The 264,647-nt window shown below is 40.8% G+C and overlaps 3 protein-coding genes and 1 long non-coding RNA gene across 13 annotated transcripts; 2 read left to right on the forward strand and 2 right to left on the reverse strand.

The window, feature by feature from the left end:
• Nucleotides 1-29,622: 29,622 nt before the first annotated feature.
• PLA2G4A (phospholipase A2 group IVA) lies at nt 29,623-147,095 on the reverse strand. Of its 8 annotated transcripts, none has more exons than XM_040564746.1 (20): nt 146,965-147,054; nt 128,526-128,650; nt 97,457-97,555; nt 97,160-97,295; nt 90,383-90,464; nt 75,960-76,108; nt 72,781-72,894; nt 69,693-69,730; nt 67,163-67,304; nt 59,601-59,737; nt 54,946-55,168; nt 53,403-53,517; nt 48,206-48,343; nt 47,788-47,880; nt 44,479-44,550; nt 42,031-42,273; nt 36,822-37,006; nt 34,206-34,401; nt 33,859-34,016; nt 29,623-32,281 (listed from the first exon to the last, which is right to left on the reverse strand). In XM_040564746.1, the coding sequence occupies exons 4-20, from the start codon at nt 97,190-97,192 to the stop codon at nt 32,150-32,152; spliced, it is 2,250 nt and encodes a 749-aa protein (XP_040420680.1). In that variant the 5' UTR covers nt 97,193-97,295; nt 97,457-97,555; nt 128,526-128,650; nt 146,965-147,054; the 3' UTR covers nt 29,623-32,149. The 8 variants fall into 8 exon arrangements, with proteins under 8 accessions (XP_040420680.1, XP_040420677.1, XP_040420675.1 ...); XM_040564743.1 differs by lacking the exon at nt 146,965-147,054 and adding an exon at nt 146,418-146,769; XM_040564741.1 differs by lacking the exons at nt 128,526-128,650; nt 146,965-147,054 and adding exons at nt 107,197-107,338; nt 146,418-146,732.
• On the forward strand, nt 146,981-155,031 carry PTGS2 (prostaglandin-endoperoxide synthase 2). Its single transcript, XM_040564747.1, has 10 exons — nt 146,981-147,095; nt 147,811-147,927; nt 148,036-148,179; nt 148,666-148,809; nt 149,115-149,296; nt 150,084-150,167; nt 150,347-150,593; nt 151,608-151,894; nt 152,029-152,176; nt 152,330-155,031. The coding sequence occupies exons 1-10, from the start codon at nt 147,044-147,046 to the stop codon at nt 152,734-152,736; spliced, it is 1,812 nt and encodes a 603-aa protein (XP_040420681.1). The 5' UTR covers nt 146,981-147,043; the 3' UTR covers nt 152,737-155,031.
• A 9,605-nt stretch (nt 155,032-164,636) lies between these two features.
• Nucleotides 164,637-169,258, reverse strand: LOC121073889. Of its 3 annotated transcripts, none has more exons than XR_005821993.1 (4): nt 168,859-169,258; nt 168,550-168,668; nt 166,349-166,492; nt 164,637-164,935 (listed from the first exon to the last, which is right to left on the reverse strand). It is a non-coding gene; the product is annotated as an uncharacterized LOC121073889 (long non-coding RNA). The 3 variants fall into 3 exon arrangements; XR_005821992.1 differs by having other exon boundaries at nt 168,533-168,668; nt 168,859-169,257; XR_005821991.1 differs by lacking the exon at nt 168,550-168,668 and having other exon boundaries at nt 168,859-169,254.
• A 72,141-nt stretch (nt 169,259-241,399) lies between these two features.
• PDC (phosducin) lies at nt 241,400-262,557 on the forward strand. Its single transcript, XM_040565430.1, has 4 exons — nt 241,400-241,523; nt 258,344-258,427; nt 260,504-260,664; nt 261,352-262,557. The coding sequence occupies exons 2-4, from the start codon at nt 258,367-258,369 to the stop codon at nt 261,877-261,879; spliced, it is 750 nt and encodes a 249-aa protein (XP_040421364.1). The 5' UTR covers nt 241,400-241,523; nt 258,344-258,366; the 3' UTR covers nt 261,880-262,557.
• Nucleotides 262,558-264,647: the final 2,090 nt, after the last annotated feature.

Here is a 264,647-nt window from a genome sequence, read left to right on the forward strand (position 1 = left end):
TGCAAAACAAGGCACACATGGAGAGGGTTGTTGCCTCCATTGAAATAAACCTCTGCTTAATATCACTGGATTAGAATAGTGAGAGTTTCTGAGCATTAATATGGCCTTTTTGTGCCACTCTGGAAGTTAACAGGAATGATAAAACTCTCTTAATTAAGTCTAAAGATTTCCTCAGCATAAGGGATTATCCCTCGGAGAGACAGCCAGAACAATTCTTTGTCTTGAACAATTAGATCAGATCTTAGCTATGAACACAAAGCCCAGAACAGGAGTTTCTAAAAATAAAGCATGACAAGGATGGGGTGGATTTTAGCATCAACCTATAGCCTCATTTATCCTTTTTTTTTAAGATTTTTCCAAAACTAAGATTGAATTTGAGCTACCAAGTTTTTTTCTATTGATTTTTCTCTGCTGCATGAAAGAAAAAGATAGAAAAAAAAAAAAAAAAGGTTAATCAACTGCTAAGAAATTGGAAAGAGATTACCCATAGAAAGGAGCTAATATTACAAAGCCCCAAAAATGGGGCTGTTAAGACCATCATGCTTAGAGTGAGATAAAAGCCAGTCTGGAATGAAGAAGGTTGATTTCCACATCCTCTTTTTATCTTGCCACTTCATAGACTTTAGCACACAGCAAAATAAATCTAACCACACAATGAAAGGCTGCTTTTCCTTGGACCATATTTGTTTGTCAGATCACTGAGTTGCACTGAACACCGCAAAGGCATCGTAACAGTTTTCCTTTTCTGTGTTACCTAGGCAACTTAGTTTTAACAGACAGAGGAAAACAGAAAGAATTCTTCTTAAAACATCAAGAAATCAAATAACATTCTAATAGATTAAAGGAGTTTTATCATCATTTATCTAGACTACTTGTCAGAGTACTTAAACTCAAAGTGATGTAGGTCAGCTTGCTTTTCTGTCCTTTCTTGAGTCTTATCTTAAACCAAGTTAGGGCAATCACTTTGAACAGCATCTTCTTAGCATCTGCTTGCCAGTCCCGCCCCTCATCTCAGGAATTATAACTCTTATCGTCCAAGACATTTAGGGATTTTTCAGGAGGGCCCTGCTTTTGTTTTAAAAAGTGCATTTCTTTCTTATGACAGCAGCGTGTCAAGGACCAGGCAGCATACCTGAAAGCTTTCAAAAAATGCTTACTCACTATGCAGAGAATCCCAGCTCAAAAATCTATGTTTTGAGTTAATCAACACAGAGAAATGGATATGTATAAAGAATTTTTTCAGACTGCAGAAAGCAAGTTCACCCTGACTTGAAAGCCCACAAGTAAGAGCTATGTAGCTTCATTTTATTAGTGGTCCACTCTCTGCATAATCCCTGCATCTGTTTTATAACATGTTTAAAGACACTATTAGATCTATATGGTAGTTAAATTCCAACTAGACACATATAAAAACTACACACATGTATATATGCTGTATATCTGCCAATATGCAATTTACTCTCCTTCCAAAAACTAGGCTAGATTGTACTAGTGAAAATTGCTTGTTTGTTTGTTTGTTTTTAACCAACATCTCTGCATGCACACTGCAGTATCTTTGCAGCACAGTTAAAGCAATACTGGCATTTTCGTGCTTTCTCAAACTGAGTGCAACATCTGTACCTAAGATAGGCTTTCCATTAAACTAATGTAAGAGGTAAGGAATTATTCCAAATTGGTTTTACAAGACGGTTATTCTCCTTTTCGCTATAGGACTAGAATTTGTACAGCCTACTAAAATTTGGAGACATAATGAATAGCCATTGGAAAATATTTTTCTCTGCAGGTGAAGCTTTGAGCTCTTAGCCAAGGCTGTGGGCAAGGTGGCCAATTCATGACATACATTGCAGTGTTTCTTCACATGTATGAGGTGATGATCTGTCCACCAGGAAACCCACTGAGACTTTTGGTTCATCTTTCAATTGAATATTAAGCATTTCAGAACAAACATCCTCACAGTAAACAAATGCCTTCAGTATCATAGCTTGGGAAAAACAGCTCCAACATGACAACTTCTAATATTAGACATTCTCTCATGTCCACATTTGTCTGAAATAATTTGCAAATACCAGGCACAACAAGGTAGAGGTGGATGATGAGAAAAACTCTTTTTTGCATTCATAGGCTTCAGTGTATTCTTTTCAAGTAGTTCAACATGGCTATGTGTTAAAATGCTAATGCCTACCATTTGCATAGTCTCCTCTGAATAATAAATAGTGGAGACTCACTGAATAAGAATCACAGAGTAAATTCCTTGTGTGCACAGACACACCACTGACCTTAGAGTCTCCTTTACTGGTTTCATGACATTTTGTTTTCTCTTTTCCTTCAGAAACATTGAGTGATATTTTGCTTTTATTTCAATGTTTATATTCATCATGATTTATTCTTTGCTGAAGTGATCCCCACTGCATGGGCTTCCCCATCCCTTGCCTCGTAAAATCTCTTTCCACTCTCCATGTCTTGGTTTTCACACTGGTTTTGACTGCTCTTTTACATAGCTGCAATAAAATTCCTGATTCCAAGTAGTGATGTCTGTTCAAAGAAGAAATTCTGTCATAGTAGCCAGTGGTCACTGGAAGGCACTGGGATGAAACCTCCTCTGTCTTACAGGAATGCATGCATCTATAGGTGACAAATGGGAACATTGTGGCAAACCAATCCATATTTGGACACAATAGCTATTTAACCAACCTGTGCCTTTGCCAGCTGGCTTTTTGGACCTTGTTTCTATAAAGGATGGCTAGTATATCATGTAAGTAATGTATTCAATTCTTCATTTCAATTATGCAAAAACAAATCTTCACAGAAAAGTAAGTTTCCCTCTGGCTCTAATTTTAATGTCAGAGAAACTTTCTAACCAGAAAATGCAATATGAAGCCAAGATGGAGAGAGAAAACCTAACTTCATTTTCTAGGGGTTTGAGGGTAAAAGAACCACCTTTAGGATGATGAAAATGTTATAACTGTCTTCCTCTTTCAAAGTAACCACATTTGAGGTAATACAAAATAAGAATGCAAGAAAAGCAATTTGCACAGCATTTGATTTTAGGTAGAGTTTCTGTTGGTGCCGGACTCCAACCCTGCACAATGTACCTGCATCCATCCTTGCACACGTGAGGAGCCTGGCTGATTTCTGCAGGGCGCGAGGAAGTAGTTCCTCACAGTGCTTTGTCAGAGGACATATTGTTTTGCAAGACTGTGTTGCTGCTCCGTAGGTTTTGTGGGGTGAGGGACTTTTTAAAGACAGCACACGGATCCACAGAACATGTGGCCTCTAATGCAAGCTCAACAGCTTTCATTCCTCTAATTACTTATCAGAGAGCATAAGAGCACAGAAATAGGAGCTGAACATATTAACCGGAAATAAAAGGGAATCAAAGAATGGAAATACTAAATTGCAGGGTTATTAAGGAGGAAGACTTTTTTTTTTTTTTTTTTTTTTGACTAGTAGATGAGACTGAACAAAAGAGGAGGGAGTTTCTGTTCCCTCATGGGCACAGACTTTCCATGCACTTCAGATTTCAGATGGCTTATCCTCAGCTTCTTCTTATCTGTGACTCAGCTAGCAATATTTATGCACTCCACAGGAGTACTGGAAAATGCATTTGTGCCTGAAGTATCCAGACATTTTCCTTATCAGAAAGTGTTGATTAAGTATCATATATGGTTTGATAAAGTAACTAGTACTACACAAAAATCATCATGGCAGCTGCTGCATCACTACCTAGCAGCTTCTTGAAATACCTCTGTAAAGGGGAAAATCATAGAAAGGCACAGAATTGAACAGGAATGTTTTCAGTAGGGTCCCACAAGGATGAATTCTTGCTTTTCATGTTTTTAATTGTGATAGTGATTAGATTCATTATGAGAAGAAAGCCTTCCATCATACCATCACTAACATTTTCAGAGGAAATAAAGAACGGAGGTGGGGGGAAACCACTAAAGAGGAACAGACATTGATAAAGAATAAAACTTGCATTTATCTTTTGAAGACCAGGTAAAGCAAGCAGCATTCTTCTAAATGGAGTAAAATAAATTGTACATCTGTAAGGATCTTCCAGAGCTAACACCAAACCCTGCCTTGTCTTGATGCGCACAGTTCAAAAATCCTGCCGACAAATCAGAGATTCTGGGGGGTTTACTCCACATGGAATCAACCATCTTAGTTTAACCAAAAGAAAAGTAAAAAAAAGTAAAAAAAAAAAAAAAAAGAAAAAGAGATTTAATCATGATATAAAAATCCCAATAAAATGAATTTATCTACTGCATTGGACTCTTCAATTTTAGCCAATAAATCTCCTGAAGGATCGAAGATACAATAACAACCACCAAACCAATTAAGGCAGAAGATTAGATTAATGTATTTTAACAGTGATGATTGTAGCAGTTTTGAATGATCACAGAAGTTTTGTTTGTTTTGTATTTAAAAAATAACAACAGATACGTTCCATCTCCTCTTTTCACTAAAAGTTAAATTAAATAGTCAGAACACTTCCAGATAATATTTGTCTCTTCATTTATGAGATGAAACATTTTATTTCATACCAGAATAAGAAAGAATTGTTGGCACTTCTAAGGGGACTTCTAAACAAACACAGGATTCAGAAACTTTCTGTTATTATCACTGAGGTCAACTGTGAACAAACATCATCTAACACAGGGTGAAACTTGTAAGAAATGCCATTCCTTCACACCAAATATGTAGCATGTCTAACCTGAAGTCTGAAAATCTACTAGTGTCACCATCTGAAATAAACTCTAGTGAGGCACCAAGACCATCATCACCCTCTCAGCAGAAAGCACTGCAAATTCTAGTCTGGTGCAATGCTTGAAATCCATAAGACCAATCACTGCTCTTTCATCTAGAAAATTTAAAAGAGTTATGTATTTACTTGAACTGATTTAATCATAATTCAATAACTTGATGGCTTTGGGTTGTTCTTCATTGCCCTGACAATACAGAGATACGTTTCCTAAGAGAATTCAAGGGAAATTAGCTATTCTCAAACTTTGCCTTTAAAATATGAGGAGGAATAGCAAGCTAGCCAAGACCATCAAGATATTTCAAATGGATTCTAAATACGGAGCCAAGAGTTGCTGAAGTTTGCAGTCAAGGGTTTTAAATTAGGATGATCTCAAGTAGACATGCCAGTAAAGCCTAGTCTGTTCATTTCATGTAGAAAGTAAGTTGTTATAAAAGGATGGCAAAAGAAAATTTAATGAAACCTTAACTGACATTTAGATTGAACCCTAGTTAATTCACACACAGAGATATTATCTTTTAGAGGATTTAAAAGGCATTGCTGACATTGATACATCAGAGCCAAACCTGCTCAAATCCCAGAACTGATAGGTTGCTTGATATTGCCTGAATGAGGAAACAGAAATTACAAATGGCCAACACCTGCTGCATTACTGATTTGGATTCTTCTCTTTTAAGCCTGTGGGAATAATTTGAAATTTCAGTTCCATTTATTCTAGACCAAAGTTTTCTGTCAAGGCACCATCTGTAGCAATGAAATTCTCATCCAGTTCCAATTCCTGGCACAAACCAAACCAAACCAAATGAAAATTATACCTGTAAAACAGCTAGAAGAATGTACACAACTTCAAAATATCAAACACCTTTCACATAAACAAAAACATTATTCATCAGATCATGTTTATCTTCTGAATAAAATGGCCTCTGGGGTGATTCGGAACAGCCACTTGCAGTAAAAGCCTCAATAAAATCAAAAGAACAGCAATCTCGCTGGTCTGCATTCCCAAGACACCATGTCCAAAACCACTCCATTTTTAGCTTTGGGGGCAGATGTGACTGTGTGGGTCCCTTCAGCCACAGCAGGTGTGCTGGTCTCGGTGCATACAGACGTGCATGTGCACTGTGCAACTGGACACAGGTGAGACAAGCAGTCAGGAGGATAAGATGGGAATATTGCTGATATAAAAGAGCATCTCTGAATTTCTCCACTTCGTTTTCTTTTTTATTTTTCATGATCTTCTGAAGTAAATGACTGGTGATGGGAAGAGATCCAGAAGCTTTGCATAAATTTTTCCCAGGAACACTCAAAAGTGACTTGGATTCTCAGCCAGGTGACAAAATAGGCATGACTATCTTACAAGGGAAGAAACTGAAGGGCTTTCAACACCTCACATATTTTAAGCTGGGACAAGGCACACTGCAGGGTGGTGCCTAAATATAGAATACATGCAGAGAAACTTGTTCACATTCTTGGTTCATGCTTCTTGAGCTGTGGTAGCGAGGAAGGAAAGATGTTGTGACATGCAACTGAGCTCCTGCCAGGGCTATTGTGCAACACTTCACTGGAAGTGGAACCGGGAAGCGCTCTAACCAGCAGGGTCATGCTCAGTACTTCCCTCATCCCAGTAAATATTAATTATTTTGGACTGGTTATACAGTAGAACTATTTGCCATTCACACTTTCTCTCTCCTTTGAAAAAGAATTTGAGAACTTGAATGCCTTTGAAACCACTGTGGTGATGATTATTAACTAATATTAATGTTCAGCTTGGAGGAAGATAAAGAGAGAACCAACCTGCTGGTGAAGGCACTCTTCCCGGAGGCATGAGCTAAAAAACTTTCAGATAGAAGAGAAAGCTGTACAAAGCTTTCTTCTGCATGCCAGATGACTGTGAGCCCTACAATATATTTACCCTGGACGAGCTTTATAGGAAAGAGATCCCACAGGCTCCTAATACCAAAAGATGGTTCAAGGTCTGATCCTGCAGTGATCCTTCTCTGCCAGCCACGGACAGACAGAGGCAGAGCCAGCCCTGCCTGGGCCCATGCAGCATGAGTGCTACCAGGCTGCTTGCTTTCCCACCTCTCTTGTGGCCTCTGCAGCCAAGATCAATCTCCGAATCACACCTGCCTGTTACCTCTTTCCTGATGCTGAGACATTACATAGTTCCTGATAAAGATATGGTTGGCTTGATCAAGGCAGCTTATTGAACTGTTACCATAAATAGTGAAAATGTATGAACAGCTTTGGATTAATTATTTTGTACATAAATGTTTTAAAATAAGGCACAAAGAAATAACTAGGAACATGAACTAAAGCCACCCAGACTTGCTTTGAGAGATGTGCAATTTTCCTCTGAAAGCATGTATGTACGACCACAGAGTACACTACATGTACGTCACAGATACTCAGGGAGACTTTGTGGCTTTTGTTCCAAGTTGCTTGTTGCTTAACAGCTTTGAAACAACCACCATCCTCCAAGGACTTGGATGAAGCATTTGGTGTACATACCTTTTCTGGGTTTTGAAAAATGCATTCAAAATTGTGCAGAACCAGCTCTTTCTTCTACAGCACAAGTCGTCTATCATTAATTAACATTTGTACCATACTCAGCCTACAAAGCCATACCCCTTGTCTCTGTACACGATGATGGACAGACCAGTGCATTTTAAGAACTATGACTGGAGAGGCACAGAAAGCCTGAGGTCTCCCATCAAGTCACTGACTGATACAGGAATGTGATCCAGCTTGTAAACAGCCTAACCCTGCTGAGGCCAGTACCTCTCTGCACATTGAGCTCTGGAACAACCAGAGAAGCTGCTGCTGTTCCTTAAAGCTCTGGTTGCAGAGATAGCCACTGACTTGAGATTTCAGTTTAGATAGTGCAACATCGCCTTTCTGGGGGACAAAATCCCAAAAGATGGAAGATATGATCCTGTCCCCAACCACTCAGTGTTTGTCTGCCACAAAGCTCACTTCTTCAGAAGAAAGATTTTCAGTTTTTTGCATTTTTTTTCTGGATTCATTATTTGCTGTATTAATGACAGCATGAGTAAAGCGTTGAAGCTGGTGCAGTGGGAGCCATGACTGTGTGTGACCGGATGAAGCAAGTCAGTAAGGGCTTGCACCAGCCCTTCTCATTTGGCTGTGTTCTTAAATGAGGGGAGGAAGGGAGAGCAAACATGACAGAAGAGATGAAAAGACACAATAACTGTCTTTAAAACAAATTTTCCTAAGTGCTAACATAACAAAATAGAACAAATCAAAACAAAAACAAAGTAAAAGACAAAAACATGACAACCCAAAGTCAAAAGTAATGACAAAGCTTGCAGTTTATTCCTTTGATGCCTGTACTAATTGCACAGAATGCAGTGATCATTAGTAATTCTTTGCAGGATTGAAGCCACAGAAGAGTTAAAAAAGATAGCCTTACTTCTTGCTGTTCTGCTCCTTAAAGTGTTGCCATGTATTGGATGCATTTAATGTGCTTAGGAAAAGGGCAAAAAAAAGGTCTCCACAACTAGGAGATTTAGAAGAAAATTGTCACTTTCTACTCTTAAGTGACAATTTTGTAAATTCTAGATGTGACAGTAACAATTGAAAAAGTAAACTATGGATGGGGGAGAGGTTGTTGGTGATGGGGAAAGGTTTGGCACAGAAATTGCTCCTCACACTCGGTTACAGAGGTTGCTAAGGAATTTAGTAGATTATATATTTCTACAGAGCAACAGTAGCATCTAGTGGATGTGGGGGAAACTTCTGCAGCAGGATATTGTGGTTCCACATCCACCATTAGGAATGGAAGCATATTTAAGAAAGTAAGGCTATGCCTTTTTCCACTTTTCCACTTTTTCCTTTTGCTTTTTTTTTTTTTTAATATATGCACACATGTATACCTACCTAGCAGCACTAATCTATTCTCACTGTAAATTTGCCAAAGTTAAATAGGAAGATTTGGCATTTCTGCTGACAAAAGAGGTATTACTCTTATCCGAAAACAAAACACAAATCCCACAGCATCTGGGAAGAATACTGTGTGCTGCAGGACAGGAGAACTTGGAGGAAATGCTAAAATCAGTCCATTTACTGCTATATTATTCATTAAAAATAAGATCATAGCTGACACAATGCCCAGCTATGTGAGCAGAATTACCCAGCACTTCTCTGAACTTCCGTGGCCTTCCAGTGTGAAACAAAGATGGCCTCCTAAAAAAGGCAATAGGCACGCAGGTTGAAGCTGCCCCAAATCAAATAAGATTTGAAGGCTTTAGGATCAATTCCCTCTAAGCTCTTCAATGGTTGTATTACGTTCTCAAGAGACAACCACTCATTGCAGCTGGCTGACACCCCAAACTTTCACAAAGCTTGTCAGTATTTTCTTCTGTCTTCCAATTCTGTTCTTTACAGCAAAGATGTTGCCAAAGTAGTACCCTGTTTGCTGGCCTGGATAATAGGCTTCACTAGGTTCTTTTAGATGTTTTGCCCTGGCTCGCCTTACAATCTCCCCATTTTAGAGGAATGGGTCAGAAATATTAACATTTTCAAGAATAACTTTTCAACTATTACATTAGTAGTGACATATCTAGTTTTGACAAACCCCTTGTACCACATTTTGTTCATTCTAAAAGATCACAAAAAGCCCCTTAATCTGTCCTACATATCACTTCACCCAGAATTTACAGCAGTTTTCAAGGGCAGGCAACCAGATGAACACCTTACTCAATCTGTGTGAGCACACACACACCTGGTACGTAGGGCTGAGAATTTATTGATAGTCTAATTAAAGTCTTGACAGTCTAATCCAAGATTCATTATTAGTCCAACTATGATGATATGAACCTCTATAGTTCAAAGCATCCAATTATAACATCTCTATTGAAAAAAATGACATGATTAAAACCGATATATGCAAAACTTTCTCACAGCTACCCCTTTCTTTGGTGCTATGCCTACCCTTCACCAAATATTGTTATATCAGCATCAGCATCCCATGCTCTGCACCAGAACAGCTATAAAGCTGATAATGGAATTTCTTCCTCTTCATTCCTGGGTCTGCATGGGTTATCTTTATGGCTTTCCGAGTACAGTTTGCTTCTTTGCTCCAGAGGATGCACTTAAAGTACATTGGGACATAAATGCCATGTTATCCCAAGTTTTACTGTACATGGCAGAGATAGCGTACATTGGATACTCGTTCTTTGCTCTCTTTACTACACCTACAATCAGCGTTACCCAGTGTCTGTGGTTACACCCTTCAAGGAACAGTAGTGACCACTTATGACATGTTTGTAGCTGACAAACAGTTGCCATTCTGTGCTCCACACTCTCAAGGCCTCTGGAGCACCTTGTGCTTGCACTTTTGGGGCCCTCTACTATAATCTCTTATTTTTTCCCCCATCTAGCTAAAGTTTTATTAGCACAAGCTATGCACACATGCATCCTTTTTCCAGGGCCACTGAATTGTTCGCCCCATAAAAACAGTGATTAGAAAGTAGCCATACACATGTATACAGAAAGTCACAAGCTGTAGAGAAAATATTACATTTCTCTCATTTTACACATGAAGCCAAGCATATCTGAATTACTCTACCACCAACAGATCCTACTATTTAGTTTTCTTCAACTTTTTGTCAAATTAACACCTCCTTTCTACTCAATGCAGACCCTTCCCTGAACCCTTCAACCAACTTAATCAATGGTTACTTGAAATTTTATTTAAAGTTCTAAAGAAATAAATCTGAATAACTCAATTTACCTTCTCTGAGGCAAAAAAAAAAAATAATGCAGGACCATCAGACTTAGGTTCATTTATTCATCTTCCTAAATATTCATTATTGTTCACTTTAGTTTTTGCTCTAGCTCCTTGTATGAAGTTTATGGCTGTGCTAAAGGAAGGATTTACATTTGCTCCATATGAGTTTTAACATGGTTACCAGCTTGTAACTGGTTTTCTTGAAAATTAGATTCCACCTACGGTTGTAGTGTTCTCCTAAATAGATCTGGAATTGTCAGCTGATATTGTCAGGAGTCAGTTTGACGGTGGGATTTTTTGCTTATTGGTAGTTGGTCACTGGACAAGTCAGGCCCCTGCAGTCTTCTCTCCCCCACAAGACCATAGCTCCTTCCTAGATAAGTTGGCTGTTGAGAAAGCTGCAAAAGAGCACGCTACCAAGTCCTTGACTGGTTCTCTCCTTACAACAGCAGTCTGAGGTTTGATGGAGGATGGCAACTATTTTGGCTGTCTTTAATCAAAGGGTACTTTTCCTCCTCCTTTTTGCTTGAATTGAAGGCAATGAGGATCTCCCAAAGACACTCTCACAAATTTGCCTGACGTGTAGCTTAACAACTCCATAATCAAATTTCTCTTTTTTACCTTTACCTTTCCTATCTGTGACACAATGAACACATTATAAACATTGCAATTAGCTCTCTATTCACTGAAATATCTCTAGTCTAGACAGATGATTTCCACATAAATAACAAATTAGGTGTCATCCCCTTCCCTCTACTCTCTCCCTATCACCAATTACAGTATATTAAACTAGCTCTGAATAAGTGATTACTACTTTTTTAAATTTCCCAAAGGTAACCAAAACCTCATTAAGTTGGCCGCAAGGATTTCACCATCGGGAATAAACTGGAAGTGGCATTCAGAAATAGAAACCAGCTCTGCCAGCAGGCAGGCCCTGCGAGACAGTCCTGCTGTCACGCCGATGTAATGTCCTGGTTCACTGTGGTCATCTGGGGACACAGGCGTGCTGGGCTGGGGAACTCCTGAGGAGCGAGCTACCGAAAGAAAGAGGTCAAAAACAGCACAGAAGTTAAAGAATAACTGGAGAGAGAGGCACCCAGAAGAGTCTGCACAGTCTTTTAGTTTCCACAGAAAATATTGCATGCTACAGTTTGTAGCCCAAGCAAATTGCGAGTAAATATGTTCCTACAGAGAATTTCTCCACAGCTCCATCCACTGGGAAAGCAATAAAGCTTTGTATCACCTTGGAGGCAGCCTCAGGTACTTCATGCAAACCTGGGCCTGACTAATAGCACAGCCTTGAAAGCAAATTCCCAAACACTCCATTTTAGGACCATCTGACTTAATATTCAAGGTTCCTTAACTAAAATGTTTTAAAGCCCTGAAGGATAACAATCTGTCACGTTACACTCCTTTAGCTTTAAAGACAGGTGCACTAGCTAGAGAAGAGGCTCAATTCTCATGTAGTGCTAGACCAATTTAGCAACCTAAATGGCTCTGTGCAAATGAGAACTCCAATGGCATCGATATCCCAGTATTCAGGGCAGGTTTGCTGGGCCCCAAAGTGACATATTAGCATCACTCCCATCTCGATCCCTCTGTCTTCCTCCCTTCAAGGAAATAAAAATGTAATTTTGAACAAGATGTCATGAGCTGACATTATTGATAAAAGAAGTTCCTAAAAAAAAATAAAAAATCAATTTGTTGCTTACTGCTTACTTGGCCTATAAATTGCCTGTTTCAGTGCTAATCTATCCTTTTCCATCTATTTTTTATATTAAAATACTGACCAATGGCCAAATCTGAGGTTAAAATTAAGAAGGGAAATCCATGGCATTTTCACTGCATTTAGTGCATTTGCAGAGCTGTTGAAGGACCAAGGACGGGGCCTACCAGCAGTCTGAAGTGTCTGAGAGCAGAGGCTGTGTTTGGACAAGGAGCCATGCGACACCTGCGCAGGACGGCAGCCTCACCAAGCTGGTGCTTGGCTGTAACCGAGCACAAATGCTGCAAGAGCAAATACTTCCATATTGACACCTCGGGAAATTTATAATAGCATTCCTTCAAATCTCCACTTCATGAGAACAGATCAGAGCATGCATCAGTTAAACCCTCCTTTGAGATTCTTTCATTTTACCCTGAAATATAACTGAATACATCAGTGGAATAAAATCTCAGTCTGTATTAGGCCCAGGATGTGCACCCAAATTTTCAAAACTCCATATTAACTAACTAATTTCTTTGGTCTGTGCTTTGACAACGTGGACATTATATATGTGCAAAATTTACCTGAAATTTCTATTTCAAATGAAATATTTGCATTCATATAGCTTTTTAAACTCCAGATTAAACAATTAAAATTGGCAGTTTTATTCCATCTTGCTTCCATGCCAAACAGGAGAGAAAACAGAAAACATGAAAGTTCATATTTTTAGCAGACTCAATTTCTACCTTTCTTTCTTTTATTTTCCTTGTCTTTTTCTTGACCCTGGGAAAGTCTGGACAGTTTCATAGTAAGTGAAAATAAAAAAAAAAAAGGCAAGGAGATTTGATGGAATAATTCCAATTTTGGTGCTTACCACATGGAGCTCAAGGAGAATAAATCAAATACTGAGAAACAAGATGGCAGTGGCAGAAGCCTTGTGAGTAGGCAGGTGGATAGGCAGAAAGACACCACCAAGCCTACCAACTTTTGCATGTATCATCCAGACAATGAGAATATAGGTCTTTAAGATACCGCATGGAAAATGGGCAATGATATATCCTCTAAGAGGGGTGGAAACTGGAACGGTCCTCTAAGACAACATGGCTGAACATGCCCTGATACTGGTTCCTCACAAATGGTTTATAATTATATAAATGCCCTGCTGTGTTCAGGAATACAGCAATATATATTCATCAATATATTCAATAATATTCAAGTCTAAGAAATGAAATTATCCTAGGTGGGCAGTGTTTCCTTCAAACACATTTCTGTTGATGAAAACCAGTCTGTAATCAATTCCTCAAATTTCAGACCCAAATATAATCCATTCACAACAATTTTACCTTTTACATCAGGACTTAGAACAAATCTGGTCCCTTAAATTATGACTGGATATTGAATAAAAATTTTTATAAAATAAAATTTTTGAAATAGGATGGTACTTCATAGAGCTGTTATCATTGTGCACTTGTAATAAATCCCTTTACATGTTTGTGGAGGGAACAGGGACACAGATCACCCCCTTTTCATCTTCTAAAGAAAAAGAAAAAAAAAAAAAAGGAAGAAAAAATCAACTCCTGTCACTTTTTTCCCTGGTGTTTTGCTCTTACCATGCTGGTATTGCCATCCTAGTTAATTCAAGTTGTAATGAGAATAAATTATCAATCAGTCAGAGATGTACTGATTTCCAATTTCTTTCCTTCTTAATGACTGCACTGACTCTGGACATACATTGAGATGAGTTCTGCTAAATATGTTCCAAAAGAGAAACAACCCAAAAAGGATTGCTGTCACTGCAAACTCTGCCAAGAGGAAAGCATCGGCTTACCGAGTTTTCTTCAGATTACACAAATGGTGGTCTCCTGCTCCTGAATAACAGTGGTTGTAAAATCCTGGCCTTTTCTCAGGTGGGATGGGTGCTCAAGCTGTACCTTTGAGAAGCATGAAGACTGCCTGGGGAGGGGAACATTTAAATCAGATTTTCACTGCTGCGGCTTAATCCCATTACTCTTTGCTTTGCCTTCACTACCTATACTTCTCAGCCTACCCATCAAAGATTTGTAGGCCTTCCTCCAGGACTTTAAAGGTTTCTATCGCTTCATTTAAGGTTTCTTTAATACCTGGTTAAGAAAGACTGATGTGAAAGTATATCCTCACGCTTTTCCAAACCAACCCACAGTCCTCACGTAGTTATTAGTTGCATTGCTCTCTCTCTACCTCCTGGCAATTAATGTTGTCTCCCCCAGCTACAGCCAAACTGCAAATAAAAAGGAGCATTAAAATGTCAAAGTCCCATCCATAACAAAATGCAAAGGTTGGCACCCCTTGTTACTGGAATTTATGGACTGCTTTTTAGTTTTATCATTTTATCTTCCTTTAATGGCAAAATCAGTTAATCCTGGGTGGCATCATAAAACTCGCAAACAGAGGCAGACCGTAAGTCAACAAGTCATTTCTGGAGCTTTGCAGCACAAATCCCTGTTGTAAAAAGCAGCAGCAGTTAACTCTTTCAATTTCTGCTCCTCTTTCAAGGACTTTAAGCAAGGCTACAAAACTGCTGTTTATCTAATTCACAACACAATCAGTGGTGCGATTCCTGCTTCTATGCCCTTTAAAGGTAGAGAGTGGTCAAAAGGCACAAGTCCCTTAATTAGTAAGTAAAGTAAATTTCTCTTTAGAGCATGGATGTGAACCTGTTTGATGAGAAGGCTCAAAAGATGGTGACCTTTGATGGCTCAGATACTGCGACAGCTTGGACACTGCAGACACAGGGCAGAAAGGTTTGCTTTAAAATAAATGACTTCATGGCACGCCTTCCACCCCGTCCATAGTTGCGCAGACCTCCATCATCTACAGTTCCTCATATAACGCTGCAAGAATCACTCAAACACCCAACATTAAGGAACTAACAAATGTAATTTTCATCCAAATGTTAGCAGGGAATCCCAAGAGAAAGACATCTCCATCTGCTCAGTGTTCTCTCCACATGCCACCAGGGGCTCACAGGCCATCATACAAACAGTCTCACACATATTGTGCAGGGAAAGTCTGCTTTCACAAGAACAATAAAAGAGAAACTGAAATGCATTGTCTTGGTTATTGAGAAGCTAACCAACTACATAAGAGTCTGGACAAATGAAAAGAAAATCAATGGAAAGCTGAACGAAGAAGTACCTGCATTTCCATGAGTTAATTGAAAGGATGATGATTCTCATCCTTTGATGCTTTCATATCAGCCTACTTTCACCCTGTAAAGTACATCAGCTTTCTTTGAAAGATTTGACACTAGCTAGCCTTAGGGATTAAAATACACACTCAAACAAAAAATCCAAACATTAACAAACAAGCAGACAAACCTGACCTGATTCAAGACATTCCATTCTGTTTCTGCTCACAAATGAGTGGTATTGAGAGGCAGGCTTGGAACTGATTTTAGAGAGGAAGACTTTTCTTATTTCCTTGCTGTGCTGTCACTGAATTTCCAGCTGATGCTGGAGGGATGTTTCAAATGACCTGCTGCCACTCATATTCACTGCTCTCCTCATCGACAAGCAGAGCTCCAGGGCAGATCCCATCCATCAGCCCCACATACAACACCTAACGGAGACAACCTCACCACATGTCCCAGGCCTCAGCAACATACAGAAAAGCTCAGGAGCATGACATAGAAAATGCAGAGACAACACAGCCGTGCAGTCCCAGTCCAGCTCTTGCTAACACCACTCTGAGCTTTGCTGCTGGTTTTTGCAGAAGACCTACTTGAAGACCACTTTGCAGAGCACTGGTGTAACATTGCTCTTCTTTTATTCAAATCGTGATTAATTTGACCAAATTGTGGAAAGTTCTCATTTACATTTTGTTTGTTTTAATATTATTTTCCGGAATGTCTGGTGTGAAATAAACAGAGCATGTTGAGATAAAAAGCTTCCCAAGCCCCGCAGAAGCCATGGTCCACCTGCAGCGCCCAAGAGGTGGCGCCCAAAAACCAGCGGACATCGCTCGTGAGAGTGGTTTTGCGTGGGCTCCTCCCCAGCAGATCGCTGCTCGCACCGGACTTCAGGCAAGCCAAAAAGTAAGTATCAGAACCTGGCAAATTTCGGGTGAAGTTTATTAAAAAGGGAGAATCACCTTCCAGCCTCGATTCGAGCCTCCAAGCACCTATATCTCACGTTACTGCAGCCCTGAACAGAGCAAATGAGTAATTTGCTCCTTTCCCATATCTTTGCTGATAGCTTTATGCCAGACAGGCTCTTGGCTTCTTCTATTGGCCCCAGTTTCAGCTTTATGCATCCCCTTAGAAGAACATTTGAACAGAGCACATGCTTAATTCCATAGTATAAGCTCCTATAGGCTTTGCTCCTTTTCCAGTTTGGCTAGCCTTCATTAAACTGAGATTTCTTAGATTTAAAGTTAGAAATGAATATCCAATGTTCATATTTTAAGCACACGCTAATGGAGGTTCAAAGACTTTTACTGTATCTTGAAGTTTCAGATATTTTTGATACCTTAATCACAAAGCTTACAAGCATTCAAGGATAAAACAGAATAAATAAAAGTAGATGCACAAAATGTACTGGGAAAAAAAAAAAAAAGACCTTTCAAGACACTGTCAGAAATATCCATCACCACGTGCCTCAGCTTTCCTGGGTAGGGAAGATGTAACAGAGTTACACACGTTAAATGCTTCGGTAACCTACTGATGATGGGTACCATGTAAGAGCCATTCTGTTGGAAAAACTGGACAGACAACTGGCTTGACTTGCAGCTTCAGTGTACTCTCACATGGGGAAAAATAAACCTTTTACTGTAGGAGGGAAAATCATAACGCTAAACAAATAAGGTCCATCACTCCTTGCTTTTTCAGGTTGCAGACACAAGCTGATGATCAGCAATACATACAGAGAGAGAAATGAAAGGAATGGGGGGGGTGGAAGTGTCTGCTTAAAATTTCCCTATGAAATTCACCAAGGCTAAGACATTAAAAGGATAAAAAAGAGATTATGATACAGATAAATAAAATCTTTGCAGAATTATGAGAGATTGATAAACCAGTATTTCAGCATACCCAGACACTGACGAAGGGCCCTAACTACTATGGGCTGGTTCTTCTACAGCTGCATGCATTAAAGCTTTTCTGAACACAGATGAAGGATGCACCAAGATTAACCCCAATTAGCATCATGGAAAATATCCTGTAAACCCACTGCATGATTTTATCAAGGGAAAGGAGCTTAAGCTGAAGAAATCTTTTAATAACTTTATTAAACTGTATTTTTCCACGTTCATAGCAGCTTTTCGATAGCTACTTCTTGCTGAAATAAATAATAAGTGGGAAGGCTGCCCATATTTAAATGTGCTTTTGAGAAAAAATCCCAAAATTTTCATCCTGTACAGAACCCAATGGACCATTTTCTGTCTCCTGAAGAAGGAAAAAGAGCCCGGAGGTTTCATGCTATATACACCTGCTTTAAAGCCATGTTCCATCTGGAACAGTCTAAGAGCTTTAATTAAGCTATTTTCATGGTATAATAGCAAGACAACAGAGCACTGAAGTCAAATACAGCCTCAATGTCTTCTTGCCTTTGCATATAATTCCTGGGAAGTCTATAGGCTGCTTTGCATCCCGCAGCATAGGCTTTTTCTCTCCCTGCATAGCATACTTTTTTTTTTTTTTCTTTTTCCCCTTCTATTGCTCTCTACCTAACAGCAGGACAGCAACAGACTCAAAAGCCGTTAGCACAACAGGCAATCTTCGTGTGACTGGCAAAAACCAACACAGACATAAGTAGCTGCTTTGCCAGCAAGGTACTGATTTAACTTGAAATTTTGCAAACTGAAGAATATTTTTATTCACCCCATGAAGCTTAACATACAGTTGAATTATTTAGCTTAAAAAGAGAGTCTTCCATGCATATATTAATACAGCAAAAGCTTATTACATTCTTCCATTCCTTATAGCATACTTGTTTTTGGCTTATGTCTAAAGTCACCTCAAGCTGCCTTTGTAATTTGCTTGATCTTCCTAGTAGTAAGCAATCAGTGGAAAACTCTGCTGCTTTTTTTGCCTTCTACATTTTTTCCCTTAAGCAAAAATTACTGTAGAAGAGCACTCTCCATCTTCTCTATGAGATTTTTCAAGCACAGGGAAATTAACCTCTTATCCAACACAGTGCGTGTTCTGTATTTATTTACACCATTTATTGTGAGTGCCAAGCAGTGAAATAGGTAAACAAATTTCTTCAAAGTACTTGCAAAAACGACATCTGAATTTAAGCACTTCACCTACCGGGATAAAAAGCCTTTACAGTGGCTTGAATTATGCTGTTTCACCCTATGCACCCCCGCCCACACTACTGGGCCTGCCTTATCTTTTCTATCACAGGGATTTAGATGGCAACACGCAGAGGAGAGCAGAACATTTTTGGAAGGCTGAACTGGATGGACTTTTGAGTTACAGAAGTAGTATGGTTGATTCATTTTGTTTAAGAGGAAAATGAACAAAATTTAAACATTGCTGCAAACATGAAAAATGTTGGACTTCTGAACCAGCAGATAGCTCTTGTTCCCAAGTGGATGAATGGATGAGGTATCAAGTCGGGTTACAGGCAGCACAGGCAGGAATTCACTGGACTTAATTGCAAACTCACTTTGACATGTATTTTAGAGCTAAAACAGACTTTAACTTACCCTTTCACTGCTATAATGATGGTAGCCATATGTGGGTGAACTAGCCTCCTTTTTTTGATACAAGGGTCTATAAAAGTAACTCAGAAAAATGAGCTTAATATGTCATTATTCCTACCAAGTTCACCATGGTGTGTGTTTTCAGAATGTTAAAAAGGACTTGAGATTTCAGTACCGAGCCGTACCTTCAGCTCCTTCATCAGTTCAAATTCTTACTGAGGAACATGGAACATGCAATTAAGAGTTTCCAAAATTTGAATTCAAAATTCAGGTGTAAAATTAAATTACTTACACTGACAAAAAGTTCACTAAATCTTTCTTCTGTTTACATCAAATAAAAATATTCAGTATTAATTCTAAACACCAGAACTGTAACAGACATTAAAATCTCACCCTTATAAAATTCAGGACCTTTATAGATATTTCTAGTAGTTTTTAAGCAATTCTGAAATTTTTCTTAAATACTGAAATAAGTTTCATTATGGACTTACTCAGTGAATTCCAAGACAAATTTAGTTATTAATGAGAGAGATTGTTTTGTGTACAAATACAGATCCTAGCATGACTGTTCTTAAACAGCAATCAAGATGAATATGAGCTACAGTTTGATACACATTTTATTGTCTTCCATCCTCAGGATTTTGTAATTCATCATCAGGAAGAAAAAATAAAAACAAGAAGGTATTGCAAGACATCCTGAGAAATAACCACAAACTTACTTGCACGGTTAAATATTAACTAAGAAGGAACTAAAAGTTTGTTCTGTTCTGGGTTGGAGACTTAAAACAATGCTATACACACATGGAAAAAAACATGATAGCAAATTAGTATTCCTGCTTGGCTGAAGAATAGGGGAGTTTGAAAGCGTTACTAACTAGCAACCAGAGAAAAACACAGCAGGATGGCTTTCACTAGTCTTCCGATGGATGTCCAGATATGGTAGACACCTATGGCAATGTATGGGGCAGGCATGCAGACTGGAGGATACCCAAGCACAGTACTTTATACCTATATACATATAAACAGCCTATGAAGTGAGCATATGGTGCTTGCTGTGCGAACAGCAAAAGCAGCGCTGAGTTAGCTTTGCAGCTGAAGGTATCCGTTTCTTGAAGAGGGATTTAAGAGAGAACCAGAGCAGCCAAATCCAGCCAGAAACTGCGAAGAAATCAGCTTTGTTTTAAGGCAGTGTTTTCTAAACTGTTTTATCCTAGTTTACGCCAACCATGAAAGCACCTAATTGTTTTGCGTCCCATATTGACGTGCCACCAGGCTTATGGCAAAGCCCCGGTCATTTGGCCAACGCATAGTTCCCCAGCCATGTGGGCTGCAAAGCAGCAATGAAATCCACGGCCGCAAAGCTGACTGCTCACAAAGTCACATCACAACAGCCAGTTCTACAGAAGCTATTCTAGACATGCACTGCGACATGGAAATGCAACACTGATAGATAGTCTTTATGAATAGGTGATCTGCAACAAAGTCTGTAATAGTGGATAATCCTTAAAGAATTGAAGAATCCTTAAAGTAACCATGAGGTTGGATCTGAATCCTTTTGTTTCTCAAATCCACTGAATTTTTCCTGAAATGTATTCTTTTTTTCCTGGTTGATATCCTTTGTTCCAGCTCTTCCTCCTAGTAGCTGTGTGACTCCCATCACTGTGAGATTCTGAAAAAATATACATTTAACCAGAGATTCTCACCTATTGCTTATGAAACGTGAAAAGTTCCAGAGGCCAGTATATACCATGAGAATATGGATATATCAGTAGGTGGTATATCCAATTCTCATAGTTTTCATAGTAACAGAAACAGAAGAAAATGAAGAGGTGGGAGAAAAGCAGGCAAGTCTGGGAAACAATGGCTGGAATTTTTACTGCTAGTAAAAAAAAAAAAAAAGGGGGGGGGGGGTTAAGATCAAACCTCCCATCATAACATCAGCACATGCATGTATTCTACACTCTAACTGAATCAAACCCTTATTTTATTAATTTATTTTTTAACAGCTAACCAACTCCATGTATGAAAATATGCTATGTCAATGATAGCACGTAAAGCTGCCACGAGCTGTGGTAAAGGCACACACAAAAGGTGATGCCCAAGACACAACCCAAACCTGCAAAAGCTGGGGATTTCTCCACCAGCTGGTATTAAGTCCAACACATTTTGAATACTGTGTTGGATCTGTGTCTTCTAAAGAACAACTACTATAAATACACGTGTTTGCATGTGTATCTTTATATGTGTATCCATGTATAAAACTGTAATGTGTAAAAATTAATGAGTCTGGCTACAGTCTTATTTTCTTTCTTGCCTGATCAGGAAAGAGTGATACATCACAATATATTTGCAATGTAGTTATTAGTTCTTTACATATAAAAATACCTAAAGGCAAGAAAAACAACAGGGCAAAGAGCAAAATTTCAGGAAGTCTGGGAAGGAAACCCTGTTACAACGCAGGGATTTGTCCCCAGTTCCTAAATTTTAAGACCAAATCTTCAGCAGGGACTGATTGCAGCAGTTGCCTCACTTGATGTGTAGATGTCCTACATTTTCTTAACTTCTGTTGCCTATGGCTGAAATTCACCCTAAACTACTATCAACCCATCTGTAACTTGACAGTGGCATAAGAGTTTATTAGCCAAAACAGAAGCACAACGCCCCCAAGGTACAACTACCCTTCAGTAGCCTACGTACGGATAGGGCAGAAACCTAAGACACGTGTACGCTGATAGCCCCACTGGAGGAGACGTGGGAGCACCACAGGCTGTGATTACCAACAACACAGCCAAGGCCACTCTCTGTGTGGACACCAGCTCATTCCAATTCCTACTAGATAAGAAAAACAGCTGACAGCTCTTCTTCAGTTCGTCAGCACCATAAAACCATTGGAAATCTGAAATTTCCTAACTTTGGTAGCAAGGGTTCGTTTCTTTAACACGCTGTTGTCCTTGTTCATAATGTGAGTTACAGAATGGCAAGAGGTTTCTTTATAGCTACAGACTATTAACGAAGCTAGTGGATTGAAACATAAATTGCTTGGCAAATAACTGTATTTTAACTAACTAAATGAGCAATCTCAAACAGCTTCCACAGGTGGAGTGAACATGGATAGCCTTAGAGGCTCAGCTCATCGGAGGCACTGAGAGTATCTCCTTAAACTTAAACAGACTCTGAAAAAGCAAATATGTTCAATAATTCATTCATGAATGTCTCATAATCATATACATAATTCATTAGCACAAATAAGTAGACTTAACAACCATTTTTATTGTGATAACACTCAGAAGTATGAAAATCTGGGGGATAAGATTCCTGAAAAGAATCTTGTGGCAAATGGCAGACATCCCCTGCCATAAAGGAAGAAGGAAAACTATTCAGTTTTACTCTGAATTCATTTCTATTCCAAGGGTATTCAGCTTTTTTTCCAGCTTGATAGATTGATTCGTGGTGGCCCGTCCTGGAGTCACGGGAAGGACTCACTTGGGTGCAGCAAGTGACATGCTCCACACCTGACGGGCGATCAAATCCATCAGGCTGCTCGGAGGCACTTAGTGCTAGTGCCCTGCTACCAGTGTGTTTGTGCCTCGGGAAGAAATCTCATGAATCATTAAAGCCCCATCTACCAGGCTGCACGCGCTGCAAAGCCCTCAGCTTGCAGTGGAGAGCAGGGGACAGCGTGGCAAGGCAAACACACAGGAGCCAAAGCTGGGGTTACAAAGGCACTTGAGCAACATGTCCTCCTTCTGCTGGGAGCTGAAGGTCACTTTGCTGCTATTTTCTTTTCCCTAAATAACCTTTGTTTATTCAGCAGGCAAAAGCACATCACTTGGGTATTACCTGTGGACTCATAGGACAAAGTTTTGTGTTTCACAACAGCTTTCCTCAGTGTGCTGGCACACGGAGAATATGGAAATTGTTAGTAAAGGATATTTTTCACTGTGGTTTGCCATCAGAAAGTGGTGATTCAATTGCATCCATTAAGTCAACACATTTTGCTAAGTGCATCTTACAACATCACAGGCAGTTATAAAAAGACATTTCGATTAAGTTGAATTTTTCAGGCTGACATCTATTACATTACACAATATAGTGGAAAAGTTGGCTTTCATCATACAGTAACGTGAATGTTGAAATTTCACATTTAAGTGAAATACTAAAACTTTACCAAAACAAATGATGTAAGTAGTTCAGCTCCTAGACTACTCATTCTGATCTGAGAGAAAACCAAATCTAAAACAGAAAATTCTCCTTAGGGTTTGATACAAGGATCAAGTTAGCAGTCTTTCGTACACAGTTCACATATTTTTCTTATTTAGCAGCCACCATATATTTTTGCAAGAACAGATTTCACCTTACCTTTCTACTAACATGCCAGTTCTTCTTTAAACACAAGCACTGAGGAAATAAAACTATGTCTGGCAGACGTTGTTTAGATGACATTGGAAGGGTACAATCCACTTGTAACCTAAGCTTTCTGGTAGCCTTCACGTACTCCCTGTATTGGTTTTATGTGGCAAGGTTTTGGTGGGGGGGAAGCAGTGGCGGCCTCTGTGAGCAGAGCCCAGCACCTGCCCCATGTCAGACCAGAGCCAGCTCCAGCGAGCTCCAAAGGGACCCGCTGCTGGCCAGAGCTGAGACAGTGAGGCTGGGCCTCTGAGAGAGCAGAGTTAAGAAAGGGAGGAAAACAAACAAACAAACAACAAAAAAAAAAAACTGCTGCACAACAGCAGCAGGGAGAGAGGAGTGAGAAAAGGTAGAGAAAAACAACCCTGCAGCTCACAAGGTCAGTGCAGCAGGAGGGCAGGAGGTGCTCCAGGCAGGCAGCAGAAGTTCCCATGCGGCCTCTGGAGAGGGCTGTCCCCCTGCAGCCCATGGGTCCCACATGGAGGAGCCCCCGGTGGAGCAGGTGGATGTGGCCCAGAGGAGGCTGCGGCCCATGGAGAGCCCCCACAAGAGCAGGCCCCGGGCCGGAGCTGCAGCCCGTGGAGAGGAGCCCACGCAGGAGCAGGGAGTCTGGGGGGAGCTGCCGCCCGTGGGGGACCCCTGCTGGAGCAGTTTGCTCCTGACGGATGGACCCCGGGGTACGGAGCCATGTGGGAGCAGTTCTTGAAGAGCTGCTGCCTGTGGGCAGCCCCCGCAGGCTCAGTTCAGGAAGGACGGCATCCCGTGGGAGGGACCCCACGTGGAGCAGGGGCAGAGAGGGACCATGAAGAAGCAGCAGAGGAGAGACTAAGCATCAGGGACTAACCGCAGCCCCCATTCCTCATTGCCCTGCACCACACGGGGGGGGGGGCGGGGGGAAGGGGTAGAAGAGGGTGGATAGGGAGGAGGTGTTTGCTTTTGTTGTTGTTGTTTTCAGTTTGCTTTTATTTTCTCACTTTTCTAGTCCACTAGTGATAGAAAATACATTATACTAATCTCCCTATGCTGAGTTTGTTTTGCCTTGTTTTGCCTGTGACAATAATTAGGGAGTGATCTCCCTGTCTGTATCTCAGCCCTTGAGCCCTTCCCATTCTATTTCCTCCCCTTTTCCTTTGAGGAGTGGGAGTGAGAGCACGGTTGTGGTAGAGTTCAGCTGGCCAGCTGGGTAAAACCACCACACTCCCATGCACATGCTGAAGAATGAAGAACTGTATACTAAAGTCTGTGCCTTTGAATTGTCATTCAAATTGATTGAAATTTGGCTAGTACTGAGGACAGCCAGTTACCATCACTGTAAGGAAAACTGTGTTAAAGTGTATGCTGCATGAAACAGCTGAGGTTGCAGTCTTCAAGGTACAGGGGTGCTTTCTGCCTCTGTTCATGTGAAAACCTGATACAAGGCAAATTGGTATTTCTCAGAGTTTACCTGCTTTTCATGTCCGTCCAGTCTTAGGCATTTTATTAAACCTAAAACATAGTTTTCATCATGTGTTGCTGCACACATAACTCACCACTGCTCTTTTCACTACCGGTATCAAATCAGTTACAAGCCAAAAGACAGACCCTGACCCCACCACTCTGCTGCCTGTATGAACTCAGCATCACGGCAGTGATCATTTTTACTTTTAATATTACCTTTAGCTGAAAACATGCTCTGGTCCCCAGGGACAAGAAGAAATCTTACAGTTCAGTAGGTTGAGCATAAATTTTAAATACATATGTTTATCTGTATAAACATGTATCTGCATTCTTCATCTAGATCATAGTTCTTAACCAGGTAGTGGGGGGCATTTAAAATAGTTTCAGACACCTGCATGCCTTCTTGCTTCATTGCAGCTGAATATTAAGGGAAGACTTCTATTATTCCAACATGGCTTGAAAGCAAGGAGCAGGTCAGGAGGAGGTAGGATTTATGAAAAATACAATTGTCTTGTTTTCCCTCCACACTTAGACTTGGCAAATATGAAGTCTAAGGTGAGCGGCGGTGCATTACAACCCCGTACATTTTTTGCAGAACATGGGTGACCTGCAAGCGGCAGTCTTTTCCTCTGGCAGGCAGCAGGAGGGATGGCAGCCTTTCCGTGCACTGCGGTGCTGCTGTGCTTCCGTATCTTGTTCCAAAAGCGCCCAGAGGGATGATGAGGAAAAGAGAGCACAGATTGCTCCCTTGGGGAATCAAGAATACACAATGCCCATACACAGCTTCTGCATCTCGCTGTCACAGCGGCACCCTGAGGCCACTGCCCCCTTGTTGCTGAACAGCATTTGCTGGGCACCGTGCAGGAAATGAGGAAGACATGGTTCAGGCTCAAAAAGAGTGATAATACAGAGTAATGCACCCAGGGAAAGAGCACCAAGCTCTGATGCCAAAATGAAGGGAAGGAAGCGGCCAATACAGACACACTGAAGACATGGGATGTGAAATGATTGTCCCTGTTGTTTCCAACACCCCCTTGTCACCCGCAAAGAAGAGAAAGAGAAAGAGGAATAGGAATAGGAAGAGGAGGAGGAAAAGGAAGAGGAAGAGGAAGAAAGAGGAAGAGGAAGAGAGAAAGAGAAAGAGAAAGAGAAAGAGGAAGAGAGAAAGAGAAAGAGAAAGAGAAAGAAAGAGAAAGAGAAAGAGAAAGAGAAAGAGAAAGAGAAAGAGAAAGAGAAAGAGAAAGAGAAAGAGAAAGAGAAAGAAAGAGAGAAAAACATGACACCTGGGCATGCAACAAGAGAAACACTGCAACAAGAGAAACAGGTCTGTGGTGCGTTGGTTATTGAAACCTGCTCAAAACATGCTCAGAAGAGGCATCCCCACCTACAGATGGAAGGGAAAATAATGGGGGAGAAACGGCTGACGAGCTTGTCAGCATTACTAACTTTTTGGACCTCTCCAAGGTCGAGTGAGGTCCTGATGAAAACGGGAAGAGGTTACTGGAGGCAAAACCACCTCATCAGTGTTCTCCACTGGCTTTCCTAGGCAAATGGAAAAACACTGAATGCTGTGGGCCGCCAGTTCATCACCACATGAATGGCCCCAGGATGGTAAAACCGCCCTCACTGCCCGCAGCGCACATGGGCCCTGGAGTGTTTTTTCCCCATGGGCTTCAATGGGGCCCAGCCCTCCCTGGGGCCATGGCTCTGACCGGATGGGAGTGGCAGCCGGACAGATGGACATTCGGGGCTGGGTCTGCCAATATGCAGGTATCAGCCGTTCAAGCTGTCTGTTTCTGCTGACTGCTAGCACAGATTAGTTAGCCTCATAAACAGCATTCAGCCGTAAGACAAAAATGTCCTGTAGCAAATCCCCGGGATTTAGCAAAACTGGACCAGAAGGAAGCATTTGTATTAAATCCACAGCTGCAAAGCATCAGCGTTTCTTGTTCCCAACTACACTGGCAAAATACTTGTCTCAATTTCTTTTCATGTCATCACATTAATTCCTTCTCATAGTTTTCCATAACACACCCTAAACAATGTGTTGGCAAAAGAATGGCTATAATGTGTGGTGGGGAACATGCCTGCGCCGTTACCTCCTCGTCTGAAGCACTACGGGTGCCTGGCAGCAGGGGCAAGTGCCCGCGTCCCTCGCAGGGCAGGCGCTGGCCCCAGGGACCCATCCCAGGGACCCCTTCCAGAAAGCTGGGCTGGGAACAGAGGTGAGGCTAAATAGAAAATGGTAAGAAAGAAATTGTGTGACTTCATCTACAGCAGAAGTTCTTGTCTGATACTGAATAAAAACACAGCTGCCTAGTTTTCTCTGCTCAGTTGAACAAGAAGGTCAAAAGTCACCCTAAAGTGCTCAAGATTCTGTTTCTAGCTTGGCCACAGGCTTCCAGGAGAAAGCACGTGAGGAGCACTGCTCTGATCAAAGGCAAAATATTCTTTAAGCAGAAAGTTGGGTCAGCGCTCAGTTCTCCAAGGCAGTGGGAGAGCTTTAATACAACCAAGGCATGGAGGCCCAGCACAGCTCTTCCCTTCTCCCCTTCTATTCCAACAGCTCTTCTGACAAGACCTAAAGGGAGCAGAAGTCTGCTGGCTTGGGCTTCGGTCCCTGATTTCTGCTTGAGCCAAATACCTGCAACAAGGCACTCGGGGATTAAACAGTCACACAATAAATTGTTGTTCCTATTGTACTGCAAATTGTAACTTTTTGGTTAGCCCAAAGGTGAACAGGTCACTCTGCGAACTTTATCATTGTGCTGCCTTTTCTCTGCATGGAAAATAGTCTCATGGTTTTGTTGTCATGTGGAATTCTTTGCTATGACGATCTGCTTACCTAGCGTGAGAAGGGTCAGTGTGTAACAACTTAATTGGGTGAGTCAGATTGATACACAAATCTAACCCCAATGTGAAATGAAAAAGCAGTAAGAGTGATGGGTGAATTTACAGCTTCAGGAAATGTCTACATGCTTTTGCTTTGAGTGAGCATCGGAGCAAACATCTGGTATGTAAATGTCTTTGGTTGCACAACCTCCTGTGCTGTGCTGCTAAAATCCCATCCATTTGTTCATCCAGAGCAGCTGAGCCTCAAAATCAAGCCTGCTAGTGCTCTAAAAGCTGAGATCTGTGGACGATCCAGCCTGCAAAGAGAATACCAGAGCCTGTTTACGCTTCTCAGGTTGCATCCCAGAGACAAAATATGCTGGGTCAAAACAGAAAGCACATTCGCCACAACCCCAGCTCCCTGCCAGAATGTTTTCTACATGCTGATGCAAACAATCTCGAGGCCAACGTCCTTGTGCTCTCATGCTTTCTGGCTTAGTAGGATTTCGTTCTGAGCATTCGTTTCCTCTAAAAAAAAAGAATTTCCGATTCCTCCCCTGGCAGTGGGGGGCTCAGCCTGAAGCTCTGCGAAGATGCGTGCCTGCCTTCCCCAGACGCCCAGCCAACGGCAGGGCTGAGCACTCTGCAGACGCTTGGCCAGAGTGGGGGCACCTCCACGGCTGCACAAATCGCCAAAATTGTATTTTTTTTCCCCCCTCAAAATCCACCTTCTACTATCGTATAGGTAGATTTTGAGAAAATCCACACCCAAGCACACGTGTTTGTACTTGCATTTGAGAAGAATCTCCTCCAAACATACATATGCTTGGTTGGAAAAAAATATCACAGGGATAAAAGAGATCAAGCAGGGTTAGGAGACAGATGGGGAAACAGGAAAGAGAAGTAAAATCTTTAAGCTAAGCGAAAAAAAAAAAAAAAAAAAAAAAAGGTTTCTTAGTTTCCCATCACTTGTCAGAAGTGGAAGGGTTTTTATGGTTTTTTTTTTCATTTTTATTGCCCTTTGACATAATTCTTAATATACTAGGTAAGACTGCAGACTTTTTTAATATACTGTCGAAGTATGTTAAGACTACAGACTATTTTTAGTATACTGGGTAAGACCCTACAGCTGAACTGAAATAGGTTTCAATTTCTGTTTCTGATCATACCATGATGAATTTTTCTACTTGAAGTTAAAATAAAATTAGGTGAGGTTTTTTGTTTGAGACTAGTGAAATTATAATTATGAACTTACCAATGAGCTTCTGGAGAGTCCAAGACATTTCAAATGCTTGAAAAAGTTAGAACAAGGTTTTGTTATGATAGATTTGGTTTTAGCACAGGAAGAGACTCCTGCCTTTGCAGATAGATTAGAAAAGTCATACAGCAGTGCTAGGTGCCTGTGGTGTGGGCTCACGAATTTATTGCATATTAAAACATTTGTTATACCCCCCATATGCATGTTAGACCTAAAGCTTTTGATGCCTCTACTATTTTATTTGTTGATCTACTGGTCATAGCTGACTCCTAGCCTTATTTGCCAAAGAGCAATGAGGAGTATTTATGCATCTCTCATCACAATGATGCCCTTGCATTTCTGAAGTACCTGCAGATGACAGACTGTACTCGGTTTTCAGCAAACAGAAGCAACAAGCCAAAAGCTATTTGACCCAAACAGGTTTGAAGGAACTTTGGCCTGCTTTTGAAGAACTCTGAGATTAAAGAAAGTAAAAACCTAGCATCCAAGCACATGCTGTCAAGCTCTTAAGAGAAAGCACAAAGCAGCTGGCAGAGTGGTGGCAGCAAAATACAACAGCAGGGATTGAAGTGGATTGACGCACCATCACCACACATTGGGCTGCTCAAAGAAGTTGCATTCTTCACAGTTAAACTAGAAAGAAAGACTAACAAGGAAAGCCCTGAATTCCCTGCATGTGAGCTGCTCCACCAGGTTCCACGTACACCACAAAGTTGATCCACATCCATTCACAAAAAAAAGTGAAAATATCATGTAAATGATCAAAATAAACTGAAAACAGTAGGTGCCAAATATATTTTTTATTGTTTGATAACACTGTAAAAATATAAACTGTGTAAAGTATGATAAAACTTCTATAAAACAAAGAAGGTACGTCTTACAAAATACAAACATTATCTCATTAACAAAAAGGGGAAAATATAAAGAAAATATTACAATAACAGTACCAGTTTCTTCCTGTATTCCAAAATTTACTGGAAAATGTTTAAATTATGCAGCACTAAGATAAGTTACTTCTATTTTCTCTATTGATTTTAAACATGCATTACGTCAAACAGAAATAAAACCTATTAATCAATACAGAAAATGTTATTAATTACCTAGCATTGCATGTAGATTTAAGGAGGGATGATGCAGCATCTATTATGCATTATAATTACTTCCCTTCCCCTGGGCTTACAGATTTTAGCAATTGAAAATAGCTCAATTATTCAAAATAAGATGAACAGTCACTGAATTAGCAATAAACTTGGATAAAGGAGCAGTTATAGTAAAAGTGGTTTTGTCACAAAATTATCAAATAAGATCAGATATGCTTCTTTACACAAAGTGATGCCCTTGTGACAATTATCTCTGTGTCTGCCAGAATCCTGAAAGCCCTACCGAAAGGTAAGATAGTGAAATCTGAACCCTATTAATGTCAACAGAAATCCAGAGAGCAAAATCTCATTTACAGTTCTTGCAAAGAAACACCCATGCCATCTGACCGTGCTACTATGAACGATCCCACTTACAACACCTGTTTTCACCACAATGCAAATCCTAGAGAAAGGAGTGCTGTTCTCAACCTGCTGCTGGCCAAGCAGCACACAGGGCAGCTGGAGATGGTTTCCACCTTCTCACCTCTACAAGTACCTTTGCATGTCCTTCTTCATTAACTCTCCCAGACAGTTAAGTTCACCTTCAACCAAACTGTTCAGCCCCTGCCACCTTCTCCAAACCCCACAACAAAGCAGATAACAAAAAATTTCTGGGACTACCAGGTGCATCCGCTGAGAGGTTCCATAGGGGTTTTTGTTTGTTTGGTTGTTGCTGTTTTAAATGAAACCCATCAGCCAAGCATTCCTAAAATTTGTGGCTTTCAGATCTGGTACACAGGCAGCGCTGATGCGTGTCACCCGGTGGCCCTGTCAGTTCCTTTTGCTCGTTTCACATGTGCTGATTACATTATTCCAAAGGAGGCTGGAAGTGTTTGGAGGTGTGACTACCCTTTCCTATGCATTTGCACAGTTATCTAATATGAAGATTTTAATCACTTTTTCAGATGGTACTAAAATAATCTATGTTTATTTGCAGTTTTTTGCTATTCAAAGTACTAAAAATAGACTTTAAATATAGCCCTTAACAGATGAACTACTTCACGTTCTTACACGGGAACAATTTATTTATCCACTGTAAACATTGCCACTGTCCCTTTGCAGAAATGTATTGCTTTTAATCATAATCAAATGCAAAATCATTTTTAATTTACCTGGAAACATTTGGGACAGAAATATGTGAACTAATAACCACTTAACACACAGGTGCTACCAGCTAAAACTCAAGCAATGTAATTTCGTGGAACAAAAGAGAAATAGAAAATGCAAGAGGCTGGATTTTTTGCTGAGTGGATGTATATATTCTTAAACAACAGTAAAGTGGACTTCAATTTTTGTGAAAATATTTATGATTCAAAGATTCAAGAGCAGATCCTTCTTAGTGTCAGCTACAACAGCTTTCCTAACATTAACAACCAGCTGAGGATCCTACTGATCATATCAAAGATGTACAGATCCCATTTCTTTGACAGCCATTTGTTACACAGTGTTTGTTGTTTAAGAGCCACCACTCACAGAATAAAATTAAAAGGTGAAACACAAGCTTGATGATGGAGTTTTGGTTAGGCCAATATAGCCAACAGTTACTGGCAAGCAAAACCCCTTCCAGTATAAGAAATCAACAGTGTAGCAAGCAAGCAACAGTGCTAGTAAGCAGACAAGCAACTTAATATACGAGGAAGCTGCTACTGACTAGCAGTAATAGTCATCTTTTATTCACTTTTCAAACTAAAGTCGAAGGCAATCTTCTCACTCGTGTAAAGCAGAGAGGAATCTGGGCCTGAGGCCAGGTATATATCTGTATCATCTCTGCTATTAAAGATTTATTCTATTGTGTTTCTAATTCTGTGTTACATTTCAAGATATGCCCAGTTTACATCAATTAAATATAAGACAATTGTCCCGCTAAAAGAAACCACCAATGTTTACAATTTTGTAAGAAAAAAGAAAAAAAAAGACACTGAACTCAGTGACTTTATAGTTAAAATAACCTAATTACATAGTTCTTAAAGTAAGGATATCAATATACTGAAATGTTTTCAATGTTTAAAAAAAAAAAAAGAAATACAAAATAATATTGAAAATTCACATGAAAAGGTTTTCAGGACCTTTGCACAACCCTTTTCAAGAGTAGTGATGCTCTTAAATGTCTTTACAACTCCAGTTATAAAGATAGAACCAGCTTCTTGAAGGAATGGGACCTGTGACACATCTTCTACGTATGGTTGTTGTTAAGATTGTTCTTATTAAAGAATCTCCTTGCTTCGACGCTGCTAAGTGACACAGAGCAGCGAGACGGATTCTCCTTTCTGTATTCAATGCTTTCCATCATAGCCTGCTTGATCACCTGGAAAACAATTAACAATGTGTCACTCTGGGAAAGTTAACTAAGTTTTAATGATTTAATGATAATGAAAGATAACTAAGTTTTAATGATTTATTAACTGAAAGAAAAGACCCCTTCAGATCTTAACACCTGTTGCTCCTAATTTCATCTCTACTCCATCCTCTGAACAAAGTGGTTGCTGAGTATCACTTATGAATTCCATTTGTTTTATTGTATAAAACAATTATTTAGATGTAGTTAATAGGTATGACAGGATATCACCAACATCAAACAAGTCACACAGGAACATACTAAATGAACCATCTCAACTGAGTCCCTGCACAACACTGAAGGGTAAACGAACAATGTAAAAATCCATACTTAAAGGGTGTATGAAATCATAACTATATTGAAACATTAAATCCCCACTTTCACTTCCTTGGTCCCAAAGCAACAAGATTTACTCACTACACTGAAAAAAAAACACACTTTTCTTTATCTGGAATGATGATTTACACCTGTGAATATGGAAAGCCACTCTACAGATACTGTGAGAAAAGGGTTACCAATCACAGCCCTGTGTTACTGCTAGTATCAATTAAAAAGTATAATTAAATACCATGGAGAGAGCTGAGAAGGAAATTTCCACAGATCTTTGCAAAGTAAGTTCAATTTTCCTTTTTTTTTTTTTTTTTTTTCTTAGAAAATCATCATACATAAAGGCCTGAGTATAAAAACCTGAACATAAAATCCTACATCCTCTAAAGTCACATTTGCTCAGTTACCCTGCAGGGCTTTTGATGCTAAAATGACAAAAACAACACAGAAATGGCAGTAGAACAGAGCAGGAATGGGAGTGGATCCTAACAAGCACAGGGTCAAACATTATGGAAAGCACACAGACCATGCTCCCATAGTTCTATTTGGAAGATGGCCACCATATTAAGTCAATCTTCATGGTCCTGAAAATATTTTTATCTGCTGGAATAGGGGCCTCTAGCCCTTTCAGCAGCCTCACAGATTATTATTGACAGAGGATCATATATAGTTATGCTTACTATAAAACTGATATTTAGGTAGTACATAAATGGAGGTCAAGTGAAAGACCAAATTCTCTTCACCCAATTCTTACTGAGCATCTCATCCAACTTTCTTCAGGTAAGTCCAGTCACTGGGTTACTTTCAGTAACTGCATTCTCTACTTCCCTTCCCAGGCTGGAAGGACGCAAGTTGGCCATAGAATCATAGAATCATTAAGGCTGGAAAAGACCTTCAAGATCATCCGGTCCAACCATCACACAGTTTGTAATAATCAGCATGCTTATACACAAGCTCATAAAGAACCTACCTTGAGTTTACTCCATCTCTCTTTAAAATAAAGCAGATTTTTTCCACTGACTACAATGGGCTTTGATCCAGCTCAATTTTCAAAATAACAATGGGCACAACTAAATGCAGGAAGCACTTTATATGCCAAAATAATCAGGCAAACACTGAAATAAACTTCTGTACCATTAGGATGGCAGACCCAGGGGTTTACCTACTTTCCTCTTTAACAGTCTAGACCCTTTAAGCCCCTTCCACACTGGTGTACATACATCTATATTATTGAGGGTGTTGAACTCCATTAGATCATGAAGCCTCTTGAAAGCAACATTGGGATACTGGAAGTTGAAGGTAGAGAATGGTGTATTTGGATCATCAAAAATGTCAAAGTCTGCAAAATCTTTCTCTTCTTGTGTCTCTCTTGGAACACCTGCATATGAAACAAAAACACAACTAAAACTTACCAACTTATTTTTTAATTTTTTTTTTGAAATCCCTAACTGCTACAGATAGACTTAAGAGTCATTTCAGGGACAAAGCATTTCTAGTCTATAAACACTACATCATTATAAAACTTCAAAGGAACACCTAGATTCAGCATCCAAAACTACTTGCTCACCTGGAGCTTTATACTTCCGGAAGTTGATGTTTGCCAAAACAAAATGGATTATAGTTGGGCAGTCTTTCTCTGAAGAGGTATCCTTTGGTTTAAAAACATAGCACTCCTTCAAGCCCTCTCGATCAAATACATTTGGATCTATTTTCGGAAAAGGAAGCTTGTTCATTTTGGCCCATTTTTCAGCAAGCAAAATTTCCTAAAAAGATAACACAATATATATAAGCGCTCAATGCAAAAAGGGATTTTATCTAGATGGATACAGGTATCCGCACTAGAAGCAGTTTTATTATCTCACACTTCTTTACCACAGAAGGACTGATCAAGTCCATCTTTGGACAGGAGACCCAGTCTAGCAACTGAGCAACTCATTCAGCCTGCCCAATCTTCATCACCTGTGATGATTCACAGGAAGGAAAGAGTTGGTCTGTCATATAAATCTTTGGGTGAATTTACAGAGCTGACAGCTAGAAAAAACCATCTGTAATTTTACTTGCAAACTGAGTATCAGTGCTATGGAAACCAGTGAGGGTTAATAAACAACGATCCACACGTTGTTATGTTCGTAGTCACATCACAGCACAGAAGAACATTTGAAAGCATGCTAAGCAAAGAAGTAAGTCAGGAAAACAGTCTTCTTTTTCCTCATGACAATTGAGTAAACAAAATAATTTGTAAATAATGACTCAAAAGGATGTAATGAGGGTGTGTGAGAGGAAGGGGAGGGAAGGTCAACATATTTAATCTTTGTTTTGAATGAAATTGGGGCAACTGTTGTGGATACACAAGAGATTAAAAGATAGTGGGTGTAAAATGATAAAACGAGCAGTTATCAACTTCAGCTGGCTGATTTTCCTATGTGTTGGAGTAATAAAAGTATATTAGAGTGCAACCATACATACAACAGGCCCAACTCTTGAACTGACATTTACTCTTTGTAATGCAAGCAGAGCCAATGAGATTGCAGCGTCAGTAAACAAAACTGGTTTCTGTCCTTTAGGCCATCACCATACAACCTCTGCCTGTGGACTATTGCTGTGTATTAGCTGGAAGTACGTCACTCTTTTTATTATACACATACTTGTGCTTCAGAAACAAATGAACCATTCCCTTCACCGGTGGCTTTACGAAAATCTAAGGCATCATTTAATTTTCCCATTGTCTTTTCTTGCGTAAAATGACTTTGCATTTTAAAAATTATGGTTTATAGAAAAACTTTCAGGATGACATACTGATACTCCAACCAATCTCTCCATGTTATGGTATGTTCACCAAAATGGCACAGAAATTTGCAATTGCTGGAAACAGAAAGTTGAATGCCTAGGCAGACTAACAGAGACAACTATAAACAGCCTTTTACACAGACTCCATGTGCTGAACATAAAAAAACGGTGGGAAGAAGCGTTTCAGGGGAGATGATGGCACTGCATCAGTAAATCTAGCAGACAGGGGAAACAGTCCTGACAAAAAAGGAGAGAGATTCTTAAACAAATAGAAACTTAAAGGAAGAAAGAAGACTGTGGGATTGAATCAATTAAAGAAAGATGAAAGGCACTGCTCCAGTTCCTCTCAGTGCTCCAGGTGGCCCCCACGAGACCCAGAGATTACAGAAGTTACTCCTTTCTAGTCATCTGAGGCTTGTTTTTCTCTGCGTTTGACAACAGTGATCTAGAGTTCATTTTGGCGTGGTGTTATTTTCACTGTTGCTGTGAGGTCTTGTCCTTTGGTAGTAAGAAGGAAAAAAATGTTTTTTCCTTGTTCTAATTGAAAATTGTCTATAAAGCACTTTTACAAAGAATGCCAGGTGTTTCTCAAACAGGTATTTAAGTTCTTTTTAAAAATTCACTTGGGTTTCCAGTAAGTGTTGCCTCTTCTTTAAGACCCTCTCAACAGACATTTTAACTGTTACTATTTCTGCGTCAGCTACCAAATCATCCAATATTAACCTTTTCTGACCAAATAGAGCTGCCTGGATGCACAACTTGTACATGTTGCACAGACAGCTATGCTTTCCACACTTGCTACAGTAAGTAAGTAGGTAATTTAATCTGTATTTTTCTGTGGTTGTTTTGCTCTGGCATGACTGGTGTTAGGAATCCTACTTAAACCAGTACTGGGATTATCCTAGAGACATGAAAATGAACAGTTAGTCCCACTTTCAAAATGTTAAATATTTAGCAATACCAGGGTGACTGAAAACTTTTCTACAAGATGATGACAGAAAACCATTCATTTGCATCACTGAGAATGGTTGTAGAGAGCTAGAGTGCTAGCACAACAGTAAATTTAATTATTTCCCATTGACATAACATTCTGCAGTTCAACGTGAAGGCAAGACTTTCATAAAAAGCAACATAGCTACTACTTCAAACAATGGTTTACAGAGACCAAAACTGTATTTGTCTACTTTGTGTCAGTTGCATCATGTGAGTAACACATACAGAAACTAAGGCAGAGTGGAATATTCTGCCTTGATGTGGAAACAAGTCGCTCCAATGCTGTAGATGGGCACTATGGCCTTTTGGAACCATGAAATGTGTGGCCAACCCAACTGGAAGAAAGAAACTGAGTCAACATAAATTTATTAACGCAAGGAAAGGAATGGCCTGTCTTACTTACTTTGAAGGGAGGGCTGGAATCACTTGGCCTTGCAGAAAAATCAAAAGAGATGATGAGATCAACCCCTCTTTGAGGTCTTAAGATAAGTGGATATGGCAGGTTAAATGTAAGCCCGCTGTCCACGATATGAATCTTTTTGCTCTTCACATCTAGTGGTTCATATATCCTCTCAAACTCATCAGGATCTACGCAGAACAAATGAAAACAAAACAATACAGGAAAACAGCAATTAAGAACTGCAATTTTGATGGGGTTTCTAGTGTTTCCCCAAGTACTGAACATTCCACAGAATCTAATCTTTGGTATTCCAGCTACACATACCATGAACATATGTATAACCTTAATTCTCATCTTAACAACTGGAGAAGGAGAAACAAAACAGGGCTGGCAGGGACCTCAGTAGGCCATGCACACCAACAGCCTGTCCCAAGGCAGAAGCAGAGGTGGCTCAAAGCATAACGGATGGGGACAGATGCCCAGGTTTGACCCTTGCATTCCCAGCTTTATCCCTTCAACCCTAACAACCCAAGACACAAAGGAAAGTCTTTACAGGACGTTGAGACAGATTACTAACATACATCCCTGGTCCTACACTCCCTGTCCAACCTTCTCCTCCAGGTTTCCTCCCAAACCTTCTGTCCTTCCCAGATCTTCTTCACCCAAGTAACTAGAATTTGCCCACAAAGCTTTGAAGTGGCTCTGCTCCTGAGTGCTGCTCATCTTTGTCTGTTTCTGACTATTAAAATTAAGACTAACAAGTCAAACAGCTTGCTTTTCAATCTACTCCAAACCTCATGACCTCATACTCATTACTATACTAGGAACAAAAAGGAACAAAAAGAAGTGAGAACTCATATTAGTATCCAAAATTTAAGCACTGAACAGAATTAGCTACTTACTGCCATGGTATCGTATAAAATAGTCTTCTATCCCTAATGACCAAACTTAGGGCGAAGATGATGTTTTCTCTTCAACTCCAACATTCCCTGGGTGCAACTCAGGAAAGAACAAGCAATCTTTGCACTTAACCAAGTCCCTGGATACTGCTAAACTACCCCTGCAGTAGTTAACACTTTGCTCCTGACAGTCTTTTCTTGCTCTAGATTTTAAAACTATTTCTGATGCATGTTTCGGCCATTTGATTAAAAACTAATGATCATATCTGTAGAGGGCAGTGTAATCTAAGCAGTGATGAACAGAACACTGTAACTATTTCTTGTATAATTAAATTTCCTAACACCAACCTATTGGCAATAAAAGTCATCTAAAAGTATGAGCAATGTGAATAAAATCCATCAAAACTGATTCAAACTCTATTTCATTAGAACAGCTTTCCTTCTTCATTTCAGGATCCATGAGAAAAAAGTACTGTTATGAGCTGAAAAAATTCTCAGATTACGTATTTTTTAATTTTTATTTCTGTTATTATTATTTACTGAAAGTCACTTTGATGAGAAATGATCCACCTATTTCCTAATATTTGCACTGACTTCCATGAGAGAAAACACTTTCAAATGACTGCCTAGTGTTAAAGGGCTGAGTGAGAGCTTATTTTAGAATTCCTGGTTTATATGCTCAAAATACTTGGCATCGTTGCCTTATTTTCTTCTTATTTTAGAATTAGATATATTTCACAGCCATGAATTAGCATAAATCAGTGAAAATATATTAGTCTTTACCAAATTCACTATAATTCAAAACCCACTGTTAGAAACATACACCTACTACAGATACTTTTAAGATAACTAAAACAGTTTCGTTTCCCCCCTCCTTCTTTAAAGGCAATATTTCAAACACAATTTATAATTTATTTTAAAACCTTATTCTCAATAGAATTCCTAAAAATTGCAAAAACATCTTTTTAGTTTACTCTTAGTTTACTTCATAAAATTTGAATTTGAAGCCAAAATCAAGTTAACAATTATCTTTTAAACAAAACTTGTACCACCCAGAATAAGATATTTTAAATGCTAAAGCACTGTAATATCATCAATAAATTTATAATTACCACAGTTTTTTTATTAGTCATGGACTCCTGTAATTACAAGAGAAATTCAACTTAAGATTTTTGCTTTTTTTTTTTTTTTATATAATTCCTTTCAGAAGTATACTTGTAATCTCTGAACTGAGAATAAAATTAAATGTAACTTATGTCTCTGTTACTGGGCCAGAATTCCAAAAGCAATGAACATTATCCAGTGCCTATTTATTTATCTTAATGACACGAATTTAAAGGCAGACTCGGCATGGAGTTTGATTTGATTTACACAATGGAGATGGAGGCCAGAAGCAACACACACCAACCCACTGAGATAAGGCAAGCAGCCAGACTGAGCCACAGGTCAGGGCACTGCAGGTGAGGCTGCAATTGCTCGTGGGAGATGTGTAATGTACAATGTGAGTCCCTGGTGCTAAAAGAAGCCTTGCCTACTTTATACCCTGTGCTGTAGTTATTCTGAAGGGCTGGATAAGAAACCTTTCTTCTTTTTACATTTTAGAATACACGAATCCAGGACAATCACTCTACATACTCTAGTAGCCCTGCTCAACCAACCCATCATTATTCATCAAGCAGTGTGAAGACTGAAAGGAGTATTTATGCTTTGAGAGCCTCGGACATTAATTTTCAGCTCATGCAGACTGCTTTTATAAAAGATGCATCCATATTACGAGAAGCTTTCAGTCCAAGCTACCAGCTGAGAGAAGCACAACATGTTTGGGAGCGTAGCTCTGTGTGAAACCAGCACAGCATGCCTATCTCATTTGCAGTAATCGGATACACAAACGGGTATTAAGAATGGTTTAGAAATACAAGAAAGAGAATGTTCCAGAGGCCAAACTTTGTCACAGACGGCAGCTTCAATGAAAGTAAGAGAGATAAAGAGGGCATTTGCTATTGACGTGCATCTACTATAACAGTTTCCATAAATACTGAAGTAAGGAAGCAGAGACCGAGTTATTTTTTTTCCTTATTGTTATTCAGCTGGCATTTTCTCAAGCAATTTTGGTGTGTTGTAATACCAAAGAACAGAAACAAAACAACTCTGAGTTCACAGTGAAACTACTCATGAGGTGTAAAGTTTTAAAGCATATTTGAGATCAATTAAGAAAATGCTCAGCAAAAACTGAATCCACAGCAGAACGATGCCAACTATTTTGAGCATATAAACCAAGAATGTAAGCCCGAAAAAGCCAGAATTACCAAACTACGGTACACGATAAAAAGACGATAAAATCACAGTATAGTTCAAATATAGGAACTAAGTTGGCATTTTCACTGAGTTAAAGCCCTTAACGATCTCACATTTCTACTGCAAAAGCAGTTTTTGTATATATACTCTCTGCTCCTGCACTGGAAGGAGTTAGATGCTGGTCCACTGAAGTAAGCAGCAGTAATCCCACTGATTGCCGTACGAACAGAATCTGGGGCTGTAAGAATGTTTCCTTCTAAGCCGACAGCACACCCATGCTGAAGTCTTAAAACTCGGGCATGATTTGTACTCCTGGGAAAAGGGAATTATTTAAATGCCATGGGTTTGGTGGAGAACAATATCACCAGGTATGTGCATGCTGGGAACACTGAGCATGTGATTCTGTTTCTAAACTACTGCCTGGTCGTACCTGTTTCACTTCCTAAAGGATTTTTACTTTCAGATCAAGCAGCTGGGATCTCTTCAGGGTACTCCAGAGACTAAATTCTGCCCTCCGTAATGCCTGTAGTATCGGCTTATGCCTACCACAGTTCATTCTCCACAGTGCGACTCAGCATGTCTGTGAAAGGCTTGAGTCAACTGGAGATGTAAAGCATTATTTATATCCTTTCTGATTCACTTACTTCTCCCTTTGGGGCCTGTTAATAAAAAAAAAGTAAGTTCTACAGCAATTGAGACTTCTCTCTGTACTCAAACCGCTAGCTAAATTCTCACTGATAGGAATAAATATGCAATGCTTAAATGCAGCCAGTGCCTTGCTAATACACAATATTTCAAATTTATTCCAAAGTTTCCTTTCTATTTACTCCTCTGGACTCCTAGGTTCTTACATATTCACTAGCAAAATTCACTAACACCATTAAAATGTGGATACACTTATCACACTACTGAATGATTAAATTTTATATCAACTACTGAAATTTCATCTTTTGTTTTGTCTTTCTACTACCCTTGGCTACATTGTGACTATTCACAGCTGTTAGATCTGAGTTGTTAGTTCAGGTTTATGAGTGTGGGCTTCAACAAACAATAAAAATTGCAGCTAAATCAAACTTCTGCCAGACATTTTAGCCAGAGAATTTTCAGGTGATAGGCACTCAAAAGTAATTGTATCAGAGGAGCAGGCTCATTCCATCAAACCTGCATTTTATTTCAACTGAAATTAAGACCCAGGAAGTTGATAGTTGATACTGAAGATTATCCACATCTTAATTAGGCAAAATTCTCATCAACTGTCATTTTTTCCAACCATGAATCTATTACCCGCTTTCCTGCCTCTTTTACAAGCACTATAAATATTAAGATTACCCAGCTGTAAACACCTCTGAGATGGTAAAAATATTTAGAAAGTGGAACACAGATGGAAATTACTATACAACCACTCAAAGGGATTTGTTACATTAACAAATATACATTAGAGATCGTCTGCTACTTAAGCTTTTAAACGACATCTGGTATTTACTATTGCATAATGACCAACTAGGACAATCTATTTCCTCTGAACAGAAAATAGGGGCTGGAGTGACTGTTGTTATTATGAGGTATGGTTGGCAGTGCTGTGCTGCCATGTGAGAGCATAGAAGGAATGGAGATTTGCAGTTCCTCAACTTGAAGGATGTCAACAATAAACCCCAAGCATTGCAATATGAATCACAGAAACTGTGTGTGGAGGCTCCACAAAGTATATATCTTCCCATATAACTTTTCTATGGGGAAAGTCACATCCTTAACTCAGTGCTCTGTTGCCTACCAAGGAAGAAAAAAGAAAGGCACCAGTGCCAGAAGAATACTCAGAAATTCATAGGCTTCCAATAAGCAGAGTATAAGTAACACTGTCTATAGGAAATCTTCAAAATACCGTTCAAATATGATTCCTAATTCTGTGCAGCTACTGTCCTAGCCACCATACACTTCACAGTTTGAGTAAATGTTACCACACTGAGGAACTCACAGCTTCACAATAAATAAGCATCAACAAGGGCTTTCTCCAAACTAACCTGCTACGGCTGCATCTAGTTCATCTTCCTCCACAGATTCCTGAGTTAGAAGGTCTGCCAGAGGAGAGAGTGGGTAGCAGCTGTTGAGGTTCAATCCCAGCATGAAGTTGTGCACTTTTCCAGCACGCCCTTCCCTGGTGTTGAAAAGAGCACTATCACCCACCAAAGCCATCAGCATTCGCTGCACCCAGCTTTCTTGGCTGCTGTTCTGATATTCTTGGTTTGCCTCAGAATTCTCAGTGCCTGTAGAGGCAAATGAAAATAACCAATGGTGAGACTGTTAATGTGTGGAGTATAAACCAAGATCTAGTAAAACCAGGGTCTAGTAAAATAAAGGACCTATTACACAAAACTATATCCTTCTTTCAAGAAGCTATGGATTAAATGAAGGAGCTTTGGTGCAAGAATTTTACTAAGAAAATAGAGAGAAATCATCCTCTTTCCTTCACGGGCCAGTGAAACTTCTCATTGTGCTACAGTAGTGTAGATGTGTCCATCAGGAAAATATGCTGGGACTCTGTTAGATGACCTGAACCGTTTTTAGCTAGTCTGGCAAGGGCAACGAGGATTTAACTTTAGCTGTGCTGACAACCAAAATGTAAACTCTCCTGTGCTCAGGTAACAAACTTGAATCAGGAATGTCCATACTATGCATACCTAAATTCATCCTGATGTGCATTACACCCTCCTCCATCCTTTGCTGACTGCTAGAAACTCAGCTCTCCTTAAGGAGCCAAAGTTAGTCCTCTGAATCTTTACAGAAGCAGATTCAGTCATTCTCCTTAAAACATCCCTCTACTCTGTCCTTGGAAAATACCACTCTTTTAGGTTTAGAAAGAGACCTTTGGGTGGCCTCTGCTCAAAAAGAGGTCATTTCTATTTCACTTTACCGCAAGCACTCACAGACTTAATTGCATTCTTTGCAGCCACAGTAGATACAGGGTATGTATAAAGTTGCAGATATTAAATATAAATTCTGTAATATCTGTATAAACAAGAATGCTTGTTGAATGCTTGTAAACACAGGAATTCTACAATATCTGAAAATATCATTTCAGTAAACTATAGACTACAATCAATATTAAGTTTTAATTAAAGAATACAATAAAATGTACTCTAATGTCTATAGCCAGATGCTATAGACATTAAAATGACATGGACTGGTGTGACCTTACATTCATAGCCTCTCATAACTTGACTTTTTTTAATTGTTTTGTGTAAGAAGATAACTCAGGCTCAGGCTTTTTATATAAACAGAGAGAAAACAAACATCAAACACCACAGGGTTTTGAGGTCCAACATCTGTACAAAAGTATCCTATAGAATTAAGAAAGATTACTAAATGCATACAAATCAGATTTGTAGGTTGTCCACTATGGCTACAAACTGAAAGAAATGTAGTGTTTCTTGCTGCTGGCTTAAACAGTGCTTCTAGTACTTAAACAGGAAATCTGCAAATAAACATAAGATGTGGTATCACCCATTCTCTATTATTTTACACATAAGGGGAAGTGAAGTAGTAATCATTCAGCTGAGCTAATGACTCAATCACAGTCTCATTTCACAGAATTTTGTTTTCTTCCTGCAGACCCTAAAATTACAAAGGAGAACATAGAGCTTCATTCCTGCCCTTGCTTTAGTTTTTAAAAAATAATTGAAATTTTCAGGTGAAAATCACTATTCTCCAAAAGTATCATCAAATACAGAAAGCATTATTAGGATGAGATAGAGAACCTGTCTAAAATCACAGACCTCTGTAGGTGGTTCAGGTGCCTAAATTTTTAAATAGGGTCTTTTTTTTCCCACTGACCAGTAATCCACACGTGCTTGTGCCTCTTTTGGGAAACTGGATTTGGGCACTGTTTAAAACACTGTGCTAACTTAGAATTTCCTGTATCAGATGTCGTTTGTACAGGAGCTAAAAGACATCTATGAATGCTGTAAACACAAAGTAAACCATTCTCAAGTAAGTATTTGACAAGTAACCCTTAAAACAATGGGTAGTGCTAGTTTGCTGTGCTGATAACAATTCAAACATGCCTCTGAGCTCAGTATCTTGCTGGACTTCAGGAGATCCCTGATTCAGAAAGGCTAATTTTTGGATGTACATGAAATCTAAGAGCACTGTGAAGCCTTGTTGTGCTGATGCCAAGACTGAAGACATGCAAGAGAATTTGTCATTGACTTGAGCAGCAGACACGTGGCCAAGCCAAAGGCCTTCTGAGGTCTCTTGTTCAAGATTTCTCTATTTTGCTGAGCCACTGGCTTCTTTAAGACCCTTGTACCAAGCAGGCAGGTTTTATACTACTGGTATAAATGACCGCCCTCTTTTCTAAGGGACTCTTGATATGACTAAGAATGGGATTTGACAATCCACAAACTTGAATATGCTACAAGAAAGCTGATGAAGAAAGTAAACTATGAAATAAAATGTGATGATTTCCTTACCTTTTGGATGCTGTGATTCATCTTCACTGTCTGAACTGTCATTACTTACAAGGTGCTTTAGCCTAATATTTTCTGTTGAAAGAAACAAAAAATTACTTGAAACTGCTACAACTTAATTGTCAAAATAGCTAAGAAGTTAAAAAAAAAAAATAAGGCATAAAACTGGTACTTTTCCTAACAGGAAATACAGCTAAGAGATTTCATCTGTTGTGGACATCTCTATAGTCAGAATCTGATCACAACATATTGGCTTTAGTTTGCAATTTTTGCAAAGCTCCTGCACTGAGAAGATTAGCCAAAAGGCTGAGAAAGCAAAAGGAAAATGTAAAGCAGTACACACCACCCGCTACTTCATCATGTATCTGATACATTCCATTCACCTTAAATAAAATTTATAGTTTTTATTGTCTCAATAACTCCTAGCAAAGTTGAAAGACAACAGGAGTTCTGTTAATTCAATACTAATTTTTGAAAAAGAAGAACACAGCCTCATTCATACATATATGAACCCATTAAAATAGTGGGGAAAAAACAAAAGCCAAGATGGCTATTAAAGTGTTACTCAAGTACGTCTGAAAAATAAAGGCCAGTGCAGTTACAAAGGCAGAAGAGACAACTGTTTTTACCTCATAACAGGAAGTGGGAGAAATAAAAACAGAAATGAAGGAACTCCTCTGGCAAAAACATGTATTTTGTTAGAGTTAAAGCTTTGTTTCTAAAATATCCACAAAGTCATTACTAACTGTTCACTACTATCTTGAGAATTATTTCAATGTCAAAAATGAGTACGGAAAAAGAAACGCATTCCACTCCCAAGTCAGACCTGTACTGGAGGTTAATTCATGTGAAAATGAATTATGGACTGACAACATTATTTTTGCTAAACTCTCGTTTATACCACATATAAAGTAATTAACCAAGTTTAAAATTATGGAAGGAAATCTTTCTTGAAATACAGTCAATTTTCTATGTTTTATGAGCAGCCTCATCTTGGAAGCTCATATTCTACAGAAACTGGAGATGTAAGCTGAGGTCCAGTGCTGAAACTGTATCAGAGAGACCTCTGGAAAATAAAACACTTTTGTTCCCTAGTATAATGTATGATAGGAATCATCTCTATAATCCGAATTTGGAACCAGTTGAAATAAACTGAATTGGAATGAACTTGATCGTATGATCAAGTAATTATTTTTCCCAAGGAAAAGTGAAAGTAAATAATCATCTACTTTTTCTCATAGAAGGCTAATGTAGATGTTGGTCTCTGTTGGGCTCACAAGGGGAACGGAGGGGCAGGCACTGAGCTCTGCTCTCTGGGGACAGCAACATGACCCAAGGGAACGGCACAGAGCTGGGACAGGGGAGGGTCAGGCTGGGTGTTAGGAAAAGGTTCTGCACCCAGAGGTGGTCGGGCACTGGAACAGGCTCCCCAGGGCAGTGATCACGGCACCTAGCCTGCTGGAGTTCGAAGACCATTTGGACAATGCTCTCACACACAGGGTCTGATTTTTGGGTGTTCCTGTGTGGAGCCAGGAGTTGGACTCGGTGATCCTTGTGAGTCCCCTCCAACTCAGGATATTTTATGATTCTATTCTATGATGGCACACACATCATTTAGTCTGTAATTTCTATCATATGCAGTATCAAAGCAATGGCAAGTTTAACTGTAGTTTTTGCTCAAGGATAAAATCTAATTTCTTACAACCATACCAGGTTGAAAGAGAAGATTGAAGAGAGATTCACTGTAATATCAAGTGTAAAAAAATACAGCTTTGTTAACTCCTGTAATGAACAGCATATACAAATGACCACCATTACTGTTTTTTTCTGAAGAGGATTATGCCCTCTTAGACTTACATACAAGACTATAAGAATACCTACAGAAAGAAAAGAGCTCCTGTCATCATGTATTTTTCCTTAAATACTTTTTAATACTCAGTAGGTCTTCTCAAACACTACCCAAAAATATCAACAGTAGACAAGCACACACAAATGCCTACCATGTACAAATTCTTAAGCAATAACATGAAAAACAGGTAAAAATAAACACTGGTGACCCCAAAAGGAAGGTAACAAGAAGAAATGCAGTTTTTGGACATCAAATAATCTCTTTAAAGTAAACCCCATGAAAAATTGATTATTTATTGCTTCTACATATGAATAATACCTGATGTGTGCAACTGTGTCTCTTCTATGTCCACTGGCATTTTGCCATTCACTTTGGTGGTACCAAGATTTTACTGGGACATTTGCAGCTCTGGCAATACATTGTGGTTCTGCTCAAATCAGTATTTTCACATCTTATCCCATTTTAGTGCATACTTTTTTAATTTTATGTGAAATGAATACAGAGACTTCAGCCAGGGATGGGAGATAAAATTCTGTCTGTCAGAATCTTAAAAAGCATAACATAGACCCTTCCACTCTCAAATTCATTGACAAAGATCCTCCATTAGTAGGCGTTAACATTCACGAGGTGTACTAGAAACATGAACCTGGAGGGACAGGTTTCATTTTCGTCCATAAATAATACAGTATCAAAAAACTGAAAAACATCTATTAGGAGAGAGATATAGCTGAGGGGCTTAGGGATTTGTTTTTTAATCACCTCAATCTGCACTCTCTCCCCACACTTTTAGAAAAATCTGGCTGTCTAGTACAATTTATTTTTTGTTTTAAAGACATTTCCCTGTAATACCCTCTGAATAGGAAAACCGTATAAAAAAAACTGTTCCATTATCAACAACATTCTCAAATAAAGCATAATAAAGTATATCCCAAGCAAATTGCAACTCTTTTCTTACAGTTATTTTGCCATTTGAGCATTAGCAGTGGAACCGAAATCACTGAATTAGTAAGCAAAGGATCACATACCAACAGCTTACTTGTGGCTAGAAAGGAATAATCTAACAATCCAGAGACTATAAAATTTCTTTTTACTCAATTAACTCCTAGAATAGCACAGTACAGTGTTTAGCAATTTAAAAGTAACTATTTGTCATCTTTTAATCTCCAAAAACTAGCAAAACAACATAAGAAAGGGTGTTGGAATCCTACCTCAATGAAAATATTAGGTGGATATATTCATGTGATGTTCAGTACCTCTGATACTGATCAGAAGCAAAAGTGAAAGAAAGAAAATTACTAATCCTCTTTCCCTGACCTCACTAGCACCTACCAATGCCAGTAGTTAAACTTCTCTGCATTACACATTCTCAAAATGACTACCTGCACAGTGCCATCGTTCCGCAGAGAATTCACTGAATCTTGTTAGCAATTGTTTCGCTTAGTAGTAGTATTTACTAAAATTACCTAATTCTTCTTCCATGGTGGGACCTTTATTTTGAGAATTGGAGACACCGAGCACTCTGTTAAATAATATAGAAAATGCACTGCCCCAGACACCTGAAAAGGAAAAGTAAACGATGAGTGGAGGCTGGTAGAAGGAAAAACAAAACAAAAAAAAAGGAAAAAAAAAAAAAGAAACCACCATGTACTGCACTATTTAAGTAGTTGCTTTCATTCTGACCAGACCTCTGATTTTAGAACAAACTCAGGTTTACCAGAAACCAAAACCTCAAAATTCCAACCCATGTCTCTGAAATCTTTCAAATGTTCAGCAAATTAATGACTATACTTCTGGTTTTACACTTTCTGTGAATGCATTTAAAACCACTACTACTCAATGCTACTGAAATTAGTTTTAAGTTTCCTTCTGTCTCATACTCACCCATTAAGAAATGCAAAGGATTTTCATTGTACTTCTTCACCACTGTCCCCATAAAAAATTTGCTTCCAAACAAATCAGGAGACATAAAAGTGCCATACTTTGCCATACCAATCTCATATGGACTGAATTCCACCCAGTCTACAAAATAAGAAATAAAAAGTTTGTTTAGTTAGCAATCTCAATCTGAATAGAAATAGAGGATGAGTATACCTGAATGAATAAGACCCTGTCCAAGGAATGTAACTGACAGTAAATTAAATGCTAAACAACCAACAGTAATGACTTTTACATCGTGCAAAGTCAAAACTTTTATTTCAAATGAAGAACAGCCTCACGCCACAGTGAAGAAGGAATTCTCATTCTCTTTTATCACAACAAAATTTGGTGGAAAAATAGGAGGTTGGAAAAACAGATGTAAAAAAGTAGCCATCAAGAATGAGAAAAAACAAAATGACATCTGTTTTTCATCTCATGCTTCCATGCGATTCCCCTTCACATGAAGTGCCAACATGGGTCTAAGTTCAAAGTTTTCTTTTCACTGGGATCCTACCAAATATATCATCCAAATATGCAGATTAAAACAACAAAGGCAGCAGAAAAATTATTTGAAATCACAAGAAAGATTGTTATGTTGTGAAGGATTACAGAAGAGGAGACATTTGGATTCCACCAAAAATAGTTTCCAACAAGAAAATGCAAAGCTAAAAGACAGTTGAAGAAATTATTAGTACCAAATTATGCCAACGTATGTACATGCCAGCTTATGGAATAAAGAATTCAGTACAAATATGAAACAAAATGTTCTAATGTCATTTCTGATTTAATCGAAAAAACTTCAGAAGCAATTTCCATTCTACAGTGTATGTCTTTTTTGAAAATGGATTTTTAGTTGACTTTGAAATATTTTCTTTGGTACCAGTGGAGTTGCTAATATCTGAGAACTCACTTCAAAAAGGGAGCAAAAAGGAACAAAAAATATTGTACGTTTTCATTATTTCATTCAATCGTCTATCTTAACTTCCACATTTTTAATAGTCATCAATTTGACTTCTTCTATAACTAAATTAGAAGAAAAATTCTGAAGCAGAAAGTCAAAAGAAAGAGCTTTAAAAATCCCCCCAGGTCATAGGATGCCATCCACTCATCCAGGTATTCAGTGTTTCCATTGAAATGTTAACCAGAACGTTAACCACTTGTACTGAAAAGGAAAGATTTAATTATGACTGTTGTGAGTTTCACTGGTGGGGCAACACTTATCTACATTGTCAGATACAACATTCTATTTTCCGTATCAACCACCCACAAATAAATTTTCACTGTTATTGGAACAGAGGGAAATTCCTTTGGAGACCAGTCCAGGAATTTAAAGCTATTTCCCTTTGAGTACCATCAACAGCAGTTGGAAGATACATATTTCAGAACCATGTTGATAATGAAACTATTTAGAATTAGAATTAATTTTATCTGTGATAGTCCACCTTTTTTTTTTCACTAAAGATAATTATTTCTCAAATCATATACTCCACTCAGGAAATAAGACGTCTGTCTTAAAATTAAAGGACTTTAGCTTCTGCCATTCCTGAAGCTCCTTGAGATAGCGGCCATTCAAACGAGCAGGACTTGAATGTTCCAAGAGACAAGCCTCTCCCCGAAGGTCAGAAAGTGAGAGTGGAACCCTATACAAAGAGAAATACTTGGTGTTTCAGAGAATTTCTGTCTCAGTTAATCAGGTTAGTTCCTTGCCAGTGGCTTGAGCCAAAATGTACTGAAGTCAAAAGTCTCAGTCGTGCTCACTGATTGCACTTTGGATGTGGTCCTCATGTAAGAGCATAACTACATTCCTACGTACCAGCCTTCAGCTGGCTCTCAGAAGGGAAGACAAAGGTAATAATTTCCCAACAATACACAACTAGCAGCCTCAGGATAGGGCACATAAATGCACAGACAGCACTCAAACACACACACGCTCACAGAAATGGTGGTAGCTACCGTAAGTTTACTACAAGTAGTTTCAAGAGCAAAACCCTAAAATCCAAATTTCAACTGGTCTGGCATTACAGCAGCAGGAGAAGTGGCAAATGAGGCTGTTAGAGGGATGGAAGCATGCAATACCAAAGCCAAACGTTAAATTACACTCCCCTCTTTAACACTGGATATCAGTATCTCCTTATCATTAAAGAAGCTATCTTAATAATAATAATAAATTAAAAAAAATAAAAAATAAAAAACTCCCTCTTAACTAAATCATTGTAATTATGTTCAGTTATAATGATTACTGCAGTTCTGGGTATGGCCGGTGCCACCAGGGTCAGGAATACTATGAGTTGGGAAAACATGCAGAGCCTGGGGCATGAAAACTATTAGTAGCTGCATGAAATCTTGTACCATCACTCCTCAAAGGAATGTTACCTGATATAATTAATGCATTTCAACTTGGAACTACATGAAAGATCTCACCTATGACTATAATCTAGTAAATAAGAAAGTGTAAATATTTTTATTCAAAACCTACTACATACTTCATACCAGAAGTAGCTGTTCAGTTCTAAAAGGAGTAAAGAAGCTTAAACAGAAACAATCAAGATCTAGCATTCTATATGATAATAAATGTGATGGTCTCAAAAAGGGAAAACAAGATCCATTGACAGAGGCAATGCCTTTTTTGTAAGCTTGAGAATGATAAGGCTCGAGAAATTTGACCAGCCTTCAGGTAGTTCTGGACTTGTTTAGAGGCCATTTCCAACCTTACTGATTCTATGATTCTATGATTCTATGATTATTACCTAAATATCATTTTGTTTTTTAGAAAGAGCAAATAAGGAACCCAAATAAAATTCCTCAGAAAACAGAAGGTCATCTGTAGTGGGTTTATGTGGCGGGGTTTTGGTAGCAGGGGGACTATAGGGGTGGCTTCTGCGAGAAGAATCTAGAAGCTGCCCCATGTTAGATAAGGGCCCTGCTGCTGGCCAGAGCCTAGCCAATAAGCAAGGTTCTTTGCGCCACTGTGAGAGTATATTTAAGACAGGTAAAAAAAAAGCATTGAACACAGAAGCTGGGAGAGAGAGAAGAGTGAGAAACAGCCTTGCAGGCACCAAGGTCAGTGAAGAAGGAGGAGGAGAGGTGCTCCAAGCACCGGAGCAGAAGTCCCGTGTGGTCTGTGGTGAGGACCATGGTGAAGCAGGCTGTCCCCCTGCAGCCCATGGAGTACCACGGTGGAGCAGGGTTCCATGCTGCAGGCCATGGAGGAGACCATGGTGGAGCAAGTGGACCTGCACTGACAGAGGCTGCGGCCTGTGGAGGTCCGCTGCTGGAGCAGATTCCGGGCCGGACCTGTAGCCTGTGGAGAGGAGCAGTTTGCTCCTGAGGGATGGACCCCGTGGTACAGACCCGTATCTGGAGCAGTTCTTGAAGATCTGCTGCCTGTGGGAAGCCCACACAGGATCAGTTTGGGAAGGACGACATCCCATGCGGGGGACCCCACATGGAGCAGGGCCAGAGAGTGACTGAGAAGGTGCAGCGGAGACAAAGCATCAGGGACTGACGACAGCCCCCATTCCCCCATTCCCCTGTGCCGCTTGGGGGGAGGAGGTGGAAGAGGGTGGATGAGGGGAAGACATTTTTGATTTCTTTCCTTTGTTTCTCACTTCTCTAGCTTGTTAGTAATAGGCAATAAATCTTACTATCTCCCTACTCTGAGTCTGTTTTGCCCGTGACGATAATTGTTCAGCGATCTCCCCATCCTTATCTCAACCCTTGAGCTCTTTGTGTCATATTTTCTCCCTCTTCCCCTTTTAGGAGGGGTAGTGAGACAGCGGCCGTGGTGGAACTCGGCCGCCCACCCGAGTAAAACCACCACATCATCAAAAACCAAAACAGTTACACATATGTTCAAATGAAAAGCTTTCTGATTTCTAAGAAGAAAAGCAGACATTCTCCTATGAAAACTGTAAATTAATTTACAACTTCATTTTCTATTATGAACAAATTTTTGACAGCAACTTTTCCACATACTCTTTTTCAGAAATCTGGATATTACATGATTTCTAAACCTTGGGCAAGCCACTTGGTGCTTCCCTTCTCAGTCATGTACAACTACATAGGCATATATATTCCTGTGTTTGTACAGCACCTAGCAAAACTGGACCCTTTCTCAAGTGAGGCTACTGGATGGCACTAAAAACTGTGAAATAAATGAAAGCAAAAGCCTCTTTTATGTTACCAACAGTACTTTACGCTGTGCAAGAAGTAAAAAGGAGTTCATTTCTAATTTCACTCTTCTTATAAAAAGGAATAATCCTACTTGTCTGAAAACGTTTCCCTTTTACTGTTTGATATATTAATGTTCAGCAGCTTTCTGCTGTTGGAGAAACACCAGCTTTTTATCTTGACTCTTGTTATTTGCTTAGCTACTTTGTGTATAAGCAACATTCTTTTCAGTTCTTAGGAAATCTTTTTTCTTTTTTTGTAGAAGATAGAGAACAAAACCTGGCCACCACTTATCATTCCACAGAAACCTAAAACAGTGGTAGGATTCATTTCCAGGGACAAAAAAATAAAAAAAAATAAAAAAAAAATTAAAAAAATGCATTTGACCTAAAATACACTCATTTTGTATTTCCATTTTACTTGGTAATACAGACAGGTAAAGATGCATCTTAAAAGCCAAGAAAAGGCTCAGTTCCAGGATATGCCATGAGGAATATGCCTATTCAATACCTGTTCTCTAAAGCCTGTAACTCTGATAGACAGGTGCCCACGTACTGCACCAACCAAATAAGTATCCACATAAGGATGTGTTTGCTTACTCCTGAGTAACTCCTTCTTATCAGATTCTGCTGTCAGATTCCCAAAAGCCACTGAGCACATGTCCATTTTCCACATGTCCATTTCCCCATCATATTCTAAAACCATCAGAACTGTCCTTATGATGTGTTGCTTTGTTATATACTTTGGCATCACAACTTTCTATTCTTGTTTTAAATTAAATCTCCCTGTAGTTGGTTTGCAACAGTGTGAATTTTGTTAAGCCCCAAGGAATGTTTAAAATCATGCCAAATTCTTTCCTAATCCTTGCCATGACAATAATAATTTCAAAGTGTACCCAAATTGCATGATGGAATTCTCAGAAGTTTTTCAAAAACAGCCACGCACATCTCTCTCCTTTTCTCAAATGACTCCACACAGATTGAAAACATACCTGCAAACATAAGCTCTGAGACATCTGGTTTGACATGGAGACATGTAAAGAGTGGGAGAGCACACTGTGCTTTATTGATTTTTTCCTTCATGTTACTCAGAGTGGTGTCCATTCTCTGCATGAAAAGAAAGAAGTTACGTCCAAAAGGATCCTATAACAGCCTGCTGATATTTCAGAGACTACTTTTTTTCCCAGAGTTCTCAAATACAGGACAAATTCGTTTACTTCCAAGAAAAACAGACCAGAAGAATTTGTAAAAGGAAGCAATTTGCTAGAATGTCTTTTATCTGCACAATTCAGGAGGAAAGGAGTAGGCAAAGAGTTGATAGGAAGGTCCATTGCATCATTATATAATGCATTATAGAATCCAAGGTAACATGACCACAAACAAAACTGTATTGTTGGACAATGCAAGTTCTTCCCCTTCGTTACTGTAAAGAAAAAAAAAAACTAGGAAAAACCTTCTCTTATTCAGAACTGTCATTAATGATCATATAATGTTTTCCAATCTGTGCAGTTTCTGAGAAGTCACAAAAGACTGTCACTAGGAAGAGCAAACAGACCATTAAGAGGCTTACATTTGCCAAGCAAAGGCCTGCATCTTCCTCAAAAAATATTCTGGTGTCCACAACCAAAAACAGACTGAAAATAATTACAGCATAATAGTACTAGGAAACGTTATCTGTGAATAACCAAGAGCTTTATATCCATTTTTCACCAAGTGTGTCAGGTTCAGATTTAAGCTAAATATCTGTGCATTTGTTTAACTCCTTAATAAACAGGAACTTCTAACCAACCTCACAGGATCATCAACACCCCTTCATTGTCAGAAACTCACCTTATATACCACAGTTACTAAAAGCTGTGTTGCCTATTTTTCAGTATTTTAGCGTTTAAAAACTAACTGTAATGTATACTTATGAAATATGTAAGTGTATATATAAAGCAAGTCTGCGAATCTATTAACATATTGCAATCTTACCATAAGATCAAATCTAAATTCTGCTTACCTGACTCACTTGAACTTGAAGACTATGTGCTTGATTCAGTCAAATAGGATTTGTCAATAATAAAATACAACAGTATGAAGTGCTGCTGCTATTGTCTTATTTCTCAGAAAAAATAATACTAGAGATGTGGATCTGGGCTTTCCCCTTGTAAGTAATATTTCATTAAGCAAATGCTGCTTTTCTTATAGCAAAATGTGCATAAAGAGGTTGCAATATTTTGTAAACTTTTATTGAAATTGCTTGAGCTGTAATTTTCACGGATGATATATAATGCTAAAAGGATGCTGCGAATCTCCAGCAGTTGAGTTCATTTCCATTGCACATGAATGCATGATGTTTTCCTAGCTCTTAAAGAAATGAGTACCATTCAGAAACACATCCCAGAGCAAGAAGGCATTTTATGAGTTTATTATCTAGTATCCACTCAACTATAACTTTAAATATTCAAAAAAACAAACAAAAAACAAAAAAAACAGCAACAGACTTATTACACAATAGTTTCACAACTCTAATAATCATAAAAATGCACTTACATTATGGATAAGTGTTTCACCTATTAGCATTCCGAAGATATCTGTGAATGTGACAGGCTGTCCTGAGCTTTTTTTATTCCACAGTGCTTCAATGTAGCGTTTGACTTTCTGAGGAGTGAGCAGCAGAAGTGGGTTGTGACTCACAGAGTTCATCAATTCTTGATTAATCTCCTTTGGTCCTTTTTCTGGAAAATCCGGATGTGAATACAAAGTTGACATGTACCTGCAATGGAAATAGGCTCTGTAAGTGCCAAACCCTGTGGTTTTTTTTAGGTGCCCAAACCATACAACAAGCCCACAAATAATTTGATACAATTACTGATTAAATCAGATTTTTTACTCACTGTTTACACAATAAATTGTCATCTTTTTTTTTTCAAGACATAGAAAGCTAAATAATTTGTTCTAAATGGAAACATACAAACACATATTCTTCAGACACTTAGATAACATTTATGATGTAAAAGATGAAAGTGTTAATCATTTACCTGTTTAAGCGATAATGGACAGAATTGTTGAAGGCTGAAAAATCAGACTTTCAAGTTGTCACAGTGTACCTAAGTTTGGAGGACTGGAGATTCTATAAGCATCCATAGATAGTTCATTCACTCCAAGATGTACCCCTTTTTGTTGCTCTTCAGTGCATAATCATTATTCAAAAATTACTAAAATATACTAGTGTATTAGCGTATTTTCCAGGATCTAGGTGTTTTCATAATAGGATGAAGCATTATGACGACAACATTTGCAGGGATTTGAGTCCAAGGATTCGGAAGAGGCCTATCAGGCAAATCTCAATTTTGTCATTGAGTAACTCTGGAAACTAAAGTTTTGTTTACTCAAAACAAAGTTTAGACACACATGTAGACAACTGTGGTTTTCACTTTATTGGTTTAGGTAACAGGACGGTTGAAGGCTCTAGACAGGCTTTCCTAATCTACTAGAGGCTCCTTTCACTATTATTTATTCCATTAGCTGGCTCAGGTATACATGCCATACTGCAAGCATAATTCTGCGTAGCAGTTTCACACACACTGTGTAAGTTTGGCTCTGAGATCACTGCCCTGCAATTTACTTGACAGCATGATGAACCCTGTCACATGTATGATGTAAGGACTTGATTCATTAAGCCCTTGCACAGTCGCTAAAGCTTAGCATGCACGTCAGCTCGTGGGTGGAACAAACACAGTAGCAAGCTTCCATCTAAGCAGAGAAAGGAAAATGCAGGATGAAGAATTCAGTACAAGGTTGAAGCAAGATGACAGAAACAATCAGGGAGGTAAATGCATTGCTCCGAGGTTCGGCATGCATCTGAGTGAACAAGCAAAAACCTGCCTCTCCCTCCAGGAAAGGGATACTCCACCCTTCAGAAAAAAAGTAACAGAATAAGAGAGTATTATTCCCAACTAACAGACTGCATGGAAGAAAAGAAAGGAAAAAGGAAAGGAAGAAGGGGAAGGGTGGAAAGGGAAAAGGGAAAGGGAAAGGGGAAGGGAAGGGGAAGGGCAGGAAAAGGCAGGAAAGGAAAGGGCAGGAAAGGAGAAAGGAAAGGAAAAGGAAAAGGAAAAGGAAAAGGAAAAGGAAAAGGAAAAGGAAAATAGAGAAGAAAAAATAGAAGAAAAAAGAAAAGAAAGAAAAGAAAAGAAAAGAAAAGAAAAGAAAAGAAAAGAAAAGAAAAGAAAAGAAAAGAAAAGAAAAGAAAAGAAAAGAAAAGAAAAGAAAAGAAAAGAAAAGAAAAGAAAAGAAAAGAAAAGAAAAAAGAAAAGAAAAGAAAAGAAAAGAAAAGAAAAGAAAAGAAAAGAAAAGAAAAGAAAAGAAAAGAAAAGAAAAGAAAAGAAAAGAAAAGAAAAGAAAAGAAAAAGAAAAAGAAAAAGAAAAAGCATGCCAAAGTGTCAATTTATTTATTCATCAAGCAAGGAAAGTCTGAATAGGTGGCATCCCTAAGACAGTAGAAGTGAATTTGTTTAAATACAACTGTTTCCAGCATATGTTTCTGACTGAATCATTTCAGATAATCTTGCTATTTTAATAAATATTCTACAGGTTTACATTGGGTCAACTTTGTATTCACACCTGAGTTTTCTAGAAAAAGGACCAGATGCCCAGCTGAGACCTTTCCAGGACATGGACTATATATCCAACCCTAGAAAGGCAACGAAAAGTTTTCACGTAGCATCGCACAACTCAATTGCTCCTCATCCAGTCAAATGAAACCTTCAACTTTTGAGGAAAATTTGAAACAGTACATCCAGATGGCTTAATAGCCAGTGATAAATCTGCCTCCCCAACCATTAGTGACAGAAAACGCAACAAAGGCAAGTTTGGGATGCCAACCTCTTGTAGTTAAATCTGAATCACAAGCTGTTATTTTAGTCCATAGCTTGTTCTGTCATTTCTAAAGCTTCCAGCATTCTGAAAACTTCCTATCTAGTATGGGAGCAGGGAGCAAGCTTCACCCAAAAGTGGAAAGTAATTAAAATAACAAAGAATAGAACGGATCATTATCTATTTCAATTAACAAGTTTAAGAGTATTTCCTTAGAACATGTAACCAAAATTCATGTACTTGCTTGAAGTTACACCAAGGGACAAAGCTCATGCCAGGCAGATCCCCCGCTCATTGATATTTTGCTATTCCAACAAAAGTCTCAAAGAAATGAGACATTCATATAAGTCCTATGATTGATTTAGACTGGGAGGAAGGAACCTTGAGGTCTCTAGTCCAACCTCCTGCTCAATGCAGAACCAACCAAAAACTCAGATTGGGTTGCTCAGGGCTTTGTTCAGTCAAGTTCTGCTTTCACATCAAGTATTCACTGAGTCAGACAGAGAGGATGACATCTTACCCAGCCCAGTCAAGTAAGGATGGAGCAATCCATTCCAGTCCTTGACCACTCTCACTGCAAAGCATTTTTCCTAATAAATAATCAAATCTCTCTTGACATAACTTATGGCCATTACCCCTTGTGTCCTTTATCTGTACACCTCCAAGAGTTTTCTTTACAGCTACTCATTAGGTAGATGAAGACAGCAGTCAAGATATGCCCCCACCACTACCTCTGCCTTCTCTTCTCAAGGCTAAACAAATCCATGCACCTCAGTTTTGCATGTGGTTCAGTCTCCTAAATCACTAGGTGGTCCTTTGATGGAGTTAATTCAGTTTGTCAGAACCTTTCTTGTACTAGGTGTACTAGACCGGATTCAGGTCCAGCTCCAGTATTTCAACTGGTACATACAGAAAGAACTAGTTATGATAAAATTCTTTTTTGTGACATTTGGGTAATTCCTTACAAAGTTCAAAATTTTCTTAATATGCAAAATACCCTACTGCAATCTGATCAATCGACAATAAAAACAAGTTTTAAAGTTAGACAAAAAAATCTGTAATTTTCACTTAATGAAAAAATGTAGTGCTAAGGAGGCCAAACAGTTAAGAAATTTGGCTTGATTTTGCCAAATGCCTTTGGCTGATGAAAAATGCTCAGCTTTTAAAAATGTAACATCATGTCATTTAAGAAATGTGAAAACAAATAGTTTCAGCATTTGTAATAAGGGTAATTTGCAACAATTTTTATAAAAGCCAACAAGACAAAAGGCTGTGGATTCATAACACTGGGCAGGGAGAAGAGCAACCCTCTTATTCAGAAGGCAAACGTAACACAGGTTCAAATTAGTCTGCTGCCTACAAAGCCCTGAGCCTGTAACACCCAGAGAGTGCCTTTCACAGTGACATCACTCTGATTTTCTCCTGTTGATGTTGTTCCTGTTAATGACAGGATGAAGTATTCATTGAGTCAGACAGAAGGACATCATAACTACCTGATTAGGGCATTCTCAAGTTAAGACATCTTGGAAGATCTTCTCTCCCATCTGATTGATAAATTGTTTTAAAAAGCCACAGTACTTTGTAAATGAAACAGTGACAATAGGAGTGATACAAGGCAAATCACATCACATATCGGCATGGCCATCAGCATTCTTCCCTTCAAGCTGGAATACATCTGCTCAAATTTCCTTATGCTAAGAAATGATCCCTGAGCACTACTTGGACATTCCCAGTAAATCTACTATGAAGTTTATCTACTACTGAGTCTAAAATGGAACAAAAGATCTTTCAATGATTTTGAGAATCTTTGAGAAGTACCCCAAAAGGATATAATCCACTTGGAATTGAATGAGTCATCATTCAGTCTAATTGATTTTTTCTTTCATTTAATAAGAAAAAGAAAACCAAACAAAAAATATTTTGGGTTTATATCAATAGCTTGATTTTTTTGGTTCACCTATCAAGATGAAAAACTCAGTTACACGGTTCTACTATGCACAGCATTGACCACTGATACAGAAACGTGGGTGTATATGTGTAGCATCTCTTTCCATCTATTCCTGCTACCAAAGCTCCTAGGAAGACCACCTGGAGACTGAGCTGTCCTCTTCCATCCTTCCAGGCATTCCAGAACACCTCCACTAGCAGATCTGCTCCACTGCCGTGCTGTGCAGTAAGACAGCTGGCTCCCTAAGTAATTTAGCTGTTGATAGTGTGTACATAACATTTGCTGTGAATCACAACCTTAGAAAAAAGTTAATTCTCATGAAAATTTGTTCTTGAACTTCTTGAAGAAATACTGAAAGAAAAACAAAAGAAAAAATCCTTACCACGTGGATCCAGAGAGGCCAGCAATGTAAGTTGCACAGTCTAAAACTCCTGATTCATAAAGTGCTTTCATAACTCCAGCAAACCCTACCATGGCACGAAATCCACCTCCTGAACCCAATACTGCTATCACTGGTACCTGCATAGATGAGAAGAACACAGTATCAACACTTCACTTCTGATAAAGACTTAAAGTAGCAAATAAATGTTACTCATCAGTCACTGGCTAAGCATACCATCCTTGTGCAACTAATAAGGTCACAACTGAGTGATCCTCACAGCAGAGATGAAACCTACAATTTTCCTAACCTGTGCACAGACACAGGTTAGCCAAACATAAAGTATTCTGCACTGTCTTTGTGTCACATGTGTAAGAGAATGCCAAACAACATTAATCAAGCACTTTCAGATACAACATTTAAATAGCCTACATAGAATGGAACAGTTCCATACATGCACCCATGAGGTTTACTGTTCTCCTTTGGCATTGGGGCCCAAGGAGTAACGTTCAGTACCTGTATATCACTAACTCAGTCCCTTTTGCTTCACAAAGAGCTGACAGCAGCGACAGGCAAGCATAACCAGGATTTGAGCAGCAGCACAAGAGGCTCTGCCAAGGTGGATATCTCATGGAGGGGCTGAGCAGACTTCCTTCCAGCTTCCTATTTATGTCGCAACCAGGGGCGGGCCACCAGTAACCAGGAGGTGCCAACAAAAGGCATGTAACAGCACCTCAGTGCTCATCCATGTGGGCACAAGTGATATAGGGGAAACCCTGAGCAGATGAGAGGTGCTTTGCCCCCTCTTGTAGCAGAAATGTGGGGCACAGGGAGCCACAGCTGTGGCCTGTGGAGTTGATCTTTCCCATTTGGAAGAGGAATGGTTCAGGCAGATGTTATCATGCCTAGGCAACATCAGCAGGAGACTCTTGTAGTCTTGCTCATGAAGCCTTGCTTGATGATGAGGATGGTCCATTCAGAAAATAACCATCAACTTAACCAAAAGAGTGAGGAATATCCTCCTGAACAGACTCTCTAATTAAATGACGAAGACTTCAGACTAACTAGTCATCAACAGAGAACTACACGAGCAAAGGGTGCAAATATTGCAAACGCAGGAGGTATGCATGGGAGAAAGCTAGTGGGGAGACTTGCATATTCCCTCTCAGGAGGGACAGGGCTCAGAGGCTCACCTCACAAAGTCTCTGTATTAACGTATAGAGACTGGACATGAAACAAGAAAAGCTGGAAGCTCATGTGCATTCACAGTCACAGGATGACACAGCCAGTGACGAAGACCTGGTGGGACAACAGGCACACCTGATGCACTGCCATGGACGTGTGGAGACTGCTGAGGAGGGATAGGCAGGGAAGATGGTGGGCTGTGCTCTACAAGAAGGCAGCTCCTTGACTGCACAGAACATTGGGATGAAATCAGACACATCTTTTGGGAGTTTGTGTGTCAAGATGAAAGAAAGTTGTGGCAGTCTGATTCACATTGCCTAACCAATTGGATGAGGTAGGTAAGGCTTTCCCTAAAAGAACAGCAGAAGTCTCCTGATCTGGCTGTCGTCCTCATAGGGCGGTTTAATCCCCTGCTTGAAGGGCAGCACTGTGCAAGCCGTCAAAGAAGTTTGTGACAATGACCTAAGCACATGCTGGAGGGGCTGACTAGTGGTAGTGCTGCGCCTCACTGCTGCTCACAGACAGCAAAGAACCAGGGGACAAATGTGGCCACTGGGAGCTGCCTGGGTTGCCAGTCCTCATGAGGTGACGGAATTCAGGATCAGACCAAGGCTGGGACGATCAACATCAGAGCTGGGACTCTGCAATATTCTAAACTCTGGATTATCCTGGGACTCGCTAGACGGAATCCTCCCAATTTTCTCTGTTGACTGTAAATTGAGTGCTGATAATGCAGTCCTTTCAGAGACAACTGGGACTAGCCGACCTCCAGAGCTTCCTTCCAAACACTATTTCTATAATTCTGTTGAATCATATTTTTCATTTACTACATGCTGACAGGGGACAATATTATCACTGTGCAGAATCCTTCATTTTAGGTTCCTTACAGGCACAGAAGGGTAGTGCTTCAGTTTTTCAATTCTTCAGGTCAAGCAGTAAAACATATAGAGAGGGTGAAAGTCAAATACTGACTCTCCTTTGCATCCTGTCTACTGAAAAAATGTACAGAATTTCCAGTTCAATTTATAAGCACAGATTTGCAGCATTGCTTCAGACTTCAAAATACAACCAATATGTCTACAAATTAGCTGTAAACCAAGTCATGTCTCGGCAACAGTAAGCTGTTGCCCCCACAATATTCTGGTACTTAGAACACCAATTGCTGAATATCTTTAGAAGAAGAATTTATTTGAAGACATCTCCACTTGTAGCGAGACTTCTTGATAAAAATATACTTGATTTTTTTTTTGAATGTTTGTCCTGATTATCCCTAATCCAGGAAATAAACAAAGTAGAGAAGATATTAAATGCAGTTATTTAATAATTTCTTAATCACAAAACCACAGAAATTTTTAAAGCAATCTAAACACCAGCTTTAATCCAAATGATATCTAAGTGACAGAGCCAAAGACAGTAAGAGTTACTAATAAGAAACAGAAGAGAGACTAATAGTATTTTGGTTAGGAGTTTAAACCCACATTTGATAACAAAAAAAATGGATATTACTAAATACCATGAAGACAGTCTCAAATTTAAAACAATCTTGCAAAAACTATCGGTGAGAGAAGGAGAACTTATGTGCATCCTTACATCTATTTAACTGCTAAGAGCAAACTGAGCAAGAGCAGATTCAGTTACAAGGGATACCATATTGAAAACATATCTACAGGAGTTTTATGTTATACTTCTTTCCTTCTTCTGGAAATAAGACAGAAAAAAAGAAAAGCCCGCTTGCTACCAGCATGAAGAGTTTTAGACTAAGCAAGAGTCCCACCTGGCTTTCAGAAACCATGAAGAATTTTCCACTGTTCAATGGTGATAAGACAACAACCTCTTAGTTGTTACTAAGCGTAAAAAAATTGCACACTTGTGCAGAAAGCCTGTATCTGATCAAACCAGTAATCAGTCAAAAATTTCACTGAAACTCAACTTAAGCTGCCAATGGATGGGATTAGTTATAAGAAAAGGAACCACGTGACTACTGATTTTTCTTCTATAGACTCCATACTTTAAGCAGTGAAATTCCCCTGTGGACCAAAAATGTATAGCCCCTTGGAAATGACCAAATAAGGTGAAACATTTCCTGAGGCTTCTGTTCTGCAAAAATTACTTACTCTTGATGCAGTAAGATTGTTTGATTATCTTCTTTGTAAGTGTTAAGGTTTAGTAATAGAAACCACAGGTATTTATTGGCATCAGCATTCATCATGCATATCCAGAGATAGCTATCTATCCAAAAATGACAAAACAAAGGTAAAGATTTAGGACATGCCTGTTTTGTTAAGCCAACACCCCAATAACGGAGCAGTTGCTTTGAACAGAAGAGCCGTATTACTAATCAGAAATTTAATAATGTACGTTAGGCTTTGAAAGCTCTTTACAAACACTACCTAATTAATCTACACAGACAAATCCTAACAGGATGAAGAGGGTGGTTTGCAGGTGCAAGCCTGGAAAAAGTATGCATGAACACTTCCAAAGCACCACTATTCAACTAATCTATTCATCAGTAATGTGGCATGAGCACAAGGGAAAATGTGAGTTTCCTTCAGAATGCAGAGAAGTCTGTAAGGAGGATCAACAAAGAATATCAAGAAGAGTCACTAGCATCCTGGCTGCAAATGCTTCCTGTATACTTAACACACAGAATCAGAGATTCCTACACTGGGGGAGGATGGATATACAGAGAGGTATGTGTATATATAGGGATCTCTCAATTTCCACTTGGTATCAAAGCAAAGGATGAAGAGTTGAAATCACTACTTTATTTCCAGAAATGCAGTTCAATGAAAGAGCTCTAGAGTAGAGGGCAGTAGCTGAAGCAAGCTTCCCACAATAAATAAACCTCTTAAATACTGAAAAAAAATAACTGGAGAGAAGCATCTGCTGCACATTCGCATTCATTTATTTTAGCCAATCTAATCCTAGTTGACATAGAACATAAGCAAGGTGATGATGGTAAGAGTCCTTTCCTGCTATGAAGAGGAAAGCAAAGAGCATCTTTGCTACTACCAAATAGGTACCTTTATTAAAGCAGCTTTTCAGCTGCAATTCAGATTCCAGCAGGTTTAAGTGCAAGAAATGGTGAAATCTGAAATTACATACTCCCATCTTACATGTTTTGCTCTAGGATAAGTAAGGGAGAGGCAGGGTAGAAGTAGCTGCAGGCAGAGAACAAAGGGAAAAGAAGCAAGAAACCATCTCACCATCGAGAAAGAATGGAGAAAGGAGATTGAGGCATGCATATGCCTCCATGTATACAGGCTGTGGCTAATGCACTCCAGTCATCTGAGGGACTCTGAAGCTGAAATCCTTTGTAAAAGCTGTGTAGAGGTACTAATTCCATTCAAGCAGATTAGTAAACATAGATTCACAAGTGACACACAAGAGAAGTCATGCAGGAAGCCAACAGCAAAATTGTGAGTTCAGTTCAAGAGTCCTGGTGACAAAAGCCTACCGCTCTAATCCCTGGCCATACAGCCACGCTTATTTCTATATGGTGGCATCCTTTCCTAAACAACCAAAGGGCCAGGCCAGCATGGCTTTCTTTTTCCTACTGTTGGTTTGCACAGCACCCAAGCTAGTTTTGAACAAACCAGCTTAGATATCATCCAAAAAAGCTCCGCTGAACAGGACTTAACAACCTTGATGAAGCATTTCATTAATGCACTTGTATTGCTTCTAAGAACCAAGCAGCATCGTAACACGGAGAAAGGCTCAGTGCAAAACATTTCCACTTCGACCCTTGGGCACCTCATTTCACCAAGTGCTGACTGTTTAATCTCTTTAACTGGATGTGAAAATGAAAAGCATGTGGGAAACAAGATCTCAGAAAAGCAAGCTCTGAAAAAGACCATCTCAGTCACACTTTTCAGTAACCCGGCAAAAAAAAGCTGAAATACATTAAATCCTGTTTTGGGAATTAATGGTGCAGACGTTTTCGTCCAACTGCCCTGGAAATACAGCGCACAAAATCTGGACAAAAATGCCTGTGGTGTAAAAATATTTGCTATGGGGGACACATATATTATTAAAAATTGTTCTGCAAATCCAGTCTGAGAGAATTATATGCCTTCTCTAATTGATTTTTGTATTTTTAGAAAATTGTTTAAAGCAACAAAAATTATCAAATGAAGTAATAACACAGGTACGAGAAATCTCACCCTTTGTGTTTTCAGAATGTGCTTCAACATTAAGCAAGGAGATTTGGAAGTACACACTTATCTACCATCCAGGGATGTATAATTATTTCACAGGTATTAAAATCTCACAGCATCCCTGCAAGGCACACATGCTGCTATTCACAGATGAAGAAACTTACATGAACTCTGAGTAAGTGACTTGTTTAAGATCAAACAATGACTCATAGGCAGCTAAGAATACTTATGTCTCCTGATGCCATGTTAAGACTTCAAACATCCTATAAATCCTCCTGCTATCTCACATCTCTAGCAATAAAAATAAAAATGACAGGCTATAAGGACAAAACTGTATTTTAATTTGAACAAAAAGGATTTTTCATCACTAGAAGCACCGAAAATATTTGACAAGTCAGCTTAGAAATACACACTTGGCATATGAAAAAGGGGAGGATCACATTACCTCAGTCCTTCTAGGGCTGATAAGCCTACAAAAAGAGATTACTGCCTGGTCTTGGAAGATGCAACTAAACTGATGAACTTTGAGACCGCAAGGGATACCAAGGGAAGATGATGATAAAAAAAATATGAAAGCTTACCTAGCTTTTGCAATAATGAGATTTATTGATGCGTATATACAACCTGCATAGAACTGACACTTCAGGTGCTAAACATCACTCCAGTCCTACCTGGATCTTGGCAGAACATCTTTGCATCTTTTCTGAGAAAGATATGTCTGCTGAAGAAGATCAGACCAATGTCATCCAGAAATATCTATTCAGATAAGATTTGCATGCATCAACAATAAAATAACTGCACTGATTTTTTTTATTTACAAAAACAACCTTCAAAATGTTTGTACATAATGTGCGTGATATATATCTCTACAAATAAAATATCCACAATATTCTCAAATTCTTTCATCTTCCTCAGAAAAACCACTCAAGCACATTTTATTAAGCAAGAAAAAGTTCGAAAGTGCTTGTCAATAACATCTTTATTACCTACTGAAAACTTAATAGAAATTTAGAAGACAATTCTTCTATGTTGGTTCCAGTTGCTGCAAAAGACTATCACATTCTGTTCATACTAAAACGCACAGAAAGAACCACTGTCTTAAAGCCAAATTAATTCACTGATTCTGTTAACTACTTGACCCACCCCGAACAGTCATCCTGTCCCAATTCTGGAAGCAAAACACTAGGCAGGGAACAAACAGGGAGGAAAGAGGAGGATGGAAAAGCTAGAACAATAAAAGTAACTGGACCTGTACCAAGTGTATCCTTCATTAACTCGAAATAAAGCATTGTTGTACAAAATCACTGAAAGGGTAAGCAGGGTTCAGCACACTTCCTCACTTTAATGTGACCCAAACTGTCATCAGTCTATCTAGCTCTACTGGGTTGACATTCTAAAGTACAGAGCACTTGTGAGTTGATGAAAGCTGCAGCTTCCGATACCCTCTAAGAATTACGCTCCATAATCCTAATCCTATAAAACAGGCTAAGGAATAAGAGAGGAAGGAAAGAAAATCAATTCTCAACTGACTCTGACATCAAAACAGCTCTTTTCCTGCCTGATCCTTTAGACATGAAGGCCATACAGCCAAGGCGACCTTAAGAGCACAAGCTGAAGATCAAGCATGCAAGGGCAGATTCCACCGTTGTGTGCATGCCCAGAGCCACCGCACGCTCCTTGTGCAGCAGATATTGCACGTGCCCTTCAGGCATTTTTTCAGATGACGATCTCGGCTCAGAACCAAGACCTTAACAAAGCATAGAATTCAGCATCAGAGTAGACTAAAACACATGGATACATCTCCTTCCGTGGAGAATTCTAACCCCAGCATAGCCTTCAAAGAATTAAAACAAACAAGATTAAAAGTTACTTCAGTTTGTTTAAGGTGCCAGTGCAGATGAAGAGCTGTGGTTTCTATCCGATGATGGCATTTATGCAGTCCTGTCCTCTTGCATATAATGGACATACCTTATTTAAGTGCAGCTTCAATTTGGCACATGATTTTGTCTCCTTGAACTTTTATCTAAAAATTTAGGGCAGGAGAAAAATCATTCCCCACCCTAAACGTAGTATGTGCACAGAGGGAAAAGAAATTGTTCTGCTTTTCTTCTCTCTCTTTACATTGACCCCTTCTACCACATTATGTCACTCAAAGTAATGAGATACAAATTGGGATACTATCCACAGGGGATACTAATCTTGATGTGAACTCTCCAAACTTACATCACGGGAAGTGGTCAAGTTCTTGCTGTTTTCTTCTCCTAGAAATGACTTCATGCTATGCATGATATTATCTTTTCGTTGCTGCCGGAATTTCTTCTCCTCATCACACAAAGCCATACTGAACCGGAGATCTGTTGAAGAGCTGTTTTGCAAAACAGACAGGCTTTAGAAAAAGGCATAATTCAAAAAAGAACTTAAAAAACCACACCTAATAAATCAAAGAAAATAACAAAATTAAATAAAACAAAATAAAAGATTACTCATGCGACAACTGCATCACGTGGGTCTATGGAATGAAAGAAGCAAAGAACAATGACACATTGTGTGGTTAAGATGTGGATTTTATACAGGAACTTCACTGTTCACATACTAGTGAAAACCAGACATTAAATATGCAGCTTCTGGTGGAGTATTGTGCAGTCTTAAAATTAAATACATAAACAAAATATATGTGAGTGGAGAAATTCATATACAATAGCCTTGATCCTACAAACATTTGGAAAGGGGAAAAACTATTCATACAAGTAATGTTGTTAAGTCAATGATACAATTGTTTTGTGAACTGCTTGGGATTTCAATGTTAAATTTTTGGCCTAGAAATTTGAATTCTCTGCTTATTCGTTGTAAAAAGAACTGCAATGAACAATGTTCATACACACCTACTAACATTTACTCTTAAGTTAAAGGTTCATGTTAAGGGAGGAAAGGCCAATTTTGATGCCTTATCCATTCAGCCTTACAATCAATAAGTGTTTGGCTCTCAGCAGGAACTGTCCTGACTGGCAACTGGAGAAACGAAGCCTCTTTTCTTTATCTCCTTCCCTACCTTGTGCAATCAAAATTGCAAATAGGGCTGTGTAAAGACCTCAATCCTGTACTGAAATAATAGCTACAACTTCGGCTCCCACTTCTCATTTCAGATAAGGCGGGATAAACAATTCAAGCGGTCTCCTCCTTCAGACCAGTTAGCTCACCCAGTCTCATTCCAAGGGTTTGAACTACAATACTTCCAGGTTCAGAGTTTGACAGACCTTTGTTTTTAGCAAAAGGTCTTCAGAAAAAGCCTCAATATTGCCAGCCCAGAAGCTACTGCATGCTGAACACTCACTTTGTGGATGTGCACCTCTGAATTCAGCAGGATCCCTCCCACATAACCGCGTGTGCGTGAGCAACACACTTGCACTCAGCGATTTGCTGAGATAGCAGTGAGGAGCACACCGATTCTTCCTGGTATCTGCCTCACTGAAACTCCAATCTTTGCAAAAATGTGCTGAAAAATGTTGTGTATACTTTGACACATTCGTTATACTTTTGATAGCACTTTCACAAATCCTTTATGAAAAACATATAATAGTGAATTGGATCTATCTAGTCACACACAATGACTCCTTAGATTTATTTTAAAAACTATTATGTAATAAAATACTGGTATTAAGAAAAAGGAGGAAAAAAGACTGCCTAGAGGCAATGTTCCATGAAAGTATATACGACACCACGAACTAGAAATCCACACAAGAATCCAAAATCCACATGCCCGTCAGAGAACAGCAGAGCTGAACTTGATCAGATCCTTTTGTTTTACCGCTTCAATGCCCACTGCCTATATAGCAGGCACACGCAGCCGAACACCTTACATTCACCTCTTGTCTGAGACATGAAATATCCATAATGTACAAGCCCTCGAAGTTTTAGGGGTGGTCTTTGAGGACCACACACATATCCACCTCTAATAGAATAAAATAATGAGCAAAAATTATCCCTGGGGGATGTCTGTCAGCCTCCAGAGTCATTACATTTATAGTTACAGTGCTCAGCACTGCTATTTATAGTTCCAGCCAAAATAAAAAGACTCTTTAAATGCCTTGTGCTCAGTAATTCATTTTTAGACTTAAAAGGTATTTTTCTGATTACGCCTCAAGGCAATTTTTGGTCTTTCACCTAGATAGGCTGAGAAAGGAGAAAGACATCTAGAAAAAGAAACAAAATTAAAAATATTTTTAAAAAATGTAGGCATCCACATAGCTTTAAAGGAAATCCTGGCCCTACTGAGATCTTCACCTTTGACTTCAGTACTGCATGGTATTAACACTTTTTTCTAAATTAACCTGGTATTAACACTGCATGGTATCAACACATTTCAGGGAGGCTTTGTAATGAGTATCCATATATGCTGAAAGCTAACGTGAGATGCAAAGTTACTAAAGAAGGTAAAATAATGAGGGTAATAGCTGAAGCTGATGTCTAAGAGCCCTTAAAAAGGAAAGTACTTAACATAAGCCACGATGAGAAATTCATATACAATAGCCTTGATCCTACAAACATTTGGAAAGGGGAAAACTATTCATACAAGTAATGTTATCAAGTCAATGATACAATTGCTTTGTGAACTGCTTGGTATTTCAGTGTTAAAACTAGGAATTTTTGCACTCTACATGATGTTTTCAAGAAAATTAGAACAGAATAAAATAAAAAATGTCTTTGCTGCTAATATATTTTCCAGATATCTTTTTTTTTGATATGAGATACTTACCACACTTCAAGAGACAACTCCAAAGTCATTTCTGTGACCTACACAAAAGAGATTCAAATCTGGTCACATCAGTTACGGAGGAAAAAAAAAAAACAACATTAACATACCCGGAATATAAAAATACTACTGTCAAAGTGTTTTTAAAATTACTTCAAAAAAAAAAAGTAAGAATTTTCTAGAATGCATTAGTGAGTTTCTTTCAAATATAACTTTTTTTTTTCTTTTTAAAATCACACAGTATGATTTCAAAATATACCACTTTATGATAATTACTCATCTTCAGTCTGAAGGGATATGATTGTCTTCACACACTTAGGATCCTTTGTTTCTACTGCCAGCTCCAGTTCATCTGGTCCTTGCTTCCCAGTTCCCTGGGCAAATTTCATGCTCAAATGGCATCTGAAACCTGCAAGGGAATGACTGCTCTGCGCTCCATGTGAGCTACCCAATGTCTTTCCACAGTCAAATAAGTCTAAATTATCAATCAAGAAGAGTGATTGCTTACATTTTCTGAAAGATGCAAGTAAATTAATGAATGTCACTACAGAATGCTTTCACTTCCATTAAGCATCTGCTAGGCAATATGCTAAAAAGAACAAAACAAAGTAAGAATTCTCCTGCCTCTTCAGAAAAGTAAGTCCGACAAAATGCTAGTTCATTTTCAATACTAAAAGGAACAATTTGACTGTTTTTAGCACATCTAACAGCTCTGGTGATAACTAGCTGAATAGCTACATGCACAGAAGATATTTGCGTGGCAAGGGGTGGGAATTTCAGAGCACTCTTGCACGCTAAATGCATCTATCTGGCCCATAAGCTACAGAATGGTCTCCTCTGCCTCGTTCATAGAGCACTTAAAGGGGTTCCCAGCACACAAAAGGCTAAAGAACAATGGTTAAAGCACCAATTACACTTGCTAGGCACAACCCAAAAGCACAGGGCTGCTGGAACTAAGAACAGACAAGCATCTTCATGTCCCCAGCTCTCTCACAGGGAACGGCCACTGACACATCGGTCCAGCCTTGGAGGTGTGTAACACTCACATGGCATCTTCTTTTGCTCCACCTCAAGCTACGAAGGAATCATTCTCCTCCTCTGTGTTGTGTGCTCACCAGGAACAGGGTTAGAACTGGGCCAGCTCCTCGCTCTGCACGTTTGCTTCACCCTTGCACAGAGTAGTTACGGAGAGGAAAATGCAAAGTTCCCTGTGGCCTCCCCACTCCTGCATACCTGCCCAGGTAAAATCTGGCGCTCACCTGGTGCCTTCCGCAGCAGGAGCTGTAATGAGGTGGCTCATTAACAAGGTGTGAGGGGGAAGAAGAGGCAAAGAAATAAAGGGTGAACATGAAGAAACAGAGCAAAGAGTCATTTACGGAAACACTTCAAAGGCAGATTAGCAATTACATTATTCCAGCACCTGATATTACTAATTTAGAAAGCACTTCAGAAAACATGCAGTGATCCAATCACTGAAAAAATGTATGTGCACATTATTAAATAAGCCCTTGCAGTGAAATGTTCCAATAGGAAAAGTGCATGTCTTTTTTTTTTTTTCCTTATACAGACTGCCACGGAAATCTCTGGAGTACATGTTGTGCATGCAAATAGTCTACACTGGGCTCAACCTGACTTGATGTTCCTTTACCATTTGCCTATAAATTTCCTAAGGCTATACCTAGTTAAATGCTATATTTTATGTACAAAACTCTCCTTTTCCATTAAATGGGCTTTAAGCAGTTATTTGCTGTAACTAAACATACTTTTAAAGTTGTATCACAGTGATACAAAACAGCAGAGCAGTCACAAATCATGACCTCTGATCATATAATAAACCACAGCCCCAAAGAGAAATGCATATGGTATTTATATGTATAGTATGGTATATATAAAGATGAGCAGATGTGAGGAATATAATTACAGCTGCTGAATTATGTTCAGAATGGCCTCCAATATGTTACTCTAATACATCATGATATTTTAATACATGCAGAACAAATTCAATTACACACGGACTTAACAACTACTTCCAGGAGTTTCCATGCAGACAGGCAATCCTTGTTAAATTGACACCATTTGTTTTGTATACGAGTTTAAAGAGAATAATCCAATTGGGGGTTGTTGTTGTTTTTTTGTTTTGTTTTGTTTTGTTTTAACAGCATTCACACTAATGCATTATTACATGCTAACTAGAGCTGTGTTACAACCAGCCATTTATTATAAGTGCAATGTATGCTAATAAATGAATTCCTGTTAGCTTTCTGGAAGCCACAGGCATATGTAGTAGAGATAATATACTGAACAGCAAAACCCATGTAACCTCTCTCACTAACAAAGACCATTAAACTAAATTGAACCAAGTGGTGCAGAAACTTTTCTAGAGAACAAAAGTTTGAAACTAGACTTTTAAAGAGGATCCTCTCAGAAACAAAAGCATTCAGTGCTGCCGATTTTCTTCATTCTCCTCTCAGTAGGACCGTAAGGAGATAAATAGTGCCAGTGGGCCAGCCCTGTGCTTAACCATGGCCAGCAGTGAATGAACAGGGCCTGCAGAGAACCGTCCTCGCCTGAGATACCCCTCCCCAGCCTCCACATATTTAGCTATTTCCTGACTGGCAGGCTGCTGCCATCACCCCATCTATGATATATTCTAATCCTTTCTTTAATTCAAAATTTGGTTCTATATTGAGAAAGCACGGCCATAAATACTAACGAGGCAGACTGATGGGATTGGAAATAGTCTTGGATTTCCTTTTATCTAGGAACGTGTACTTCCAACCAATATCACGAGCAGGCTAAATGTTTTTCTTATGCTTCAACAAAGTGACTAAGGGAAAACTCTGAGTAATATCAGACTCAGTGAGATTCCTTAGGAAACATCACAGCCTTTGTAAGCAGCAAGTTTCCTGTGATTTGTGAAGAAGCTCTATCTAACCACAACACAGCACAGTTGAAATTCAGACACCGGATACTGGACTGAAACTATCCAGATCTACACAGCAGTTTAGGTGGTCTCAGTTCAGGTTTAAAAACTTCCCATCACGTTTGAAGCTGCATCAACACAGGTAAAGCTTCAAATGTTGCCACTCACATTGTTGAAAGTTAACTGGACCTCCTTCTTCTCTCCCAATTTCAGAGAGGATATAGGAAATGTGGATGTGCCAAGAGTCTCATCCATCACATAGTTGGCATCCATCAAAGTAACCTAGAAAAGATACAAGGACATTCAATTCTACACTGATAAATCCCTTATTAATTCCATACAGTCTATGCCTAAAATTAAAATTTATAAAAGGGATAGGGAAACGAATATGACTAACCCAACCCAGTCAACACCCAGTGATATCATTTTAAAACAGGATAAGTTAATGCATAGCGTAGGTGGCATTTTCAAGGCATTCAATGGCAAGAGTAGGACAGCATCATTTATAAAGCATTTTTCATCTGAGCACCTTTCTGTCAGTAAAACTCACCACCTGACTAAGCAGATGTAATTACTTCAAATTACATATAGTATATATATAATTATTTCAAATTTCCAGTTAGCAAAACTTCTCCATGGAGAAACTTTAAGTATTTTAAACGCAATATGCCAAAAAACATACAGCAGCTTTTCAACAAAGATGGAATCCATATGTCCTAACCTTCTATCCACAGACCAAGAATTTCACAGCAATGATTTGGCAAAATACACAGCATTCCAAATTACACAAAGCTTTTCTCTGTATCCAACCAGACCTTCAAGTCTCTTCTCATCCTCCATGTCAGAGCACACGCCTTTTCAAAATGTGGTACTATCCAAACACTCATGCAGACACAGCAGAACGTTGTTCAATGCATTTGCTCTAACCCACATTGGTCTACATCTAGCAGTCTTTTATCTCAGTGGTAGCCTTTCAAGTTCTCAAGATGTTCAGAAAGAATTTCAAATTACCATTTCCATGGTTTCTAGTAAACGAGTTCTCCAAACTTGTTTGGTTTATGAGTTTTTCTGCTTTGTGAAATAGTTTCTTCTAAAATATCGTGTTTTCAGCTTGGAATGTTTCTTTTGCATAAAATAAATGGAATCAAGACACAACTACTTGAATGACTAGTTGTTACATCTGGGTTCGACCTCTTCTTGGCTAAGAAGAATCTTTTTCATCCTGCGCCACAAGCAACCCATTGAAATGAGGAACTGTGTTTTAGTATACAACTCATTATTTTAATGGCATCTACATCTTTCTGTTTTCTCACAGAACTTTATGCCCTTTGCTGTAATCTCTGAGGGCTGACTTATAAAACAAATAGCAATAGCAAGAACTTCTTAACAGGATTTTCGAGAGCTTCTTACACTTCACAGAGTAAAAACTGCACTTGGGACATAGTTAAAGATTTAGATTAAAATAACCCGAGAAGTAGAGAGAATCACGAAGTCTGCACTCAAAAGATAGGTTTTAGGTGGTTTCACAGATTTGAATTCTGACACTGTCCTCCACACAGGACCCAAAGGCTCTGCTAGGAACTGTAAGCGTGTACAACACTGACAGAACACAAACACCAGCTTTAACCTAGAGAATATACTTTTCATGGTGAAGAGAACGTTTACCGTGAACAGCATATATGTATGTATGCAGATATATATCAAACAGGTCCAAAATTAACCATTATTACATGGTAACACTGGAGGTTTGCAGGCAATTTTCATGATTTTTTAGCATGTGTCTCAGAAACCAGCCTTTATGTACTATAAAGATACATTTCCAAATTCTAATTCTAATGAAGCTTACTGTGTTCTGTTACTGGAAATAGGGACTTGCATAATCCTAGCAGTAAACTACAGCCACACTATGCTGGAAATCAACCACCTGTCAGCTCATAAAACCCTACACTTTCTAATGACTGCATAAAACAACGCTAGAAAATGCAGATCATGGGATGATCATGATCCTGTGATCAACTACAGATCACATTTAATGTTTAGCCAGCTGTAGCTCCTGCAGATCTTCCCAGAAAATACCAGATCTACAAAGAGACAAGGAAAACTCTCTGCCACAGGATTTCTGTTAGAAGCCACACAGATTTTATCAAGCAAAATTATAACAATTTTATTTCCCCTTCCAATTCAGGTTGAAGAACCCAAGTTCTTCTTCTCCCTATTTTCACAAATGCTTTCTCCTGTAGAAAAGAGAATCGCTCCATTTCTCTTTCCAAGTCCTGATAACTGTTTGCTTATGTTATTATAAGAAAGCAGTAACTAAGTTAGAGATTTCAACCTTTTCTCAAGTTTCACGTAGCCAGGTTGCATGCCTACGACCAAAACATAGACCAAATCAACTCAGGTGATTGTTGCACCTGATAAACTGGAAGCTATTTTGCATAACCTCCTTTCTGCAAAACTGGTGTTGTTACATGTGCATGATGGTTCTTCATGCTCCAGTGCGATGAGCATGCAATTCTTCCTCCCTAAACAATAAATCCTGATCCTCACCCCAAGAAGACAGGGAGCACTACTGCAGACACAACACAGTTTTAGGATCTTGAACAGTTTAGCCTCAAGAGATTATGGTTATTAGCTTCACAGGCTCTAGCTTCTGTCCCGTCTATCCAACTAATTTAGATAGAAAACCTGTAAGCTTGGGTCAGAGGACTTTGCATGTTAGGGCCATACCATATGAAGAACCAAGCTAACACAGCACTGTAAAGCTTACATGCTTACCATGCGCACTGATAAAATAACTATACTTACCACTCACTTTTTGTACACAACCCAGAAAGGCTTAACATATTGATATTAGACGGTGGCTTGGTGAACAAGCCTGCACATGGTATAAGAGTTCCCAAAACACCACTGGATGGGCACGAGGAGAAAGCAGAACCATGATTCTGCTTTCTACCTTCTGAGGGAGAAGCAGGGAATGGGCAGAGACTTGACTTTACCCCCACCTATTCACTGTCCGTAATAGTTGAATCAGTGAAGGAAGCAGAGGCAAAATAATTTATGGCTGATGCGAGGAACAGTAAGCCACTAGCCCTCAGGAATGCTCTGAAGGATGACTCAGAGAACTATCTTACAATGACTCTCAAGGCTATTCCCTGAATAACAGAATTCATACAATACTTCCTGCTGAGCACCATGCCTAAAGACAAAATCCAGCCTTTAATATTAAAAAACAAACCCTGAAATCTTCACACAACAGATGCCATACACATACAAGGTACTGTTATTTTAACCATCCAGACATTGTTCGACTTCCATTTTCACAGATGCAGATCAGTCACTTGATTTACCTCAAGAACATTCTCTTGGTTGGGGTCCAGAATGAACTCAAAGGTCTCGTTCCACACGGGATTGACGTCGTTATTGAAATGTTTAGTTCTCTTCCTGCAGTCAGGAGCAGAGGGGATGAAGAGCTCCACATAGGGGTCTGGAGTGTCAACTACACAGCAAAACAATGCAAACATTAGATAAAATTCAAGTTTGGGTTGTAACAGTTATGTTAAACCACAGATCATCTCTTGGTCTACAACAGGAATATATTTAAATGGAACTATATAAATTCTATGAATATAATGGCATAAGTGATACAGTGGCATTACCAATATCCCAAAAGAAACAGAAATTATGCGTTTAAGAGAGGAGAGCACCTTGAACAAACAGGACACTGAGAGAAATTCAAGTTTATTGGAAACATGTATACCTCTATCAAGCAGTGGTAATTATTTTTAAAAGCTCTTACCCTTTCCTCTCTTTCTAGCCTTTAATTACTTTGGCTTGTGTCACACCAATAAGTATTCCACAAAAACAGTCTTTAATTAAAAATGAAAGCAAGCAACTGGGAGTACAGTTTTGGATCCTCTTACACCTGCAGTTTCGTGGAGGTCACCACAGTACCAACACTTTACTAACATGCTGTATTTGAAAAATAACTGTGCAGAACACTGATTGAAAATATAGTAACATACGCCAACAGTACCTAATCAGAATTACTAGTAGGAGAAAAAATACACCTTGAAAAAATTCACCTGACATGTTCAGTGATGGCTATTCCTTTCTGAAAGCAAAGCATGCATTGTTGGCAGCCTGACAAATCCAACCAGTTAAAGCTAGTAATTTTCTTCTGTCAAATGAGATTTTTCCATCAAATGACATTCTTTTATGTCTGAGATTTAACCATCACCAGTGTCAACATCTCTATTGTGAATGACAGTTCATTCCTAAATGAGAAATTCCAGTTGTTGCAATCCTTGTACAGCGCTGCATTGTATTTCCAGAAGAGATTCTACCATGTTTTCACATTTGAGTTAAACTTCTAAAAGACAGAGAGCACTGTGTAAATAGGAATTTCATCCTATCAGTTTTGAACGCGAGGTACGAAGTATAGAATAGGCTCAGTTTGAAACTGCACCAACATTTCTCTGACTTATTTTTCCTAAGTCCATATTAGTTTATTTCACTTCGAACACATATCCAGTAACAGTAAGGAATTTCTTTTTTTCTCCATTTCACCATTGTCAATCAAGTATTTACAGAAAGTAGATTTTTCAAGAGTTTCTTATCCTACAAATCCAAAAGCCAGGCTGATGAAGCCCTGTCCAGACTCTACAACACTGCTGCACAGGAGAGCATGGAAAGTTATCTCCAATATTTTTGTGATCATTAAAAGCCATTTACTGTAACATGGCAAAACACTACATCAATAGTTGGACTTGACCTTAATGGTCTCTTCCAACTTAAGCAATTCTATGATTCTATTATCTTTTCAGTATCCTATCTGCAAAGGTTGCCCTCTGCTCTTGGGAAACACTTTCAAGAAAATGCAATACTCACTACAAATAAGAATCCTTTTCTTTTAAATATGTCTTTGTGAAAGAGATTGAAACCTATCTCTAGGTCAAACAGGCCTGAACATCCCTCCTTGTACATACTTTAAGTCTGAAGACTTTTTTCAACAAAGCCAAATGTGTTTAGGGGCTCCAGAATTTCAATAAAACATTATCAGCAAGTGCTGAAGCCCAAAACCACCAGGTCCTTCAGCTAGGAGAAAGAGAAGAGCAAAACAAAAACAGCTCAATACTTTCAAATGGGTATCAATCTCATTTCAGAAAACACAAAACCAAAAGAATGCTTTTTGCAAACACTCAGGAGGTTTCGTTTGTGTACCAGGGCAGAATGGAATCGAAATTTCCAGTGGGGAATATCAGCTGGACCCAACATGCTTTCTGGTGCCACCACCCAACAGAAGCGTTGAACCTGCACAAAAAGTACGTCAAATAGCGTGGCAGAGTCAGAGTAACATCCGAGTGTCATGCTGTGATTTATGCGTTCTTCTGGCTAGGGAAACTTCAAGGACAGTAAGCAAACCTTCTCAAAAATGGAGGCTCACGAACCTAAAAATCTGTACGTAAACAGACTCTGAGGGAGTTTTACACTGTGCCCTATACCTGTGGGTCTCAGATAATTGCCACCACTTGGCAGGTCACACCACTACCTGTTAATTAACATGCAGCTACTGAAAGTTGGGGAACAGTGAGAAAAGCCTTTAAATGGCAATCTTCATTAGCTCCTAAGACTTGATCTTAGCTTGCCTCTTACCTCAAATCAGAGGAAGAGGGGGATCAACCCCCAGGTGCTTTTTGCATCATTTTGTTTTCCCACTGACAGATTTTTTTAATTTATTTTTTAATTGCCAGCCCCTACTGAATGCATTAGCTCCCTTGAATTACTACACAAAACTGTGCCAGAAGGAAGGGAATTGAAGCCCTGTGAAACTAAACAGCAAAACACCTACTGAAATGAGCAGTGACAAGATCTCATCTGCTAAGTCCAGGCATCGAGCAATATTTTGGCAACAAACACTACAGACTCGCAGTGCCAAGAGGCTGAACTTGCCCCCAAAAACTTGATTTTTAACAAAAATGCTGGCGCTAAGCAGTGTTCTGAGCAAAACATCAATGCTTCTCTTTCCGTTCAATTTTTATATGGTTAGGGGATCAAGTCTAAGTTACAAAACTCAGATTTTTCTTTTAAACACAAAGAGCAAATGGCTTCCTACCTGCATTCCAAATCCTGAAGCATGTGGAAATGCCAAACCACAGCACAGCTGGCACACAGCTGCCGTTCCTAACTTCCTATCAGACAGACTCCAAGTGAGTGTTGAAACAGAAACTAAACCCAAGGCACAGAACAACTAAACTTAGAAAATCAGTCACTAAAATAAATAAAAGAAATATCTTGGTAACTCAGTCTTGCCAAGCCTCCCCCTCACTCCCTGCCTTTATTATGTTTTTTAACCCAAGGCGAAGACTTAATCATCTGCCCTTTCATGTTTGAAAGTTTATTTTGTGCTATTTTCAATTAAGAAAATGAAAATCTATTCTTTCCAAACTTCCTTCTTCAGCTGAAGAGGAAAAATACTGGAAAACTGTGTGCTCTGATTAACATATTGCTTTAAGCTATGCTATATGAATCAAAATTTTACTCCTTGTTATCAGTTGGGGATGACACTCAAAAACTAGCTACTGGCAACCTGGCAAGTCATGCAAAATTATTCACTTAATGTGTTTTAAAACATTTTATTATATGCAGATAAAATAGACGAAGTGCATATCCTCTTGTACAGATCTATTTATTCCTGTATGTGGTTTTGCTAGTTGATTTGCCAGGTATGTTTTTCAGAAAATGAATCTGAAAGTATCAGTGAGAAGTAGCTTGATCACTGCTATTATCTGTATTTTGATGGGAAAAGGAAGCATCCTTATGAAACAGCTTATGAGTCAAAAGCTGATGCTTTAAAAGTATAATCACTACAAGAGAATTAAGATCGTATATGTAGGGGCAGCATTGTCACAGAATTGCTCCTTTATTAAAATAAAAGCAAAACTTGGAAGAAAAGCAACCTACGTGAAAGACCAACCACAGACTTCTCAAGAGAGGCAACGTGTAAGCAATCGTACTTCTCCCTCGAGCTACTTCTGCAGAAAATGGCACTTCCACACAGCTCCGCAGGGCTATGCTTTGCACACAGATTCCTGCATGACTCCTTCATAATTTTGTGGGCCAGCAATCTGCCCTGCATCTGAATTGTGTAATGCAGGTAAAGTACTTGGAAGGTTTGCAAATGACAGAGCTATGGACTCAAGCACTATTGTCAGACAGTGACTGTAGAGTGTGATTTCATATTCCTCCCTTCCTAGCACTCTTCGACGCTTTATGGTAAGTGTCTCAGTGTGTGTATGCAACTAAAACATCATTCTTCTACAGTGCCTAAGCACTGCCTATGTAATGGCACAGATGTGAAGAATATGAGCTGACATATACATGTATCCAAAAAGCTACCTTTACACAAAATATTAGAACTAGTTTCAGCATTGATTTCAATGAGACTAACACAGGGTCCTCCAATTATTAGCTTCGAGCTGGACTAATTATAAAGGAAGTTAACAAACTGATCATAATAAACCTTTACAGCATCTGCCAAATTCCCAGGGGTTGAAGACAGACATCCAAGATCACAAGCAGACTCAGCATGAAGTAATTTTTAAACACGCTGGCTTAACAAATGGCCGAGAGGTAGGAAGTAACGATTTAATGACTTTTCCTCTATCTCCACATATATAATTCCTACAGAATCCTATCTCTAAATTATACTGTGAATCATAAGTGAAACACACAATGGACACTAATTAGGATCAATCATTCTCACATTAAAAATGAGTAATGCTCAAAGCAATCTATTAAAGAAACCTGTAAAATTTTCTATGAGTGGAAACCATTTTATCTTATGTTACCAATTTGGTAGGATGACTGTCATCAGGCCCCCATATTAATATAATTAACTGTACATATTTCAGTCATTCCAATTGCAATTATTTCAATAGCATAACAGAGAAACAATATTAAGGTTGTTCAAATCTCAACCACCAAGGATAAACCCACCTCGACCATACATTAAAATTTATCTAATGTCCATCAAGCCTTGAAAGAAATGCAAAGCTCTTGAAGTATTCCAAAATCTGATTTGTCACAAAAGAATCTGTCTTTTTTCTCCCACGAGCATATTGTGAATACCAGTGACCATAACGGATTATTAAATAAAACTAAATTAACATTAATTTCAGTTAATATATGCATCACTATTATAGAAAGTAAATCTGGATCCAGGTTTTTTGGACCCATGACCTCCAGCTACCACGCCTGTGCACCTACAGGAATATTCCAGCAAGCATACTGCAGAACTTCCTTAAAGAAGCATGTTAGTTTGGTTTATTGGAGTTTTTTGCCTTCTGGTTAACCAACATCCTCTAAGAGTAAGTGCTACCTAGTTCATAAATTATTACTAGGTCCCAGAAGACCACCTTTGTCCACTTTCCATCAGCTTTTTGGATTACAATACTGCAGTACAACTTTATTAACATGGGATCTCTAACTTCCTTGTATCTCATTCTCCTTTAAACACAAACAGTGAGGTTTGAGGTATGAAACTAGACGTGAATGACCACAAACTCCTTGAGCCTTCCCCCATCAGCGTACCATTCAATCTATGTCCCCAATGCCTGATATTCTTTCCTCTCGTGACACTGAGAGCCCCACGGATAACTCTCCCCCATGCCACACGCTGCTTCATTGTTTTGATTTCAGCACTAACAACACGAATTTTGGTGCTGCCCAGCTGAGGCCCCTACTGGGAACTGCTGGACTGCCCTCCTTCTCACAGAGTCACAGAATGGCCGAGGTTGGAAGGGACCTCTGAAGATCATCTAGTCCAACGCCAGCTCTGCCCTAGGCACAAGCAGTTCTGCTCAGGGAAGGGACTCAAGGAGGAATGCGTGCCACATTCCCACTGCCTTATGGAAGCTATCAGACCTGCTGCGTCCCAAGAGAAACCCTAAGCAAGGTGCTCGAAGGCATTTTCAACAGGCTGAAAATGTATTAGCATCGATCACCGTAAACCAGCACGATACATGCTACATAAATCTTTTCATAGGTTTCAATGCGTGCTTATAAATGATGACCCAATTTTTTATTTAAATAGTGAATTTTATGTGTAAAGAGGGTAAAATGGGAACTACAAGCAGTGTTCATTAATAACTGTCCAACATCAGTAAGTCCCAAATAGTGTTCCTCGAACAATGTATTAGCAAACATTTGTATCACTAGATTTGGCTTCCCCTTGCTTTGCTGACAGTAGCTGAAAGGACAGGCTAAGGCAAGGTCTGACAAGGTGGCTCCCGTGTTCAAGAGAACAGAGGCACCATGAATTAATTACATACCTCACTCTCAGGCAGGCAGGAATGGAAAAAGGAGCCAGAGCCACAAGGTGCCCTACACAGCAGCCAGCAGTGCTACTGCCGTGGGAGGAGGCAGCAGAATGTCTGACCAAGCCGCCGGGCACTTAGGGCAAGGACTGCTCAGTGTACCTTCCCTGCCAACTTGCAGGCAACACGTAAGCGGGTACTGTCTTTAATGGAGGCTGGAGGTGTGATTATGGAAACCGAAATGCTCTTCTCCTACTTGGAGAGGTGGAGCCTGGGAATGCAACGCAGCAGAACTGGCTGTGTTGGGCTGCAAGGCAGCCAAGCACCTTGTGGCTCTCTTGGGTAACCTTCACTTCAACACCTCCTGCAGCCAACAGCAGGACTCAAAAAGGAGAAAGGCCTGACTTCTGATCTTCTTGGTTTGTTCTCAGTTTCCGCTTTCCAAGAGGACTGTGGCTTAGCCCACACCACCCAAGCTAGTGGCAGTGGCCTCCAGCCCTGTCCGTAACACAGATATCAGACAAGACTGTTTCGGCTATTTCGGTTTTTCAAATTGGCTGATTTTTGTAGCTCTTCATACATAAGCAACTAATGAAATACACAATTAACTTGTGAAGCACATTGGCTAAATTTATTTAAACCCATATGTGGTCCGTCTCATCACTGAATTTTACTTCAATTATTTTAATTCAGAAAGAGTGTTCACAATAGATACTGGTGCAGTTTAACTGCTATATTTACATTCAGGCTTCCCATTAATTTGGAGCGGATATTTTGGGAGCTTTCAAACACAGCCATAGTCTATCAGTAAGGAGTCACAAGCAGGAGGCCATAGGTTATTTGCTGTCGTGCTCAAGGTATGATAAGGACTGCCAGGATTTCTGCCCCTCATCTTGCAGAGGGATTTGGCAAGGGGGATGATGCAGGGCTGGATTTCATGAGCAGAAGGTGACTACAAGTGAGGCAAGACTGCTCCTGAGACAGCAGCTTTGCTGTGAGAAATCCTGTCATTGAGTAATGCATTTATTAGAGATCATTAGTGCCTTGCATTACAGCACTTTTCATCTCCAGCATAATTTAGAAGAAGGAAAGGACTGAGTTCCCAGCTCTGGGAGTGCACTACTACCTAGTTTACTGGCAGGTGGGATGCCACTGGCAGTTTTGCTGATGACGCCCTGAACAAAACAAAGTGAAATAAAAGTCAGCTGAACCCTTTAACAGGTTCATATCAAATCTGTAAAAGAGCCAAGAGGAAAAAAAAAAAAAAAAAAAAAAACCTTCTCTGGATTCTCTAACAACCTTTGTGGAGAGACAGCAGTGAAAAGCAACTAAAACATTAGCTTACAATAATCCAGAGAAAAATCCATTTTTCTGGTGGTTTGTCAGAATCTAAGGGTTGTTTTTTTTGTATTCTTCAGTTGAAATGCTTAGCTCCTAAGAGTTTTTTTACCGTTAAATTTGTGAATCCTCTCACTCTGCCAATAAAGACAGCAGCAGGAGAGGCGGGAGGAGGCAGCATCGCTGCCCAGCTCCCCTGTGATTGTGGGTCCGTGCTAATGCCAGATCCAGGCAGCGATAATTTGGTCTAGAGTAGGTTTAGGCAGATCGTCACATTCCTGGTAAATTACTCAAAACCCACAATGTGACTCTGACTCCAGATTTCTGTTCGCTGATGGAGTATAGATTACTCCTAGCCTGGCATAAAGTCTGCTAAAGTAAATTTAAACTGTCAACGTTTTCTGAACATCCCTGAATCCGCAGAACAAGTTTATACTAGATCTGTATTCGGTATCATGAGGCTTTAGAGGTTTTGGTCCTCTACCAGCAGCCCCAGAGCTTGATGTGCTAAGCTGCTGGGGCCCGGCCTCAATGCCTTGCAGGGAGAAGAGGCTCTTTTCCCTGGGCCTGTCAGAAGGCTCCACAAACGTGAAGCTGTGCGAATGAGCCAAAACCGTGGGTGAGCACAGGCTCAGGGCGGTTACCTAAACACCACGTCCCAGGAGAACCATCACCATTGCTGCTGTGAGCACTCACGGGAGGTTTTAAAACCAAGTGACACCTGCAAAGTGTTTCTGCACTAACGCTGCTGTTTGGGCTGGTTATCACGGGCATTTCACTTGCAGCACTGAGGAACAGATGGTTGTGCGCTTGGTCAGAACAGCATATGTACACCAACATTAACAGGCCCATAAAGGAAAAGGATGATTGTGCATGTGAGCTAGTCTGCCCCACTAAGAATGGCACAACCTTGCACTGAGTCAGCAGACATTCCTCGTGTTTCAACAGATTAGCACATTTTGTTATTTGTGAGAATTTCCTTTGCTACAGACAGATATGTGGGCAAGTTAACATCCAACAAATGCAAGACAGTAACCAGGGGAAGCTCCAAGTCACACTTACAAAACCCAGTTTCAACACAAATTTTAAAAGTGATTTTTCCACACAGTACATAGTAACCTGCAGAACTCCTGATCAAAGGAGCTGTGGATGAGAAGACTTATGTGGATGCAAGGAAAACCAGTGAAGTTTATGCAAGAGAAACTCTGCTTTTGATGTAATTAGGAGCCCTCACATCCAGTTCAGGGAGTCCCTTACTGAAAACAGATGAGTGCTTGGAGAGGATCTGAAGAAAACATCACATACTTATCCTGTTCTTATTTTTGCTCAGTATCCAACTATGACTGATGTTCTTCTTGGTTCTCCCTTGGGATCAGGCATTAGCCAAACCCTAACAAAACTTCAAAGTCCTCCCTGAGAAAGGGGATGAGAGGGAAAAGAAAAGAAAGCAGGAAGAAATCAAAGTATTACAGAGCACAGACAGACAGAAAGGAGGGAGACCCCTTACAAAAAAGGGGTGAAAGGCTCAAACTGCAGAAACAGCAGTGTCCACAGCTCCCAGGAGGGATCCAGAGAGCCCTACCACGAAGTTCTGCCTGCAGACGTGACAGCACATGAAACACAACCACTTCCAGTCACCATCAAGCTCCCTTCTCCTGGGGCTGCACATGGCCACAGCTTGGAGAGGGAGGTCCTACAGCCAGAGTATCAGACAAGATGGGTCCTTGGTCTAAGCTGGCATGCCTGCTTTGATGTTATCGCTGCAGCGTAACAGAGCACCAGAAAAGCCTTTCTCTAGGATGAAAACAAGTTTTCACTAATATTTTACAAAATCCAGTCCCTGCCTCAATAGCTACATGGCAAGCGTTCAGAGACAGAATTTGTTTTTCATCAAAAAGATATTTTTATGAGTGGGAAGAGCAGCATTTTTTTCATCAGTTTCACTGTGGAACTCATGAGCCTGTTTCCAATAAGGCTTGTACCTCCCAGCACTGCTTCTGGATGCAGCAGCCTACAACAGGGCAAAACTACAGCATGTATCCATGAAACCGTAATCAAGCCTACAGTTGCATCGATGTTTGGCTGAGATATGCAGTACACATTTCATGAGCAGCTGTTATTCGTAGTGCTCCTTTTTGAAGATGGGCACACCCGTGTCTTCTGAAGACACCTACCCATGGCTCTGGAGTCAGACAGCTCCTATGGTTGGCAGTAGAGCGCTGACCACCACAAAACATGACCGATGGAAGAGACGGTACAAGGCTGTTGGAAAGAGTCAGATCGAGAGGGAATGCTGAAGCCCACAAAGCGTGGTCGTCCTGGGACTCTGCTGCCCATCCAGGCCACCCGAGCACAGACCAATGCAGCACGGGTCCAAACAGAAATTCTTGTATCTCCTCACAGTGAGCTACTTCCAGCACTGTTTTGCCCTGCTAGGTACGCAGCACATCTTAGGGCTTCTGGCCATGTGAAGATCTGCATGTGCAGCTTGTAGGACTTGGAAAACTGGCCAACTCTGACCTACTTTTTCCAGGTTGTTGGGCTGGCAAAGGGGAAGGGTTTGGCTTGTTTTCCTGTTGGAGCTCCCTTGCAAAATTCAGGTCCTGCTTCATGGCCTTGTAGGAAGAGCATTATCTGATGACATGTCAACAGTTAAATCAAGTATTGTAGCTAAGTTAGGGTGCGAAACCTGCCAGCAGTTATACAGAGAGCAGCTGGATTAGTCCTAAATGAGCTGTTGTAATGGAAACTGTTGCATCCCTGTTCTATTATGAGCAAGCAAATCTCCAATTCCTTCCCTTTTGGCTAACTTTTTGGTTTAAAACACTGCATATGTGTGCCTGAACTGCACTCAAGTATGCGACTCTGGCTTTAAATGAACCAGCTCCCCTTCCTATCCATGCTGCTCAAGTAGATCCTTGTGCCAGAGCCAAGCAGGTGCTGCAGGCAGGGACAGACACACATTCGTCTTGCAAAATGCCACAGCTCCTTGTCTCCTTTGGAGAAGCGGGAGGCAGCCCGGAAGGACGCCAACCACACTGGAAGAACATCTCCTTGACTTGCAGGGGACATATATTGCTCCTTGCTGCAGCATGAGCTAGCCAAGCCAAGAGCTACCTCTAGAAGATCCATCTTCACATTAGCAAGTTTTGGAACCAGAGTCCTAGGGTAAGAACCATCGCTGTTTTCAAGCATTTCTCTTCCAGCATGCTGTAGTTTTGGATTCTGATCTTTTTCTGCAAGTTCTTGTATTGTCATGTAAGTAAGGAAAGGCTTTGCAGTATGGAGTGGTATCTTCATAACAGATTCAAAAACAAACATCAACTATATAAGAATCCACTAAACTGAACACAAAAGAAAAGATTTTACAGGGTCTACTGACCCTGTGACCAACACAAAGCTGAGGAATGATGATGTCCTCTCCAAAAACACACAGGCATTGAGATATTCCATATGCTGCAGTTGCTCTTCTCATAAATCATGCAGCTTGTTTAAAGACTTACCCAGAAAAGTTCACTACAGCTATTAGAGCACCAATCACTTCTACAGAATTCAAACCTTCTTCAAAGGTAGAGCTGCACTGATTGGATGTTATTAGGACACCATCCAGAGTGTGAGAGACACCATGAAAAAGGCACCATGAAATTAAAATAAGTGAAATCCTTAGAAGTACTATTCTATGAAGACAACAGAAAACGGGTAGATATTTGAAATCAGAAGGTACTAGACTGAACTGCAGAGAAAGACGTAATTTCATATATGGATCACAGAATGGTTTGGGTTGGGAGGGACCTTAAGGATGATCTGGGTACAAGCCCCCTGTCATGGGCAGGGACACCTCCCACTATATCAGGTTGCCCAAAGCCCCATCCAGCCTGGCCTTGTACACTCCCAGGGATGGGACATCCACGGCTTCTCTGGGCAACCTGTGCCGGTGCCTCAGCACCCTCCTAGTGAAGTATGTTCTTCCGAATAACTGATCAAAATCTAAGATAAATGAAAATTACTTGCATGGAAAAAATTATGATGCAAGTATTCTTTTCTTTGTGTTTTGATGTTCTTTACCACTGAAAAACCAAATCCAAGCTACCGCAGCTTAGCTACTCAGACACTGGTATGACCCAGATTCATATTTGATTGCTAATCTCCATCAGATCACTCTAATAAAGATTTTAAAGCTCACAGAAACAATAGGAAACCTCAGCCAAAAATAAAAATAGAAGCTGGAAAAACAGCTGGAAGCTATCCTACCTCCAATTTTCGTTGTTATTCCAGTCACCCAGATTGGCTAGGAAATGAAGAAAACTTCTTGAATCAGCAGTGCTGTTCATGAACTGTTCACACAAGGAAACTCATAGCCTGTGGAAGTGGCAGTATGTTTGCCTATAACTGAGTTTTAAGGCTGATACAACCAGGTATACTCTTCATTAACAAAGAGTGCAGAACATCTTTAAAAATTTGACCGGAATTCCACAGCCTAGGCCTGGGGAGAAAGAGGTGTGGATAACTCCGCCAGAGCGGCCAGGCCTCCATGCCCAGCCAAGTCAGCGCACCATGTACACCAGACCCAAGATCCCTTGAACAGAGGTTGGCTGCAGATCCTTACATTGGAAATACAGCAAAATTATAAGCACTTCCATACATTTAATAACTAGGGTCTACTTTGACCCTTCAAAGCTATTCCTGAAAGCTATCAGTCTCAGAAAAAATGGCAAAGCTGTAAAATGTGGCTGCAAAGTACAGCGGTGCTTCAAAATATAAAGTGATCAAAAGCTGTTGGCCACCCATGCCCCATAAGCCAGAGGACAAGAATCTCCTCAGAAGGCAGCATTTGGCAACCTGTAGAGATACAAAACTTTCCTGCACCTAAGAAGGATTTTCCAAAGAGGAGAGAGTTCCTGTTCACACCCTGGGCAAAAAAAATACATAAATAAATGTAAATGAATTGAAAATTTTCTAGTAGACTTTATAGCACGTGAGGCATTCACTTGTGACATGGAAAAAACAAACCATTAATCTCTCACGTTCCCCAGGACCTCCATCACCACCACGTTGAAAAGTTACCTCTCTTGCCCACAGAGCCGTTCACTATCTATAGAAAGTGGAGCAACCCTAACAGAAGAGGCTGAGATAAACCCACCAGAAGAGTCAAGAACTTCGTAGTGCCTCTCACACAGGACAGCAACAATCAGGCCTCCACCCTGACCAGGGAATCTGATGTTATGTATCACAGCCACTCCCCCTGTTAGCAAGTCCTGTGCTTGAGAACAGAAACGAAGTGTAAGATTTCAGAAATTCCTTTAACAAGTTGCAGTTTTGACAAATCAAATGAAAAAAATACTGGCTGGCATGACCAGCAAAGGCCCTGTGCTGCTCACAGCTTCACACGTCTTTCTTCAGTATTAACAAGATTACTGATTTGATCAAATAGCTTCCAGGCTCCAATACACTGAGATTTGTATGTACATGGGAAATAAAAACATTGCTTCTGTTTCTGTTTTGGAAAAATGAAAAGCCATCTGAGTTGGGTTTTTCTGTTGTCCCTCCCCGCCACACATACACACTTCAGGGATTTGCCAGGACTCCAAGAACAAGCCCTGGGAACTTGGAAGCTCACTGTGAGATGCCCGAAGTGCCTCAGGCTACGGAGTGCTAGTAGCTGCCTCAGACAGGAAACCAAGCAGGTTTCAGTAGCCCTTGAGCACAGTTCTGCCAGGTTTTATCAGAGTTCTTCCTGAGTAACTATTCAGTTTCGATGATTCAGTCAGTTTTACAAAAAGTTTTCTTCTTTTACTGGAAGAAAATTCAGTGTTATTGATGCATTATATTTGGAATTTATGCTATAGGACCATACCTACCCTGATGGTCTTCTGGCTTTCTTTTTAACCCATTCCATACTCCATTTAATATCATAATAATTCAACCCCCCTTCTTCCCTTCCCATGCTCCCCACACTCTCTCTCATGCCAGGATCCTGTGTCCTTCCATTTCACCTGTCTTCTCCTTCATGCAAACCTGTGGGGTCCCTGGGCCAGAACACTTCTCCCAAGGTTTTCTTACATGAACACCCTTTCAGAGGCTGCCAGAACAATGTCCCACAGCACCTTCTGCTTGTGCTCTTCTCTTCACCCCATAGTAGACGCTAAATAGATTTCCATTTCTTCCCCTGCCAACACTCCCTACTATTTCTCCCCAGCTACCCACCTTGTTTAATATCAATGCTGGATACTAAACATAAAAGAAACATTCACCTGCTGAAGCAAAGCTGTGTGTTAGAGCAGCTGCTGTAGTCTGACCTGAAAGCAGTTCAAAACCCCAGGAATGTGCTGGGAGGGAAACAACTGCATCTCAAACCAGCCTGATCAAAGAACAGCAGCAAGGTACCACTCAGCCTGCAGTCTCAAGCTATGTAACGCTATGGATCAAGTGCCAGGGAAAGTGAGACATGACCTGACAGCAAAACACTCATCAGGAAGGAAGCAAGAGTATTCTTTTTACAGATTGAGCCAATATATTATTCTCTCTCTCTTCCCTCCTTAAGAACAGACAAGAGTTTTCATGGGTCTCTCTTCCTAGTTGTTTCCTGTTCAGCTGCTAAGTCTGGAGACTCAGAAGAGCAACTGAAAGGGGAAGAAGTGCTGGAGTCTTATATAGCTCCCCATTGTAAGATCTGCTTATCTCCCCCCTCCCCCCTCCCCTCATTTTTTGTTGTACTGACTCAGCAGAGCTCTGGGCTTCTTTCTTTCCAAGTGTTCGCACCACCAAACCACAGCCTTTTGAACACACAGCAGTTGCCAGTTTCACTATACTCAGAACTGCACTTCCGACTACGCCAAAAAACTAAACGTAGGTGGTGTCTGCTTGTAGGCAAATTGTTTACAACTCACTCATCTGTTCTGGATCGATGGAAAGAAGGAGTGGTAAATCAGCTTTCTGAGTTGAAGTGAACAAGCACTGAAATGGTTACACCACTCTAGCTTTAAAAAGCAAGACAAAAAAAAACAAAAACCACTACACAACCAATCTTTTAATGCATGACAAGCTTGTTGTGTCCCCTTCCCCTGCCTACAGAAACACTCTCCTAGAAAAAGAAGCAAAACAGAAAGAGAAATACTCACGCATGTCACCAATGGCTCCTTTTGTGACATTTGTGGCTTTCCTTACTGTCACAGTGAATATATGTGAATACTGGTGTTCCACCTGGAAGTCAGAGAGTTAGAGGTGATTAAGTTCCAGAATCAAAAAGCAGCTATTCTATTAAAACAGGTTTCATTTCATCCAAGAACTGAGAGAGAAATCCCCGAGCCAAAGTGCAAATGAAATGCATACTGGATAAAGCATCTTAAAGCTGAACTGCACCCTGCAGCTTTACTGAAAGGTCAAGCCTTACACTAGGGTTGCTTGATTTTCTTGCAGCCACACCTACTAATCTCAATAAATAACTCTCCTCCTCTCTACAGAACCTGCTTTAAGGCATTTAGTCAGTCAAGGACAACTTGGTATGGTAAGAAAAAAAAATAAAAAGGGGGCTATTTTACCATGTGCTCATCTTTGTAATTACCTTCCCCCAGTAAAAAGAACAGGTGCAATTATTTCTGAGTACATGTTCTGGAACAGAAATATGCATACTGCACATGCAAAGGATAAAATTAGTAAAGCACAGAGTATACTTTTTAGTACACATCATTATTCAAAGTGTAAGTATCCCTAAGACAATGGAGTGAGGGCAAAAAGCAAGCTGTTAAAACATCCACAAGCAAATTTCATACATTTTTTGGAGCTTCATGTTTCCTGCAAAGACTTGCACTTGCACTATGCAAGAGATGCCTTTTAAAAGCAGCCAGAATATATGTCCTGAATGGAAGCAGTGAGATTAAGAAATGAAAGCAAAAACCTCAATGGAAAGAGGCCAGTGGCTCACATCTACTTCTATTTTGCCTACATAGTCACAAGTTTGACCAACCTACTGAATGCCATCAGGAGAAGCACCACTGTGTACAGACACCATCGGCCTTCCACAGGGAAAGAGCAGAGAGTGGGTAAGCTGTAAGCGCTCAGTATTACGGCCAGGCACAGACCCCACACAACTGTCTCTCTGTGCTCACGCCTATGCTGCTACCTTAACGCCCGGCCTGACCCTAGCCCGTTGGCTGCCCATGCTGCCTGGATGCTGGTTCACTCCTGGCACCAGCCCACAAGCCCTCCAGGGATGGAAATTCGGGCACCCCCTCGCCCCTGAGCTCTGCCCCTGTGCTGGGCACCAGGTCCAAGCTGCTCTCCAGCTCCCAGGGCAGCTCAGGCAGCCACCTACAGCTCACACACACACCTGCGCCTCAGGTCTCCATCTTGACATTCTTGCTGTCTTTTCTTACTTACCCATTAGAATCATTAGGACAACTAACTACGTACTGAAGATCTTGCAATGTATCCCAATCAGAAGAGAAAGGGAACTACCAGAATCAGGAAATTCCTTGAAGTTTACTTAAAATAACAAACAGTACCTTTGGAGTGGGACGTGCTTATTCAGGCTGCACCCGGTGCTTTTTTTTGTGTGTGTGTGTGTTTTGTTTCAAAACACCTTTTTTAAAGGAACAAACAGACAAGCCAAAAAAAATCTACAATGCATTATTCATGGTTTAGTTTTAACAGTGGCTTGTACCTCCATTTAAGCTACAGCTTGCTTCAACTGCTAGACTTATAAGGGCCTTCAAGAGGTTCTCACAGCTATTGCAGAACTGGTTGTTTCAGACAAGCCTCACTATTTCACATACATGACATCCTTACACCACAACCAAACTGGATCCCTCTTCAATACAAATAAGATAAGAAACAACAATATCTTGTAAGTTACATATCATCTGCTCAAAAATAAAAAAACAAAAAATCAATCATCATCTATAGATAGCAAAAGTGGTTTGTGAATTCTTAAGTAAGAGCTGAGTCAAGGCTTACTGAAAAAACAACACGAACGGCAGAAACACAAACTCCTCCACAAGTCTGCAGTCTAGAAGTTTGCAAAGGCACAGCCACATCACAGTGGCAAATACCTACGGGAAAATGCCCCCAGTGATGCTAAGGGTATGACTTCACTGCAGACACTGGCTGACCCAGACAATGACTTGCTGCATCTTCACTCAAGCTGTAGTCACCCGCAGGTAGGGGGACGTCTGGAGGCTCGTTTCATGACAGTCTGCCCAGCAGGAAATACCAACTCTGTAATTTTTCCTTTGTAAAGCTGTAGGAGTTGTCTGGTTCAGAGAACAAGTAAGCAAGCAGTGGGAAAACTGTGGCAATGCAAACTATTAGCTTACAAGCGGTATACTGAAGCTGTCATTTCGCAGCAAACGGCTCGCCAACCACAGCAAAAATGGGATCCAGCCTCCGGCCAAGTCTCCCAGCCAGGACTGTTAACCCAGTCAGAAGTACCAAACTGAACAGGAAGGTGTTAGACGTGTGACTTCACATCTATCACCTACTTAATTTAAATCACCTATTTAACAGCCTGCCATGTCCTGACAGGAAGACATCCCAATAATTTCATGGTATCCATCTTTTGCGCTGCAGCTTCCAGGAGTGGATGGAAGAACAGGAAGGAGGTCAGGACTTCTCACACAGCTACATAAAGCTACCCCAGCTCTGCATTTACATGGTTTCAAGAATTTTTACAAGGTGTCAATCTCCAGAAAACAGGTTCTCTCTCCATCCCTTGTTTCCAGCTTGCTTTTTGAGCGTGCTCAAAGCTGTTTTATCAGTGTGTGCCACATTCATACATGTCAGATCACTGAAGTGCTGGTTTCACAATGCAGTGCTGGCCCCAGCATTTGTTCACCCAGACTGATGTTGTTATATCATTGCTTTGTCATATACAACCTTATAATTAAAAAGAAACAGCCTGAAGTACAAAGACACCACCCTTCCCCTTATTCTTAGCTGTTAGGAAAGCTCCTGTCCTTGCTTGAGACCACAAATCAGAGATCGCTGAATATTTAGCAAGAAAGAGGAGGCTGAAGTTATAATTAAGTTACAAGTACAGGACAAGGGCGTGCTGGATTTAGTTCTCAGCTGCTATGTGAAGCTCAAGTACAATTTTGGTCCCCAGAGTCCTGGCTGTAAAATGGTGACACTGCAAGATGTTCACCTACAGAAAGCACTTCTGGAAAGTAGTTTGCCTGCGTCTCAGTCCTATCCATACAACTCATGTGCCTAAATAAAATGCCCACTGTCAAAACAAGGATAAAACACCACTCATTGGAATTTTCTCATTACAGCAGTGTGGAGATTGTCATTACTTTCTACTGCAAGTTTCCTAATGCTACCATGAGAACTGCTTTTTATTGATGTAAACAGCAAACCTCTTAATTCCAGCTGCTGCTGTGCCAAGAAAGTTAACTGTGGCACAAGATTTGGTATCCTCCAAAAGGAATGTGAATACACAGAGGCCTGGTAAAACAACAGAAAACCATTATCTTCTTTCCCCATGCCTCACCCAAAATAACAAACTGAGGCTCATAATTACAGAGTTATTAATATCTGGACATAATCACATGCTTAGAAGAAATTTGCACAGTACTAAAATAAATGATCTCCCTCTTAGTAAAAATGTACACAGATACACAGGAAGCTTGAAAGCCTAGATCTTTTCTTATCCTAAAATAAATGTTTTTCATGCAACTGAAGCGCAAACGGAAATTAAGGTAATTTTCCTCTTAGGATCCAATTTCTAAGGGTACTAAGAGACCTAAATATCCACATTACCAAAGAAATGATCCCAAAAGACGTGCTAGATGTTAGTTTTTGGAAAGACTAACTTCTACAGAAGTTAAAAGCCCCCTGAGAATACAGTTTATTGACTCTAAACACCTATATAAATCCTTACTAATTTAGATGACAAAGCTGTGTTTTCTGATGTGACTTAGGTTCACCTTATGTCTTGATAAAAATCTGTACATTGCCAACTCCTCAATTACTTCAGAGGAAAACAAGACAGTATAAATCACTTAAACGTTGCAACACTGAGTGGAGCAACATCTGCATATCTTTAAATCTAAGACAGGTTAAAAATTGCAGAAGCTCACAAAACTGAAAAGCCTAAATTCTCTCTTCCAAGGTTACCTGGCTTTACATATTTCTTTCGCTTTACTTCTTCTTTCTCCATAAGTTTAGAGAAGGAAGGAGAGAGGCAGAAGAGGGGGAAAAACACAGAAACACCACCTTCAATATGCCTTCTCCAAAGATGGGCTTTCTGAGTTATGACAGCATTTGCTCTCCTCGCTCAGTCCACCCCTTTTAGGTACAAGCACTAGGTTTTCCAAGTATGCAGAACAGTAACTGTTCAGTGTCTCCTGCCCTCACACATCTCCATCTTTAACTCCTCCTCCTGTCTCCTTCCTTCATACATCTCCATCTTTAACTCCTCCTCCTGCCTCTTTCCTGTCTTTTCCACCTTGAACTGTTTTTTTCTCCCACTAAAATTTCCCTTATTATCTAATTCCCTTCATTTATACTTTTATACATACTTCTGCACTACAAGTCTGGGAAACAAAACAATGCTCTAAAAATCTGCTGTAACACTATCAGGTTTTGCCTGTGAACTTTCCACACTTACCAGGAAAGCAAGGAATTTGCATGTGTTGAATACAGTATTTTTCATCCCCCAGAATGCTGAGTCACAAAACATAATCAGGAGATCAGGAGATATAAACCAAATACAAATCAGGAAGGTCTGCTATACCTTGCGTAATAAGGACTTACTACTTCTACTTCCTTAACTTTAAGCAGGACACTCAAGCTGACGATTGAGCTGGACAAATGAAAATGTTTGCTTATTTTGTTAAATAACAGATTTTCATGAAGTCCATTCTTTTACATGGATATTACAAATAAATGGAAATATTTGTGTATACACATACATTTTGAAGTTATTTCATTCGTTATTGTAATATTTAACCCAAATGCCAATGTAACAAGGTATATTATGTCTCAACTCTAGTCTCTGAACCCAAAAGCATTTTGTGAAGCAACTCTGCAGCAACTTTGTGAATGCCTTCTTTTATTCCTTCTAGTCTTTCATAAAAAGAGGAAAGAAGAAAAATAAAAGAGATCAGAAAATGCACAGTGGTTAGCAGAAGGACTTTTGGAAAATGCAGAATTCTTTTGAGACTTTTAATGCCAAGTGTTGTAAAAATGCACTGGTTTTGCACTGATATAAGCCTGCTGCCCCAAGTGTTCAAATTTTAGTAAAACTTTCCTCGCAATTTAAATTTGAATGAAAAAAACCTCAGACTTCCATGCATTTTTCAAGCAATTACAGAGTCAGCTCTTGCATTAACAATATTCCTGCCTGCAATTACAACATCGCTGCATCAGAATTCAGCACTGCCAGAGGACTGCAATCACTTCTGAAACTGTATCTTGTTCACTATGGTGCACATACTGGTGTCAAAAGAGGTATTTTGTGTGAATGAGTCAATGAAATGAGTGAATGCATCTGAGACTGCTTTCATAAATGTACACAGCAAACCAAATATTCCATCCAGGAGAGGGCACTGATAGCGAAAGGAATATGTTAGCATATTGTTTTAAACACTTGTAAATAGAGATGTCAACCTGAAACTTCTCTTTACAGCAGCATTCACAGAACTGCATAGAGAGTAAAACACAAGTTTGACATCTGTTGGCTGCAAACTCACATAAAGGATGTGACTGCGTGGGGTGGAAACCACATCATTGATAAGAGGTCATTTCAAGGAAGCACGCACTATATTTTTAGCAATGTTCAACATTACGACAAGTATATGGTAACTATCTTTGAGTATGTATCGCTTTTCCTGCCATGAGATTCTGGGACAGTTACGAAAAGTAGCTGATACGAACACACTCAGCTTGTTTTGAGATTTCAGTTTTGATAGAAATGGTGATTTCAGTGTTTACTTTAGAAAGTCATTCAAGCAGAGATATGCGAGAGCACACTGCAGCCACTGTGTTCAGCAAGCTGCTGACCCATTCTGCTGGCTTGCCACCACACAACAGGCAGTTTTGTTCCCATTTCCCATCTCCTTCCCTTGCCCCCTACTTCTCCACTCACACAGCTTGTGCTCACATGGTTCTGCCCTTCCCTTGGGCCAGCTCTGACAGCACCTATCTCATCTTCTGCCTCAAACTGGTTTTCTCCCAGTTCAGCAAAGTCAGCGAGCTCGCTCAGAGCAGCTGCACTTCAGAGCTGGTAGTGGGGATGCAGGAGGACCACTGCAAGGCAGTGGGAAGGAGGGAGCACTTTGGCACCAACGTGTTGTTGTGTGGCACAGATCCTCTCACTGACCCTTACCTGAGTTTACAGGCTGTATGTTGAAGATTCTCTTTGAATCAACATCATTGATAGACACTGGTTTAAGATCAGTGTATCCAAATTTGCCAATTCATCCCTCCACCCATACTAATGAGAAGGGAGAAGTGTAAGTTCATAAAATTGTATAGAAAAACTGTATTGCAAGGGAGAAAGCTAGTAGCATGATGTTACTTTTGTAGGCTACTGACTAATAATCAGTGTGTAATAAACTTGTATGAAAAACTAGTCAAATACAGACACTTTAATGAAATACTTCAAACAGGCAATTCCCTTAAAACAATACCCTCATTATGTTAAGTTAGAAGCCTGTATTCTGCTGTGACTTATACATGAACAACTCATAGCCATTACCTGTTTTTGAAAAGTTGAGTTTCTTTCAAATCTCATTCGAATAAATTTCTTCATAAATTTGCTCTAACCACACTTAACTTTACTTAAAGGAATTCACAATAACTCTAGTGCTGTGTGCTTATTAGAATAACTTATAAAAGAATACATGATACAAGACAATACACGAGAAACTGTAAGTAGAAGACATATAGCTACTTACCACGATATGTTGATAAGGATCTATGAAGGACATTTTTGTCTCAATTTTTATTCAAGACAACTGGCAAATGTCTAGTTCAATTCCACACTGAAGAGGCTTCTCAGTTATTCAGAGTTCAGTATGACAGATCCTTTAACTATTAAATAATGAAAAAAAAATGTAAAATCCCTGTGTTCCTTTAAAACTGTATTTTGTAACAGAACAAACAAGTTCATCCATTTAAAATGTTCCCACAATTCATTTGTTAAGCAAAAATTTTATTTCATATAAGCTACTGAGGTACAGATATTTACTTGCCTGAACTACAGAAATTTCTTGTGCATATTTCTTCTGACTCAGTGTAACAGTACAAACAAAATATCTTCAATTCCAATCATCCAAGTGCTTCCGGCACCTCTATAGATAAAGAAAAGAATAAAGCAATTTTATGTATACAGTAGGTGCATTCATATGTATATGTTCATTGTAATGCATGGAACTAACTAAAACCACTGCTTAGGTAATAGACTTTTTACTGTAGTGACAAATTCTTGATTCCTGGAGCTTGACTCTACATGAAGGTGCTCACATGGTCAAGACAGACCAGAGATGAAGCTCCTCTTTTTGCGTCTTCCTCACTACACAAGGATACATCCTACATTCACACCAGGAGCTGTGAAATTTAGAACTGAAAGGCTCAAGCATGAGAGTCGGCAACTTGCATTGGACAACTGCATCCCTCTATGGCAAGGGTCTGTTAAGCTTTCTTAATGCAGCTTTTAACACCACCTTCGCTTTTCAAGCTTTTTCCTCAAATGACAAATTCACAAAGTTGCACCTAACTGCACCGAAAAAAGTAATGGAAAACAAACTCTACTATCTCAGCAGCACCAGCACAGGGGAGTTATTAGTCAGCTTTCCATTAATCGATAAACTAGCAGCAACAGTGCCCTCTGTAAACCTGGAGAGGAAACTCCAGCTGGAGCTGTAGATAAACCCCCGGGCATCCCAGCTGCCTACAGAGATCCACAGGAGGTTTTGCTGGGCAAACTGCTCACCATCTTGCAGGATTTAAACAGGTTCTACATAGGCAACAATTTTCTGAAGATTTTGTGAGAATTTCTATTGAAATTGGGCTACCCAAGGCCTTAAGCTTCAGAATTTTTTTCAACCGTCAAAGTAAAACACATTATGTTTTTCCTTTCTGCATCTCTTAAAAATAATAATAATAATGATAATAACTGCTGGCCAGGACTGGTTCTCAGATTCAAGTAGACCGCGGTCACACCTGCGCCATCAGCACAAGCCTCAGGCGGAAAAGCAAAAAGCACTGTGTGAGGCAAATGTTGCCTCATCACCCATTTTTGAAGGACAGAATAAGCCCTGAATGGTGATTTATGTTATTTCCAAAAAACTCACTCAAGCAACTACATGCACACCTTCCCATAAAAGATTCGTATCACCATGCTCACTAGAACACACTGCATCCTTTCTTTGATCCTGTCAGCCCTAACAACAGCTTGAGGCTAGAAATTACCCTGATTTTATTTACTTATTTATTTTAATCTAAGGAAGTCTGAATAAGAAACACTGCAACACACATTCAGTTCATAGTTTTCATTCAAAGCAGCTCTGTCAGGATACCAGGAACAAGTCAGCTTTGTTACAGAAAGCAAGCAGCTTTTCAGACCTAAAGGATGCTAACACATAACATGCCTTTATTAACCCTATTCTAATAACAATTGCTAACACATAACATGCCTTTATTAACCTTATTCTAATAACAATTGCAAAGACTTATTTTTATTAAAATCTCATCAACCAAATTCAGCAGTGCTATTAACAGGCAGGTGGGAGGGAAGCAGTGCTGTGTTTACATAGGTGTTGTATAGTTGATTTGCTACATACACCTTTATTTTGCCTTTCATCCTGTTTAAAGAAGGACACTGGGGAGTGTTGGTAAACAAGCCCGGCCATACCAGTAGTTAGGATGTGTTGCAAACTTCAAAGGCCACCAAGCAAAGGGAACAGTGAGGCCTATCCAGTCACTGTAGCACGGCGGAAACAACCCAGGAGCGGAACGAGAACAGGTGTGTGCCGCTGTAAGCACACGGCCATGCTACCAGCCTGCCGCCCCGAGTGCAGCACTAACTGCCGGCCGGCCTGAGGGAAGCAGAGAGCGGGCCGGGCCCAGGCAGAAGGCTGGGCCAAGTTACGTGCCCAGCAGCCTGGAGGCAGGTGTCGAGGTCTCCAGCCGGTCAATCCCCTGGTCAACTGAGATCATCCATGCTCTTCCTATAACCCCCTGCCTCATTTATTTCAACATCTGCAGAAAATACATTTGTGATCCTGAAAACAACAGTCTCTTTGACTACAGAGCTGTAATGAATCCGTGAGCAACATCTGTCCTCCATGTTGCATGAAGCAAGTGGCGTGCTGGCAGACAAATACGCAACGGCATAATTAGCGACTATCAAAACCACACATGCAACATTTCGGGATAAACAGGCAGAAGCTTTAAATAAGAGGAAAAAAAGCAGCCATGGAGCAAGCAGAGCCTGATGTGATCCACAGCGCGAACATTCTGGTTCTCCACACACCCCCAGCTCATGGCACGATGGATCCTAGCCCTGGTCATGATGCTGCTCTTGGCCCGAAGGTCTGTCAGGATGCATCTGGGCTAATCACACTCATGTATTTCTCTATTTTAAATCTTCCTGTGACAGAAGAGCCAAAATGCAGCACTAACAGAAGCTAACTATTAAGCTCATCAAAAACCTCAAGGAAAGTCCCAGAGAATGTTTACTTCAGACATCTGTAGTAAATAAAACTGTGATCCCACTATGATCTCACATTACACTGCCCCTACGCACCATCCATCCTAGAGAAGCCTAATGGAAAAATCATCAGCTAGTTGAAGACTTTATCATAAGCAAATACAAAGAGCAGAGCACGAGGTAACGCTGGTGGCAGGCCAGCCCTTGGTGGACTGAGAAAAAGCCATGCCTCTAACCAGACCCGAAGGGTGGGTGCCGCATTGCCCCTGAGCAGTGTCATTCCCAGGGCCAACAGAATTCCTTCCTAAAGGGCTGCCCAACAGCCGTCACACTGCAGCTCTACAAGAGCACACGCCTAAAAGCTGTCAGTTCATACAGTAGCATCAAAACTAAACAAGCTAGCCTGACTGATTAAATACGTATTTCTTGATGTTTTACCAACAACTGCCCCATTTCCAAATTATTACATTTATAAAACATTACATTAAACATAGCATCTTGAACAGAGAACTGTTTAGTTTGGTCATGTAACACAGAGAGAGCTTTCTACTAAGCTCCTAATCTCACTTGCACCCAGAAATTAACTATCTTTGTCAGCCCAAAGCATCTAATTGTTAGGGACAATTTCAGACATCAAAAGTAACAAGCTGTTAGTGGACAGGCATTTCTCTGTTTAAATCAAGACTTTCTGATCTTAGCCCACGTTCACATGAGGTGACAAACTAAAAAGGGTAAGGGAAACCACTATAGAGACAAACAATGAACAGAGCAATTCCCAAAAAGAAGTTGATGCACACATGGATTATTACTGGAAAAGTTTTAATTCTCAGTGTCAATCCAGTAACATTGCTTACAGATACCTTATGGTTTCACAGGATATATTAAGGATGAAAGACATGAAGAATAATGAGGCTTTCTTGTTCCATGCTGAGTATGAGGTTACTCCATAGCTAGTGTCACTGAGCAGGAAAAACTCCAAAAATGAGTAAAACGCAACACACTATAAATATCACCACCAGACTAAATCCTCGAGATGTTAAGAAAATCATAAAAGGGAGACTGTTTATATCAAGTTCACCAATTCCTTTTAAAAATCAACAATAATTAAAAGATAGTAAGTGTGACTCACTCGTAGTCATTAATGCTCAAGTTGATACGATAAAAGTAGAGGGTACAAAATAACCTAAGTACTGCCTCAAGGTTTTGGTATGAATGTCACCGTCCACTTTTATCAAATCAGATTACAGAATTTTATTTGGTTACACATCAATCCTGTGATTGTACAATAGAAATAACAAATACTGTTTCTACATGATTTTGCCAAGCATCCTGGAAAATCACTGTAATGTTATTTCTTAATTTAGGTCTTCCCACACAAGAAACAAGGATTACCTCTTCCTCTGTGTAGGGCATCCATCACTCAATTTTCACCACAAGTGAAAAATTATATGCTTTGATGTATAATGACTGTTCTTCCCATGCCTTGTTAAGACAGCATGGGTAGAGGGAAGGATTCTGAGCAGAAAAGCAAGAAGCTTGACCTTTGTGCCACATTTTTGGAGGATGCTGTAGGGCAAAGTCTGGTAAGGAAGTTGTCACTGTATAAATTACTGGAGAGGAGATTTTAAGATTGGGAAACCGTATCTGACTTCCTGCTAAAGAGAGCATAACAGATGAAAGGATCATGAATCTATTTTGCAAAGATGACCTGCTGGCCAGTGAGCAATTGCTGAAGCTATAGGTGGAGCTGAGAGCAATGAGGTTTCCTCTCAATGGAAGAAGAAGAAAGATTCAAAGCACGCCAGCAGGACTGAAACTCCAAAAACATTTCAGAAGACATTAGTGAGGTAAATTTACACCTTTTCGAGTGCTGGAGGACTTCAGAGGACAAAAGTGAGGAAGACTGCACTGCTACCAGGCCAGTACTCTGTGTACAAGCTGCCCAGCATCTCCTGGGAATCTCCATATTACAGCAGCCTCCTGCCATAGGAGACGAGGCTTGGTGAGTCAGGGAGAATTCAGACATGCTGCCGTAATAAGTTTAATTAAGCTGGGCTTAGTCCAACAGAAGAACTCTGTTACATTCTGCAGGCAAATACCTTACCAACAAATATTCAGTAAGCATTTCTGCCTGCATACCTGGCACCTATTACACGTTGGCCATGGGAGTTTCCAGTACATTTCCTTTCTATCCAAGTATTGCATTTTCACCGTGGACACTAACTACAGGCCTGAAGGAAGAGGCGACTGATTCAGTGCATAATGGTTTATCCTACAATTACATTGCTTACGCAAGGAAGGGTTAACAAGAAACACTCGCTGCAACGGTTCACAAGAGGTTACCAAAAAAGCCATGTCATCATACATGATTTCACTGCATATCCATCTTAGAGAAGTTAGAAGATGGAACAGAACTCTATCTTCCTAAAAATACTTAAGGAATTAATTCAGATTCTGAAAGATTGCCTTACTACCTTTATGTAACTTTTCACCACTGCTTCATATTTTACTTGAAATTGTGCTAGTAATAACAGTAACAACAACAAAAATCAGCCATGAATATTTAAAAAGTTCAGCTAAAGGATGCCAAGAATATTCTTTAAAAATGGTAGAGATCACTGACTGTCTTTTTCTACAGAAATCCAAGCCACAAGACAGATAATGTAGATGGTAGGGTTTCAAAATTCATCAAAAACCCTCAAGCAAACAGAAAATCAGTAACCACCGCTGCACAGGTTAGACTCCCTACAACCTTATGCCAGAACCAGCTAGCTTGTTTTTCCTGCAAGAAGGCCAAAAAACAGAGAAGAATGTGAGAAATCACAAGTTCCAAAAAAGAGGAATTATTTGGGTATATTCCCAGTAAAAACAATTACAATACACTAGTCAAACCCACCTATTGCTTAAATCATTTTAAGAAGATTGTCTATGCAGACCATTTGTTATACGCACATTTCAGTTTAAGCAAGTAGGATTTAAAATGCACAACATTTCTGTACATTAGTATTTGGAGATTTAGTTACTCTACAATTTATTTATTTATTTTTAAATATACAACAGATGTTCACTTAGGGGTGTTCTCACTTTTGGAAGACCAACTTAAGGCAACAGAGAACATTCATTCTCTCTTCAGCTTCAAGATAGTGGGTGCTCCAACTACCTAGCATGTTTCAGCTGTCTGAAGTGGGAAAATTCAATACCGGTCAGTTTTGAAAGTGTTGCCAAAAATGCAAACACTTATATAAAAGTTCTAAAATTAATTGATGTATATGAAGTGCAACACTTAAAAAAAAAAAAAAGGACAGTGTTTGTAACTATATTTTTTTAAAACTCAGGTAGAAGTAAAAAAGAAAAAACACCACTAAACTACTCTACCTTTCCGCTTTCAGTGGGTTGGCTGAGAACTGTTTGCAAAAGTCTCCATGATCCCCCGTAAGGAAGTCTTTCTAGAACTGTGGCATTAACTATTACTGAATATTTTACAGTTAGGGCAGTAGATTTAGACTACAAATACTTCAACCTTCACTCTGCCTTGGTGACAACAGGGATGTCATCCAACTTCTAAATGTTTCAGGCCAATGTCTTAAAAAAAATAATTAATAATGACAGATTGGTTCTTACATATCTTTGCACCTTTGTTCCCTCTTTGTTTTCAACCATCCCTATTTAACAGCAGGGAAGCAAAAAAAAATGAACTAAAAGAAGTTATCCTCATGTTTTCGCTAAGTATTTATGTTTTGCTTTCGGGGGGATGAGGCAAGCTACTGCAATGCATGCACAGCTGTCCAATGCTCTCAGGCTTCAACTGCAAAGGAAAATGCCTCTGTGTTACAGTTATGCAGTGGTTTCACACAACAGGACAGCTACAATAATAGTTAAAAAATGCAAAAAGCTGGGGAAATTAACAGCTGGCTTCTGTTCAGGTAAGACATGTCAGCAATAAAACAAATTTAGCTGAAAGTTAGGCAAACATTTCCTTTACAGATCTTTTAAGCTGCTGCCCCGCTTGCACCATGGGGACGGAGACAGAATTGCTCACAAAGGTGCCTTTCCTCATCCGATGCTCAGCACATCTCTGCAACGTGACTCAGTGTTACAACTTCCATGCTCTGGTTTTGGACTATTTATTCAAAATATGAGCTCTGGCCACTGTCCACAATAAAGGGGACAATAGTGCTGCACTTCCTCTGGTCTAGCTGGTGATAATATTAAAAGCATGACAAAGTAGTTAGAGTGCCTGGTGAGTGTGCCCTTGCGGAAATTCATCAGGACTTTCTAGTAAAAGTAGTCATGAATAAAACTTCTGACGCTGAGATTTTTCAGCACCTTTTAAACAATGCGAGTAAAATTTATACGGAAATACTTTATGATTGTTGCCAAGCTTGAGTTTGAGTATGTAATAAAATGTAGGTCTCATACATGAGCACAGACAAAAGGCAGATACAGTCATCCCTACTGCGTATGATGCTCTCTAAAGGGAAGAGACAAGGTTGCGAATTTATACTATGAAAGATTTCTTCACTTTCTTCAGACATTAGTAATTTTATAAGGAAACAATTGAAACAGAAATGTACCAATGCCTGTTTATTTATCTGCATGTGGTGCACGGCTGTAACCTGAAGCCAAACAGCATGGGGCAAAGCCTGCCCAACCCCATGCAGTCAAGCCTACAGCTGCAAAGACCTTCAGCCCAAAATCTGAGCAGTTGCCAAAAAATCTCTGGAGTTACCAACTTATTTGAAGCCAAAGTTACATCAGGAGTGCAAAGAAAGTGTTTACTCCAGGCTTCTGATTTTCTGTGCGAATTGAAAGGAGACTCCTCTGCAGCCCTGCTCCCCCAGCCGGCTGGAGGAGCTGCGTGTTTTCCTCCCAGCTGACTGCGAGAGGGAACGGCAGCTTCTTCTGGCCCTTCTTGAGCTTCCTCTTCCTCTACGGTGCCTCCCATAGTCTCTGAAGTTCCACCCGTTCCCTGGACACTTACCATCTCTGCCACTCATCTGCTCAGAATGGCTTGGCTTTTCTGCTCCACCACTTCCACCGCATTCGGAGGAACAGCAAGGACACCCCACTGCCACCAGCGCTCAGTGCAATCCTGCTGCTGATTTATGAAGAACATTTTCAACTGGGCCTTACTTGCTTCACTTTTAGACACCTGTCTCAAGTGCTACCATTAACAACACAGCCAAACCCTGAGAGGATGAGGAGAAAGTTCACCTCTCCTATGAAGTCAGGCTGAGGGAGCTGGGATTGTTCAGCCTGGAGAAGAGAAGGCTCCAGAGAGACCTTATAGCGGCCTGCCAGTACCTAAAGGGGCTGCAGGAAAGCTGGGGAGGGACTCTTTCTCAGGGAGTGGAGTGATAGGACAAGGAGTAATGGCTTTAAACTAAAAGAGCGTAGGTTTAGATTAGCTATTCAGAAGACATTCTTTGCTAGGAGGGTGCTGAGGCACCGGCACAGATTGTCCAGAGAAGCCGTGGATGCCCCATCCCTGGAAGTGTACAAAGCCAGGCTGGATGGGGCTTTGGGCAACCTGATATAGTGGGAGGTGTCCCTGCCCATGGCAGGCGGCTTGTACCCAGATCATCCTTAAGGTCCCTCCCAACCCAAACCATTCTGTGATGTAAGGTTATAAGGCACCCTTAATGGATGCACGACATTATCAACTAAGGCTCTGCAGATGAGTAAAAACAAACAAAAAAATATTTTGATTTAACACAACTATTGGACATTTTTCTATCATAAGCCACCGTAAGATATGTTGATCTGTACTGTGTCTTGATTCTAGAAGTACTAAAAGTGGTTAGCTACTGCAATGGTTTCACAAAACAAACAAGAAACACAAAGCCAACAAAAAAGCACTAACTGCTAGCTAACCAGACTTTAAATGTGGCCTTCAGGAATGTGATACAGCCTAATTCACTAAGAAGCCACAAAGGATGACTCAAAAAGTAAATGGAGAGCAATCAAATTCACAAAGAAACCCCAAATTTACATATTCTCTTGTTAAAACAGCTTTGCAAAGTCAGGGACACAAGAGGGACTTTCAAGTTTCTCCTTGATGCATCAAGAATTGGTCAGTAGGAGAAAGTTCAGCAGAATTTGAATGAACTATGACTACTCTCTTACAAACTTGCCTAAGTTTTTATTTTAACTTTTCCTTAAGCCAGCAAGGACTTGGTACCTCCCTCACCAGCTCAAACTCTTGCTCAGCACATTAAGACACTGCCTGATGGGCTCATGCTGTGCTGAAAGGGAAATGACTTATACATACTACAGGACAGGGGAATTCACACAAGAGATGTTCAAGTACTTTTCAGCAGTAGTTTTTGGTCAGGAAATGTCAATTTGCCAAAGCAAGAAGCTTTCACTGGCAAACCAGACCAGTTCTGGTAACACTCCTTTCGGAAAGGGATTATCATATGTCAGTCCTCCGCCGCATCAGTTAACACACCGAATGGTGCCGACAAGAGGGATGGCCCCAACACTAATGAACTCTGCTCTGCTCTAGCACACGAGACATTCGGGGCAAGCTTTCCATCTGCACTGCGAGGAACACGGGCTGGGCACTGCTCCGCTCCACACACCACCATGTTAGCTAGCCCTATCCTGCTCTTTCAGCAGGATCTTTCCAGTGTCATCACTGATCACAGACAGACCTATGCAAAACAGAAATTTTAAAGAGAAGAAGGAACTGGAGGGAGAAGCCAAGCTTGCTTCACATGAGCCTCCTTTCTTCCACCAGCAAACGTGAAGCAAGCTTTACAAGCAGCAAGACCTGTTTTCCTTTCCCTTTAGCCATATCAAACATTTTTCATGCTTGTACTATTTCAGTTCCTAAATTACAAGACAATCTCAGGAACACACAGAAGATAAGCAGAAAGGAACAAAAACAAATTAAAAAAAAACACCACATTTTGAGACACCACCTAGTAAAATTCACCATAGTTACAATGGGAATTTTTTTTCCACAGCACTGCAGATTTGTGAGAGAGGAATATCTAAGAAGGTAAAACTGAGTTGTGGCTTTCGTGTTTTTTTGTTTTTTTTTTAATATATAATTCTTATTCAGATTTGACTTAATGATCATTATGAAGCCATTTTATTTTTCCTATATCAAAAATAGCCTTATCAAAATTAAACCTGTATTTACTAGCCCACACAAGAGTTGAAGAGCTCACTAAGTTCGTAAGTTTGGGATTCTTGGACAAAAAAGGAATTCAAGTAGAAAAGCCAAAATAATTCTTGGAAGTATGTCATAGTCAAATGTAATCAGTCACTTACCAGGCAGGTCTGTGTGAGCACGCACTTTTCAAAGTGGAAAATGCCAGAGAAATGCAAGGTGTAAGGAGGTGTTTGCAGTTAGAAGAGAACTGCTTTTCAGTGCTGCTGGCACCGCCAGCTTCGTACAGGAACCTCACACCGCCTGGTAAAAAAAAACACGTCTGCAAGTATTATCTCTGAACTGGCACAGACCCATAAAAATAAACGGGAAGTAAAGTGAGGATTTGCTTCCTTTAATCTTCCCCTTAAATGCTGTACCAGCTACTGCTCCCATTTGTCTACAAGTCCTTCCACTAGCACTGTCCTTCACTGATCATTGCAGGTGTTTGCTTATGAGAAGAAATGCATTTCCTTCACATAACAAGACGATGGAAACACTCTGCTTGCGAAACCTCAGCAGATTCATGCCTTTATCAGAAGATAAAGGGGTGCTGTGCTTAGTCTAATGGTTAGAAACTCATCAATTCTCTCTGGATTAGGAGGGAAAAATGATCCAAAGAAAACAGCAACATAAGAATAACTTGCTTCATACTTTATTGAAATTGTCTAGGTCCAGATTGCATCGTTATTCCAGATGTTCGTTTATGCAGGCATCCCTATTTATGAAACTGAAGAGCAGAAGTGCCTCAAAAGCCATTTTCTTTTACAATTCTGTTACAGACTATTTTTAAGAGATGGCACCCAGGAGTAACATCCAGGAAATTTCTAATTAGTTCCAAGGGTCTACGCAGTCACCTTCTCCCCACAACTATTTTATGTACTGTGTGTTTTTTTCTAACAGGACTGCAATGTGATGTGGCAGCTGCTGATTTTGCATACAGATAAACTTTTGCATGCTGAATACAACAGCAGTCTCTGACAGCGCATGCAAAGCAATGGCTTGGGCTGCAGCGAGAGTGTCTCTGTGTCTGGTACAACATTTGCCCGTGAGTGTTATTTGCTTTCCCTTCCCACTGACGTTAATGGGTTTTGTAACAGGCCAAAACAAATATTCTACCTGGAGGCATTTATTTTTACTGTCCAACTGACAGAGCAGTAAGCTAAATGCATTAGAAATACAGTTCTAGTAATTAATCACCGTTTACATTCTATATCCTGGAGACAGACATGGTCACAGGTAAAAAAAGAAGAAACACACTCCCACCAAACACACACCAACTGACGAGGCTTTCCCAAAGCCAGATCTTTCTCTTCAGCAGTTTGGCCAATGCGGCAAACCGTACAGGACGGGACAGCCCCTACAAATGCATTCACTGTTCCTCGCCTCCATCTCCACCTCACCCACCATCCCGCTTATCAGCCTTGTTCATCACCCATGGCTTCTGAAATGCAACCTTCTGGAGGTTGTCACTGTTACTTACTGCAATAAGTGCACGTTCATGCAGATCTTCTCATAATCTGTGCCTGTGTGCATGCATATAATTTACAATGACTACAGAGTTTTATATACGAGGATAGTGGTTTTGTTTTTTCTGCTATGGGTGCGTACTTCTACAGATCTCAGCTAAGACTAAGCACTGTTAGATATTACTAATAGGAAAAGAAATACAAGTTTCACTGTTTTTTGCTGAGATCATTTAAGGAAAGCAAGATAAATATCAAAGAAGATTAAATTAGATGGCTTTATTATCAGATAACCACAAAAAAACACTAATATGACAGAGTCAAATCATGTGTAGCTCTGAACTTGTGTATATGTGAGTTATGCTTCTCCTTCACAAATCTGTTTATTTAGGGGTGGAAGCTGGGGCAGTGGCGAGACAAGGATTCTTGTTTGCAAACAGACTACCATATATTTTGGAAAATGTGCTCTCAGAATTCTAAAGTGGTGAAAATTAATGATGAGCAACGTTTAATTTAGTAGTTAAGCCTACAAATGTCTGCCAAACTAGTTTTGTTCTCAGAAGAGAGAAAGAAGCGCTGCATTCCTTTTCCTCAGCCCCAGCATGCACCACTGCCAATGCCACCGCTCACTCGAAAGGAGCTTGTTCCTCAAGCTAAAAGACAAGTGCTTGTGCGCGAGCTGCGCAGTCTGCACAGGAGACTACTGTGCTCAGAGAGAGACCAGAGGCAGCATTCACCCCACTTAGCTAACAGATGTCTTCATCTTTCCACTCATAAAAATTAGGATCAAGTTTAAATGGTCATTAATCACTTTTACTTTCCCCACAATTTGTTTACAGGAAAGAAAAAAAAAAACGGTTTATTGCTTCTTGGTGCTTTGTTTGCTCCTGCTTCATGGACCACTGTCTCATGTCCTCAGGACCACCTCCCGGCCCTGCACCATGGGCTGAGTAATGCTGCTCCAGACGTTGACACACAGGCTACTGGAAATCGGTACAGTCAGGAAATTCATATCATTTCTCTGAGGTAAAACAGCAAACGAAAGCCCTCAGGAAAGTCTGAATACCAGTTTTAAGGAAAAAAAAATAAAAAGAGTTCTTTTGAAAGCGTTCTCTTACTACATCACATTATTATAACCTAGGGCACGATGAGATAATTTCCATTACTAAGCCAGGTTCTGGAATTTGTTTTTCAGACTAGTGAGAAAGACACAGTTATATCACTGAGGAATGGGAAACACACATGAGGCAGAGTTCATCACCTCTCAGCACGATGATAGCCCATTCTGCTGCCACTGCCCAGGAAATCAAAAAGAAACCCTTCCAAAGATTACAACAAGTTCCCAGTCAGAAAGAGGAGAATGAAATAACAACTGGCCAGTCTGTAAACTCACTTTAAATATGTGTCTCATGACTGGTCCCCCGGGCTTTAACTGGGAGCTTAAACACCAGCTGAACCAGAACTGTAGGAAAATGCTTGACTGTGTTCTTTAAACCATCTCTGGACTATAAGCTAGAGATATTTTTGACATCTGTGTTTGGCATAACCACTAAAATGTGGGCTTTCCCATTAATGTGAAGTAAACACTTAATCAAATATTAGGTTTTTCTCCCTCAAGGTCACTCCTTAAGTTTGGATACTGTCCTGAAGGATACAAGGATTTTGATCCGTATCGGTGCTTTGTATCAGGGAAGGAATACATCTGAGCATGATCCCCCATCTCTCAACTCCGTGCACTAACCCTCAGCTGCGCCATGCTCTGAGATGTCTCCAACCTGCTGCACTGGAAAGCATCAGCAGTGCACACTACGGCATGGCCAGAGACATGGTGGCACGACACCTGCTCTGGAAATGGATTCCAGCTCCTTACTGCCTAAGACGGAAACTAAGTATTTTCTCATATTTTGTAGTCAGCTTTCATCTGCTTGAACTTCTAGATACAAGTGGGAGATACCTCCTTCTCTGGCTGCTACACAAGTCTTTCCTCATGTCTTCCAGCCCAAGCCAGTCAATGGGCTTCACTCAGTTAACCCATAGATCCTAAACATCCAGAACAGCTCCAGCTCTACTGCCATGGCTGTCCATGTCCAATCTGCACAGAGTCACTCAGGTTGCCACACACCTGCATACCATTCAAGTGTCTTCAAACAGAGCCACTTCCAACTACTCCTGAAGTGACGTGTGCCTGTAGAGCCAGTGCTGTGCCACACTATATCCAGCCCCGGGTACTGTCAGGAAGATGCATCAAGGAAGCAAGCGGAGCTCACGTGGAAGGCCTGCGAAGTGCGCTCGGCAGCTCGTCAGGGATATCTCTGAAGGCAATGGTCAGGGCTCGCTCCATAGACATCGTTTTTCCCCTCGATCACTAAGTGTTATAAACTGAAGTACACTGAAGCCCAAACAGATTGGTTGCAGCACTTCCTACGTTGGCTATTTTAGGCCAGTGGGCAAAGTCTACTCAAAATATCATGCAAATACAAGAGGGACACCTTATGGTAACTCTGCTAAATAAAATTAATTCATGTCAAGGTGAAATTAAGTACATGACCTTAGTGAAGCAACGGGATTGGAAATTTTTCCTTTTTGTCTACTTAAACAAAAAGTAGACCATGAATAGCACCTGCTGCCAAGAGCCAAAAATGGTATTTTTCCAGTGCAGATTAACTAGCTGTGCAATAGGAGATTAAATTATGTGGCCCAAGTATTTTGATGTCTCTTTTGTTACATATCCCTGCTATAGGAGGGCAAGAGAATGCCCAAAGGTGGTCGTAAAGGGACAAGAAATAGATTTTGGAAGACAACAGCAGCCTACGAGCACTTCCCATCGTACATTCAAAACTGCCCCCTTAACAGGAGGAAAAAGCAAGCATACCAGTTTCAGGTTCACATTTTCTCTCCGAAGGCCTTAGGCTGAGTGACGCTCCGCAACCAGAGCGGAGCTGACCCTGCGACCAACCCGCACAGCAAGAACCGGGTCGCACCGAGGCGCAGGAGGCCCAGTCCTGCCAGCACCTCCCCGGGCACGAGAGCCTGGCCCCGACGGGCACAGCGCGGTCCCGTCAAAGCGGCGACGGCGGCCCCCCGGTGCGCGCCCCGAGCCGCCAGCAGGACGCCTCGGTGCGCTTCGTCCTGTACCTGACACAAAACCAGAGCTGCTGTCGCAGACATTTTGTGACATTTCTCCCTAAGAGACATATTGTTTTACTTCCCTATACGTTTCAAAACGGATTGCTTCATGCACTGGCACAAGCCAGGGCGTTCGCCGCGATCTTTGCCGAAGTGGGTGCCCGCGCCCCACCTCCGCCCGAGCCCCTGCTCCTGTCCGAGCCCCAGCCCGAGCCCCTGCCGCGCCCGGCGCCGGCCAGCACCTCACGCTGCCGGCACCTAACGCCATCCCCGCCTCACGCCATCCCCCTCCCCTCCCGCCCGGCCCCGCTCCTCCCGCGCGGGCCGCCCTGCGAGCGCTGCCCGCCGGGGCCGCCCCTTCGTCCCCGATCGCCGCCTGCGGCCGCTCCCCTCAGCACCCCCCGGCCGCCCGCGGCCCCGCGCTGCCGCCGCGCACCCCCCGCCCGGCCCGGCCCGGCCCCGCGGCGGTCGGCCGGGGGCTTACAGCTGCGCGCGGTCCCGCGGTCTCGGCTGCCCGGCTCGGCTCGGCTCGGCCCGGCCCGGTTGCCCGCGGCGGGCATGCGGCACTTTTCAGCCGGGCGGCGGGGGAGGCGCCAGCCGTCAGCTGACCGCCGCCTCCAAAAGGAGGCGTCCGGCGCCGGCCGCGGTAGTTATGGGGGGAAAAGGCGCCCTTTTGGCACCGCCGTCCCGCTGCGACCGCTGGAAAGGCGGGCGGGGAGGCAGCGGGGAGGCTGCCCGCAGGGGAGCGCGGCCGGGCGGGGCCGCGGGCAGCCGTGAGGGGGCGCCGGGCTGAGGCCGTGGGGAGAGGGCAGCGACGGTGACAGTGTCCATAAATAAAAGCAAATTTAAAAGCAAAATAGATTTCTGTTACTAACAGCGGCTAAATGGAAACTCGCGGCCTGTGGGTGCTCATGGTGGCACACGCGGGCACTGTGCTCCCCTCACATCCCTGGTCGTGGTGCCCAGCGCAGTGGGACGCCCAGGGGCCGCTCGGACCCACAGGTAACCACATGGCTGCTCTTCGTTCCACACGACGTCCACCACAATCTCTCAGATCAACCAGCGGCCAAGCTATGCTTCCTCTCCCTTCCATCTGGCCGAATCAGATTAAAAGACATCACAGTGGGAGGCTGCCAGAATGGGAGCATGCCCACATTTTCAGTGCAGATACTGAGCTGGGTAGCGCAGGGAACAGGCAGCTAGGATCCCAAAGCTCTGTGCTACCAGCCTGCAGTAGCAGTCGGGGACACATGCTTATGGCTGCACCACCAGGCCCCCCCGCCTGTCGAACCTGTGTGGCCACGCACCTGGGCTTGCTGTCTGTCTCTGTGTCTTGGCCCTCACCGAAATCCTCCTGCTCTGAGAGAAGGAAGTCTCTGGAGTGGAGAGTTGGAGTTTCAAGTTACTGCTTTACCAGTCTAAAGCTTACGAAGACAAAGCATCTGAGCTCACACACACACGGAAGTCATTCCTATTGCTGTCTCTCATCATCAGACTACTGCTCCTCCACACGCTTCAGCATTATTAAAATTTTTAGTCTGAAACACACCCCCATCGTGCCTTATTCAAACTACATCACTGGCTCCTCATCTGGTGCACATGAAGTTAAAATTTGTACATTTTGGGTATGCACAATGGTCTTTGCTGGAGGAAGGGCAAGCAGGAAGTAGGAGATTCAGGGAAGCAAATGGTTGGTTTTGGTTACTTTTAATGGCAACACACTTGTTTTTATTAATTCTATCACTTTTGTGAAGATGACTTTAAATTTCCCTTCCACATTTGTTCTGTTTTTCTTTAATGGTTTTTAAATTGATGTATTTTGAAGCATACTAGGGTATATTTATAAACTGAAGTGTTATATTATTTGCTGCATTATTGCCATCAAAAAAATAATAATAATCCCGCTTGGGATGTGGATTCCAAAGTGAGTCAATGGGAAAACTTGACAGGCATCAGCCTCAGCTGCTGCTCTCCCTTAACAAGCTCTCTCAACATAACAGATGTCAAATAAGCTAGTCCTTCTTTAGGCACCAAAAAACAAGTTTGAATTTTTCTTTGATGTTGATGTCAAGCTCTTTCCAGTTTTAAGCTTTATGATGGAATTTACTGGAATTTGCTGAGGCTTTGCACATACTTAACTAAATAGCCACTTGGTCACTCACATGGCCATAAAAAAAAAAGGCAAAGAAGAAAAATGCCTTAGATTATTCAAAGCACAGAAAACCAAGGGGTAGGCTCCCACAAGTGAGAGGTAAATATTCACATTCACATTCTGTTAACAAGGCTCCTAAATGTGTAGTAAGTTGGTAGCCACAATTAGAGGAAAGCGAGCCACTCCTTGGTACAAAGCAACGCAAGCCAGAAACCTCATTTTCTCCATAATCTTACTGGTCTCCTGCTATGATGCACTGCAAGAGCTGAGCAACTCTGACCATTCCTTTTAACCTTGTTTTCTGTCTCACCTTGTAAGGAAAAAAGGCATTACGGTAGGAAAGTGCTGTCCTGTAAGTGCTGTCACAAAGAAGGGTAAGTTTATGTTTAGAAAGCAAACCTAGGGCTGCCAGCTCAGAAAGCACTTATTTGATGTGGACAGCCTCTTCACCCATTTCCTCATCGTGCCTATTTGAGGGAACGCTAGCAAGAAAAAGGCAGCAAAACCACTATGGTGTCATTATTCGAGTCCTTTTGACTTCCACGTCAACTACCCTCTGAAGATCACTGTCAACTCATCCTTTGGTATGAAAGGACACTTCAAGATGTGTCAGTAGAGCTCAGTAACGGTCTTAACATGTGTGGAAATTAGGACAGCGTGCATGTGATTCCTCTTAGCAAGGCATTTACTTTCTTCCCTTTGCCTGGTTGGCAAGGCTGAGGGTATGAGCAGCTTTCCTGTTATCTAAATGCCCAAATTTTCTGATTCTGAATTGCTGAAGACACGTACCACACACTGCAGAGCGACAGAAATGCAGGGTTTCCAGAAGGTGTGCATGTCTCAGAGGTGACCATAAGCACCCATCACCCCAGATACGTGTCCTGCTTCACTCACACACAAACTGCGGTGAAGCCATATGTTGCTCGCAGGCTTGATTACCCATCCCTGAGCTGTGCCAAGGAAGAGTTGTCTGCAAACAGACTCAATCTCCAACTCTCCTTCCTGGCATTTTAAATTTATGTAAAACACTACTGCCGGGGTATGTCTCTGGATATATTCTTTCCTTTTTTTTTTTTTTTTCCTTTTGTTTTCTACACATATCAAATGCAAACACACGCACATATCAAATGCAAACACACACACACACATGCACACAAAAACAACAAATAGGGGAACTGCAGTATTTCCATCAAAAATCCCTGCTTTAGTTCTGAGTAGCAAAACTGATTTTTCACTGCCCACGAAAGCAACGCAGACTCTTGATAAGGAGCTGACTAATGAGGGGAGAAAAAATTCATCTTTGCTCTTTTTGACGCACACAGAAAAAATGAAAAGCTTTCATTTACATTATGACGTTCCTGTTATTTCTTATGATATTATGAAAGTTATTTTTGGTCTTCATCCTATTTCTTCAAGAAAATTAGGGGTAGGATTTCGTGATTTTTTTTTCCTGTGACCAAACCAACTGAACAGATGCCTTCCCCGATCCCTTGCTCTACCCCCCACATTGCAGCCAATTACTCACCCCACTGTGTCCATGTAATCTGTTGGTGGGTGCCTCGTCAACCAATGTCTGAATGACCTGAGTTAGGAAACCTCCTTCCACTCTCTTTTATGTGAAAGGCTTTTTGCTTATGTTTCATTTCAGACCATCAACCCACTAACAACTACCTGTGCTGCCGTTGGTTCCACAATACCCCGCAGGGTGAGGATGTCACCGCGTTCCTGTCTCGGGCAGGAGGTGTTTCGGCCAAAGCCCTCCCAAAGCCGAGAGCCACCCCCTTAGCTCCTTTCCGCGACGGTGGCAGATCAGTCCTTGGCATGGTCCGCAGTGGAAACAAGCCATGAGCTGCGGTGAGGCAATTAGAGGCTGTGGAAAATGGCATTGTGAAGTATGAAGCAGACAAAGGGCTTTTCTGAAGCAGACTTGTAAGGGAAGCTATGACAAATTACAGAGGCCATTTTAGTGTGCTGCTCTCGAGCGTCAAGGCTCAGACAAAACTTTAGGCAAAACCACTGAGAGCAAGACTGGACATATCAGGACAAACAATCAACGAAGGAAACAAAAAGTGATATTTTGTCAGATGCTTAACACAAACATGGAATTTTCTTTTAGTCACAAACAGCTCACAGTGCATTGGGGAAAAAAATAAAAAAATCACTCTGATAAGGTTCACAAACTCCAGTTATTCAACAGAGGATCACCTCCTGTTCCACCTCCCTGAGGCCTCCATGAGGAGCATAACCTGAGACATTTGCTCTTGCCAAGATAAAGTATCTCTCTTTCTGTGGTAAAAATAATTTCATCCATTGTATATAACACCATAGGAAAAAAAAAAAAATAGCTTTTGCTTTTAAGATGGCCTCTAGTGAAAAATAACCATGTGCTTATCAGCTGCATAATCTGAAGTGGGTCCCTGGCTAATGCTGGACTCTCAGCTATCAGCAGCCATCCAAGTGCCTCTTATCGTTGATATTTGGCAGAATAAACGCACTCCGATTTTCCAGTTTGCTCCTCTGAGGCAATTTATCAGACTCATCAGCACAGGGGAAAACTGAAATTTCTTCTACGCGCATTTCTCTCTGCACTCACTCACTCACATCCGCACACAACCGCTTCCCCCCATCAATTAAAAAATAACTAATTGCTCTGGAGGACTTTCCACTGTGAATGAGGAAAAATTGCACTCACAGTGAATTCTGCTCAGGTGTCCAGTTCTTTGGCAGACCCCTTCTTTCTGTCCTTCCTCCCACCTACATGGTGGTTGTCTCGGGTTGTGGCCAAGTCACCCATGGCAGTTATGGAAACAAACATGAAGAGCTAAAATAACAGCAGGCCTGAAACACAATGCTGTGATCCTGAAATATCTTCTGAGAGCTTGAAGTGCAGCATGTTGTGTGAAACCTTCATATTAAGGAAGAAGTTAGTCTCCATAATTGTCTGCTATTATATCTGTAACGTCTGACCTCATAAAATGATAGGATCGTAGGGTAACTCAGGCTGGACAGGGATCTCAGGAGGTTTCTGGTCCAGCCTCCTGCTCAAAGCCAGGGTAGCTCTGGCTGCAGGCCAGGTTTCCCAGGGCTTGGGCCAGTCAGGACTTGAAAACCTCCAAGGATGGAGACAGCACAAGCTCTCTGGGAAAGCTGTGCTGCTGCCAGACTGTCCTCATGGGGGAAATGTTCCTCTGTAAATCCACTCCATACCTCTGTGTACCTCTTGCTAGGTTAACAGTTGGACTTGATGATCTTAGAGGTCTTGTCCAACCTAAATGATCCTATGACTCTCCTGCTTCAACTCATACCCATCATCTCAGGTCCTCCTGCCCTGCACCACCACTGGGCAGGAGCTGCCTCCATCTTCTCGATCCCCTCCCGGCACGCACAACTACTTCACGTGCAGTCCTGAGCTGGCAAGCACCCAGGTCTGTCACAACGGCACAAATCACTTGGATTTCCCCCAAATTAGTACAAACTGAAGGGCTGGCTGAGTGCCCCCATGGATTTCCCGCAAATTAGTACAAACTGAAGGGCTGGCTGAGCACCCCCGACAGCCACTTTGTGAACAACTACATCAATTTAAGTAACGTCACAGCAGTCAGCATTTCAAGGAAGTTTTACAGTATTTAGAACTCCTATATGGTATTAACAGCTTCTTTGCCACATGCTTGACAGAAAAATCACGTGACTTCCCAACGAAGAATAATTATACACTAAGGCTGGTCTTATTTATAATAGGGCCACATAAGACCATTCACTTTTAAAAGAGATGAATACAGAACCGAATATGGAATTAAAGTATACCCTGGAGTACTATTTATATTACAGAAGTCAGCAAAGCTGCCTCAATATGAACAAAAATCAGTCATTAAAAAAATAATAAACAAACAAACAAACAAATAAATAAAAAGCAGTAGGCAAAAAAAAAATCATTTGGTCAACATTTGACATCTGAGTGGTACAGAGTTCATTATTCTGAAGAACTGCTGTTCTGACCATAATTCCACACCTTCCTGCCTGTCTGCATCTTGTCTCTATCCGTGACGACCAGTAGATGCCCAAAGAGAATAGGGAGGAATAGAAAGGCCACAATGTGCTCCTCTCTCTGGCAGCAACGCACAGACTGGGGACTTCCTGCCCCGGGGGTAGCACCAGGACCACGATTTTTAACTAGCTGTCTTTGGACGTAACTTTTGTCATCTCTGCTGTATCTTATTGAAGGAATACCCACAATTTCTGTACCTCCCTGTGGCTAGAAGTTCCACAATTTTAGTCAACAAAAATTTACTTCCTTTTGTTTGTCTACAGGTTGGTCATTTTACTGGATGCAGATGACATTTCGTGTTGCAAGTAAGTAATAGCGAGTAATTTCCTGTGGACCTTTTCCAAATCGCTGATCACTTACAGACTTCTGTCACTCAACTCTTTTCCAGGCTGGAGAGTCCTTGTTTATTTAGTTGTTTGGGGGGGGGGGCATGCAATTCACCGCCCTTTCATTTACGTTTTCTGTCTTGTATATTCTTCGTAAGATGGGTGTCTAACGTGATATGTGTCATCCAAAACATGGGCTAGCGCTGAGTTCGTACGGTAACAATGGTTTTGCTTGTTTTCTAATTCTTTCCTATTTTTGACTTCTTACATTCCTTTTGCTTACTGCTGAGCTAGCCACAGGAATGACCAGCTCTCCTTCCTAAACAAGAATGCCAGCTTTGGATCTATGGCTGTGTGTATGCGCTGTAGTTGCAACTACGTGGAATAATTCTGCTAGCTGCAAAGATGGCTCTTCCATTATTCAACCTTTTATTTTCCTGTTCATTTATGAATATATCAAATAGCACAGCTTCCAGCGAGAGATTCCACAGGTTATTGCTCTGTTATAAAAACTGAACTTATTATTGCTCTCAGTTATGAAAACTGAACACTTATTCCTACCTTCCACCCCCCCCCCCGGCCTTTTAACCATTTTAACCTTTTATTAATTCTTGAGAGGGCTCTGGATATTTTAACTTCATTTTCAAAAATCCTAGTTTACTAGATTGGATCACCTTCATCTAATGAATGGTTGACATCTTCAAAGCAGATTTCTGAGGCGTGACTTACTCCGGAAGAAAAATGTTGTTACTGCATTTTATAGCCATAATTTAATATTGCCTGGTAAGGAGTAAGAACACACTGATCTGGAAGTCTTAGCTCTGCGCTACAACCATCTTTGAAAAAAAATCAGTAGTATACCAGCTACTAGCCTCACAGTGACATTGAATCAAATGATAAGCTGCACACAACAAAATTTTTCTACTTGAGCTACTCCTAAATTTGTGTTAGCAGCCTGTCCCCAAATTCTTTTGCTAAGACCTTCCCTCTAACCCCATCCCTTGAAGAATAGCTCCACTGTAGGAATCTCATTGACTTCTACTGTATGAAGGACAGATGCATTGAATTTATTAGGTTTCCTACAATTTGCTGTTATCCTTGAGTGCTCCTATCACACCTTACACTCATTGAAAGGAATAGAAAAAGAAAGTGTAAGCAGAGAACTACATAAAATACCTTTCTGTTTGAAATTTAAACTAAAATATAAGTAACTAAGGAAGACTTTGATCTGAAAAAAAAACTGTATTAAAACAGAAATCACAAGAACTTAAGTTAACGCCACTACTAAACATTAGAGTGGTTCAAAATATTCAAAGCAGAATACCCAGGAACTTGGAAGGCAACATCAGTGAAAAGTACAGCAACACACACTGGGGCTGTACTCTGATCATCACAGCACTAACAAGAACGTGAATATAGTGCATTCAGGGACTTCATCGTGTCTGCCCTTTACAGGCATGTTCTCTCCAGCAAACCTTTCTTCATGGAAGTTGTCCAAATAAAGTAAATGGTGCTATTCACAGGAATAGGTATTTGAAGGACTCACTGCTTATTCTGTTTTTGCAAATGTTTTACATGCATAGGGACCTATGGAAAACTCTTGCACAACATCAAAAAAAAAAAAAACAGATTTTTTAGAAATAAGTTTTTGACATTGACATTATGGAGAAGCTCAAACTCTGTTCTGGATTGTGTAGTCCTGGAGAGGGCTAGGGCTTCAGTCAAGCAAACAAAGTTTCAGCAAAAAACTCACACGAGTATCACCGGAAAACTGAAAGGTACCCATAACATAGTCTGTGAGAGACACTTTTCAGGAGATAAAATATTTCTGTTAAAAAGCTCATTGTACTGTTTGGACAACCTTGTTTGCCCTTTTGGAAAGTACTGCATAACAACCATTCTTTTAACACACTCTTATTTACATCATGGGTCACTGGTTTTCTGCCCACTTCATTCAGTTTCTTCAAAAGTAACACTCCAGTTAAAGGGTAACCTGCACATTTCCTCTTCTAAATGAGTGCCTTTCTGTTATAATGTTTTGGGGATTTTTTTGATTGTTTTTGTGATCGCAAAGATTTTCATTGTATTGTTTACAACAAAATATCCACTACTGTAAAACAGCACTGTAAGCAAATCTCCAACATTTCAATTTTGCATAAATTTTCCTTTTGAAGTTTGTTTGTTGTTTTTTAAGTCTGTCCTCTTGTGGTTAAAATGTCTGTTTCAATTAAACATTTAAAACACACCAGAAATGTCTTTCTCATTCAGATTAACACAATTCTGTCTGTAGTGCTGTTGCTCTAAAATAACTGCTCAGGCAGTTAAGCAAATGACAATGCATGGCGATAAGAAGGGTAAACATTTTTTCAGCTGCATCCCTTTAATGAACATTTGACCTTCAGCTTTCTCTGCTGCATCTGTTACTTAAATGAGACTTTGGAAATTTCAAAAAAATTGAGAAAAAAAATCCAAAAAATTTGAAAACCGGATTTCCAGTTTGTCTTGTACGCCTGAAGAATATTTTGTTTTGTTTTTCACAATGTCCATTACTCTTCTGCTTCTAGAGAGCAGAGAGTTTTCCAGGGAATGCTCACCAACCGGGAATTTAGGTGTGACAGACCAATGTGAAGAACTCTTTGAGACTTTTCTTTGCAGGTTATTGAAGGTTATTCTGACAATAAATTCTGTTTTAATCTCTTCGGGTTATTTTGGCTTCCTTCTCCTGAATATTGCTTCTTTGTTCTCGTGTCCATAAACACAGTTAGACCTAAACCTGCATCAAAGACCATATAAGAAACTACACTAGGCAGAGAAACAGCTTCATTTGTATATGTTCTCAGATTCAGTAAAGTTCCTGGATATCTTTACAGAGTCTTTGAGGCTATCAGGAAACATTATTCCACAATGTCCTAAATCTACTATATTATTATGACAAAAGCAACACACATGAAATACTCTCTAACCACAAAAAACACTTTGTAAAACAAGCTAAACTCAACTAGGAATTTGTTGTACCAGCAAAAGTTATGGACTCATTGTCCTTTAGCCATTATGAGGAAACGAAGACAGTTTAGTGTACTGAGGCTGAACTTGAATTTGCAAAATATTTCTACAATAGCTGAACTTCAATGTACAAATAATATCAGGTGCCAAGTATCTAATAATCAAATATCAGTCGCCTATTGAATAGTCTCTCAACCAGCAATTTTGAAAGTTTGGAAAGAATTAAGATCAAATTTCCCACACTTAACAATGAACAATTTCTACATCTGTGGAATGAGAAAACTACATTTTTGTTCCTGCTTTTTTGTTTTGCAGCATAAGGAATAGATCATCTAGAAGTTAAAGTTATCACCCTGTGGTCTCAAATGTTTTCTGTAATATAAAAATAAAATTTAAAAAATAAATTGAGTCAGCTGTTCCTCAGAGATTATAGATGTACACATCTCTCACAGATAAACCATGAAATCGTTTATGTTACAAATGGATACAGGCATTCAAGAATAACAGTAAACCTGAATACTTCCTACTATCTGAAAGCTGAGTTCTTGAGTTGCTGTTACTTATTAAAATGATCCTTAGTGGATTGCTACTTATGAAATTGCTCCATGAGTTTGAGTATCTCTATTGTTACAAATACTTCCGTTATTTATTTCTAAAGTAAAGTATTCTAATGATGAAAGACATCTGCTCCCAGAAATAGCTGGAAAGCTTTAAGACCAAACAAACTTTACCACCACCGCCCCACACAGCAGCAATCTGTAACTTTCCTCCAAATAACAAACTGACAGTCAGCTTTGCAAGTAGAAGCCAAGAAATTAAAATAAAACCCAGAAACAGCTGACGTGACCAACAGAGATCGACATGGAAATGCTGACAAACACACGACGCAATCAGAAATATTTTTTTACTTTTCTGCAGACAAACCTGGGCAACACAATACAGCAAGAAAAAAATGCATTTCATGTCTCAGAACCTGGGGCTTAGAAATACCTCTTGGTTTGCTTTCCTTGCACAACTTTGAGTTACAAACACTCCAGGTAATTTTCCTACACCTGCCCTCATTCTCTTACACTGTCAGTTACCTTTCATCGTAGAGAGACTCTCAAAAGCCAGAACCTTGATGGTGGAGGCTATGTCAGCCTGCGGGCAGTCTGCCCCACAATGTGCTTTGTGCCACTGGTTCAGCCCTACACAGATTGAAGTTGCCTGGGATCAGATTTGTGCTTGGTTCATCCAAGTGCTGTCATTTCTGTTCTTTTAATTATTGCCTATCTTCTCGCTACTTGAACTGTTAGCCTTCCGCCAAGCCTATGGCCCGGTGTGACCGACCTCAGAAAGTGCAGCCAGCCATAGGCCCCAGATGGCAGAGCTGGGACCGAGGAGGCACGGGGGAGCGCCAAGGGGTGCCAGTGCCGGGCCGACCACCCATAGCCATCAGTATGGGCATGGAGACGCTCGCCTCTCCTCCATGCGCCCTGCTCCAGCTCCCCCGGCACGGGCTGCAGGCCGCATGAGGTGCAGCGAGCCCTTCTGCCCTCCGCACCCTGTTCTGCAGCTGGAAAGAGCTGCACTTGGCCCAGGGGCATCCGGCGCAGCCAAAATTAATGAAGGATTAATGTCTCGGCGCTGGGTGATTCCTAAATAAACATGGCTTGTGCCCTATGCTTTGCATTCTGATCTCTCAGTGTATTGAACTGTACCCTCCAAGAACCAGGTAGTTTTTGTCACATAAGGAAATTGTGGAGGTCTCCACCAGAAGATGCTGTAGAGGTCCGAATACCAAGTGAAATCAGAAGTTAGAGCAATGCATGAAGGATACGTCCACATGCGGCCATTATATGCAGTGCCACAGCCACCATCTCTGTGGCCTCAGCATGTTCTCAGACATTGCTTCGTGAATGCTGGAACAAGTATTTGACTCTCCTTATATTCTTTCCTGAGGCGTGCACCAGAGAGGCAGCAGAAAACGCAGGTGTGACCATCTCATCGCATACAGTGACTGTCTGCCCTTCATCAGACCAGGCTCCTCACTTGCTATTTCCCTTCTGTTACACTGGAAATCAGACTCCCTCATCGCCACAGCAGAGAACCAAAAATCAAGACTCCAGAAGACCAGAAACACAGCTTTCTTGCCTGGAAAAGTACAGGCTGCAGCCTACCCCCCAACCCACCCCCCTCCCATTTCAGTAAATACAGCCACAATGCAGTGATGCAGTGGAGAATAGTGTTGCAATATTTGAAACACCCCTTAGCTTCATGTTTCATCTACTTGCCCCTTATAGTCTTGCTATCTATTGGGAAATAATTGACACTAATCTGCCAAATAAAACAAACTTTATACTGGAATTAGTAAAGGATGTTAATATTACTTTACAGAGAATATCCCCTTTCATTAATGTCTAAGCGGGTGAAACAGCTTAGTCCTCAGTGAATGTGCTTCTTTACAGTCCTGGATATTCCCAAATTAAGTTATCTTAAGGGAGATAGCCCTATACTTACCATCAGCACAACAGGGCTTACTCCTCCTGAAAAGCTGCCAAGTAAAGCAGCTAAAGGACAAATAATTACAGGTTGATGTATAAAAAATGTTTTTGTTGATATGGGACACTGAGATGTTTCTTCGAGACAAGCCAGCCCGTTACTGACAGGAGGACACAGTCTTGTGTCAGGGTACTGGGAGGGGGAGTCAACTGAGTGAGACACATGAGATGAACAGTAGACAGACAATTTCTACTGTCATGAAGATTCATTGAAGAATGATTTGGGCAACATGGAAATCAAGCATGCAAGTTATTAGAAATAGAAGCATAAACTAAAATAGACCAAACCAGTACTTTTGCATGAGATGTTTGCAGAATTTGTCTTTTTATTGTTCTACTGTTCATTTGGTGTAGCACTGCACAGCAGCACTTTTGAGGATAGCACAAGGGAAAACACTGTACAGAAACCGGGTACCTCAGCTATGGCTGTGCTCTTCACTTTGGTGCTTACAGACCCTGACCTTTCTTCTTTTGTTCTGCTCTTTTTTTTTTCTTTTTTTTTTTAACTACATAAGTAACATAATTCATTACCAGCCTTCAGCAAGCAGTCAATACACAAATCTTACCAAGCAGAACTCTTTTTGCTAAACAGCAGACTGCACTCAACAGCAACTTCAGCACAGTTTACATCAGTATTCCCTCTAATTTGATGCCAAGAACAAAGAGCTTGTTCCAGCATTATCCTTATCAGAATAAAACTCTGTTTCCTGGCCGGCTATCTCTTCTCTCCCTTCTCATGAGGCAGGACTACATCTAATTCAATGAATGGAAAAATCTTTCCTGCTGCCATTACCCGTACAGAAATATCTTTCTGTGTGTCCCAACCAAGCTTCCTGCATATAAAATTGTGCAAAAGCTACATAAAAACGTGCAATAAATACTCCAGCTAGCTCTGGTTCTGACTATGACTCGTTGATGCATTTTTATTCCATTGTGCACGTATTTGGAAGAGTGGAACTTTAATACCACATGAAAGGGCACATGGGCTTTAAGGACTTCTGTTTGGGTCCAGTTTTAAACAAGCGGAAGTATGAGGTGATGGAAGCTTCTCTAATCAGGACATCACTTAAGCCCTGTTGAAGTCCCATTGACGTCAAAGAAATCTAAGCATATGCTTTACTTTAATTGCACACTTAAAGGCTGGTCTGAAACGGGTCATAGACGGCCACTACATTCATTAAAAATCCTATGGGGTCTTGCATTTCCCTCAGGGGAATTAATTCTTGTGTTCACACATTAGCTTTTTCAAGGAAAAACTTTTATCACTCTGTATGTGTAAACCATCCTGAGCCTAACCAGGAGAAATTTCTAAAGCTTGAATAATAATTCTCAGACATGACATTAAAATACTACTTTTCTTATAATAAACATCACTATGGTTAATTATTAATTTGCTATGTCTTTGGTGTTAAGCTTTGCCTAAGGCTGCAAACTGCTCTTTCAGGCCATTAATTGTTTCAAATAACCTATTTCCTAGGTATATTTCCTTAGAATTTATTTTAATAGTACCAACAGGTAAAGGTCACCAAACAAATCTGTCTGCCGTAAGCTTTTCCTCTAATTCTTCATCTTTCCAGTTTTGTTCTCAAACTTTTGATTTCTTTTCTGTTGGCCCATTAGGAATATAACACATTGCTAAAGAACATACCCAGAAGATTATCACTTTGGAACTGACTACATGGTTAGTTGGTGTCACTGCAGACAACAACCATTTCTTGCTCTGACTACTTTGGACCGGTATGCATCCCCCTCTGGTCTCTCAACACCAGAGCTCCCCACTGGCTCCTTGCTACCAATCACTTGAAAAAAAGTCAATTAACGTGTGTGCTCCTAACTAAAAAACCACTGTCATTCCTATGGAATGTATGTTCTAAGCTGGACTGAATGAATACTCAGTCTCTGAGATCAAACATTCAGATACGCTGGATCTGGAAAGGCTCTCATGGATCAAGCCACCGCTGCTGGAGGTTGTCCCCAGAATTTAGTTCCAGCGCAGAAACAGGAAGATTGGCCAAGCATGGTTAGGAAGAGGAGAGAACAAGACATTTCTCTTCTTCTCCCTCTCCTGACTCTTGTTTGTGCCTGCTTTGCTTCTTGCTACTAGGCCACCTCCTCCCCATTCCTCGTACTTCATTCAGCACTCTCATGATTGTTTCCACCACCTCCCTGAGAGAACGTGATGGCCTGCAAGATGTCATTGTCAAAGGATCCCCTTCCTTTATCCAGATGAGATGTTTCCTCCATTACTTTGCCTGCTATTTTTAAAGACACCTGAAACTCTTCTCTCATCCTCCTGTATATACCCTTCCAATGTCTGTAGATAGTTAGCTGTGCAGAGAGTTGTCACTTAGCCAAGTTATGCAGTGTATTTACCTATTTTAATATCCTCTCATAACCCAAACGTTCCAGCCACTTATCTTTTTTTATTTCTTGGTCCCCTCTGAACTTCTTCCAGCTGCCTTCTGCTCAGAAGGGAATGCCACGATCTGGGTGTGATTGCAATAACTGTGTCCCACTCTGGTATGTGATGGGATCAATCTCAAAAACATACTGGGGTTGATCTGGGCATTTGAGACTAACGTGTTGTGAATCGTTATACCAGAATGGTATAATTCTTTCACTATTTCTATCTTTCACTTTCTATCTTTTTCAGACAATTTCCTTTTGGCTGCACATTTTTGCAGTTCCTGTATTTTTGTCCCAATTTCTTATGCTACTGGTTACCCTATGTTTACTTCTGTGCCTTCCTGTCATCACAACTCCCTGCCATTTAGTGTCATTTCAGGTTTCTCCATACACAGACATGTTGGTAACACTTCATCCATTGCAAGCTTAAAACCAGCAGTAGAAGTAACACATAATGAAGTTATTACTGTATTTTTTAAGTTTATGATATCTTTTGTATTGGCACAAATTTAAGAGAGTACAGTATCACCTTGTTGATGTGACCACTAGTAATTAGTTTCTTAGTTTAAAAATAATCAAAATCTTCATCAAAACATTACAATTTTTTTTTGCAAATATCTGAAATTTGATTAGCATTCACTTCCGATAATCAACTTACTCATTAATAACTAACTGGATACTTACTTTTGTAAGTAAATCATTATCATTTCTTATCTTGGATTTACTGTACATCAGCCCTTTATCAGTCCACGGGAAATTTCAAGTACTTTTGTACTTGAAATTGCAGGATTTCATTTGTATTCTTCTTGACAATGTTTTACTTAAGCTTTGTTTTATGATGTGCCACCATCTCTTCACCCAGTAGCTTTACAAAGCTCCCTTAAGAAGGAATGTTAGAATTTTGGAGGGGCAGAGAGGGAAGGGGGTGCTCTGCAATAACATGCAGATTACTCTTCCTGGGTCTAAAGTGGCATTTTTCAACTGGAGCTTGAACCACAACATCTGAAGTTTTTAAAGTTTTATGCACATCTTGGATCCAGATACTTTTGCCCTAAACTTTTTTTTTCTTCAATTTTTATCCTTCAGCATTCAACATCCAGATGTTTAACCTCTTCTAAGAACTGAGTAATAACTCAAAGATCTCTGAAGCTCCAGGTTGTTACAGGTAAAACAGCACAGTTTATAAATCCAGGTTAACTAACAGTCCTTGCTTTTCTTCTCTGAAAACACCAGTTGCCAAAGTGAACCAATTCTTGCTGACATGCTTACTGAAATTTAGGAAAATCTTGAGTAGAAATAACCAACTCCTACTCTCCACACAGCATTCTTATTTCCCACTGGGAATAACTGTTATCAGTAGATTTATAAGATTTACATATACAAAGTAATCATCTTAATCAACCTTTAATCATCTGCTAGATGGGTATAGTGAGTCAAAGTGCTTAGTTGCCCAGCAGACATGGGGGGTCATTAGCAAGGAAAGATTAGGTAGAAAAAACAAAGTGTTCCTTTGCTAATTATTACATGGAAATGACATTTCCAGTTTAAATTTAGCACAGTGGTAAAAGGGCTACAGAATTAGAGGAATCTCAAGGAGGACACCTCTGCGTTTGCAATGTGTCTAAATACGGAACTGTTTGTTCCAGCCAAGCACACTGCTTCTCTTCGATGCCAACCTTTGATGCCAGAACAGCTCTGTATGTTTTTTACTGGAGTTATGCAATGCCTTTGATTATGCTACCCAGTGCACATGCATATAGTATTGAACTTCCTTCCCAAAATAAAGAAATATCTGTGCCGTTTTCTCAGACGTAGATTCAAGTAATTGGATAGAAATGCAGGAGGAAAGGATGTGAAGTAAGGCCAGAGAACCAATCTGCCATTGTTAATTTTACCTTTTTTGAGTGCAACAAGCCTCTGGTACAAAAGAGACTGCAGCAGGCATCCATGGTGACACTCTGAAACTACCAGCACCACACAAAGCCTCTTCATCCATGTGAATCACTTGTATTAGCTTGAAGTAATTTACATCAACACTGAGATGGCTCCAAGTTCCAAAAATCATTAATTTAAAGACATTTTATCCACAGCCAGACCTTTCATAAATCACATACTCTAGATTCCTGACCCAGATTGAAAGGTCTAGAGTTTCGAACACACCAAGTTGTGTTTCACACTGGGCTCTCAGAAAATCCTCTGAGGACGTGTTGATGTGGCTGGCTGTGCCACATACATGTGCACACAGATACTCTGTATTGATGTAAGTACATCTGCCCAGTATGGTAGAATCCAATAACACCCACAAAAAGCAACGCAAACAATCTCCATCATTGCATGTAATATCAACACCAAGAAAGATAAAAAGAAACCAAAAGAGAAATCCTTACCAGCTGAGGTTTTCTCCATACAACTGCATCCACTCAGATTTAGCAGACTGCTGCTAATGAAGCTGGAGGATTCAGATCACCGCTCTCCATCAGACGTTCATCACTCTCTGGCAGCCAGACGCTCGCTGTGTAATAAGAGGTCCCTATGTTCAGCTGATTCATCATTCTGTGAGTCTTCGTTGATTCTGGATTTAATTTTCACCTTGCTAATGTTCACCAAATACTGCAAATCTGGTGCAAAACTGGGTTTATTCATTCGCTCTTCCCCCAGATGATCTATTTGCTGGCATATGACTTGGCATCTCATAGCTTCCTAGCCATGGAGCTGCTCAGCCACTCCTCTGGGTTTGCCTGAAGGATTGCTGAAATCCAATCTTTCAGACAGTGACAGGCATGTACATGAGACATGAATGTCACTGCGCTGCAATTATACAAGGGACAAAAGGTACTGCTAAAACACCTGCTGGAAGTGAGACAGATCCAAGGACAGATGGATAGATACCATTGTCAGGAGCCTGGAAGGAAATATGCTGGCTATGAGCCAGAACTGGAAAAACCGAGATCATATTCAGTCAGCAACATGTCAGGCAGTGGGGAGCACACGGGCAAGCAAACAGAGTCATCCTGGAAGAAGGGAGGTCATGCGCATTGGTGTCTGGAAAACCATCGAGCTGGGCTAAGCACAGATACACCTAAATGAACACTAGCATACATTCATATGTTGAGAACTCACTTTATTCTGGAAAACATTTTCAAATTCTTCCTACGGCTTCAAATATTCAAACAGAATGTGGGAGCTCCGCAGTGTCTTGCATGGGGGACCTGCTTTAGTATCCACCCTCGACTATGTACAGAATGTTTCTCCTTAGATGAATTACTTTCAATTTCATACACCAGGTTTTACCAAATAATGCGAAATCCTTTTGCAACTTTACATTCAGCTTTCAATCCAGAGTATTCGAGATACCTGCAGCCTTTGGCTCTTCACCGTTTTAGGTCCATTCTGTTGTTCATGAGTACTTAAGCATGGAGCTCTCGGTAAATTCAACTGATAGTTGTTGCGTGCATGCCCACTGCCCTTTCACACTGACATTTTTAGGGAGTTTGTTTGTGAGTTCCTCAGTATCAACCAGTGTATGACAAAAATATATACATTTGCTCAAAGCTAACAAGGTCAAAAAAGTCTCTATAGTTAAGCTTGGTACTTGAGAGGAATGTTGAAGTCTGCTTCCTTTCAAGTACACTACAAAATTGGTACTACTAAACTTAAGTACATGTAGATAAAGATAACAGCCCATAAAGAGAACTGGAAAACAGCTCCCATTATAGTGGTGGTGGTAAGCTACGGTCCCTTGCTGATGCTCTTCCCCATCAGGATCTCACCTAGGTAGTGCAGAGCAGGGATTCACCACCCAGACTTTGTGAAGAGCTCTCTTCTTCTTAGCAAGAGCCATCTAGTATCCAAACAACCTCATAGACCAACAAACCTCCATCGTCCTTCTAAGCTGTAAGAGATAAGACTGGATTAACTCACACTGAGGCTGTCCTTGTTGGTTGTTTGCACTTTACTCTCAGGTGATTTTCCCTCTCAAAGCTGGAGCAAGGTTAACTGTGCTTGCAGGCCTAACACATCCAAGTGTGGCAAATGTCTGTTGCTCCTAAGCTCAGCTGTCATTATGAAGAGCTTCAGCCTCCTCTTGGATTTCAAGCGTGCAAAAATAGATGGCAAGAGGCATTGGGTGTGAGCTACAGGCTCAGGGCAGCTATCCCCGTTGTTGACCCAAGGGAGCAGCTCAGCACCTACTCCTGACATGAGGTGCTCTGCCCTGACCTTGTGTGCCACCTAGTGCTGCTGTTAGAAAACAAATACCCCATATTGGGCAGCAGGCTGAGTCATGAAATCACCCCCATACCTGTCAAAGGTAGATATGTGTGTATAAAGCTGTATATCAGGCATAGTATTCATCTACATTTTAGTTTAAGCTACCTGAGTACTTCCTAAATATTTTTGTCCAAACACGACTATGTTTGCAGATCCCTTCTCGGTACGCATGAGAAGGATTTGAAAATGTATCTTAACTGAAAATGTATAAAGAGCATAAATCATGTTGATGTTCAGCCTTTGCAATCCTAAACCTTCAGTCCTTCTTGTTACAGAGATTTGCAATTTATGCCACCAGAGACTCCCTCTGGCACTGCAGTGCAGATGTGTTACCTGTTGTAGGAACTGAGATGGGTGCCTCTGCCCAGCAGACAGGACACAGGTGACAAGTCCTGTTCTTCTACTGTTCCACTCAGGAATTTGGCACAGAAGTCTGAACAATTCTCCCCAGGTTACACATGCAGCTTATGGCAAAGACCTAATTTCAATTTCAAAGTCACTCATCTTCTTCCAGCCCTGTAAGAACTAGTTCATTTAACCAAGTTGTTACATTTCTTCAAGGATATCTTTGATAAAGTTTAACACGATAACCCAGTGCCTTGCCAAAAGAAGGCAAGCATGGAAATTTGAGATAAAGAAGAAATAAGCTAAAAAAAAAAATCTTCACTTCCCATTATTATGCTTTTTTAAATAACCCCCCTTACTTTTTCCATGGTTTGTTAGAATAAGTGCGATGCTTGGTCACAAACAACAGAAGCATTGAGACTGTGATGAGATCAAGATCTGAGAACATTCATAGGACCCATATGTTCTTATGCTGTCTGTATAGCCGGTAGCAATGATTTTGCTCCTAAGAACACACATCTCTGTAAGTAACTCTCTCTAATCCTAAATGCAGAACATAAATGTCTACAATTGATTTACGGAAATGGATAGATGGATCTTCACCTTCCTCTAAACTGAATGGTCACAACTTGGAACAGCAGCAGAAGCATCACAAAAACCTGTACCATAACACATACACCTGCATAATGTTTTTTCTAGGTTTTGTGTTAGTAGCTCCCACTTAACAATCTCCCACTTATTTTTTTCTCTATTTCAAAGCTTTTTCAGCAGGATCTCACTTGCATTAACTCCTATGTTTCTTACCCTTACAGAGATTTGTGGCTCCTTAGAGCAACACCAGTCAAAGTCAGTATTAATTAATCAATCAGCAAAGCCGTGTTAAATGCATGGACTTTATAAATTGTACACACCATCACAATGGCAAATTAATCACTGTCCACTTTTCCTCATCACAATCCTGTGCATAAAGCCTGGCAACAAGGTCATACCACTCTCAATGCAGATATTCACAAGGTATTTTTAAATCAAAGTACTTCACAAGATCAACCTCATTTTGTGCCTAGCTTTCTCATTTTTAAGCCGTCGTGAGACACTACAATGAGAACTACTATTTCACAGAAGCTTTTTGAAAGGCATTTAAAGATTTGGTGAAGTAAAGAAAATAATAAATGTCACTGAATAATTAGTACATAAAACATTTCTTTCTTTCAAATTTGAAGTCTTATAAAGCACCAGTCACCAAAATAAGGTGTGAAAAACTGCTGCTGTCCTTGGAAAACAAAGTGTATAAGAAATAGCATCACAGTAACAATAGATCAAAGCTCGATGTAAGATCTTACAGACAGGGAAGGTCATTTTGTTCTAAAGTAAAGCCGATGTCATTTGCTCACATTCACACCCTTATGCCCACAGCATCACAAGCACTAGGATGTGTGTGACCAGCTTTCATGCACCAAGAAACGCGTCTCTAGGTCGTGTGGCTGGATTTCCTTGAATGACACAGAGCACAAGAGACACTGGCTACTGACTCTTCACTGTAGGTCCTCTGTTCATCTGCTGCAGACGGGTTTCTGGCTGTGCCTTCAGTACCTTCGGGAGCTGACAACGGTTAGCCCCTGTCCTGCCAAACACCTGTGAGTCTGTATGATTTGCTCAAACACTTCTCTCTCAATCTGGCTGCCTGAAAAGCTACACAGATGTGTTGGGCTCTTGACCTGTTAGTCTAGGTGTCACCATTCTTAAACTCAAGCAGATATGGAGAGAAGCACACGCAGAAATATGCTTGGCTAGACCCAACAGCACATACCACGCCTGTACGGTGGATCCCCAGATACCCAAACCTCATCCTTTGTCAAGTATCATCACCATCTGAAAAAGTAAATATGCCAAAGGAAAGCCTTATTTATTATTTTTATTTACCAATTAATTTATTATTTATTACATCTAAAATGAGTATGAAAAATGTAAAAAGCTATCTTATTTAAAATTTCACTGCACTGGTTCCTAGAGTGAAACCAGGGCGGACTGTGTCAACCTGCATGTAGTTTGATCCTACTCTAATCAGCCCTCTGTAACTATATTCCCTAGCAAGCAGATCAGCAATCTCTGTGGGGGCTATCAGCTAATCTTTGGGTCCCCTCCTAGAAATGATAATTTATTTGATATTATTTTTCTGTTACTTTTTTTTTTTTTACAATTTATTTTAATTTTCTATGCTTAGATATACCGTATTCAGCTTTCTGTATATTTACCTAGTTGAATTAGGAAAATATATATAAAAAAAACAACTAGAAACCCAGCAAGGAAAATATTGGGTTCAGAACCTGAGGGAAGAGACAAAAGCAGGCATATGTGTACATTGCCATTCGTGACTTATTGTGCTACCTGTACGCTCTCATGAATTTCAGCAAAAGGGGATCTGAATCATATATGTGTACACACCCAACCAAGAGCAACTTGCTGTGCATTTTCAGTTGGGAAATATTTTCAAAACCAACATTTTTCCTTTTCGAAAAGGAAGTGGGAAGACGACAGAAGAAGAACCTGCAAAATGATGATCTCGTTCAGTCTTGCTAAGCTTTCACCCACATTCTCTGGGTGAAACACCAATGAATTGGCCATACCCTTTATTTATTATAACAAATTTCTGAATTTATTTATAATAAATTTCTTATTATAATAAGTTTCTGAACTGAAGGCATTATCCCAGCCACACAGGAATAACCTGGTGCTTCAGAGCTTGCAGCTCACCATAATCCCCAAGCTTTTCAAGAGGTGGGGTTTTTGACAACCTCTACGAACTGGGAAGTTCTTGTAACTGGAGAAGGCAAACAACCATCTCACCCAACTCCCATACCATGTCACGTCATAGAGACAAAAGGAGGTGTGAATTCAGAGAACAAGAAAGGTGGCTATCACTACCACAAAATTTCTGTGATTACTTTGGGATGCATTCCCTGTGTGATTTGCGCATCCAGTCAAATCTGCAATCTAATTTGCATAATGATACTTTGTTCAGTAACTGAACAGAACATTTATTGCTGTTTAGTGTCATTTACCTTGTTAATTATTATCTTTTATTTTTGAGGTTAGCAAAATTCTGTGGTGCTTTTTTTTTTTAGAGGTTTTCCCTTTGCCCGCTGCGCCAAGCACGCACACTAACTCTCAAAACAGGCATTTTCAGTTTTTCTTCTCACTGGAAAAAGATGAGAGCAAAAACTAGAAGAAGGAAGAAAAGGAGATTTTGGTTTTGTACAGAAGTCAACAAAATGATGCCTCGTTCCCAAATTAGCAGGGACAGAGAGTTATTTTAGAAATTGTTTTAGATATTTCAGTTATTTTACACATTTAATTCAGCAAATAAATCAGCCCTTGGCCAATGAAATCCATCAACTGAACTGGGCACAAATTAACATCAAACACATTGGCAGTTCTTATTCCATGACTTTTGTCAGCCTGAGAGGAGCTTCAAACCCTCCCTACAAGACATAATGAAATGTTTTCGGGGGGTCCTTATGGAAATCGATGCAAACAGCTGGGAAGCTCTGCAGCCACAGTTCATGTTGTATCTGAGAAACTGAGTGATGTGACCATGCCATGGTAGTTCTCCTGCTCTGTATGTGCTTTTGGAAATAAAACAACAAGTTTTCTTCCAAAACTGTCTGTCCAGCTTCTGCTTTTCATATTTTTGTAATAGCCCATTGTCTTCCATCATCGATTCAAACAACTAAAAAAACCGTAAGCCATACTCATAAAAACCTCTCCAGGGGTCGTAATTCTGATCTACAACAGATGTGCTGAATGAGCGGAGGGGCATGTCTGTCTGCCAGGCCGGACTACGAAGGTCAACTCCCGTCAAAAGGAAGCCCTTAGCATATACTCAGGAAAGACCACTGCAATGCATTTTAAACAAAAAACATGAAAATGTGGAACACATTGTTTGCAGCAAGCTTGAAGGTTGCCTTTCAGACCTGGATATGAATACGAATGTGGTGGGGATCAATATATTTAAAGACATATTCTGTAGCTGTCCTAGCAGTGCTCCCGTTCAGGAATGCCTGACCTTGGACATCAGAGCCCAGGACCGAGCACCTCCTCATCACAACTGATCGATCCCAGGTGCTGGTAGTTAAAAAGACGGTTAAAAAGTGGCTATATGAAATGGGAAGGTCAGGGTCAGAGAAGAAGATTCACCTTAAGATAAGGACATGGCTATGCTGAGTGAAAGAGGCTGTTTTTAATCCACAGTAGTTAACAATTCATTAATATTTCAGTAAAGCTTCTGAGCAACAAGGAATAGTTTAGCAAAAGGAAGACTAAAATTAACCTCCTAATTCAACTGGCATCAGAACAGCTCACAAAGGGCAGATTTTGAGATTTCACCTGGATGAAATCCAAACAGGTTTAGAATATAAAATGAAACACCTCTATTTCAATCAACATTATTTTTGATGACTGCAAGCCCAAAGGCACAGCTTTTACAGAGGAACTGGTTCCCCAGGTAAAGGGGACAAGCTGAAAAGCCAGTCGCAGCATAAGAAACCCTTCAGCCTCGATCTGGAGACGGAGCTCTGCATACGGGCAGGACCTTCATTCCTGGTCAGCCCAGCAGTTCAACTGTCCAAATGTCAATGTTGGGCATAAGTTCTTTATTTCAAATTAATCTCATGTGGGCTAGTGTTGAAGAGGACTTCCAGGTAACTGGCAAATGCTGAAATATTTCATCCCAGGACAGTGCTGGCAGAGTATCCAGAGCATTCCCATGTAAATCCCCATGAAGCTGCACGGACTTGTTTGGGAGTGGGTAACCATCAACTGATACCGCAGCATGGTATACACAGCGCAGGAGAAAAAGGATGTTACCAGATTACTTAGAAACTCCTGCTGTGCAAAGCGCTTTGCACTTGAAGGGGATTTTTTCCCCATTCAGTATTGCTCATAGTGTGACAATATTTGACTTTTCACAGTACTGCCAATATGTCATTTACATTCATCAGTGTTAAAGAGCAGAGGACAAGGAGCCTTGGGTAAGAGGGTTATCACTCTTGCTGGCCAAGTGAAATGAGAAATTGTTCTACACATAAATATTTCTCCTCTTTCATTCCCTCTGGAAAGTCTATAAACATTTCAAATCCCCAGGAGATAAGTTACAGCACCTAAGAACCACTTTGTGTGAAACTGTGTAATAACTGGCACAGACAGGAGTGCTGTCTCAAATGAGTTCACCAGGAGGAAGTTCACAAGGTCTTGCTCACCGAATCCATGCATCTATTAACAGCTCCCTGAGGTGCCCACGGGCCTAACCCAGAATCGCCCGAGTTCACCGAGTGCAGGAGAGAGGGTGGAGGAGCCCGTCAGGAGGTGCTCGGTGGTTAGCAAGGGCAATAGCAAGCTATTTGCATGGGAGCTACAGCCCTTCCCTGCAAAAATCAAGTCAAGAGGAAAGACACACACCGCAGGCTGCCAGGCATTCTTCTCCTAGCAAGAGCTAAAACTCTTAATTGCAGTCTGTTGCAAGACATGGTTCCTCTCCCGACTCCAAGGAGCTGCAGGCGAAGAAGAAAGCCTTGCAGGCAGTCAGCAGGACAGCAGCCCTGGCACCACCCGCTGACCAGAGCCCGCACCACATGGCAGCGGTCAGAGCCAGTCACTTCAGGGAGCTGGTGGCGGCCCCAGGAAGCAGCTCTCTGGTGGCATCAAGGCAGCACTTGGCTGCTCCTTCCAAACCTGGCCTCAAGCCAGTGCTGCCTGGCCTGAGGTCTCTGGCAACTCTCTCCAAAACAGCCCCAGGAAAAATGCTATGCAAAGCAGAGACCCAAAATAACATGCATTGCCATAACATGTTGAAAAGCCCACATTTGCTTAATTAACTACCTATAAGGAGAAGCAGTAAGTGATAGCACCTGGCCCACAGCAAAGCACAGAGCGCTACCAGCACAGCATTTCCACAGCTGGTGGAAACAACTGAAGAAAACAAGATGAAAAGCTTTCAGCTGGCTTTATGTGATTTACCTTCTCTTCCTCGAGGCTTGGGAAGAGAAATAAATCCAAAAATATTTTAGTGACAGCCACTGGATAAGCAGAAAAATAGGGGAACAGAGTCACATCGACATTATACCAAATTAACGGTTGCTTCAGGTCCACAAAGAAATGCCATTAAAATTCATGATATAGGATATAATGTGTGGAGTGCAATAATCAGAACTGATCACAGGATCCTATGCATTCCTCTTACTAACAGTAATGACATTTTCAGCTAGACCTGAGCTAGTCCTTTAAACTGTATGCTGTCAGTTCAGCATCTGGAAGCTGGCTCTATCCGAACAAATGAGCACATACTCTTTTCTGAGAAAATATCCTTTCAGGAGATAGACCTTCATCTTTTGTTCTTTGTAAAGGTGCTGTCCTACAGGCAAAAGGTGCATTTCAGCTGTGGAATTTGCTGTGTTCTGGTTCACTAACAAACATAAATAGAAATTATAAGTGGATGACATTCCTTTTGCAGTATACAGGCTGAAACCTATAATACAATTCCAACAATGTCAGATATTTTCCCTTGCAGATACTAGACTAGATAGACTATGGGTCTCATCTAGTACAGCCACTGTAGTGTTTACACCTCCTTAATTATTTTCTATTTTTATATAATTTTGATTGTTACACGTTTTCCTTAATTGAAAATTCTAGGGAAAAGAAATTAAAAACCTTCGGAGAGTAAACAGTGAGTTTTTATTTCCTGATGAATATCGCCGTGGCATTATTTCCCTCGGAGGCTTGCTTTTGAGCCTACTGAGCCAGGCAGTTGTTGGTGCCATTATATAATTGGCCGTCTTAAAAAGCATAAAAGCATTTGAACAATTTCTAAATTATTTGCCTTTGCTTAGAGTCATATGTCTGGCAAGACATAACATGATGTGATGTCTCCTTCATGATCATCTAATTTCACTTTGAAAAAAGCAGTAGTTTCTCCAGATTTTCTCTTCTGAGCCCTACATTTTGCTCACAGAATTGCCCTGCGTTATAATTCTTGTTCTGATCTGAGCAGTTCAACTCGCGATATTCTCCTGCGTGCCTTCAGTTCCCACTGGTAAGTACGAATAATTACAGCAATCTACCCACCCAGCTGGCGTTTCCAAAGGCCTTTTAAGGAAAAGGATCATGGGGAACAGTTTTCTCTGGTCTCTGAGTTCTTTTACAAACCTTTACTTCCTTAATTTCTCTTTCCTTTTTTCAACCCTAAGAACATGTCAGAGGGAGGCAAGGCAGCAAGGATATTGGAAAACACTCACGATTTAAGTCTGGAGGTGGAGGTAACCAGAAGGGAGACTTGGGAGTCTGGGGAGCTGGCACTGGGCACCCTGCCTGGAGCACAACTTGCTCCAGGAACCTGCCCGCTGCCAGCTACTACTGTAATTTGTGACCGCATGGCCTGCTGCCCATCACAGCGCGCTGCCACAAGGTCTATGCCATGGAACATTTTTTTTGGCCGACACCAAGTGACTCCTCCAGCCACTTCATTGTGAGGAGCTAGTCAGTTTTAATCAACTCAACATCTTAACATCAGCAGCTTAATCCACATTCAGTCCTCAATGAGATGTACACCCTGATGGCTCCTTCCTGTGTGGGCACTGAGTGAAGGCTGATAACAAGAGCCTGCAGAGCTGAGCTGCCTCCTCACAGCATGGCGTGTGCTTACTTAGCAAGGCTCTCAGAGCATACTGCATCCCCCAACGGAGTTACATTAAAATTAATTTGCAGGTCACAGTAAGTACAGCAGCGTCAAGGCAAGCATCTGCAATATTTGCAAAGTGGTGTTTGAAAAGTAGAGGACAAGCTGAGGATAGCTCACACTTCCACAAAATTGCAACGAAGTAAATCTCTGTAGAAGGCTGTTAGACAGACTATAGGTGTATCCATCTTGTGGGATTCTGCTGCTGATCAACAAAGTCCCATCCTGTATTAAAAATGCAAGAACCCTAATGAGAAGTCTGCCTTACTGCACCGTATGTGTAAGTTGTCACAATGGCTGTTCACCTGTGAGCTTCACACAGAGGGCTACAAAGCTGGTGAAGGGCCTGGAATACAAGTCCTGTGAGGAGCAGCTGAGAGAACTGGGGTTGTTTAGTCTGGAGAAGAGGAGGCTCAGGGGAGACGTTATTGATCTCTGCAACTCCCTGAAAGGAAGGTGTGAGGAGCAGGGGGTGGCCTCTTCTCACAGGTAACCAGTGATAGGACTAGAGGGAATGGCCTCAAGTTGCACCAGGGGAAGTTTAGGTTGGAAATGAGGAGACATTTCTTCTCAGAAAGAGTGGTCAGGCATTGAGATGGGTCGCCCAGGGAGGTGGTGGAGTCACCGTCCCTGGGGGCGTTCAAGGAAAGGTTGGACGTGGTGCTAAGGGACATGGTTTAGTGAGTGATATTGGTAGTTGGGTGATGGTTGTACCAGATGATCTTGAAGGTCTTTTCCAACCTTAATGATTCTGTGATTCTATGATATATCAGACCACGATGAAAACTGCTCCATGGCTAACAGAAAGGCAAGCCATGATGAGACATTACACTTCAGCCTTTAATACTGTAAAAACCATCCCAGTGCTTCCAATAAGCATGGCCTTAGGGAAAGAGCTTCACAACGAAGCAGTGGGGCTAATGAGCCCATGCATCTGTGCAGGCTCCTGGTGCCCACAGAAGTGCAGCACTCTGTGCAGCCCTCAGCCTGCGAGTGAGGCAGCCCTGCATCCCCAGGCACGTGCCCCCCTCAGAGGTATATGTGCTGCACTAAGGCACTGCAAACTTAGGGTTTTGAGAGACTGGCCATATTAGTCTGTGAATTACAGATGATTTATAGTTACATATAGTTATATATATGGTGTGTGTAGCATATATAGCTACATATGTGGATAAATGTTTTACGTGGAGTTAGATTCAATCTTCTATTCACGAAACCCTACCAGGGTTCATTTTACGTAGCCTATGCTGAAGTGCTGCTTTATTCCCCTTTTTTTTCCCTTTGGTAAATGATGGAAAATTCCCAGATCTAATACTCATCTCTGTAACAAACGCATAGCTTTCAGCAACAGGACAAAAAGAGCATTTGTATCATATTCTGTGTTTAGCTCTTATATGTAAGCATTTGATGAACACATCTGAGAACATTGTATCTACAAGATCTGTGGGCTTCTTTTAGTGACTAAAGGCAGCTCACCTTATGAAGCCATTAAGTCTCTGGAAACCTTACAAAACCCCGCAGAATAATAGTTACTAGACAGAACAAGAGTTTCTGCACTGTTATAAACAGATCTGCTAAATGCTCTGGTAGAAAAAAATGTTTCTTTGCAGAAATAATGTTTACTTTCTCAAAAGTGAATGAGAAAAGGCATTTGTGAATAAACCTAAACAACCTTTATTACCTAAAGAGGTTTTATGTATAAAAGCATTATGCTGAAACAATTTTCTACTCAATAAAGCCTACTACAGCTTCCTTTGTCCAGTTTAATGTCAGTGTGCTGGAAAGCGGTGGAAAATTACAAAGTATGGTATTCGCTGTGTGACAGCAAAGCAGCTTTCAGCTGGACAACAAAAGAGCGTGAGACTAAATGAAAGGATTTACTAAAAGTTAAGCAGGAAGTAGCTAAAAGCAAATTTCAGCATCTGCAATGAGGAAGGTAGCATTTGCAAATCTACTCTTTATGGATGGATTTTCCACGGAAAGATAACCTTCTGATTGTTTTGACCTAAAATGCTTATTATAAATGGCATAACACAAGCAATTACCCTAATATGAGTTACAGCCTTCTTGTGAGATGACAAAAAGCAGACAAAATGTCAGCTGATGCTTCTTTATGTAAGAGAGTTACAAAATCTCATGACGTATTTGTTGCAGCTAACTGTGATCAAATGTCTACATAGGAAATACAAAACATATTGAGACTACATGGAGAAAAAACGGAGACTGATAAAAAAACACCAGAGAAGCAAATCACAATAGCAGAGAAGTTCAGTGCTGTGGTAGCTGATTGTCAATAAGGAAAACTTGTTTTCCTTCATTCAAGGAACGATGAAAAATATTGTCTGTTTAATAGGTGCAGTTCAAATAGGAAGGAAATCCCACAGTCAAGTGCATCCAAACAAGGCTTCTGAAAAGTTATTTGGAATTTAAAATATATCCATAGATCTGATGTATTGTGGCTGCCAAAAACTGATGGCGTATGTTTATGGCCTTTTTCTTTAAATTCAACCATAAAAGAAATTAAAAGTCTTGCCACCTAAAGAAAATAGGACAGATAGCAGTGAGGGTGAAATATCCAGGGTCAACCTCTGCCGCAAACTCAAACTATCCCATAGGATAAAAATATTCTGTTCCGTATACCATTCACCTACACTCCCTGGAAAAAGTTCGTCTGAGAGCGCTTCAAGCTGAGTTTAAGTCATTTAGGGCTTGTTTTTCAGGAACTAGTCAGGCAGGACTGAATTTGTGACTACTGAGTTTACAAATGAGGAAAAGAGCAATATTGTCTAATACATTTCAGCTCAAAAACAAAACACGTGATTCTGGAAGCCATTTTTGCTGAGGCTTTGTGGATTGACTTTCATTTAAAGCAACATGAATTTAATGTCTAGTAACCTCCTGAAGTAGAGAGCTTACCCTTGCTTTGGATAAGGCTGAGATTCAAATTTTAGCAGTTATTAATGAGCAATTCTTGTTTATTTTTTGTCTAGTTTTGGGACAAATTGCTGTTTACCAAGCACCAAGAAGCATGCAAATGTCCTATAGATGTGTTATACTATGGATAAATGGCAAATAAATTACAAAGCAAGCAGACAGCACTGGGAAAAAAAATGGCCAGGATGCAGCACGATGAAGCTGAAGAGCATAGGTGTCTCATTCCACACCTCATCTCACTAGTTAAATTTGACATTAAGTCATTTCACCTTAGTTTTACTAAGTTTTACTAAGTAAAACTAACTATTCTGTCCAGAATATCAGAGGACTAAAACAAGAACAATTGATGAAAAAGAAGCAAGGAAAGAGTTATATGAGAAGATGTTGATGAAACAAACTGCAACTTTCCCATATTGGAAAGCATCCCCTCAAACTCCTCTTGGCTTCCAAATAAAACACAAGCAGCGGATTTATGTTTCTTCTTCGGTAGCTGAATTGCAGTGGTAAGCTTCCGTGAAGACAAAACAAAAGTAGATTAGGGCCCAAACTTGCTCAGATCTTGCCTAAATCTTCAGTAGCTTTTTGTGCCACCTACCCATCATTTCTACCACATTTTTGTGGATAATTCCAGAAGAAAATAACTGATTTGGATTTAAGGCAAACTCCCACTTTCCCAAGCAATCCCAATGCACACGCTCACCCCATCTAATGGCCTCCCACCTCAACCTCGTGTTCCTTCTCTCCCCAACACAGGTCTGTCAGCAGGCAGAGCCTGTGTGAGCCACTCTTCCCAATCACTGTCCATGGTATTTTGCTTCGGAACACAACCACCCAGATCCCAGACCTCACATACCTTCCATTCACGCATTGTTTTCACTGGCACAAATTGTTTTGGAGTTCCAGATGACAACAGCAAAATTTATAGTCTAGAAGCTCCACAAATTAAGTGTGCTTTTACCATGATCTTCCTGGAAAAATAAATAAACCTCCCTTGTTTTAAATCCAGGTAACTGAGTATTTCTGTTTTCCAGCAGAGCCTAAGGGTACCAATGAAACCTGGACCCAAATGACCAGGGCACTCCAGGAGAACACAGAAGATGAGACAAAGAACTAGCAATGCTGGCCAGGCAAACCCACGGGTGATTACATGAAAGTTTCAAGCAAATACATAACCAAAGATTTCTGTGAACATGTTCCTGATTAGCAGGAGGCAGCAAAAGAAGCTTAAAGACATAGACTTCCTTCTCGTGTCCTTCTATTTTCAAGAACATTTTCAGAACATTCAGATTGGTTATCATATCTTTGTACCCACCATCTCCAGAGTGTGTCTTTGCTTCGGCTACAACATATTCAAACTGTTGGTGATAGCGAGCTTCAGATTGGGCACGTTTTGCAATAAAAGAGCAGAAAAGTACAGACTGAAGAAATAAAATTGGCCCGCTTGCCAGGAAATTACTGTGCTATTAAACATGACGATGAGATTCCCACAATCACAAGGGAAGGGAAAACATTTGAAACATATTAAAAAGGCTTGAGGATAAATTCGCTGCCAGCTTAAGTGCAAACAGCCCCTCTGACTTTAATACAGTTTACTCCTTGGAACCACCTGATACAACAGGTCTTTGTTTTAAGCTATGTTCTTACCATGTATTGCATGGATCCACATGACCTATTGGTTGGCCTGCTTTCCTACTTTAATAGAAACTTGTAACGGCAAACAATGGTTAGGAAAAAAATACATTTTGTTTCATTACAGTTTGCCAAGTGCCTATAAATATTTGAATCATGTTTCTGTGCATGTGTCACAAACACTGTGTTTCATTTGGAGCAGCAGATACATTTAAGTTATACTTTGAGCTCATGATGAACGTAAAGCTGTTAATGTTCTGACATGGATCTTTGTAATTATGAACAGAAACGTAGCTTTACTTGACTGTCTACTTATTCTTTTATAAAAATACTGCATGTTCATTGAAGTGGAGATGACCAGCTCACTTTACAGCACCTCACCAGGGAACATGCACAGTCTTTGGAGTTTAATGCTCTCTCTCCAGAACATTCCCAACTGGGCAGAGCCTTTCTGCTACCCATCACATCTTGGAAGTGACCAGAAAATCCACCAAACCCACCACACAGGTGAAAATGGCAGAAGTCAAAATCATCCTGGCATCCAGACTCGTGCTCTAGTTCACCTCCGCTTGACGGCATTCCGATCAATGAAATGGGAGTGTGTGTTTTGCCTGTAAAAAGCAGTTTTCCCGGGGATTCTATAGGATATGCACCAAAATCCTTTCACTCACTACAATGTTAATAGGTCTGTAACTCAGAGGCAGATTGCTTTTCATTATTTTCCCTAAATACAATGCAAAATAAGAATAAACTATCGCCCCCTCCTTAAAAAGCTTAAGTTCTTAGACCGTATGGAATGAGAGGGCAGATAGAAAACAGACAAGCAAAAAGGCATTAAAAAACTATTCTTAATATTTGATTCCTAACCCAATTTAGGGAGGTGATTTATGACTGTAATGTGGCAATATTATAAACACCCAATGTTTACTACTTCTATTTTTTTTTCCAGCAAATTGGTTGAGCTCATTTCTGTGACACATACGGCCGTGTAGTTACTTCCTTACCGTGGAAGCCCACAGGGCCATGTCATTCCCATGCATCTTATGGCAAAGTCATCTTCTAACATCTCTTTTAACAGCACAATATAATCTGCTAGTGCAGGTATTTGTATTTGTAGCCATTTTGAATAGCTACAGTTTGAAATTTTGGAAGAACAAAAATTCAAATTATGCATTTCTATTTTTATAGTGAAGTTACTTATTTTTTTCTGTCTTTTATTTAATTTTCTAATGACAGCTTCACCTTATGAAGTTTGGTTACAAAACAGCACTGTATGTGGCTTGGATTGTAAATGATTGACTTGCTAGAGCTTACTCTGAAAATAAGGTACCATCTAAATGGCAGAAAGAACAAGAACTAGCTGTGGGTCATCATTTATCATGTCATGCAATAGGAAACAAACATCCAGCAGAAGGGGGCAGTACTATTCAGTGAATCCTACTGCATTCAGACACCTTCTTCTTTAAATAGAGCTGTCAAAAATAGGTCAGGTGGGGTTCTACCTACCAATATGGGGCAAAAATCTACATTATCTTATACTCCACTATGTATACAATTATGACATAATTTCCATGGGTAGTTGTTAAGAAACACCTCAGAATGGCAAAGCTAAAATTCACTTCATGGGTGCAAATATCCCCAACGAGAAACGAAGCCTTTCCTAATTTTTCCCACTGAACCATAGCTACAGATAAAATGAATGAATATAACTGGGGGGGGGGGGTGGAAATGATGCTTTGAAAACTTGCAAGGAAGACACGCAATGGGCAAAATCTCCCGCTCTGTCTCCCTGACACAGAAACACCATGCTGGGAAAATCATTCTTCCCAGATCAATGGAACTTGCTCTAGATTTTCAGGAGCCAGGGCAAAAAATGGAACAGCACCAAGGCAGGGATACGTTTTCCCCTTTGCCACCTTTCTGGTGGCATTACTGAGGTTACTATGGATGGCTGTGTCTCTTCCAGTGTTTTCCTGAGACCTGGCCTATAGGAACCAATAAACTGACCTCAGCAAAGAGGCGTGAATTCAATATATATTCTATATACATTCCTCAACCTTTCATATGCAACCTGGAATGGAAACAGAAACAAGGGAATCACAGCCTCCAGATGTTTCGGCTGAAGTAAAAATGTTGAGGAAGAAAATGTTGAGGTTGAGGAAGCTAGTACCTTCCAGTGATTTCTTTCATCTGGAGCAGACGATATTTAAAACAACTATCATTAAAGTAAAAATAATGGTGTTTTTTGTTTTTTTTTTTTCAATGGGAGTTTGTATGTTAAAAAAAAATTGAGAATTTGTCAGTTGGGGCATAAAATCTCCACCTGGTGGTGAGTCTTGACACAGCAAAATAACCTATTTTTAAGGATAAATCCCATTCTAGCACATGACCTTGATTAAAGGCAATCCTAAAACAATACGTGAGGGTGAAGGGCAGCCTTCGGAAAAACAGCAATATCCAATCCCCCTGATTTTCCATCATCTTGCTTCAATGCGTGAGAGGAGCTGAAGGATCCTTTCAATTGCACCACAGCCACCAGCTGCACAAATGACCTTTCCCAGCGGAAATCAGACCTAACGACAGCCCTTACTTCACCACGTGCCCTGTCCGAGAAGCATCAACACCATGCCTGCAGCCCAGGCTGCCCCCCTCCCTCCAGCCTACATCTGCAGGGGGTAGGGTGGAAGGCGAAGAAGTGCTCATCGGTTTGGCAGATGCGACAAATGCCCCTTGCCAAGGACAAGCGTCCTCTCCTGAAACTGAAGTTCTACTCCGTTTGCACGTCATTTACTTCTAATAAATCAAAACTTTACCCAACATAAATTACCCTTATCCCCAGGGTTCTCCAGATCCCTCAGTAATGTTTTATCATTTCAGAGATAATTCTCTAGCACACAACTCATTCAGTTTTCCCCTAACCATTGCTGGTTCTACACCTTAGAAATACTTTCTGCATTTACAGCTTCCTACACATTTATTAAAAAGTAACACCCCTCTCATCTGACATTTTCTTACAAAGCCTTGTAAGACACAATAGGAACAGTGTAAAATGGAAACAAAATCTACAAAGCCAGACCCTCGATCTACGGAGTTGCCCCTTTGTACACCCTGAACATCATCCGTGCTTTGCAGCTGGTCAGTCTGGCTCCTGATGCGGGAGCAGAAGATCCCCATCTCACACCTGAAAAGCTGAACCGCCCTTGCACAACCTGTACGAAGTCGTGACTTGCACCCAGCTACCACAGATGCACATACATGCTGCTGGCAGCCAGGAGTGTGACCAAAGCCAGTAGTGTGCTATCTGCATATACATACACACGCATGTATGTGTGTCTGTGAGCACAGAAATTAAAGTTAAAATCAAAATACACACCTTTTGCTATGCCAGAAGAATCATGCAATTATGGATTTTCGTGCCCCTCTCCAGAACATCCAGGATGGCCTATTACTGTGCACACAAATTATTCACTAACCGCGACACGCCTGGGCCCGGCCAGGTGCAGGAGGCGTTTTGGAAACCGGGCTTGGAAATGGGTGCGCTGGGGGCCTCGGGACCGCAGGCCGGAGGAGGGCGGCGGGGCCGACGGGCAGCGGGAGGCCCCTGACGGCCAGGAGCAGGCTCCCGTCGGGCAGGAGGCCCCTGCCGGGCAGCTGGAGGCTCCCGTCGGGCAGCAAGACGGTCCCTGCCGGGCAGCAGGACGGCTCCTCCCGGCCGGGCCCGGCCCGGCTCGGCCCGGCCGTCCCCTCCCCTGCCGGCTCTCGCGGCCCCGCCACAGCGTGCTCGGCCCAGCCCGGGGTCGGCCCAGCGGCAGGCGGCGGGGCGGGGCCGAAAAATTCCCAATTTCGTGACTTTGCGGCAGCCCGCTGGGAGTGAAGGAGGGGTGACTCACGGCGCCCGGGATAAATAGGCGGGTGCTCACCTGGGAGCAGCACTGGGTCCTCGGCGCTGAGCATCCGCAGAGCCCGACCAGCACCAGCACCACGGAGCCCCGCCGGGATATGATCCTGCCCTGCGCACTGGTCCTCGCTCTCCTGGCTGCCGGCCACGCAGGTGAGACCCGTCCCGTCCCGTACCGACCCGACCCGACCCGACCCGACTCGACTCGACCCGACCCGTCCCGTCCCGTCCCGTCCCGTCCCGTCCCGTACCGACTCGTCCCCGCCGGGCCGGCAGCAACCGGGGAGGCGGCTGCGGTGGCGCGGGTGAAAGCGGCGCGCATCGGGCCCCGAGGGGCGCGGCGGCGGCAGCGGGGCCGGACAGGGGGCGGCCGTGAGGGGCCGGCGGCGGGCGGCTGCCGGCCGGCAGGGTCCCGCATCCCAGCCCCTCTGTCCTGGGCGTGTAAGGAGCTTCCAAGGGGCTCCGCTGCACTTGCGGCCTAGGGGTGGTCACGGGGTGTAGGTTTCCAGGTGGAAATCCAGAACGGTTTTCACTATTTTTTTTTTATCTTGTACTTTTTTTGGTTTCTAGAATACTTTAGTATGGTAGGAAGGATGTCAGGCCTCCACTGACCTGTGTGAGGTAGCACAAATGCTCTTGAGAAGCTCGTCGCAGTCCACACTGTCGAATTCCTAGTTTTTGTCGTTAGCTGTTACCCATAGCTGTCTAAAGTCTAGTGTGAGTGCGTACTCATTCTCTTGACATCCCAGTGAATATTAAACTTCAGGGCACTGTCAACCTACATCCAGAAACTTCACTCAGTGTGGTGAGAACACTGATCTAGGTATAAAAGACACTATTTTAATTGGAGTATTTGATTTTGTTCTAGCCAATCCTTGCTGCTCAAACCCATGTCAGAACAGAGGAGTATGCATGACAACAGGATTTGACCAGTATGAATGTGACTGCACAAGGACAGGATATTATGGGGAAAATTGTACAACACGTAAGTATCGTGGATCCATTCTCATGGAAATGAACTTTGAGAATTCAATTCCAGAATTGCAGGCTATTCTTAATAGCTAATTTACAATCTTTCCATCTGTGCTCACAGCGGAATTCTTCACATGGCTGAAACTGACATTGAAACCTACGCCAAATACTGTCCACTACATTCTCACCCACTTCAAAGGAGTCTGGAACATCATCAACAACATCCCCTTCTTACGAGATACTATTATGAGATATGTATTGACGTGTAAGTATAAGTTCTCCCTTCTCCTACTCTTAAGTGGCAGGAGCTACTTGTAGGACTCCAGAATACTCTACTTGATCAGTTTATTCATGAAGTAGCAAGCTAAAATGTACTAAGATAAAAACACTCTAAACAAAACTTAAAATTTCAGTGTATTGCATACTTGATGTGAAATGTGCTTTCAGACAGAAATGCATTTTGCTCTCATCACTGATAAAATCTAGGATTTTGCTAGCATATAGCATAAATTGAGCCATTTGGTGCAAATTTCAATAGTTGGATCCAGTTGCTAATTCAGAACCTATTCCTGTTATTCACCAACTGCCAGTTACTGAAGTTAAATGGGATTTATATGTATGGAATTTGTCGATGCAACTGCTGGCAAAATATATGGAAACAATCTGGCCATGTGACTTACTTCTTGAGACTAAAAGGTATAGTTTTAAAATAAAAGCAAATACATATGTTTTTCTTTTTTCTCTCTTCCAGCAAGATCACATTTGATTGACAGCCCACCAACTTACAATAGTGACTATAATTACAAAAACTGGGAAGCTTATTCCAATCTTTCCTATTACACAAGAAGCCTTCCCCCAGTAGGACGTGACTGTCCGACACCAATGGGTGTTAAAGGTAAGGAATAAAACAGATGCATAACATTCATTTCTAGGAATTCCTATTTATCTTTTTGTCTTAGAAAACACCAACAGGCAAGCTTGTCTACAACCTTTTAACAGTGTAATTGACTTTGAGAATAACCATGTATAGCATATTGTGTAATGACCTTAAAGATAACCATTCTGGCGTTCGTTGTTGAATCCTGCATTAATAAGTTGAAAATAGTACGTCTGTTTTGTTGTTAGGAACAAAATTAAGTATTAATCATAGCTGTCTTGAACATCTCACTTTACTATAAGGAGATTTTCTTTTCCTCATAGGTAAGAAAGAGCTCCCAGATTCAAAGCTGATTGTGGAGAAGTTTTTGCTGCGGAAAAAATTTATTCCTGACCCACAAGGCACAAATGTGATGTTCACATTCTTTGCCCAACACTTCACTCATCAATTCTTTAAGACAGACCACAAGAAAGGACCTGGTTTCACTAAAGCTCTTGGCCATGGGGTAAGATCATAGCTCTGTAACTCAAACACAGCACTTAGCTCTTAGGAGCTACTAACTAGCTAGAATGATACCTTACAGGTAGTCAGAATGCACGAAGACTAGTACATATACCATTCAACATGCCCTGCAACAAATCAGGAAGTAATGGAAGGGGGAAGGCAAAACTCTGGTGACTGAATAGCATCTCACATAATTCTCTTTAAAAGCTTTGTACAGTGAGGGCTATGACTTTTTTTTTTCCCCAAGAATCTGCTTTTGCTAAATATGTTACGTCTAGTGAGTATCTAGAACTACCCTGTTGGACTCTTTCCATCAGTTGCAGAGATACTTTACGGTATCTCATGTGTGCTGCTAATTGAAGAGACTTAATTAAAAAGAACTTCAAAAGCAAATTTGAATTTTAAGATCTTTATCTACAAAGCAGACAGCCTTTGGATAAAGAATTTTTCAATATGAATGTTGTGTGTATGTCTAAAACAGAAAGCTGTAAAATGTTTGTGTATATAAAGAGCTGCCTGCATAATAAAAAACTGCTGACACTCTAAACAGAGTCCTCTTAAATTGCCAGTCCAATTTAAAAACTTACACAGTGATTGCTCCAGTTGCCAGGAAATAATTTGGCTTCATCTTAAATATCATTGTGTGATACTTATAAGGTAACAATATTATAATTAAAAGGTAAACATTTAAGGGATGAACTCGTATTGGCATCCACAGAAGTAGGACCTATCCTAAAATAGCAAAAAATGTAGCTTGTCTTCATGTTCCAAATGCTTTTATTTTACAGGTTGACTTGAATCACATTTATGGAGAGACTCTGGAGAGACAGCTTAAACTGAGACTTCTCAAGGATGGAAAGCTAAAATACCAGGTATGTCTTATCTTCCCGCCTTTTTATTAGATGACATATTTCTTAAAATTAGTGCTCTGCTTGCAGTGTTGCTTGCTTTAAGTCAACGCTAACAGAGTCAATACATCGTAACTCATAAGCATCATAGCTTATGACTCTCCTCTTCTTTCTCCCTTCCTCCTGTGTGCCCTCCTTGGCAGATGATCGATGGGGAAATGTATCCACCCACAGTGAAGGACACTCAGGCAGAGATGATCTACCCTCCTCATGTTCCTGAACACTTGCAGTTTTCTGTCGGGCAGGAGGTGTTTGGTTTGGTCCCAGGTTTAATGATGTATGCTACAATATGGCTGAGAGAACACAATCGGGTCTGTGACATCCTGAAACAGGAGCATCCAGAGTGGGATGATGAGCAGTTATTCCAAACTACTAGACTCATATTGATAGGTGAGTGTCACTTCTACTACGTGCAATTCAAATGTTCCGTTGAGCTTGATGCTTCTACCTGTGATGTAGTGCAGCTGCAGTAGATCTAGTAAGAGGAAAAACTGTTACTTAATTGGTGTATGAGGGCATAAATCTGAGCCTTCATGACCTGTCACTGGAATTACATTAAAACACAGCTGCCTCCTGCTATGTTAAATACCAAAACTGAAGAAAATTGAGTCAAGAGATACTTAATTCCGTTATTTAAGGGAAACAGAACTGAAAGCAGTGAAAAGATGGGAGGCTAAGATTTATTTCTCAGAGAGGAGGCCTGTGAGGCTAGATGACCTCAGTTGCTCCCAGAGAATTTTTTCTTTTTGTTCCTCTTCTGGGGTTGGGTCAGTTCAGGTATGCTTTAAGATGGGCTGTGGTTAAGTCTAAAGTTCAGGAAGCTACATAAAATGTTATTCTACATACTTCTCCTGTCTAATTGTCTGCTAAGTGGTATTTCATCTGTTAATGTTGACGCATACCAAGTTTGGAAAGACTGTGCCCAAATCGTGGATGAAACAGTAAACCAAGAAAAGAAAATTGTTTTAAGCAGCTCAGAAGCTGAGAGGTTGCTTTCAGATACTAGCTTTCTTTATTATCCCCTACCTCTGTCCTAGGTAGTATATTATAACCAAGCACCATGTTGATACTAATGTATGCTTTTCTGCAAATTCTGTGGAAAATAAATGTAAGTGTAGCTTGAGGGGACCAGAGTGAAGGAAGCTATAAGGTGAAAAAAAGTTTGTCTGCCGCAGCCAAAAACTTGGGCTCTTAAGTACTGTTCTACCCCCTACTTTTAGTCACATAAAATACATGAATCTCTCTCTGTACTATTAGAGAATGCTGAGGAGCGTTTGCTATCCTGATCCCTATAGTATTTTTTCCAGAAGAGTTTAGAAATGGCATGTTCTCTCAGAGATAGGGTTCCCCAGTGTTTCTCAGGGAGTCAGTACCAATATTGTGTCCTTTTTCCTTCTCCAACAGGAGAGACAATCAAGATTGTTATTGAAGATTACGTGCAACACTTGAGTGGCTACCACTTCAAACTCAAGTTCGATCCTGAGCTTCTGTTCAACCAGCGATTCCAATACCAGAACCGAATTGCAGCTGAATTCAATACCCTATACCATTGGCACCCACTTCTGCCGGACACTTTTCAAATACATGACCAGGAGTACACTTTCCAGCAGTTCCTCTACAACAACTCTATAATGCTGGAACACGGCCTTTCCCATATGGTGAAATCTTTCTCCAAGCAAAGTGCTGGCAGGGTAGGTACTTTCTCAAGTTAACAATTCGGGGGTTGCACCAGGGGTGCAGTAAATCTATCCAAAACTATATAACGGCACAACTTCCTCGTAACTTTTATCTGGAGATCTTATTACTTTTCATCTTTACTGAATAGGTTGCTGGTGGAAAAAATGTTCCTGCTGCAGTACAGAAAGTAGCAAAGGCTTCAATTGACCAAAGCAGACAAATGAGATACCAGTCCTTGAATGAGTACAGGAAACGCTTCATGTTGAAACCATTTAAATCATTTGAAGAACTTACAGGTAACAGTTTTTAATCCTGCTTCATAAACGAGTGCACTTGTCTTTAAAATGGTTAACAGAAGCCTTCAATCCTGTTTCTGAACTTCAGCAGGATGGTGTTGCCATGAAAACAGGATTTTTCCACTTACTGTGTTTATTCATCAATAATTACAGGAGAAAAAGAAATGGCTGCTGAACTGGAAGAACTTTATGGAGACATAGATGCTATGGAGCTGTATCCAGGCCTCCTTGTAGAAAAGCCACGACCAGGTGCCATCTTTGGCGAAACAATGGTAGAAATTGGTGCACCATTCTCTCTGAAAGGACTGATGGGAAATGCTATCTGTTCCCCAGAGTACTGGAAGCCCAGCACCTTTGGTGGAAAAGTGGGATTTGAAATAATCAATACTGCCTCCTTACAGAAGCTCATCTGCAACAATGTGAAAGGCTGTCCTTTCACTGCTTTCCACGTCTTAAATCCTGAACCCACGGAGGCAACTATTAATGTTAGTACTTCAAACACAGCAATGGAAGATATCAACCCCACACTACTACTGAAAGAGCGATCTGCTGAGTTATAAAATATTCATCTATTTATTTATTTATATAAATTATTTTATTTATAGCTTAAAGTTAAAAAAAAAAAAAAACTTCTGCATCTTCACTTTGGGGGTTGCCCTAGATTCCTTACTCAGGTAAGGCTTCCACTTACAAAAGGGATTTTCTGTGTTTCAGCTCTACAGCAGTGAATCCCTTGTTTAAAATCTTCTGTAACAGAACTACGTATTCCAAAGTGGATGAAGGTTCCAATTTTTATTTTGTGTTTTGTATTTGTTTTAATACGTGACAACAGGCGTTGGGTTTTGTCTTGTGTAGGTCACAGAACACTACAAAAGCAAGTTGTTGCTTAAGCTTGAAAACAGGTCATCAAACTAAAAGTACAAGAAAATTTGACGTAATGAAAACTGCCAGAAAAGATTCTGAATTCCATATGAGCACTCCGAAACTAACAGATACATGTTTATAAGACTTTCTTATTTTTGTAAAGTCAGAAAATGCGTTGCATTGATCAATGATACTACCTCTCCCTCATTGCAAATAAGGCACTTTGCACAGTAACTTGCATGTTTGTGGGTGTTTGGTTTTTTCGTTGTTTTTTTTTGTAAATCTGTCCTTGCTTAGGGCATTAGGGCATTATACTGTTTTTTGTTTTTTCGTGTTTTTTTTTTTATTTAATTATTTAAAGAAAATAGAACTAGTCTGAGATGCTTCTTGTTTTTGAAGCATATTTCACAGAAGTATTATTTATGTAAGAAGATGATAGTAATCATACTGAGCTTAGAAATGACTATCAGGCTGAAATACAAGGCTGCTTGGCAGCAGCCAATGCATTTTATTTTGCAAGTTCGGGGAGGTCTTAAACTTAGTCCAAAGTATTAGTGTTTTGTTGTTGTTGTTGTTGTTTGATATTTTCATAGCTGTAGTTCTCTGGTCTACTTGATAATATAAATTTTAATCTGTCACTTTAAGGACAAATGGACAGTACAGTTTTAGTTAAGAACATGACTATAGTATAGGTTTGTGTACCCAAATTGAGATTATTGGGGAATAATAAAAAATGGGAAGCTATGTAAACATAGGCAGCACTGAATGAGCAAAACCTCAAGGCAACAAGACTTTGTTAGCTTAGGTCTTATATATGCAATCCATAGTCATGAATTAGAGCTCTATTTATTTGATTGGGGGGGATGCTAATGTTTTATTTATAGATTATAAACAGAGGCATTTTAAATGAGTGGCTTAAGCTTAACAAAAACTGGCTAGTTAGCACAAAATGTCCTAAACATGTGTCCCGATCCAGCACTAACATTTCTAGCCTCATATGGGCACATAAAAAGTTACACAGGATCTTGTACCAGCACTTAAACTTTTGCATATAAGGGTATCTTTTTTTAATTTCTAGAGAGGAAATATAGAAGATGATCTTCCCATAAAAACAACTGGGGAACTATAGGTAAAAAGAATGTCACTTCAGACTGGAGTAGAGCAGCAACCTGGTATTCTGTGCCCCCACACAAAATTCCTTGACTACTTGTGGAAAAGGACTTGAGTTTATGTTACATCTGAATCTCTCAATCATTTGTAGAGGCTTGTGTTGTAATGGCTATGGTAGTAGAATAGCTTGACTTGTGACTTCTTTGTTTCTATGGATTTGTTTGAAAACACTGATTACCTTCTGCAGAGTAAATTTGTAACCATTAGTGCAATTAGCTGACTCCAGATCTCCTATAACAATCAATACCAATGACTGATTTGAGATGGTCTTTGGTATAAACGCTTCGGGAGAAGGAAGGGCATTCTGTTTTGTTTCTCCATTTGAGGCACAAAGAAGGGAGAAACGTCAATAACCTTGTACAAAAATGTGGTCAGGACCATATATTCTAATAAGGGAAAACTGTTTGGTCATCGGCTAAACATGTAGTCATTCAGATTATCTTTGGAACACGTCAGAGCACCTTTCTACCTTTAACAAAGAAAACTGCTTGACTTAAAGTCAAAGAGGGGCAAGTCTGGACAGATTTAGTTATTTTGGGGTAGGTAAAAAGGAATTTGTGAGAAAAAGTTTATGTCAGCTGAGTTGCTATAAGCTGCTTTGGAAAGGAATCATTTTCACTGTGCATTTTGTACTCTGAAGCCACATTTCACTTGTCTGTGACCCAGCCTGCTGGGTTTGGCTGGGTTCAAGTTGCACATGATAAATATGTGTTTGAAATTATTTATTTAAAATTCTGTGAATTATTTTTCACTTTATTTTTATAGGACAAGAATGTTTTTAAAATGCAGTTGCTTATATAAATAAATTGAAAACATTACCTCAATAGGCTCCTGTGATTGCAACTTTGTATTAAACAATTTTCTCATTTTATTTTCCATTCATCATTAAATGAGTAATCTTAGGGATTTACCAAAAATGGGCAAAGATAGCTTTTAAATTCTAAATCCTGAATTCTCTCTCCTATCCCCAAATCAAGGTGCCTATAACTCAAATCATCCAAATATAGTTATTTTTCTCTTCTGCCACTACTGAAAAGGGACTTCATTATGAAACCCATGGAGAACTCACCATGCTGCATGCCAGCAATGCTCTCTTGAGTGTGTGAGCATTTTGGAGGGAAGGTACGTTGTTGGCGTCAAATAACACTGTGCTGGTTTAAACAACCTCCCTTTGCTGCTATTGAGTACTAAAATGTTCGAAGCAAGAATAGTTCATATGTATTTCCCTTCAAGCTTAGCTTAAAAGTGGAAACTACTTTGGAATACTAGCAGCAGTTAGACAGGCTCTTGGCAGTTGTGCGTATTTTCATCTATGGTATTTTGCCACTGTTGTGAGACAGCAATTTCTGTCTGCAAACAGATGAGGCTAAATCAACTGTGACAGCCACTTCATGGACAGTATTGACCATTTGTCTTCCCTCTCTACAAGGGCCCAGATTCGCTCTTTTTTTTTTTCCTAGCAAAGTTATCTTTGACTATCTTGACTAACTTTGCAAAGAATGATGCAAGGTGAAAAGGTGGGCTGTGGGGCTGGGACAAAAGGAGTGTTTCCGTTAATAAAAACCCAGAGATAGGATTCGCATGAGTTGGTGTTTCTACCCTTCAAAGAATATCCAGGTGCCACCCAATCTCTCCTCTGGATTTTCATCTCCAGAAAGGAAAGGGGAAAGCTGTGAAAGAGATAACTGAGGCAGTACAAGGTCCTCAGTCTCCTTAGTTAACTCCTACCACCTCTGCCCAGCCACTGACCAAATGCTACCTCCAGCACCAACTATCATCCCACTGTTGACCATCTCTCCCATCCCAATAGTGTCAGTGTCCTCTCATGGCCATTTTCTAGGGACCAAATGTCCTTCATCCAGTCACCTTCCTTCCAGTCACTCAAAATCTTTTTGGTTCAAGGTTTAGCCCAGAGACCCACAGGTCCATATGCCCCTATGACAGTCCTCCTGCCTTTACTCTGTAGTTTTTCATCTCCACTGGTGTGTAGTTCCCTTATACTCCTACCATACCCAGGCATCTAAAAACCTCCGTTAACCCTCTCCAACTTAAAACTCAGTCCTAATCACTTCAGCCCCAAAACCACAATGTCTTGAGGGCCCCTCCAAAAACATCACTCCAGTCTCTCTCCTGGCCACACATGGAGGCTGTGTGAATGTAGACATATACAGACCTTGTATGAGGAATGTGGTTTATTTTTCTTTAATAGCCAGTTAACTCTGTGATTTTATTCATTTCCGGCACATTTCTTTGGGCTTTCTGATGTGAGGGGAGAAAATAGTTTACCCCCCTGCCCAAGGGGGATGTGGCTGCTGCCAGTCACCTCAGGGAGAGGCCAACTCTGACTGCTCCTGCGGGTAACCCATGGTCCCTCTCACGCATGTGTTTGCTCTAGCTCAATTAAACGCTGAAGCGCTTTGGTGCAGCTGGTGAGAGTGAGCACACCCCATCCCAGGAGGGCCCGCGGCCATGTCTCGCGGGCAGGCTCCTGGAAGGCGGCTGCTCTGACTCAGCACGAGGCAGGGTTTCAAGCCAGTCCCGTGGCTTCAGTTGAGCACTCCAAAAAAATAAAGCATGTGATAGAAGGGAAGCAAAGGCAAAACTATTGGCATCTTGGGTAAAAAAATACAGAAATGTCATTCGTTTGGGGCTCAAAAAATGCATTTAGTCAGTCCTAAACATTTCTGGGGTGTTAGTTCAATTGTGTTGGTGAGGAAAAATAATTAAATTATTGTGTGTCTCCCCAAGCAAAATACTCAAAAGAGTGATTCCTGAGACCCAGAGGTGAGAAAATTGCCCACCAGCCCTGCTAACGCTGTCACCCACAATGCAACAAGCATGCTCTGAAGGGAGTGGCATGACATGGCACCTCATGGGACCAAGTGAGCATGGACGATGCCTGTCCCTTCGGAGGGCAACGACAGGCCACAACTACATTTGGGGCGGTGGGACACTGTGGGGAGGTGCAGCAGCAAGAGCATGCCAGCAAAGTTTTCCACAGATAAGGTGTTTCTGTGACTGCTGTCCTAGTTAGGGAAGGGCCTGTCCAGATGGATTTGGTACATGATGGATGAGACAGCTCAATCATGGAGGAGCTCCTCCTTTCCTCTGAGCAGAGGCATGTCCCAATGATACAAGAGACAAGAATGTTCCCCAGAGGAAACCTGCCCTCAGAAATACTTGCTCTCCAGACTGGCTTGAGGTAACTGTTTCACCCAAGGCAACACTGAAGAGGAGAGAGGAAGAGAGAGGGTCAACATCTGAGCTGTACCCTTGGAGGTACGGCTCCCTCAAGGAGCACTAGAGAAGAATGCTTTCGTGAGCAGGTCACCATATGTGATCACCTTCATTGAGGGCTTTGGCCATAAGTCATTTGCTCGCTTGCCAGCTGCGTAAGAGCTCTTTATGGGCACTGAGTCTGAGCCCCTTGGGCATCTGACCAGGTTTATTACTTCTGATACACTCGCTGGAGGTGCACTGACCTTTACACTGGAGCATGAATTCTCCCAAGGCAGCTGCTTTACACCCTGCCACACATTACCTGCATTTCAAGAGACATTTGTAGCACAAGTGACTTCTGCTTTACTAGAAAATAACCTTTTGGTTTCAGCACAATCCATTAAAAAAATCATCAGGTAGTTTGTCCAACCCATAGGAAGGATGTGAACAAGAGAGGAGACACAAGCAGAGGAGCCAGTTCTGACAGGGGGACTGATATCCTTTCTTTTTCTTTGCATGTTCTACTGACTTTGGTGAGCAGCACTGGAAAAGCATTTTGCAAAGACATGCTGTTTTATTTGGAAGACCAGAAAAAAAATAATAATCTGCATGATGCAAGGATATATACTGGGCAGAAAAGCCATAGCTCTGTGCAATAAATATGGAAACAGAGGTGAGTAGAAAAATCCTAACTTTTTTGCTAAAAGACACACAAAGAGCCTAAAAGCATGCAAGGCAGAAATGCAGTAGCATCACAGAAAACATTGCACTGAGAAAAAAAAAACGCTCCTTGGCAAGAGCTGAGTGCTCATCTTCCTTTCATTGGAGCTCCAGTTTGGAAATAATGTTATACTTTGATGTAGCGTGATTGGTGCAGACATTTAAATTAATATTGACAATCAAAAAAAGTCACTACATTCCACATCTGCTGTTCAGGAATGAGACTAACAAGAAACTAGATGTCAAGAAAGAGAAGAAGGGAAGGGGTAGCACAAGAAGTTTTCAAATTTACCTTCCTGGGATTTTTTTCTGGCTGTAAAACACGAGACTACAGTGAAAGTCTCAACATTCCCTTATAGCCACTATTAAGATCTTTACCTGTCTTGAGAAACCAAACAGTTGGATGTGGCCTGGGCAAGTCAAGAGCTGACCACCATCAGAACAGGGACAATACTACAGATCATGAGATCTCACTGGTTTATCATTGGGCTTGCCCCTTGCTGGTTCCTCAGTGCTGGGCAAGCCAAGACACTTTATCCAGTACGTATTAGTCATCAGACAAAAAAAACAAAACATAAAACTCCTAATTTGTGGGAAGGAGGCAAATAATGTCCAAAACATCTACTTCGAAACCAATCTGTTGCATACCACTTCAGTATCTGGTCTGTAGTAGGGTACATCTACAGAAACTCCCTCTGACTTTCATATCTAATTTTTTGGGCCACCTCACTCTGTCGCCATTGTCTGTATGCTATTCAAGCACATAATGAAAATACTGGGTAATTTTTTTTACATAAGGGCTTCAATCAGAATTGCACTGGGGTGCCTGTAGATTTTTATGCCATCTATCAAAACTGGGGGTGATTAAATGTGTTCACTTCAAAAAAATAGGAAACAGAGATCTCAGAAAGATTAAGATATAAGGAAAGTATATGTTTTCCTTTACTTTTTAGTTTTGGTTACAAAAAAAAAAAGAGTTTGAAAGATTTTTGAAGAAGAAAATAAATCCACTTGTTAATGAAAAATAAGGGGTCTTAACAAATTTTTCAAAATTGGAAATATATCACATCTTCTAACCAACTGTAATCCTAGTATCTTTTTTATATTAATTAATAGATGTTTCAAGAAAAACACTGAAAATGTGTCACAACTATGAGCATGCTGCTTTCAGGAGCCTCAGTTCTTTACTTAATACACTAGCAAAGTATTAGTTCATGCTTCTGTCTAAGGATAAAAACAATGCACTCAAAAAGTAAAGGAGGATCCTGTGGAAAATTCATTCTTGCTGTGCACTCTATTTTTTCATGGTAACCAGGTGTAGCTCATTACTTTAGGCTTACACAGTAGTGGATATAGGTGTGTGCAAGCATCCTTGTTCAAACCTGCCCTGCTGACAAGCAATTTTAACACCCATTCATTTTCTGCAAAATGACTGCATTTGTAGTAGACCTTTCTATGAGAGCACATGAAACTTTTTACCCTTTTCTTGCCCTAAAAGTGGGCAAAAGGACAGAACCAACTGAAAACAGTGTCCATCACACTGAGCATCATGGGCAGATGGTTGTTAGTGGGAGAAGGCATGTTCCCCAATCAGCACATTGCCTTGTCTTGCTTTCCACTGTAGCATGAAGGTCTACCCAAAGAAAATATTTTCATAAACATTCATCAAGGAACCGTTGTATACATTTTGCCTAGTGTAACACTGTAATGCATGACTACTAATGAGGATATTTCTGAATTTATGCTGGCAGGTCTTCAAAGATAGGTGAGACCAAGACCCCAGGAAGTCAAATGGCTTTGTGTAAAAATCCAGCCAAGCACTTGTTCTGAATGATTTTAAGCCCTGAAAAGCTTCAGTGAGCTGTGACAGAGAAACAAAACATGACTAAAAGCAGCAACATCAATTCCAGGTATGTTCTCGAGCAGCATCAAAACCTTACCCTGAGAATTGACACAGCTTGATACCCTTTCAGTTGTGGCTATGAAGCCTGTTGCCTAGACAATATTAATTAATCCTGCTTAACAAATAATGGCAGAGTTGCTAAGTGGCAGTCACAGGTAATACTTAAAATAAAAATGTGTTGAGCTTGTTCAGCTGTGAAATACTATTTCTTACATAAGATTGTGACGTAACGTTGATGATCTGATCATATCTTAGAGGAGCTGTTAAAAAGGTATTATTTCCTCTGAGGCAGGGAAATAGAGTCCATTCCATGTAAATCAGGCTCAGATCTTATAATGTAGAGAATTTCAGTGGAAGCAGAAAAAATGCATTTCCAAATTGGAAATGGACTGAATTTTCTCAGTTTCCAATAAATGGATAGAATTTCAGACAAAAATTCAGTAGAATTTCTGACAAATTCAGCACTTTTTTTTTCTTTTTTTTTTTTTTTTTTGCCACGGAACAATAAAACCAGCTTCTTTTCACTGTTTTTTTGTTGAAACATTTCAGTGTTTGTCATTATAACTGACCCATTTTAACTGGTAAGCAACAGATTTCCTAACGTGACAATAAATTGTGACAATAAATGCAACAGATTTCCTAATGTGACAATAAATTAGTAGGTTCTTTTACAGATCAGACAAAAGATATAAAATAATCCAAAATGTAACCTGACATTACTGTACAGTAAATGATCTTGGATATTCTCAATAATCTTCAGTCTATATCAGATTTTAATTTTTCATTAAACTATAAAGGGTCTCTGACACTCAGTAGGAGGATTCTGGGCTTCTACATGCCCATAGGGAAACTGAAGAGTCACCGCACTGGGCCACCTCAGCCCTTGCAAGTGTACCTACCCAACCCTGCTACACCAAATCAGAGACTTGAGGGCAACCAGCAGCATCGGGCAACCAGGGATCTGCCAGTACTGAAACTAAGGGCAGGAACCTGCAAAGGAACAGCAGTAGCTATTTTTGGAAAGTTGGCCCACTGGTCAGCTGCTTAAATTTGGATTTATAAGAGTTTGCTCAAATTACTTATATGAGCATTTAATTCTCTAGCAGAAAAATAAATCTGAATTAAATACTATTTTAAAATTATCCCATAACCAACAGTTATTTAGTGTGAACTTTTTGTCTTTATTTCCAACACAGCTGTTGGGTTGTCTTGGGAGGATTTTGAAATGCAGATAATTTCAGTCTTTATGTAATTCAGAAGCGGAAGAGCTATCTGAGTTTGCTTTCAAAATCAGGAAACAGAGCATGAAGATTTTTCCCCTAATATCTGCTGTTTGTACTGTTTAACCTCTGAGAAACAAAACTCTGTAACCCTGCTTTCTACTAAATGCCTCTACACACAGTGGTCATCTCTTTCTACATGTTATAGCTACAGTCACCTTAGTTTGATACCTTTTCAGACTGCCACAATATTTGAAACTGAGATCAGAAGTGAAGAAAGAGTTCCTAGGCCACCTAGGCCACCTCTTCTTCACAGAATCATAGAATCACAGAATATCCCAAGCTGGAAGGGACCCATAAGGATCATCGAGTCCAACTCCTGGCACCACACAGGTCTACCCAAAAATTCAGACCATATGACTGAGAGCACAGTCCAAATGCTTCTTAAACTCCGACAGGCTTGGTGTCTTCAATACAGTTATTTTCGGATTTGCAGAATAATCAAGAGTCAGGACTTCCTCAATGCCTGTTAATGAGGTTGCTACATAGTATGGCAGATCTCACCATTATGCCTTTTTGAGGGTCCTTCGGGAGGAGTTTAGTGCTTTCCTTTTTTTTTTTTTTTTTTTTTTCTTTGAAGTTGCATTCTTGTAACAGATTCTGATTGCACTTGAACAAGTTGCAAGGGCTTCGCTCCTTAGGCATTGGTCCTTGGGAACGGAGATAGGAACCACCAATGCCAGTTCAAAGCCCAGCATGGCTCAACTGTTCAAATGGCACAACACTTCAAGGTGCTGCTGCTTTATTTACTTTCCAAATTCCCTTCTGGATTGAAGTTCATAAGCCCCTCTCCTTTTGGAGCACACCCCAGGACTGCAGCCTTCTGCAGCAGTTCGTCCCCTGTATCACCAGACCCGCACTCCTTCCTAAAGCAGCTGGTTGGGACATGCAGCATTGCGCTCTGACACACTAATTTTATTTATTTATTTATTTTTTAATAGTGATTATTTTGAAACACATTAAAGTACACCAATTACCATTCCTCCTCAATATTTCCTTGCCATGCCCTACCCTCCATCTGGTCTGACTAGTCTGCTGCCTCCCCGGGGGGCAGATTTTTGTTTTCTCCTGGGGGACGGGACAGGCGTGGAGGAGGGAAACATCTATTTCCAGCATATTCTTTTAGAAGACACTGTTGACTGATGCTTTGAGCCTTTTAGCACAAAAAGATGTTATCCTGGAAACCATCAGAGACAAAATAGAAAACAAAACCTATTTACTTAGGGTAGGTTCTTTATGGAGCAGAAAAAGCACAAAAGGTGTGCAGAAATTCTGTAGTGATTACAAGATCTCTCAAGACTTCTCCATGCTCACCTCACTGGAAAAAAAAATGCTGGAAATCCACTAATTGAATTTGCAATCAGCAACCTTAGGAAGTGAGAATCTGTGAGGCTGCATTTACGGATGGCCATCTGATTTATATGTTGTCAGTAGAGGAAAAAACAGGTCTTTTTTTCCACATCAGTACTGTGATCCTTTATACTACTGAAGACCCTATGCCTACCTAGGCCTAGTTAAATATCATGCAAAAATCCCACAGCAAAACTCTTTCCCCCAGCAGAAGTAACCTCCAGAACAGGCTTGGCAAGCCCTGGCCATAAGCACATCTCCTGCAATGACTCCAGTAAAAACACTGGAGATAAGTGACAACCTCAATTTTATATATACTTGTGCTTTAATCTGCATTTCCTCCTTCAGTCATATGTGGTTGTTCTTATCCATCACTATTTTCCATGAGATGCAGGGGAAACACCAGCTTCATCCCAAGCTAGCTGGGGATCAGAAGCTTTCCTGCTGGCCTGGTCTCCGGCTCATGTTCTCAGGCCAGGAGGATCCAGGATGTTCACATTATCATCCCTCTGCCAGGCACATGCTCCATTTGCTTTTCACACAAATGAAAGACAAATGAGGGAATGGGTAAAATACTGTACTGAAGTTTCAACTAGTTCTTCCACAATCTGATGAAAGAAAATGGAATTTTTCCTTGTTTAGAGGAAAATCTATGGAGCATGTGAGCACCCCACCACAAGTGCCAAGTTAATATCTCCCATAACTACAAAACTAATGTCAAAACATTTAACTAAAAATGGGACTTCAAAAAGCAACTATGGCTTAGCAGAGCCAGGGATTTCTGTATCTACAATATTTTGGTACTTCTGAAAGCATCTCTGGAGATATTTTGATAGTGATGTTGACAGCAATCATTCAGGGCTCCCCCACAGAGCCAGCAAGAGCTTTGTATCACATAGTAAGTAGGTACCAAACACATAAGGCTTTTCAGATCAAAATATCACTTCAAACAAGATACAGAAGAAGTAAGAGCAGATAATGGCTCATCAATAAGCCAAGATAAATGATCTCTCAGACTAAATTTTAAAAGCAACAACAGGACAAAAATAATCAAACCTTCCATTTCTTAAAAGAAAGTTTTGTGAATAGAGAATTAAAATCCCCCAGATTCCTCTTTGGGGAAGATGATTTCATCTTGAAAGTGACTCCCTCAGTCATACTCAGTTGCAAATATTTCTTAGAACTCTCTTTAAACCTTTTATGCAAACAGCAAGCATTTACCATGATCCTCTTAAAAACTTCCTTATTCAACAGCTGGGTCCACAACACCAGCGATTGCATCAGATTTGACATTGGTGAAGTTGCACATGCTTTGCATAAATTTCTGCTGCAAATATCATATGCAAAGTTTATGTCCTTTACTAGAACAAGGGACAGCTATTTTAGCAGTACTTCCAGTCTCCATCTTCAGTATGGTGCAATGGAAAGATAGATACAAAGCCATTGCTATCCTTAATTTGTTAGGCAACTGAAAAATCAACACAAGTTATTAAATGTAAAACAGCACCTTGGGACTCTCAGTAAAGTGAAATAATTTGAAACACTTTTCTATAACCCAATATCAGATTTAGAAATTAATTTTGAAAAACAGAAAGTCTTATCTGCATCTCCTGACTTTACAAAAATGGACAGGGAAGCTTATTAGAAAAAGTTCCCGTGACATTTCTATCACTTCTGCTTTCAGTCATAGTAAGATACTAAAGAGCAGCCCATAACACAGATTTTTTACTCCTCTCCCCCTTACAGACCAGGCACTGGAGGATAGACTGAGGAAGTATTTGCTTCAGCACCTTCATACGTGTTGGTTTGAGAAAAGATTAGATTTTGAGAGAAAAGATATACTATCCCCAAGCACATAAAAAATGTTTGCTCATTCTCAATAACTACAAAATTTACTGGGACAACTGGAAGCCAGAAAAAAAGATGTAAATTTTCTTAAGTGTCTAATAATTTGTATTTATTTGCCTCTAGCTCCATTTTCACAGGAAGTCCCTTCCTTCAGAAAATAAGTTACATTACTTTGTGATTCAGTGCATGAATGGGTAGGCAGCATGGGAGATTATGAATAAGATTCCATATTATTAAATGGTCATAAATGCACCCACTTGAATAAGGCTTTGAAAGAGCAATCCGTCATCAGATTTTAGACTAGTCTAGATTTGCATGACTTGCATAAAGCCAGCCCCACCTTCAAGTTCACAACCACTCTCAATTCTTCTCAAATCAGGTCAACTTCTCCTTACTCCACTGTTGCTGTCAAATCGAAAATAACTTAATTATTAAATGAAAGCTTTTGGTTTCTTCACAATATCCCCTTCTCATTTCCCTACCACAATCCCTGTTTCTTGTAAGCCTTAGGGCACAGATTCTAACGTGATAAATAGTAAAGTGCACCTACTTGAAAAATGAGTTGCATAAGTAATCTTTTCTGAACATTTTGCTTTCTAGCTTACTTTATTCAGCCATTTTAACAGTTTAAATTTAGCTAAAATCCTGCAGTTTCTTCTTTTACCTGCAGTAACTGTCCCAGCTTTTGTTCTCCTTTACAGAGAGGAGAAAATTCACAGAAATTTAACAACCCAGTAAGGACTGAAGCCAAAGCTGAATGTAGTTTTTTGTTCAGCACTGGCCTGCTGGTAAACCAGTCCTTGATGTAAGCAGTGTGGAAATTTGTGTTTTTTCCACTTTTGTTTTCTATTTTCCAGAGAAAGCTGGTATAATCCAGATTGGTCTAACCATGTCCAAGTCATGTTTGTTATCAGGTGGTGAAGATGACCACCTGGAGTCTTCTACAGGGGTTCAGGGGTCAGGCTTGCTATCTTGACTGCTGGCACTCTCACCTGCAAGTCTCACAGCACACTGCAGAAGACTTTGATGTCAGCTGCACAGAGTGACCACGACACACATCGTACATTAGAATAATGAAGACTCTTTTCTTTTTAGTGAAATGGAAAGACATCCTTCATGAGTAATAGAAAGCTATCTAGGAACTCAGCTTTTGTTTGAAGTACTTATAGCCATGGAGCACCTCCTTTACATATGTCATATTATTATTTAGAGGATAGGCATTTTGTATGTGCTTGGCTGGAATTAAAACCCTTATGTTAATGCTCACTTAACAGAATAACTGCTTAAATTTAATAGACCAGCAGAAGTTGTTAGATTATTTTTGAGGTATGTTGTTATTGCAACTAGCAGTGACTTGGGCAAATGCTTTGTGCATAAATTGAGATGCAAAAAACAATGAACACAATTAGCAGTTGTGGGATCACAGGATTACTTGGGTCGGAAGGGACCTCCAGAGCTTGCTGGTCCCACCTCCAACTCAAAGCAAGGGCAGCTCTGGAGTCAGACCGAGAGTCTCAGTCCATGTCAGGTTTGACTAAGGTGCACCTATTTCTCAGGAATGTGTGTGCCTTTATTTCTACCATAAAAAATATTACCCTGCCAAAAAGGTTGTTCTGGTCTTCAAATCTATTTTTAACATGGGATATGATGACTACTCCTAATAGAAGGGGAGAAGGCAAATGAACCACAGATGAGAAATTTAGGTTTAAACAAAGATTACAATCAGAAATGACTTCAGTGAAATCTGGCCATTGAACCAGAGATCCTCAGCAGACATTATGCAAGATCACATGTATATGTGCATTTTTGCATACATACCTGCATGGTAAAGACGTTATCCCACAAGCAGGAGTGTGCATTTATGTGTGGCGAATGCAGCAACACACAAAGGATCTGGGGCGGCACAAGTGGTGGGACAAAACTGATGTCTGATTCTTAAGCTATATAGTGTTCTTTACTGCCCTGGTAAAGCAATATCAGTTGCAAAACCAGTTTAACTATCTTCTACTTATTGCATTGTGAGGTAAAAACTGGTGTGCATCATTGAATCTAATTGTAAAAGCTATAATAAACATCTTCAAGTTTTAGTCTTGGTAATTTGGAATAGGGTATGACTAGGGATTGTTGTAAGGAATAAAGTAAAGTTTATGTTTAAAAGAAATATAAACCTGTTAAGATAAAAAAATCAGTATTATGGAAATATATGGCTTTGACTCTGCTCCACAATGATATCAGAAGTCAAAACAGGTAAAATGAAATCTATTTTTAAAATACATATTAATATTAACTGAGATCAATAATGGTAAAAAGTCTGTGAAAGGGTAGAGCTAAGGTTTCCTTGGTTGAACTTAACACTTAGATAAGCAACACAGCATTTAACTCTCAATAACTTTTTAAAAAATATTTTCAATCTATATAAAACACTTAAATCATTAGCCAAGTTTTAATTCCCTGCCACACCATTAACATAGCCCTTAAATGAAAAAGAACTATTTGCAGAAAAAATAATCAAGCCTTTTCAGACGTTCTTTTCAGACATGGTAGGCCGCAGCCAATGCTACAGAAATTCACTTATAATTTTTTTCAAACTTTTCCTGGCCTTTTCTTGATCTCATACAAAACCACCTTTAACTGGAAGTTTATTTTGCTTAATAATATTGTGTGTTGAGTGGACTCATGAGTAAGAATTGGACTTGTGAAGCCACATTCATTCAGAAATGGGAGACACTCCTCCCCTTCCCTAGAAAATATGAGGTTGTTTTCATCTCATTTCTTCGTATTCTGGGAAGAGAGGAAATGTTTCCGGATGGAAATTTTTGGACAAATCTGTCTTTTGTCAGAACTTTATATTTTCATGGAATCAAGCCAATTTCAACTAAACTGTCCTAGGGAAATATTTCTCAGGTCTAGCAAGAAACTTCTGGTCAAAACACAGCTGAGACCTCCCCTCTTTGCCCCATCTTTTGGATAATGTAGACGTTTCCTCTTTTATGGGTGCTCTCAGACAAGTGTTCAGGATACGCTTTTGTAATGTCTTCATCTTCCTGGTAAAGGCATTAACTACCAATATGATCGCTGTCACAGGATCACTAATTCCTTCCTTGGTTTTTCATTTAGTTGCTAACTGGCTCAGGAAGATAGCAGGCAAGTGGACAAACATTGCTTTTATTCTTCCGATGAACAGACTTGCCTTCTCATGCTGCTATTTAACATCAATAAATACTAAGAGCACCTGGAGCCTTTCTTTCTGAGAGCAAACCACCACACTGTGGAGGTCTTCAAGACCCACCTGGTTTATCTCAGCTTTCCCCCCCCCCTTCCCTACCCTTTGTGACTAGCTACAAATGGCTCTAGGAGTGTTGGGGGGCAGGGAGACACGGTAGGCTGCCAAGCCTGGCTCACCCACCTCCCGAGGGGAGACGTGCCCTTGAACAGAAGAGCCGAGAGCCGTGTCTGGAGCTAAATGATGCTCACATCAGTTTTGTAAGAGGTCAGGGAAATTTTTGGAAAAAAAAAAAAAAAAAGGCTATGAATGTCATAGAAGGAAAGCCTGTACTACAGCTATTAGGGCCAATTGGCTGAGACAGCATCGTCTGGACAGGACAGCGTACTCCCAGACCCATTATGCTCTAAAAAGAAGCGCTCTGGCCAAAATCAGACTGCACCACTTGAATAATGTTTCTTAAATTATCATAGAAAAAAGATGTTTAAAACAGTATGTGTAAGTTATCAGGTGTATGGAAGCCTAAGCAAAGGCTAGAGACATTTTATACTGCCTTAAGTGAACTGGTATAAGGGGAAAGCTCTTAAAATTCATTATACAGGCAAAATAGTCATGGCCAAGCACAAAAAGCTATGCTGAAAGCACAGTAAAAGTGCTTCTGGGAAGAAAAACAAATATATTTAAATTAACTAGGTTAAAAAAAAAAAAGGCATTTGTTTTTTCTAGACAATTATGGTAGCCTTTCTTACACAGACTTATGAAAGATACAATTAAGTGACCTGTCAGCTGTTTATACCAAACCCAGTTTAGCCATATGTAGCACATCTGACACAGTTTAGGGCACAAGATCAGCATCCGAGCAGCACAAGCTTATGCAGGTCACCACGTCCTCCTCCTCCCCTTGTCCCCAAGATCCTGGTGGAAAACAAAGAACTGAAGTGCCACGAGGTCAGACCCATCCTGTGCCAACACTGTCCAAACACAGAGCAAAGCTCCCCTGCCGTGCAGCAGCAACGAAGGGGACCTGATAATATTTGTTCAACAGCAAGTGGAGGCTGCCTCAGGAGGAAATGATTTCAGAGGTATGAGAAACGGGAATACAAACCAAAAAAGCCCTTCTACATGATGTTGTGGTCCTTGGCACTGCCACCAAGGAGTGACAGCGATGCCACAGTGTCATGGTGGGAGGCCACAGTCAGAGGTCACAGCAGCATCACAACGCACATGAGGATCGCCCCAGCAAACCCACAGTATAAGGGGATCTGCACCACCTTCTATACACATCTCATAGGACATCCAGTACAGGACAGCAAGTCGAGCCTACCCGCCCAAGGGTCAGGCAACAGGCACATGCGGTCCAGGCAACATAGTGAGAACCAGAAAAGAGACCTGCAGCGTGCCACCTCATAGCAGTGCAGCTGATCTCAGCAGCCATTAGCAGCTCACAGTGCACCTGACAGCCTAACCACAGAACATGTGTGGATTTAAATTAAATTTGAATCACATACATTGGTTTCTGACAGCTATTCCAGGTGCCTGGAGAAGGCAGGATGTGGGCAGAAGAGCCGAATTCCCTGCTGCCTGCTCCTCTTCCCCTGCTTCTCCTCACTCCCCTCTCCTCCCCCAGAGCTTTCAGCAGGCACAAAAACTCAAAAAGTTTCCTAGAAATGCTGTGCAGAGCATACACACATCTTCACAGCCAGCTTTCACGCCTCAGCTCACCGCCTTTCAAAGAGTGCCACAACCACTCTTGACAGTGGCATCGATGCACATCACTGCAAGTGACAGAGGAAACCCAGAAATACCTCTTTTCAGGATGGGGATGTTTTGGAAGGAAGTTACAGGAAAGGGTATTGCATTGTGAGCTTGTTCGTCCCGTACTGCCAGGGGATATATGTTGTTAGACATTGCCATATGGAAAAGCCGTATCTTGAGTCTGTAAGTGTTGACTGGCCAGTGGCAGTCGGGCAGGCCTCGCAAGGACCTGGCCAATGTGTTTACTTCCACCTGGGGCTATTGTTCATTAAACGCACTTATGCATAGATTTCTTCCATATTTAAATACCCATAGCTTTGTCCCTTGCTTGTGTGTTAATGGGTAACTGCCTGAAGTCAAGAGTAGTCAGAAGCGGTAAGTGCTTCCGCAATTGCAGGAGAAATATCTCGTCAGCCTTGTGCTAATGGCTGAACACACTCCCAAATGGCAGCCCCATGTCGTCAGCTCTCCCACCTCTACTGTTCATGCAGTGCTTCATTAATTATTGCTATTTATATTGTCATGGTGACTGGAGGCCTCTGCGGGGAGCAAGTTTTGTGGTCTAGAAGCTAAGAAAAACACAGACCTTCACGTGAAGGGTTTCCTGTTAGATAAAAGGTAAAACACAGAAGAGAAGCAAAGCATCAGTGGCACGGCATTGTGTAGAGGGAAAAAAATGACAAGGAGGCAGAATCGAGGATGGAGCAAAAGGAGAAATGCAAGGAAGAGAAGTAACGGAGTGAGGAAGTAAGGAGGCATCATAGGAAAAGGAGATAAAAAGGAAACAGAGTAAAGGAAGGATGGCAACAGAAAGACAGTCCAGGAATGGGGAGAAACAGAGAAGGCACATTTGGGCAAACAACCCCTGAGCGCGAGCAGCCATCAGAGGACAGCAGACGGTGCCCAGACTCCTGGCTGTGCTCAGCCAAGGCTGAGGGCAGCCGGGCAGGGAGCACAGAGGGGGGATGCAACCCTGGCTGCCCCGGCTGGGTCCTGGGACAGGTTGGCGGGGACGCCTCATGTCTCCGCTTCCCTCCCACCCTCCCCCTTCTCTGCTTTCCATCTCTTTCCCCTACTTTTCATTTTCTTTGTTTTTCACTACCATTCCCTATTTCCTTCCAGCCCTTTTTCTATTCCCCCACTTTTCTTGACTTTTATTTTTCAGCCTTTTTTCCCTGCCCTTTCCCTTCCCCCTGGCAGCAGAAGAGCCCAACTGAGTTTTGATCACTTTATCAAAGAGTTTTCCCCCCAGAATGGTGCCAGCTCAGTTCTGACCAGGAAAGTTAGACCGCAACAACCTCAAGGAAACAATTTAGAAGTGTCACTCCCAGCAACAGGGAAAAAAAGTAGATGATGTGTTTTAAATTGTGGGTGATTTCTCTCCACCTGAGGGTGCCTGTAGTTAGGTGTTCAGTTCCTGCAATGCTGAGCTTAGGCGACTCGCTCTGCTCCAAGCTCATGACCAAAGTTGCCAAGGGGTTTGAAGGAAAAGGCCAGTTTAGCTTTTTACAGATGCATTTCTGTCAGAGATTAACTAAATGTGCTTTTGATAAAATCAACATGAGGGGCCCTGAGCATTGCAGACATTTTCCTATGAGAACAACAGATGTTCCAGCTGCTGGGAACATCTGGAAGAGCTCCCCATCTCCCAGAGCAGACCTTTCAGCACCACCAGCCAAGATAACCATGCTATGTGGAGCTTCCAGGCTGAGGCACTGCTCAGGGTCTTCAGGAGCACTGCGTCAGCAGGTGACATCTGTAAGTGAGCCCCATGCTTTTGTCATCTCCTATGTTACTGAGGCACGTGGGCAGCAAAACCACTGGAATCCGCAAGTCTGACCTCTTTTCAGCTCACTTGCAAACCAGTTGAAAGAGACTTGCTAAAGAGTGCTGTAAGAAAACCCATGTTTTTGGAGTCCCTGTGCTCTAACCTAGGGCATAAGGGGACACTGATGTTTAAATGAGATTTGTGGTGAGTGTGGTGCATTGTTAGAAGATAACTGTCACCTTCTGGGCTCTAGAAGAAGCTGGAAGAATTACATGGGGGGGCTGCATAAGTAGATGGAAAAAATCATTATGTGTTACTGGTGGGAAACCACATCAGGCTGGGGAGAAATGGCTTCTTCCCCAGGCAGCCCTGCAGAAGACGGGAACAGGGTTAGAAGGACCCTTGGTCTGAAAGAACGTGGCCAGCCTTGAACCATACAGGTCAGGTACAAGAGGGAACAACTCTGTGATCGTTGCAGACCACTCGCACTAAGAGAAAGGTTTTCTGTTATGAGCCCAGTTAAGGGCTGCTTTGCACTGCTGGCCACTGAGTTCCTACACCATGTAAGGGCCAGCAGCACTCACTTTGACAACCCCAAGAAATTTTCTTCCTAAGGGAAGGAGGCAAGCCCGTGGTCTACCTCCTGTCTGATCCAACTACTACTACTTTAGGAATCCAACCTAGCTGTGACTCAGAAGACCCAAAAAGGAACCATTTTTCCCCAACATACTCAGCAGACAGAGCTGTGCACCTACAGAGCATGATTCAGAGAATCTCAGATGTCTAAAGCACTTTGATTTTTGGAAAATCTTCCCAATTTGCCTGTAATAGTAAAGCTTGCTGTAGCTGCCTAAACTATCTATGGCTTTAACTAGAGGACAGTGGGGAGAAATAAGGACTGAGTCACTTGGTAGCATTGGAATAAGATGAAAATTTCAGGACTACACCTTAAATAACCTAAAATAGCAACTCCTCTGGCTTTTAGAGGGTTTTGAAAGTATAGAAAAACTGAAAATTTGGTTAACCAAAAATTTGGTTAACCAATTTGTAAAAGCAGAAACTATTTCTGTCCTCTCAGATATCAATGCTGTCATTCAATCAGAAAGAAACTGTCTAGAGTAAAGCATTTTATAACAAAGAGTGTAATCACATCATAATAGGCCAGAATTGTGAGAATGCTAATAAAATAAAATGCCTTTGGTTTGCAGCCAAAAAGGTGCAAAGGGGAGACTAGGAGAACTTTGTGAAAGGTATGCAAGCTTAGACAGCAAGAAGCTACATTACGATGCTTGAAAAGCTTTTCATAGCCATGTCTTCGTTCATCTAGCTCTTGAATAGTTGCTTGCCACACTTGTTTCAGCATTTTTGGAACAGCAGCAACAATCTCATTTCTTTTTTAATTCCTGGACTCTGACATTGCCTCATAATTACTAAGGGAAAATAAATGATGACTTCAGAAAACTGCAGCTGTGCAGACTAACTGTTTTTCCATTTGCTTCTATTCTGGTTGAGACACAATGTTAGCACAATAGCACCTAGACGTGGCAGAGACTGCAAGCACTAGCATAGGACAAATGAGTTTTTTTTTCCTTCAAGTACATTAAAACAAAACCATTTAGTAGCCTGCACTAATTCTAGCTGTCTGGCTTCATGTTATTTGTCTATCATAAATTTTCACACCACCATCCCCTGCATTTCCTAAATGAGAAGTACTATAACACAATATATATCGTAAAGAGTATGTATGCATTATAAACTAAAATCCAAATAAGCACCAAAGGGCTTCTAATGATGAAACTTGAAATGGTTTTGAAGACTATAGCATAGTAGATTACATATGTTATATAATTCAGTACTCCTGACTCACTTCATTTCTATGCACTGCATATATTAATAGTCTGAATTTAAAGAAACTATAACTTTCACAGTTGATTTGTCTGTCTTCTGTGAAACATGAATCCTGAATTTCTTTCTTTTACCAGAAATAGACATTGGGTTCTGTCCAATAGACAGCTTAGGTGTGCATAAGTAAGTTTGGCAGCACAGGGTATGTCTGAATCTAAAGCCTGAAACCCATTCATCAGAAATTCCTAGTCTCACTCCTGATGGGAAACCCTGTTTTTTGGTATGTATGCAGTCATTCCACACACACACACACCAAAAAGAAAAAAAAAATCCCTATTTGCTGTTTCATAAACTTAAATCCCCAAAAGAAATACCAAAGAGTGGCTTCATTTTAAAACTGATGATAGAGTAATAAGAAATCCTTTGGTAGCTCACTGGTTTAAAAGCAGGAGAAGTCATTAGAGACCTGAAGTAATTTAATTCCATCATATTTTCTCTTGGTTCGGTTCTCCAGGTTAGCTGTCTATGTGAACCGGTGCTATTGACTGGACTGTTCTTTCTTTAGAGCAAAGATTTGGCAGTTGAATTTCTTTCCATAGGCACAGTTTTGCATTGTTTTTGATGTGACAGCAAAACTCAGCACATCACCTAAATTGATCCAATCTCAGCATAGCCTACTATCTAGTCTGCAGCAGAAGGCAAAAGATCTGCTTGGAAAAAAAAATAAAGACAAAAACATGAGGATGACAAAAACACAGAATAGTTTCTACAGAAGCTGAGAGATGATGTAATGTAAGAGTAGTTAGTTAATTTGGAGGAAACTGGGCTGGTGGGACAGACTCATAAGAAAACTTGGGCTAGAGGGGACCTCAGGAGGTCCCTTTCCAAGCTCTAGTGAAAAGCAGGTCAGCTGTGGGGTCAGACCAGATTGCAAAGGGCTTGATCCAGTCCCATATGACGCAGGTATGACCAGATGGTGTTTGGAAGGTGACTAGTTCAGGAGTAGTCACTGTTTCACACAACACAGCTTGAGAGCTATTCAAATCATCTGATGTAATTTTAAAGCAAAAGGACGAGTTTTTCATAGAACCTATAAAATACAGAATAATTTGCAACAATATACTGGGGAATTGTAAAATATAAAAGATTTATTGATTAGTCATATTAATGGAAGAAAGGTTATTCACTGATTACAAACTATAAATAAAGGCAAGTCAATACGGTCGTCATTATTCTACAGTACCATATCTTCTGGTAGTGTATCTCCTAATGTGCCAGCAAAATCAGCCCAAGTGACAATAAAACATCAACCCTGGGATGTGAACAAAAGAAAAATCCTGATAAGAATTGCTGGCAGAAAGAAGCTACAAATTCAAGTATCCACAACATCTTCTGTTCTGAACTAAAAGCCACTTTCAAGGCAGAAATGCAATACCTAACACCCTCACAATATTTGTGTTTTGAAGGGGTTTGGTTGCAAGGATACTTCTCTACTTGTTAGCAGACAAACCCTGCTTGGATGAGAACAGACCCCAGGACCATACCCGAGGGAAAGTCCATTTTATCTCTCCAAGTTATTATAGAACTTGCATTAGCTCACACATTAGCTCACACAAAGCTTTAACAAACATATATTTTTAAGGGCTTAGCGTGTTCGCAAAAGTATTGTTTGTGATGCCTGCCTATAAAACTGTGCAAAAACCTGCCAAGGGAAATTTCAGAAATATTCTGAGTCATCTCCATCGAGGTCATGAAATGGAGAAAGCCTTTGAAATGAATTACCAGTTTCTGGAACGGCGGAAGTGACCAACACCCGCCACACACACACACAAACACACACACACACCCCAACAACCAAACAAAGTCTTTCCCATCACTCACTATTCTTTTCCTGTCATTGTCACAGAACCACATTGAGTATTGACTCAGGCTGGCTGTATTGATGAGAGAAAAGACTGCTATATACAGCATGTCAAAACTTGGCATTTCTGATTTCCAGAGAATTTTGATGCTTTCAATTTGCATTCAGTTTGGTTTTGTTGTGATTCAAGTAAAATAGGCTTTCAAGATTTCCCATAGACTACAAGTTCTGTTGAAAAAGATTCAGAAATGCCAATATCAGGAATAAAAAAAAAAAAAAACAGTGACTGGGATCAGCAGCTCTTGAAATATTGGTTTCATCATTTTGTTGCTATGGCCATGCAGTAATGATGCAACTCTACACTCTCTCATAACAAGACTTGCTACAGAAAAAATAGTAAATTAACTTTCCTGTTCACATTCATGTGTCCATCTACATCTCACAAAGTTAGATCTTTTGTAATATAGATCGAGAAATTGTATGTTTTCACATACAATTTAATGTTACACAGTATCTATATATCACAGGTTTCCTGATTAAAATATATTTCATATACCCCTTTACAAAGATACTGAACCACCTTCTAACAACATTCCCCCAGTCTTAATAGATATAAATGGGCTGACAAAATTATCCACTTTTCAGTAGTTGCATGGTTAACTTGCACACAGAAATTAATTCCATTGTCTGTGAAGCTAACAGAAATAAGCACCTCGGAGTATATGAAAAAATGAATTAACCTTCTGAGCACCACATACATATTTATAAAACACTAGGAACTAAATAAAATGCTTATAGGAACTCATTCCCCCAACATGTGGAAGGTAACAAGAGCAGGGAAAATCATTTAATTCTTTAATTTGTTCAATGCTTGAGCATATCCTGCTTGAATACACCTACTTTAAATATAATGGAAATAAAATTATCACACACCAGTAGCAACACAGGACTGTTTACCTTGAAAGAGAACTTTGCAAAGCTGTGGACTATTATCTTCTGTTCTCCTCAGTGTTTTGGCACTTACCTGGTGACTCACTGATTATACATGTAAACATGTATTAATCTATTATATCAGAGTGTATGCAAATAGTGTTTCTTTTTCTCTCAGTTGCCATTAAACACAGCATGTAAAGGTCACTATGGCCCTAGAAAAAACATCCAGAGATCTGCCCAGGCCTGTGGAATATCATGAGCATCATGTAATCATATCAGAGTTAAACTCTGCCTTCTAGAATAAACACTTTTAAAAACTTTTTTTCAAATGTAAGCAAAGTTTCCTATGTTTCTTCTTTTCTATAAACTTTAATGGCAGCTATAAATACTCTCTCCTGGCAACTCATGATTCAGAAGCACTATTCATCCAAACATTATCTTGAATATTTGACCAGGGTTAACAGTCAGGTAAGAGCCTGAAGACACTGTGCTTCCCCAGTACAAGAAGAAAACAGAAATTAAAGAGTCGGGATTTGCTCTTAGATCTAAACACAGAAGGAAATATCTGCCTTTGCATTTCTTCTTCAAACTGAAAGTAAATCCTCACACACACAAAAAAAAGAAAAAAAAAAAAAAAAAAGCACCCTTTGGAGATATGTGACCGCCTCAGCTTCAGCTATACTGAGCTCCACACCAAAAAAGAGCTGGGAACAGGGACAGGCTACAAGGGAGGGAGACTTGGAACCATGGCCCCTGCCGCAAGGATGGTGCCAGGAAGGCTGCAGCTCACTTTGGACTGATACTTGTAAGGGATGTCAAGGGCCACAACCAGAGTTTCAACAACTACATGAGCAGTAAAAGGCTGAACAAGGAAAATGTAAGTTGATGTAGATGGGAATGAGGTACTCAATGTCTTGTCTCACAACTCACCAGGAAGGTCTCACAGGCCTCCAGGCTTAGAAACAGGGCTCAAATCTACCAATGGTGCAAGAGGATTGAGTCAAGGTTTCTTGAGAAAGCTTGGTCTATACAAATCCATGGGACACGGTAGGTTGCGTCCACTGGTGCTGAGAGCGCTGGCTGGTGTCCCTGCAAGGCCAGTCTATCATCTTTAACATGTCATGGAGGTCAGAGGAGGACCCAGACAACTGAAAAGGCAAATGTTACTCCCAGTAAATGGTTTACCCATCTGCAAAAAGGATGAGGAGAATGGGAAAAGTACAGGTCAATCATCCTCACTTCAGTCCCTGGAAAGCCATGGAGTGGGCCCTCTTGGAGCACATTTCTGGGAATGGAAAGGAGGGAAACCAAGGAGACTGGGAACAGCATGCCCTGACCAACCTGATTGCCTCCTGTGCTAAAATGCTTACATTTGTGAATGGAGAGAGGGCAGGGATGTTCTCCTGTCTTAAAGGATCCATTCCTGTCTCAAAGGTTTCTGTGGTGGGGTACCACAGGGTCTGTCATAGTCTTTAATATCTGTATCAGTGACCTGGGAGAGCAGGCAAAGTACTCAGCTGTCTGAATCCATGGGTGAGAAGATGGAATCAGGCCCTTCTCAGCAGTGCATGGCAGGGAGAATAAAGACAACCAGCATAAATCGGAACAAGAGATATCCAGACTATTTTAAGGAGAAATTTTTTGATCACAAGATCAGTCAAGCAGGGGAGCGAGTTGTATAGAGTGGTTGCCTCATCTTCGCCCTTGCAGGTCTTGAAGACCCAAAAAGATAAACCCCCATGAATCCTGGTCTGAATTTAGTGTTGACCCTGCTGTGAGCCAGAGAGATCTCCCAAGTCCCTTACACCTGGAGCAGTTCTATGATTTACTGGCATTCAACATAATTTATGACCAAAGCAGGCAAAAGTAATGGATTTTACCTGAAAAATTTTCCAGTTCTTAAACTACTATTGTGGCAGAAAATCTACTGTGACTACCAAAGAAGAAATTCCAGATTTTATTTTCATAGAGAAACTACTCAACTCTTTGAAAGTCAATTTTAATTCTGGTTCCAGAAAATTTCAGTTAAATATACTTAAGGAAAATGTATTTTTCATAAAGCTCCAGCTGCAAAAGCAAAAATATATATATATTTTTTGTTATCAGTTCAAAGTGTGTGAATGTATTCATGCGTTCAGATAGAAAAGACACATCCCTAGGCTTTGGAAAGTTAGCAAAAGGAAATATGTTGGACATAACAAATTAATCATTTTTTTAGTGAAATTTTATTTTCAAAAAAGTGCAGAAGGGTTGACTGTTCTGCCAACTGGCACTAAAAAGGAAGAAGAATAAAAGGAGAAAAAGAAAAAATGCAAGCATTACACAGCGCACAGCAGCCATTGAACAAATTAGCCCTGGCCAAAACTCTGATGATACAAAGCTGAAGAAATATGTACAGTTTAGCACAATGCAAAAAAATATTTCAGCTCTGTGGATCTGCCCTACCAAGCCTTGGACCAGCAGAAGTCCCACTTGTTCAACAGATTTGTTGTTTATACACATGCTCTGATCGGGCACAGAAGATTTAGTACATCATTGCCAGTACATCCATCTTTCTAACAGTCATATGGCACCCACAGAAATCTTTGCAGAAGAACCATTTGCTAGAGGAACATTGAAAAAAGCTTAAAATGGCATTGATGCATCATTGAGAGCTTGACTTGAGACCAAGTTGTTTATTATGCTGCTTTTGTAAAAGTGTTCTATTTTAGCTGAGTTGCAGTCCCGAAATGAAATTATTTTGGGTGAATGAATGGTATCAGCTAAAATATCTTCTTTACTTGAGTTTATTTTAAAAAGTTTAAAACCAAGGAGTAAGCCTGACTACCTCAGATATCTAAAATTATCTGACATATAAAATCTAGCCAGATCTGGGGACAACCTCAGGAGACCTAGACAAACAATAAAATCCATTCAAGGGTGATGGGGCATCCCCACCAACCGGGGCACCATCCCACCAGGCCTGAGTGGGGTGAGTAGAGCAGCCAGGGTCACCCACAGCCTGGAGCTTACCAGATGAGCCCATAGAGATAGGGAAGGCTGGGATGAGCCTGTGGTGGGGAGCAGGGCAGCGCATGGTCCAGCACAGGTGAAGGACCAAGGGTGAGGGCCCGAGCGGAAGTCAAGCTCCCGAGCAGAGGTGGAGGAACCCCCTACACATCGCGCAGCTTTCCCTGACCACATCACAGCAGTCTGGTCCAGGGCCATGTGCCTGCACTTCATTTGAAGCGTGTCCCTGTGAAACACTCTCCTGTCTGAAGTGCAAAAAAAGTCCTAGCATGGAAGTTAGGAAATCCTAACATTTCAAGTGTTTAACCAAATTCAGTCATGCTGACATTAACTTGAAAAATGTTTTTCAGATTGACCTGGAACTTCTTCCAATTTGTAAGAAATCCATTATTCTTTCAGCTATACTAATAAACATGCTTTCAGTGGCAACATCTTGTGGATTATGTTTGGAACACCTGCATTAGCATGGCTGCGCAGCAGTCCTTTCCTAAATGCCGTGCCAATCCAAGCTAAATTACAGCTTAGACTAGTTAATTGAAAGGAAATACAATCCCATTCCTGGCTGTGCAATTTTAAATACATAGTTCAAGTGAATTAGATGATTTAAAAATAATGGCTTAAAACAGAACCAGAAAGTTTAAAACAGAACCAGAAAGTTCAACTCTTTCACAATTTTTTAAGCAATATGTCAGCATCATAGAAAAACTGCAATCAGAAGAATGATTTTGACTTGAATTTCATTTCCTTGAGCAATATGTTGTAATGTTTCATTCTGTAACACTTCCTGTTAGAGTAGCTAGTATAAATCACCTTCATTTTGTTTATACTGTGCACAATCAACATTTTTCATACAAAACAATTCTACAAATGGGATTGAAAACAGGTGGATTTCAGTTTATTTCTTGAACTAAAGGCAATAAAACTGACTCATAAAAAAGACAAAATAAGAATAGCTTGGTCATCTCCATGGTCTTAGGAAGTCATTTCTTTTACATCATGCCTAGGTCAAGGGAAAAAATATTTAATTCAAGCAGTTATTCTTGACGACTTTAGTAGGAACAATAGGCATAACTGAGTCCAGTGGCGGCTGCTACATCTGCAGCCTCCTTAAATTAAGATCTGTACAGAGAAGTGGTTTCTAAAGATGCTGTGACCAGGACTCCTTAAATATTTTTTTATTATTTTTTAGAGATGAGAAAAAAAATCTAAATCCGATGGAGCACCATAACCTTCCTGTTCTCACCAGCTTCAAACTGGGACAGTTTTTACTTGAGTCCTGAGGCAGCAGCAGACAGTCGCTGGCTCTCAGGGAACTGCTCTTCACCACAGCCATTCTCAGCAAGGAGGGTTTCTTTAGCAAGTAATGAGAAATCCTTGCCGTGAACAGCTTGCCGCATACGTACACAAGGCAAAGCCTGGGTAGGAAAAGGATATTTTTGCTCTGTTTTGTGAGTCAAGAACATCAAGGCAGGAGTTTTGACAGGCATGTCCAAGAAAACCTGGAAATACGTGTCAGCATGAAGCAGAAGGAGTATCTTCATTTTTTACTTATAGACTGCAGAACTTGAACTTGAAAAGCAGCTCTGGAAATAAATAAATAAATAAATAAATAGTATTGTCTTTATTGTCTTGAATGGAGTTCGGCCTGTGCATCCTATTTCCTGACACAGAGGAAAGTCCACACCACAAAGCAGATTCCAGTCACCTCTTATGCTACCACCTCTGTACTCACCAGAGCTGGCTGGGGGCTTATCTAATTGATTTTTATGTATTTACTTTTTCTTAATATTCCTGTACAAAAGACATGGCAGAACATTTCAGCACATAATTTTAGCTCCCTAAAAATCTACTTAGCTTACTTAAGAGATCAGCAGAACAATGACAATGGATTTGAGGCCAAAATATGTTATAGCCCCAATCAGAGCAACCTTTATCAGGAAAGGGATTGATTTTAGAAACAGATATTACAATAGCAATTTGGATAGAAGTGACACAGCACCACTGTTCATGCTGGGTGGGAGGAGGGTACAGCACACCAGATGCGCTCACATTGCCCAGGGAGGCTGTGCCACCTCCTTCCAGAGGAGTTTTCAAGCCCCAGCTGGCCGGTGCCCTTGACATCCTGGTGTTCCCCCAGAGGGGGCCTGCTTTGAGCAGAAGGCTGGACCAGAAGCCTCCTGAGGTCCCCTCCAACCTGAGATGTTCTGTGATCCTATGTTGTAGAAACAGTACTCTCTGCAGACATCAGGAAGCAAGCATGGTATGTCATCGATCTTTGACATGATTCAAAGACTTACTGAACCTATGCAAATATATTTCACTGCCAGAGATACGATCCATGAAATCTATTACTATCATCACACTGACCACATGAATGGTTTCCTCATACTTACACAACTGGTGACTTAGCAAAGACTTGCGCACCATAAATTCATCTCCATGAATGAAATACCAGTATTCCTCTATTTTTCCCATGACAAAACAGTCACTGTTTAAATTTGTTAACCTATGCTGTAATGCCATGTGCACTGCTGTTGGTCATGCAGCCATTAGTACTGTGTTAGTTGTGTGTCCATTTTCATTGCAACTGGGGAAAACAAATAGCTGTATAAAGGTCAAATCCTGTTTTGTGATCCAAGTAGAGACACTTGCTTCTATTGATTTAACTAGCTTGATGCAGAAGTGTGATCTGAGGAAGCCTTCAAAAAGCACAGAGAAAAAGAAATCCTGAAAATGCAACCCAAAGGATCCTGGTCTCTGAGAGCAGAAGGAGCATCCCATGTTGACCATGGTGAAACAGAACTTGGCAGTCTGTCTCGACAGAGACACGACTATGCTGTGAGCAACCCTGCTGCGACTCCTGTAAGTGGTCCTTCACCCACCACAGTCCAGCTCAGTGAGCACTCAGCCCTAAACCCATGGCAGAAATGCTCAGTGTTCAATATTTTTGTTAGCACCAGTGGGTATTTTTGCAAAATTATTAAATTCTGTCTCTCTGAGGATCACTGCTTCACTGCAAATAGCAAACTCATTCTCCATGATAGAGATGAGCAGAGAAGAAAGAATAATGGCATGTCTTAAGGGGAATAGCACCGAAACAGGGGGACAGCAGCTACTGGCTTCCACGTGCACTTGTTGAATTTATGCATACACCCTGCAGAAAGATTAGATATGTCAGTATTACAACAGCACATCTGCTTTGGCTGAGGGTTTCTCCATTTAATTGCTCTGATTTTATGATCTGCTACATTTTACAGCTTAGGGGTTTCCTCCTCTCACTAAATCCTGTTATAACCACAAGGATGCTCTAGTCCCGTAACTCTCAGGATCTGATGGAAGAAATTGGCTTTGTAATAGCTAAATCCATGGATAGAAAAAAAAAAAAAAAAGCAGCTTTGGTTCAATACTTGGGAAACCAAGACTTGTTGCATACCAGACTGTATGTTGGCATGTGTATGTAGATCCCCAACAGCAGCATTGCAACAAAGAGAGGAATTGCAGTCTCCGTGTTCCTGCAGCCAACGTCCATGTAGAAATCATGTGTGTTCATGCAATCCACCTCAGCAGCCAACACCAGAGGTATTTTTGGCTAACGCCTATGAAACCCACAGGTGTGGGTCAGGTCAGGTGTACTGTAGTCTGTGGGAAACAGAGGAATAGTGCCAACATGCAAGTTGGTGCACAGCTATTCACAGCCTGAGCTGATTTAAGTGCTTGCTCCACTGACCTCTGCCACCAGCTGCAGTTGCATTTCCCCCACTGATTCATCCCATCCCTCTGAGGCCAAGAAATGCTTGTATCCCTTCTCTTTGCTATGAAAAGATCCTGTAGTTATAGGGTATAGGCTTAAAACAGACCAACTGGATCTGCAGAACTCAACAGAACGGGATTCCAGCCCCACCAAGGCTTCCCATCACCCACCAGCAGTCGTATCAAGCCCACACAGCGTTGTTATCAGGCCGAAGTTACTCAAGAGATCAAGCTATTTAACTGTTCGGGTTTGCATAACTCTCACTCTGCCCTTCCTCTCAGATTGTTTTTAATAAAATTGTAGAAGCGTTGTTGATGGACACACTGTTCTAAATGTTGCCATTGCACTTTGCTTGTAGAGTTTCTGATAAGATACAGAAGTGTTTCATAAAACTCAAATCTTTCAGTAAGTCCTTCATGTTATTCAGTACAGTTAGTGGATAAGTTTGTTCCTAAAGGCAAGACATGAGACATTAAAGGCTCTCCTTCCATAGTATCTGTATTTTTATCAAATTATTCATATCGTTAAATATTAAACTTGCACAGCAAGTTCTGCACATTAGTAGAAGTGCAGTAAACTATTTCCTGTATCTCTGTTTTAACCGAAGCAGACAGTGTAGAACATTGCAAGTTTTTTGGGCCACTTTGTACCCATGTGTTTGCTGGTGCTCAACAGTCAGGCAGATGACCAAGGCTTTGCCACTTCTATCTTCCTAATGTAATACATAGAAAGACTCACAAAAAGCTTATTATATTATAAAAAGCTTCCCTGTCTCTTAAACTAGTTAGGATCAGCTATTAAATACACTCCATTGTGAATCTGGTTATAAAGGAGCCAACCATTATGGAACCACTGAATAATTTAACTGGGTCTGAACACCCCCCAGCTCTCTCCATACATTACTTGTTGTAGCTTGCCAATATATAGCATAAATTTATTCTCTGTATTCAGCAGGTTATGGGAAATAAAGGCAAATACCTGACTGTTTTCACCCTCTGTGACTGCTGGACTATGATCAAAAGAGGGGTAAAAGCTTGCTGAAATCAATTGGCTAATGCAGACTTTAGGTGAGCTGAATCTTTACTCACTATCTCCACTTTCATCAAGCAGGAGTTGGAGGCAATATTTTACAATCTCAAGGAAATGTAAGCACCCCCTGGCCCTGCCCTTCTGAGAGCATGTGAACAATGACTAGAAAAAGGGGAACCCCTGAATTTCTTTGACCTACAAGGCGGAAGGTTTTTTTTTTAACCAGTTGAGGGGCTGATGCAAGATGCTTGAATCATACACATATTGCCAGTGCACTATTTCTCTGCTCTGTAAAGCAGTGCTACGTGCCCATGCACTTCTGGAGGATTTTTTTGTAAACCCTCCTTATTCCCAGCACGCAGGAAATAGCTACTTTCATTCACCCTTTAACCTGCTCACATGTAGTGATATGGGGCAGCAGTGGGTGAAGCAAGTGGGGACTGTTGGGCTTTGCAGGGCTGGCCTTACCACAGCTATCACATGCACGTATCCCTGCCTGAAAGACAAAAAGGTCTCTAAAAAGACATAATGTGGACCAATCTTAGCTAAAAAAAAACCATCAGACTAACTTCATGCATTAGGAGACTCAAGGGGAGAGGCCATTTTGGGCACAGCCCCTCCGAGCCAGTGCCTCTTACAGGACACAATGTTGAAATCACTGCATGTTTCCTTGGAAAGTGAACCCTAAGCCATGTCACAAAGGTTATTTAGTGCTTGATCCTTTCTCAAAAGGCACTAGTCAATGCCTTTTATTCAAGACTTTTTTAGAGGCCACCAAGATAAAGCATGGCTGGGAACCAGTAGGGGGAAGAGCTAGCCAGCAAATTGGACACCTCCAGCACTACTGATCTTTTCTCCAACTCACTCACCGTAAAGGCCTTCAGCTGCAACCAGAAACTGCTGTGCTGAGGTCCCACATGCACTCTTCAGAAATTTTCCATGCTGGAGAATTTTGTCCTGAAGGCAGATAATGCTGGTGTTTTTTGTTAGTCAGTCAGCAAGAAGCCTTTCACATCAGTTCAGTAGAAAAGCCATCAGAAGGGACGTGCCGAGTCCCCTTCTCTCCCACGGGGAATGGGAGAGTCCAAACAGCCTCTGTTCACTGCAGGAACAGCCCTCATCGAGGGCTAGAAGTGTCACCATTTTTTTTCTTCCAATTTGCAAATATTTTTAATGGGAGAAAAATTTTGCAATGTGACTGTCACCACAAAACTTTGTATAAGATGATGATGAGCTTAACCCAAAGCTCCTTGAAGTTTAGTGCAAATACAGGGGAGTGGGGCAAGCGAATACACCTTAACTGAAACGTTGCCAAGAAGAAAGGGATAAATGCTGTTAGCAATCAGAAGCTAATTGTCAGGAACTCCTGACATTCATGGAAACGCTTCCAATAGAGAAAATTCCCCTTTGAAGGAAAAGTATTTTAATACGTCCATCAAGACCTAATTCTGAAGTAGAAGTTATTCCTCGTGGTCCCAGCAGAAAACATCCAATATCATCCAATATTTCAGTCCCAAGAAGAGCTTTTTTTCCCTAGTCTCCTTCAAACGGGGACAGGCTTCAAGGTTGGCAAGTACACACCAGCTTTCCACATCCGTCGGTCTTGCTCTGGCACAGGCAGGACACCCTGCAGTTCCTGTACATCTGGATCCTCCCATCAGCCCATTCTCCCTGGAGCTGCCTCTGGCATAAAAGCTGTTTTTCATATGCAAAAAGCAAGTCATCCCACTGTCAACTTTAAGTAAAAATGACATGTGTAAAAATAATGATTAGTGAGCATTAAAATACACAATGATGACCATTTATCCAGGCTGCTGGCTTTCTGGTAAAGAGAGGGGAGATTAAAAATCAGAGTAAAAATAGTTACTTTAGAAAAATTCTCAACATGTTTAAAACAAATAAAGATGTGATGCGTCAATGCATGTTTTTGTTGTAGAGAAGAGGCTCACTGTGTTTTCTAATTAATAGCATTTTTGCTTGAATCTGAGTTTAGACCACACACAAATACACATGCATATCAACAAGTGACAACACATTAAGCACATTAGGAAAGAGTTTGACTCAAAAGTTTGCAGCCAAATGTGGATTTCAACCAACAAGAGCTCCCTGTTGCTGATGACAACTATGTCAGCTCGGGAAGGAAGTTATTAAAATAAAAAAAAAGCATTTGGGGTTTCCTTATCAGTTTCCTTTCAGGCTCCTTATTGCAGTTTTTTTCAGAGTTATGGATTCTGAACCAACCAAATCAAAAAAGTTTATGTTTTATTTTATATATGCATGGAGCACTATACATTAAGAAATATGTTACCACATAACATCATAACTGTAGAATAAGACCACTGCATTGCCAATTACCTATGACAAGTGCTTCAGTTTCACCTGTCCCCAGACTAGATCAGAGGAAAAAAATGGCAAGCACAATAATTCCATTTAGATTCATAATATCTTCCTCTTCCAGGATTAGAAGCAGGAGAGGAAGAAAAGTCATTTTTAATGACTTTTACCTTCCAGTACTACCAGCAATCTTGATTGTCTTCGTCTAACATCATACACCTGAAATGACCTCAGCTCTGACAGGTCAAACTTATTTCTACTCATTTTTGCCCTCTCAGACAAGAGGCAAAGTCTCCTTACATCTCTGTTCCTATGTGTGCCAGCTGCAAATGAGCTTATCCTACCCTGTGTCTGTGGAGCTGCAGGCCTTGTTGACTATTTCACATTTTGCTTTGTGTTTTGTTTTGAATCTTTCAGTCTTTCATCCTAAATCTCAGACTTGGGAGGCATGGATATATGTAGCGACTCTGAAGCAACAGGAAAGAAAAAGAAAAAAGAAGAAAAAAAAAAGAAAAAAAGAAAAAAAAATGAGATAACCAGATATAGAAACAGAAACAAAAACAAAAACAAACATTTTGCAGACCAAAGCCAAACAGTGTAGAATTTATGGCCAGTCATTTTTTTGGAACGAGACTGAAGGCCTGAAGTCTTGAACTTGAGTATTGGTTTGGGGGTAAAATACTCAGACATAGTGGTCGCACACACATACACAGCTCTGTATTTATCCTGCAGCCTCCATCCTGCAGGCAGTTGGCCTTCTTGCAGACACAGTTTCCAGCCATGCTAAAAGAGAATACAATAAATGTCATGACCTAATTTCCTAACAGCTGGCATAGGCAAGTGGAAGAGTAATGAAAATCCGAAGACCTCTTTAATTATGTGATTTGATTCATATCCTACATGGGCAGTGTGTGCAGAGGGAAAAACTTCAGCACTTCTGAGACATCGATCCATCATCTGCCTCTTAATCCAAACAGGACTGTCAAGCTATGCCTACTGTGCTTCCTTGGTCCTAAATTGCTCAACTTGTGCCAGATTTAAACAGCTACTGAAGATATGGATGGTGACTTCTTAGATGCTGAAAACCTGCAAATGGGTGGAGAGGTCAAGCAATCCTACACCGTGTGCTCTTATCAGGCTGGGGGTGGCTAAACCTGGCAGAGCCTCAAAACAGGAGGGTAGTTTGGGAGGGTAGTTTGGGCAGACAGAACATGTAAAAACAAATCACCCATTGACTTGTCACAAGCCCTCACTGTCCGAACTGACCCAAAGGCTCTTGCACCAACCTTTACAGGGGCTCCAAACTCCCAGGTCCTGGGGCTCTGGAATTTCACCAGTAGTGCCATGGACTTCCTTTACAAGAAGACTCAGTCATTTTCAACCACCAACATTAGCCCTTCTGAGAATTGGAAACCCTAACTGGTCAGACTGGAAAGCAGAATGGTTCCCAGGCTCCTAGTCATCTCCATGACAGCTTTCCTAAAGCCACAAGCTCTGGTCACTGGGATTCCCAGTAACTCTCAGCCCAAGGGCAGGTAACCAGGCAGGTTTATACTGAAACCCTGGCTGCTTTGGCTATGAGTCCCTCAGAAATTACATCCTTCCCTCAATTATTTCTGTTGTCAAGAGCTTAGCATCATGTCTCCCTTCTCCACTGGGGACTTCTTAGGATGCACTGTGGATGCCTTCTTTTTGTCTTCAACAGAACTCTTCAAAGGGTTTTTCCTCCAAAAATTTCCCTGAAAATTGACATACCATTTCTGAAGATATCCCTACTGAAAGGGATCATTTCCAGAACTGGCTTGTGCAGAATAAGAACCAAAATCAGAGAAGAGTAAAAAGCATGACCTGCAGTGGGAAAACTGCATTGTATAGCTTTGTGAAGCCTGAAAAGCAGCTTGTGACAGCCCAGCATGTATTTCTGACTGGCAAGAAACAAGATAAAACTGGGCAGGATGTGGTTTCTTTCTCCACCCCCTTTCAGAAGATATAAACTTTGTATAACAAAACCCAGAACTCTTATGCTAAGGAAAACATCGAAAAATCCCCTAAAACCTAAGGAAAACCCCAAGGAAACATGAAAAAGAAATTTTTCTTAATGAGATATTTGATTAGCAACTTGTATGCAATGCTTCCGCCGTATCTCTCCCTGACTACCTCTGACTCAGAGGCACTTAGCTTTCTCAAGATTAAGATATGCCTGTCCTGAGAAAGTGAAACAGAGAATTCTAGTTCAGTGTTCACGACTGATTAAAATCATAGCAACAGTGAAACAACCGTGCAGATGTTAAAATGCTTTCTGACTAGCATTAGCTTAAATTTCCCATGGGAAAGGAGCAAACCGGTATGAACCATGATCTCATTTACTACCTGTTACTTTTCTTTATTCGATTCAGTGCAGAGTTAAGCATCCCATCTGTACATACTTAATATACAGCGTGAATATGAACATGACTAATAATCTGATTTAACTGAGGTAAAATAAAAATTGTGTAGTGATGGATGAATTTACATTTTGCATCTACAAGCAAGACTTCAATCCAGTAGAACCAAACCATGCATCAGGACAAGAAGGCAACTTCAAAACCAAAATTCACAGCCTGGTCGGTGCTGTATCTGGATGGAGGAAATTTTATTCTCCTCACAGGATTTTGGGGTGCTCTGGAAACACGTAATTGCAAAATTAGGAAAAAAACAATTTCAGATGTCTTATTTAAATTCAGAGTGCTAATAAAAATGCATGTTATACTAGTTTTACTTGCAGGTCATCTAGGAACAGCACTGTTGGCCTCTATCAGAAAAACAAATAAAAGGTCAAAGCTTTCTAGAAAGCTTCCATAACACTTAATCATTTTAGGATTACAAGCTACAAAAGGAAAGGCACCTTTGAAAAGATTTATTTTATTTTATTCTAAAAGAAATCCCCCTTTTCTACCATTTTTCTGATGTTTTCTGCTTCCTGAAATTGACTTTTCCAATTAAACTAAGGAATGAAATGATACAGGAAAGAGGTGGAAAAGAAACTAAAAGGCATAAGGAACAGAAAGTTTTCAATTATTTAACATACTTGGAAAAGTTTTTGGTTTTGTTTGTTTGTTTGTTTGTTTGTTTAAATCATCTGCTTCCACAGTTCCACCTTAAACAAGTCCAGTTTGTCTGATAATAACTTCAAATAAATAACTGTTTCCTCTCCTTTCAAAATCTGAAGTCAAGCTATCATTTGTCACTTCACTGTATCCTGACAACATTAACCTCCTTATATAAGAGTTCAAGGAGAAAAGGGGGAAATTCAACACAATATGAAGCATACAGAAAGAGGGAACTATTTTTGAATGCTCATCAAATCAAGTATTAGTCTTAAAATACACAGAGGAAAGAAATTTCAGAGCTGAAATTGCACTTTATTTCAGACTGGGATATTGCCAACCCCCCAGCCTCCCCCCAAAAAAGTAAAGGTAGAAGCTATGGAGTTTGCTTCTTTTGTGAGCTTGGGTTTCTTCTAAAGTGAATATTTAAATACATTTATGGAGCAAAACATCTTGTCACAAATCAAATGGATTTTGGTAGATCCAGAAGTAGACGAATTTTGTGTAGCTGCTAGTACACTGAAATACATACAAAAAAAGGAACCCTACTTTACAAAAGTCACTAATAGCAGAGCTTCAACAAGCTGCAACCTAGACTGCAGCTGTAGAACCGGGCAGTTTCCCTTTGACACAGAATCACAGAATCATGTAGGTTGGAAGAGACCTCCAAGATCACCTAGTCCAACCTCTGACCTAACACTAGCAAGTCCTCCACTAAACCATATCACTAAGGACTACATCTAAACGTCTTTTAAAGACCTCCAGGGATGGTGACTCAACCACTTCCCTGGGCAGCCCATTCCAATGCCTAACAACCCTTTCCGTAAAGAAGTTCTTCCTAATATCCAACCTAAACCTCCCCTGGTGCAACTTTAGCCCATTCCCCCTCGTCCTGTCACCAGGCACGTGGGAGAATAGACCAACCCCCACCTCGCTACAGCCTCCTTTAAGGTACCTGTAGAGTGCGATAAGGCCGCCCCTGAGCCTCCTCTTCTCCAGGCTGAACAATCCCAGCTCCCTCAGCAGCTCCTCGTAAGACTTGTTCTCCAGACCCCTCACCAGCTTCGTTGCCCTTCTCTGGACTCTCTCGAGCACCTCCATGTCCTTCTTGTAGCGAGGGGCCCAAAACTGAACACAGTACTCGAGATGCTGCCTCACCAGAGCTGAGTACAGGGGGACAATCACTTCCCTAGACCTGCTGGCCACACTGTTTCTTTTACAAGCCAGGATGCTGTTGGCCTTCTCTGCCACCTGAGCACACTGCTGGCTCATATTCAGCCATCAACCAATACTCCCAGGTCCTTCTCTGCCAGGCAGCTTTCTGACCACTCATCTCCCAGCCTGTAGTGCTGCTTGGGGTTGTTGTGCCCCAGGTGCAGGACCCGGCACTTGGCCTTGTTGAACTTCATACAGTTGGCCTCAGCCCATCAGTCCAGCCTATCCAGATCCTCCTGCAGAGCCTTCCTACACTCGAGCAGATCGACACACGCACCTAACTTGGTGTCGTCTGCAAACTTACTGAGGGTGCCCTCGATTCCCTCATCCAGATCATTGATAAAGATATTAAAGAGAACTGGCCCTAGTACTGAGCCCTGGGGACTCCACTAGTGACCGGCATCCAACTGGATTTAACACCATTCACCACAACTCTTTGGGCCCGGCTAGCCAGCCAGTTTCTAACCCACCGAAGCAAACGCCAGTCCAAGCCAAGAGCAGCCAGTTTCTTGAGGAGAATGCTGTGGGAAACGGTGTCAAAAGCCTTACTGAAGTCAAGGTAGACCACATCCACAGCCTTTCCCTCATCCACTAAACTTGTCACTTTGTCATAGAAGGAGATCAGGTTCGTCAAGCAGGACCTGCCTTTCATAAACTCATGCTGGCTGGGCCTGATCACCTGGTTGCCCTGCAGGTGCCGCCTAATGACACTCAAGATAATCTGCTCCATGAGCTTCCCTGGCAATGAGGTCAAACTAACAGGCCTATAGTTTCCCAGGTCTGCTTTCCGGCCCTTCTTGTAGATGGGCAACACGTACAGAAGCACTCGGGGGATCCTACATATCTAGATGGGCTTGCAAGGTTGATATTGCTGGAGAGTCCATCTGAATGCAACAGAGATCCAGTCACCAAACAGATACAACTAAGAACCTTACAGTGCTCAAACTTAACTAAGAGCACTAACTAGGTCACTATTTCTCAGCTACCTGGGCAACACATGACTTGCAGACAGATGGGATGCACCATGCATTGCTGTCAGGTTACAGGTGGACCTTCCCCTACACCCACAGACCCTCTGAAAACAGAGCTCAGATATCATCTCCCCCCCACACACACACCAAGATCCATCGCTTTTTTTCTGCCTGTGGCTGCAGGCTGTACCCAGGGCAGGAGCCCGTCGAGGTACATGAGGCAGAGGACAGGCTGGGGCAGCAGCAGGGGATGGGATGGAGCTGGAGGCATGGGGGGGCCACCGGGCCTTCCCCAGCTCCCTGTGGAGCCCTACAGTGGTGTCTTCCCAAACTGACAAAGGGCTACTCTCCACTCAGATGCATGGGAAGGTTTTGGCTTTGGGGCAGGACGAGGAAGGTGGCTGATCAAGGACCGTGTGTCTTAGTTCTATTGAGATTTAATTAAGCTATATGCACTGCCTTATTGCATTCAGGTGCTTATGGTATATCACATTTAACATATATGGTAAAAAAGCAAGCTTTTTTAAGGTTGGAGGCACCTCTGATATTTTATCTGTACTAAAAACTATTTCACACACAGATACTTCAGTTTCCTCTTTGCCTCAACATTACCTTTTTCTGAGAGAAAGTAAGTTAATTAGAAAGCAATTTAAGTGATGGGAATGGGGACAGCTAGTTTAACTCACCACAAAATCAGCTTTCAACCCACAAAAGAGGAAGAGCCCAGACAGTGAGAGGTTAAACTTCACCATGTCTAACTCCAGTGTTTCAGCCCCCAACTAAAATGGAGAGAAAAGCTCATGTCCCCAGTTCCCAGCCACAGGGCTAGCATCGCCCCACAGGACAGACGTTCGTCAGGCACTCCACCTATTTATCGCTCCTCTCTTCCCCCATTTGCCACATGGTTTCAAACAAACATCTCAAGCCTGCTGCTTTCCTAAAAGTCTTCTGGCCAGAGAGGAGAGGGAAAAAAAGTCACAGGAGCACAGGTTTCTCATCAGTCTTGGACTAAAAGCACTGAGCTTCTTGCCAGAAGGAGCCTGGACAGCAAGATGGACTTCCATGCAAAGATGTGCAGTTGAGGCCCTGACGTAAAACAGGTATTTTTGTTCCAGTGATCTGCATTTGGTTATTACTGGCTGCCCTTAACTGTAAGAAAAGCACAGTTCTGTAAACACAGTTTAAAGACGGTCACTTCGCAAAGAGCTGAAAGCAGATCTCTGGTAAGCAGAAGTGGCTGCATTGTTTGGTACTGGAAAATACCCAAACGATTAGAAGAAATACATTGTTAGTAAACATTTTGGTGGGATTCAGCTCTCTTCACTTTATCAATGTAAAAGTTGAGCAACTTGGTCACCTAGGTTCCATCTATGGCCAATAGATAAGAGATTAAACTGTTCAGAGGGTGTCATCCCATTCAAAGTCGTATGTTCAAGATGTGTGGTATGAACCTCGTTTAGACAAGACTTTCTTAAAGATGGCTAAATTTAGAATCAATTAATTCTAAACCAACCATTATCTCACCTCAGACCTGTGAAGTCTTGCCCTACTTACATTAATATTGCAGGAGATCTGCTCAGGCTGCCCAGGGGGGTTGTGGAGTCTCCTTCTCTGGAGACATTCAAAACCCGCCTGGATGCATTCCTGTGAGACCTGATCTAGGTACTCCTGCTCTGGCAGTGGGATTGGACTAGATGATCTTTCAAGGTCCCTTGTAATCTCTAACATTCTGTGATTCTGTGATTTCATCATCACTGAGTGATCTGTTCAAAATTTGCTGTTGTATCACATCTTAATTCAAGTCATGCCACACACCGTCTACCTTCTGTGAACTAGTTCTCCTACAGATTTATGAGGAAATTACCATATTCCCCTTTTCTATACCAACACATGCCAACTGAACCATCTTAATGACTCCAGATCAAAATCTTTAGAAAACATATAATTTGTTGAATTCTGCAATCAGCACTCATGCTAATAACTACCAGCTGAAATCACCCGGGACCCACCATTGCTGCCTTCTGACAAAACCAGTTGCTGGAGGAACAGGCCATTTCCAAGTCAAAGGCTTTGTCAATGTTTTCATCTCAATTTCTGGCCCAGTCAGTGACAAGGGTACAGTAATCTTCTCATCTCAGTTAAAGAAAAAAAAGAAAACACCACCACCACCAACAACAAAAACTAGCATGAACTGGTTTTCTGAAAAAAAAAAAAAAATACATATATATAATATTTTATCGATCTCAACTATTTCATGAAAATGACTGATTTTAGTGAACTGCTCCCAAAACAGAAGCTCTGCAAAGGCACCTTCAGAGCTTTGAATCCCCATGACCCATCACAGACCTTACCCTCTTTGAAAGACAAAAGGGGAGGAACAATCTTGCAAGAGAAGTTGTATCATTGTCCAGTCGGTAAAACTGATTCAGAATAACATTTTTCAAAGGGCCTAAGGTTTTATAACAAAACTTAGTTTCATTAAAAATGAGGTTGCTTTAGTGCAATTGCCTTAATATAACACTAAGAAACATAAGCATTTACTTTAGCTAATGACTACTTTATAGGAGGCCTCCTGTGAGATGAAAGCAAGTCTTGAGTGAAGAAGCAACAGATCGTTTCTTCTTCCTGCTCCTTCGGGAGCCTCCACCGTGGTTCATGGTAAGAAGTGAAGTGGTAAGAAACGCAGCTGGGAAGCGGGGAGGCTCAGCACACTGACACAAAGCAAACCGCCCCCCCCCCCCCCCCCCCCCCCCCCCCCCGATAAAAGCCGATTCTCAGCGGTGTGGGGAAGTGCAGTGGTGTCACATCCTGTGCCGTACGCAGAAAACCAGAATTAAAGCAGCCTTCTCTGCTCTTCCTGATTTTGCTTAAGCCCACCCTTCTCCCCCCCGACCCCAACCCCCACGCTGTCCGGCAGTGTTTTTGGAGGTGGGGGCTCCTGTGCCACTAGAAAGAAGCTTTTCCCCTTGAAGTTGAAAGCCAAGTCCTGGCTACAATGTCGAACACACTGAGAACCAGAGGCATGCATTGAATCTGCAATGGATTCTGCTGCAAAGCGAACGGCGCACGGCTGCTCACACCCATCTCTGGGGCACGTCTGGGAAGAATGCACAATATCACACAAAGATCAAATCCTTGTTGATAGGTTATCACATCTACTTAGCACACCAACGCTCAGAGGGCCTGCTGACTCAGACACGGAGTATGCCTCAGTGAAACCCCAGCCAGTGGCAATGACCGTCGTCTCCAGTGTGGGCATGTACAAGTGTCTGGCTGGTAGCTGGGAAACTGCTTCAGCTAACAACAGAACCTTATTCAAATTTTGTTCGGAGCAATTATGGAAATTGATTACTTGCATAAGATCGATTACCAGAGCTTGAATCATTAAAATCCACACTGGGAATGCCAGCTACAAGATATATTGTACTTCACATCATTTCATTGCTTCCCTCTCTGCCTTCTGGAGACTAAAATACAAACAATTAAATAGGATACAAAAAGAAAATACCTAGTGCCAAAAAAAACTTGTTTCTGGGTTCTGGAACTGGTTTTGAGGGAAATAATCTGAGGAAAACTTATCCGGGGTTAACTTTGACAATAAGAATAAACAATAAAAGGAAAGCGCTGCACTGCTGAACTGCCGAGTTACTCTGACTTTCCCAGCTTTGTTGGTTGCTCAAATTACAACCCTCTCAAAACCAAAGCATGCTTGTGTCAGTTTCCAACTGTTCTCCTTCGAAGTATTTTTTTCTCCCTCTCTGACCATCATTTTCCCTTTCTGACCATTGGCCTCAAGCTCCAAAGGACAGTCGGTTTATTTCAGCATTTTTTATTTCATCTTTTTTATTTCAGCTTCATTTTGCTCCCTTCCCTTTTTATTTCCCTTCCCCCTTAAAAGAACATAGGCAGGCTGAGGAATCTACTTTCTCAGATAAGTTTTACGGAACACAGCCTCCCTGCCAGGGACTGGATGCTGCCAGCTTCAGAGGACTTTGCTCAGTTTCCCACCAGCTGGACCGCGAGTAACCCGATGACCTAAACACCCGCAGCTGAAAGAGTCAAGGGGAGAACCCCTCTTTTATCATCTCCTTCATTAAAACAAACAAACACACACACACACATCACTGAGTTGTAGGTTAAAACTGGCCAGCCCCAGCTTGCTTCCCCCATGGGACCAGCGCTGTTGCAGTCATCGGGTTTCTGTGCAGACAGCAGCGCACGTATGTTATGCCTGCCTGCTCTGCCTTCCCACAGCCACATCATCCCCCCTCCCTGGGCGTGCAGGCTCTCGCCTGTCCAGTGTGAGCAATGAGTTAAGGAAACCCCAAGTTTCTCCTGCAGCACACATTTCTGTGTGCCGAGGAGTGATTTTTCTGGAGCACCCTCCCCAGTGGTACAGTCAAATAAATATATCCCCTCCCTGAACTCACACACCACACCAGAGCTTCTCAAGGGTCTCCAGGCATCTCACATTTTAATTCATAAAAATTTACACTCTGGTTACCACAGCAAGGAAAGACAAGGAAAAAAGGGCAAAGGGATGACAAGTTTCTCTTGTATAAATGCCCCCTTGAGGAAACAGTTTTTTGCTAAGACAAAGGCTCTCAGGTCTGTAAAGCTCACACAAGCATCCAAATATTTGCTTGTTCCCCACACAGATGCTCAACCCAGGCTGGAGGCTCTGGGTTCACTGTGCCTTTTGTTCTCAAAGAGACTCATTACAGCAGATCTAAGGGGCAGGGAAGGTAGGTTTCCCATATCAAAACACCACACTTTTTGATTTCCTTCACATGGATTTATTTATATTCCATGTTTTGTGGCAATGCAAGGCTTCTTAAAGAAGTGTTGAACTGAGCAGGTTCCCACAGTCATGGGTGACCACCAGTAAGAGTATTCATCTTGGTCTCTTACAGTGAGTAGGAAAGCAAGCACCCATTTTCAAATAACACGGAAATACAAGCAACAGGAGAGGCAGTTCATTTCACTGTGAACAAAAAACACACTGTGCATCATTAAATGCTTACTTTTGGGGTCCCACACCAGCAGGCACAGCACAGTTTGCCTGGCCAAGTGAAGACTGAAAGATATGAGAAGCCTATGTCATGTCCCATGAGAAATTAGGAAGAAACAGTGAATGGCAGGCTATATACTACTTTTTCAGGATGTGTCCCCCAGGCTGCCACAGGTACCTGGATTTGGAATCATCATTCTCAAGTACAAATCACTTGCATCATTTCTGTAACAGCATCCATGCCTGCATTGGTTATGGTCCACCAGCTGGCGATAACTGCACACTGCAGTCTCTTACAGGCTTCAAACATGGACAAAGAGTGCTCCAGGCAGAGAAGTGTATCCATCTTTCTGGATAAAACTGAAGTCATGAACACGCATGAATTGCTTCAAGTGCTTAAAAAGCCATTGTATACTTTGATTTAAAAAAAAAAAAAAATAGAAACAGCATATAGAAGCCAGAGTTTCTATTGTTTTACAGCCGTACTCATAGGGAAATTTCATATTGTAGAGTCCCATGGATGCTTATAAACCTATTTCTGATGAGGGGCCAACCTAAATGAAATATAGCATGACACCCAAAACAGATTGACACTGCCAGAGTTCTGCCAGAGTTTTATGCATGGAGGAGAGCAAGGATCTGGCAGGAGCTGCCCTTGTTGTAAGTGAGGAACCAGATGCAGAAGGAAAGGGAATGGTGCTCATGCCTCAAGCAAAGCGAAGCTCCAGGAAGGCTAGACACAGTCCCTCCTGCTGCCCCAAGCCATGATCAATTTGACCCAAATAATTTGACAGACGTGTGTCCAACCTATTCTTAAAAATCTCAGTGGTGGTGATACCACACCCTTAGACTAGTGCTTTGCCTTCATCAGAGAAATGGAGTTTCCTACCAAAAATTAAACCCACAGCTTCTTGCTCTATTGCCTGTGGCCAGGAAGAAACAGCTCATTCCCTTAATCCCTGAAAGAGCCTTTTTGAGACCAGGAGACGTCCTTCTTTCCACTGGACTCCAGAAGTCTGTCTACCATAAAACACAACTAGAAAATAAATCTACAGAGCAGAGCACATAAAATAAAGCTTAGAAAAGCAGGACTACAGCTACAGGATTCAGGATCCCCAATATACGTTGAAAATCTCCTTCATTCAATAATAATAATAATAATATAAAATGAGGGTTTAAACTAATCTAAATGCTCCAATTTTCTTTGGTAATCAACGCTCTCCAGACATCACTCATTCTTGCCAACATCCTTTCTGCTTTAACTGAACCAGACCTTTTCAGGATCGCTCAGCCAAAATATTCAAAGCACCCGAAACTCAGTGTCCAATGCACGAGCCAACACCTAGCACAGCATGAGGAGTGGCCAAGAAGCCACTCTGGGACACAATTCAGGAAATCTGCCACTGGGGACAGGGACACAGTCTGACAGGACCACCAGAGTGAAGGACTTGTCCCCCTACAACAGGGCATCACCTTCCTTTTTCCTTCCCCATTCTTGACCCCAATACACCTGACTTTCAGGTCTCCACTGACTGGCGCACTGAGCTCAAGCCAGGATGGAGGCTCCAGGGCTGAGCTCAAGAGGAGCCCCAGGGCCATGGGCAGGGCCAGGGAGGGGGAGGCCCCAGTAGGCCTCGACACATGTCGCTTGCGAACACGTTTATTACTGGCTGTGAAGTTCAGCTGCTACAGGTATTTCCATCCTTCTCAGTGTCTGGGTTTTATTGACTTGAATATCCCAGCTGTATTACTTGTTATAGCGCCCTATAAAATCTTTCCTTTCCTTAAAGCATTTGTAGCACCCACAAACATAGTTAACATTTCATTTGGCCTGCCTATTAGCATGCATCAATGTTAATATTTACATTATAAAATAACAGTTACAGATGAAGAGCTGCACTTAAGTTGAAGTGAAGCTTTCAGGAAACAAAGTGCTTCCATTTAAGAAATGTTCCAAAAAAAAAAAAAAAAAAGTGCACCAGGAACAGAAAACTTAATAATATGCTGTGCTGCATTATTATTTACTGTGATTTAGTCTCACAGGCAGTTTTACTGGCTGACTTGTTTTCAAAGTCTGAGCTAGTCTGAACTCACCCTGTGCTTCTAATGGGCTCATAAAACTTCAAGCCAGCAGGTTCATATTCCATAAAAATCAAAGTGTCTTTGAAGCACGGTAGGAGCATGTCTTTATCCTTCACCTGCTTGTGTCCCAAGCTGGCAGCATCCATCCTGAGCATCCTGTGTGAACAGGTAGTTAAAAACTCTGTGTGATAAATGGAGATCTGCAGCTTTAGCAAGAACAACAATAAATCACATGCAGGTAGTGGTTTTTCTTGGAGGAAATAATCCAAAGCAGTGAGCGTGGCCATTCTCCACAAATGTTTGGGCATGTGGTGCACAGAAGTGACACGGCGGGAAACATCAAGGCTGGGGGAGACCCTTAATGAGAGGGAGACCTTGGTGGGCCCCACTTGGACTTTTCTGAACACAACCATCAGTTAGGTCAGGTTCCTTGGAGCCTTCCCTGTCAAGCTTTTAACTTTTCCACGCATGGAGATTGCACAGCCTCCCTGTGCGTCTGTTCCATGCTAAGCTATTTTCTCTATTAAAAACTTTTCCCTTATGTCCAGCTTTCCTCCAGCGCCACGTGTAGCCATTGCCTTTTGCCTTCATGCTGAAAAACCCTGCCAAACAGCGTGACATTTCTCCACAAGCCCCCTTGCACACAGCCCTCTGCGAGTGGTGCAGACCTCATGGCTGGCGCCCGTACCTGAGATGCCTTCGGCTTTCTCTTGGCCAAGGGCTCCAGCCACAGTGAATGTCTGGGAACAAAATGAATGGGACAAGGAATGTGCTGAGCTGCACTGGAAGAGACACCAGCAGCTGCTACTATGATGCCAAGACAATGAAACAGTAATTTCCAAAATGCTTCTGTGTGTCGTCTTTCTCTCTCAGACAGCAAACACATTTTCCTACTTTTCTGCACCACCTACTAGCTTGATGTCTCTGGTTTCACTTTACCACATGGCTTACTCTGGCTACATCCTACGTCCAGCTCTTTACTTTTTTATTTATTTATTTATTTATTTTGCTTTCCTGGACTTTCTCTGGCCTTCACCCAGGAAATCTCTCTGAAGCATAAAGAAGCCTGCAAAAACGTGCAGGTCCACTCATGTGGCTTTGCTGTAAGACACAACCACACAAGGAAGGCTCCAGACTTATTCAAGAAGTCCATCGCCCGTCTGAATCCAGGTTTGGGCTTACATTGCTGACAGTACATTTCTAATCTATCTTATTTTATGTACTCAGGAGACTGAACAGATCTGGGGAGACTGAACTGGTAACAAAGGAGAGAGCAGCCCAATTCCCTGTATTAACTGGACTCCAGCAGCAGGCATAGCATAGGTGCAGAGTCCAGACATAGCCTGGGAGGCTACATGCCCCTGTAGTTTCATTACATACCACCTGGTGTCTTAAAGGCATTTTTAAACCCTGCTTTATAAGAAGTTTTACTGAAATATGAAATGAAGTTATATTTAACAAAACAAGAGTGGCTGCATCCTACATCTGGAAATAAGCAATGGATCAGCTAACGCTTCCCATGGGCATCAGGGCTCCCTTCATACACCACAATCTCCTTGCATCTACTTTTAGCTTTTGACTTTCTCCATTTGATGTGTATGTCTTTTTCAGAGCTGTGTATATGAGACAGACTGAATCATTTGTTTAATACTGCATTTATAGAGGCAGCTTCACATGAGCTAAACAGTGCCACACAGAGAGAGATTTTTCTGGAAACTGGTGATTCAGCTAGAGTGAACAGATGAATGTCCACACATGAATGGAAATGCAACTCAGAGACAACTTTTCATCTTCTACTAAGGAAGTTCGAACAGGCACAAAACAAAATGGCAATTACAAGACTCTGTTCAAACAGATACATTATTCAGTGCAAGGCCAGCCAGACAGTGCATGGGCTTGAGCCCATATCAGGCTTCTTCAAGATCATGAAGATGACAGCAGAAAAATTAAATCTCTTTTGCTCTCTTAAGCACATAAAGCAAAGAAATATATTTTTTTCTTATCCTGTAATTATTTCAGCAGCTTTTTTCCCTTTACTTTTAAAACCAAATGCAATAAATCCCCTGAAACTCTGGGTTTGGTTAGCTTGATTAAACAGCTAACAAAAAAAAAAATCATTATTAAATCTGCAAGGCAGGGATGGGCAGAATATTCATCTTTAAATGTTTAAATACTTTGTCATATAAAAACTTGATTTACTTCAAAAATGGATTAAACTTATGCTTCACAAGGAGAACCCAGAAGGGGCAAACTGGAATATCAAATAATTCTTTAGTGATTTAATGAATGTTTTACTTATTCTCTAAATGTTTTACTTATTCTTTACTTGAGTGTGAGATTCAGCTGAATTTGAGACAAACATCATGATGACCCTGAAAATCAGCCAGGAAAATAAATGTGATACTGAAATATGGGAAGCTAGTTGTGTGCAGAAGACAATGGCCAAAAAAAAAAAGTCTTTTGAAGCCACCATGATCCAACACTTGGACTAGGTAGGCTTCAGAAAGTAAAGGGAAAATATTACCTACAATGAAATCTACATATAAATCAGTCCATGTCAGTCATAAATGTAATATAGCACTGCATGCTGAAAGGCATGCAAAAGAAAGCAAGCTTGGAGACCAGGCAGAGACTCTGAATAGCCCCCAGTGAAATAGCTGCTTGATTAGAAGCAAAGCTGGCCAAAGAACTGGCCAAAGAAATCTTGTTTTGTGAAAGCAATGCAAGATCTTGGCGTTCTTCCCCAACGTACAGCAGGTGTCGGGGCACACAGGGAAAGCAGCAGCCCCCAGAGGCAGCAGGTATGAGGCTGCTCACGATAGGGTACGGACCTCACATGGGAGGTAAAGAGCACTATCTCATCTCTTTTATGTGCCCAGCACCTACCGGTTGCTGGCAATCTTTTTTTGTTTGTTTGTTTTGAAAAACGATTTTGTTTTGAGCTGACCTTAGGTATTATTTTTCAAAAACTTGTACTGATTGAAGAATTTTGGAAGATACCTCTCTTGAAAATGCTTTCTTTAAGTAAAGACAAAGTATTGCAGTTCAAACTCCAAGGCTGTAAGCCTAGGGATCTTTTTCAAAATCTCTGCCAATTAAAATAAATCTTCTCTGTGAAAGTATTATGTTTCATTGATATGTTCAAAATAAACCACCCCATGTTCAATTTTTTTTCTATTCCTCTATGACCTTGCCTTACCCTCCAGCCTGGAGGGCCTTCCAGGAAACCCATGCCTGTACACACGTTTCCTCTTGAAGGGTTTTCTGTTCCCCTCAGGCTGCTCACAGAGAAATACCACGCATTTCCCAAAGTCCCAGCCCACAACCATGCACATCTGCAGAGCAAGGCTGAAGTGCACCTGTCCCCAGGGAGCAGGCAGAGTTATAGTCTCCCTACAGCATAACTACAGACTTTGTCCCCTTTTTGAGAAACTTCCTGAGGGGGCTACAAAGAGGACATTTACAGGAACTGAGCATCACTGAAAAATTCCCAAAGCTTTCTGCAGAAGTGATATGCCTGAGTAGCTCCACTCCATAAACATCTGCTTGCCAACATGTGGACAGAAAATGCTGAGGAGAAAGAGAGAAAGAGGAATTTTTCCAGCTTACTCAAATTTAGCACAGTGATTATTATGAAAAATATGAATTTATTGAATAATGAAAAAGCTTCCTATTCCCAAATTCTGAAAAGTGATTATGAAGAAAAGCTTTCTGAGAAAGACTTCCAGAGCAGTATTGCATTCTGGAGAAACTAGGGCGGAGTTCAGGGGTACGTGAGGGTTTTGGGATGCTCCAAAAACTTCCTTAAGCTTCCATTTTATTAACATTGTGTCCACCTATGAAGCTGAGTTCACTATCCTCAGCTATATGCTTGAGTTCCACTTTAGACTCAAGTACATTAATTATGCTGCTAATGCATGGGAGATCATCTGCCTTGGCTTCCAAAATACCGCCCCTCAATGAGACTTCTCACTCCCAATTGAATTTCTAAAGAGATATCCTTAATCTGCTTTTTTTCAGAAATACAGTACAGTTTACTGGGTAAAGCATTGCACTGACACAAAGGAGAGGATCCACCGGGATTATCTTCCTGGCCATAGTGCTGCTCTGCAATGCAAACCCCCCAGAATCACTCCCCCTTCATTCCTCAGCTTCCAAATTATAACATGGAAGGACACTGGACTTCCTGGTAAGCCCAGGGAACCTACGCACTGGTGGTACCCCAAGGTGAATGGAAACGCCTATTGCATTCATTCTTCAAAGCACCAATTTTCTGTAGACCATGATGACTTACAGAATTCAGAAGACTTTTCGTGAGAGATAAAACTCAACAAATCAGCATCGCACCCAAAACCTCCTTCAGAGTTGTTGATCTTGTATCACAGACCGTTCAAAATGCCACAGGGAGAATCAACTGCAGGAGAACTTGAAGCAAACTCCAAAATCAGAGCTGTTTGGGAAGATCATAATTTTTTTTTGTGTGTGTGTGTGTGCTTTATTACCTCAAAATCTTCCATCTACACAACAGCAGATCTGCACCAGATCCTTTATCCTTTGTCAACCTCTTCTCCCAGAAGGACAGAGCAGGCTGTTGCTGATTAAATCCATTATTAACCCCTAGTGTTAGACACTAAGGGTTATAACTAAAAGTTACACTTTCAGCCTTCTAGCTAGTTATTTAACAGATTTATTTAACTTAATTCTGTTTTTAAACAAGCTCTACCTGATTTTACCTAACCTAGCAAGCCACTGTGAAATCACAACTTTGCAGCCAGACACCCTCTTGATCTGAGAATTGTGGCAAAAATGGTCCAGAGGCCAAAGGCTGGTGTATAATTTATACAGCACAAAGAATAAAAATTTGGTAACCCTCCTCTTGCCCTCCTTGCTGGCAGGTACTTGGACCAGCACTGGGGAGAAGTGAATTATCAGAGCTCCAAGCTGTTGCCTCCAGCACTGCCCTAGCTCTCCATCAACCTGCAGGACTACGACTTGCACCACTCACGTCATCCACAGGAACGCACCTTTTACACAAAGCCAAGGATTTTTTCTACTTAATGGCAGAAATATTGCTCATCCTGTTACAACGATGCTGTCACCGATAGCTTCTTCTTCTCCTGCCCCGGTTGCATCATGTTTAGTTCATTCTGCACCAAAGAGCCCCTTTTCATTGCCAACTGTTGGCCAAGAAATACATCCGTGTAACACCACAGCTGAGCCAAAGCTGCAACAAAGCAGAGAGCAGCCACCTGGGCAGTGGGAAATTGCTTTTGTAACCAAACACGCCCCAAGAAAGCTCCACGGGGGCCCAGGTGAGGTTGACAGGTCCATCGGTGCTGGTGGCTTTGCACAAAGCTGCTCACGAGTGGTGGCAACCATGCACTTACTGGGCTACCAGAGCTCACAGGAGCAGAAAGGCTCTTGCAGGGAACTCCCAATTAAAAATTCCCTCCCAGACTCATTACCCAATTCTACAGTTAAGGGTCCAAAGGAAAAAAGAGTTTATCGAAAACATCTTGACAGCTGGCTCCACTACTTTGTTCATTTTATTGCATGCTTGGTGATATCGTGGATGGAATATTAACTTGTATTACTGCTAATTAAATGCATAAATGTTTATAAATTTCTTTCCTTTATAATACTGTAACTTTATTTTTTATTATTATTATTAGCCCCACAGCTAACACTTACAGAAAGGAGGTCTTCAGGAGTCATCAACTGCTGCAGGAGCTGGCTGTCTCAATGGCTGGGGGCTGCACTCGCCTTGGAGCGAGGACCAGCACTCAGCTCCTCCCAAACACTTCACTGTGTACTAAAGTGCATTAAAATGAACATTTATGTCACATTAACCTGTGGAAGTCTTTTCCATGAAAGACAGGTATGAATCCTGGAAGAAGGTCATAGCTTTAGCAGTTCAAACCACTGTTTTTACTTTACTAGGTCCCACAGCGCAGGCAGGCCGTGGCTGTTTTTGCTGCCTTCCTTGCTCTGCCACACGTGCCCATAATCATCTTGTTTGCAAACAGAGAACTTTCTCATCCAGATTAAATACACCAAGAGCACAGCAGGAGACTTTGACATATGTGTCCCGCGTACTGGCCCCCAGCAGACACAGGAGAGGTTATAAGGCCCCAGGAACCAGGCTTCTTCCACTTGCTCAGCCACTTCACACGGTGCCAGCGCAGCTCCCTCCTCACCTCCTCGCCTCCAGCCCAGTCGTCCTCCACCAGGCTCTGCTCACCACAGCCCTGGCTGCAGGCACTCAGGCTCCGACAGACGGCATCTGGACTAACTGAAGCTCCTCAGCGTTCCTCTCTCTGAGGAAACACATCTGGGTGTTCTCCTTTCCAATTCAGAATAACAAAGAGATGGAGCAAGTACAGACGTTATGCTCTTCGTTGTGTTTTAGTGTTTTATTATTTATATCTCAGTGCTGCATCCAGAGTAGTACATGAGGCACTGGATCAGCCAAAGAAACAAACAGAAAGTCTTCAAATAGTGGAGCTGTTCCAGTTTGTGCTGCTGGCTGCCTTCATTTGTAAAACCAGATTAGATGAAAAGGGAACGTGTTTGGGGTAAGACATGAACATGAGCATGTGTTCAAAGTGATTAAAAAAGATTCACTGCTGCCACCAACACATCATAAAAAATATAAACATGAAGAATGAATAACATTGAACTCCACATTTTTCATCTTATACTTTAGTAATTATTTTTCCAAAATTTTCTGCAGAAGACAAATGCAAAAGAAATGTAATTTCATGCCGCCCCTTGCCCCCCCCCCCCCCCCCCCCCAAGAATAAACTAACGAAGAGAGCTTTTAACAAACCAATCAGTGCAGTAACAAACTTCTTCGCTAGGTTCCAAGTTGGATTTTCAGCTTCAGACCACCCTGATCTCAGCAACCCCCCTCCGCTGACCACATCCCTGCCCACGATGGAAGCTCTGCCAGAAATCGGCAGGAGGGCAGGATTAGCATCAGCGGCTCTAATTAGACTTCAGAGCCCCATGACACCGCATTCCAAGCATGTGCAACAGGAACGCCACCACGGGCCCTGTGATTTGAAGCGGCTGAAGTCATTTTTTATGAGGCCGGGTATTTCCGACGGAGCCTCTGGATGGGACGAGGCCTCGCAGTGCCTCCCTCCCACAGCGCGTGGTGAGCCCCGCTGACGTGCGCGGCCGCCAGCAAACCCCTGCGATTACGTGCTGAGGCTGGGAGGTCAGGGGCAGCAGTGCTGCAGGGGGGTTGCTTCAGTTATTTATTTTTTTAATTCATTTCTAAATGGAGAGCATGAGTCTTGAGGGAAATACGGGGTTTGGTTTGCGAGCATGGAGTGAGTGAGGACGGCCAACCCAGTTTACCTCAGGACATGTCTCAGAATGGTTTAAGGAGATGTGCAAGGCCCCTCATACTTGTATTTACATTTGCATTCCCCATGGCTATTTGTGTTTTTGTTTGGTTGGTTGTTTTTTTTTGGTGTGTTGGATGGCTTTGTGGCAGGGCCTAGGTGGGCAGGTGGGTGCAGCTTGTTGCATGCACAAGGAAAATGCCAAACTTTGGGGGATATAAACAGATGTCGGAGCTGGGTCTTGGCATTTCTGATGCTTGCTACAAAGACTAGAAGAGGAAAAGAAAAGGCATTTGTTGTCACTTTTCACTCCTAAATGGCTCTTTTCTAGAGAGGGATGACAGAGAGGGGAAACAGGTTCATGAAAACAAGTACACGTGTCAGTTACTTCACTTTCTTCCACATTTTAAACACATTTTATGCACTGCTCTACTTTGATCCATTTCTACTGCTTCTTCAAGCCTATGCAGTTCTTTCTGGAATAACAATCAACCAGGAAGTCCTGTCAAAAAATACCCATTGCCTGAAAGGTCTCAGAATTTCCCATTTTATGCTGGACAAACATCAGCCTGCCCCAGTGCTTCTCACACTATCTCCCTTCCCAGTCCAAGCAATGAGAAGCCCATGAACATGCAAATCACTTTGTTTAAGAAAAACAAAAGTCAGGCTATGTGAACATCAGGAAAGACATTTTGTTTGCCAATCATGTTTTGGGTGAAGCTTATGTCTAATTTATTCCTCATGAAGGTGTTAGCCCACTGAAATGTGGAAAGATATAACGTGCTATCATTTGTAAAGGAGATGAAATACCAGGCAAAGAATGTGCTTTTCAGTAAGGTAAATTACTAATTTACATATTGTAATTTTTAAATATTGTAATAATACAATGATTTGCCATCTGAACATGGTCCTGGACAAACTGCTCTAGGTGGTTCTGCTGGGGAGTGTTGGACCCGATGGCCTCCAGAGGTCCCTTCCAACCTCAAACATTCTGTGATTCCGTGATTAAACAACACAGACAGAAACGTGCATTGAGAAGATGTGCACACGAAAAAAAAAAAAAAAAAACACGTCCATATCAATATTTTTTTTCTAGACTGAGACAGTCAAAGCAACAGTCTAAGTACCTGGTGGCCTCAGAGGGTAAAGGCAACTGGACAACTCAACACAACAATTTTTGAAGGCTTGGCCACAAATGCTGTGCCTCTCTGCACCATGTGATCTGCAACAACTTTGACGCACACCATGCATGCAGCACTTCATCACCTCACCATTTTGGTACTTTCCCCTCTATCCCTGCAGCCACACCACACTATTTAGAAAGAACGGCACTTGTGTGACAGCCAGATGCACAGTGGTGTCTCTGCTCTTCTTGGTTGGTCTTCTCTGCATGGGGCAGCAGCACTTCCCTCAAACCACATACTCAAGTCCAACGGGACGATTGTGAAAACGTTTTGTCATCTCCAGCTTTGCCCAAGGCTGGGAATAGCCTGCATTACAGAATTTAAAGCAGGTGCTGAAAAAAATACCAATAACATTTTTTCATTGTTAGCAGTGGGGCTCTGTTTTCAAGACAGCCTGCTTCCCCTAGCAGTCGGGGCTCAGAGTGAACAACACCCACGACAGCTTGTCTCATCCCACCCACCAGGCTGCCTGCAGGACACAGCCATCCTGGGAGACCAAGGCAAGTACACAAACGAGCAGTAGCCATGCAGTTCAGAGACCTGTAAAGGCTGCTAATGAACTGAGAATGTTTCAATTTCTTGTTTGTTTGTTTGACTTATCTGGAGGATCACACATGCTCTACCAAGTAGCACAAACTGGTCAGAGAGAACAGAAACTTCGGGATGCCAAAAAGCCAGTTTCCTAGAAATTAAGTGAAAGAGCAGCTCCCTTTTTCTACAGTGGCATCACCTGTGCCTCAGAAGATAATTCATTTGGACAGCGTTTTAGGGAAAGAAATGTCTCAGAATATGCAAGGCTCACAAGTTTTAGGACGGAGACTGTGCTATAGAGGAACCACCACACTCCTCAGCAAGGTGGACTTTTTCCCCAGACACCAGCATTTCTGGCTGTCATGTCTCATTCTGACCCTCTTCTCACTTTTCTTTCATTCTTCAGCAACTATCATCTTCACCTCATTCTCTTTCCTTCTCTCACTTGGAGCACATCAGCTCTTGAACCATCTCATCTCCTGATGCTTCCCCCCAGGGCAGCCTGCAAACGCATCCGTTAATTCAAGAAAATCAGTCCTGGAGCAGACTAGGAGGCTTCAGACATCCCTATTTCTAGATGACTACTCAAGAATCTGTAGCAAAAGAGTGAACTTGCAGCTAACACCACTTAACTCTGCATTTGCTCCTCCTATGCATGGGGTACGAACAGATTTCTGGGACCAGTTCCAGGCAGGTGTAGAGGTCCACCTGGGCAAGGGCTGCAGCTGAAAGACCTGTGTGCACCATAGGCGTATGCAGAAGGCACACGTGCCTCAGCCTACAGCTCACCCCTTCCTACACCAATGTTCTCTTTTCCAAACAGGAAGGCAGATATGGATGCTGCCTATTTGGAGACACAGTAAGGTGCATTGTTTCTCCACTTTCCCTCCTTGCTCCAAAATGTCTCTTGGCTTCATGCCCACCTTTCTATATGCTTTGTACACTGAAGAGGGTGAGGACTTTCTCGATTTTACTGTTTCTGAACAACTATGAATATTAATTCTCCCAATATGAACAGAAACATGTAAAATAACGTGCATTTGAGTATTACAGTTGCAGAATCCAGTATCCTTTCCTAGGCAGTCAGGAAGCCTTTTTTATAAAGCCTTCCAAGATTTTAACTGTTAAAAACAAGAATGCCACTCCTGAATCATGTTGGAGTTGAGGCAAAATAAACAACTTCTTACATAAAATAAGAAAGTCCAGAGGGAAAGCTAGCATGAGTAGAAAGTAAACTTCCTTGTTATGCAATTCATCTTGCCTAATGTTTTCAAGAAAACCTCAAGAACTAAAGCTAAAACAACTGATGCAGAATGATCTTATTTACTGTTGAACATTTACTCCCCAGCTACACGAGCGCCGGGTGCAGCTGATCACTGACACAGACCACTTTGACTTGCAAAGCAGCTCTCAGACCAGTTCTCTGCATGAAAGGAGACACTTGCTGCACACACAGTCCTCAATCACATACAGCCGTGTCAACATTAATTTGACTGTGTCAACATCTTAACACCCTTCTCTTCTTCCTCCCTGAAAAACTTTTTTTTTCTTTTTTTTTTTTCTTTTTTTTTTTTTATAGGTGGGATATATTGCTTGCACACATCTCAGCAAGCCATTTGAGCAAATAAACTTCCAAAGATAGAATCACTGCATCAAACATGAGGAACTAAACTCTCATTTAAAGCCACTCAGCCCATGTCCATGCACTGGGTTTTTCACACGCCTGCAGGCACTGCTCATTGAGCACTGCAGCAGAGGCAACACCCCCAATGCACACCCCAAAAAATAGATTGCATGCACTTTTGAGCACCGTTTGGCAGCGCTGGGTTAAAAGCAGAATTGTTGCATTTTTTCTCCTGATATGGGATCCATGAGAAGCAGGGCTGTGGTGCAAGGTGCCACCTGGGAAGTGCCTGGAAGCATCTTACCTGCCTGGGATGGAGCATCTCCCTGTCTTGGATGAGCTTCCAGCAGCATGCTTAGCTTCTAAATTGAGAAAGGAAAAACACAGTCTGGCACACCACCCTTGAAACACAGCCCACCCATCTATTATGCCAAAGGTAGTATTTATAGTTTCCCTCAAAAAAGGTCACTGGCTACTCTGCAGCACTGTAATATGTGCTACACAGTGTGGGGCTGTGTATCCAAATAGGATGTGAGAAAATCACTAAGAAAAAGAACTTTCTACGCAGAAAGCACTGAAAAAGTGCTCCGCTTTTTGCTTCTTGCAAAGGTGAAAGAATTGGATTTCTGTAATGCAGACAGCCTTCCCTAAAGCTATGAATTTTCTTCTTCTCACATTAAACAATCATTGGAGAAATCCTCTAAATCTCCCTCTACAACCCAACCACTTACTGAAGCCTGCAACTCATAACAAGAGTCAAATAAGGCCTTTGCAATGAATTCACTAAAAATAGGTACATGAATAGCAAAACTTCTAGCATGACTGAAGAGGAAAATAGCCTTCCTTGATACTTTAAGACCTATACCACCACAGCTACAAACTCATGGACTGCAGGTTGTGTGCATGGCCTCAAAAGCTGGCTGAAAATGTTTGACATTTGATATTTAAATATTCAAAATCTTGAATTTAAAGTGCTGAAACTTCCAACAGTAATTTGCTAGACCAGTTCAAAACTGCAATTCAGAAAGTCTAATTTGCCTTTCACTGTGAATAGAGATATTATTTGGATATTGCACAAATATGCGCAAGATGTGCATCATCATCATCATATTAATGTTTCTCTAAAGACTGTAGCAAGTTAAGACATAGAGTCCCCCAGGCCAGCTAACCCATTAAAATCTTTGGTCCAAGCCACTGAAATGCATGGAAGTGAAGATCTACGACAGATCATGTTTTACTGCCCATAGATTGAATGAAAACCAACTTTGGACTAGGTAGTGGAAAGAGCAGTAAGACCCCATCACACTTCCGACAAAATCCATGGCTTCTTGGGATGGTGATTCAGATCAACTTCCCATTCCTGAGCTTTTCTGGGGGCAGAAGCGACACCGTCTGTCTAAGCAAGTTTCCCAAATATCCCCTAACTCCTGCAGAATCCTGCCCACCGAAGCCCTCTGCACTGGGCCTTGAAACCACCCCTGGAAGAATGGTCATCTCCTATTGCATCTTGTTTAGAGAGCCTCTTTTATATTCAGTACAGAGGTTTTCCAGCCCCCGGCATTTTCACTTGAACAACAAGGTCAGGAGAGGAGAAGGGATCCCAACTCACCATTTCTAATGAAGTCAGCTGCTTTGTTGGCTCTTTAACCCCTCTGGAAAATCACTTTAATTATGTGATAAGAGTTTGATGAGAGAAGGTTTCCTTATACAAGAGGCAGGGATCTTCACCAAACTCGCATTTTTTGACAATGCACCAAAGTCACAACATAAAAAGCTTTGGAAATTTCCAAGCTTTCTATTTCCCTTAAAGAAAAGAAAAGGTTTTTAGGGAAATAAATAAATATATAAATAAATAAATAATGTTAGACTCCAGACTTTCAAAATGCAGCTGTGCAAATGTGGAGTCATTTTTACCAGTTCTCCTCCAGCATGCAACCTGTGTCAACAAAATTTTCAGGGCAGAAAATATCCCAGGAGATTAAATAGCTATTAAACAGATATTAATTGAGATTAAATAAGTATTAGATGTGGTAACACTGGAAATATAATCTTAACTCGCTGCCTCTTTGCTGGCTGACTTATCATGCTGTGGACAATTATGCTAGATAAAGTGGCTGGGGGAGAAGTTGCCCTCCTTTTCTTTTGGTGCTTATATTAAAATGTTCTCTGTTCAGAGGCATTTCCAGAGCTTTTTACCTGCAGCAGGGAATGGGCCCCCAAAATTCGGAAGAGATATTTGGTGCCACTTCAAGGGCAGGCAGGACCTGACAGAGCAGTGCAATGAGCCAGGCCGCAGCCACCACCTCAACAATGAGATTTCCCGTGAAATTTGTGAACAGATCTTCGAAACACACCTCTCCTCTCTGGCTTCTCTTCTGCCTTTGGAAGTTCCTTCCCTCAGTCTGAAAGTTCAAGTTCAATCCAAGTTCCCTTTGTATTTCTATATATTGACCTCTAAGCAGGAAGTGAGGCAAGGAGGCTGGATGGTGGCATAGCATCCCACCATCTCCTCACTCAGAACTAAATACTTATTTTTGCTTCAACCCTGGCAAGTCATTCATACTTGTCTGTGCTTATTTTGCCTGAAGCACCCAGTAAACCTCTCTGTTAACTATGGAATCATAGAATGGTTTGGATTGGAAGGAACATTAAAGATCACCTAGTTCCACCCCCCATGCAGTGGGCAGGGATGCCACCCACCAGACCAGGTTGCTCAAAACCTCATCCAACCTGGCCTTGAACACCTCTAGGGATGGGGCATCCACAGCTTCTCTGGGCAGCCTGTGCCAATTCCCCACCACCCTCTGAGTAAAGAATGTCTTCCTAATATCTAACCTAAATCTACCTTCTTTTCATTTAAAACTATTACTCCTTGTCCTGTCACTACACTCCCTGACAAAGAGCCCCTCCCCAGATTTCCTGCAGTCTCCTTTAGCTAATGGAAGGCTGCAGTAAGGTCTCCCCAAAGCCTTCTCTTCTCCAGGCTGAAAAAACCCAACTCCCTCAGCCTGTCTTCATAGCAGAGGTGCTCCAGCCCTTGTGATCATCCTTGTGATCAACCTCATGGCCCTTCTCTGTCCTTCTTGTGCTGGGGACACCAGAGCTGAATGCAGTGCTCCAGGTGGGGTTTGATGAGAGCAGAGCGGAAGGGGACAATCCCCTCATGTGCCCTGCTGGCCACACTGCTTTTGGTGCAGCCCAGCATGTGGTTGTGCTTGCATACTGCAAGCGCCATTACTGGCTCATGTCAAGCTTCTCGTCCACCAGCACCCCCAGGTCCTTCTCCTCAGGGCTGCTCTCAATCCGTTCTCTGCCCAGCCTGTATGTGTGCTTAGGATTGTCCTGCAGATGCAGGACCTTGCACTTGGCCTTGTTCATGAGGTTCTCACAGGCCCACCTCTCAAGCCTATAAGGGTCTCTGCATGGCATCCCTTCCCTCCAGTGTGTCAGCTGCACCACACAGCTTGGTGTCATTGGCAAACTTGATGAGGGTGCACTTGATCTCACTGTCCTTGTCACCGGAGGGCAATGTCCCCTTCTTACCTCCCCTGCCTGTCCTTCCTAAAGAGCCTGTATCCTTCCATTCCAATGCTCCAGCCATGGGAGCCATCCCACCATGTCTCTGTAATGCCAAGGAGGTCATAGCTCTGCAGGCGTGCATACATCTTTAACTCCTCTTGTTTATTCCCCATGCTACATGCATTAGCATAGAGACATTCAAGTTGGGCCCCTGATTAAGCTGGCTTACTGGCTACAGTGGTTGGCATTCCTTTGCGCTGCTCTTCAGGTGCTTTCCTGCTGACCCATGGCCCTTCTCCAGGCTCTTGACATCTATCACTGACAGTGACATCAAGCTGGGAGGAGCGGGATGAATTGAGGTTCCCTTCCTCCAGCAACTCTTTTTAAAAGTCCTCTTCACCAGCTTGGCAAGCTTATGACTGAAGATGTTCTTCTTCTCTGACAGTGGACCCCATTAGCCCACAGCAGACCAGGTTTTCTCAAAGTGAGTCCCTTGGTCTCAGTAGCCAAACCCCTGCCTGTGGCACCAGCCCTGCAACTACCTGTTGATTTGCCAGATTCTACTGGTCCTTTCAAACCCCTTCCCTTTGACCAGCAGGACTGATGAAAAGACTACCTGTGCTCCTGCGTCCCTTACTGCTGCTCTGTAATCCCTCCTCAGACTGCTCCTGGCTGCATCATTGGTGCCAATGTGAAACAGCAGCAGAGAATAATAATCCTTAGGCTGTATGAGGCTTGGCAGTCTCTTGGTGACAGCCCCGATACGAGCCCCCAGCAAGCAGCAGACTTCCCTCAAGAGCAGATTGGGTCGGCAGATGGGTGCATCTGTGTCTCTCAGAAGGGAGTCTTCTCCTACTACTGACCATCGCCTTTTCTTAGTGGGACTGGTTGTTATGCAGGGAGCAGACCGGGCTGTCTTACCCAGCTCCACATCCCTGCCATGGGTCTTTCCTTTTCAGTCTGCAGGGGGGTGAGGCGGTTATGCAAGGGCACCTCAGGCTTTGGGGAAATCTCTTCCTCCTGCTGGTCCCTGTTGTTGCCAGCTTCCATACTCCAGCGTTATCAGCCCCCCACCCTTCTGTGAGTGGTGGTGAGGGAGTTCTGGGGTGTTTGGCCATGGGCTGTTGGTCCCCTGCAGACTGTGTAGGATCCAGATGCCCAATTCCTCCTCAGCCTCCCTAATGCTATGTGGCCTTCTGACTGTCTTGCCTCCTGCAGCTCATTGGGCACTTTCAGCAGCCTGCAGTCTGCATGGCAGCCTCACCCCTCAGCAGTTCTGTCTGGGTGGAGGCATCGGCCACCACTGGGGCAGACGGTGCAGACTGCCCAGCCAGAGCTGCAGCCTCTGCCCTGAGATGAGTGTCCACCGTTCTGCCTTAAGGATCAGGAAAGGTGTGTGCCATTGGCCTGTGCAGATCTGGGTGTGGGGTTAAGGTATACCTGGTGCCTCCTGTTTGGCCTGTGGGATGGTCCTCCTCACAGGGTGCCCTCCCTCGTGGGGTGCCCTCCTCACAGAGAGCCTTCCTTCAACGGGTGCCCTCTTCACAGGGCGTCCTCCCTGCTCGCACTGCCATGCAAATGGCCGTGCTCCTGGTCACTCACACTCCCCAGGGGCTGCTTGTGGGGCACTGAGGGGTGGCTGCCATCACTTCTGGCCCCGTCCAGAAGTGATGGCAGCACCCCGCTTTTGAGCGAGCTGCTGCAACCCTGGGCAGTCTCTGTGCTGCCCTGGGGCAGCCCCAGCTCAGGAAACCCTTCTGTAGGCTGTGGTCCCTTGCGGTGCTGCAGAACATGTCCCCCAGAGCTGGTCACCTTGGAGAGTGACTCCATCTATTAGCTAAGAGAATTTATTCCATGTCTTCTTCCACGAAACTTTGTTTTTCATTACTGTAATTGTTCTCTCTTTGAACATCTTGCCACTACAACTTGCTGACAACCTACCGACTAGGCAGGCATTAATTTGCATTTCAGAATCACCAAATAATGACAGGTTTTGCTGTCTTCTTCTCCCTGTTTAGTCTATAATTTGTTTGTCTGTACCACAACATTTTAAACTTTTCAGGTTTCGTTCAAAATCTGAAAGAGGACTGATTACAACTTCTGACACTCTTGCTAACATGTACAACTTCATCTTCAACCATAAGCTTTTGCAAGACAAAATGTTCTACAAAAATTGATAAATGTGAATATCCGAGTAATAAGAACAAGTCAAAAAATTCCCAGCACCTCCAATAGAAAAACAACTTACCAAAAGCAGTCTTCTCACCAAAATGTACCAATCTTTAGGATAAATAAATAAATAAATCAGTTCTAAGTTAGCATTTATGGCCAAAATATCTTCTTCCCTTGCCAGGGTTATTGCTCCTGGTTGTATCCAGTTCTTAGGAATTCTGCTGTCAGTCTACCCCAAGCTTTCTACTGGAGCTGTTCCAAAATGTTTAAATAAGCATTTGGTGAAGCAAGAATATATACCTTTAATACCCTGAATTTATAGTTTCTGTATTCCTCGTAAGGACTGTAACTGATACACTGTACATTCAGCTTTTCTCTAATCCAACCATTTCACAGAAATCAGAGCCATACAAGAGTAGAAAAGACCCAAAAGTTAGAGCACATGTTTAGGATATGGAAATTTTTTAACAGCTGAAACATAACACAGTAAAATCCCCAAAAGTTTGGTTGCATCCTTATGTAGAAGATGAAAAATTTCAAATACATATATTTTCAAGAGATGGGAAAATGGCTACCTGTCCATTGCTTATAACCAGACAGACAACTACATAGAAACAGTCACAGCCTGCACCTGAAAAGCAACACACACAAACAGGACAAACTTGAGAGAACAAAAGCATGGTATCTCCACTCTAGGATCATAGCTCACTTTGCTAATAAAATATATGTTTGGACCCAGGGACTTGCTCCCACATTATAGCCTTTCCCGTATGATTCATTGTCACATATGATCAATGGTTTCCTTATGATCTTCCTTTTACCATAAACTTTTACCTTTAATCATGTATTGGCACAGAGCATATGGTAAGAAATACGAATCAGGCTGTATTTAATATGCACGCAAATATTTGTTTTAGCAAAACACAATGAGCTGCCCCATCTATTGGTGTAAGAGAGAATATTTAAACAAAATTTAAGAGCCATCATAAATGCCAAGAATGGACAAACTTTACAGTCAAAAATATGTGATAATCTCAGTGACTGCCTCTGATTCTTCAAATTGATCCAAACTTTTACTGTCATACAAAATTATGAGAATAGTGGCTTGGTCTGGGGAGAAGAGAGAGGAAAGGGTGGCTTTTGATTGAGGATTTAAGGCCAACAATGATGCTTCCAAGCAAACATTTATATGAAGGTTTTGGTGATTTGGTCCCAACAAGTTTGTGCATCTCTGTACTTTATACACAAAGGGATCACAGAATTACATGAATAGAACCAAAGACATTCACAGTGTAGAAAAAGGAGAAGGTAGGCACAGTGCTGAGCAGAAGTGCCCCCCCCAAAAAAAATTAGGGGAAAATATAACCTTTCTTTCTGGTTCTTCTTCATACGGTGACATCAGGTTTATCTGAAGTATTTTAAAGAAACTACAAGAAAAACTAAGCTTCAAGTTCTGTTTGTTAACTTGGATTTATTTATTTTTTTTCCAGATGAAACAAACTTTAATGGATCTTTATTAAAAATAAATAAATAAATAAATAAACTTTCTGGAAAGGTGCCCTTACAGTTTTGACAACTGAAAATTCCAAAAGTCTCTCCCTGGCCAATATTTTGCTTCTATTGTTTTTAAGGTTGGGATCAGAGGCATAAAAGGTATTTTAAGATTTGCTCACCCGAAAGTGACAAAACAAAAGAGCCAATACAACAAGGTAGAAAAAGTCAAGTCCAGTGCCACCATACTAAGCTATTTGATAATCTGAACACTTCAGCAGACCATTCCGTCCAGTGATCACAATCAACTCACATTAAGCTTTGGAAAAATTCTGACAAATAAATGGCTTTATCCCTAAGACATTTTTCAAAATGAAAAAATTACCATGTCCTTGGAATGGAGCAGCAGATGTGAACACAAGACAGCTTCACAGAGTAACCAGTGGTAACTTCCCTGTCCTTTCTAAGAAAACAGCAGGATTGGTCTTGGGGCACCAGGAAACATTTAGACTGATGCAGTCATAGACTACTTATTACAGGGTGTTTTAAAAGAAAAAAATCACTAAGATTGTATTTTATGGATTAAAGCTGCATTATTGTTTATTATTGCAAAAACAAAAAAAAAATCAAGTAAAGTCAGGGTATCTACCAGTTGCATCTCAGTTATGAAATCCAATGGCTAGTGATGATGTTGACCACATTAATTTTCAATATGGTTTCCAGTTCTAATAATAAAATTGGCTACCTTATAAAATGATAGTCTAGAGACTGTTTTGCTGTTATACCAGATAAACTAAATGACTTGAAATAAAAAGGAAGCCCTGCCTAGAGACTGGTAAGAGTGCATGGAAATGAAAATTGCATCCAGGCTTCATACAGCATTTCTTAATCTTTTTCTAGAATACCCAGTTATATACATGACACTTGTATCTTGCCCCTTGCATCATACGGGCAATCCCAGACACGAGCACAGGCTGTGAAAAGAACTCACTGAGAGCAGCCCTGCAGAGAAGGACTTGGGGGTTCTGGTGGGTGAAAAGCTCAACATGAGCCTGCAAGTGCACGCTTGCAGCCCAGAAGGGCAACTGCATCCTGGGCTGCACCAACAGAGGTGTGACCAGCAGGTCGAGGGAGGCGACTGTCCCCCTCTGCTCTGCCCTTGTGAGGCCCCACCTGGAGTCCTGCATCCAGGTCTGGGGCCCCCAGCACAAGAAGGATGTGGGGCTGTTAAAGCGGGTCCAAAGGAGGCCACAAGGATGCTCAGAGGCTGGAGCAGCTCTCCTACAAAGAAAGGCTGAGAGAGCTGGGGATGTTCGGCCTGGAGAAGAGAAGGCTCAGGGGTGACCTCATTGCAGCTTTTCAGTACTTGAAGTGTGCTTATAAAAGAGATGGAGAGTAACTCTTTGCTCAGGCAGATAATGACAAGACAAGGGGGAATGCTTTTAAACTGGAAGACGAGAGATTTAGGTGAAGTGTTAGGAGGAAATTCATCACTCAGAGGGTGGTGAGGCACTGGCACAGGCTGCCCATAGAAGTTGTGGTTGCCCCATCCCTTGAGGTGTTCAAGACCAGGTTAGATGAGGCCCTGGTCAAACTGATCTAGTGGGTGGTGTCCCTGCCTATGGCAGGGGGGTTGGAACTCGATGATCCTTGAGGTCCCTTCTGACCCAAGCAATTCTATGATACTATGATTCTGATTCTATGATTCTATTCCCCTTAAAATCAATTTGGCCTTTGTAAGGTCTTACATTGTATTTATACTCCAAATATCCTCCTCGAGGCAGCCCTAGGGAAACCATGTTTTATTTGGCTATGAGGTTAGAAAATTGAACGTATGCTTCTAGGTTTAGATTTCCAGCTAAATTCAGCAAAAAAAAAAAAAAATCATGAACCCAGTCAATCCTCTGTACCGACCCTTGAACTTATAGGCTAGAAAGGTACTAGCAAAGACTAAAAACTTTTTTTTCCCACTTTTTATGTATATACAGATTTAATTTGAGTGGGAGAATGAGAGGAATGTTGAGCACTCAACTGACCCTCCACCCCCACTCTGTTTACGTAGTTATGATAAGATTTCTGTTACAAAACAGGACTGACTTACTGACTTCATTTCATCATCATAAAGCAATTTCTGAGTTGTATTTTTTTAAAATACAAGTTTATTCCAGTGGAACTTGAAAGTTCTTCAGGGGAAGCTCCTGAAAATAACTTCTCATTTGCAAAATGACCTGCCAAAGATTTAATCTTTCTCTATTTCAATTACTTGTGTTTCATGAGAAAAACTCATCAAATTGTTGTAATTGGTGTTAGCTCAAACCACACATAAATTAAGAAATGAAGGAATAAAGGAATACTTCCATTTAAACTGTTTTTTTAATGTAGCATCTATCCACTGAGACAAGTTGCAATCAACTAAAAACAGTTAAGTGAAACACTATTATACCTTTGGGGCAAGTATTGCCTCTGAAGTATAAACAGCTTAAGATTTTTATTCAGAACACAAAATTTCTCTATTCTAAATCCCCTCTCTTTATATTCAAGGAGCCAACAGAAAATAGATTTGTAATTACAGTCCTTGGAATCCATGTAGCCAAGCCATTTGCTAATATAATTTTCTAGATGTTGAGTTAGCACAAAGATACCACTGTTCAAGTTTTATCACCGTGTCTTTTAATTCTTCTATGCACATTTAGCTCTTCCTACCATTTCCAAAATTATACGCTAAGGATTGTTTCATGAGTGGAGAATTAAGGTGCGCACACAAATATTAAAGTATCTAATTTTTTCATACTTCTGAAGAGTTTCTTTTTTTTCCTAATTCATTTACTTTAAGTGGCAATTAAACAATTGCTTTTTCAGTTGATTATCTTTTATTTTTCTTGGAAATCTTCTAAAAATTACAGCCTTTTCCCATAAAGACTTGTTTTTTCCTTTCCTTTTTATTAAGGAATTATTTTACTATTACTGGCCTTACAATATACCAATACATAGTTACAAAGAATCTGTTTCCAGCTGCAGTTACTACTTAGAAAGACATCACAGAAATGGAACTACACAAGTGAAGTAAGTCATAAAATATAAAATTTTTAACCTCAGATGAAAAATTAGGTTAAAATGGAGTTAGGGTTGGTATTATAAAACAACAATTTTGTGTGAAAGATGCTACAGAATTACCTTCAAACCAAGCATAATAAAATAGAAAAAAATAAAGTCCATTCATAACACAAAATTCACACAGGAAAGGTACAGAAACAGAATACATGTACTCAGCAATTATAATTACTTCTGTGTATAATTACTTCTGTGTTTCTACACATGAAGCACAAACACTACATCCCAAAATTTATAGATACAGGTGAAGCATTTTTCCACGGTTTCCCCTCTTACCGTATCCCTACAACACACATTTGAGGTTCTTTTAGTGGACAGACTTCATTCTTCCCACTATTCCTGGAAACGTGACATAAAGAAGACATAAAGAAGACATAAATTTCTTGGAGAATTTTATAGGTCACAGAAAAGAGTTTTTGGTTTATGAAGAATTATAGCTAAAAAGCAATCTAAAAAATGATTTAAAAAACTTAGATTAGGCAAACGGCTGCCATAAATTGATCAGAACATTTGAACAGTATCTTTCTTACTCCAGGAAAAAAAAAAAAAAAAAAAAAGGACTAATACCAGGAAATTGATTTCATGAAGGACTTTCTTTTTAATAAATCTGTACAAACAAATAATGGGCTTTGCTATAAATATGTGGAAAATTAAATTAACTCTGAAAGAGGCAACCCGCAGTGCTGACCATAATACACTCTTTCGCCCACAGAAAACAGAACCAGAACAGAATCAGAATGACTGCAGCACAGTGCACCAGCAACACGTCGGCAGCATCAACCATGTGATGAACAAGGTCTATCCAAACTTAAGCAACCAAAAGGAAAAAAAAAAAAGTCAAGAGACAATGTTAATTTCTGCTGACTGCTGAGGATGAGATCACATACTCAGTCTAGTGAGACCTCTACAATGAAAAACTTTAGAAGTTTCATATAAAAACGTCATCTTCTGAGAGGTAAAAACCAAAATATTGCTCTTTTCTGCTATCACATAAAACAATGAAATGGAGGACTTTTCCAGGAGACTGTTTGGAAATGTCATGTTGAATCACGTCAATAGACAATTTAAATATGATTATTAGTAAGGCAAGTTCATTCTTAACTTTTTCTATTAATGACTCCAAATCTCAATCTAACAGTGAAGTCACAAACAACTATCCAGTATTCACCTAAGCACTTCCAAGTAAGTTCCATCAGTTTCAATTAAGCAAACCAGAAGTGTACAGATGAAGAAGCAAACATGAAAGTTTTACTTCCTATATTCTCATGAAGATGTTATTGATATGTTGCATAGATATCATATATATAACCACTGGCAAAAAGATGAGATGTAAAAAAATTATACTGTTAAAAATGATTTCTAATTTAAGACAACTACAAATAGACTAACAGCAGGTGAAACAAATTTTGTTCCCATTCATTGTGCTTTACAAATGTGAATGTCATTTGGCATGAAAGAATTCACACTGAAATCAAAGGAGGAGTAAAGACAGCTGTAGTGAAACTGCTGCTCTGTAACACCCAGGGACAGCCCTGGATTGGAGTTTTGAGAAGAAGAACATCTCACTTCTCTAGACTTCATTCAAAATCAATTTCTGCCTGTCTACAAAGGCCATGTTAATTTCCTGATAAAATTTCAGAGGGAAAATATTATCAAAACTAATAGGAATACTTTTCTTCCAAAGCATGCTTGAAATCCTGTGCGTTTATGTATTGACCACTCAGGCCTCATTGCAGCATGGTAGATAGCATTTGTTCCTCCTTCAGCAGTAGTTCTAGTAAATGTGTTAGTGTTTCTCATTTTACCCTATAAATGACTTGTCAGGTTAGGTTACAAAAAATTGTTTAAATATATGATAGCAAAAGGGTAGCTGATGAAGAGGCATGAAAAAGTCTATTATAAAATATTTGACGCAACTAAATTTAATTCATTTGTCCCTTAACATTTTCTTGTTCACATTTCTCACTGTCCTGAGAAGTGTTTCACAAGTCCAAGTCCCCACCTTGTTAGTCCAACAAGGCTGTAACTGGGGAACCTCCAGTGTTTCCCAGACAGCTCTCCTGTGCCATAATCCCTTTCTGGCTTTTGCAACACAGGCTCTTGGGCCTTCCAGCTCTAACTTCTCTCTTAGCTTTAAACATAGCTATTAAACATGAGCTATTCCTTAATACAGCTGAATTCAAGTTATTTATTCCTTTTGATTTTGGACCACTTATCTTTTTTTCTTCTTGGGGTGTTATGTGTTTTTAATCAATGCAGGCTGAACAAGATCCATCAATAATCACAACTGTTGTCAAGAAGATTACAGAAATAATGTTGGTGCTTCTGTTCTTCTTTTCTGACACTGTATTTCTAACTTCATCACTTTTGACAGTAAAACCTTCAGCAAAAAAAATCTTACACTCATCTTGCTGGATTCCCTTTTGTTACCTACTACCTGTTCTATATTCATTTATTTTAATGCATTGTAAGTTTAAGCTATTTGAAACAATTCATACTAATTAGATAGAATACTTCCAAACATAGAATTTGCTACTAAGACCAACTTTTGATGTCTTTTACCAAAGGCTATGGTAATATGTCTGCCCGTCCCCCCCTGCTGGGGTATTGGCACCTGATTCAGAGAACATGTGTGGATGTAGCTACAACCATCTTCCACCCATTTGGAGCAAAGGTTACAGGAGGCAAGGCAGCACTGAGGTCAGAGAACACATTTCTGGCTGCAGTGAATACGCACTTTTTTTTCCCCTCTCTTTTCCCCTTGATTTACCATTTCCCCTCTCTTTTCCCTCTTGATTTACCAGTGCTAGACAAGGACTGTGCAGTTCTGTGTTCCCTTTAGATGGGCTCTTTTGTTGCTTATGGTCCGTGCTGCATCTCGAAGGCTTCCTCGCTTTAGTTCCTAGCTGCCAGAACAAAGTGCAATAACATGTATGTATCAGTACATGGGTGATGCGGAAATGTCTTGTAGGGGTATTGGTACCTCTTCCAGCATGCAAGCATAATAAGGGAAACAGATAAAAAGACGACATATTCAGGGGTCTTTTATATATAAAAAGCTCTGCATCGGCTCTCCAGATCATATCAGTCCCCTGATGTTTTACCCAAGGTGAGTAGGCTGGCTGGGCAGCATTTCCGAGATGAGCGGCCAATGCTTGGAAATCTTTGAGCCACAGCCCTGATCAAATGGGTCCTATTCACACAGAAAAAGTGGCTTTAATCACTCATCGTCTCCCAAAGAATGTCTCAAATTTCCTTAGGAGCTCCTGGTTGAATTTTCTGAAATGTCAGCCAGAGGGACGTTTGCTATTAAAAAATAGTATTAAGATAAATGTGTTTCTCCTAATAATTTTATTCTGTATCAGGTTTCATTTCTTGAAATTCTGATCTCCACTGAACTTCTCACAAGAGAGCTGGTAGAATAGTCTTCTTGGTGGACTTAAGATTAGTTCTCAGTCTAAATTTCAGTCAGTTTTACAGATTAACTTTTGCTTTTTTCTTAAAATCCTAACACAGCTTTGGTAATGGAGACAATTGGGTTTTCTAGGTATCTGTACAGAAGTCCTGCACTATACCCGTAAAAAGGAAAATTCCTGTTCTGACTAGCCTTTTTCAGTTGAATAGTAACTGAAAAATTATCCAGTGTTATAGGAATTTGCACTAATTCTTTGCACAAATTTATTTGATTTTGAGCAATCCTTCTTGTTTTAATCCTTGTTCAAAGGCAGAATGTGCCCTGCCAAACCACACTCTGGTGGTTTTTTATAATTTTTCTTACCCCGGGAATGAATTGTTCCAGAATTGCAGCTATTTGGGTCTGAAACTCGATTTACAAGAACTAGAAAGAGAGGGACTGTGGGAGAAGGCATGAATAAAGCAGAGTAATGAATTCAATATTCATCTCCCTGCCTAAAATAGAAGGATTAATACTCTAATCCCTTTCCTGAAATACAGCAAATCCCATTTTAGTAAGGCTGAATGACTCCAATGATATTTTTCAGTGAGGAAAAGTTGTGAAGTGTATTTAATGCAACTCTGGTTGTAAACCTCTTCTCCCTAATATGTATTTTTAAACTGTCATGCTACAGATATTTAACACCATATTCACAAAATGGTGTGTTGTTTTATTTAGCTAGTTAGTTAGTTATTTTTTTCTCCATTAAATGTTAGAGACCCTCTGTCTGCAATGAAAATTGTTACTGCAGCTGCTGTTTGCAGGGGCCACTACCTGTAGGTGTTTGTCCTCTCTGAGGGACACCTGTACCTGGTGGGTTCCCCATGTAGAACCATCTGCTGTGTCCTTCAAAGGTTTGGTGACCTGTAGATAGCCCACCTGCACAGAAACCTTCTACTGTCATAACTCATATATACTTAATCTTGTCTCATATTTTCTGGAAATGTAACTTAGAGAGAACCTCATTGTTCTGCATTTCATCAGTCATTGCTCCATGACTCTTTTCCTTCCTTATGGTCTAGGTGTATACCGCCCCCCCCTCTCACCCCCGCCCTCCACCCCCTTCTGGACTGTGATTCTTTGGTTTATGTATATATACACACCACATATTTATCACATGTGGGAAAGAATCTACAGCCCAGAAGCAGCTGCTAGTGGAAACAGTGCAAGCATCTTTACTTTGTCTAGAAATACCATTGATAAAACAGCATGCTGAAAAATATCCAGCAACATACTGTTCAGCCCAGAAAGCCAACCGCATGCTGGGCTGCACCAAAAGCAGCGCAGCCAGCAGGGCATGGGAGGGGATTGTCCCCTTCTGCTCTGCTCTCGTCAGACCCCACCTGGAGCACTGTGTTCATCCCTGGGGCCCTCAACAGAAGAAGGACATGGAAGTATTAGAACGAATCCAGAGGAGGGCCAAAGAGATGATCCAGGGGCTGGAGCACCTCTCCTATGAAGACATGCCGAGGGATTTGGGGTTGTTCAGCCTGGAGAAGGGAAGGCTCCAGGGAGACCTCACAGCAGCCTTCCAGTGTTTAAAGGGGGCTACAGGAAAGCTGCGGAGGGACTCATTGTCAAGGAGTGTAGTGATAGGACAAGGAGTAATGGTATTAAACTAAAAGAGGGGAGAGTTAGGATAGCTATTAGGAAGACATTCTTTACTCAGAGGGTGGTGAGGCACTGGCACAGGCTGCCCAGAGAAGTTGTGGATGCCCCATCCCTGAAGGTGTTCAAGGACAAGGTGGATAGGCCCCTGGGAAACCTGGTCTAGTGGAAGGTGTCCCTGCCCACTGCATGGGGGGTGGAATTAGATGATTTTTAAGGTTCCTTCCAACCCCAACCATTCTATGATTCCGTGCTCTTTAAAACCTGTTAATGGTCACCGCCTGGCTGGTTCACACTACACTCTTTTGAAAATTTTGAGATACTTTACATAATTCCTCTAACTCCAGGAAGTCAAATCCCCTTTCTCTGAAAATGAATCAACAGTGTTTGGTCAACCATCATTGTTTCCAGCCAAAACATTTGCGAAAGGAAATTACAGCAGCCAAGATAATCAAGCATTGAGTTATAAGGGTGGATATTTTGACACCTTAAATTTTACCACAGAAATTTGTTCTGCTTGAATGAATCAGTAAGCTGGAAAGAAACAAAATGAGTAAAAAAAAAAATACTACAATAGGTTGTGATTCATGCTTTTGCTGCTAAGTGGCTACATGCATTCACACCATTCTAAAGGACACACTGTTAAGTGGAAGACTGTGGAAGAAGAAACCCAGACTAGCATATGCATCAGCAAATGACCACGACACATCCACTGGGTTTCAGAGCTCCATTCACTAAAGAGGTGCTCTGAGACCATAATGATGAATCTGATAGGAAAATAAGAGGACAAAGTAAGAAAGAATAGCTGAAGAAGTCATCTTCTGGCCACAGGAATCTTCTCCTAGACATTAGGCAACATGTTTTATTCCTCAGGATAGTGTTAAACACAGTGAATAACACGGTCTAGAGATTTTTCAAGCCCCATTTGACATCTGAAATGGTAAATCCTTTCATTTCAAGCCTGGAATAGAGTACAGGTACACATTGACTTACCACCATTTGTGTTGGCCAGCAAGATGCAAGGAAGTGAGGAAGCATGCTGTAGGTACGGATGGTAGCTAACTAATAGCACCTAGGTCTGAAGTGAAAGGATTTACCATTTTTCCTATTAATACCAACGATATTGTAGTAGGGAAGGAGAGTTTAGAGAATTGCTTTTGCTGGAAAAAAGCAGGCAGTCTGAACATACTTTGCTTATACCATTTTGAACCTACGTGCCTATTTGTGCAGCTGAAGCTGATTGTTTAGAATAAGAAAATGATCACACCTTTACTACATGAAGCATTAAAAACAACTGCCATCAGCCAGCTCTTGCAAACATCCATCTTGCCAAAACATCCAAGATAATTGCATCAATCACTGGCTCCACATAAACAAGTTGAGAATTGGTGGCAGTGTGGTCTGACGACCAGAAAGAATTACTTTACTTATGAGACAGTGCCTCTAAATCTATGAACTACAGTCACATCTCCCATAAATCAGCATAATTTCACTGATCTCATCAAAATTCCACCTATTTTGGGCTGAGTTTGGCCTGTAATTCAGGTTCATGCAGCACAGGGAGATGCAGCACTTGTAGTTTAAGCACCACACCGGAGGTTGCCTTCTGGATACACATCACATCCTTACGTGCATCCCTCCTGCTTTCCAGCACCTCTCAGAGAAGGTCAGCCCTCAAATGCCAGACCTCAAATGCCAATGAAAAGAAAGTCAATACAGAACAGGGTTGAGCCAAACATTAATAGCCTGTATACAACGTCGCACAACTTCCACCCTCCTTCACCTTCCCCCAAGAATCAAAATGTAAAATAACTTTGGGGTGAGGGGAAGACTAAGAAAATGCCCAGAATTTTGGTTTGGTTGTCAGTTATTTTCACTTAGGGGGGGAAAGAACTAAGAAATTTCAAAAGGATTTGGACATTTGTAACTGAGAAGTTGCACTTCAAACATACCAAAGTCATTAAGACACAATTTTAAATGAGCTAAAATTAAAAATGAAAATATTATCCAAAGACATCAATTTCAAAATTAAATAAGACATCTTAGTGCAGTACTAAGCTAAGCCAAAATAACTTTATGTACTCATTTCAACAAAAAGCACTGAAAATGTTATTTTGATTCAAAAAAAAAAATTTACTTTTTTTCCACATTTCAATTACCTTGCTGAACCACATCTCTCTTCTACCCAACTTTATAGAAAAAGGTCATGTGAAGTCCACACAGCATACAGATGAGAGCAACTAATGGTGCAAACACAGATTGGATCAGGTTTTTTACAGCAAATAAAATCAGTGTTGTTTCAGCTCCAGAAGTTCGAACTTAGTTTAGTAGAAGGGGAAGAGAAAAAGAGAATTATATTTCCTTATTTTAGAAAATTATATATTCATAGGCTTTCTTCACGTGTCAGTCTGGCATGCAAGACTGGATTCGTAACTAAGATGGACTGCGTTTTGTTTTCTGAAGATATTCAATTTTACACACACTCAGCAACCCATGAGATTAAACTTGTCTTGGAATAAAGAAAAATGCAAAAGATGTTTTCAGATCATGAGTGCCTCTTTTACTTCAGACAAGGAAGTCACAGCAGCTCAGTAAGATGACAAACAAAAATAGAAATCGCTATTCTTCCTTGCATTGGATTCCTAAAACACTATGATGACACTTCACAAGCAAGCAAAGCAGAAATTTTGTTATTGTAGTACTCGTTGGCTATAAGCATAAAGTTGTATCAAAGCCTTTTATTGATAATCGGTGATAACTGGCCCAATGTTCACATACAAGAATTATAGCACTGTTTCCAATTTTCTTATCTGAGAGTAATTCTTCCCTGTGGAGTTTGTAATAGTTCAGGCAATTTTAAATCCCTCAAAAGAATCAGCCAGAAGAGGAGGAAGGTCCTGAAGATGTGGCCCTTGCCCCTGCTCATCCCCACGTTCTCCATTACTGACTGCAGTGTGAGGCATCGCTGTGAGGCAGATGAGCCATGCAGACGTGACTGGACAGTGATGTGCTCTAGGTACTCATATTTTTGAGCAGTGGCAGGCGTGTGGTATAGAACAGCAAAGAAAAATAGTTCTGGCATTTGACATTTTGAGGAGCAGAGAGGAAGGACTGTGGTTTAACGGAATCCCTCACACCCCTTCTCCAGCAGCCCCCCGTGGCCTGACACCGAGCCTGTTTTCCTGCGGTCTGGATATCAGCACAGGAGACGTGAGTGCCAGACTGTTTCACAGTTTTGCTTAGCAATTATCTTTTATCTTTCGACAACATGCTGTACCCTACGCCTTCACGGTCAAGAGCTTTCCTGACACAGGCATTCTGTGAAGCAGGTCTATCCCACTCAGTTTGGGGTTTCCTGTCTTTTTTTTTTTTTCTTTTTTTTTTTTTTTGGGGGGGGGGATATTTATATTGGAACAACCTGTTGAAATATGCAAGCGTATTCAGCAAAAGCCTTAAACTGGAGAAGATGGCCAGTTCTGCTGCCTTCATCTACTTGTTTTCTTGCTGTAGCAGAGAGAAGCCAAAACACAGGGCTGGAAGGAGTTCAGACTTAAACCACTGGAACATGGTAACAAGTTTTTCCATTACTAGATAGAGTTTTGTCTATCAATTTGGAAAAATATTCTCAAATCATACCGGTGAGGTTAGGGGAAGGTCACTGAAAATGAGATAAAGCTTCCATCCAACAAATCCCCGAGTCCAAACTATTGCATTTTTTGAAATTCTAAAGATGGAAAAAAAATACAGGAAAAGATAGTGACGACAATCTTCAGTAACAGCTGTGGGACACATTTAGCTTGGAGAGAGGTAACGCAGAGGATGCTTTAAGCCATCTTTGTGGTCCCCACGGCCCAGGCCAGATGTGCCCATTCAGTCATGTAACATAACTCACAACATCCTGCTATAATTTAAGCCAGCTATGTATGACCCTGGGGGCTGCTGAAGATTATTACAAGTAGCAGGTGTTCCCTTGCAGCATCTTTCTCTGTACTTGTTGCCAAATGGAAAGAGAATGGAGGAGGAAGATGATGTCTTTTTAGAGCATTTAATCTATTTTCAATTGCTTGTAAAACTGTGATTCTTTGTTTCATTTGGAAAGAGCAAGATATATTCATTTCACCTTAAGCCTTCATTTCTCTTTCATCCTCCTCTGGGGTACTTGCATCATCTGCACAGTATTTCCTCTTTATTTACCTCTCACTTGATATTTAGAAGCCTCATTACTTGTCAGAACTACATCTCTGCAACATAATTTTATTGACTTTTTTTTTCTTGAGGAAAAAATATAGTACTGCCTGAGACGTTTCAGATAAGCCAGAAGTTTATACATTTTCCTCTCTCAGTCTAATTTCTTTAGTAAATCATTTCCACGCTCTCAACACACTTGATCCAAGTGATGCTGATACCTTTTTTAGGGCTGATATGCTTTTCAGGAGATCATAACTACGAAAGTAGCCAAAGTCTGGTCTAACCCTTTCCTTTAGCTACTGTGAGATGTGCAATAAAAGAACATTGCTACACTAAAACCTCACCTCACTGGGTTTCTCCATTCGGAGCACCCCAGCATGACTGTACCATGTTTTGCCTATTGACCTTCTCTTTCGCACACCAAAATGCACATTAGTATCCTGGTGAGATTTCTCTGAAAATCTTTACTCTGCTTTGGATATCTTGGAAGTCAGTTATACCTCATGAACCATGAATTATTGTTTATAGTAACAACAATGATATGAGGGGTTAAGCAAGTTCCTCTCTCATCTAGGAACCAATGACTATGAACTTTTAATTCATCCATTCAATCTCAGACTGGGATTTCTCCAGGGAGACTACCAGAGTTAGGTGGCCAGATCCGTGGCTATAGATTGGTACTCACTACCAATATTATATACACATCTTCTGATCTTTGATGAGTCCTGTCCCGGCTGTCATTTCACAAGAAAATTCCTACTGCTTATGTTATAAGCTTTAGGTTCTTGATTTGCTTATGCTCTACTCTCTTATCTATTTGTGTTATGAGCTCTTTGGGACAAAAGCAGCTCCAATGAGAGATGTGGAGATCTGATTCAACCTGGCAAGACCAAAGCCACAAAAAGATGAGCAAATAGAGTTCTTGTGATATACATCCTGTTTTTTTTCTCTCAGCTTTAAAAGCAATTTATTTTGCTAAAGGTCTTCAATAGTGAATCAGGAAACTATTGTGGTAAGTGCCTGTGAAAAGTAAAGCCCTCCAGACTCTTTCCACCCTGCCAGATAACAAGATTGAAACACTTAGGGTGATTAGCCAAACAATTATTGATAAAATGATAATGACCATTGTAACATTTCTCAGTATTTGAGTGGATGCATTGTACTGCAACTGATAACAGAAGACATTTATGCATTTCTAAAACCTCTTCAGGAAGTCATGTTAGAAGACCCTCTGTCAGATATTGACAGATCCACTTATCTATAAAAAATTCTTGTTATGTACCTGAGATTTTTAAAGACATTAAGTAACCAATGATATGTTCAGAAATTTAGTTCAAATCACTGCCTTTCCCTGAATCCAGCATGTAACCACTCGTCTAAGTTAAATGTCTTGATATCTTCCGCAGAACAGACTGCTGCAGTGGAACATGGGAAGATTTCTGAGCTGAGGAACATGCAGCTCTCACCAATTCCATTGTTCAGCAAATAAACCTTTGTAAGAGACATACACAAATATTAACGCTCACATAGAAAAGCTAACTCCATAGCCAGTGAAAAGAAAGTAGCTCTTTTTACATATAAGGTTTTAGAACATAAGACATAATTTTGGCTAGGTGCTACAGTACTGGTATAGAAAAGATCCAAACCAAGCTCTCAGAGGCTTCTGGAAAAGAGCCTTCAGCACAGGCATGTTAACATCACAAAGTAGGCGAGAATCAGAGCCAACACAAGTATGATTTAAAAAATGTATTACTTAAAATAACAGGGAAAGCGAAAGCCCCAGGACACACAGAAAACTATCTCTTTCCCTTAAAATTTGGAATCTGCCAGACTATAAAACTGTTGGGCTAAATGCCATTATTAACACCATGCCAGACTAGACAAGAATCCTCCTCCTCAGGCAATGATCGGCAGCTTTAACAAAGGAACTTTTTCCAAAGTTAAATGAGGTAATATAAATACCCAAGGAAAGGCCAGGGGACTATTTATAGCCCCTTCATATCTCTTTAATTTCGTGAATCCAACATACCTGTCAGTCAAGTAAGTCAATTAGTCCATTATTTCCACTGTACCTGAGCAAAGGCAAATAAAATGCTGAGGTGACTTGGACTGATTAAAATCTTAGTGTTACCTCTTGATCAATCACTGTACTTTGTACCAAGTACCAAGCATTTTGACTTTTCAAAGCAAAACCTATTTATGAATTTCACTTTTTTTGTTGTTGTTGTTTAGATTAAAACTAATATATTTACACCAGACAGCATCCAGCTCATCTGACTGCTGTGTCAGTTTCTCATTCTGAGACAACCTCTTGTGCTCCACCATTTTAAGAATAAATTCTCAAAATTGTCATCTCCTAAAATAAACTTGCCTTATAGTGGATGTTATTACAAAAAAAGGAAGTGTTTCATACCCATGAAAAGAAGGCAGGAAAAGAAATATTCAAGACCATTTTGAAGATATCCAGAAGTCAGAAGCAATGAGAAGCAGTTCACCCTGAGAAAGCCCATAAGAAGTTTTCACTCAGGAAAAGAGCAGAGCCCCAGTGCAGTGACTAGAACATGAAAATAATTTTGTCTGCAGCAAAAATAACAGCTCAAAGTGGAGATGACAGGGTTCAGCTGCCTAGACTAGCAGTAGAGGGCTGACAGGGTGCTGAAACCAAGCAGACAGGGAGAACAGATGACAAGCTCAAGAGCTGCCATTACAGCAAGTCCACAAAAAAGTTTAGAGATACCTGGAATGTAAAATTCACTCACTCAACCTGCACTAATTTCACAGTGCAACAGCAGAGAATCTAAGAAAACAGAAAAATGGCTGGTACTTGACATGACAGATTTAAAATGGCATCCAGAAGAGGGGGGTGCTTATTTGAACTAAGAAAAAGGAGTAGTTTGGACATGATGATTCTGCATGCTGTTCACAGAAAGCCTTGTGGAGCATGCTGGGTTGGAATGCTGCATGCGCTATTTTTCTGTTTCTTTTTGTAGAAAGAGAGGTGTAAGCACCAGTACCATGACGCTAGCACAGATGATGCCTTTCTATGCTCCTGGTTGCCAGAATTTTGCTGGCCCAAGCCAGTGCTGTGCTTTCCGACTGGTAAGCTACACTCTTCCAGTCAAAGAGGAATCAGATTTGTTTAGTCAATCACAAGCACACAAAAGTGAAATTTAAATTCCAGAATACCTTGAGCAAAGTGGGCACATAGGACCCAAAAGTTCAAAACTTCTTTACAAAGTTTGATCATGGAACAAGCATGAAAAAAGCACAGTATGTTCAGAAAATTCACTGTACCAGAAGGGCAAATATTGACTGAAAAAGTCATTGCAACTCATTAAGCTTTTACTGTAATTTTTCAATTCCTCCAAAGAAACAAAATCAACTTAAGAACTCATATTCTGCCATATGTAAATGTGCATGGGACAGAACATGTACAGGTGATGTGTATATATGTCTCACATATAGACATACGGGACAAAATAAAACACACATATATGAGCCAGACATTCTTTAGCAAAATGCTGACATAGAAAAAGTACAACACAGCCAGAATTTTTTAAATACTCAGAGGACACTTTCCAGGACTCTTGTTCAGGAAACAAAACTACAAGCTTATCCACGTAAAACACTTAGGTGGAAGTATGTATTGAGAAACAATAAATGTGAAACCCAAATTATTCCTCCCCCACATTTTTTTACTGCCATTTTCCAGAGTTTAACAACATTATACTTCTGTGCTTTTGTTTCTAAGACATGGACAGTGCAGCAAACCACCAAGAAATATCTTTGCTGGACATAATAAGTACTTGACTTCCATCTGAGGAGTGGCTTAGCATAATTAAACTCTTCCATGACGCAGGAGAACAGACCTGACGACCCACAAAGGGTTCCAAGGCTTCCTTCCAAACATGTTTCTGTGATTATATGCTGATTAAATACCTGTGTGCACAGCCAGCTTATTTCCCCATTTTGTTCAAAATGCATGGGTCAGACTTGGATCTGGATCACTTTATGACATGCAGCATTGTATCAGGACCTACGAATAACTGCCTGCCTCCTTTGTATGTCTGCCCCAGACATTCCTGCTTCCCCTCCCCACCCCATCCTCCTCCTTTTATAATCATTTACCCTCTCCATGTCCTTGTGCACAAACCTTCACCAAGCACCTGCATGCAGACAGCCAGCACAAGCGGTCTGACATTCCCATGGTGTATTCTCCAAAGATCCGCCAAAAAGATGCCCTTGATAAATTGAAAAAAAAAAAAAAAAAAAAAAGATTATCACAGGCAATCAAGAGCTGACCAGAAAAAAGATCTAAGCCAGGTTTCACTGCTATCCATGACATTAAACTTTAAATAAACTTTGGAAGAGTAACTAGCCATTAGAGAGAAATCAGAGACAGAGCTTAAGGAGGCAAGCCAGCAGCACACTTCCCTCTCAGTTAGAAATGGTTTGCTTGCATTTTCTTCCAGACAGGCCAGAAGGAGAGAGGTCTGAAATGGCTTCTCTGGGGCCTCAGCAACATTGCTCAGCAGAGGACTCACCGTACAGCCACTGTGGCTCCCTTCCAGTAGACCCAAGCATACTCTCGTTCCTAGAAACACTAGCTAAACCAAGGGGAACCAAGTCACCTGGCCCTAGGACATGAATGCTTCTGGTGCCATCTCTTCAGATCAGGAACTATAACATCCTGTATTCAGACATCCACATAATACCTGCAGCTATCAGGAACTATAACATCCTGTATTCAGACATCCACATAATACCTGCAGCTAACTGTCATCTTAACAATTGTCTGTGTGTTAAATCAATAGCTACATGAGATTACCTGCATTGCTTGCACTCTCTTAGGGGATAAAAACAGTTTCTGTTTGCTTTTAAAATTTCCTCTAAACCATGTGTGGAGCAGTGGTTAATCCTTGGGAAATAAAACAAATGCATGCAAGTTGCCTGCACATGGCTGCTGAAAGTTTTTGAATAGCAGGGTGACTTATGGGTGAGTTTACTCAATTCGGTTTCGAACCAACCCTCTTCTCCATCAAAATATTTTAAATTTGTTATACACATTCACAACAGATTCCTGTAATGCATCTTTTACACCTAGCCCATGGCTAATACAGTGGTACTCCCAAGCTCGTGATATCCTATGTGATACCATACTGATCATATTAAGAGTCAGTACAAAGGACATACATCACCATTTTGGAAAACCACCACTTCTGGAAAAAGATCTCTAGAACAATTCAGTAGCAGAACTCCTTCATCTCACTCCAAACTGCCATTCATTCAATTTTAGCAAGCGAAGGCTACCACTACTAATGACAGACACAGAAAAGTCTCATTACCTAGCAACAAATTAGTATAGAGAATATAGGTGCACCATTGAAAACTCCCAGTCTCATCCTTTACCCATTGTTCTGGTGAAAGAATTTGCTGCCAATGCACACCAAAATTGCAGAACCTAGGAGCTGAGGGAAGCATCTCTACGCCTTAGGTAAGAGTGCTCCCTGCTGGCTACAGGACTGAAAGAGAACGATCTGAAGTGAAGTAACCTCCTTTGTCTAGATGCAAATTCAGAAAATTGTGCATCATAATCTTAAGCATAAAATTATGTATATATATGTATATGAATGATACCCTGTTTGCATCTGAGTGTGGGTATTTCAACATATCAGAACCTCTTGCCTCACATCCAAAACATGGGAGAGATAAAACACTGTTTATGGAGGAAAAAAGAATATCAGAACAGAGGCATAAGCATTGTCAGCTGAACATTCATAACCGATGTTTCCAAAAGCACTAGCTGCACCATACTTTCTGCAAACATTTAATAAGCTACCATTCATATAAATTTCACGATGAGTGGAATACTAAACATTATCAAATTAATTTATTTTGATTCTGTAGAAAAAACAGTCATGCTTCAGCAAGCAATTGGACCAATTAAAAGAACACAGAGAATGATTAATGGCAGTGGTTTGTTTTATCAACAGGCTTGAAACATAGGAATTCAGACTATTTTGCAGTTAGACATAGACGTACTGCTCAAAAGCACTTCCACCTGTCACACACATTCCATAAGCAAAGGAATGCTTATTTTAGTAAAGTTTCCCATTTCTCGATATGATAAACTAAGATTTTTATGCAACCAGTTCAAGTTCATGAAAGTTCATGCAAGTTCATTTTGCACTTCTGCTTGAAAAGCGTTTAGATGATTAAGTAAACTACAATACACACAGTTGAGGGGTAGTTTACAAATACAACTGAGGAAGTAACTAAATATGGTGCAACCCACACAATCCTCACCTCACTTTCCATGCGAAAGCATATAGAAACTATATATAGCATTCTCATAACTACTCTACAGACTTTATTTCCCAAAGTATCTTCCATAATCACAGGCAAGTAGTTCATGTAATTGCTTTCATACAGACACAACCGTTGCTGCCATCGACAACCCACAGTGTGCAGGTATCAGGATGAAGTGGGAGGGTTTTGGTTCACAGGCACATCTCTGAAAGCATTCCCTGTGTTCAGCCAGCAAATGACTGCATAAAACAAATTTAACACGATAAATACAGATGTGATAGATTCTCCCTCTGAATGTTTCAGATGGATATGCAAATATTTTATGATTTTTTTTTTTAAATATCATGTTTCATCTTTTAAAATGTAAGACAGCAAAACTTAATAATGTACCAAAGTACACACTAATGGTTTCCCTCTCACTCACATCTTCCAAATGGAAAGAGATCGGTGTAACATTATTAATCCAGGGCACGCAGTAGAAACTGATGGAAAAGCCAGCTGCGTGCTTTGTGACAGAGTGCTTCAAACCTACGATTCTCTTACTTTTCAAAGGCCAACACTGACCTCTATGGGTAAACACATGTAATGGTACCAAACAGATTACTAAAGAGAGGCCAAGTGTGATACCAAAACACTGCAGAAATCTTTGTGGCCCACTCTAAGACAAAGCTATTACACTGAAGTGGGATGCGTATTCCTTCTCTGGATGCAACGATAGACTTCAGCCGCAGCTATATAATTCTTTCATTCACCAGAATAACCTTCATTGGTTGTGTATGGAACTGATTTTGTCCATATATCGATTCTGAATACATAAAATGCACGACTAATCCTGAGGGAACAGTTCACAAACACAACATCCTCAATGTTCAAATGACTCCAAATTGCAACTTGGAACAGCCCAGGTTGGAAGAGACCTCAAAAGATCACAAGCTCCACGCTCGCACACTCCAGGTGGCACTGAGCATGAACGGGAAACACAGGTTTCCCAGGCACACACCAGCACTCGGAATGGCAAGCATGTGACAGTGACCCAGCCCTTGCTGCGGGACAACACAGCGGATGCACCTTGAGTAAGCTGAGCAAAGGAGTGACAGAGGATGGGCACCTGGGAACATGCCTTCTCTGTGTCCTCTTCAAATACAGGTGCCACGAGTGGGTGCACACCTGGCTCTCCCTGGCACAGGGATGCATGCAGGAGACCTGGGCTACACTGGGAGAAAAGCCAATACACAAAATACAACACAAAATGCAAAAATATGAAACGACACCACATGGCTCGGCAGTGGGAAGATGGGAGAAGTCTCACCCCAACACTGTCTGGGCTAGCCCCAGAGCACTTTCATGTGGGAGTGTGGCCATGGGGGTCGACAAGCCCCATGGTTGGTGATAACATCAGGTTCTTAACAATGAGGCCATGAGGAATGTAAAGAGTTTAGAAGGAACACAGAAGGGTGATCCAGGGGATGCCTTGCTGTCTCGGACTGCTTGTTCTCCGGCCATTAAGACATGGAAGTTGCTGGGCGTTTGCCATTGCCAGGCAAAGTTGTTGACCAATGAACAGTTAGTGGAAAAGTACTGCTGTAGCGCGAATGGTATAAGAAGGGAGCTGTCCTCAGTAAAGGAGTTGAAGTTATGTCCTCAATAAAGAAGTAGAAGTTATGGATCTTTAAAGAACCCTGGCCTCTGTGTGGTCATTACGCCACACCTTCAGTGCTGCTGCCCTGGTGCGAGAGGCCACTCTGACAGCTGCTGTGAAAAACAATTAAATGGGACAAAAATTTAAGGCTTGCTGTGCCTCAGAGCTGCAAAGGATAAGGCACTGCAGCTCCGTGATGAGGCAGACACAAGAAACATATTGCTCTTCTTCCTGCTCTTTATTTTAATCTTCCTTAAGTTAATGACAAGGATGCAAACAGGCAGAGTTTCCCTAATTGGTTTAGTATCAGTTTCCATGCCAAGACTTCATCATTGGCTTAAATAGCCCTTTGTTGCAAAAAGGTGGATTAACGACTATAATTTTGTAAATCTTCCTGCAAGAAGCAACTATTCATCATTAGATACAAAGCTATCACAACATAACACTAGTGATCTTTTTATTTTTATTTTTTAAAATCTATCTTTCTGAAATTGTGGCACATGAAAATACAATTTGACATTACAGAAATTAAGGGCATCTTTTAACCTAAAACAGTAGAAGTGATAGCTCATCAAAAAATAAGGGAAAAAAGAAATCAAGTTTCTCAAAATCAAAATTTAAGAAAAATGTATCAGTTATAGAAGACTGAACTGTTTCAAAATGGCCTTTATAGACCTCACCACGCTATTAGGCCATACTAATTTAAAAGACTATCTCTGTATGGCATATTGGGAATAGACATCTCAATGGCTTCCAGCAGGGAAAAGCTAAGAAGGGGATGGTGTTACGACTGAGGTTGTCATATCCAAGCCTCCTAAAATAATTCTGTCCCACAGACAGAAATGAATGCCCACAGTTTCAAGTTGTAAAAGAATGGATGGAACAGATAAAAGTGCAAGTTCAAAAATTTAAAATAATGGTACTGATTATCAGACTCAAAGGTAAACCACTCTCCAATGTAAGGAGACTATGTCTTCAAAGAGAAGAATTAGAAGTTGATAAACTTATAGTTAGAAATTCCCTGCTTGCCCTCTTTCCCATATATACATCCTCCTCTATTTGGGCCTTGGAAAAGCCCCATCAACTACTTCATCGCTAAAATGAATTTTGCCTATATGCTGCTGTCTGGAGACAGTGATACTGTATGTTTTCATAAGGTATGAACCACTCTTCAAGTAATTGCCTTGCTTTTGCCCTTTCGAATAGAGCTATTGAACATTCCAATTTAATGGGATTTTCCATTAAAAATTAACAGCCATCTCATAAAAAGTCATTTAAATACTGTGTAAGGAAGCGAAGCAATTGAAGCACCTGCAGTCTCTGAAAGCTAGGGTGTATCAGGTAGGAAATAGCTCGAGGCAATCTTATCTTAGCAAATAGAAACCTAATCAAGCAAGAAATAAAAATAAGCAAAAGAACAAAAGTATATAAACTGCTACATAAATGCTAGAAGTTGGGGGGAAATGACAGTGAATTGGAATGTATAATTTTAAATAGAATTGTTATTTAAGTTTCTCAAAACTTTTTTTGTTTGTTTTAAATCAGAGCACAATACATACACAAATCAGACTGGCTGGTGTCAGTGGGCACGTGAACAAGCACTGACTACACTAAGATAAATGAGGTTAAATGTATCAAAAATAATACAGAATTTCATTTGAATGTATTTCCATGCTAGAACAGAAAAAGGATGGCAGACTGGCTTTTCCACTGGCATCTCAGCTGTTCTTTCACCTGATATGATACCACATGAAGCCGGTCACGGAGCAACTTAGAGCAGCTGGAGCCATCCTGCCTGATTTGGTAGTGCCCCTGGTTCCCATCAAACCAGCCCAGTGGAGGCTTTTCCTCCTGGGCAATACTCCACTTGGCAGCTATACCAGATACACAGTCACCGTTCCAACTCTCTGCAACTTAAATGTGGAGACATAGGAAAAAATCTACAGGAATGTTTAGCTTTGTCTTCCCATGCAGGAATCACAGTGAGGAATTTTTGCAGGTTCCCAACACACTTACGGTGTTATTTAAGAAAATAACCAACCTTTAATATGAAATAGAGTTTAATCAATACAGGGAAAACTAATTACTGTTATCCTTCTCTACCATCTTAGTTCTAAGAAAGCAGGGATCCTATTTTTCAGTAATTTGCTACTATTCCTTACGAAACTGGTACCATCTTATTAATTACTCAAGGAACAGCTGAGGTTGGAGTCACCTCTAGAGATCAGCTAGTCCAAGCCCCTGCTCAAGCAGGGTCTGCCAAAGCAGGGTCCCAGGACTGCCCCATTGGGTTTTGAATGCCTCCAAGGATGGAGGCTTTTATATAGAAGCTCTCCAGGCAACCTGTCACAGTGTTCAACCACCCTCCCAAGTGAAAATAAACATTTTCAGAGGGAATTTCATATGTTTCAGTTTGTGCCCATTGCCTTTTCTCCCTTCACTGGGCAGCACTGAAAAGGTCCTGCCTCCATCTTTGCACCCTTTCATCAGGTTTTCATGAACATTGATACGATCCCTCTGAGCCTTCCCTCCTGCAGGCTGAACCTGCACTCTCAGCTTCTTCATACAACCAATCCCTTAGTCATCCTTCTGCCCCTTTTCTGTACTCACTCCACTAAGTTCACATCTATCCTGCCCTGGGGAGCCCAGGATTGGCCACAGCACTCCACATGTGCCTCACCAGTGATAAGTGACACTGGCCTCACAATGACATCAGCCAGCTCTTTCGGCACTCGTGGGTGTACCCTCTCATGTCCTGTGGACTTCCATCCAATTTGTTTAAATGTTTCCTAATCTGATCCTCCATCACTGCAAGGAGGAGGAGTCTTCCCTGTGCCAGACTTTCTGGGCTCAGGGACCTGGGGTTCCTCCTAATTAGAGCCCAGTTCTTCGGAAAACTTTCAGTTTTATAAAAGATCCGGGTGGATAAAAGCAAAATCGAAAACTGACTAAAAGTTGGTCATTACTTTAACATTAGTCACAAATCACACAATATCAAAGTTAACCTGAGCTATCAGACAGCCTCTCCAGAAACTCCTTCAGAGCCAGGTTTCTGAAAGCTCCCCACATCCTGAGTCCTGCTCACTCTGCGCACAGAGCAGTAAACCCCACATTGCACCTCTGTAGCATGTTCTCTCTGCACGTATTTTGCTTTTTACCAAGTGAATTTCGCTTATTTTGGTGCAACAAATAAATTACTTCCATACTGTTGCATAAGCACTTTGAATGAGCTGAAAGTAGCTGAGGCCTTCATACAATTGCTGCTCTCTCAGAACAATTTACAGACTGGGCTTAAAGAAAAAGAGGGCAGTCAAAAAAGGAGGAGGAGGCAGTGCTGTGGAAAAGCACAAGAGCGCATATGGCTTGAATGGTGGGGAAGGAACTGGAGTGGGAAAGGCAGTGGTGTGGGGTCTGCTTGGAGCTGATGGACTGAAACTTTGCTGACCATTAAAGGAATTCAGTTCGCATTAATTTTTTGGATTATCTTTATCCAAGCAGACGTTATGGAACTTACAGAGGGATAAGCCTGCCAGCTAATTCAGGGTACAGTTTGAGAGGAAGAACTCTCAATAAAAATGCTCCATGTGATAGAGCAAAACAGCTCAAAACACAGCAGTTCCCACTCTCTGACAGGACATTGATGGCAGCACTTCCCCAGTCCCCTGCCTGCCTTGTGACCTCCAAAGGTGCCCAAGAGCACAAACATAGCAGCCCAAGCTATGTGCTCTGTGCACAGAAGCAACCCAAAGCCAGGTACTGCAGAGCACAGCAAAGTTTGTGCATGGTGCTGTAGGCCTTGTTCTTTCAAATGTAGTTCACAGGGTTTCTCTGAACTTAGTGTATTATTACAATATACCTTCAAACAGAGTAATATATGAATATACTTAGCATTAACCGAGTAGAGCTTGGCAGGTGATAGCCTGCTGGATATCTGGGTGCTACAGTTCTCCTTTACTGCATAAAAAAGTGAGACATGAGCTCAAGGGGTGCAGGACGACTTGCAGGTAAGGTGCAGGTAAGGTACTGCACCGCGCTCAGCTCACTTCCGCGCTGCCCAGCCAGGCGCTTCCAGGAGACACCTGGGCATGGACGTGGTAGTCAGGGTCCCTGTCCCTTCCCAGCTCCCTGCTGGTGTCACTACTTGTCCGTATTTCAACAGGGCCCCACTCCTTAAGCTTGTCTGAGCAGCACTGTGGGCGAGAACTGGACCTTCTTGGTTGCAAGACCTCCAACTGTGAGAAAAAGCCGCAGTCACAAAATGTTTAAACACAAGTCTTCCACTGAAAGCTGCTCCAAATTTAACTGTTTCTTACAGCCACTTAAGACACTATATTTACAGTTTTCCACAGAGTAAACATCTCTCCCCTTCTTCTTTTGTATATTTTTTAAATTCATGAGTAGATGGGTATGACTGGGCTGTTCAATTAATTATTAGCATGATTTCCAGAATTAGTTTTATGCTTTTCTTTAAACAGGAGTCCTATCACAATTCAGAAGTCTTTAAAAGGCAATCAGGGTTGTAATGGCAGCTTTCCTATATGCAGTAATGGGTTATCATACTGTGCTTATAATCTATCTGTATATCTTGATCATTTTCAAGACACCTTGCTCTGTAATACCAAGGTGCCCATCTGTATCTCTTCTTTAGGCTCAGTTGTTTTTCTCCCTTCCCAATAATATCTATGCACTAAATCCTTTAAATCTCTATCCAGCCTGCAACTTCATTGGCTCAAACTAATGAACAGAATTTTCTAATTCCCTTATGATAATCCTATTATCTGTCCAAAGCTATTTCTGCAAGGGTCATCATTATACAGAGAGGTAAATCTGAGACCAGGTCTATCTATGTTCAGTTGTAATCCAGCTTCCCTCCTGGAAACCATCAAGGGCATTTGTCAACGCTTGAAAAAAGTGGAGCTGAGCGACTGAACGTCTCAGGTAGAGTGATTTGTATGTTGATTGCCTTTCAAGTTTTACTTTAGGAGAGGAATAAAATATGGTTTTTGAAGTTTGCCAGAGCTGCAGACATTTATTAGTAACATATCAAACATTCTAGTAGTTAAGTTTCACTGATATGGTCTGTCAGAAAACCTCACCTTTGGCATCAGACTGAAATGTAACTGAGATAAAAACTAACGCCAGATTTTCAGTTATGCTTCTGGCAGGTTGTTTTGAATAAGGTGAGAATAAAAAGCTACAAGAGCTGTCATTATTCATGCTTTAAATAAATGCAGGCTTTACTCTAGTTTTATAGTAAAAGGTGTATCGCTCCAGATGGGGGTAATTTTGGCAAAGAGGAAATGCATTAGAAATCTGACCCCTCAGCTGCTGACGGCATCCAGACTATTGGAACTGACACCTATGTCTAATTTAACAGAGCTTTCATATTCATTTCATGGAATCCTCTCTCTGTTTATTTGATTTTGTCATAGGTTACAAAAAAGCAATTTGGTTTGAATGAAATCAATCTTTGAATACTAACCTATATATAAGAATGTGCAAAAGAATATAAACATGACATTTCTACCACCTGTACTTGGACTGAGTTTTACACACTGGTGAAAGGTGAGTGAAGGGCTCAAATGTTTGGGATAATCCACACGATATTTTCACATCAAAATGTTCGAATCTGGGTTCCTCATTTTCACAACCTCCAGGATACTCTAAATTCTAACTTTAGAATAAATCCTCCCTAATCAAGTATCTAATTTCAGGCTCAGAATTGTTTTGTTGCCAAAGAGCATTTTGTTAAATATAAATATTGACGTAAAAGAATTTTAAAAATGCATTGGGTAAGAATGTAGATGGTATAGCAGCATTAATTTTAGGCAGGTTGCAAGTATGTAACTAAAGGTATAAATGACCTGTTACACGAAAATACCTCCCTGTCAAGGATGCTGAGCCTACCTACATTGATGCCACTGTCACTGACCTCAATGGAAAAATGTCAGGTTCACAACTCAGTGACAGTGCAGAGACTGCTCCACTTACAGATTAGTATTTTGCTGTTTTCAATGGCACATCTTTGTCATTTGTACTCAGACTTGGACTTGGTAATGGACTTAACAAGAAAGGATATATTTTATATGCATGTCAGTCCTCACAAAATCACTATAACAAGTGCAAACAGAAAACTTAATATATATAACAGTTCATTATGTCCCCATTTTTTGATACTCTACAGCTGAGAACCCCAGAAGATGAGCAGTTGTGATTTTTATGCTAAGTGGTCAAGAAACCTCAGGGCAAAATCACATTTTGGATTCTTGTTTCCCGTCTGCTTACACAAGCAATATGATCTTCACAATCAACAGGTTTAAAAGCTCTGTGAAAGTACTTGAAAAAATTTTGACAGGAGAGAACAGTTTGAACAGTCATCCTTCTGTGGCTGCTATCTCCCAGATTGTGAGAATTATACACGAATACTTCATCCTGTTTCAAAACGGGATTTTAAGCTGATCTTTGTTATAAATATTAATGTCTAAACCTACCAATTCCAATTGCAGCATAGCTCAAATCACAGGGAAATGCATTAGGGAAAGAAAGATAGTTAAAAAATAATATAACTTGAGAGCAAATTACACAGCTAAAGATGATTGCTCTACACCAGTGTATGTAACTACTGGATCTCAGTGATAAAGGAAACTCATCACTAGCACCAATGGATCTTGAAACCATCATAAGGTTCTCAGACTTAGTGTTGTCAAAGAGCATTACTTATTCCTAATTTACAAAGTGCAAAAACCCTACAGATATTTCACAGCTTCAAATTTCTCATGATGCTATCTGTTCATCCACTGCTTTTTTTTTTTCCTATTATTAAAGGACATTCCTGCCCCCTTCCAGAACTCCAAAAAAAAAAAAAAAAAAAAAGAGAGAGAGCATCAGTTCAGAAAAAAAAAGGGCCTGACTCCAATACAATCAGAACCCCCACCTCAATGGGGAAATAACTTTCAATAAATATTGCACCAGATACTGGACTGGATTACAGAGATTAGTTCAGTTGTGCAACTAATTGCAGATATACGAGGCTGTATATCACTATATGCAAAAGCTTTGCAAATTCAGAATTGTTTTAAATGCAGAAGACAGAAGGACTTATAAAAAAATCTCTGTCAGCCTTAAATTTCCACCCCATTTTACAGACCTATTATCTTCTTAGACCACTTTCAGATAGCCAGTGGTATACAACCAGAATAACAAACTCATATTCCACAAGCCACCTATGGATAGAAAACCCTCCAAAGACCATACAGCAGTCTGGTTAGATACTGGTGAGCAAAGAAAGGAAAGAAAAATCGGGTTGCCTCTGTGATTTGGTCTGTTTAATGTGGTGACTGGATCCAGCGAACCCAGCTGGAGAGTGCAGTAACTGGCTTTCAGTGCTAACATACATGAAGCTACATAATAGACTTCATTTTAGGGTATACAGGTAATCACAGTTAGACTGAATTATAACCTCAACTCTGAGTTTCCTGAATGAGCAGAAGGATTTAGCTTGAGTCTCAATACAGGGAAATGTTAAACACAAGCTGGAACTGCTATAAATCAACACACAGCACTCCATTATATTGCAATGAGCATACGCCACAGCTCTCGCCTTTAAATGTTAATGCTCAATGCCTACAGAGTTGAGCTGAGAGCTGGAGAGGAATTCTCACAATCAGCATTTAGATACAGAGCAATTCCTACTCTGCCGCTTACTGGAAAGAAGATATCCAAGAACTATGAGTAGAAGAATGTAAAACAAACGAGAAATGGGGTTTACCCAATGCCATGTATGAGTAGAGCTGGCCAAGGCTAGGGGAATAGCACTTCCTGGGTAAAAGAACAAAAATTGAAACCCAAAGTCACCCTTTCTAACTACTTCAAAAGTGAAAGACTTTGTGAATTCGTGTCAACTCTTGAATTAAGCCTTTCAAGCTGAAATGAAACAATTCAATTTTTCGTTGGTATTTTCATTTCAAATAGGCATGCAAGATGGGGGCAAGAAGTAGAGGAAGTAGGATAAGCCTAAAAAATAACTCTATATACTTGCCTGACATAACAACAGAATCTATCTGATGACCCAGAACCCTTTCCATTGTAACTGCCACAGATAATAGAAGAGAAAGAAGAAAAATACCAGAAACCACTGAGCAAATGCCAATTAGTTTTTCTCACTGCATTCAGTCGAAAGAATGGATAGAAACTTTGTGGGAACTGTGATTCCTGCAGAGAGAGCTACACTGGGTTTTAATGAGCTATCTCAGATGCTCCTAACAAAATACCTACAGCATTACCAATCTCTACATGGTCAAAGCTTCCCCAAGCAATTTTCGAACTACTGCTCTTGTTATCCAAGGCAGCCATCTGAATAAGGCTCTATAAATTGTAAGAGCAGCAGCAACTTCAAAGTAAACTCAACCATGCTAAGTGTCAGGTTCAGGTCTTGTTTTTTCTCAGCCTCACACAGAACTGTTGGACTTGCATAAAGCCAGCTGAAAATGTGTTATTCAAAAGGTTCTTAAGAAATATCATTTAATTGATTTGTTTTTGTAATTGCTTCAGTGTTGATGAGAATTTCCACAAAACCAGTATCTTTGTTTTGAACACATTAAAGTAATAAATTAAAATGGCATCTTAAAATTAAATTGGTTTGTAATTGCATATTCTTGCCATTTCACTAATTTAACAGTAATTCATAATATGACATCACAGTTAAAATACTCTTCAATGATTCCATTTGTGCAATATCTTAAGGACAGTTGTTTTGCATGGAAGTAAATGTTTTATCTTAATTTGAAATGAAAGCATATCATAATAAAGTCTTGTCATTTTTGACACAAAGAATCAAATAAAGTAATTCCTTTGCTGAGCCCTATCCTTCGTAATTGCTGAAATCCTATTAAAATAGCTGTGCCTTCAGCAGTACTCAAAGATAACCACAGATTACCATTTCTTCTTATAGCAGGGATGTTGTCTGTGCTTAAAGCAGTGAAGATAATAATTATTCCTTTTCACAGAAATCCCTTAAGGAAGGCCTTCAAAACTTTTAAATAAAGCAAACTGAGACTGTTTGCAAAGAAAGAAAGGAATTATGAGATAAGGCCTTGGATCTCACCGATGCCTTCATTGCCAATTTTAAGTCCAAGCATATCAGTGCTGCTGACTATTAAGTTCTGCGGTGTTGCCCTTTGAAACCTCGTGACATGCAAGATTGGACTTGGACTTGGAGAAACCTCATTTCTTTCTTGAAAAAAAAAAAATCCCAGAAGGCAGCATTTGGCAGCAGTTCATATTCATTCTCATGTATGCTGGAAGCAGTCTAGGTTTATTTTTTTATGTATCACATTTGGTCACAGAGAAGAAGTACATTTGAAAATACAGCCTGGTTGCTAAGACTTAAGCCAAACAGTATGAAGTAAACCATCAGAAAGAGTTAGGAGAAATCAGGCTGTATCAGATGAGGAAATATACTGGCCATTTATCCAAGTTCTAAAAGTGCCTTGGGGATTTCCTCGGTGTCCATGCTACAGCCATGTCCAGGCACCGTTTGCTTTCCAACATGTCTCCCCTCCCAACGAATACAAAATTCTGTTAGCGTTATCCATGTCTGTCTCCTCTCAAAATTAGTTAGCATGAAGTTCTGTATACAAAAATTGAGTTTGTCCAAAAAGGGTTTCATGCCACTGAACCAAGTTGTCTTAGAGATGTCAGTAATTTTAGAACTTAATTTGAAGGTATTCTTTCACTTAGTATAAATATTGATATGCCACCTAAGACTTTCCTACAATATTTAAAATAGAAGGATTAACATAGATTTGCTGTCAGACCAACCAACCTGGTGTTTACTGAATGTTAAATAGTTAAATGAATTATGATTTGATTTCCTTCAGAGATTGTGTTGTAACATTAATAAATGATGCTCTAACAAATTGCATCCAAAGTGTTCTGTCGGGACAGTTAATGCTGTAGCAATCATTTTTCATTAATTCAATTAACTGACATCATGATAATCTGTCATAATACATAATACTATTATGTTTTTTTCTGGTTTATGGTACTCTGTGTTTTTGTATCTGAGCTTACTTTTCCCAAAGGGAAAGTGCTCTATCATGCACTCATACCTTTAACGCAGGAGAATCTACAATTAGAAACACTTTAAATGCTGAACCGGTCAAAAAACTTTTAGACACCAAACCCACTAGAAAAATATGCTAGGAAATCAGATTTAATTTCTTCTAGGGCTCACAGAACTCCTCGCCTGTCATGCATACGGCACTCTATATGGCTGCTATTCTATCCACTTCTCGTGTCTGTTGCAGTTAACTCCAAAGCTGCAGAGTTGGGTACCTACAGCAGCTCGTGTTTAACCAAGTGTTATGCTCTGCTGCATAATCACAACTGGAAGGAGATGAAAAAGCATCACCAGAACACCTTTAGGAGTTCTTGATCTTACATCTTTGATTATATGACCTGCTGCTGCAAAGAGAAGAGGTCAGGACCTGGCTTATTTTATCACTTCAGCCACAACAGCGATGAGACAGAGCTACTTCCTTTACAGAATGTACCTAAATTCTGTATCAAGTTTCTACAACAGCTGCACCAAACCTCTCAGTAGTGCTGTTGCAGAGTTGGTGGGGGATGTAGCACAAGATGCCCACACAAGTTTTATGGCAAAGAACATTCTTTTCAGACACTTGCCATTCACTTCCTATTTTATTCACCAGAAATTCATGCTGTTGAGTACGCTGTCAGTTTACCCTTGAAATTAGCAGTGAAAACCAAAGGAATTCAGACATCTTTGCCCATACCTGGGACTGTGATACTGTTATTTCTTCTGTTTTGCATAAGCAGTTGTTCTTTTCATATCATGCAGGTGATAAGTAATGCTGAACTTGGGCTTTGTTCCAAATCCTGTCACTGGGAGGTAAATTGGTATTTGAATACTGTATTGGTGTACACACTGTGCTGCTGTGCAAAAAAGAAGCACCTGAAATGAATCAGAGGCATTCACAGTAAGATCTTTTTCAGATAAGGTTATTTTGTTCCCTTCATTTTCCTTTTCCCCTTTCCCTTCTTTTCCCCCACTTTCCCTAAGCAAATAAGCTTCCTTGTATCTTGTACTTCTTGTTACAACAAGCCATTTTCTTCTGATGTTAATGTTCTTTTCTTGTGTTGAGATGCATGTTGGGAACCTTCAAGAAAAAAAAAAAACACTACTAGATCACCGCAACAAACAAGACTGGCTTATTATGAGTTGATGTAACTGCAGCCTGACCGTGGGAAAGGGTAAAATATTCAGAATCTCATGATAGAGCTGTGGCTGCCCTTGTGAAAGAGTATTAGGAACAACCAGATCTACACAGAAAATTTGGCTCAGAATTTACACCCCAGTTTCTACATAAATAAATTTAAGTCCCAGGAAAAGGACTTACTAGGCTGTTTATCTGAGCTGTGTTTTTAGAGCAGGACAGGGAAGGCATGTTTTTTAAGTCAACGGCCTTTTCTCCAAGTTGTGACATATATTTTCATGTTCACAGAAAACCTGTGTAAATGCGTTAGTTGTTATAGGAAAACTGGAGGTGTACTTATAGTTTTGGTCTGTAAAGGAAGCACAAATGTTAATTCTAATCTCCTGCATTTTTACAAGCCACGTGTAAAGTTGTTTACAACTTAGCTGGCAAAAGTTCACTGTTTATAGTTAAGAATAAATCACAGGAGCTGAAGAAAAATATGAAACCTCTCGAATTATACCAATGGTATAAAAGAGTTACACAGGAAAGGAATAAACCAAGAAGCAATGTAAACTCTGTAGAAATTACAGCTCTCCAGGGTTCTCTGTGGCCACATGCTATTGTCTGCTTTGGCTTTCATCTTCTTATTAATAAAAGTAACACGAGGAACACATTCCTATTACTGCTTTTGTTTCACTCAATTGTAGTTGCCACAGGAATGTCAGGATCATACAGAGGAGATGTTATTCCTGATAACGTGAGTAATAGGGCCAGGCAATCCTGCCATATACACTGTAAAGTTGCAGCTGGTTGGAATGGGACTTGGACATCCATCATTTAATCAAATACCTTTTAAACCATTATAACCCTTTTTTTCTTTTCTTTTTTTTTAAATAGTCGAGTAAAAATCATGCTGTTGTAATACATCCAACTGCACAGCCCTACAGCTCAAGAGAGAAAACATTCTTTCCTCCCACTTAAGGTGTGCTGATCTTATTCAAGATTACCTGTGTTCTCCTCAGTGTCTTTTTTGCCTTTTGACAAATCAAGGATATATCACTTTTACTTGCAGATCTTCTCATTTAAGATAAATATGAAAATGAATCCCAAAACTAGCAAGTTTCACTCTTTGTTCTGTGAGGGGAAAACATTTCTGCATCCAATGCTGGCAGATGTAGCTACTGTGTTAGCATAAGTGTTAAGGACAGAAGAAAAATGTTTTTCCATTCTTCTTTCCACACACCTAAGAAACTTTAGTGGACAGCTGGGAAGAGAGAACAGAACTGTGAACCCAACCTACCTTTAGGTGGTGGCTCTTCCCATATTAATAGAGTGAGTGAAAGCTATTAATGCAGAAAGAGTATCTGCTTAACAACGTAACAGCAAGGAAGATGAGAGGTTCATACCAGCCCAGCCTGATCTGTGTTACACAGCTAGTCTCTTCAGCTTCCTAGAAGGGTCGACAAAACAGAAAGACACCTGAAAAAAGCAGCAGGCTTGTTTTCTGTAAAGCAACCCCACATGTTGACTAGATCATGTTGAGAAAAAAATGGCTTCCCATTGTTGGTGCCTTAAGTTCGTATCTTGTTACACTTGTTTAACAACTGTAAACTCTTCTAAAACATGTAGATGTACTTGGTAGAGTCTAAGGATATGTAGCCAGCTTTGTTTGTCTACCAAAATGATAAAAAAAACGGGGGGGGGGGGGGGGGGGGGGGGGGGTGGAAGGGGAATAGAAGAATAGCAAGTACCTCACAACTACAAGCAAGCCCTGTCTGCTTGCTTCTGTCAGTCCTAAAGGAGCAATTACAAGGCAGCAAGCTGCAAGACCCAAGAGCTTCTTGAGAGCACAGGTCAAAGACACATCAAAACCCCACTCCTTACTAGAGCAGTCTTTCTTGGTCTGCTCTGACTTACCTTACCCTAGAATCATCACCACAAGACAATGTAAATCTAATACAGCAACCAAGAAGTTAATAAATACTCCCTGTCAAAAGTGACAGCCCTAGCTTGCCCAAAGCATTAGAAGTTGCACAGGGACACCCAACTGGGGTGAGCAGGTCCAGCTGCAGAGAGAGGTACTAATCCAGTGTTATCAAGCATCAGAACTGGAAGCTAACACAACTTTTCAAATGACGGGAACATGGCAAACAAAATCTTCACACATCTCAGAAGATGTATATTAACAGTCAGAGAAAGCCAGGAATGAGGAATACATGAATTTGAAAGTTGTCATAAACAACCTCTGATAAATTGCCCTATTCTATCAAATCTGACAGTAAAACTGTTTATGTAGACTGCATTTATACTGAGCCTGATGGCTCAGTCAAGCCTGCCTTTTGCAGATAATGATAAGAAACTGCAGATATGAAGAAAGCAAAAGCAAGAATGCCTACTGATATACTTTTACAAATACAAGTATACACTTCAAAAACTTTCAACCAAACTAAGGAAGACCAGCAGAATTAAATATTACTGTTTCACAGCCAAACTTATTTTGCTAACTGTTTTCTGCAGGCAATGTTTTGCACATCCAGAGCCCTCATGATAAAACCCTACCCCCAAACAGTCGGTGGATGTTCTCCCAACTTCACAAGTTTTGATTCCCCCAGCCCTCCCTGCAGGGCCCTTTCTTCTTGCCAGAAAGGAGCAGTAAGAGTCCCTTCAAGGTACTTCTTCTTCTAGCTTTTCAATTAACTCCACAATAATTTCATTAAAAAATGGCCATCAACCTTTCTAAACATCTCTCTCTGGTCACTGTCAGAGTTACAGCTCTATCATAGGTGATTTTTGACAACTTACTGGGATGAGAGGTACTGCCAAACATCCACCAGGCTTGAAAAAAAAACCTCTCTGTGGCTTTGTGCTATTCAGCAGGCATTTGCTAACCTGCATAAAGCTCCAACCAAGTCTCCCAAGGACATGTCAATTCTAGCAGGTGTACAGATGTTTACTTAGAGTTCAGAAACTAAATACATACTTAAACATCAACCGGAACATCTGTCCTGACTTTCGAAGGACAAAGCAGGTCAGGCATTAAGGTTAAACATGGACTGAGGTCTGTGGCCTCAGATATCTGCATTTGAAAATGTTGGCTGCTCTGCTTTTGCTGCAAATAGATGTTTTCTTGGCATCCAACCATCCTCCCCTTGTACCCCATTTGATAAAATCCACATTTACTAAAAACAAGATAAATAAGAGTAAAAATATGCATCATCATACTAACAAATATGTAACTGCACACATTCCAAAAATTCAAACCCTGAATCAAATCCTGAATTTCAAAAGACATTTACCATTTAATACACAAAACTTAGATGTTTTGTTTGCTCGTTTTAAATCTGGTTAATGTTAACTGTAATTTGACATCATTAATGTTAATTTTTTATTTTCCTGAAACAACAGAACAAGTCCTGTTTTAAAATGTTTTCATTCTGCTTCTCCATACAAGACACAGTGACACTGTGGTAGAAATGTTATTTGATGTAAAAGAAGTGGAGCTAGTTCTCCATTTCAGAGTGAAATCCAGAAATAAAATGTTTAAACACTACAAGGTAATCTGATTTTGCACTTATATAAGTGAATAACAAAAGAAATTGGCAACCCATAAAACATAATCCATAACATATGAATTATTTCTCATGTATAATTATAGGTCAAATTTTGAAGTACTCTTAAAAAGAAAGAAAAAGGAAAAAGTATTTTGTTTATCCTATGGCATTTAACCTAATACAAAGACATGAAACCAGGGGTGATCACGTAAGGAATTTATGGAATTTCCTAATTGGCAAAGCCTTAAAGATAAATGAAACATTGAACTGCATCTATTTAAAATGTTTCCATCTTACAAATAAAGAACAGCATAACTCTCCTAAAGCGGATAGACCAAATAATCCAATCCAGTAACGCTCTCATCCGTCACAGTGATCTGCAGTGAAGCTGACAGCTTTCTGCGTCAACCCTGGTTTATACTCTCTTCCTATCATAAGACCTATTCTTTAAGCTAATATTGTCCCGTTCCAGCTTTTTGAGATTTTTTTTCCTCTCCAAACACAGTGATCTAATCACTAGGTGATACCCCAGCAAAGTTATCTTCTAGGTAAACCCACAAACTATTCACCTACCCACTTAAGTCTGCATTCACAAATCTCAGCAACACTACACTGGTGCAAATGGTCAAATGGGGTGACCAAGGTTGTGAAGGCTGGCTCTGAAACTGGTGTTTAGCACAACAAATGGGAGTGAGCCACTCACTGCTGAAGGTCACAGGAGCTGTAGGTACTTTGACTAGCAGCTACCTGGTTTGGTGCCCAGCGTCAGTGGTCTGCTCTGGATGATTAAAGGTGCTTAAGGCTTTCAGTTGCCTCTGCAGTGCTTTGGCAATGGGTCTGAAATTCTGACCTCAGACCTTGACACTGGTTTTGCTTATGTAATGATGTTAATGCCATTTGCAAATCTAAATGCATACATGACCAAGGATTGAATTTTTATTTACTTTTCTAAAAGGGACCAGCTGATGGTACTGACGGTACAGTACTCGGTACTGATGGGCTTCACCCTCACCCCTACGTCTCTTATTCAGCAAACATGCGTTTTAGCTAACAGCAAGAACAACACAAGATGAACATGGAATGAAAAATCTGTCACAAATGTAGTGACTACAGAGCCACTATAGCAGCAATGCAACAGATCACGTCTGGGTCTGAAGCACATATATCCTAACTAACCAAACCGTGCAAACAACCTCAAACACACAAATTGTGTTCACTGGTGCAGATCACACCCTGTGGTGCACACAAAGCGCACTTATTTACTGACAAGGCTTCAATGACGTTGATAAGCTTTAGATTAGGCTCCTCAGAAATTTGTCACTGTTGCTAGCACAGAAGGTGCAGGGTCTCGCACGTGAAGGGCTCTTGACTCTGCTATATTGGAAAATTACCTCTACCTACATAGGGGTGGACAATGCCACGTTCCGGTGACTGGGAGCAAGGACTGAACACAGCTTGCAAGAGGAACTTGACATCTCATTACTGGACCACGCAGAACCTAAAGGGAGCAGTCCTTCAGATCTCCCAACGCGAGATTTTCACAGCTGTATCTGCATTTCCACAACTCTCTCATGGACAAAGCCCATAGGAAAACACAAGCACCTGCAGGAAAATACACACTGACTTCAGAAACTGAACTCAGAATAGCTGCTACAGTATTATTTCCAGTCTATTTGGAGTAGTATGTAGACTGACACTTAACGTACCATTCAGAGTATCTGACTTCACCTGCTTCCTCCAATTTCTAGCAACCTAAGCATTTAAGTCCATAGCTACTCCTCTTGGCTTGCTTAAGCAACTCTCCATCCTCCTGGTAAGTTCCAAGTTGATCATCAAATGATAGAGGGGACAAGCCTCACGGGGAAGAAATTCCACAAATGGAAAACAGGAAAAAACAGTAGAGAGGAGAGATGTAAATTGGTGCTTGGAGAGAGGGAAATGCTGTTAATATTGAATCACGCTTTCCATGAGGCAGGAGACGACTGGACAATCTGGGTGCACACACTGGCTAGCCAACCACCCACACGCAGCTCAATATGAACCTGCAATTGCATCTCACTGACGAAGATGGCTTTGAGACATCATTTACTTTTCATTATTCCATTTCCACAAGTCCCTAAATTTCATAGTTCATAGGCAATTTTCCACTGATTGCTGGGGATTAGCATGATGCTGATTTATAACTTTATGTAAACAGAACAGCATTTTGAGTGGGATTTGCACATATGGAGAGCAGCAAATTTGTGCCTAGAGCTTGTTTACATTTTGAGAAAAATATTTCTTGTGTTTACTTATTGGACAACTAGCAAAACTTTTCTTTTAGGAAGCAATTTTTATTTATTGGCTTTGTCCTTTACAGAACACATCTTGCCTTTTACAGTTTGTTTATAGATTTATTTTTTTTTATTTCCTGCTCTCCTGTAACTATAATTTACTACTAAAAGATACTGTTTTTGCATTTGCAGCTGCAATATCTTACAAGGATTAAATAATCCATTATTACAAATGCAAAGGTAACATGCTTTCTTGCTGAGCTACGTTGAAATCTCAATATGCACAGGAATAGTAAAAACAGGAAACTACTCTGTGAAGGTCAAAAATACAAGATATTTTTACTATATAAGTAGGAAGGATTATTTCATACTGGTTAAACGGAAACACTTTAATAAATAGTCATTTCTGTACTGTAGTAAGACAGGCCTGCCTGGTCTTATCACAAGAGAAGGATAAGCACCAGCAATATAAATGGCCAGGAACTACATATCCTTGAACGACAGCTCCAAAGCTCACAGAAATTAATTTGTAGCTTCAAGCATATGCTATGGGGTTGGGCTTTGCTTTTGCTGAAGATGTGGCTGTGGAGACATAGAAAGGTCCCAAATGCCCTCTAGCAAGAAGCACTACTTTCTGCTTTGTTCACTCAGAAAGTTTGACAGTAAGGCAGGGAAGTAAAGAAGTTATAGAATCGTCAGTCTCCTAAAATATATACGGGAAGTCACCATCCATGTTACAGAGTATGGTCTAAAGCACTGATGATCAGCAGAACTGATTAGGAACTCCCTCCACCCCAGCATTTTTCAAATAAAAACATAAGGAACAGTTTTCAGTTGTCAAAAGCAACGATAAAAATCAATGAAAATGCAATATATCTTCTAAATAAATGCCCCCCTTTCCCAAGACTTTTATATCACTTTATTTGACCATCATCTCAGGATGTTCTGGCTCTCACCGTGTGCTCCAACACAGAACAAATATTTAGCAGAAATCCAAGATGGCACGTTTTCATGAAAAAAATCAGGTTTAAAGCAGAAAACATTTTATATGAGATGGTTGCAACTGAGCAGGGACTTAAGTTCTCCAGCGTGCAAGTCCAACCCTATAAATGCAAATAGGAAAAAGCTTTCTCCAGAAATATATTGTCCTATTACCATCTGATGCACACACTTTCTTATAGTTGGTTTTGATGCCTTTCACAGAAGCCTCCATCAAACAGAGGATACTGAACTTGATGGGCTATGCTGTGTCAATTCCTGGATTCCTGAGAGGTTCTGGATACCCTGTGACCCAAAAATAAGAAATAAAAACGGAGAAGCTAGGTACTTCTGTGGGCTTACAGGAGAACATCAATCTAAATATTGTAATATAGGATAAGTGAAATTGAGTTCATAGTCTTTATTTCCCACACGCAAAGCTACACTGTAGAGTGCGTTTGTCAGCTTCTGCTCAGAAATCACTCCTGCATCATCACTGAAAAGCCTGGAGAATTAAACTGTTGCAAAGCAACCCAGAGAGTTTTGAACAGAAGCTGTGTCACTGTGTACAGCTGCACCAAAGAGTGACAAGAGAAGGAATTCCCCGATGGTCATATAATCCTCACCTGTGCCACCCCTTTGCAACTAACTGCTGCCTCCAAGCTCTGCAGTCCACCAGGCTGTACAGCTGACTCAGGTTTAATAGCACTGTGCTAACAGATGACCTTACATTTCTGAAAGACAGTAGAGTCAGACAACTAATTAGGGTCCACTGGCAGATGGGAGTGTGAATGCACACTGGTCCATCCATAGGGTTGCATGGTGTAGTCACTCCTTGGAAAGCTGCTGACACATTCAGAGGACAGCTTTAGTTGCCCCTGCTCCCAGGCACACCAGGGCTCAGTGCACCTACACAGCAGGGGAAGTTGCAACTTCAGGTCCAAGGCACCTTGTGCTGGGTCATTACAAACTGTTCTTTTACACAACCTGCTTTACTATCTCAGCATTAGGCTGACTGCATGGTTTTAAAACTTTGCACAAGTAACGGCTGGACGTATTTTCTACATGGAGGAACTTACACAACATGCTCCAGACCTGGTAGCACCCAAATACCCAAATACCCAAATATTAGGGATTTATTTTTTTCTTTGGAAAATGCTGTATGATTGTCTCATCACACTGAAAGAAAGAAAGAAAGAAAGAAAGAAAGAAAGAAAGAAAGAAAGAAAGAAAGAAAGGTAGCAACAAAGACCACATCTATAGCCTTCACTAGGACATAGGAGAATCTTCTACCCTCATTAGGGTAGGAAATCACACCCACACAAAACAGTAAATGCAACAGCTTACACCTTTTTCCACTGTGCTTTTTTGGATGGAAGAGTATGTATAGAGGAGAGCCAACTCATGCTATTAGCTGAGCTTCCCACGGATCACCTTGCAGTTACATGTTCATGTGCCCTTATCCTCAGGTGTCTAATTGGGAAACACCTGGCTTGGACAACCCAGTGCCCGCAGCGCTGAGCTAAGAACTATAAATATTTATAACTCCACTGAGAGGAACAGAGAACGATTTGCGTGACTTGCTCCAGGCTCACAGACTGACTCAGCTGAGGGCCAGGATTAAATCTGAGGAGTTCCCCACTCCCAGGCCTATGGTCAGCTTACTGGTCTGTGTATTGCCAAGATTATTGCCTCATGTCACACTTCAGAACAGTGGTGAAATGCAACGTTGTGTTATTATGAGTCACCTAATCTTTTCAGATTTATTAGGTACAACAGATCAGTAACACAAATTTTAAAGAGGGTTTTCATTCATTAAGCAATCAGTTTCCATCATTAATGTTCACCTAAAATGTGGCCAGTTTCCTGGTTCAAGCCTGCAACAGACCACTTAGCATCATATCCTGTGTTTTTAGTGTTTTTCACAGCTAAAAGATACAAAAAAGCAAAGCATACAGAGAATTAATCCTTCTCTTTCCCCATGAAAGAAAAAAACAATCCTCAGCATCAGCACACAGTAGAGCTTTCTGTAGACACCAGTGTAAGTGATGGGAATGCCTTACAAGGCCCAGCTTATCCATGTAGCAGTATATCACTGACATGACAATTTTTACTTTTGCACATGTGAAAAGGGATTAGCTCCATATTTCTATTTCAGAATTGACTGAAGAGCAATTGACTCAGTAATTGGGATCTATACTATCTGTAGTTATCTACAGATAGAATTTCTACCAACTCATTACCTACTTTTATCCAAAACTAATTTGCAAGACTTCCCACAAGTTTGATTAGTTGCCACCAATATATGTATGGAATGACATATCCATGTTTACTAATTAGAATTAGTCCCAATACACACAAGCATCAGATTCTTTGTGCCTTGCTCAGCCATTATTCCTCTTCATCCCTTGACGCTGATAGGTAAAAAACGAAGGTCCATTTCCTCTTGTGTATACATACTACAACACTGAAGTCATACAGGTCTAACTCACCACCAACTTTTAAACATGGCATTCACAGCATAATAACATCTAAGTATTTGCTTCAAGATAGGATTTGCCATGAAGTCAAATAAATCCTAACATCTGAACACCTAAAGCTAAAAACTAGTCTAAGCTGAATGGAAGCACTCAAATTTTCTGCCTTAAGACTCCTGTGGACAGTGACACTTCGTGACATTATAATTAAAAATTTAAACTAAAAAGGAAACTTCTGATTGACGTGTAATGCGAGAAAAGACTCATTACTAGGTGGTGGCTGAGCTCATACAGAGGAATATGTAGGATACCAAACATGGATTTAAAGTATCAGTACTTTTCTCTCCCAGTATATACTTCTGACATAGGAAATTGATCTGCTTGTGAAAGTTGCAGGACCTCAAGAACTTTCAGGATGCAGCAGAACATCAGCCTGACCAGCTGAGTTTGAGACCAAATGCTCTGGTCAAATCCTGCTGCTTTGTAATGCTCTGGCATTACCCAAAACTCAGCTTATCTTCTGAATTCTTCACACACACAAACCTCTCTCTTCCCTTAAAGATCAGTGGTTCTACTTCACCCATCAAAAACTTCATTATAAATGACAGAAAAAGGATGTTACTCGAGCACTGCTGTATCACAGTATCCCCTGGGTAGGGACTGGCTCCTGGGGTTGCCTTTTTATAGAACAGGTGGAAGAAGAAAATGATTTATAATCCCTACATTTTTTTTTCAGTTTTGTAATAAATAAATAAATAAAACCAGTTCAAGCAGTCTAGCTCCAGGATATTCAGAGGTTCTTTGCCCAACAAGTACAAATACTCAGCTCCATCCTCCATATGAGAAATGAGCTATTCGAGCATTCCTTAAAAATAGACACACATGCAGGACTTGGAGAATACGTTCCCACTTTCAAGGGGAAACCATTCCCCTTGCACAAAGCTTTACTAGCACTATTTCTATGCTGTGTTCAGAACACTAAGTTCTGAATATTCTCTGATGACTGAGAAGAAACAGTAGAATGAAGAAACCCTTGCACAGGCATTTTCAGTAAGGGTTTGGCCAGAGATCTTTAAGAAGAGATTGACATATCATCCTCATTGTTTTTTACAAGCTGATGAGAAACTCTACAATTATCACGTGTTTTGATCTTCGCTGATACCTAACTGCTACAGAAAATTACACACTGCACAGTATCCTGCTGTAAGGATACTTATTTCCTTTTCCATCCTGTTATTGCTTTCCTTTTTGAACTTGCAGCATCTCCTGGGCCAGTGACCAAAATGGAAGAAAATGCAAACACTAGCTTGGAAGAAGATTTTGAAGGACAAGCTACACACACAGGCAAGAAAACTGACTATACTTGTTTTCTAAAAGAAAGCTAAACTGTCTCTGCTCACTGGGAAAGCCTAGAATCCAGGTATATTCACTGGGTTGCCAAAATCCTTGCATATAAATGTATGCTGCAAATCCAGTGAGAATATTCACCAATCTCTTCTCTTTAGTGACCAGCGATATGACCCGAGGGAATGGTGTCAAGTTGCGACAGGGGAGGTTCAGGTTAGACGTCAGGAAAAGGTTCTTCACCAAGAGAGTGGTCGCGCGCTGGAACAGGCTCCCCAGGGACACAGTCACGGCACCAAGCCTATCGGAGTTTAAGTGTTTGGACTGTGCTCTTAGTCAAATCGTCTGAATTTTTGGGTAGACCTGTATGGTGCCAGGAGTTGGACTCGATGATCCTTGTGGGTCTCTTCCAGCTTGGGATATTCTATGACTCTATGATATTTTGGATTAAGTGATGCCCCTCACAGAAAGGCAGGTAACATCAAACTGATTTTGACACCAATCCTCCTTGTACTCCAAACAAATGACAAATTCAGACACCTGAGGACAACAACTGCCCAATGCCGACCTTATTAGTTTATTGTTTCAGTCACAAACAAAATGTCTTTCTTCTTTGGGGGGGGGGAATGAGGGGGGATTGGGAACAAGAATCACAATGCACTAGAATTAGGTTACAAGGTTTCACTTTAAAAAAAATTTCCTTCTTGTGGAAGGAACATTCAGTGTTAAAAATATATCTATAAATCCTTTTGGCAAATACAGCATAGCATTTAAAAGCTTTAAAAGCATCCTTGCTCAGACCACAATTCTTTTTAAACCAGCCCTCAATTGTCATGAATTTTTATGAGTACTCGCATTGTACTCAGTTCTACAGTTATCACCTCATCCTATCACCCTAACAGGTAACTGTGCTTTAAGACAATCATCCCTCTCTGTGCTGCAACAGCTTCTTTTTCTTGTGCTGTAACAACTCTTGTATCTCTTATAACAACTGTTTTTAGGGTTCTTTCCCAAGTTTCCGAAGCAGCCTTGCTGCTGTTGGCTAAGATTTTTTTTTTTCCTCCTCCAGAGACCTAAACGTAGGCACAACATCCATGCTTAGGCTTCTAAATAATTTGGAAAATCAGGTCACTGTATACTTAAATCATTATTACTATGCCAAGACTTTCAGGTTAATTCCTGTCTTGGAATCTTATTTGCAAAAGATAATTCACCTTCCCTTTCCACCTAGGGGTGTAGTGCTTTTAGCTGCCTCTTCGAGATGTTGAAATTTAATCCGAAACAGACTCTTAGCAACTGGCAGCAGTACTCTCCTCTCTCTCATGAGAGGGTGAGCTTCTTACCTAGCCTTTTCTAAATCCTCCATTCACCTCTGAAAACACTGAAATATTCCTTCCTTGTTTTTGCTTTATAATCTAAGGCGCAGATTTAAATGTTTTGTTTTGAAAAACAACACTGAGCTGGAAACATTGAGCTGGAAATGTCTTCCCCCCCCCCCCCCAAAAAAAAAAAAATTTAGCCAATCAGCCAGCTCCAAAGAACAAGATCTGCATTACAATCAGAATTATCATACCAATGCCTTACAGGTTACTCTTCAAGGGGAACTGATATAGCTTTAAAAAAATAAATAAAATCTTGAGTGTCCTGTGTTCTTAGCTTTACTATCAATGTCCACTCCTTATGCATGGTATGTATTCAAAGACCCTGGTCATAAAGATGGACAAACGTACAGTTACAAAACATTGGCCTTAGCTAAGACATCAGTTTTAACAGGCTTCCACTTCACCATTAACTATTCATGTAGCTCACCAAAATCCTTTTATAGGATCATGACATGTACCAGACGACTGAAGTGATGCAGGTTAGAAATAAAACTTTTTTTTTTTTTTTTTTTTGGGGGGGGGGTTCCATGTAACACATTGGTTCCAAAACTCTGGCTTTCAGCACTCCTGGAGAGCGCTCTGAAATGAAAAGGGGTGGATAAATTGCAGCACAGAAGGACAAGCCAACAACGGGCAGAAACTTAAGACAGATTCTCATTGCAGCCAGTTTTTCATCTAACTTCTTCTCTCTCAGGGCCCAAAGGTGTGATCAATGACTGGAGAAAGTTTAAATTAGAAAGCGAAGACAGAGACTCCTTACCCTTGAGCAAGAAAGAAATTCTTCGACAAATGTCTTCACCGCACAGGTCTTTCAGTAAAGATGATAAAGACACCAGAGAGAGATTCTGTCGTAAGGTAAGAGGGGAATAAATAAATAAATAAATACATTTTGATTCCATATAAAATGCATAAGTCTATAAACATGAAAATCCTGAATTTGCCAGACTCAAGTCCTTGGCAGTTTAGGAGAGGTCTTGTCATATGGACAGAACAAATCAGAACTACTGACAGTAATTTTACTTTGTATTTATACTGTAAATTTAATATAAAGCATCCTCTTGGGCACAGATTATACGACTAACACTAAGTGGCATGCAGCTACATAGTGTCATTGAAGAACAAGAGCATATTCAAAGAATGAAGACTTGCTTACTGTGAAAATAGCAACACCTGACCTAAAATACAGATCCAACTGTCTACCTAGCCCTCTCTCCAGCAGGGTCTAACTTCTGTAAAATAAGCAGAATACTTCACAACAACATACCACACAATCCTGTGAGTCTGACCTTTCATGCCCCCTTCCCTGCCTCAATGGTCAACAGTTGGTTAAAGAAATTGAAAGTTTTTTAATGTCCTTAAAAACCTTGATATGGGATCTTGGGATCTTCCTGCCTGTCTCGAGGGACACTAAAGAAACACTAGGATTTTGTTCTTCTTGCTAAGCTTTCTATGCAGCATTCTTTAGACAGCAACTTATTCTGTTCCTGTTTGAGTGTCAACAAATGACCACTGATTTATATAGCATTCTCTCAATATTCACAGATGAGTATGCAAGAGTATGAATTAATTCAAGATGAGAAAGAAGATGAAAGCTGCCTACAAAAATACCGCAAACGCTGCATGCAGGATATGCACCAGAGGCTAAGTTTTGGGCCTAAATATGGTTATCTGTGTGAGCTGCAAAACGGAGAACAGTTCCTGGAAGCCATTGAAAAAGAACGGAAGACTACCACCGTCATTGTCCACATTTATGAAGACGGCATCAAGGGCTGTGACGCTCTCAACAGCAGCTTAACCTGCCTTGCTGCCGAGTACGCCACTGTGAAGTTCTGCAAGATCAAGGCCTCCAACACTGGGGCTGGAGACCGCTTCTCAGATGAAGTGCTTCCCACCCTGCTCGTCTACAAGGGTGGGGAGCTCCTGAGCAATTTCATTAGCGTTTCTGAACAATTCAATGAGGAATTCTTTGCTGTGGATGTGGAGTCTTTCCTAAATGAGTATGGGTTGCTACCTGAAAGGGAGCTTCCAGCACTGGGAAATGGTAACACTGATGAGCAAGATGTTGAATAATTAGAGAGTCACAATCCTCACTCTCCCCCCTCAGTATGTCGTAAATCCATCTCAGTAACACCCATCTCATTTAGAGAAGGATTTCTTTGCTTCCTAACTTGTGAGATACACATATAAATATTCCTTAACTGTTAGCACGTGAATTTTACTGAAAACACATACAACAGCCAGTCCTGTACATACTTATTTCTATACCCGCCACAAGCAATAGGAAGAACAGGGGATAACATTGGTGATCTCTAAGAAATCAGGGACCCACAAAATTAAGGGCCCAGCCATGCAAAAGACCTACTGCATTTCAACAGGAACAGAACTGGCCTACCCCTCTTCACAGAAGAAAAGCCATCCCTGAGCTCTGAAATTATGGAGAGGCCTGGCTCAAGAGATTCATTTCTCCATCCACCTTCAGTAGGAACAAACCTCATCCAACAAGACCTCAACCAGCAGTTTTAAGGACAAAAAAATAGCCTGAAGTCCTTGCATTCCTAAATGGCTTAGGTATCTCATAGAACCACAGAATGGTTCAGGTTGGAAGGGCCTTAAAGGTCACCTAATTTCAACCCCCTGCCATGGGCAGGACATTATTTTATGTTTCTGCATTTAACTTTCAGTAATTGTGAAAATACGGAAGTTAGCTCATCGCTTTTATTAACTTTGTCATCCAAATCACTAACACAAACAAATTAGCTGGTAATTTCAGTTTTATCATTGCTGTATGTTTTGAACTGTAATATTTAAAATATTTGCAAGTTACTGAAAAAGTATATTGTGCTTATGTAATAACTCTGAATAAAACTTAACAGCTCTCAAAACCTGCCATCAGGCGTGTGAAATATGCTTGCAATACATACGCCTAACCTTAAAAATAAGAGAAATATTAGTAAACATTTATTCAAAGTTTTAGCTTTAGTGAAAGGGATGCTGCAGAGAACTACAGTTTATAAACCTGTTTGAGGAAGATACATGGTAAATTCACTATAAATTCACTGGTTCTCCCCCTCCCTGTAGGCATAAAGACATCCAGCTCCTCCAGTTCTGATACAAAACAGCAAAACATTAGTAATGTTTCAGTGACTTTCACACTGTGGCAAATCTGAAGGCTAACCTTTACTTTGAAGACAGAAATATCTGTATCTTGCTCTGAAGATAAAAATATTTACGTCTTGATCACAGTTTTGCTGATAACATTTGAGATTACCAAACCAAAATCTTAAAAGATGAGTTTTGACACTCAACTGATTCACTTACTGTTTTTTATAGGATTTGGTAGTTTCAAATTTTGATCACTTTAGAGCGAGAGCTTCCAGTTCTGCTTCATGTCAGGATCCCACCATGGAAAAGTCTGAACATGGATCAGTTGGAATTCAGTGACTAGCATCAAGGAACTACTGCTGCAGTGATACGACTCACATAGCTCAACTTCCATGACCACATTAAAAACAGGCTCCTGATTACTCTTTCAAACACATTTTTTTCCCCCACTTTTCCTTTGCATGGAAAATTCACAGGATAACCAAAAGTCACACTACTTTCCAAAAGATCTGCACAACAAAATAATAATGCTCTAAACATTTTTGAAAAATATAACCTTGTAAAAAGTTACTGTAGGACTCACCAGAGAGCCTTTTAAACAAAATGATTAAGACCCAACTTATGTCTCATTTTTGAAAAATGACAAAAAATCCAGATTTTCATTTGTCCAATTTTAATGGCCATCAAAATACTACTGACCTGAATTTCTATTTTTGTTTTGCTATGGATTAATGTTTTAATGGAGCATTCAAAACCCCACGTCACTTAAATAAAGCAATATAAAGTTTCATATCTCAGCAACACAATCTCAATCTGTAAAGCAATTCATGGTTTCATTTCACCAAGAAGTGTCAAACAGTACCTTCCCAAAATTCCACTATTTCAGTGTCATAAACTTCTTTTTATACCAATGAATACAAGAGTGATGTAAGTTTTTTTTCAGGTGGACGTCCTGATGGAATAAAGCTGGCACCACTCTTCTCTTACAGCAGACCTTTTCCCCCTTCAACAAGCATGATGCTTACCCCTCGGCTAAAAGCACCTGCATCTTAGTATTTCATTTGCATCAGCATGTCAATTTTTCAAAAAGCTCCTCTTTGCAGGTACACCTAACATTATGAAAATCTCATATTAATATAGCAGGTTATACAGAAAATAACGAATTACCTTCTGTTCATCAGAAAAACAACTAGCTCCCTGAATAGCAGGACATTTGTCCTGCGTGAAATGTTTGAAACAGGAGGTATGAAAAGTTTGTCCTCTACACACCAGAAAACCTCCACATAACTGGCTGGAGCTTAACACTCTAGAGAACTCTCCCTCTTTATCAAACTTGGTTCAAAAGTTAGGAGGAGATGCACACCAGCAGTCTAATCACATAAGTCTCATTTCTTTCAGAAATCAGACTGAAAGCAAAAAACCCTTACAAACAATAACCAGCCCAGAAACTACATTAATAGCTAGTTGTAAATTGGAGTGTCAGCTTGTTTTTTAAAAGACAGATTAAGCATGCTTAAGCAGGATTTCCTTCAACCTGTAATTAAAAAAAAAAAGAAAGAAAAAAGAAATGTGACACCAAGCCTCAACAGAACCTCATGACTAAGTTTCATATAAAGCTCTGATCACAGCAGTCATCCCTATTTCTGCAAGAAAAGAAAAAACACACACACTAGAAACTTAAAAACAAAAAGCAAGACTTCACTCAAATATCATTTTACTGTACAGAAGATTCTTGA

Source organism: Cygnus olor, chromosome 8 (assembly GCF_009769625.2).
Source record: "Cygnus olor isolate bCygOlo1 chromosome 8, bCygOlo1.pri.v2, whole genome shotgun sequence".
Lineage (NCBI taxonomy): Eukaryota > Metazoa > Chordata > Aves > Anseriformes > Anatidae > Cygnus > Cygnus olor.

What these genes read in the sequence shown, in the direction of transcription:
- PLA2G4A (XM_040564744.1), bottom strand. Translation starts at nt 97,192, where the DNA reads ATGTCCTTCATAGATCCTTATCAACATATCGTG. An exon ending in GTGAAACACTTATCCATAAT is followed by an intron (nt 53,518 to 54,945) that starts GTAAGTGCATTT and finishes CTTTTCATGCAG; the next exon opens with AGAATGGACACCACTCTGAG. An exon ending in ACACCCTCAATAATATAGAT is followed by an intron (nt 32,282 to 33,858) that starts GTATGTACACCA and finishes ATTGTTTTCCAG; the next exon opens with GTGATCAAGCAGGCTATGAT.
- PTGS2 (XM_040564747.1), top strand. Translation starts at nt 147,044, where the DNA reads ATGATCCTGCCCTGCGCACTGGTCCTCGCTCTCCTGGCTGCCGGCCAC. An exon ending in TATGAGATATGTATTGACGT is followed by an intron (nt 148,180 to 148,665) that starts GTAAGTATAAGT and finishes TCTCTCTTCCAG; the next exon opens with CAAGATCACATTTGATTGAC. An exon ending in ATGGAAAGCTAAAATACCAG is followed by an intron (nt 150,168 to 150,346) that starts GTATGTCTTATC and finishes CCTCCTTGGCAG; the next exon opens with ATGATCGATGGGGAAATGTA.
- PDC (XM_040565430.1), top strand. Translation starts at nt 258,367, where the DNA reads ATGGAAGAAAATGCAAACACTAGCTTGGAAGAAGATTTTGAAGGACAA. An exon ending in AGGACAAGCTACACACACAG is followed by an intron (nt 258,428 to 260,503) that starts GCAAGAAAACTG and finishes CTTCTCTCTCAG; the next exon opens with GGCCCAAAGGTGTGATCAAT. An exon ending in GAGAGAGATTCTGTCGTAAG is followed by an intron (nt 260,665 to 261,351) that starts GTAAGAGGGGAA and finishes CAATATTCACAG; the next exon opens with ATGAGTATGCAAGAGTATGA.